The 243,793-nt window shown below is 45.4% G+C and overlaps 21 protein-coding genes and 1 non-coding gene across 35 annotated transcripts; 10 read left to right on the forward strand and 12 right to left on the reverse strand.

Annotated features, from left to right (window-relative positions):
- The first annotated feature begins 7,155 nt into the window (after nt 1-7,155).
- Nucleotides 7,156-25,470, forward strand: LOC135395940 (dachshund homolog 2-like). Its single transcript, XM_064627025.1, has 10 exons — nt 7,156-7,691; nt 12,243-12,388; nt 12,918-13,101; nt 14,627-14,718; nt 14,774-14,881; nt 17,959-18,201; nt 18,975-19,058; nt 21,366-21,503; nt 23,208-23,270; nt 25,357-25,470. The coding sequence occupies exons 1-10, from the start codon at nt 7,156-7,158 to the stop codon at nt 25,413-25,415; spliced, it is 1,653 nt and encodes a 550-aa protein (XP_064483095.1). The 3' UTR covers nt 25,416-25,470.
- A 7,665-nt stretch (nt 25,471-33,135) lies between these two features.
- Nucleotides 33,136-39,302, reverse strand: LOC135394829 (nuclear pore complex protein Nup54-like). Its single transcript, XM_064625844.1, has 12 exons — nt 39,167-39,302; nt 38,883-38,984; nt 38,472-38,711; nt 38,283-38,408; nt 38,015-38,202; nt 37,211-37,398; nt 35,615-35,811; nt 35,386-35,534; nt 34,869-34,976; nt 34,616-34,735; nt 34,439-34,552; nt 33,136-33,371 (listed from the first exon to the last, which is right to left on the reverse strand). Exons 1-12 carry the CDS (start codon nt 39,258-39,260, stop codon nt 33,255-33,257), a joined length of 1,743 nt encoding a protein of 580 aa, XP_064481914.1. The 5' UTR covers nt 39,261-39,302; the 3' UTR covers nt 33,136-33,254.
- A 58-nt stretch (nt 39,303-39,360) lies between these two features.
- LOC135394830 (protein phosphatase methylesterase 1-like) lies at nt 39,361-47,107 on the forward strand. 2 transcript variants are annotated; one of them, XM_064625846.1, is made up of 16 exons: nt 39,361-39,468; nt 39,800-39,899; nt 40,053-40,145; nt 40,224-40,281; nt 40,665-40,716; nt 41,383-41,457; nt 41,588-41,673; nt 41,738-41,828; nt 41,909-41,974; nt 43,499-43,694; nt 44,603-44,663; nt 44,723-44,788; nt 46,530-46,574; nt 46,658-46,722; nt 46,801-46,909; nt 47,014-47,107. In XM_064625846.1, the coding sequence occupies exons 1-15, from the start codon at nt 39,398-39,400 to the stop codon at nt 46,870-46,872; spliced, it is 1,197 nt and encodes a 398-aa protein (XP_064481916.1). In that variant the 5' UTR covers nt 39,361-39,397; the 3' UTR covers nt 46,873-46,909; nt 47,014-47,107. The 2 variants fall into 2 exon arrangements, with proteins under 2 accessions (XP_064481916.1, XP_064481915.1); XM_064625845.1 differs by having other exon boundaries at nt 46,801-46,868.
- Nucleotides 42,237-52,572, reverse strand: LOC135394831 (mitochondrial ornithine transporter 1-like). Of its 5 annotated transcripts, none has more exons than XM_064625852.1 (7): nt 52,429-52,572; nt 52,102-52,226; nt 51,309-51,708; nt 49,748-49,920; nt 49,535-49,684; nt 48,537-48,672; nt 42,237-42,256 (listed from the first exon to the last, which is right to left on the reverse strand). In XM_064625852.1, exons 2-6 carry the CDS (start codon nt 52,217-52,219, stop codon nt 48,548-48,550), a joined length of 966 nt encoding a protein of 321 aa, XP_064481922.1. In that variant the 5' UTR covers nt 52,220-52,226; nt 52,429-52,572; the 3' UTR covers nt 42,237-42,256; nt 48,537-48,547. The 5 variants fall into 5 exon arrangements, with proteins under 5 accessions (XP_064481922.1, XP_064481921.1, XP_064481919.1 ...); XM_064625851.1 differs by lacking the exon at nt 42,237-42,256 and adding an exon at nt 46,588-46,895; XM_064625849.1 differs by lacking the exon at nt 42,237-42,256 and adding an exon at nt 46,905-48,391.
- A 3,456-nt stretch (nt 52,573-56,028) lies between these two features.
- Nucleotides 56,029-62,927, forward strand: LOC135394832 (uncharacterized). The gene is made up of 2 exons (XM_064625853.1): nt 56,029-61,932; nt 62,581-62,927. Exons 1-2 carry the CDS (start codon nt 56,122-56,124, stop codon nt 62,851-62,853), a joined length of 6,084 nt encoding a protein of 2,027 aa, XP_064481923.1. The 5' UTR covers nt 56,029-56,121; the 3' UTR covers nt 62,854-62,927.
- Nucleotides 62,928-73,321: 10,394 nt separating this feature from the next.
- On the reverse strand, nt 73,322-86,606 carry LOC135394833 (homeobox protein CDX-2-like). Its single transcript, XM_064625854.1, has 2 exons — nt 85,392-86,606; nt 73,322-75,774 (listed from the first exon to the last, which is right to left on the reverse strand). Exons 1-2 carry the CDS (start codon nt 85,837-85,839, stop codon nt 75,440-75,442), a joined length of 783 nt encoding a protein of 260 aa, XP_064481924.1. The 5' UTR covers nt 85,840-86,606; the 3' UTR covers nt 73,322-75,439.
- A 15,671-nt stretch (nt 86,607-102,277) lies between these two features.
- On the reverse strand, nt 102,278-108,888 carry LOC135394834 (probable dolichyl pyrophosphate Glc1Man9GlcNAc2 alpha-1,3-glucosyltransferase). Its single transcript, XM_064625855.1, has 12 exons — nt 108,730-108,888; nt 108,389-108,467; nt 107,862-108,055; nt 107,562-107,748; nt 107,216-107,342; nt 107,034-107,137; nt 106,380-106,500; nt 105,754-105,893; nt 105,415-105,554; nt 105,250-105,347; nt 104,593-104,665; nt 102,278-102,537 (listed from the first exon to the last, which is right to left on the reverse strand). Exons 1-12 carry the CDS (start codon nt 108,792-108,794, stop codon nt 102,300-102,302), a joined length of 1,566 nt encoding a protein of 521 aa, XP_064481925.1. The 5' UTR covers nt 108,795-108,888; the 3' UTR covers nt 102,278-102,299.
- A 177-nt stretch (nt 108,889-109,065) lies between these two features.
- LOC135394835 (zinc finger CCHC domain-containing protein 10-like) lies at nt 109,066-109,908 on the forward strand. Its single transcript, XM_064625856.1, has 3 exons — nt 109,066-109,206; nt 109,307-109,462; nt 109,562-109,908. The coding sequence occupies exons 1-3, from the start codon at nt 109,184-109,186 to the stop codon at nt 109,839-109,841; spliced, it is 459 nt and encodes a 152-aa protein (XP_064481926.1). The 5' UTR covers nt 109,066-109,183; the 3' UTR covers nt 109,842-109,908.
- A 1,074-nt stretch (nt 109,909-110,982) lies between these two features.
- On the reverse strand, nt 110,983-128,756 carry LOC135394836 (UDP-N-acetylglucosamine--peptide N-acetylglucosaminyltransferase 110 kDa subunit-like). Of its 4 annotated transcripts, none has more exons than XM_064625859.1 (16): nt 128,713-128,756; nt 127,752-127,814; nt 127,054-127,204; nt 126,741-126,984; nt 124,574-124,642; nt 121,997-122,113; nt 121,311-121,510; nt 119,946-120,417; nt 119,194-119,295; nt 117,433-117,612; nt 116,040-116,408; nt 115,395-115,682; nt 114,255-114,452; nt 114,025-114,177; nt 112,242-112,624; nt 110,983-111,570 (listed from the first exon to the last, which is right to left on the reverse strand). In XM_064625859.1, the coding sequence occupies exons 2-16, from the start codon at nt 127,777-127,779 to the stop codon at nt 111,420-111,422; spliced, it is 3,105 nt and encodes a 1,034-aa protein (XP_064481929.1). In that variant the 5' UTR covers nt 127,780-127,814; nt 128,713-128,756; the 3' UTR covers nt 110,983-111,419. The 4 variants fall into 4 exon arrangements, with proteins under 4 accessions (XP_064481929.1, XP_064481928.1, XP_064481927.1 ...); XM_064625858.1 differs by lacking the exon at nt 128,713-128,756 and adding an exon at nt 128,175-128,286; XM_064625857.1 differs by lacking the exon at nt 128,713-128,756 and adding an exon at nt 128,009-128,138.
- A 1,736-nt stretch (nt 128,757-130,492) lies between these two features.
- LOC135394838 (endoplasmic reticulum membrane protein complex subunit 7-like) lies at nt 130,493-133,040 on the reverse strand. Its single transcript, XM_064625863.1, has 4 exons — nt 132,620-133,040; nt 132,220-132,478; nt 132,075-132,155; nt 130,493-130,810 (listed from the first exon to the last, which is right to left on the reverse strand). Exons 1-4 carry the CDS (start codon nt 132,829-132,831, stop codon nt 130,682-130,684), a joined length of 681 nt encoding a protein of 226 aa, XP_064481933.1. The 5' UTR covers nt 132,832-133,040; the 3' UTR covers nt 130,493-130,681.
- Nucleotides 133,041-133,077: 37 nt separating this feature from the next.
- On the forward strand, nt 133,078-144,583 carry LOC135394837 (F-box/WD repeat-containing protein 7-like). 2 transcript variants are annotated; one of them, XM_064625861.1, is made up of 9 exons: nt 133,078-133,185; nt 133,739-133,902; nt 134,631-134,969; nt 135,542-135,754; nt 137,022-137,156; nt 138,344-138,643; nt 139,569-139,864; nt 141,249-141,685; nt 143,006-144,583. In XM_064625861.1, the coding sequence occupies exons 1-9, from the start codon at nt 133,125-133,127 to the stop codon at nt 143,293-143,295; spliced, it is 2,235 nt and encodes a 744-aa protein (XP_064481931.1). In that variant the 5' UTR covers nt 133,078-133,124; the 3' UTR covers nt 143,296-144,583. The 2 variants fall into 2 exon arrangements, with proteins under 2 accessions (XP_064481931.1, XP_064481932.1); XM_064625862.1 differs by having other exon boundaries at nt 133,099-133,337.
- An 831-nt stretch (nt 144,584-145,414) lies between these two features.
- Nucleotides 145,415-167,947, forward strand: LOC135394839 (phosphoribosylformylglycinamidine synthase-like). The gene is made up of 23 exons (XM_064625864.1): nt 145,415-145,522; nt 150,062-150,369; nt 150,915-151,062; nt 151,140-151,290; nt 151,904-152,012; nt 152,076-152,216; nt 152,732-152,856; nt 153,085-153,213; nt 153,270-153,530; nt 154,081-154,311; nt 155,297-155,604; nt 156,509-156,640; nt 156,713-156,817; nt 159,225-159,350; nt 160,312-160,492; nt 161,164-161,253; nt 161,409-161,564; nt 161,689-161,948; nt 163,345-163,546; nt 163,613-163,816; nt 165,257-165,400; nt 165,487-165,642; nt 167,455-167,947. The coding sequence occupies exons 2-23, from the start codon at nt 150,092-150,094 to the stop codon at nt 167,760-167,762; spliced, it is 3,945 nt and encodes a 1,314-aa protein (XP_064481934.1). The 5' UTR covers nt 145,415-145,522; nt 150,062-150,091; the 3' UTR covers nt 167,763-167,947.
- LOC135394840 (AP-2 complex subunit alpha-like) lies at nt 145,905-149,234 on the forward strand. The gene has a single exon (XM_064625865.1). It carries the CDS (start codon nt 146,211-146,213, stop codon nt 149,028-149,030), a length of 2,820 nt encoding a protein of 939 aa, XP_064481935.1. The 5' UTR covers nt 145,905-146,210; the 3' UTR covers nt 149,031-149,234.
- Nucleotides 167,948-168,165: 218 nt separating the features above from the next.
- On the reverse strand, nt 168,166-171,192 carry LOC135394843 (beta-1,4-mannosyltransferase egh-like). The gene is made up of 2 exons (XM_064625872.1): nt 171,081-171,192; nt 168,166-170,513 (listed from the first exon to the last, which is right to left on the reverse strand). Exon 2 carries the CDS (start codon nt 170,483-170,485, stop codon nt 169,106-169,108), a length of 1,380 nt encoding a protein of 459 aa, XP_064481942.1. The 5' UTR covers nt 170,486-170,513; nt 171,081-171,192; the 3' UTR covers nt 168,166-169,105.
- A 215-nt stretch (nt 171,193-171,407) lies between these two features.
- Nucleotides 171,408-172,144, forward strand: LOC135394845 (tRNA-specific adenosine deaminase 2-like). Its single transcript, XM_064625874.1, has one exon. The coding sequence runs from the start codon at nt 171,507-171,509 to the stop codon at nt 172,119-172,121; it is 615 nt and encodes a 204-aa protein (XP_064481944.1). The 5' UTR covers nt 171,408-171,506; the 3' UTR covers nt 172,122-172,144.
- On the reverse strand, nt 171,958-175,185 carry LOC135394844 (methylmalonic aciduria type A protein, mitochondrial-like). The gene is made up of 5 exons (XM_064625873.1): nt 174,611-175,185; nt 174,364-174,486; nt 174,035-174,205; nt 173,733-173,968; nt 171,958-173,388 (listed from the first exon to the last, which is right to left on the reverse strand). Exons 1-5 carry the CDS (start codon nt 174,924-174,926, stop codon nt 173,092-173,094), a joined length of 1,143 nt encoding a protein of 380 aa, XP_064481943.1. The 5' UTR covers nt 174,927-175,185; the 3' UTR covers nt 171,958-173,091.
- A 262-nt stretch (nt 175,186-175,447) lies between these two features.
- On the forward strand, nt 175,448-181,869 carry LOC135394842 (RE1-silencing transcription factor-like). Of its 3 annotated transcripts, none has more exons than XM_064625869.1 (6): nt 175,448-175,822; nt 177,368-177,600; nt 177,685-177,825; nt 177,920-178,288; nt 180,009-180,449; nt 181,095-181,869. In XM_064625869.1, exons 2-6 carry the CDS (start codon nt 177,454-177,456, stop codon nt 181,398-181,400), a joined length of 1,404 nt encoding a protein of 467 aa, XP_064481939.1. In that variant the 5' UTR covers nt 175,448-175,822; nt 177,368-177,453; the 3' UTR covers nt 181,401-181,869. The 3 variants fall into 3 exon arrangements, with proteins under 3 accessions (XP_064481939.1, XP_064481941.1, XP_064481940.1); XM_064625871.1 differs by having other exon boundaries at nt 177,938-178,288; XM_064625870.1 differs by lacking the exon at nt 175,448-175,822 and adding an exon at nt 176,207-176,411.
- LOC135394841 (TBC domain-containing protein kinase-like protein) lies at nt 181,503-189,723 on the reverse strand. 3 transcript variants are annotated; one of them, XM_064625866.1, is made up of 25 exons: nt 189,567-189,723; nt 189,071-189,265; nt 188,934-189,000; nt 188,691-188,805; nt 188,528-188,601; nt 188,358-188,466; nt 187,890-187,959; nt 187,771-187,826; nt 187,650-187,711; nt 187,447-187,589; nt 187,244-187,373; nt 187,080-187,179; nt 186,351-186,397; nt 186,187-186,277; nt 185,991-186,125; nt 185,051-185,113; nt 184,654-184,831; nt 184,509-184,592; nt 184,351-184,436; nt 184,233-184,269; nt 183,994-184,155; nt 183,774-183,898; nt 183,324-183,475; nt 183,079-183,238; nt 181,503-181,642 (listed from the first exon to the last, which is right to left on the reverse strand). In XM_064625866.1, the coding sequence occupies exons 2-25, from the start codon at nt 189,261-189,263 to the stop codon at nt 181,535-181,537; spliced, it is 2,547 nt and encodes an 848-aa protein (XP_064481936.1). In that variant the 5' UTR covers nt 189,264-189,265; nt 189,567-189,723; the 3' UTR covers nt 181,503-181,534. The 3 variants fall into 3 exon arrangements, with proteins under 3 accessions (XP_064481936.1, XP_064481937.1, XP_064481938.1); XM_064625867.1 differs by having other exon boundaries at nt 189,071-189,439; XM_064625868.1 differs by having other exon boundaries at nt 189,071-189,459.
- A 231-nt stretch (nt 189,724-189,954) lies between these two features.
- On the forward strand, nt 189,955-200,227 carry LOC135394846 (helicase POLQ-like). The gene is made up of 18 exons (XM_064625875.1): nt 189,955-190,280; nt 190,455-190,724; nt 190,823-191,001; nt 191,096-191,296; nt 191,377-191,452; nt 192,702-192,796; nt 192,871-192,969; nt 193,047-193,195; nt 193,620-193,856; nt 195,288-195,429; nt 195,491-195,595; nt 195,664-195,856; nt 197,234-197,388; nt 197,455-197,550; nt 198,976-199,149; nt 199,749-199,862; nt 199,932-200,066; nt 200,131-200,227. Exons 1-18 carry the CDS (start codon nt 190,163-190,165, stop codon nt 200,200-200,202), a joined length of 2,610 nt encoding a protein of 869 aa, XP_064481945.1. The 5' UTR covers nt 189,955-190,162; the 3' UTR covers nt 200,203-200,227.
- Trnaa-ggc (transfer RNA alanine (anticodon GGC)) lies at nt 194,269-194,341 on the reverse strand. Its single transcript has one exon. It is a non-coding gene; the product is annotated as a tRNA-Ala (tRNA).
- A 2-nt stretch (nt 200,228-200,229) lies between the features above and the next one.
- Nucleotides 200,230-206,732, reverse strand: LOC135394847 (calnexin-like). Its single transcript, XM_064625876.1, has 14 exons — nt 206,619-206,732; nt 205,867-205,941; nt 205,594-205,697; nt 205,474-205,532; nt 205,337-205,401; nt 205,192-205,268; nt 204,951-205,104; nt 204,744-204,873; nt 204,284-204,628; nt 203,298-203,485; nt 203,025-203,165; nt 201,915-202,040; nt 201,012-201,248; nt 200,230-200,765 (listed from the first exon to the last, which is right to left on the reverse strand). The coding sequence occupies exons 2-14, from the start codon at nt 205,936-205,938 to the stop codon at nt 200,691-200,693; spliced, it is 1,773 nt and encodes a 590-aa protein (XP_064481946.1). The 5' UTR covers nt 205,939-205,941; nt 206,619-206,732; the 3' UTR covers nt 200,230-200,690.
- A 4,906-nt stretch (nt 206,733-211,638) lies between these two features.
- LOC135394848 (neuroendocrine convertase 1-like) lies at nt 211,639-242,263 on the reverse strand. Its single transcript, XM_064625877.1, has 14 exons — nt 241,985-242,263; nt 221,304-221,408; nt 221,104-221,238; nt 219,982-220,090; nt 219,855-219,892; nt 219,530-219,606; nt 219,320-219,408; nt 218,364-218,749; nt 217,692-217,792; nt 217,400-217,624; nt 216,686-216,852; nt 214,342-214,475; nt 214,133-214,279; nt 211,639-213,479 (listed from the first exon to the last, which is right to left on the reverse strand). Exons 1-14 carry the CDS (start codon nt 242,207-242,209, stop codon nt 213,315-213,317), a joined length of 2,103 nt encoding a protein of 700 aa, XP_064481947.1. The 5' UTR covers nt 242,210-242,263; the 3' UTR covers nt 211,639-213,314.
- Between the last annotated feature and the right edge of the window lie 1,530 nt (nt 242,264-243,793).

Here is a 243,793-nt window from a genome sequence, read left to right on the forward strand (position 1 = left end):
TCAGGGTCAGGGGAGTAAAATGAGGAGCAATTGCAATCTATGGGATTAAAAGCTGCAATTGCTCTCCTTTTTAGCGTAGAGTGTAGAACTTTCTTCGCTGGCAGAGTTGGATCAAGTTTTTGCTCCGGGAAGGTGCAAAAATTGTCCCACCTGCATAACCATGTCGCACTCTAAGAAAAAAGGGAGTGAAAAGGTGATAACTTCTGTAGTTACCACCTACACTCTTAAAAATGAACTTCACCTCATAGCACGCTCCTAGCCAACCATTATCTCGAATGATATCGTTATCTGCCCTGATTCGTTGAAAACGGGGGGCGAACGCCTTTTCTCTGACACTTATGCTGTTCATGATTGTCACAAAAAGGCGTACGCCCCCCGTTTTCAACAAATCAGGGCAGACAACGATATCATTTGAGATGATGGTTGGCTAGGAGCGTGCTATGCGGTGAAGTTCATTTTTAAGAGTGTAGGTCAGCACAGCGTCTGATAAAGGGTGTAAAAGGGTGGTAAAAGCAATTATCATATATCCAAATTACTACAAAAAGGCGTACGCCCCCTTCGCTCACCCTATCACGCGTTGCAATGGTTGGCGGACAACGTGCTATGCGGTGAAGTTCTGTTTCGAGAGTGAGGTAGCAGGTAGAACCTCGCATCCTTTTAGTCACGGGTGCGTTTTTTTTATTCTACCCGGGTAACCCCCGGGTTACGCACCACGTGACCCGAGTGAGATGTCACGTGGCCTGTGGGTAGGTACCCCCGTTTAGATATTTTCGCCCATTACGAATCACGCCCGTCTCAGCGAACATGGCGGCATATGGCAGACGACGTTTTTGACGAGGACATGATTGTAGAAGTTGCGGCACTTGTGCTGCTTGACGCATTTGACGAAGGGGAAGATGATGACGAAGGAAGAAAAAAGGCATGCATCCAACGAAATAACAGTCGTGCTAAAGCCACCGAAATATGCTCGGAATGCGAAAGTTAAAAGACGCGGGACACTCACTTGACGTCGTGTGACGTCATAACCCTCTGCTATACCCACCTGCTGAGCTCGGTCAGTGAGAGTAGGTACCCAAAGTAACCCTCGAGCGACGAGAGTTGAATTTTCCCCGGTAGGTTATGACGTCACTTCCGTCACCCTCGATTTTTCGCCCAGTAAGGGTTACCCCCGGGTTACCAGGGTAAAATAATAAAAAAAACGCACCCAACCATATGCGACAACTATTACCTCCTAAAAGGTGTAACTGCTTCACCTCTTTTTCTAAGAGTGGCAGGCGCAGATTGTTCCACGGGGGGAGGAGGGACAAAAGAGTTGCTCCGTTTCAGGCTCTGTACTAGCACTAGTCGCCCCCCACCCCCACCCCTCCTTCCGCATCTTAACTGGATTAACGCACTTGGCCGTATGCGCAATGCTGAGACACTGTGGCGATTTCTGCTCGTTTGTAGCAGTTGTTGCGAACCTGGTCGAGGTTTGCTATGGTAGCGCAGAAGCCGAGTCGAGGAATACGGGAGGAGATGTCAGTCAAAAGCGAATAATAATAATAATAATAATAATAAGATTTAATATGATAAAAATGGCCCAGCGGACTAGGCAAGACCGGGAGGGTGAAGGAAGATGAGGCCAAAGACACAGGAGCACACGCGCAGGCTCCTTTCGTTCGCAGAGTCCTTCGGCCTCGATGGCCCTGAAGCTTTCGATGCACAAGCCCAAGGTTCCGATAGTAGAGATGTAACACAATCTATGCTAGAAGCGATAAACTTCAGTGCTTAAAATAACATAAGAATGACAAAAGGACCACGCAAGAAAGTCTTGTACGGTCCTTCCGCCCCTTTTTATGCACTTGTAAGCACTGAAGTTCATCTCTTTGAGCATTTAAATGCGTTTGGCACAATGCCCAAAAATGCACTGAAGAACAGCCTGACAGAAGCCGCCCATGAGCCTGTAACTCTCGATTTTGTTATGAATACATTGTGTGTTTTCTTGTTTGTTTTTTTTTTCGTGATTGGACCAAATACATTCCTTACGTTAACAAATAGCGCACTAACGCGTGGGAATTTGTGTAGCGCTGGTAATGCCGCGTGAAAGGGCGCGATGTAAACAGAAGTGGCTGTCACACGGTTTGTGCCGAGTTTTTTTTACGCCCAGTTCTTTGTATATCACTCTTAAAAATGAACTTCACCGCATAGCACGCTCCTAGCCAACATCATCTCGAATGATATCGTTATCTGCCCTGATTTGTTGAAAATGAGACACGTACGCCTTTTTTGTGACACTTATGCTGTTCATAATTGTCACAGAAAAGGCGTACGCCTCCCGTTTTCAACAAATCAGGGCAGATAACGATATCATTCGAGATGATGGTTGGCTAGGAGCGTGCCACGCGGTGAAGTTCATTTTTAAGAGTGATACCAAACAGTCCACCAAACGGCTGTTGTTGTTTCTTTCTAAGGGCATCACGGCACGTATATGATCCCACTTTCGGCGGACAACTTTCTTTGGTGTCGTACCAGCCACAACTCAACGAATCCTTTAACAAAGCGGTCCTTACAAACAGAAGCCAGCGAGTGACTCTCAAAGCACACAAAAGCACAGTCAACATTTCACCTGACACATTCCCTTTTACACAACGGCACTCAGCTCGACTGTGTTGGTGAAAAGCACATCCTTATTGTCTCAACCCCCCTCTCTCTCTCTCTCTCTCTCTCTCCTTGGCAAAACAGAAAGAAGCCTCCTCTTCGGAGGCCAAAAGGTATCCAACTCCCCCCTCGCTGTTACTTCTCTCACACAACCGCTCCCACACAAAAGGAGAGCCCCGTTCTTTTACACATCATCGCAACATCTCGCTGCTGCAGCAAACAATACAGTATTAATGGAGAAGAGTTAAAACCATGCTAGGATTGTTTCTATTAGACATAAAAGAAGAAAAAGAAACGAAAAAAAAAGCTTAATTATAGGATTGTAATTAATTCAGCCAGCCGCGGCAAACAAAAAGAACACAGAAGTGGAGGCTTTTCAAAAGTCATCTGCATCTAAGACAAAGTGTGTGTGTGTGTGTGTGTATGTGCGTCGTTGTTTTCTTTCTCGGCGTGTAGTTGGCGTAAACAAGAGGCTTTCCGTTTCGTTTTAATTAGTCAGGGCGCATGCACGTGAACGAGCTAATTAATCCAGTTAGAGTCATAGACGATCCGTCTAGAGTAGAGGGAAAAAAAGGAAGAAAAGGGGTTTGTGTGTCGCAAAAGAGGGATATCTGTCGGTGGGATAGTTGAAGTGTGTTCGGGATGGCGACGCGGAACGGTGGAAAGGGAAAGGGGTTTCAAGTGCGCTCTAAAAAGACAGAATGAGTGCTTTTAGTCCCTTAAGGGAGTAGATGCGTTGCCATATCCGTTGATCCCTTTCGGGACTAAATGCGCGGATGTGCGTGCGAACTTTAGGAACAATTTGCGGTGCTATGGGGGAGTAAATTTCGAGGTCAATGATTAAAATGGGGAGTAATTCCGAGCTACACTCTAAAAACAGAACTTCACGACATAGCACGGTGAGTGAAGGCCAACCATTGCGCAGAATGATACCGTTATCACTCCCGATTTGTGGAAAATGCGGGGCGTACGCCTTTTTGGTACAATTAACATAGCTGCGTAGGTGTCACAAAAGGGCGTACGCCTCCCGTTTTTAACCGACCACGGCTCATGGCCCGCGGAGTAACCCCGGGGAGAGGCTACACACATACCTGATGCAGAGGGTGACAAGTGTTGAAGTAGGGCGCCAAGGCTTGGGATGACTCCTGATGTTTCTTACCTCGGAATTACACATAGCGCTTTTCGGACTGCCAATAGCACTGTAGTGCTTAAAACAGCGGTGACCACAAGACCAGGCCACACTGTCCTGCTGCTGCTGCTGCTGCTGCTGTTGTGCACCGAATCGGTCTCTGAGGTCAGCGGATGGTGCGTTTCTCGTTAGTATGACAATTCGCTTTATGACCAAAATCTGCGGGAACGGTGGTGGTCATATTAATGAGGGTTCACTGTAGCAGGCTCCTACACTCTTAGAAATGAACTTCACCACATAGCACGCTCCTAGCCAACCATCACCCCGAATGACAACGTCCTCGCCCCTGATTTGCTGAAAACGGGAGGAGGAGCCTATTTTGTGCCATTATGCACGGCACAAAATAGGCTCCTCCTCCCGTTTTCAACAAATCTAAGGCGAGAACGTTGTCATTCGGGGTGATGGTTGGCTAGGAGCGTGCTATGTGGTGAAGTTTATTTCTAAGAGTGTAGCCAACCATCAGCCCGGGTGACACCGTTTTCTCTCCGGAAAACGGGAGGCGTACGCCTTTTTTTTGTGACACTTATGCAGAAATGTTAACTGTCACAAAAAGGCGTACGCCACGCGCTTTCCACAAATCAAGAGCGAGTATCACTCTGTACAATGGTTGGCCTCCAGCGTGCTATGTGGTGAAGCTTTGTTTTAAGAGTGTGTAGCTTGTAGCTGCCGCTCGTTGGTTGCTAGCCAAGGTGGTGCGGGAGATCCACTACCGGCTGTACTGTCTAAGGTTTTCCCTGGGTTTTGCGTGCAGACTTCCCAGACAAATGACGACACAATTCCCCCTGAAGTCAGCCCAAGACGCACACCAAACCACTCGTCCCCCACTCCTTCCTGCTGTCCTCTCTCCCTCTGTCCACTTCTGTACGGTTGTTTCGAGGCGCTAACACGTAGTAATTAAAAGAAATCACACATTAGGGAGTTTCGGCACGTCGAATGCGTTCCACAGAAACAAAACAAAAACGACGAATGTGACGAATTCAATCTTCTCCCTATTATTTTTTTTTCATCAACATCAACATAAAAACAAAAACAACGTCAGCGTCAGCAAAAGCGCCTAACAGCTGCGCTGGAAATCGCGACATCTTCCGTGGTCGCCTGTATTTTTTTATCTATTATTTAAACAAATACATTATGAGCTCGTTGAAAGACACAGTGTTCGCCAGTCAGCCTTCCTACCTTTCTTTAGAAAATAATTTAGTTTACACATAAGTTGTTGTCCTTCTCCACAAGGCATTGAAGAGAATAAGAAACAGACCGTGGAAACAAGAGGACCTTGTTGTGAACCTAAACATGGTATGAAGACAAACGAAAAGAGCATTGAGTAGAAAATTGTGAAAAAGCTTGTGAAACACTTTCAGGAAAAGATAATTCCAACGATAGAAAAGATACTAACAGACGTATTTGAAATGCAGTATTAAAATAGGGAAACTAAAGAGGCCGAATAAGGCCGAGACAGCTGTCCAGTGCTGGTATGATGACGTTTGAGTACTTATAAACACGATATTAACATAAGTATTTTGAGTACGGTACTCAAGATACGTACAAGTCTGGCAACAGGTAAGACTGGGTACGTTCACGCCGTGGCCACGAAAATATTTCACTGAGCCTATCACCTGAACACAATCATAATAAAAAATGCTTTACTTTTTACGGCGAGATCTTGCCGACTTGGCGAGACATTGCGTATGGGGCCATCCGCACAGCCTTCAACAGAGGATTGAAACCTCGAACCAGTGCGAGGGTTCGTTTAAATTCGTAAAGAAAAAAAAAATGGGATGTGAGTTTCGACGAAGTCGAACTGACTACCCCAGTACGGTTGCACACAGAAAAGCAGTAATCGACTGAATAGCATAGACGTTTATGTAGTGATCGCTAAAGACTAAGATCACTAAAGACTATAGGTCACTAATGAAGTGGCCTCTCGATGTAGCTGCAGAAGAAAAGACGGAGATGACCGGAATCAACTTAATTGGATAGACTCTAATAACAGCACACGTTTGAAGACCAGCACGCAAACAAAATCATACGAAGTGTACGATGCTTTTCTGCGAACTGCATATTAATAAAATAAAATAAAATCGTCGAGCAACGAATTAAAAACAAAAAGGCAAATAAAAACATTGCGCATTCAGCTCGGGGCGATGCCTTCAATTCCGCGCTTGAGCAGACGCGCACAAAAAAGAGCAGACGACAGGACAGCAGACGACACAAAGGAAGTCCGCCATTTTGACTTCTTTTTGGCGGCATGTAATCAGTTTCGCAAAATGGCAGACATTTCTTTGAAAGCGCCAACCTTCCGGCGTCCGATCAAAAATAATCGCTTTTCATTAACTGAGATTCTTAATTAGGTATATCCGTTAGAGGGCGCGCAAGAAACTCTCATGCTTTCTTGCGGTGATAAGCATTGCACGCAGAAGGTCCACCGGAGCGGTGGCATATCGCGTTAAGACACTCATTGCTTTGTTTATCGAGACGAATTTAATTAATACCGGTCATTGATTCTGCTCGATAGCGGCTTGGGAAGAAAGATATGCCGTACTACTTAACGTGATTTAAAATAAAGTTTACTGTATCAGAGTTTCGCTTTGGGGTTTTGGCATACGCGACATTAAGGATATTTAGTATGCCGTACTAAATTTCTATGAAGTAGCTCTATGGACATGCTGCATGAAATACACGAAGAATAGGTGGAAGTAGGTCTTACAGAGTATCCTTATCTTTTGATCGTTTCGGGCGCACCTCGATCATTATCTGTCAGTCTACTTGTTCCGCTTCTCAGTTCAACATTTTATTTTATTATTGTTGTATTTTAAGTTCGTGGACCTGCTCTCCAATAACAGGGGCTGGCTTCTTTTCCGTTGAAACGCTAATATCGTAACGCCTATTGCAGGATAAAGAATTTCATTGCGTCAGCAGCCGAACAAAGCCGTATCCGTCCGTTGTCACTTCGAGTTTAATCTCAGACACATTAGTCTTAACAGCGCTGTACTCAAATACTACAGCGCTGTCTCATACGAGATCGTCATCACAATACAACTCCTATTCATTCCTCTGTCATCACAACTGACACAAAACTTCGCACAACTTGCTCATTCAGACAAACTTTGAATCCGCCCCCCACGAAAAGTATGACTTTACCTTTCCATCCTAGGTACGGATCCCCTTCTCTCACCCCTCCTCAAAAACCACCACCCCCCAGTAATGACGCAACGACTCACTCGCATCCACGCAGCCAATCAGATCTCTCCAATCACACGCACGCGCAGTGACTTCACGCGCGCGCACGTGGCGCGCTTTCGCACGCGCTGCCACGCGCTTCGCCAAACCCCATGGAGCCATCAGACCGGCCAGTAGGTCCTCTTCCCATGCCTATAGGTCTTCAAAGTCCAGTAGACCTCTCACGCACGGGCGGGACGCCTCCGCGGCACCCGATGACGTCTGACCCTGGTCTAGTGGCCCTTCCAAACTTTGTCCGTTCCCTGTACGGTCGTTTTGACGCGTATGGAGCGCAGTTCCATCATTCGAGCTTGCAGAACGCGAGGGCCAACGCCGAGTTAGCCAGTGACGCGACGGAATGCCGTTTGATCGAATACCGCGGCGAGAAGGTGGCAGCTTTTGTGCAGAGAAGCGGAGATCTGCTGCTATGTCTGCCGCAAGCGTTCGACCTGTTCCTGAAACACCTCGTCGGTGGACTACACACTGTGTATACCAAACTGAAGCGACTGGGTATCAGCCCTATCGTATGTAACGTGGAACAGGTGAGGATTCTGCGTGGACTCGGAGCTATTCAGCCAGGTGTCAACAGGTGCAAGTTGTTGGCGTGCAAGGACTTCGATGCGCTCTACAGAGACTGCACTACCGCTAGGTGAGTTGAAGCTTTGGTTCGAAAATGGGGCGTACAATTTAATTGGGATGCGTTCTTCCGGTATTGGTAAAGACGTAGGGCACATGCGGCGTTTAAACAAGCATGTACACTTTAAGGGGGGGAAAGGAGTAGTTTTATATACCTTTTGAGGACTAGATGCACTATCAAAGCCATTACTCCCTTTCGGGAGTAAATGCACGGACGTTTACGCGAAGTTTACGGACTATTTGTTGTGCTGGGAGTCGTGTTCGGTTGATGTTAGCAGAAGAAACTTCGCCCTTGGGAACTGTGAGCGCTGGGGAGTAAACTTGAGGGTCCAAGGGCTAATATGGGGAGCAACAGCTGTATGTGAGACTAGAAGCTGTAATGACTCCCAATTCGATCTGTTATTTTTTTCCTTTTCAGAATATATGTAGGAGCATAGATCAGACCAGTGAGACTGCGTATAGACGACACTGAGACACTGCGTACGGCGATATCAAAAAGGGATAACTAAATTGTACTACTGTTTGACAAACACAAAAGCTTCTTTTTGAGTTTTGCGCGCGTACGTTTCTCCGCAGCACATAGGAAAGAAACGTTACGGGAAACTATGCCGGAAACGAGAGGGCTTAATTAGAAGTACAATTTCGGAAATGTGGCCAGAGCACCGGAAATGAAACGGAACGACGATCAAGCGATTGCGATTTTGCTCTCGAACTACAGGGTGAATTTGAACGTGAAGCGGTTTGACACCGATGTGTCTCTAAACTCAGATGAATTTGTATAAGTGCAGAGAACTAACGCTAGCATAAACTAGAGAAAAACGAGCAACCTCCAGTAATACCATGGTGATAGGTGGTTTCGCTGGCACGGCTGCTGAATGGAGCAATACTCCTGGCTTCACTAGGGAACATCCTAACTTCAAATGATTTCTTACACCATGCATACGCCCATTCCTGTCATAGCCTTTGAGGCTGAAATATCTTTAAATAAAATAATATCGTTAAAAATATATAACTAACAAAATAAAAAATTGCCTCTGGCAGAACTATAGCACGGGAAGTGAAACGGTCTAGCTCATTGTTCTGGAATAGTCACGTGTTTTCACGATAAATACCATTTCGGTGGTGGCATTGCTAACGAAGCACCCATTCTATGCACGGGATAGATTCTAAGTTTTTTAAAGCTTTTTTCTCTCTCTCTCTATGTGTTGTATTAAATCCAGTCACCGGAAACGAATTATTGAAGTGTTGAATGAGAGTAAATAGAATATCGCCACCCTCACAACGCAACGGCTTACGTTAAAATGCCGTGTCAAAAAAAAAAAAAAAAAACAAGTACGCCTAAAAATACACAATTCGAACCAAATTGCACGACAACTTGCCTTATTTTTTACAACTGTTGCGTGAAAAAAAAATGCAAGAAGAAGAAGAAGAAGAAAAAGCAAGATCAGATAGAAGACGGAGACAATGTTCATTCACCTGTTGAAAGAAAGACAATGAAAAAGAAAAGCTTCCGCGTCGATTGAACAATCGCGACAAGGACACTTCATTACGAATGAATGAAACAGAGAGTCCTTTCTTTTTTTATTGTCTCTTAATAATGTCATCTGTCTTTCGGGCCACTTCTGCGGAAACCGCGATTACGAAATTTACTTGATGTTACGGTGCGCGAAAAATTGAAGGAGGCGCGATGAGAAAGATATATTTCACGAAGGACTTCTTTTCTGAAATAGGCAGATTACCATAAGATTAATTCAGAAAGTTTAATAAAATAATAGATTAATATTACTACCCATTACTAAGGATGAGTGCCGCTTTCGGAGGTAGAATAGAAAAAAGAGGACACGCTAAAGTATAAATTTTATTGTTAACAGTACCTAGCAGCGATAGGTAGGTCGAATTGAACGCCTTAAAAGAAAGCACCGCTATTCCTAACAATAGGATTGCTCGTCCCCTGAACAGGTCCAATCGAATGTATTTAAATCAAACAAGTATAAACCAGGGTTGGTTACAGAAAATAACGTTTCCGTCACCATTTCCAGACGAGTTTAGGTAGCGGTTTCCGGTAAATGTAACGAAAATATTTGCGTTTCCGTTTCAATTTCCGTTTCCTGTTGAATTCTGGTATTTAATGTTTCTCGTTTCCTTTTCCGATAACCAACGCTAGTATATAAACTTCTGAATAGACAGGGAATACCATAGAGCTACGCTTGTTATGCACTGTGCGTTAAGTTTTTTCCCGATATTCGTAATTGAGATCATGTCACCAGATGTCACCCGCATGTGTGCCTGGCCAGCGCACACAATGAACGTGCCACGTTTATTATAAAACCTACAGCCGGCGTTAAACCAAGTTCCACTTTTGTAGAAGCTTAAATTAGAACGAGGAACCTTGTCCATCCTCCTTTCTCTCTTTCTTGAAGACCAACAAGTGCGACGCAGTGGACACCGCCTAATGACGGCCCCCAAAAGCGCAAAATATACGGGAATACATATCGCATAACAGCACATATAACACCAGGCAAGAAAAAAAATAAAAAATCCAGCAATCATGTTATATCCGAAGAGAGGCTCTCCAACCAGGAGGCTATCCACTACCGTCATAGCTGTCGCCTTGGCGAACGAGACTCTTAATCAAACCGGTCGGCCGGAATAAAGTGAAAGGCAACTTTTTTGTTCTCCTCAAAATGCTCCGTCATCGTTGAGCCTGATTTGCCTAATGAGCCGGCATCTCTTCGGAGCTGTCCAAAGGCCTACAGCCGGCCATTTATAACTGGGCCGCCGCCGAACGAAGGACCAAACCAAGTGGTTCACTCCAGACATTGACGCGGAACCGTTTGTGACGGAACGCTAATGTTTCTCCTCATTTGGAGACATTTTTCCCATAGGGCTCCGTTGGCGAAATCTTACTAATGAGAGTGGAGGACACGAGGGAGAGGGATAACTCGCCCCCTTTTTGGGAGTGCTCGCTCCAAATTACTGCATGTCAGGTATACCCCGATGTAGATGGCTAAAACGGAACCGGAGAATGCGTGCGTATATTCTATTCGTATTCCCTTTCTCAGCAACGAAGTAGTAGACTATAAGAAAAAGAGGAGTAACTAGAGGAGTGACTGCAGCATCTGGTTCCCTAGATTGCACTCCCTCCCCCAATTTAGTCCCTGACCCTGACAGCTGCCACGCATTTAGTCCCAAAAGAGAGTAATTGTTGTCGCGATCCATCTACTCCACCAAAGGACTAAACGTATTCATTTTATTTATTTTTTCTTAGTGTGTACAAAGACAGGACATGACGGCAGAATGCCTCGAAATTGAATAAACGTCTACGCAAAACTTCCCAAACAAAACCGCCGCGCTAATTGAAAAACATCAGAGACGGACAAGAAGGAAATATTTGGGATGCGAGCTGTATAATATATGCGACATTTAAATCTCCATTTCGGCACAGGCCCGGGGATCGAAAGCTGAGACAGCAATTATACACCCATTAGCGCGAGCCCGGGGACGAACTGTCTCTCCCTAAAAAGAGCCGCTTTGTTAGAACCAAAACTGCAATCTAATCTCCCTCCAGGACTCAAACCTTTGGGGAGCATCTAAACCATCGGGGTTCAGAAACTCACGAAAGGCGATGCGTTTGGACAAAGCTCGCTGCGCCCGGTTTCAATTGTACAGTCCGTCGTAATAATTGCTCAATAATATATTACTAATTAAATATTAATTACTAATACGTACATTGATTAACACGGTAGTAATTACGAATTACATAAGACTGCCTCATTGTGTCTGTTACTCAGAGTACCAACAAGCCCAAAGTGCCATTCTAATAATAATTACGATCGTCTTGTTCAGGATGGAGATAAAGTATGTTGGATAATAAAAAAAAATAGTACGAATGGCATTGCTACAGACGATCCCGGCAATCTTCGAAAATGTGGCAGTCACCAAGTCCAGCGATGGCGGATTGTAACACTCTCCGACCGGTGTTTAACCGAATTGCACTAGCATGTCCAGATCCGCCATCCGACGTAATCCCCAATTCACTGCTGGGTCTTGTAGCATCATGTTTTGTCTCGATATTGTGTCAGTGGATGCTACTGAACGTACTCGTAGACTTTGGTATAAACCGGAAGTCGATCATGAGCTGAGCTGAGCGTGACTGGATCCTAGAAGTGTGCAGTCCCTCATATCTTTTAAATTCTAAGCACTTAGCCATGACCAAGCGTACAGAACGAAATGCACAGTTTGAACGCACTAAAAAAAAGAAAAAAATGTAAAGCTGTTTACTCCTGAAACATCCTGTGTTATGCCGGCAAAGCACGCTTTACAGGCAGGGACCATTAATATTCATGTTGGTTAAAAGCAGTACCCTTTGATACTCAATCCACACACGCAAAATGTTGCACGAAATATGAAAGACGATATGAACGCAAATTTCACAGTACCTGGTAAGTGCAGTGGTTAACAGAGATGGATAGAGAGGTCGTGGTTTTCATGTCGACGCATCGCTTATATTTTAAGCGCGAGATGTTTCTTGGTGTAGCCCTGTGTCATTTTTATTCTCTCTTAGCTCAAGACCCGGAAGACCACCAAAGCGGTCTGCGTTGTTGGGTCTCGTTGGCAACCCCAATGGAGTGCCTCCCATAGCCATGCAGCAGAAGAAATCCAGATTAGACGCCGAATATCCCGACGGTTACAACAACGGAGATTCCTATGGCAAGCAGCATATTTCAGTTACAGCTTTGAACCTACAGCTAACATAGTAGCTCTTACCGTGTACTCACACGAACAACATTCCCTAGAATACTCCAGTAGAAGGCGCGCAAAACGTCATAGATAGCTTTCTGCCGCCACGTGAGAGCCATGTCTTTCCGTGATCTTCTGTCCAAGGGGAATATGCCCATGACTCAGTCATTAGATATTCTGTAGCAGACGACAGGGTCCACATTTGCAGACGACGTAGCAGACGACAGGGTCGACATTTGCAGACGACGTAGCAGACGGCATTTGTGTCGTCTGCTACGTGCCCGGTACGCAACCCCGGTTATTCCGACGCCGTGCGATTGCTAAACGCAAGACGCGGCGGAACTTGCGCTCCGCGAGCAGTTTTTCACTTTTTCTTCCACTAGAATATTCCATGGGGATGCCGCTCGTATGAGTACACGGTATAGCTACCATAGCTCTCACTTAACCCGTATTGAGGTCGACGGTAACTCTATCAACCTTCCCATTCTGTTTGCCCTAGAAGAACAGTTGGACAAGACGGCGTTATTACTGAACTGCTTACGCCAGCAAATGGCGGAAGGAACTGCGCGCAGCACGCATGCGTCGTTGGGTCATGTTGCTAACAATGGGCAGCCGGAGAGACCCAAGATGGCGACGCCCGATGACGTACATCAACACGGAGACAACATGTTCGCAGATAAAGAGTACGTCAAATACGATAAAGAGTGGGCATTGTGCCAAACCCGGCTAAATGCGGTAGCATTGTAGAACCATCTCTAGCGGTAAACTATTGCTCACGTGGTCGCTGTCACGTGATCCTGTCAAGCTACGGACGTACTTACATGGTGATTAGCCTTGTGAACACATCGCTTGTATAATGCCATCATATCGAATGTAATGATAAGACGAAATGGATGACGATATTGCTCAGACTGCTTAGTGAAGCGTAATACAACTGGCATCGCGATAATGCTCCTTTTATGTCTCATTTCATCATTCCGTTTAACGTGGTAACGTGAACGGCATTAAAAAATCAATTATCAGGTTGATACGGTTCATTATTTTGGCAAGCTTGTATAAACATCATCTTTTTTTTTTTTTTTCGTACGATAAAAACGATTATAACGCTTGTCGTAAAGCCACAGGAGAAGAACAATAGAGCAAGGTTTCACCCAATGCCACATCCATTAAGCGGTTTGGGATCGATGCGGAGTTGGCAAAATTTCCAGCGACATCAAACAATACTGCCGATAAGTGGCACCTATTTCTGTCCGTTTATCTCGAAAGCTAAACTAAAAAAAAAATGAAACGTTTACTTTGTGTTATCATTTCCACTCAGCGAGCCACCACATGGCAATATCAATTTGAGTCCTGCCATGCAAAAAGCAGCAGCAGCAATGGTGGAAAAGGCATTGCGCAAACATTCGCGACTTAGCTATGTAAACATTGATTCAGAGACGTTTTGTTCGCCGGAAGAATTGGAATATATGCGGGGCAAAAGTTTGGAAGGCCAAATTTGGAATTCTGTTCCCTTTTAATCCCTTTGGGGAAGAAGAAAGGTTTCGTATAAAGTCCTAAGATAAAGAGAATAACAGTAGAATTAGATATAAGCTAGATGAACGTGTAATCTAGTATATTACGTGCAACAATAAAACGTATAGTATCAGCATCAGCAACGTCTTCTACAAACATTTTGTTGAACGAACATACGAGTTATCGGAGGAAACAATCCTCTGGTAACGATTATTAGCAATTACAAGTTTTCACAATCAATTAATTAATCCTGTTTATTTGTACTAATATTTCAAACACGGAGGCACGAGACGGAATGCGAGGCGCAGCACTCATCTGGATTATATATTTCTCTAACACGTTTGGTTTTTACTAGATCAGGATTGGAAGGTGGCTCTACATAAAGCTATCAAATTTAACGCTATCGAATTGTTTTGCGCTAGCTATCGAATTGTTTGTCCAAGTGTTGCGAAGTGTTTTGCTAGCTATCGAATTGTTTTTACTAGATCAGGATTGGAAGGTAGCCCCAGATAACGTTATCGAATTTAAACGCGTTTGTCGGAATGCCCAGAGAAGCGGCGTTTTTCTTTTCCTTTTTTTCACTATTGATCTTACTATTTTATGTATGTTTTATGCATCTATCTAAGTTAATTTATATGGCCTATTTATATCGCTTATCCTCATACGTTCATCTCTTACCATTCCCTTTCACCTCAGATCCTCATCCGAGATGCACCTTGATGAGAACTTGTCGCCGTCTCAAGATAAATTTTCCGAGGACATTAAGCCGACCGCAGAAGAACTTCAAAGTGAGACATATTATAATGTACGGTGACGTAGTATCAAACAACTGTATCATTCCAGATTGTTCCTACGAAGAAAAGGACCGCGTCCTCAACCTCTCGACCCCAGACCGCAATGCCGGTGCAGATCGGTACAGCGAAGGCGTCCGCGAAGATAGCAGAGACGCTGGTTAGTATTTGAGAATGTTGACGTGGAGGCGACGTGCTCAGCTGATAGGCTACTTTCAATGTTACTGCCACACTGCATAGCTTTCCATTAGGGCTGTGCGAACCGAAAGTCGAAGCAAATAATTATACCTTCTCTTCTGAGAATTTTATTTGGGCTTACGAATGATGATGATGATGATGATTGGAGTTTTTGGAGTTTATTGGAGTTTTTATTAGTTGCACAAGCAACAGAAGCAATAGTGCGTCAATACAATGGTGGTTAGTGACTAGGTAAAAGCAGAAAGATTAGACTAAAATTACCATTTCACAAAGATTCAGACATAAAACATGATACATGAGCAAAGCTCTGTAAAACTATATAGCATTTAAATAGTCAATATCTTTAAAATAGTTATAAATCCTCATGAAGGGTAGAAGAGGCTCATCACCCAACAACAAGGCTGGGTGAAGTGGCACTTGATACCTGTAAAACTCTTGAAAGTGCTTGCGAATGCAGCTTCGGAACTATTTCAATATACTGGGTGGGTAGGGAGTCCATGAATACGTGTATCTCGGTCTCACAATTTCTAGTGACTTACGGTGGGGTAGACACATTGACAGGGTCACCCGGAAGGCTTCCACAAAGTTGTGGGCTTTAAAAAGGAATTTAAAGCACGCTACAGCAGAAACGAAACTGGCGGCTTATGAAACTTGCGTTCGCCCGCTTTTCGATTACGCATGTGCCGTTTGGGACCTTTTCAGGTCAACAAACGTTAACAGACTTGAAAGGGTACAGAAAAGGGCCCTTCGTTTTATTTTTAATTGCTACGGCAGATACAGTTCTATAAGCCCTCTATATGACCGAGCTGCGTTAACATTGTCTGAAAGACGAAAAATTAACAGGTTAAAATTATTTTTAATTATAGGGTTATTATAGGGAAATATAAATAATAAGGAAAATATTTAATTTCCCTTATTATGGAAAGGGAAATAAGAGAAAGGGAATAATATTATAGGGAAAATATAAATAAGGGAAAAGGGGAAAATATACTTATAGGGAAATTATAGGGTTAAAATTAAAGACTACATTCAACCTATATCTGATTCTCGCACACGGAAGCCTCATGCAGTCCAATTCAGGGTCCCCGATGCTCGTTGTGACTGTTATAAATATAGTTTCTTCCCACGTATACCTCTGAAGAGTGGAATGGGCTTCCGGCGGGCGCTGTGAATGCGGCTTCCTCAACGGCATTCGTCAATTTATTGAAATGTTCTTAATTGACTTGCTTGTGACTCTTGTTTTCCGCACTTGATTACTTCGCGTATATTGTGCGCTCCAGCATCCTTTGAATACTTTGTATATGGGCTTCTTGTGTACTGTTGATTGCCCACACCTGCTTTGGCCACCAAGAGGTGGCTGGCAGTATTTCTAAAAAAAATAAAAAAAGAGGTACCCATAAACGTTTACCCGTGCCGGCGTGTACTTAATGCAGGCGGGAAACTCTTGCGTCCGCGTGGAATTCGAATTGGCACGTTTCATCGTGGTAAATTTCGAACAGATTCAGCATCGCAAACGGTAGATGTGCGCGCTCTCGTGAGTTCGTTCTGACTTCAATTCCACTTCACATCTGAATACCAGAATTATGTCGGTGTTGAAACAGAAGGCTTAATAACTGATTAGTTAACGTATCGAGGCATTTTTCCCTTTTAAGTGTGTGCTGTGTGTTCTGTTCTGTGCAGTGCTTTATTAGTTATGTTGGAGCGCGTGTGTGTTTTCCTGAAATGAGATAACTGGGTTTTTCTCAACGACGCCGTCCTTGCGGAATCAATTTTGGCCCTTACAAGGGCCGTCGTCAAAAACAGAAGGTTGAAATTTACCACGATGAAACGTACAGCTTGGGACAAAAGTTTACGGAACGCCGGGGTGTCGCATTTCTCCGTTTCAGTGAAATCCCAGCACCAAACGGGAGCGGACACACATACGGAACAGCCGGACACCTGTTTCTTATTCGATCTCCTCCTGATAACTAGCAGGCGGCCGCTCCGATGAAGTAATACGCCAGTGCCCTGTTCCGTAAACTTTTGTCCCAAGCTGTACCAATTAGAGTTCCACGCGGACACAGGAACTGGTTTGTACGGCGCGCCAGCATGGGCAAACTTTACCCTGTGTATTCAGTTCGGAAGAGACATCGCTTCGATTCGAATTTCATATTCGGAATCCAAATCGGATATACAATTGAACCTCTGTATGTAATAAGGGGATAAGTCGTCCAACTCCGAGTCCACTTATCCCCTTTTTACTATTTTTGCTGCAATGACATCTCCATACCAGTATGCACATGCCAAAGAAAATTTAGGACTGTATTGCAATCTATTGGCCTGCTACAGGTGGGTAAGAAACGGGAAATGCATGTGTGTCAATGGGACGGACAATCAGATCAGGCCCCTTTTCTCGGTTTGGGATTTTTCGACTTATCCCCTTATTGCATAGATATGTTCAATTATTCGCTTCGGTTTTCGAAAAATCAGAACTTTCTATTTAGAATGTTGTGACCAGAGACAGATGGCCACATGGGAAGGGATATTTCTGTGAACTTCGCGGATACTTCGTATAAAAGCCACCGATGTATCCTTTATTTATTCTTAATTTATTTCTTTATTTGTTTTATGAAGCTATGATCGCGATCGCTATCCTGGCATACCCAAGTACCGGCCATGCAGTAATTACCGTATGTCTTAATACACAGTTTTCTTGTTTGTTTTTTTTTTGTTACAGAATTTTTATAAAAAAAACTAGCAGAGTAAAGTAGGTGCCGTTTTTGCAGTTGAGTTATAGGGCCAGGTGAACATTCTCTCGAAGAAGGTACGTGACTAAAAGATCACTAATTAACTAAACTTCTCTCTCTCACTCTTTAATTAGGGGTTTTCGAATAAAAATAAATAAATAAAACACAATAAAAATTAATAAAACGAAAAATACACGAAATGCGCGAATAAAAATAAAACACCCTCCGTATAATTATGATTGGGAGTTTTTTTTATTTTCATCTTACCTAATTCTATCTCACGTTTCTATTATCTTGACTCGCCTAATCGCAGGCGACTCCACCCAGGGTAGTTTCTGCGCCGAAGAGGAAGAGAACTGCTCACCGGACGATAGGGAAACGTCGGCTCCCTTAGATCCCCTTTCCCATCCCTCCCTGTTTGCAGCGCCTCCCGGAGCCCTCCTCAGGGCACAGGACATGTACTCCATGGAGGCGCTCCTCAGAAACATACAAACCCTGTTGCGCGTCGCCGCTGACGGCGCCAGACATCACGAGAGACAGACTTCGCTCGAGAAAGGTAACCCGACCAATTTAATAAACAAATTACCCGAAATATTGCGCGACATGCGCAATGGTCTTAATGAACGAGTCATCGCATCTTATCCAGACTTGTGCGTAACGCGCTACTAGTAATTGCGTTACTTGTAATCAATTGCCTTTTTGAGTAATTTTTCGTGTAATCAGTTACTTTACTGTCAAAGTAATTTTTCGAGTAATCAATTACTTTTCTGAGTAATCGATTACTCAGTAATTGATTACTTTTCCGGCAGAGGCTAGCTTACCTTTCAGATGTTCTGCCCCAAGTCAAGCCCCTGGTGCCATCAGCCTTTGTTGGGCTGTTCTACTATAGCAAGCGGAGGTCATTGTAATAACGCTCTGGAATTTCAGAGTCTCTCTCCCTAATCTCTTCCTACACCAGTGTGATGGTACCTGAAGCTTTGGAGGTTTAGTGAGTCATGGGGAAGTTCCACGCAATGCTCTTCCACAATCGGGTCAACGTCTTCCCGGGCGTACAGATCTCCTTGTCCTACGTGTTTCTGTTTGTCTTGTTATTTCAGCTGTTCCGCTGTTGAACTTTTTTTTTTTTTTGAGGCACACAAAGACGGTTGCAATTTGCGTGAATGCAGAGTAACGACCGAAGTAACGCGTTACTTTTCTACTCGTTACTCAATTACATTTGAAGTCGAGTAATTGGTAATGGCAATCAATTACTTTTTCCACAGAAGTAACGGTAATCAATTACTTTTTTCGAGTAACGGGCACAAGTCTGATCTTATCTTATCTTCCTAGCTGAGCTCGGAATGGAAGTACTCCGAGAGCGTGAGCTCCGAGAGAAGATCGAGAAGCAGCTGGCAGAAGAACAGAAGTTCAGAGGTTAGCGAATTCGCCATTCCTATCTGTCACGTGTTGTGAAATGGCAACGTGAGCCTTTCCCTTCCCGAGACGTTGAGCACGTTGCCGTGGCAACGCATTCTTTGTGCGTCATCGTAACTGGTGTCGATTCGGGTCCCACCGAAGCGGGGCAGCTGAGGCAAAAGGAGCACATTGTAGAGCAGTTACAACGTCTGGTTTCCTAGATTACAATTACTCCCCATTTTAGTTCTCAGACCCTGACATTTACTCCGCAGCACTGTAAAGTTCGCACAAACTACCGTGCAGTTAATCTCGAAAGAGACTAATGGTCGAGGCAGTGCATCGAGTTCCTCAAAGGATTATTAACTATTACCAGGATCAGTAACTATTACTGGTCTTTTCTTCTTGGAGTGCACCACAGGGTTACGAAAAATAACGTTTTACTGTCTTATAAAAAAAATATTATCGCGATGGACATAAAAGCATTTAACGGGACATTCTGGTCCATACCTGCCCCGACAACACCAAACAATTTTACTATTACAATTACCCCTGGGGGGTGTACTTTTACAGTAAAGTGTATTTTCATACCTCCGCGACAGGGTGTTGAAAATGAATAATCCTTCATTATTACACCCTAGCAGCAGGTGTGAAAAGGGTGCTTGTACCTTCTTTACACCGCGAGGGGTGTAAACACCTTTCATAGACTCAGCTAAAGTGTCTGATTGATGTAAAAAATGAGAAAAAAACCTTTAACACACCTTTTCCATTCCTTTTTTTTTTTTTTTTTTTTTTGCTAACAGTGTGCATTCCTAGATTTCCAACTTCCAGGGATGTTCCAACAAATGCCCGTTTACGGTAAACGTTTCACGGTGCTTTTTTTTCTTCTAACTACTGAGAGTTGCGAGAAAAACTTCGGTATCTACCTGTCTATCCGATACCACTTGTCTACCACTGATAATCGCTACCATGTTTATCAGGGCGCGCAGTAGTGTTCAGGTGCACGAAAATGCTTCTTTGAGGCGCCGCATCCCTCTCCCCCACAAAAACTTGGCAGCGTGAATCATACGACATCCGAAAGGTTGCGCTGGGATCGAAGCGCATAATTAGGAAGTCCAGTACTGCGAACTCCATCGCCTTGCTACAGCTGCTACAGCTAAAATTCTCGACTATCCATCGTGGAACCCGTAAGCGCGATCCAGGTTGGTCACTTTTAGCAGCGGGAAAACGGCCAGTGAGCTCCAAACAATTGCTAATTGCTAACGAGCCGAACAATTTTGTTATGCAAAACAAAAACTATGCACTTCTCTAGCGCAGAAACCACACGACCTTGGCCTTATCGGGGCCGGAGAGCGGTGGTGGTGGTGATTGTGATGGCACTGCTTGCCGTAGTCGGCCACGTCACGACTATCGCCGGGAGGAGAGAAAGAAAGAGAGAGAGAGAGAGAGAGATACAGACAGAGAGGTCGCTCTTTCTGGGCTCCAGTAGTGCATAGTTCTGGTTTCGGCTCATTTGCATAGGTACCTTTCGCTTCTCAGTGTGTTTAATAGGGACGATGGATTTGAATAATAACTGGGTCCCCATTCAACTATCTCACGTTTCCCAGAACACATCAAGTTAATAAATTAATTAATTGATTTGAGCTAACTAGTCGTCCAGTAGTTGCATACGCTGTGCCGCAAGAAGTGCGCATGGCCGCATAACACACCCGCAAAAACGATGATGTGATATGACGTGATGTGATATGATGTGATGTGATGTGATATGACGTGATAAAGAAAAAAATGGGGGGTTTCGACGAAGTCGAACTGGCTACACCGGTACACTTACACACAGAAAGTACAAACAGATGATGAGATGATGAAAAAACAAAGAGATGATGTGCAGAGAAGAACAGAGATGATAATGGAGTTCAACATGTAGTTCAAAAGTTTCGACCAAGTGAGAGTAAAATGTCAGAATCGCTGGGGGCACACACAGGACACATCACACATTCAGTGCGCCATAGAATGTCCATAAGCCCGGTTTTATCCAGAAAGTCTTGAACTCGAAAACGAAATTTATGCAGTTCTAATAGTTTTCTTGTAAGAAATCCTGTGTCGAACAAAAAAAAAACACCCTTGTATGATCAATAAGAAAATTAACTACAGTAAAATGTCAAATCAGCGGTTAATTAGAATTTCGGGTCTCTCCAGTGATCTGGAATCATCGTTTGATGCGTCACATCCGGGTCATAACATGACCGTTCCTTCCTTTCTTTCTTTTTAGTTAGCTCATACTGTGGCTCAGCACTTTCTAATGAGTGGATAAATATGCGTACGTTGCAGTGTTGTATCAAAGACGACTTCGCCGTGAGAAGCGCTCGCGTCGTAAAGTGCAAGAGCAGCTCCAAGACGAAGTCAAAAGACGAGCCAAGTTTGAAGAATCCCTGCGAAACAACACGGACACTTTAAGGTTCATCAGCGGTGAGTTTCCTTCTGGTTTCGAAGTTGAGCCACGTCAGCAGATCGAGCTGATTTCTTTCCTGTACCTTTGATACACCTGCACTCTTAAAAATAAACTTCACCGCATAGCACGCTCCTAGCCAACAATCATCTTTTGAAAACGGGAGGCGTACGCCTTTTTTGTCACACTTATGCTGTTCATAATTGTCAAAAAAAAAAAAAAAAAGGAGTACACCTCACGTTTTCAACAAATCAGGGCAGACAACGATATCATTCGAGATGATGGTTGTCCTAGAGCGTGCTATGCGGTGAAGTTTCTTTTTTAAGAGTGTGTCTTTGTCAGTACCTTCCTTATCATTACCGTGTGCTCACACGAGCAACATTTCCACGGAATATTCTACTGGAAGAAAAAGCAAAAACCTGCTCACCGCCACGTGTATGTTATACGGAGCGTTCGTACGGTGCCGAAATATCGGGAGTAGCGTTCTGCGCATTTAGCAGACGACATCGACTGCATATCTTCCTGTCGTCTGCTACCGAATATCTTGTGACGCTTGTGACTACGGCCAACGCCATCTATGTAAATAAAACAATGAGTGATCGCTTAAACGATCTGACGTTGTTGTGTCCTTTCTAGTGAACATTATTACTTATTGAATTGCGGTATGAATTCAGTACACACAAAAACATAGCATGGTTCCTCCCGTCTCTAGTTGCGTCCTCTTGTTTTTACCAGACGTGCGTTCCTTCTGCTCAAAATTGTAGGGGGCGCTAGTAATGATAATTGGAGTGATTTACACGTAAGGTGAGTCAACTGAGGGCGCTCGCAACATCAGAGTTACAGATGTAGTCATTTAGACTCCGCGAATCACGACGGGGTTTCGGCGGCCGTAGCTATGGAAATAAGCATCCCTCAGCCGTATGGGAAGTCACTGGAAGCCGGAGAAAGCCTGTGTTTGAAATCACCTGCGTCGATTGGCTGATATCCCGGCTTTATAGGCCCACGTGCGAAAGAGTGACAGAAGGCATTAAACCGAGACTGGGAGGTGACCCCGATCCGGAACCGGGCGCCGGCTGTGCTGTCTGGGTGTTTTTCCCGGGTTTTCCTCTGACACTTTAAGGCAAATGTCGGCCCAGTTCCTAGTGAAGTCGGCCCAGGACGCACCATCTCCCCTCGTGATAGTCGTGACGTTGCCCGCCTGAGCGTGGCTGACTTCACCACCCCCACTGGATGCATTATTCTTCATCTACACTCTTAAAAATGAACCTCACCACATAGCACGCTCCTAGCCAAACATAATCTCGAATGATATCGTTTTCTGCCCTGATTTGTTGAAAACGGGAGGCGTACCCCTCTTTTGTGACACTTATGCTGGTCATAATTGTCACAAAAAAGGCGTACGCCTCCCGTTTTCAACAAATCAGGGCAGATACCGATATCATTCGAGATGATGGTTGGCTAAGTGCGTGCTATGCGGTGAAGTTCATTTTTAAGAGTGTAGGTGGCGTTGCTACACCGCAGGATATTCCCCAGCAGTACGCGAAAAGACACGACGTTTAGTACTCGCGGTCACGTGACAGCAGAAAGTTATCACGTCCTTTTTTTCTCTCTTCTTCTTCTTCATCTTCCGCTGCATTATTCTGGGAACTGTTGCTCGTGTGAACACATGGTTGAGACTTTGCTTTTAGTCGATCTTATCTTCAATCTAATTAATTAATTTTCAGATGTTATGGACGCAAAAGACGTCGATCGCCAGTATCGACCAGATTCCGAACCAAAAATGCACGGTATGTCTTCGTGAATATTTTTTTATTATTATTCATAGCTCTTAAAAAATCTGTTAGATATTTTGTGCCTTTTTGCTACATTTCAACCCCTCGCTTCTGCACCGATTTACCACCGCCAGACCTGGACGAGGAAAAAAAAAACGATCTCACAGGAAAAAATGCTGCGCTCCTTCTTTCTCGTAGTAAAAAAAGAAAAAGAACAATAAGAGGGGGCGGAGGAGAGGATATTTCAACAGAATTTCGAGAGAAAACGAGTTCTGCACGACACTTCAATCATTAATAATCCGTTAAAAATATTCCCAACTTACCGAAACGAAGATAAAGAAAGCTGCTGACCAGATCAAAACAATTCAATAATTTCACCGGAGATAGTGAGAGATAAAAAAAAAAGTACGTTTTTGAAACCTCATAAGATGATTTCGCTCTCCGCTAATCTGATTAGGAAGAACAGATTTCGGAAATGGTACGGAAAATGGCGATATTATATGTTGTATTACTCAAAAAGAAAAACAGAGAAAAACAAAAACTTAAATAAAAACACTGCTCCAACTGTTGCTAAATCATCGGTTTTCGCCGGAGGTGTAGAACTTTATTCTGCGTACTCCATACCCGTATCAGTTTAAAATTAGATAATAGCTTTTTTTTTTTTTCGCCTAGCTGGCGCTTTACTGCCCCACGCAAAAATAATGGTAGTGGTTTCTATGGACGGTGATACAGTGCATATTTCGCGGCTCCAAAGTCCAGGCAACTGCTGGTAGGCGTTTCTGTAATGAAATCTGATGGCAAATTTCATTGGGAGAACAAATTTTGTCCCAGGGTGGGCTTTAAGTGCACGCTCCCGGAGTAGTCGTACACTCTTAAAAATGAACTTCACCGCATAGCACGCTCCAAGCCAACCATGATCTCGAATGATATCGTTATCTGCCCTGATTTGTTGAAAACGGGAGGTGTACGCCTTTTTTGTGACAATTATGAACAGCATAAGTGTCACAAAAAAGGCGTACGCCTCCCGTTTTCCAACAAATCAGGGCAGATAATGATATCACTCGAGATCATGGTTGGCTAGGAGCGTGCTATGCGGTAGAGTTCATTTTTAGGAGTATAGCTGATGATTTTCGGCACCTTCTTTGGAATGTGGCAAAGGTGTTTCGACAAACGTCCTCACGTATATACACGTCGCTGTCGGACTCGGAGCTCTCACTATCGTCTACACCGGCGGCACGCTCGTTGGTGGTATAGCCAAGGTCGTGCTGAACACTGGGAGGTGGTGGGTTCGAATCCCACCACCGGCTGTGCTGTCTGAGGTTTTCCTGTCTGAGACAGCCTGCGCGACACACGAGAAGAAAAAAAGAAGAAAAAAAAAGCTCCAACATCACCGGCTTCACTTATCGCGGGCATGCCTCTCCTCCAATGTCGTGTTCTGCTGGCTTTGCCCCAAGGAGGTTGCCGTGTCAAAAACTATTGCTTCTTGGAGCAAATGTTTTGCATCTGCTCCGCCAATGGAACAGTTCTTTCTTTCATTTTTTTTTTTTTGCCCTTTCCCGGGCCAAACTTTGGAATGGAATGCACCATAAGATTTATGACGTTCTCGCGCAGAAAACGAAATAATTTTACCCAGCAGCATCTGACACAGTAAATCTGTTTACATGTTTCAGCGTGTAAAAGCAGTGTTTTGTAAATCGCACCTTTTTTTTATTCCGCCGGCTCAACTGAAAGATTTAATAACAGTGTTGCAAAATATGTGTGCAAGACACCAATCTGAAACAGTGAACATCGGCTGTGGCGATGAACCTCCCCACTCTCCAAAGCCAAAATAAAGTTGTTGTTGAAACAGTGTTCTAAATGGAATACATCACCCTGAAAATGTATTATCTGCAGAATAGGCCCTTTGAAATGGTGTTTTCTGCAGAAGTTTTAAAAGGGCGTTTAACGAAACCCCTTTATGTGTCGTGTGAAAGTTACACCAGAAAGGTGTGTGCCACAGGACAAGATATTTACACCAGAAATGTGTCAAAAACTACTGTGTCGTGCGTGGTCAGGCCAATCGTAAATGCCCACAGTTGGTTTTGCTTTCTTCTTCCAGTAGACTGTGCTATGTCTGTGTATGCTCCTGAAGCGACGCCTCGCGGTAGCCCTGGGAGGTAGCTGTTGACGTCACAAGTTCCAGAGGCAAGAACACGCGCTAGCCCCTCGCACCTCCCAGATGGTAAGTGATGGCAACAGTTCCAAACATTTTAAGTGATTAGTTATTCAGTGACATTTCATCAAAATCATTTCTGCCCCGCAAAACCTTCCTTATTCCTGCAATACCTTCCGTTGTTTCACCTACTACGTGGAACTTCACCTAAGCAACACTCACGCTGTTCATTTTACGTTAACATTCCGCCGGTTGTTCTCAATAGGAAAACGCGCTACGCACAAGATATAAATCGAAACCCCCTTCCACTGGCGCAGCGCGTACTCGTTAAGCCTAATTAAGGCAGACGCACTCCAAACGCAACAACACGCAGACGACACGCAGCAGCAGGAGAGTGAAGGGGCAGAAGAAGGCATCAAAAGAAGCCCCGCTGTTTCAAGTTCCAACTCGTGATCAAAGGATAGCCCTGAGGCCAGTACGGACCCTTTCTTAATCGCGTTTGAGCGGCGCCGGATAATCCAATCGGCGTGTTTTAATTGCGACCTGTCGTCGGACGGAGATGATCTGGATTAAGCGTGACGGCCAGGTGCATTTGGACAATTAGCCGACTTGGAATGCAGTCGGTGCATTCGAAGGGGGCTTCGTACTTGCACAACTCGATTAGTCCACGTGGCAGATAACTTTGAGGCATCCTTCGGGACTTGCCTTCAGAAATGTCGTCTGCATTTGATAAATGGGACGCTTATTGGTTGCTGATTAGCAAGGATGGCGAGCATGGCGAGCATGGCGAGCACGGCGTGAAGGGAGTCACGATGAGAGGAGTACGATACTTCAGGCTAGACATACACACCGCTGTTGTATTTGTCTTCCATCGAGAGAAACTTTCGTAACGTGCTGACTGAATAACTGAATTCAGAAAGAAAAAAAAGAAGTTTGCAGACCTTTTTGATAGGGCGACAACAATGGCACTGCAGTCCGACACGCCTGTTTCGTGTTCTACCAATTTGTTATCAATTCCTTGATAAAAGTGATGTCTGTACGACAACTGCGCCTTGATGAACAGCATTGTATGCATCTAAGCATAAATATTTCCTCTAAGTTACTTTTAACGCAGAGAACGAGACTTGGAAGGCTTCTTGCACACCTTTAAAATTTCCTTTAAAGAACGCTCTGCCACATTAAAACTCTACGTGAGGTGAAACCTTCTTTACAGGACTTAACGCCACACTTGCACGCAACAGGGACACACACGGAAGAGATGGTTTTTTCTTCACTCTTCGCAATGGCAACACATTTTTAAACGCAAGAATGCATCAACACACCCGTGGCGGAGGCCTGCTGCACTATGCAGTCGGCACCTTTCACAAAACCCTTAGGCCTTAATCACTCCGCAAACACTACCTCGATATCTCCTCCTCCTGAAACCGACACGCTTCGTCTGCCCGCAATCCAATCTCCCAAACAATACAGCCATGTTCCTCTCCGAACCGAAACCGGCGTCCCCACAGACGTTAGCAGACGACACAGAACAATAACAACAGCGCCCTCAGCGGCCGTTACTTTAATTAACAACTCGTTCCGGAAAAAGCCGATTGAAAACACACAATTTCAACGGAGAACGAACCCAAAAAAAAATGGCGTCGTCCGGGCGTAATCATAAATACGTAATCTACGCCTTCGAAGCAAACGAACCTTTTGTGACGCGCTGCGCACGCGTTACAGCTGAAAGTGACAGCCGAAGCTTTTAATGAAGAGGGTGCAACAAAGGCGTCGACTATCCTCTTAATTTGGGCCATTGTTTCCGTCGCCGTCGATATGTGGAACTCGCTGTGCCAAACAAAGGCATTTCTTGTTGCTGGGCAGGACACAAGCTAATATGGTTGAGTTTCCGAGCCTTGTTCCGGAGATGACACTTTCTCTCCTGTTCTGCAATGATCCTACGCGATAACGGGAATATATTGCGTGCTGTCCAAGAGCGCAGTAATTGGGTTCTCATTTTTCTTTACTTCTTTTTTCCTTTTTTCCTCTCCCTCTCCTTTGGATAACCAAGGTTTCTGCTCGAGTTTTTTTTTTTTTTTTTTTCTGGAATAATACGAACCGAAGGCCCTCCCGCGTCGTGCGGACAACGATTGTTTTAAAGCGGATCCGGCACTTCGCCCCAGTTTATGCCAAATAAATGTGAAAGACAATTAATTGCATCGGTACGAACCTGCGTTCTAAGTTTCATTGCGAAAGTTGTAACAGACACGTAGAAAATGGGTGCCGCCAATACCGAAACTACTTCGGTAATTATTACCGTAAATTTTTTTAGTTTCCGTTTCTATTACCTTTCCCTGCCTGGAATCATTCCGGGAACAACTCGACAATTCTTTAGCAGCAGACCTTTACCTCACCTTCAAACTTCAGCAAACAAGTTTATACGACACTCACAACCCGCGCTATAAACGTAACGTCAAAACTATAGCGTGAATAAACGGAATCAATCTTCCAAAAATATAAAAAGCAGCTCGTCGTATAGGATGATAGTAGCTCCCTCTGACGCGCAGGAAGAAACTTTTCGCCCCCCAATTAAATACGACTTTGTGACTATCCGTAATTACTGTTACGAAGGATCATGCATATTCCACGAAACCATCTGCTATGGGGAAAGCTCACGTAACAATACAAGTATTTTAAAAATATATATATCCGCAAGGAAGGAGCGCAAACTAAATTCTTGCACCATCCTTCCAACATGCGCACGAACCGTATATTCGCGCAAACAGATAGAAAATTTTTTCCCCTTAAAATAAACAAATAAAGAAAGACGGGGAAAAGGCATCAGAGTGAAGCAGAACGGCTCGTCTTTGGTGTTTCCTCCTTTCCATAACGGACTATAATTAAACTCTATACCAGCGAGACAGAGGTATAGCCGGAGAGGGAGTGGGGGAAGGATTCCTTCCCCCAGTCAAATTAATCAATCAACGATTTAATGGCCGTGACAGAGATAAATGAGCCCAACTTGAGTCCCGGCCCAAACTCGGCCGCTTATTATATACGGATGCTTGATTAACGACTTTCTAATTAGTAAGGGGGGGGGGGGGGGGGGGACTCACACGTACGCCCCCTTGGCTCGCGTTGTCGCCGCGAATTTGCAATAAAGGAAGAGAAAGCAACCGGCTAAGCTATCTGGGGCGGTGGGATTATGGGACTTTACGGCTCTTTCGATATGGATAGGAAGGAACGTGAGAAGAACCACGTATTTCCGCAAGCGACATTTTCCAGAATATCCCAGCGGAAGACGGGAAGTGTCGCCGTGCCGTGCGCAATTATATTTTAGAATATATTAAAATAGAGGAAGGCCTTCTCGGCATTTCCAAACGCTTGCTGGGATACTGAACACATAATTAGTTATAGTTAGGGTTTCTCGTTTTCGGTATTGACCGAAAAGCGCCGAAAACTGTTCGCCGGTAACTTTTCCGCGTGTTCGGCGAGAAAAGAAAAAAAAAAAAAACGCCGATATCCGCCCCGAAACCGCCATGTGCGTCTTCCGGAAAAGTGTCTTTAATTCCCCGCTTTTAGTCAGCTATATTCAAACCCACCAGCGTGAACAAAAGAATGCGAAAAGTGGGCCAGCGGAGGCGTAGAATCCCACGAAACGACGAGCCCTAGAGGCTAACATTCCCGAAGCTATACTAATCCAGAAGTTCCGGTCAATTTCGCGATGAAATGTCTCAACAGTTTACAACAACTCTTTAACAGTTCATGTAAATATTCCATGTAAGAAAAAATAAAACAAACTTCCAAACTTCAATATCTTCTGTTGCAAGCCACTTGTGAAAGCGATCTGTCGCTGTTGAGCTTTGGGCATCCCGTGAAAAGTATTGGCCCGTGCTCGCTTGCGCTGCACTGGACTTGCTGCCAATGCCTGTGCTAACGTGGAGCGGGCATTCTCGGACTTAAGTATTTTTCACAAGAAAGAGCGGTCCGCGCGATGTTACGTGAATCTCTGAATATGTACATGACCAATGTACTACAACAAGTTCAAGTTGTACACGGTCGGCTGCAACGAATCTTACGAGTAATAAATAAATTTCAACGTTATTCCATATGCTTCACGTTTTTCGCCTTTTTTTTTTTTTTTTTTTGCCGTAGATAACCTTATCAGAAATTTTTTCGGCGAAAATCGCCTGTTCTTGGCGTTCGGAAAATTGGCTATTTTTTTCGCCGAATTTCAGGAAAAATATTCGCCGAAAACTAGAAACCCTATGGACCTTCAGGACGGTGAGGGGCTACAATATCGGCGCAAGAGTGGCGGTGCCGTCTGGCGGTGCGTGCTGTACAACATCATATTATTTCAACGAGCGTAAGCACCAGCATCGCATATCGTGAAAAGCTTTACAAGACAGACAACATACATAATCGGGAAAACGTGTCTATTCTCTCTTCTTACTGCCGATTTCGGTGCTTTTCGGGGCTTAAACGCCTGCCTATTTCGGGTGTTTTTGGTGCCTAGAAATCCGGGCCCTAGTTACAAGGCATGAGAAAGTTAAGAACGTCCCGAGCAAACGCACTTTATCGGACGAACTGTAGGAGAGGGTGTGACGTCTCGTCGCAGATTTCTGACAATAAAGTGAGAACGACACAAAAGCTGCGTGTATCGTAAGGAACTCATAGACATCTGCGTGATATATTGGCACCTCGTGCATTCAGTGCCGTACAGTGAAGTGCATGTTCAGCGGAGACTCTATCGCTTTGATATACAAATGACACCACTCCAGGTACGGGGCACGACAACTCGTTCAGTGAAACAGTTCAACCTGATGTCAGTTAGTGGAGACACTGAAGCCAGCACGTATATAACGAATTATTGGGATATTGCGCGCAGGACCGGCGAGAGAACTTACGGGCCCCCGGGCTGGGTTTATGCTCGGGCCCCCTCTTCACGTCTCGATAACACAGCGTTTCTTCTTTATATGATTACGACAGGCATCCGCGGGCCACTGAAGCGGGCCAGGTCGCCATCCCCGGCTGCCCCATCCTCTCGCCGGCCCCGATTGCGCGCTGGCTGTTAAGTTCGGTCTGTCAAGCCTGGACTCCCGATCACGAAGCCGTACTCTTTCGAGTCAACAAGTTAAGTCCGCCGATCAAGAAGAGAGACGTCTTTAAAACGATGCCAGTAAAGACACTTCTTGGGGTCTCATGTCCATTCGTAGGGGCAGGAGGGGGCTCATCGCGTTAGTCGTAGACTTCGAGCCACAGAGAGAGACAGAAAAAGGACGAGGTTACACGACAATTGCGAAAGTCGTTCATGATACGCAGAGAACTGCGAAATAGAGCTCACCCTCGCCTTGGATTGAGCAATCGGGCGGTGTGCTCTGGGACGCAATGCATTTCACGCGATGCGCACTACCCGTCCAGCGCACGCATAGATCGTCGTAGTTCAAGGTATCAGGACAACTTTTATGCATTACTGTTATAACGAACTTTGAATGTTACGAACCACTTCACAACAACTGTACGTTTTCGTTAAAACGGTAACGACACGAAACAGGACACGAACAGCAGCAAGGAAGGTGCGCGGCTTACTTCCTTCGCCTGCACACTGTGAGTGCAACATGGCGGAAAACATACCGTACTTGAATTTGTGGATGGTCGAAGTTATATCAGCACTGAGTTGACCGACCAGTTTTGTTTTTCCTCTTCTTTTTTCGCTGCGGCGTGCGTGCAATGCGAATAAAATGAGCTCCTGCGAAAGAGTGACGAGTGCAGATTGACCTCCAGAGCGAGCACGAGCAACACCACCTAGATAGAGAGAGCCTGCTTACTCGTCGCCATGACGTTTAAGAGTGAGCCAATGAGGATCGTGTCTTCAACGGCCGTAGCCAATCACGTACGTGCTTTCAGCGGTCGTGGCCATGAAGACGAACCACCGTCGTCTGCGAGTTGTGATTGAACGTCCCCGCATACTAAATGGGAAAACTTGGGAAATAAAGCGGAAAAAGGTCGCAATCTTTCTCAAAACTGATTTTCTGGAAAGCGTCTTTCACTTTTTGTCTACATATTTAGGTCTGCAGGTTCCAGGTGAGCTGCAATCATTTGCGGGTTCTTGGATTCGCAGAACGGTGAATCGCAGTAGCGGACGAATTCTGACTCTTAATAGAAGGAGAGGGAGAGGAGGCAATGAGCAGGTCTTCTGTATCTAGGTGGCGTTGGCACGAGGCCCTCTGATCCGCACACCTTTAAAAAATCCTCCACTCGCGAAAAGAGCGCGTCGGAGGATGAGGGAACATCGTGACGTCACGTGGTCCCCGGGCACGTGACTCGTAACGTAGAACGGCACAGCGCAAGCAGGTACGAGGCGCGCGTGAGCTGAGAAGAAAGAAAAAAAGCACGGGGGGGGGGGACTTCTCTACGTCACGCGAGGATCGTGTCGGCCGTCTGCTTTCTCTGACTGTTTCTGTAAATTTGATCGCGCGGTTATAAATTATAGTACACACCGTAGAGCGCAATTATTTTGCACAGTGGCTCCTGGTGGAGAGCTTGACGAATGGGATTGGGCTTCGAGCCATGTTAAAGCAGTACAAGGGGCCATCCAAAATATTTTTAGTCTAAGACACCTGATGAAAGTTTATGCGTCAATTAGCGAACAGCAGTTTTGATGCATGTAGTTTTTTGTTGTTGTTTTTTTAAACGTGCACTAACACAGCCACGCTCGTTCACTCCCGACTCGCCCCACGGGGTGTAATGAGGAGGAGGAAAAGGACGACCTATCATGGCATAACGTCTGCGCGGTCAGCGCCTGTCTTTTTCTTTCTGCGTGTGGGGGCTTTTTTTTTGTAGTCGGTAAACCTGTTCCCTCGGGAGGCGGGGGAAGGGGGGTATTAGGAATTGAAAGGGTGACCGTGGGCATTGGGGATTTCATTGTCCCGCGGGAGTTTCCCTTTCTTCAGAGCGCTGAACAGCTGACTAGCAGACGAAACTCTGAACAAATCAGCGAGCGCGGACGGTGTAGCGTCGGCGCAAGGTCTCAGGCTGGTACTGCTCTCCACCACCGGTTCGCACGGTAGCTTCTTGCGGCCTACTTTAAATTCGATTTCTGCGAAAATTATGACTTTGTGGGGTGAATTACTTCTCATGGTGCATTTTACTGGCTTACTTAACAGTTTTATAAAAACAAAACAGGGTATTAAAAATAACTTCTGGGCTACTTTAAATGTCACCTCACTGCTCCTCTAACCACCTGCTTTTCGCGACGGGGTAATACTATCCGTAACGAAAAACGGGTGACAGGAAAAATGCGGACAAACAACGTCTGTCGATACCTTGCTCATCTGCGTTTTTCCTGTCGTCCATTCTCTCGTGTTTCTCGCTACAGACCTTTGCCGCAAACGCACTTGCATTTTAATGGTTCTTTCAAGATGACGCTAGTGCCGAGAGGCAAATGTCTGGCCGAAACTAGAAGATTACCTTTTTCCCTTTTCTCTGATGATCTACCTTCCTCAATATATGTTTCCCCAGTAGGGAATTTTATTTGTGCATGATTTCGTGGGAGAATTTGAACGTAGATGAGCCCCTGAACAGTGTTTTGTTTATCGTTAAGAAATTAAACACCACACGCATTCGGTGTCTTTCCCCATCTTTTCAGCCGCGACGTTCAAATTACCGATGCTCATACGTGGAGAAACTTGAAGTACGCAAACGTCACCTGCAGAATGAATACTGTGTTACGCCAGAAAACACGAGTGATGGAGCAATATTCATCCCATTTATTCACATTTTGCTTCTTTGAAAATTTGTAACCATGGTTGTCGACGTATATAAAAAGAGAAAGGTATTTCGCCAAAGTTTCCTGGAATAAAACGGTGCTACCTCCTCTGAACAGCACTTTCTTGAAGGCCAGCTTCGATACCTTTCAAGTCCTCTATATCACTTTTTAATATCTTGATCAAGTGTCCTATCCCATCCTGTTGGTTCTTTAAATGCTGAAAAGATGGAGGTGCGAATCTTTCAACATCGTTGTGTTTTCAGCTTTCAGGTGCCGAGCATGATTGCTGTTACCGAGGAGAAAACGTGAAAAAAAAAGTGGTCCCCCTACGTTTCCAAATGGAAGGCCTAAAGGAGTGTTAGCAGGTTATGCATGTTACTTTTGTATGTAGCATCCACCCTCACCTGGCACTGCACCCGATAAATTGTTCCTCATCTCCGATTTTTCATCGGGCCATCTACACACACCATGATGCAACATGCAATGCATGTAAATGATGTCAATGCGTAATAAAGTAGCACCTGTTCCATGCTGCCATGCCATGTACCAAGAAGATCTTTTAGCCATTATGACTTACACTGTTTCAAGTATCGAGAGCAGCTTCAACGACAAACCACAACAATGTATGAGGAACAATATGAAGCAACCCCGTACGACCAATAAATATACATCCACATTTAAAGTTGCATAAGAGAGACGAGAATTTGAATTGGGGGAAAAATCTTAGCAAGTGCAGCAATCACTCTTGTGCAAGTCTCCCAAGCTTTCATTCATTGAATTTAGCTCTCTGTGGCAGGCTACCTCAGTAGTTGTGACCCTCCTGCACACATAGTATATTACAAGAAGCAATAATAAAACTTACAAGGTACTTCAATATATTATAGGGCAACAACCATTCTAAGCATGCACATAAGCGTCCACACTGAAAATTTTTCGATGCATTCACACACTAAGGTAAGTAAGGCGTGTGACACAGCGTAAAATATGGGTGCAATATGCATCCAACAGGCATGGGCACATACAGAGATAAGAAACAAACAAGAAGCAAACAAATACGTAAGAAAAAGCATATAGCCAACAACCAAGCCAAGCCAATACCATCCAAGTACCATAACCAAGCCAAGGCCATCAAAGTATCATAGAATGTCAAGAAACATTTCAAGCTATTGCTGAAAAATAATCGCTACAAACAGCTTTTACTGTTCATAGCCCAGCCAAAACCATCAAAGATAAAACGTCAAGAAACATGTCAAGATATAGTACTGAAAACGAATAGCTACAAACCGTTTTCATTTCATCGATGAAACGCTCATCCAAGCTACAGTTCACGGGAACACTTGAACAGGCCACCTGGTTATTCTGCATCTTTATCTGAGACACAAGCTCATTGAGACGTCCCTGTAAACGAGCCAAAGGGAACAATCGCATGGGTTAGCTCTACAAGAGTGCAAGAATGCTTACTTTGAATTGTGTGGGTGCACTGAGCTCTGCCAGAGTGGACTCCAGGACCACACGCAACTGTTCTTCTTCTGGTTGGATTCCAAAGCCCAGCTTCCGCGTGACTTCTTGACGGACCATTACCTGAAGGGGAGAGATGCAGCTGGGATTGACCTTTTCTTCTGTGAAGATGTTCATCACATGGTGGTAGAAAATTTGTGCAAAACAGCAATAACAAAAGCTAACGGACATTCAAATTATAATGAGCGTAGAGTACCTGCAATGTCCTATGGCTCAGCTCCGTATGCTTACGCTTCTGTTCCTCAATCTTGGCGATCGTCGTTGCCTGCTGGCGTTGAAGCTCGGCAATGTCTTCCGCAATTATCTGCCAGGGAGAAGAAAGATGTCACGTACGACGCTATTTCTTGTACATCTATGTGTATTTATACATTTCACACTAGTTTCAGGAGGGGAGACTCACTACTAAGATAGAACACGACTCAAAGCAACTTATTATGTATGGCACGAAAATATATTGAATTTAATATAGGTGTGGCTTTCCCCATGGAAAATTTACTCCAGCATTTTATTATGTGCACCATAACTGCATACGGTGCACACAATAATGTGAAGTCTTCCTGGGTCTATGCATTGTGTACTTTTGAGTGCAAATGTCAAGCGTCTCAACTTATATTTCCCTGGTGATTAAACTCCTCACTCATCATCGTCATCATCAAAATAAAGTTGTTGATTCGGGAACTGAACACATAATGAATGCTCGACACAGAACTTACATCCAACCTATTCTGGTGCTGCTTGATTTCATGCTCTTGAAGTTTGAACCTCCGACGGAGCTCAGCAAAACCAATCATGGGCACGGGTATCAACTTCTCGGGATCGGGGTTGTCGAGTTTTGCTTGCTGCCACAGCAAGGCGTCGATTCCTGCGAGTCGGGGAAAGGCCCGCTGCTTCATGCTTGCTCTAAAATGTCGAACCTGTAGGAGCTCCACAAACAGTTCATACCGCAAGGAGGGTTGTCGAGGTACTGCTTTATCCACTCTTTCGAGGGAGCCGCCTTTGGGATGACGTTCTGGACGCCGAGCTGGGTAAGTTGCGGCTTTACGGTCATCTGTCCGAGAAACTGTGACAGCTCGTTGGAAGGAATGCGACGCGCAGCGCCTGTCGGTGAACGCTCCACCAGGTAGATGACAAGTTCACACCTAAAGTTGGACGGGATGGCTTGTGTTTGAATTTTTGCGGAAATTTGTCACACAGAATTTAGTTATGGATTATACTTAGGGCCTGAAGTTTTAGGGAATTATTTTTTCCCTAAATTTGGCTCCCTAAATTCCCTAAAATCCCAGTATGCAAAATTTAGGGAGAAATCGGGCTCAGTTACTCAAACGAACTGAACTGGTTCGGTACAAAAGGTGATGTAACTGTGTTTGCTGCCAAACAAAGTCAGTGTGTATTCCTACAGACGTCACAGTGAGGGCAATTTGCCGGGTAAAAATCGGGTTGTGCCCTAAAGGGGCGACCTTCAATTCGGGGGTGTAAATTCGGGAAGGAGTCGGGTTAAACCCTAAAATTTCAGGCTCTAATTAAACTAAATAAATTTCACAGTCCAAGCTGCTGTAAATTTTGTTAAAAAGATGTGTGGAACAGTACATTCGAGGCATTTTTTAAATTTTTATTATGTGTAAGTGCCGCGAAGCAACTGTGAGCTAGCTATGAGTGGCGTGCGGATGTGGAAAGATGGAGAGAGGACAGCAGGAAGGAGTGGGGGACAGGGGGGTTAGTATCGCATCCTGGGCCGACTTCAGGGGGAACTGTGCCGACATTCGTCTGAAAAGTCTGCAGGAAAACCCAGGGAAAACCACAGACAGCACAGCCGGTGGTAGGATTCGAACCCACGACCTCACAGACTTCAGCACGGATGAGCGGGGTGCCTTAACCCACATTCAAGGCATGCTGATGACAGAAGGGTGTTAAAGGTGCTGCCTAGTCATGGTCACATGTTATAGGCAGTTTGAGGTCACGATGCTTTGTACACATTTTCTTTGCATTGCATCTGTGGCTTATCCAGAATCACAACTTCACAAGCACAGGGGCAGGCAGAGGTTACAAAAAGTTTGGTGATGTCAATATTACAGCGACACTAAAAGTTGAGGTAGCTCTATGTGTCGCTGCCGACATGCGTCGAAAGCTGAAATTAAAAAGGCTGTCCTGCAGGGGGTGCACAGGAAACGACGAAAGGGGGCATTTCGGAGCATCGGGGGGGGGGGGGGGGGGGGGGGGGGGGCCTGGACAAGCCACTGCATTGCATTATGCTACTGTTGGCAATGCTTTCCTACCAGTGTGAGTGTGCAGAATAAGTGTGCTGCGCAAACGATACACTACTGATTTCAAACGTCGGATAACAGTGGTTTCCTAGGTACCTTTTGGTCCAACTCAGAAAGAGGCTGCAATAAGGGTGAACATTAACTTCATTTTCATTTCATTTCTTTGACCCTCGGAGGCCTACAGGCACATTCAGTGAACAGTTAGGTTCAATAATGAATCTACTAAGTCTACGCATCATCTTGTTCACATACTTCAGAAAGGCAACCATGTACGTACTTATCCATAGCAAGTCCTTTCAGTCCATCAACGCAAACAGAGAGGGTAGGCTTGCTGCCAAGGAGCCTGTGCAACCCCTCAACGATCTGCAATTGTAGTGGCTGCAACTCCTCCACTTTCTTATGAAACACTAACGACACGAGACCTTCTTCTGGCTTCGAAACTGGCAAGGCACTGTATCCTATTGCCTGTGGGGGCAGAACAATACGGACAAAGTAAGGTTTGACTCAGGTACAGTCAACTCTCGATTTATGAACCTTCGATTTATGAATTCCCTCGTTTTACGAACACTAGCACGAGGAACCAAATTTCTTACATGCATTTTTCCCTCGTTTTATGAACCTCGACATTCGAATAATGAATGGAATTTCTGGGAACCAACTAGGAGTTGCCCAGCGTTTTTGCCCTCAATTTATGAACGGATCGTTCCGAGGCCAACAAAAACCTTCAAAGGGATTATTCGTGGTCTTATGAATGACGCCTGAACAGACAAAGCTTTTTCGAGGTATTGCACCCTCAGTTCTTAACCCCTCGAAATTCGAACAACAAACGGGTTTTTTGCAGAAGTGTTCCTGACCTCAATTGACACAGCGGAAGGCATGGTCCAAAGCAAAATTACACAATATCAACTCGGAAATACTGTTCCATTTGCTCGATAGTACTCACTTAACGGAATTTTTGATTCATGAATCCCTCGATTTATGAACGATTTTTCGGGGAACCGAGGGTGTTCATAAATCGAGGGTTGACTGTATAACTGTGCGTGCGAAATGAACAAACAAAATATAAAGATTGTGGCGCCACCTTGAAACGACAAAAGGGGTTCTCGGGAGTAAACACGACAGGAGGGGCGCTGGCCGAGAAGTACCCCTTCCCGGTTCCCCAGAACGCTTGAAGCTGGTTCCATTTGGCCAAGATGGGGTCCCGTTCGTCGTTGAATACAGCTGGCAGAGAGAGCGCTGCTGCGATGTTGGCAACATTGTTTGCCGGTGCTGTAAATGAAGAATAAAAGTAAAAAATTTCGGCACGAGTGTGTTACGTTATGGGAACCAAGCGAAGTACAAAAATGTACCTGCTGTTGCAGACGTTGGAACACCAAATCCGGTTGGTGCAGAGGCACCTGTCCCAAACCCAGTCGAAAACAAGGAACCGCCTCCCAGAAGGGAACTCTGTGTTGTGGTTGCTGCTGTTCCAAATCCTGAATGATGAGAAACATGTTTCTGAACTGTTCTCAACGTGAAGTTTTCCTTCGATAACGTACCCCCTCCTAAACCTGTACCAAATGAGAACCCTGGGGTAGAGGTCGCGGTTCCAAAAGGTTTGGGAGCTGCTTGGGTACCAAAGCTGAACCCGCTTGGCTGTCCAAAGCCAAAACCTGTTGCAGCTGTCGTAGCAGTCGTTGGCTGAGTGAAAGAGAACGGTGCACCTGTCGCTGTTGACGCGGTTGGTTGGCCGAAACTGAAACCTCCTGTAGTTGTGGCTGGAGTCCCAAAGCCAAATCCTGAATCATAAAATCAACTCAATTATCATGTCAAGAATAACAACAAGGTACTACTGCATTTCGGGGCTTATAAATAAGTGCGAAGTCTGCGAAGTTATGAAGCTTTTCTACTGTTCAATGGAAACTTTTTCGCAAGACTGAAATAGTTGCAGACGTGCAGACGCTTATTACCTGTACCAAATGTTGGAGCTGTTGTCGTAGTTGTGGCACCAAAGCCGGAAAATCCGAAACCAGTAGTTTTGGCCGGCGCTCCGAAGCCAAACGCTGTACCCGCTGGAGCAACAGGGAAGTAATTGTTTAAACATTCTAGCAACCAAGCAAAATGTAGCACGCACAGTCACAAGAGCCATCCGAATGTGGTGAACGCGGCGACGTTGTAAGTGCTTTTAGCCAAGCACCACGTGTAATATATGCCTTACAAAGTATTGTCGTCAATAATCAACCTATGCACGTACTCTGTGTTGTTGCTGGAGCCCCAAAGCCACCGAACGATGGTGTAGACGTTTGAGTTGTAGGTTGAAAACCGGAGCCGAAAGAAAAGCCCGCCATGTTGTTTCAGTGTTGTTGCCGGGCTTCCGTAACCGAAGGACCGAAGTCCCGTCAAAAACAGCTAGAGAGTGCTAGAGAGGTCGTGCTTTTTTGTTTCGGTTTTGATCTCCCAGCAGGTAGCGCGCTGTCGCATCAACATGTCTTCTCTGCAGAAGCAACTTTTGAAGAATAAACTGCCTCCAATGGTGCCAAGAGGTTTTGGAAGCGCGTAAGACCTCAATTCGTAATAACTATACCAATATTGTACATGGTCAACGCCTGCTAACATCTGAAGTTGGCAGCCTCAGTCTTTTCAATGTCGCATGCAGATATTTGTTTACACTTCTCGATGATGTTTGAAGATCGCTCCGATCGTAACTAGTTTCGGAATAACGGAAGCTCATTGTGCCTGTCAAACTGCGCTAGAGCGTATGCAGCACTTCTCCGGGGGCAACTATTAAGACGCTTAAGGCAATGTGCCATCGGTTTTATAGAGAGATGTACAAATGCTTGCTACCTCCTGGTGTTTACACACACACCATTTTCTTCATTCATTTCAGCTCAAGGGCCAGGCAAAACATGCGAAAAAGAGAGTACACTCCACTTACATGGCAAAAATACTTCACAGAGGCCAAAGACGTCCAAGTGTCGCAAGAGAACGTATCCTTCCAAACAGTTGACGTTTGTGATTGCAAATAGTGTTTTTGGTGTATCCACTGGTTTCTCACATTGCCTAACGGAGTGCGATATACTATTCAATGCCTATCACCTGTGCTAACAATATGCATTGCGTATTTCCTTAATGTACGAAAGGTATTTCGGGTTTATATGAAAGGATCAACTGGGCCATTGCTTCTAATGCTACATGGAGGGGGCTACAGCGGCCTCACGTGGTCATTATTTGCTGTAAGTAGCACATTTTATTTCACTCACTAGTGTACGCTCCTTCTGTGGGCTGCTGAACAGTAATTATTTAACTTTCAGGAGTACATAGTCCAAATGGCAGAGTGTCAAGTGGCTGCTGTCGACATTCGTGGTCACGGTGAGATTCCACAACCTTATTCCTTAAAAGGGCACTACAATGCAAAAACAAGTTCACTTCAAATTACGTTACACGCTATGTTAATTTCGTACTTGTTTCTCCTGCTGTCTGATTGGATGCCGCCAATCTTTGCCTCCTGGGCATCCCATTCGTCGACGCCAAAGACAGCTCTGTTTTCGTTGTTTCTTTCTTCTACACGATAGCATTTTATGGACTAATTTTGTTTGAATTGTATTAATTGAAACACTGACTTTCATTTGAGAGCAAGTAGTGTTTGCATTTTAGTGCCCCTTTAATGTGCCAGACACGCACTCTGGAGCACTGGTACGAGTACATTTGGATGAGCCCGTGTGCTTTACTTTGCGCTGACTGAAATATTACAGGTGAGACAGTGACAACGGATGAGACTAACCTCTCAGCTGACATGCTTTCAAAGTAAGCGATGCACTCCATACTGTTAAGCAGTCTACACTTTGATTGCTAATAGAGTTTATTCACTGGCGTCCCCCCTCCAGGGGGCACCAGCTTTGAAAAGGCTCGAAGTTTGGTTCCAGTTTTAGTTTGCTGCCATGCTATTTAGGGGACTAACTAATGTTGAAAACATGGAAATTACTTGGAATATGGTACAAACAACGTTCACACAGAGCACCAGAACATCGAAACACGTAATGTATGGTGAATGCGATGAGGGTGAAGACTCGGACAGTCAAAACCTGTGGGCTACATTTATGGCGGCAAATCTGGTAGCGAACGGCGGCGCTCTCCTGCAGATGACGTCGTGTGAATAAATGATGATGATGATGATGACTTGAGGTCGTTTCTTTTTCTTTTTCTTTTTTTTTCCGCAAAAGCTATTTGGGCTCCAGGTGAATAAACCCCACAGAAATAGTTTACACGACGTTAACTATGCATGAAAAATCAAATCAAATAATTGAATAAAATCAATTTTTTTAATTTTTCCTTTCAGATCTGCGTAACCGACTAATTCATAGTGCCCCGAATTCATGAACCATAATTCCTTGCCCGTACATTGCAGTGTTACGAATCGTTCTTGAGAGTAAATACATGCTTGTACATCAGTACAGTACAGTTCCGTTTCAGTGACATCGGGGCCATATACAACACCATGTATCCAGACACCATGTGTCAACCTCCGGTAATACTTATTGGCCACAGGTAAAGTATTTATGCCCGAGACAACTTCGTTTCCGCTTTACGAATGTCAGTTCTCGTTCTTGGTTGCCTCCTTCAAATTAAGCTAAAAAAACAGCTGGGAGAAATGACATGAAACTTGCTTTGTTTCCAGCATGGGCGGTGCGGTGGCCGTGCACACAGCTGCAAAGGGTTCTATCTACAATCTTTTAGGTCTCATCGTCTTAGATGTCGTGGAAGGTAAGGAGAGGGGGACTGCTTTAGAATAAATCTAAATTTAAATCTTGTCAAATTTCATTCGTAGGAACAGCAATCGACGCCCTTCAGAGCATGCAGACATTCCTAAAGGGACGACCACAGACGTTCTCCTCTCTCGAGTACGCTATAGAGTGGTGGTGAGTCAAAGTGAACTTTGTTCCCGGGATGTAGTCCGGGAACTTCAAATTCACTTAGACTTCAACCGTTGATATTCCAGCGTTCGTAGTGGGCAAGTACGAAATTTAGAATCTGCCAGAGTATCGATGCCAAGTCAACTAAAAAAGTAAGCGCATTTTTCTATCCTATACTGTTTTGCCACTGTTAAAAACTGGACTTAGAAAACACTAACATACAGTTATGCTCGAGCATCAGAAACTTGTTCATCAGAGTAGCTCTTTGTAGAAAGTCAAGGAATTTGTTTTATCTCCGAGGCTCATTAGCTTTTGTGCGGAAAGGTTTAAAGGGGTATTTTGCTCCCCAGGCATAAGTCTGTAGATATCCTTTTCCACGGGTAGTGTATTCCTCGTTCACCGAATCCCTGCTTCACTTTTCGCCGACCCAAGCTCTGTAATTTTGTACATTGGCATTAGAAATCTTGGGAATCCATGTGGTTTGAAAAAGCTGAACAACGCAGATGCGACATCAGGTTGGGAAATGTGGCTGCAGCACACGACTTCCTCCTCTCCTGCTGCAGATACCGTATTTACTTGCATAATTTGTGTACTAAAGAAAGAAGGGAGTGGGTGCAGGTAGGGTTGCCACCCTTCATAGTGAAAAATGCCGGCTGAGGGAGAGGAGGTGGAATAGAGGGAAAGGAGGAAGCGTTCGCAGGAAAGGGAGAGTATATAGAGAGAGAGAGAAAGCAAGAACGAGCGTACTCCCTCAAGACAACAATGATAATAATAATGAATAACTAAGAAAACGACTGGTGACTACGGAGTTGGGTCTGTGCTCCAGATTTATTCAAGCTGCAGTGAAATGTTGAAAGGAAAACCCAGTAAAAGCCCCTATGAAAGGTGTTGAGCCACAAATACCGGCAAAAGGCTGCCGGTATAACCTTCCTACCAGCAACCGGCAGAGCGAGCAAATAACCGCCGTGACGGTATAATACCGGCCTGGTGGCAACCCTAGGTGCAGGCAAGCTGGTATAGACTCATGATAGGGGACCAAGAGACACGGAACGAGAAGGACTCGAAGAAGAATTTGTCGTCCGTCCTTCTTGTTCCGCGTCTCTCGGTCCCCTACCATGAGAACAATTTGTGCACCCCCACTTTTTCGCGAAAAAAGTACGAAAATCAAAATTTTCGTAATTTGCACACTCCTGCTTTTGTGAGCTGGTACGGGTATTTCTAACAACCTCGATGGCACAGAAGACAACATCCTATGTGACGACAATGAAACGGATGTCATAGAAGACTGCTACGTCATTTCTGACTCGAGCAGTGATGACGGGTCATAAACGCGTATTATTCACGTTTTTCAAGTCTCTTTGTTAATGCCTCGCGTAATATGCGCACCCCCAACCTTTGCGTCATTGTTTGGTAAACAAAGAATACAAAGTACGCGAGCGAATGTGATAACACATGAGGAGGTGGTGTGGGAGAAGACGCTAACACGTTACGACGAGGTCACGCTGGCCAATGAGCAGCTTCTCCAGTTGCTCCTCCCCGTAGTTGCGACAAGATACGGATAACTCGGGAAATGTACGTCGATTTCGACGACAAAAAGTGAAGCGGACATATTTATTTGAAAGGTGTCAGGGGAGCAAACTTTAACCTTTAATAAAGTTCTTCGTAATGTCGCGCAGCATGAAGACCGGTCAGCCAGCCACGAAAGAACTATGCGAGCCACAAGCAACATCACCCAGAGGGGAGGAGCTAGAGGCACACGACTCCCCAGTTATCCATTCACCCAACAGCATTGCGGAAGAGGTTGAAGAAGACGGGCATCACGCATCTCACGAGAGCTCACATTTCACGTCGCCATACGCAACACCGCAGCAGGTAAGGCTCTCCGAAGCAGAGCGATGAACCGAAACGTTTTTTTTGGTTTGTTTCGGGTTCGGCCATAAAGGTTCGGTGACGGCTCAGCTCCGGAGTTCCCATATATCCGTTCAATTAACCGGTTCGGGGGCTGTAAACCGGTTCGGAACTGGTTCAAGGTTCTAATATGCTACAAAATTATAGGTAGGGCCTGACTTTATTGGGTTTTATTTTTGGCCAAATTCGGGGGGGGGGGGGTTAATATCAGGTGATATTCTTCGTTCGAAAATTCGGGTGTATTCGGGTTAAATCCCGTTACAGCATATCCTGTCGTCAGGAATTCGGGTATATTTGGGTGATTTTTTTTTGTTTTATGAAAATTTGTCTTAACATGGAACTAATGTTTAGCAATGTTATCAAACTTTATTTTAATGCACGCTTACGAGTGTGCCACACGACCCGGATGTTTTCGGGTAGATTCGGGTTAAACCCGAATTTTACAGATTTCGTTCGGGGGGTAAATATCGGGCGGATGCGGGTTTAACCCGAAAAAGTGAGGCCCTAATTATAGGTAGCCACTAAAAATGATACAAGATCTTTCAGTTACATTTTTTATGCATTTATTTTTGCTTTTCGACCAACAGGATCCCCTTTCATCTATTCCTCGAGCAATGTTCCGCCAACCTATGCAGGCGGACCGCTAGAATCCCCACATCACCACACACTAACCTGAACCGAACCGGTATCCCGAACCGGTAACCGAAGTTTTTAGATCGGTTCGGTTCAGCTCCAAGATGGCACTAGTAATTACGGCTCAGTTCCAGCTAAGAATAACTGTTAATTCCAGTTTTGCGGTTCAGTTTGATGCTCTGCTCGAAAGGGTTATTCATTCAAAAAAAGATACATAAAACGAATGTAATCTACGGCAGGAAAATACGGTCAAGTACACGTGGAGGATAGACTTGTCGAAGACAGAGGAGCACTGGAGAGGTAGCGCATCCAGATTGCTCACTTGACGGGTTCGATAATAATCAGCTTCTTCTTTTCAGGTTGGTTCGCCGGGCTGTCGTCATTATTTTTATCGGTTCCAGTCCCAAAGCTGCTCTTACTTGCAGGTAACGTTGCAGAATAATAATGCAGAACTGTGTCGTAAACTAGCACCACATACTCCCCAGTGGAGTGGTGTTTGCAGCATAATAATTAAGGCCCCCGGTTTTCTGTTGCGGCAAATTAAAAATTCTTGCCGGGACCGACTTGTAAGTTCCGCGATTTTCCGCTGCAAGGAGACTGACGTCTGCTTCAAACGGGAAACACCTTTTTTTCTTGGTATAATGTGGGAACAAAAAATATTTTATAAACTTAGATTAACTTCAACTTATATAAACTTAGCACTGTTATAGCTAAGCATTACATGGTATCTTGTGTTCTCCTCTGACAGCAAATGCAGTCTGTCGCCTACACTTATTTTATACCTGCTGAAAGGTCTTTCAGCATCTACAGGGTTTATAGGAATTGACAAATACTTGGTTTCAGTAGGCGCTAAATTCGGAGCAAGCACTCTCATTCCGTTCGAAAACCCAATTGCCGTATTTCCTCGCATAATTTGCGGACTTTTTCTTGCAAAAAAAAAGACTTGAGAAGTTGGGGGTGCGCATATTTGCTTCCAAGCACTCGTTCCGATATCCAAACGCCGCAAAACTTCAAAATTTTAGTATGCCGGTCATATCGGCCCTCAGTAGAGCCGATATTGACGTTATCGCTGCATTGCGCGAGCGCGAAAGAAGTACCCAAATACAGCCGACGGTCGGGAGACGAAGTGCCGGCCCACTACCGCTCATGTACCGGTGAAATCCATCGGGACGCTGCACGTTGTAGTAACCGTCCACATTGTGCCAATCAAGTCTTTGCACCCAATCGGATCTCCGCAAAATTCCGTGCAAAACTAAAGGACTCCGCGTTGAATTCCGGATTCCACGAAATTTCGCTGAATCACAGAATCGCTGAAAACCCAGGGCCTTAAACATAATGGTTGCGTATGAGGCCACACTGCTGTTTCAAGGAGAGTGACTGAAAAACCATAGAGGAACTAAAAAGTACCCCAAGATGTCCATAAGTGCAAAAGAGTGAATGAGTGCGGCTTTGACTTTGGCTCCGATTAATGTGGCTATTTTGGCATGTAAATACAACTGCGAGCACGATCCTTTGAAGTGTACATCTTTGTGCAGAAGCGATGTTGCAAACAATTAATATATAGGGTGTTTGTTTTATCCCTTGCAGATTAAAAAGAAAAAGCTGCGAGAAAAAAAATTTCCCTACATATATTTATGTAACAGGGTTTCCCCTCATGTAATGCCCTTGCAGGCACTTGAGGTACTCACGTAAATGAAATTATAAAAATTCTGTAAAGGATAAAAGAATGCCCTGTATATGATGGCATTATCTAGGTGATAAGATTGGCTGCAGTAACACGCATAAAGTTCTCAAGATAGGCTGTTTCTGATAAACAGTTCTACTGCACTGAAAAATAAATCTGTGCAGAGCTGCAGAAAAAAAATTTCCCTACATATATTTATGTAACAGGGTTTCCCCTCATGTAATGCCCTTGCAGGCACTTGAGGTACTCACGTAAATGAAATTATAAAAATTCTGTAAAGGATAAACGAATGCCCTGTATATGATGGCATTATCTAGGTGATAAGATTGGCTGCAGTAACACGCATACAAAGTTCTCAAGATAGGCTGTTTCTGATAAACAGTTCTAGTGCACTGAAAAAATAAATCTGTGCGGAGCTGCATTAAATACTAGTTGTATTACTCTTCACTCACTTTCTTCTTTTCTCTCTCTCTCTCTCTCAGGTGTTGACAGGCTAGATCGGGACCTTACCATCGGACAGATGCAAGGTACTGACGTCCTTGCTCATTTCGGCTGAGAAAGGACGATACGCGTGAGATAACGAACACAATGTATTATTTATGTCCACCAGGCAAGTTCCAAATGCAGGTTCTACCACAGTGTGGTCACGCAGTTCACGAAGATGTTCCCGACAAGGTAAGAGAAACTTCAATGTCGCATTCTTGTTGTTGTTGAATGATAGTGGGGTTTGCAGTTGTATGTGTCTTCTGCTAGGTCGCCGAAGCTGTTGCCACATTTCTTGTGCGTAACAAGTTTACGGAACCGTTATCAGGATTTCAAAGGTGAGCAGTAGGACCCTGCACGTCAACCTGACCAAATACAGGTGCAGTGTATTTATTCAGCTCGTTATTAACTTTCTAAATTCGTTGTTTTCTTAACGGGACACATTATCGATGGTAATTCTCGGCAATTGTTTCCTCTTTTCAGGACATTTCCAGCGTGTTAAAAATGCATGTGTGGCTGTGACAACATAACTTATGGTGTTGTAAAACAAAAATAAATCAACCTTGAGTAAAGTTTCCTTTTGCTCCACTTCGTATTTAACATGGCACGTACAAAGATTTCCAGTCTCAGGAAAGATGCTTCTCTAACAACTGTAGAAATGGTGTCATGTTACAAGTGTATGTTGTATGGCTGCGCTTAAATGCGAAAATACTCGCAGCTTTCTTTGACGAACATCCAAAACTTGTGCACACAACACGCACAACAGTAATGCTACAATGGAAAGCAGTATGAACTTTCAACAAGTGTATAATCAACCGTTTGCTCATACGATACAGCCATGCCTCATTAATACAGGCACATAACCACAGTTAAAGCCACCAATAACAACGAAATCTCACGTGAAAGTGAAAAGTGGCTTGCCCTCTGTACTCCTGATGGAATATTGATATGTAATGATGGGGGAAGCAGGTGATGCAAATCGTGAGTCGAAAGGGGAAGAATTTTAGGGCAGGAAGCACAGAATACTTTGACGTAAGCCTGCTTTTCATTCCGCCAGGCACTCATTGTTAGAAACCTCAGATATTAATGTACTGACTCTACGCCTTTCTCAACTGATGCGGAATGGCACGTATAAAGTCCACTGCACTTGTGTACAGGAGAAACCTGACTAATCCGAAGGTATGTGGAAGGCCTGTCTTCCAGATTTTTTAAATGCAGCGCCAAATCATATTAGTGACCGAAAATTACATTTAAAAGAAGCCCCGAGAACTTGTCAATAAGTGGAGATGCCTATATTAACGAGGCATGACAGCATCGTCAAATCACGTGCTCATCCCCATTCTATAGCGCTAAAGCAGAAATGTAAGTGTAACGATGAAAATGACTCGTGGTTTCACATTCTGAGACAACTATAAATTATGAGAGACTTCACAGTGGTCAGCGAGTCTATTAATTTTGTCCACCTGACCTTTTCCACACGTGGCCGAGAGATCTCGAGGCAAAAGTGAGATACGTATTTGGAGAAAATTACTGACCAGAAAAACCCACCACAAAAACAGCACAAAATGTTTTGTCTTGGCTGGGCCAAGAGCTCATAACATCTTTTTGGTCTGACACTTATACAAGTGTCCGGAGGTGCACAATGGTACACTGCACAATGATAGGGTAAAGGTGTCATTCACACCTGTTGTGTCCCACATACTAAGGCATCACAAATACACCGGTCTAAAATATGTTGTACAAGTCGCATAAAATGCAGTAGTGGCTTTCTAACTCCTTAAATACAACTCTAGTTGTCCTTGTTCATCGCAGAAAAATTGTGTTTACTCTTACAAATCTTCAGACTGTTGAGTTGAGTTACCTAAGCAACGATAAAAAAATTATTGTACAAATTGAAAACTGTACCGCCGTGCAAGGCCCATAGTTATGCTCTAACATGTGCAGAATGAAGTATCGATGGAAAGGGTATTTTCGACTAACACTATATATTCATAATTCCTACCTACTCCGTATGAGGTCAATCTATTCCAGCAGCAGAGTTCAAAACCTTTCTGGTGTATTCATATGCTAGAAAGAGTGCTCCGGTAGAAGGGAATGTTCTTATTACAGTTGGTCCCAAGCCGTTGTACAAAGCTCTCCATCCTGAAAATCAAATGTTAGAGAATGTGAAATGTAAACGGCATCCTTCAAATTTTTTGTACCCAAAGTGTCATTACTAGAGCACGGATAAACATCCACTAAAAACTCCCGAAAAATGCAATCAACATTGCTCCAAAAGTCGTCGAAATATGCAGTAAAAATTGTGAATTTTTGCAACGGTTTTCATTGTTCTTGGTATGAAGGCAATGTATCTAATGAATATTTTACAAAATCTGAGCATCACATTAGAGATCACACTGTAAAGTAAAGCCGTCCTCATTCAGGAGCCTGGCCATCTGGAAATGTGGCAAAATATGCATTATGTGCGCACATTTAGGACTCTGTGTTTTAGGGTAAAACCCGGTAGAGCCCGTTCTTACCCTGATTTCCACCATCGACACCTAGGGTAAAACCCGAAAAAGAACCCTGCATAGTGCCAATTCAGCCGCCAATATGGGCACCAGGGATCGCTAAACACTGTACATACACTGTAAACACTGTAAAGCACAGCTGTTCTGCATCTCATGTTCGTCTAAAATGCGAGAAGTACTTTTTTTTTTTTAAGTTTCCACCCAAAGATCTACTTTTCCTCCTGATGTCACCCGATTTTACCCTGTTTTACGGCTCCTGAAATAAAACCAGATCCCCCCCCAATTTTCAAAAAGCATAAAGCCCGAAATCACAGAGCCCTATGCATGTTCATGCGGAATGTGCCGTATCATGCAAAACATGCGTTTGCTTCTCATCAGTCCCAAACCACGACCAAAAGTGTTTTTTCATTGTGCAGATACGAAACCTCGTCGAGAAAAAAACTTGCATTTGCGTGAAAATCTGCGCTTTAGTCATTGCCAATTGCTGTGCTTACCTTCCTTTCGAACAATCTCCTTCGTGACTGCGATAGCAGACTCCCTGGATCCCGATATCTGAATCCGGGACTTGACCACGTCTGCGGGAAATATGACTACCCACAGGCACGTGCCCCCTATGCCTCCACTGATGATAGTTCTCACAACACCTAAGGTGGGGAAACGTCAATAAGAAACAAGCGTCTACGTATGAAGTCCAGGAGCGAACCCACCAATGTCTTCTTTCGTTTTGCCAGGTGGTGTGAGAAGCGTACGAGACAATTCGTAACCTCCGAAAAAGCAGAAGTACCCGGGCATCTCACGTGCGATGGTTGCCGTCAGCCCCCGAAAGAATCCCGTGAGACCCTCTGCGCGGAAGATGTCCTTCGTCATCTTCCAGGTGCCGCTGTAAAATCCAAAGTTGTTCAAAACTGGTTATCTCAGTAGAGCCTGAAGTTTTCGGGAAATATTTTTTTCTAAATTCGGGGTGTAAAAAATCGGGTAAATAAACGTGTGCACTAAATTCGTGCGAATTCGGGTGAAAAAACTTCTATTACGCTAAAATCGGGGGGGAAATCGGGCTCAGTTATTCAAACTAACTGTAGCGGTTTGGTACAAACGGTGATGTAACTGCATTTTTCTGCCAAACAAGTACCGTATTTTCACGCGTATTAGCCGCACCGCAGATAAGCCGCAGGACTCGTTTTTAGATACATTTTGAAAATGTTTTTGCAGACAAGCCGCACTCGCAGATAAGCCGCGGGTAATACGACGCGACTGCTTTGTGCGCTAAACCAGTGATGCACAAACAAAATCAATATAGACGCTCAACACTCGTCGACGCCGTACTCCCTGCCAGCTGCCCTGTTCTGGTACTGGTCCGCGACGTCGACGACTTTTAGTTTGAAGCCGCTGTCGTAGCTGTGCCTCCGCGTTGGAGCCATGCCTCACCTCTAACTGCCGTGCTCGTGTCCACGAATGCTGCTGCTCTGGTCAAATGAGAACTGACGCTTAGCTGACCACGTTTTATCCCGATGTCAGGTGTAGTGAGCCCTTCCTGTGGGTCTGCCGACAAAGGAGACCGTAGGGAAGGCCATAAACCCTGTGTTCCACATTCCGGTGTCGGCATAATGTATAACAAAGGAGGTCAGTTCTAGTGATCTACTAAGATCGGATTGTGCCCTTTTTGCGTGTTTTTCGTGGATTGACGAGTTAGTGGTGTTCCAGGAGACATTAATCACTGTCTTTGTAAAAGTCTTTTGTTTGTCTTTTGTTAAAGCTGCGTGGGAGAATGTATTCGGAAGGTCAGTCCACTCGAATGTGGACCCGCCCCTGTTCGGTATTGTTCGTGCACTGGCAGGGCAGTCCTGCTCCGAAAAACATGAGGCACTGTCGGCCCTTTCGTCTAATCCGGGGTATGGGGAAAATACCAGGGAAAAATAGCCATCAGATAGGCCGCACCCGCGGATAAGCCGCAGAGCGTCCGCGAAAAAAAAAAATTGCGCATAAGCCGCGGCTAATACGCGTGAAAATATGGTAAGTTGGTGCATTCTTACAGACATCCCAGAGAGGGCAATTTGCCTGGTAAAAATCGGGTTTGACCCTAAAGGGGCAACCTTCAGTTCGGGGTGCAAATTCGGGGAAGAATCGGGTAAAACCCTAAAACTTCAGGCTCTAGTTATCTGCAATGTAATTGTAGGATTCCTGGAGTTACCAGTTTATATCAGATTTTATCAAACCATCCAGAAAAGCCTGCCTGCTAATGGCATATCACGGACTTGTAACGAGACTCACATTTTATCATATTTTGTCTTTCCTCCAAGCTGCGCCATCTCTCTCAGCGCCTGTAACTTGCACTTGACAAGTTCCGTCGGACACAGCGTGAGTGAAGAAAAAAACGCGGCGAGGAATCCCGCCGTGGCATTGTCCAACGGGTTGAGGTCTTCAACTTTCTGTTTCTGTACCGCATACTGCACTGCCTTCTGACACACACCGTATGCACAGAAAAGCACAGAGTTCTCTGCAATGTTGGCAACTAAGGCTGGCACCGTACCGGCGTACAGTCCTCGGACTCCGTCTTGGGACAATGTTTTCCGGAAGCAGGTCCAGCTTCCAGGGTAAATTTCTGGAAACGTCTGCATTTTCACTTTGACCGTGTCGAGTGGCTGTCCGACTGCAACGTTGGCAGCTCCACCTGGGAATGGTGCATGGTATGACTTCACTAGTGTGATTATTACGGCTATTTAGGAAGTGCGTGCAAGTTAAAAGCAGAACCATGACCAATGTGGCTGTTACATCTACGATGCACGGTGCTGTGCAGTATATAACTCCCGATATTAATTGATTCTTCAGTTTGTTGTTGATGTGTTCTTACTGCATAGCAGTAACATTGTGGCTTGATGGCATTGAAGCATAATTGGCATATGCATGGTAATGTATATAGCTGAATAAGCACACAATGAACACTTGCTTCCTTCGAGTGTCTTCGCACCTTGACAGCCCATACAATGCTGACATCAAGGCCACCACCCGTACTGCCTATGTTAGTACGTCTGCAGAAGACAGAACGAATGCGTTTTTTTTTTACCTGCTGTTCCTGCGAGTAAGTCTATGGCTGCTGCAATATAGTGTTTGTACACGCTGGGCTTCCTGTGATCACGAAGCTCTTGCAAGTCGTGAATCTCAGTGGGCAGCGGGTTTGACATCGTTGAACTGCAATAGATGTGTAAAGAAACGATTCAAGTACGTGCATTTTACGCGTCGAAATCCTCTATAAATAGCGGGGTGTAAAAATGATCGGCAGGTTGCACTTCACTTGTTGCAAGGGGGCTGTCATATGATTGCAACAAATTCCCGATGTAGGTGTTTCAAATGAATTTCAACGCAAGGCAGACTTCGCCAGCATCGAACCTACCTGCCACAGAAAAACACTTGAAGTTCGTCCTTCTAGCTTGCACAAAAATACAAACTGCACCGTCGTAAAACTTGAAACCGGCGACACGAGATAAAGCAGCCCGCACCACGAGCACATGGACAACCCCTTATAGAGTTTCGCCGGAGATCGCCTAGATGGCGCAACGTCCTTTTATGTTGGGCCTCAAACCGAAATCTGATATTTTAATCGCACTTGCTGAAACACAAACATAATTCCAAGTTAATAGATCAGATATTTAGCGGACTTTTTTTTTTTCAAGTGGCCAAAAATACACTTCGAGGAGATGCGTCCGTCGTCGTCCCTCAATTTGCCTCAATGTCAAGGTACGATACCATGTCCAGATTATTACCAGGCTAGCTTGCATCCTACGTTTACGTTCCACTCTTTTTTTCTATTTAATGAGGTCAAAAATACAGCAATAACTGTGCCGGAACAGGTCTAAAATGCCTTTGTCATTGGACAGGTTCCGTGATCACCTCATTAGTTATTAATAAGTGAAAATCTACTCAAGTCGGCTTTCTCACACTACGACGCACTATGCGGAGAAGCACGCTTTACGGCACAGCGCGAACACAGGAAATGTAAGGAACGAGGTCATAAAAAGAAATTAAAGTTTGCGGTGTCGTTAATCCCGATTTGTTTGTTTTCCCATTGTGGCTTTGGAAGTGCTGCGTCCTGGGCCGGCTTCGTAGAGGACTGTGCCGGCATTTGCCTTAGAGCGTATGGATTGAAGAGCGAAAAGGAAAGAAATCCAGCGCAGTCCAACGAAAGCTAGACGACGAAGACAGAAGCTTGGATGTAGACAGAAGGATGGGGAAGTGAGAAAACTCTCGTAAACCCATTTTGGTGTGGCAGGTCTATTGCTCCCGTGGCGAAGATATCGACAGGGAGACGGATCGATACGAAGGGATCGCCCTCCATACCAGACCAGTTATGATTATTAGAAAACGGATCTGTGGCATCACGTGTCACTGGCGCCTCCCGTACAATTTGAACGGAAAGCAACGCGGCAGGTTAGTATGCTTCGTCGCCATGACTTAGAACTTTTCATCAGGTGACGTCCATGGTTGCCACGCGGATTCTGTATTTCTTTCTTTTCAGATATTTTTTTAAGAAATGAATTCCGTTTTTTAATTGAATTTTGAGACAAGGAAAAGGGGGATTCGGCACCAGTGCAGTTTTTTTTTTCTTTTTCCCTCTCTCGCTCGCGCTCTCTCTCTCTTTTCTCGTCTAAAGTTGTAGGTGTTTTGTTTTTCTCAAGCTTAAAATCGGTGTTTCACGTTCTGAAACTTTGTATAGTGTACTGTGTGTGTCACACGGAGCGAAATACTCGCTCGTTTCCATTTTTATAGCAGTTTTAACGCAAGCAGGTGGCGCTAAAACACTCGTATGTCAGAAATATCGTCAAAGTCAGTGATTGCAAGATGCAGTAATGTCTTTTTTTTTTAAGGATTGGCAACAGAATGTATTTGCTACGGTAAAAAGGAGGCAGTATCTAAGCTGTGAAACGATTATTTGTCAGTGCCTATCGGGATGAGAATACAACAGTATATCGTACAATCGCACACTATGCTTTGACGCGGAGAGTAGGCTAGTAATCTCCCGATTTCCTAAAAGATATTACTTTATCGCCGCTCACTTATATAGTCAGTGCTGCGTAATAATTGTAATTGTTGTAGTACACAAAAAATATCATTGAGCATATAGCACCTCTTTGATGAAGATGCAACGCGTAATCATGTGTTTACATGTCTAAGATAAGTGTTCAATTATATCTAGTGCTATAGTATAGCTGACGCTTCTACGTAAACTCTCATGCACCAATGTACATTCTTTCATCAGTGCACGTTAAGTTATGCTTATGTAGGATACCCCGTTGTACTAAAGACGAGGTCTAGAACTGGTGACTGAAGAGCGACAAACCACAGAAGAAGAAAAGGAAAAGATGAAGAGGAATAAGTTACACCGAGTGCTTACTATATTAACTACTCGTCGTCGCCTTCTCGTCCCCCCTCTTCTCTCCATCGGTGCTCAGCTCTCGATGACATCTCTGCTATCCCTTAGAGCCTCCCGTAACGGCGTTAGGGACCGTGCTGTTCTCCATAGTATATCATCTAATTCATCTCCAGCTCTAACCGATTCCAACTCTTTTTTTAACATCCTGTTGATCGCACCTCGGTAGTCCTGGCCAATCACCCTAGCAGATAAGCGCCATCCCGCTTGAGGAGCAGCAACAACAACAACTAACTACTGTGGCTAGCGCCCCCCCCCCCCCCTCCACGGCTGAAGAAGAAGAACTACAAGACTTTGTTCCAACGACAGTGCAGACAGTGCTGTGCTGATTTTTACCCCAGCACAGCGAATTATTGTACCGACACCGCGGCAATATTGCAAATGCTTCTTTTATTTATCGTGAGCTTTTTTTTTTTTTTTCAGTATTTCCAGTATTTATTTTGAGTGCCCATGGACAGCAGAGCCTTTCTATATTATTAGTATAATACGACCATCATCGTCACCACGCAGGAACTGGACATAATCGGACCGTGATTTGGCCGCGCCATCTGCGATAACCTCAAAATCAAACAGCACATTGTCTTGATGCAACGTCATCCCTCCCGTCAACCTTCCCGTCTGTCTGATGTCCTTCAGTCGTAGCTCCGCACCGAGTAGGCTTGTTTGTTACGACGTAAAACCACCTATAGCAGTGCAATGAACACTAGTGTATAAGAACAATTTAAACGGATGCAAGCGAGCTGTTGTAGTGTAGGAAGAAGTATCATATCTTTGAGTCTGATGATCACAGATACTGTCTTCCTTGCTTTCTTGCATGTGTATACGCCATGCAAGTACGTCAGCTGTCTGTGCAGCTCCCCAGTTTCCCCTTTCTCCTATACTGCCCGTTGAACGACCTCACTGGTCCCTCTCCCAAATAAGGGGGCAACATTTCAAGGTGAGCCGTACGTGGTTTCTTCTGTGGGCTCGTACCGGTCCACGAATACCCCTTTATTATTGATCCCTCGTTAGTGGACAGACACGGCGGTCACGTGGTTTCTGCAAACTTTACCCTCTCCCATGCACGGAGGCAAACTGTCGTAGTGTAACCGTGTATTCATACGAGCGACATTCCCCAGAATACTCCAGCGGAAGATGGGAAAACCGTCATAATATTGTACTGTCTGATAACCGTGGGAAATATCCTGCGACTCTTAGTCGTAAGATATTCCGTAGCAGACGACAGGAAAACACGCTGACGCTGTCATCTGCTATGTGTCGTCTGCTAAGTGCGCAGTACGCCGCTCTCGATATTCGGGCACCGTGTGAATGCTCAACATAACACGAGGCGTAACTTCGGCTCCGTGAGCAGTGTTTATATTTTTCTTCCACTAGAATCTTCCGTGAGGATGTCCTCGTTTGAATACACGATAACTGAAGGAGATGTCACTTCTTCCTACGCGGATCCAACGCTGACAATTTTATCGGAACTAAACATTTGGTGCTTTTGAGGTACGCCACCTCGAATACTTGTCATGCCATGTTCTCAGCGAGAAGAAGATAATGGCAATCACGCACGTTCTAATCTTGCCCTCGTGCTACACGTGAGCCACTCGAAGTCAGGGTTTCACCATTCGACAGCTTCGAGGCGGTACCAAGACACCCTGGAAGTCCTCTAAAATGTTCATCAAAAAACTATTGCCTGTCCTGGGCATGAAGAGTGGTGGTGGGCAGGCAAAGGATGACAAGAGAGAACGGAAGAGGAAAGGCTACAACAAGAACAAAAGAGAGTCGGTCTCTTCGAAGAGAGAGTCAGAAATCCTCTTCGCTGGTGTTGGAGAAGAAGACGAGACGAGCACACCAACAACATCCCAAACTCCTGGGAGCAGCACTGCACTTTCGTCCCAAGATCAATCGTTTGTAACTTCAACTTCTGAACTTTCTAAGGGTCCCCGCGGTGAACGAATGGAATCTTCCGGTTTCTTAGCATCGGAAGTTGGTCTTCTGGAGCACCCTGAATCATTTTACGAAATGGTTGGTGAAGAGATAGGTAATGCGTGTACAGCTCTCGTGGACCATCAGGCATCTTTGGTGAGCTTGTCATCTGAAATCTTCAATGAAATTCCCCTGGGCTATCGGCGTCGCCGATACGCCAATCCATATCGTGGCAAGTGCAGTGGTAGGTGCTGTGATCATCCAACCCTCGAACCAAAGTCCAATGTCTACCGCCCACCAGCGTCTACGATGGACGCGACTACGCTTGTGGAGCTTGAAGAATTCGAGAAACAGGAAGGAACGTCGGAAGCAGTTGCGGAAGGAAAAGTTTCGTTGCCAAGTGAACCTGCATTGACAGAAAAGATGGCAGCCGCTGCAAGAGAAGCGAAGAAAGCGATCGAAAAAGCCAAGGCGTTCCAACAGGCTGCAAGGACATTGGGCTCGCTGGAAGAAAGCGAGGAAATGGACTCTCAGACGCAGAAGGAGCACTGCTACAAGTTGATGCGAAAAGCTGCAGCAATGGCAAAGAAAGCGCGTGACGCTTTGAACAGATATAGTGCCTTGAAAGCAACCCTCGCAGAAATTGAGAAACAACAACAACAACAAGACAAGACAGCGGAGGACGATGAAGTCGTTCTCGATTCTCCAAAGCTAAATGGAACATACGCACAAGTAACAGATTCTACGACGCCAGTCGATGAAGAACGCGAAAGGGTCGACGAAGAGGTGCTACGAAGAGGCAGCAGAGGGCCGCGTTGGAAACCACAGTGGTACGGCCGTCATGCCTCTTGGCCTTATGAATCTCGGCCTTGCCCCCTGCCTTTACTCGTTCGTTCTCCGGTCGCCCCTGGAGAGCGTCCTTACTTTCGTGGTTGGTCACCGTACGGTGGTATGTTTTATGCCGATCCATATTCAAGTCGCTATCCAGATTACGGTGCTAGATATTCGCCACCTTCCCTTGAAAGAGCAGCACGAAGTGAAAGATCCTCCAGTTCGAATGTGTCAAGAAAAATAAGCGGCGATCACATTACATTTCCCGACGTCAACAGATCTACGACGAAGACTAAGTCCTCAGTAACGGAGGCAGAGTCACCGCTGGCTAACGTCAGACGGGTGAGCAGAAGCAAAAAGCGGAGACCTCGAAAGCGCAGACCAAATCTGTCTGGACGTTTCGATGAGCCGTCGAAGGAAGAGGTGAAATCAGAAAAGCAGATGGACGGCTCTCAAGAAAGTGACTCAAGTTTGTCGGGTGAGCGAAGCAAAGCCGCACCAGATCAGAAATCGCGGAGTGGAATAAGGTACAGTGGACCAGTAAGCAATTTATTGCCCCTGCAGGCTATCTCTGAAGACAATGCGTCTGAGGGCACTGGAGTACATACGCCTACAGGTCGGTCGATAGATCGCGATTTAAACCTGAAAATCGACAGCAAGAATAAAGCGAGCTCCAGTAGAAAACCGAGCGTGTCGTCTGGTCGAGAACGACGTGACGTTCCCGTGGCAAACGATATCGAGAGGATGCCTAAGCAAGGTGGAAGGAAAGCTGTATTAGTGAAGAAGCCCTCTGTGGAAGAAGATATGCTGGTCACGACGCAAGGGTTTACGATGCCTTTTACGGTGGCGAGTCGTAACCCACGTCCTTCTGTACCAGGCCAACCATCTAGGCTCATGATGATCTCCAAGGCAGTGTCTGCTCAGCTTGATAGCTCTTCGAGCGAACATTTCGGTAAGTGCTGGTTAAATCCATTTTGCGTATTGTGTGCAACCAAGGAAAGAAGGCACCGAGATAGAGGCGAGGATACGTCTGAGGACAGAATCGTTGCACCTCAAAGGACTGTTCCCGAAGAGAAACAAGAACACGTCATGAGTTCAAGGACGCCAAGCACAGCCTCAGAAGGTTCTCTGACGCCATCACAGAAGCTCGTGCAACTACACCCAGTCGAAGAAATGCTCTCCGTAGAGGCATCACTGGTTGGCATGATCGTTCAATGCTCAAAGGATCCGCCATCAGAAGTAATCGCTCCTCAAACCTTAGCGGTTGTGACACCTGATGCGTTCGTTCAGGATACACAGATCGTCAATCCTCAACCCCTTTCGTCAGGTACATGTGAAGAACTTGTGCATATAAAGCCACTCGAAGGAGTTCATTCTGTTGAAGCCTCAGTGCTGGACATTATCAACAGATGCTCAGATGTTGTGCCAGAGGCAGCAGTCGTTCAGGACATTCTAGTACCCCTGCCATCGGAAGCCTTCGGTCATGGTGCAACCATCGAACAACCATCACCAGATGTCCAAACGACCAGTGCACTTAATCGTGGCGTTGTGAAACAGAGCGACACGTGCACTCAGGTTCTTTCATTGCATCCTCCAGCAGGTATACTGTCACCAAGCGATATGTGTCGTCAAGCGCCGCCACTTGTGTCAGAAGAGGACGGGCAAGCCTTACCAAATAGAGAACCTCCACTGCCTGATATTGAGAAAATGCTCGATATACAAGTCATCAATTGTGCCAAACCTGAGTCTTCCAAATTTTCTTCACTGTTGCTTACATCTGATGGTTCACGGGCTCTTCTAAAATTGCGACAGTTCGCACCTTACCCATGGCAGCTGTCAAAAGGTATACCAAAACCAGGAGCAGACGAAACGCATGAACCAACGGCGCGCTCACCTGCACTTGCACTTGTAAGACCGAGAACGAGAACACAAACTTTTGTGTCACAAGTGCTACGACGATCTGCAGCAGGAAGAGTAGGAACGATCTCCATGCTCCAGAGCACTCCTGTTACACCAGAGGAAGTGACCGCCCTCGTGAAGCTATTGGAAGGAACGCCGGATCTACCCGAGCAGCCCCATCATGAAATATTGCCTACAGAAGCTGTTGATGAATCACTCGAGAAGCTGAAGGTTCCAAGTGCAGAAGCACAAATGAGAATCTCTACGGTTAGCGAAGATGGATCGACAAAGCAGGGAATGTCTGTTGCCGAGACACAGGTTGAAGACTCTTTGAAGCCAACACAAGAGGACGTACCCCGTGTAGAGGCCGCAATGCAAGCACCTTTTCCTCTCTCTCCTCCCGAACATTCCTCCCCAGAATCGGCTCACCTAGAACCGACTAGAAGACAACGGACACCAGAGTTAACCTCCGTAGAACACCATTCGAGCCTTTCAGATGGGAAGTCTGCATCTGCTCAACAAACTAGCACCACAGAAGTGCCTCACCAAGGCGAAGAACAGGACAGAATCCACGAGCCTTTAGAACCCATTGATACAGCAGTTGCAGTGAAAGACACTGTTTCGTCGAATGAACAGCCGAGTAACGTCGGCGAAGGCCCACCTCCGCAGTCCGCACAGTCTGCCCCGAAACGACAGTTTGGTCGACATGCCGGGAAAGCTTCCATCAACAAACGTGTTACCCAGGAAAAGCAAAAGCGTGTTCAGTGCACCCGGTGTGTACGGGGAGGCGGCGAGGAGACAAGGGACCTTGGGGGCTCAGACGTTTACTTCCCAGAAACTCGACTAGTCATCGGTGTGGGATTCTTGTGTGTTATCTGGGTATGCTACGTTTTCTACACTTCTTATTCAGTACCAGGTATCTTTGCGCCTCACAAAAAAGTGTCCATAAGCGGGCCTCCCCAAGAAACGCATGGGCCATTGTCCACCGTGACACCGGACGTCGTCGTTCAGGGAGAGCCGAAACAATTTCTTAACGTCCTTCCACCACGATCTTTGTATGTCTGCAAGACATCATACTGCGAACAAGAAACTTCTTATCTGTCCGGTCTCTTCAGCGGCAGCGCCTGCACCAATTTTTACGACTTCGTATGTAACATTCGAACTAACCCGTGGTTACCTAGGCCAGGAAGCGCTGTGTCAACCGATACTATACTAGTTGACGAGATAGAAAAGTCCGCTCGAGAATACATCCAGAGTAGTCAAGGTACAGATATGAAAGCTGCAAGGATTCTTCTCGATGCTTGCATAAGCCAACGATCAGGTACAGATGATTTACGTCGTCAAGAGATGCACGATATCTTTCTGGAGTATTTCGACACAACGTGGCCCGTAAATAGAGCTCATTTCGTGAATGCCCGCAAGATGTGGATCACAGCTGGCCACCTTGTTCGTGATTTCAAATTGGAAGCCTTGGTCAGCGTGTCTGTGGACATACACCCAGAGGATCGCGGCAGCTACATCATCGGAATCGATGAGCCATCTCTGCTTTATCGCGAAGGCGATCCGCCGAACGGTCCGTTTAGTCAGCTTATCACTGCAGCAGTTGAACAGTCACTAGAATTCGTAAGAAGCGGGAACGTTGAGCCGAAAGAAGTCGTCAGCATCATGCAGACCATGATTGCACTGGCGAAGTTAGTCTCGGATTCGAAGGCACGTTATCTCGGAGTCGAAAACTACCGTCTTGCCAAGCTTATGGAACTGGTTCCAGGTCTTAAGCCCTTCCTGCAGACCATATTTTCGAGCAACATCCACATAATAGATACAACGATCGTCTTGGTGAAGTCCCCAAATTACTTTGACAACCTTAAGCACGCTGAGGGTGAAGAACTAAAACCTTGGAACATCCTCAACTACCTTGGCTTCAGAGTAGTCGTTTATTTCGGCGCCTTTCTCTCACGGCGTATCCTACGTGAGCTGAGAGCCATTGAGTTGGGCCTTTCCATTCAAGGCAGTCCAGAGGTGGAGAAACTCTGTTCCAGGCAGGTTGAAACGGTGCTTTCGGCGCACTACATGAGGGCCTATGCCCTACATTCGAAGACCTTTCACGTGATGAACGATTCCATGATTTCTGAACTGAAGCGGATGTTTATTGAAAGCCTCCAGTGGATACCGTGGATGGAGTCAACTCGAGACATCAATGGGAGCAACGTCAAAATTGCAAAATACAAGATTCGCAACAACAATGTAGTTAATACCTTACCTTCGTGGATTCTACGCAATACCTCATTCGAAATTTTCAATCGCCTTCTTGAGAAACAGCTAGGGGATAAGCTTGACCCTGGCAAAGTGCTCAAGCACTTTAAGCAATTCTCTAAAGTTCTTCAGGAAGGTGCTCTAGAACTTCCACAACAGACAGCAACCACGCGGGTTCCAGGGTCCCTCTTACGCACAAACGTTCTTTACGACGTTCAGACGAAAGCTGTCTACATTCCCATAGCTGTCATAAACACTTCAATTCCGATAAGCAGTGCGGTGTTCGTGATCCATATTGCTCGGTACGGCGTGCGCATGTTTAAAGGCTTAGTGCCCGCCCTCTACCAGGAGTATGTCTACGAGCGTAGGCACAACAACGGGGACCCTGTTTTGTATGGCGACGGATACGAGGATCGTCTGCGAAAAATTATACGATGTCTGCTACAACGGTATCAAGACTTTGCTGAAAACCTCAAGAGCACGTTTATAAGCAAGCTGCAGAACGTAACGCACGTCAGTCTGGCGATCTTCGAGCAGACATTAGCGCTGATGCAGAGCTATTGGGCGTTCCAGGTAGGGTAGTATGTTATATTTCTTACTGATTTCTATGACGCATATTTGTGGAGGTATTTGTGGTGGTATAATGCCACGACTCTTTGAAAGTGGCTACCTTGTGTGGTTAGCTGAGCATCTCGATATGTCGTTCTGGAGACGCAAAGCCAACAAACGCTTGCACAGGACACTAGCAATTTACTAATATCCATTAGCAAATGTTTCCATTGAAATGTTTACGCCGCAAATTATACGCCGAATTTCTGCAACCGAGTAATTACTCTATTGCATCAGAAAGTTTACAGTGGGCTTCTCTCATAGTCAGTCTGTCAGGGTGGAAGCTGTAGCAGTGGTACATTGCATACTATGTAACACCAGTAACTATTTAGTTGCCTCACTAATTAGTTGCCGCTTTTAGTTAAAGCAACTCAGGTATGGCAATGTTTTCCACGCGTTAGTCCCCTTGCGTCGTTTTTGTCGATGCCTAAAATACCCTGCAGTTTATCCCAACCAGGGATTCCACGAATTGTGTCACCTCATACGCAGCCAGGACGGCCTTCCTACCGTAATTCCACCATGTTGTTAGAGTCTATGGGGAAATTAGCGTTACAACGCCTTCGCTGTCATGTGCCATCTCGAGCATAACTTTCAGTCTTTTCTTCCAAACAGGAACTGCTGAAGATAAAGCGTGTCTGGCGTACAGACTTTCGCTTGTTGCCCCAGCTCAGTTCGGACCAGCTGTTCTTCGTGATGTTCGCTTTGGACAACTGCGAGAAGAGCGACGAGGCGTACAGACGACGCAGGTTCGAAACCCTCTCCGTTTTGCCGCCTGAAGACCGGGTCAACTTCCCTCTGTCGCAGTTCGCCGAGTTTGCACGGGCCTTCGCTTGCAACCGGTCCTCTCCCATGAACAGCCAGCGTCGCTGTAGACTCTTCGCGTGACTATTGCAACGCTATATGTCTATGTCAAATACCATTATTTAATAGTTATGTGTAGATAAATAGTACAAAATGGGTATGAATCTCGTGACACCAGTCTCTGTGGACGATATCGCACAACGCGACGTAATGGAGTAGGAAGGCAGTGACTTGATACGAGTAAGGCAGTTTCGATAGTAAGACAGTAGGTCTTGATAGACAGGTCGAAATTATCCGCAACCCTACCCTGCGGCACGTATACAGCATGTCGCCCCACAACCCCCCACTAAATTATGAAGTGTCTGCAAGCTAATGGAAGACAAGACACTCTGCGTGTGTTTGTGCCTGCACTAGCGGTTGGTCCTAAAGTGCATGTCAGGAACGCTTACATATTCTGCCCCTGGACAATGCTGAGACTCTCGTAACTCTCCGTAAGATCGTAATGTCCTCCATGGTATACTGCACAGGCACGGGAGTGATGTAGACCGTTGTTCGTCTGACACAAAGAATTTTTTTCATTTGATGGTCCTTTGCAGAAAAGTCTGCTAGGAAAATAGTATCAGGACGGGGGAACTGAATGGTCTAAGGAAAGGTGCGCACGGAGGGCTCGAGGTAAACCTTCCTAGCGCCCTCTACGTCAAATGTGTGCCTCGTAACTCTTACTGCATGTCTCACACCGTTAACGAGACAGTGTAAAACGACTTTTTGCACGTTTTCTAAGTAGTAGGCGCAGACAATGTTTGTGAAGCTGCTCTGTACATGTGCCGAGGAAAACGTGCAGTCTTATCGGAATAGTAGACATTTTATTACCCCGTGACCCTCCCAAGTTTATCAGACTGGTCGCCTAATGTGCGCATCGGAGCAGATAAGGAATCTGGGCCCTGGTGAGAGACAACCATAAAACCTGCCCTTTTATGGTTTTAGAAGCGATGCGTAACCCTGCTATTCCGCTTTCTTCTTTCAACTGTGAGCGAATAAATCATTTGACGAAGCTCACGGCGTAATAGAAGGTATGATTACAAAATAGAAAACATACAGGGTGTCTGGCGAAGCGCAGTCGTTTTTGGACATCCAGTAAACGTCTGCAGGACGTGTGCGACATCCACGATGTTTGAGACCAATCTGGTACGTCTCCTGGATATTAGTGGTTTACTGGGATAATGCTTCTTGCAAGATTCCAAAGTTGCGTAGGAATATGGTTTGCCGTTCGAATTAACTGCACGATAAATTGCTGATTGTTGCTGCGAATTGACTGCTTGGGGGAAAAGTCACAATGACTTGACATATTTTCATCGAGTTATGCGATGAGTATAGTAAAAATGACTGACAAAATAGTCTTGCATGGGATGATACCACTACATGTTTTTAAAGATTTAACCATGTGTAGCCCGAAAAATGCAAGAAATATTCGACGGCAAATCAGCGTCCCGTGGGCCAGCCCTTTCTGAGGTACTGTTTCCAGTAGAAACGTCCCTATATTGTGTGAAATCTTGATGCAGGAAAGCAAGGAATATATACGTTGTAATGTCATTGTCTTGAAAATGGTACTTCCTACGTGAAAACACTTTTGTACAATGCGCCATTCTTGGTCTAAGATATGGTAATCATACAGTCGGTCCGCGTTTATCTGGACGGCTTCGTCTCCTGTGAAAATGTCCGGATAGCGGGGGAACCGGATAAGTAAAACACGAAAATTCAGAGTGATCCTAAAAGGACGTCTTTATTGACCATTACACAGAAAACTATCCATCACGCATCTAGTTCTTGCAAACCTTTGCTAATGGCCTTGACTTGCGAAATACTGTTCTGTTGCACGAAAAATAATAGCGCTGTTCTTAGTGCCTCCCGCGCATTTTCTAGCGTCACAGCTGGTGCATATCCACGCTTTCATCATTAGATTCTTCTTGAACACTCTCGGAAGCGATGCGACTGACGATGTCGTCATCTGTGATTGCAGTGCAGGGGTCCTCGCTGCGGACCTTTTCAGTTTGAAATTACCAGACTTCTCAGTGGATTACTTTCGTGTAACGTGCAAAGTCGGAAAGGGAGAAAATTCTTCCTAGCAACATCGTCTTTGTGTCAGAAGGAGGCCACGACCTGGGTTCTCGACCTCGCTTGACTAGGTGTGGGTCAAGCGTCATTCCTGGACAATGACCGGATAACTGAAGCCGATCGTTGGGTATAAGTCACTTTTCCTGGAATTCTCGTCCGGGTCCGGAAGCTGAAGTCCGGATAAACGAGGGCGAAATACGCGGGAGAAATCCGTCCCATGCTTTTTTGCCCGGATAGCACAGGATCCGGATAAATGAAGTCCGGATAAACGCGGGTCGACTGTAGTTGCAAATAACGCACAAGCTCGAAGAGTTCTTCCCATACTTTGTCTGTGTAGAATATGAACAATCTGTAGAGTACGGGATCACGTTCTATTTGACTTCCTAATGCTACAGCCTATCGTGCGCACATGCTGACGAAGGCCCAATGAGACCGACACAGCTGTCCAGTGCTGGTATGGCAATGGCAGAGTTATTAACCCAACTAGAAGACCAATACATATATTGTGCAACATCTACTCATAAATCATCATCCCTGTTCGTGTGTTTTTCATACATTGGCGAATGATGGCTGGTTCCTTTTCCTCTCGTCGCATTTCGAATCAAAGAAAATACGCGCTGCGCACATCGAAGAATCTCTGAAATACTGTCTCGTTCGTGAAAGGCAAACTTTGCGATAGATTCGGAATGGCGATAACCATAAGAAAAAGGAGGTCGGAAATATTATATGTATAACAGGGTTGCTCAACGTTTCGTCCCAATCGGTCCGCCGGGAGAGTTGGCCACACAATGGCGGCATTCAAAAAGGGCTCCCGCCAGGGGACGCCGCGCTCAATGGACGCCATTTTCCGACCATGACGGAAGGCACTCCGGAGACCGATTGACCGCAATCGCGCCGTTCTTTCTTCGGGGACCGATCGCTATTATAATGCGTTCAGGTTGGGTTATGGATGTACGTAGGAACGCCACACTGCTGCTGTGTCCGCTGTTTAACGTTATGCGAACCGATTGCAGTTTTAGTTCTGATTTTAATTCCCACTTTGATGGGGCTTGCTAGGTTCTGGGTTGTTTCCGTTTCTTTTTCGATTTTGCGTGCTTTTTTTTGTCGTATTTTTTTGTTTTGCGTGAGTTTTGTTGAGGCTCTGTATGATCCGAGTATGCAAATGTAAAGTATAGGATGTGGAGAGGGCCTGACGTGTAAAAATGCTATGTGTCCTAACGTGGTTATCAATAGCAGTTTTTCTTTCTTTTTTTTTTTTTTTTGATTACGTGTTAGCGCCGCGAAACAACTGTGGGTATGAGCGGCGTACAGACGTGAACAGATGGAGAGAGGACAGCAGGAAGGACTGGGGAACAGGGGGGTTAGTATGCGTCCTGGGCAAAATAGTGAAACAGCTGATACTACGTGTATGGTAATACTATGTGCGTACTATGCCCATACTATGCGCGTTGTTCCTAGTACGTGGCATTAGTATGAAAGCGTTAACTTTGTGGGGCCAACGACCGTATAAATATACTTCAAATTTCTTTTTATTACCAAGGGGTAGGTCCGTCCGTGGCATTGTAGCGCTAAACACCACGTGCTACCCTATAACCACGTGATGTGGTTACTTGGCATGGCCACATGGCCGCCCTATAGAGCTACCGTATACGATTTTTTTATTTCCATGCTCTCCTTTTCCTCTACACTTCTTGCGCACACACACACAAATATGAGAAGAAGAAAGACAATTCTCCCTTTAGGATAAGCTAGAGGGGTAAGTTAGGGTCGTGTAATATTGTACAGATGCGGGTGAACTGAAGCAAGTCCTGAACGTCGTTCTTGCAGCAATGGCCCGTGTTCGTGTCGATGCGCTTTATTTCTGTCCCAGACATTATAGTTCTTGGAAGCCTATACGCTAGAAGCAGCTTTTCTCGCAAAAAAGCGAAACAATATTAGCCCCTCTACTGTTTCCCGAAAGAAGACGGAAGAGCGCCTCGAGTCCCACAAATATCGGCGGCCGAGCTCGGAACCGATGAACTCGGGGCCGTTGGATGACTCCCACGTGGGGCATTCTTTCTTTGCCCGCCCTCGAGTGGTGCCAGTCTGTTGTCTATATGACGAAGCTATTATTTTTGCTCCTTCCGATGGGAAACACAGTGGGCATGTCGGAAGTGAATGGAAGGCTGCTGCTGCCGCTGAGCAGAAATATGGAAGGATGTTAGATGTAACATTGTGTGAGTTATGGGATGTATGAGATGGTAAATATACGTTGATATCGTCCTGGAAAAGGACTGTTCGTCGGACGTTCGGGGGTGAGGTGGTTGTGATGCAGACTGAGGGGGGGGGGGGGCCCTTTCTCAGGTTGAAGAGGTATTAAACATAGTACAGTGAACCCTCGTTAATATGACCCCCGATAATCTGACATACGCGCTTTACGACCATACTCCTCCGGAACTATGCAGTGAAACCTCTGCAAATCACCCCGTTAATATACAATTCCGCGTTATGACCAATGCGCGTTATGACCATGGTCATAATAACAAGGGTTCACTGTATCTTGTTTTTAAGTGCACGGTGAAGACCTATGAAACAGCGTGGTAGTACCTATATATGCGTAAACTGAAATGTTCGGGTATTAATATCTAGCAAGCTCGATTATATGAACATGGCCGCTTCGCAAAGCTTGTTATGCCCTCTGGAGAGCACATTCTGTAAATGTTTGGACAGTGAGTTTGTACATGTGTACACTTCCAAGTGCTCTGCTGCTGTAAAGTACGCTTCTATTCAAAGAGCAGGACGACCTGTAACGAATATGAGCATGTTAGGTCTAGTCAACGTGTAGCTTTTTTTTTTTCTCTTTTCTCTTTTTTTTTCTTGTCAGCGTCGCGAAGCAACTGTGGCTATGAGCAGCGTACAGGACGTGGACAGATGGAGAGAGGACAGCAGGAAGGAGTGGGGGACAGGAGGGGTTAGTATGCGCCATGGGCCGACTTCAGTGGAAACTGTGCCGACATTCGTCTGAAAAGTCTGCCGGAAAACCGAGGGAAAACCTCATACAGCCGGAGCGTGAATTCGAACTCGCGTCACCTCCCCGTCTCGACGTGGAAAGCGATCATCCTATATAACCAGTATGCCATGGGAGCTGGTCAACGTGCACTCTAAAAAAAAAGGAGCATATTGGGGAGTAATTACAGCTTTTACTTCCCCAGATTGTGATTACGCCCCGTTTTAGTCCCCCGACCCTGACATTTACTCCCCAGCACTGCAAACATACTGTAGTCCCTAAACTTTGCGAAATAGGAACAATCCGGGGTAGTTCGTGTAGGTTCATGATGGCGAATAGCAGCAAGAAGAGAACGACATAGGTAGAAGCAGACAGGAACATATGGTAGGACATAGTACTTCTACCTATGTCCTTGTCATCTTTGCTCAATTCGCCATCATGAACCTAACCTTGTATCTGTCCCCTCTATGTTGTTCCAGCCTCAGAACATCAGTTTATCTCTTGTTCATCAGGTGCCGCTTGCGTCGATTTCCGTCGTATGAATGTGTGTATGAGTGAGCAAAAATGTAAGAGTGAAAGGAGGGTGAGTGAGAGAGAGTGGCTGGTTTGTCGTCCCTTCAGATGACGCACCCCGAAAGTCGCTGGAGAGGCGTGTTAGCTTAGCTCAATTGGTAGAGCCCTGGACCGGCAATCCAGAAGATGTGGGTTCGATCCCTACAGCTGGCTAACCTTTTCAGTGACTTTCATCTTTCATCGATGAACCTAAACTTTGCATGACTTTGCGCGCATTTAATCCCAAAAAGGGATTAATGTGTAAGACAATATAATCCCCAAAAGGACCCAAATTACGCATATCTTCTTTCTTCTTTTCTTTTTTTTTTCAGTCTCGACGAATCTCATCTGCATACATTTGCCTGCAACCTTAAGGTCGAATACGAAGGCAGATGCGGCGAATGGTAGCGAGAGTAATTCCGCAGCACCAGATTGCTGAGCACCATAACACATATCCGCAGTCTGTGTTTGTATATCAGGGGAAAGGGTTGCTCAGAAGGGCATCCCCCGGCCATTTACGATGTGGTCTCTGAGATGAGCGCCGTTTACGACCCTGGTAGCCAGATTGGAAAACTTTGTCCTCGCCAAGTATACACATCAAAGGGTATATGCGGAGAAAAGCATACAAATACACCATCTCCAGCAAACGCTAAATATATATATGTGTGTGCGATGTACAATATACATAGAGCGCGTGCTCGGATAATTGCGAGGGGAATGTGGATGAGCGCGTGGGGTGGTTGCATGGTCACCGGGTCATGGTTGATGCTCTGAAGATGAGTTCTCGTGGAAGCGTGTCTGTTATGGTTACGAAGTCGGAGATTGAGTTTTATTGTTCGCGGATGTGATTATGTCAATATTAATTGCCCTGCCCTGTAAGGGCCTTTGGGGTACGTAAATAACTAAATTAATTAATTAATTAATTAATGGCAAAACGGGTAAGGGCGATCTGGCACATGATTAGGAAGATTTAACCGGAGACGGGGAAGAATCAACAGAAGACAACGCGATCTCACAACACAACACAGCAACCCTTCAATGAGAAACAGACTATAAGGCAACTAAAAGATTTCTGAGAGGTGGCAAGAGAGAAACCGAAGGAACACTGCCGCAATGCCCTCTCGTGATAATATTTCTAACTTCTGCCAAAAGTCGAGCTACCAACCTGCTCAAGAACTGCAAGGCGAGAAGAATGAGGTACGTCAGTCAATAAATTAAAAACTCGTACCGCTCCTTGAACCGGTAAGTGCAGTTCCTGACTCGGTAATACCTCGTCAACGCTTGTCGGTCCGAATGCTCAGATATGGCGTTTCTACTTTTAGTTCGACCAGCCTTTTCGCGTTTATATCGAACAATCAAGAGAGTGAAGACTTTTTCCAGACAACGAGGTCACTACTTATCTCGAGCGACTTGAGCAAAGGTGTGACGGCCGGAAGTCCCCATTTGCGTATCGACCGTTGGAGAAGTGCAGAACGGGTGCCGGAGTACATTGCAGTTATCTGTGTCATTGCCCAAGAGGAAGTCAAAACGAGGAATACGTAATTGTAGAATTCAAGAAGCTCGTACAATTCACTGTTAGTGTGTTGTGACTCAGTAGGTGTTGTTTGAAAACAGAAGTCGTAATAGCCAAAATAGTACAAACACCGATTTCTTCAGACATGTGTTACAGATATACATTTACTTTTGGAAGTCATGTATTATACACAGTGCATGTTTATCCGACGATGTGCACACATTTTCGTCGCGATACCCGAGTAGGGATAGAACGAGTATTTGTATTTTCCCTCCCTGATATCACCGACATTTTACCCAATCGATGTTTTAAAAGTATCAATAATACTTTATCGAATATCCATAATTGTCGACGAAATAACGATATCTTTCTTGCGTATGCCGCTAAATATCTATAAGAACCGACAAAAGATCCATATTTTCGCGCGAACATCAACACGCATCAATAATTTTTTTTTTTTTTTTCGTATCAGTATTCTTCTCGCGGGTTTCGATATATGTCGATAAAGAATCACTGTTGTCGGTATTCTGTTTTTGATATCGATATTTATCTATATTTATATACGCAAAATTCTATACTTTTGCGCACCTAAGCACGACACGAAAGAGTCACACATAAAAGTCGGATGCAAGCAAACTGGTGTAGGTTCGAACATGGTCATTGAGGCTTTCTGTGCCTCTCTTTCCCCTCAGTCTTAAGGAAACGTTACCTCGTCCTCGTCTCACGTGCCGTGCCCTCTGGCGAGGAACCACGAAACGTCATAAACAGTCGTAAAGTCAGTCAACATCCGGGAACGTGCGCTCCTACAGCGCAAATCCGTGAGCTCGTGTACAGATGAGTCCGTGAAAGTTGACGGATTCTTCCGAGCTGAGTCGGCGATTGAGTGTGGCGAGTTCCAGTCACTTGATGGCACAGTACGCGGTACTGAGATACGTCGAGCCGACCAATAAGTAGGTCCGTAAGCATTTGGGTCTCATATTCTCCACATGGTAAACCGGTGTCATCACTTTTTATTTTATTTTCCTGGAAGGGCAGAGGAGGTAAAACAAGCTGCTAAATAACAAACGTTGGAGAAGTGTCGGCCAGTAAAGCTCGACTATAAGATACAAGGTATTTTAATACAACACAATAATATACAGAGTAGAAATGGGACTGTTAAGGGTATGCCATGTGATACAGTTCTTGCAAAATCAAAAATCAAATATAAAAGGAGTGATCAATAACTATCAAGTGAGGAAGGTCTTCGAATGGAGCGATGTGGAAAAACACGCAATAAAAGGAATCACATCAGCTATGCACAGGTATACGGAAGCAGGGATGGACAAAGCGGTAAAGTACCAAGTACCTGGCATCATTAGTACATCAAGTACAAGTACACAATTCCAAATGTACTTCAAGCAAAGTACAATGTACTATAGGCAAAGTACTTCGAGTACTCATCAAGTACACTGCCAATTTAATTTGTATCACCTTTGCATTTCACTTCATTTGGCTATAGGATCGTGCAATGAGGTGAAGTTCATTTTTAAGAGTGTACATTCAATATGCGATGTCTGTAACTTCAGATTTCTCTTTATTTTGGGCTACCCGAAAGGTTCTCAAAAAGTCTTGTCTTTTTAAACACTTTTTATCTGCTCTTAAATGTATTGCAGTTGTAATTCCCTTTGTTTGCTGTAATCTTTTCCTTTTCGTGTGTGTGCTCCATTGTGTCAGCCTCAGAAAACAAACTGCGTATACACATGCGACTCAAACCGTGTATGAACACAAGCGATCGGAACTCCCGTTGTAAAATAAATTACTGTAAATATATCTTACCCGACTATAAGATGCACAGTCGCACGCGGGAAACTGCCAACAGCGAACTTAGACTAACCTGGACATAGCAAATGCAAACACCGGTCTTGGGCTAACCTAATAATAAACTAACCAACGTGCTGTTCCGTCGTGTCCGCTATGCTAAGCCTACCGGCCGCTCAAATGTGGCTTTCGTTCGCTTAATCGACTTGGACAGACATCGAAGACCCGTGTTTTTAGACACGGCATAACAAGCAATCGAGCATTCTCCTTCATTCTCCTTGGTTCGCGAACGTGAATTTCGGGATCGGGGATTTCGCAACCGGGAATATCGAGGTCCTCCCAGTACATACCCTATAGTGTCTTTACTAGAACTTCTACCTGGAGGATGGGACAAGTCGCAATGCTTGACCACACCACGTTTTCATGAGCCACTCACCTCGATCATAATGAAAGAGCCAAGGCTAGATATAACCAAAATTACAAAGTCAATAAACAACTGAAATATGGCAGTCATCGAATGATGATGATGGTGATCTCGGTGGCCAGTCCCTAAGTATCAGGAGGACGAAGCAGTTTCGACTGCGTGTACCAGCCAAACTCCAAGTAAAAACTTCAGCTAGATGCAGTCAGCCCACTTTTTCCCTACCGCCAGTCTCCTTTAAAAAGCCGAACCGCGGTGGGAATCGAAGCAGGCACCTCTCGATTGCCGGTCGAGTGCGCTTACCACTACGCTACGCTGGTATGTTATTTCCGTCAACAAACCAGGCTTCTAAACCCAAGGAAATAAGACCACGTCGACTACGCCCCCTACACCCTTACAAATGATCTTCACCGCATAGCACGCTCCTAGCCTACCATCACCTCGAATGATATCGTTATCTGCCCTTATTTGTTTAAAACGGGGGGCGTACGCCTCTTTTGTGACACTTATGCTGTTCATAATTGTCACAAAAAAGGTGTACGCCTCCCGTTTTCAACAAATAAAGGCCGATAACGCTATCATTCGAGATGATGGTTGGCTAGGAGCGTGCTATGCGGTGAAGTTCATTTTTAAGAGTGTAGGAAAGACATATCCAAAGATTCCTCCTTGTGACCGAAGAAAGTAGGAAGTCACTGAAAAGGTTAGCCAGCTGCAGGACTCGAACCCACATCTTCTGGATTACCGGTCCAGGGCTCTACCATTGAGCTAAGCTAACACGCCTCTCCAATGACATCCAGGGTTGCGTCATGTGAAGGGACAAATCTCATCCACCCACTCACGCATCCCCCTTTCACTCTTACATGTTTTACATGAGGAGTTTTAGTTTAGCTCAATTGGTAGAGCCCTGGACCGGTAATCCAGAAGTTGTGGGTTGTTCCAGTCCTGCAGCTGGCTAACCTTTTCAGTGACTTCCTACTTTCTTCGTTCATCGTACTTAGGCACTTGAGGCTCTGTGTCATCGGTGTTCCAGCCTCAGAACACCAATTTCCATCGTGATCCTCCTTGTGGAAAGGAACCACCAGAAGCGAACATAATGCTGAAATCCCTTCATTAATGTAAGAGTCACTGCAGTAACGTAATGTATACTATGCAAGTACGAAAAGACGAGATATCCACCTGAGAGACATAATTTATTTACATTGCAAAATCGCGACACTTTTTTTTTTCTTTTGTTCAAAGTTGATTCAGTTAATGAAGCTGCACAGTAAAGTATACTGTGCACGAATGAAATGTACAGCGTACACGCTTAAAAACGAACTTCACCGCATAGCACGCTCCTAGCCAACCATAATCTCGAACGATATCGTTATCTGCCCGGATCTGTTGAAAACGGGAGGCGTACGCCTTTTTTGTGACACTTATGCTCTTCGTAATTGTCACAAAAAAGGCGTACGGCTCCCGTTTTTCTAGCAAATCAGGGCGGATAATGATATCATTCGAGATGATGGTTGGCTAGGAGCGTGCTATGCGATAAAAAGTCATTTCTAAGAGTGTAGGATCGGATGAACACACATAATGAGCCTATAGATATGATGACGTGATATACAAGATGAGGCTATAACATAAAGCTGGTACTGTACAATGAGATATCAAAACGTCAGATAATAAAATACGTATGCATATTTGAACCAAAACGAAACTGAAAGAAGAAGAAAAGAGAAGAGAAAAAGGTACACCTGCACTCTTAAAAATGAACTTCACCGCATAGCACGCTCCTGGCCAACGATCATCTCGGACGATGTCGTTACATGCCCTGATTTGTTGAAAACGGGAGGCGTACGCCATTTTTGTGACAATTATGAACCGCATAAGTGTCACAAAAAAGGCGTACGCCTACCGTTTTCAACAAATCAGGGCAGATAACGATATCATTCGAGCTGATGGTTGGCCAGGAGCGTGCTATGCGGTGAAGTTCATTTTTAAGAGTGTAGTCGGCTCCGAAACGGGCAGAATATTTAACAGGATTTCATCATGCTAGCTTTTGGGAATTTTTCTTCGTCTCTTTATTTGTGTGTGTCCGTACAGGGGGTAGGGGTGCACCGAATTTTGCTACTGCGTTCACCATGCATATCTAGTATTCTATTTTCAAAGATGTTGCTTTCTTCACACAAAGCATTCAAATTGATTTGGCACAGCTCTGCTCCGGTCCAAGTGAACAGTTAAGATACTTTCTTACTAAAATAATAATGTCGAACAATAATGCTGCGCAGTAATATATAATATATACGTATATCGAAGGGGAAAAAAAGAGAGGCAATCGTCTTGATTTTGTAGCAGAAATAAAATTAGGAAGTCACTCGGTGATATAGGAACGCCCAAAGGCTTGCACCAGCGCACCTGTTTTCGAGGCAGGTCATATAGTGTACATATCAAACATTCTAAAAACAGAGCTTTCCCACATTACACGCTCAGAGCCAAACCTCGATAGAGAATGATAGCGCGTGATTTATTTGTGGAGAGGGAGGTGTACGCATTTTTATGACACTTTCCATATCTATAAAATGTGACGAAATGGCGTACGCCCCACTCTCTTCCCAAAACGAGAGGTAATAATGGTTAATAATTCTGCGCAGCACTCTTGAAACAGAACTTCACCGCATAACACGCGTCCAGCTAACCGCCCCATGCACTTGATCTGTTGAAAACGGATGGAGTACGCCATTTTGTGACACTCATGCAGTTACGTTAATCTTCACAAAACGGCGTACGCCCGGCGCTTTGCACAAATAAGAACTGCTAACGGTATATCACTCTGTACAATGGTTGGCCGTCATCGTGTTATGTGGTGAAGTTGTGCTTCACAAAATGAGTGGCTGGCCCCAAGCGTATTATGCCATTAGTTCCGTTTTTTTTTTTTTTTTTTTTTTTACGGTGAAAGCGTACAACAATAAAATACGAATAACAATAAACGATTGCACGTCCTTTTGACTGGAGGATGGAAGCTATAGGCAGAAGCGCAACGGTCATGTGGTGCGCAGTTCTTGGCGCAGCACCCTATACACAGAGTCGTGTTCGTAACAGCACCAACAGTTCTCTCGCAGAAACACTGCACGTGCGTGCATTGCATGGAGTGCACGCGGCGATGATTTGATGTGTGCTCCATCGGTCATTGACTGCGGGACGAGTCACCGTCCTTGTCCTGGGCCATCGTGTCGTTGTTTCGGCACGGCTGAAGAGCCCGTCCAACGTGATACGCGCGTGAAAAGTCTCGGGGGGGAAAAAAACAGTCCTAAGAATAGGCTTCGGTGGGAAACTGCTGAATCACTTCCGATTTGATGCTGGGCATCACACCGACCACGGAGTTCAACTGCTGATGCAGCTGCTGTTGCTGCTGATGCTGTTCCTTCTGGATGACCTCATCGCGCTTCTTCGCTTGCTTCCTCTCCTTGGCTCGCCTGTTCTGGAACCAGATCTTGACCTGGCGCTCGCTCAGGCCTAACATGGCGGCCAGTTCGGATTTTCGTCGGATCGTGATGTATCGGCTGTAGTGGAACTCCTTCTCCAGTTCTAGTCGCTGGTGATCGCTGTACACTACGCGGTACTTGTCTTTCGTTCGGGTTTTTCCTGCAAAGCAAAAAGGGTACAGCACGGTTAGATTATGTGCGTCGAGGAATACCGCGACTCTTATCTATACACTCTTAAAAATGAACTTCACCGCATAGCACGCTCCTCGCCAACCATAATCTCCAATGATATCGTCACCTGCCCTGATTTGTTGCAAACGGGAGGCGTACGCCTTTTTTTGTGACAATTGTGAACAGTGTAAGTGTCACAAAAAAAGGCGTACGCCTCCCGTTTTCAACAAATTGGGGCAGATAACGATATTGCCACGAATCATCATCGCGAAACGTCCAGTGCAGGCACGAAACGGTACATCTCATCCCGGCGAATGCTGAAGAAGAAGCAAGAAGCTTCCAGACACATCGCCCGCTCTCAGGCAAACGCACGTGCGCTCCAAGCTGGAGCATTCATTCTTTGGACTCAGTTGTGTTCAGAGAGCTATCACTCTTGTGTTTTGCTACCAAGTAGTCTAATAAACCGTTCGCTGTTTATTCGACGACTCGACGACCGATTTCGCTTCGTGACAATATCATTCGAGATGATGGTTGGCTAGGAACGTGCTATGCGGTGAAGTTCACTTTTTGAGAGTGAGAGTGACGTGGCAGCAGCGAAAGCGCTGACTATAAAATTAATTACTGACTAACTGGTCGCGAATTGAATCGCAGTATTTCGCTGGGTGACTCGGAGCACGATAATAAAGCACGTGGCAGCTTTTATTTAGCTCTGGTTTGGGTTCGGAACGCCCGAAAGCGCTAGAGGATGACAACAAGACTTAAGAAGGACAAACGAGTGCGTTATCTGTGATAGCAATTAGATTGCCCGATATGTCTATCCTTATATCCGGGAACGAAAAACACGAAGGCGGCGTCTCGCTGAGCGCGAGATTAACATGCGACGATAGCTGCCCGCTAATCCCCTAGAGCCGATAAGCGTTCAGGCGGTGACAAAGCTATCGACCGTCGAAGAGCGGTCGGCAGAGTTTGCGATAGCGGCGTCAAACACACGCTCAGAGGCACCGCAGGCGGCCTTCAATTTCCGTCCTCGCGCTGCCGAGCACGAGCCGACTCAATGTTGCCAGCTTATGTGTCCAAAATCAACCACGCTTGGAGCGCATAGCAAATATCAACATAGTAAATCTAAAAGAGCTAGCTTGAGCGTACACGTGAATTGAACCTTGGGGAGCATTGTTGGCACTTCGAATTGAACAAAAAGTACGCATGCACAAGGAGCAAACTTTTTTTTCAGTTTCCATGTTCAACGTTGTGATCGAGTTATTTTGATCGAATGCACAAGAAATGAAAAGGAAGTAAGAGCGAAAGAGTAGTGTTACTTAGTGCGTACGTTCAACATCTGCCGATGAGATGGAAACCATATACTGGCTGCGACATTTTGATATGGGTACATTACTCTCACAAAATTGCTTGGTCCCTGGCCACACTCTTAAAAATGAACTTCACCGCATAGCACGCTCCTAGCCAACCATCATCTCGAATGATATCGCTGCCCTGATTGGTTAAAAAGGGAAGCGTACGCCTTTTCTGTGACACTTATGCTGTTCATAATTGTCACAGAAAAGGCGTACGCCTCCCGTTTTCAACAAATCAGGACAGATAACGATATCATTCGAGATAATGGTTGGCTAGGACCGTGCTATGCGGTGAAGTTCATTTTTAAGAGTGCACATCCAGCCCACCAACGCTCTGTCCTCAACACCTCTTCACCTTTCTGGACATCACAGGACTTCGATCCTTATTGTGAAGAGGCTCATTATTTCATTCCCCACATCACCACCAGCAATGGGGTAGACTATCGCCCCCTGGCGATGAAACTACCCATTCATCATCTTATAATACGTAAAGCTGTTTGCTCACACCGCACTACACGCCATACAACAGAGGAAACCATAATTATTTACGTGACGCACTTGCAGAGATAGAAAACCTCGAACGAACTTGTGCGTCAGGCGTTGACATGGGAGAAGAGAAATCCTCAGTCATTCCCACTGGCTCACCAACGAACGTGACCTCGCCCGCGGCTGCCTCAGGCGAGTTTCGGTGCGAGGCGGTGCTGATTTTCTACGCGTCTGTCATACACCCTTCACCGTGAAAGTTACTACAAGTGGCTTTGAATTGTTTAATCGTTCTTCTTCTTCTCTCTCTCTCTCTCTCTCTTTATTTTTTATTTTTTTTGCATTTATGCGGAAGAGTGTATATACACTGCTATACACTCTAAAAACAGAACTTCGCCGCATAGCACACTCCTAGCCAGCCAGCACCCCGAATGGCTTGATTCTCTCCCCTGATTTGTTGAAAACGAGGGGCGTACGCCCCTTTTGTGACTCACGCCGTTACGTTAATTGCCACAAAAAGGCGTACTCTCCGCACTTTCCACAAATCAGGAGTGATAACGATATCATTCTAAGCAATACTTGGTCTTCAGCATACTGTCCGGTGAAGTTTTGTTTTAAGAGCATAGTTGTTACCTCAACGAAAACATTGATGATGGCCACGAAAGCTCGCTAAACTTAGCTGCGTTATGCAGGTAGTGCAGCAGATAATGCAAAGCACACAATGCTATGTGCTCGTAAAGAGGACGGTAGGGTATAAACGTCTACAGGTACCTCTTGCGAAGAAAAACACGACGTCAGTTGTTTGTTCGCGCGCTGAGTTTCCGTATGAGAAAAAAAGGAAGCCAATCAAAAAGAAACGAAGCAAGACCGCTCCTCCCTCCGACTATGAATCGTTCATAATTTATGAAAGACCGCTGCTGTTACACTCTAAAAACGAGTTTCAGCGCATAGCACGCCGTGCCCCAATCATCGCGAGGAATGATTGGTTTGTCGTTTCTGATTCGATACGAGAGAGGGGCGTACGCCTTTCTGTGACAATTTGGATATATGGTAATTGCCACAAAAAAGGCGTACGCCTCCCTCTCTCCTCAAATCAAAAGCGATAACCCTATCACTCGCGGCAATGATTGGCACACAGTGTGCTATGCGGTGAAGTTCTGCTTTTAGAGTGTACGTCTGCTCAACTTGAACAGTGAAAGGCACGAAAGAGTGAAAGTCTAAGCGCGCCGACTTCAAAATAACGACGCGCGTCAAAGAGAATCTCGGCAAAACTAACTCGTGCTCACTGTGGCCAATGAGCTGAGCCTGAATGAGCTGCAATGATGCTCAAGCTTGGTAAGCTGCGTATATGAGTGACGCTCACGGCGTGGCAGCGTGAGCACGGAGGCATGACCGACTCGCGCGTTCTTTGATGAGATTTCTCTGATCGGAAACAGATTGAACATGAGTGAGCTGAGCGAAGTATATAGAGTTACTAAATATAGGAATAGTCCACTATTTAGTGACTCTATAGATCAATCTGGAAAGATGAACGAGAAGTGAGTGAGCACGAGCGAGTAATCAGACATATATAGCTGAGCTGAGGATAAGTGATTTTGAATGAGCGGGAGCGAATGGCAGGATGGGATGAAAGGAAGGATGGAAAGGATGTTCTCCACAAGAAGGCAGTCAGGAAAGTCCCCTGCAGATCAAGTGAGCATCATGCGGGGCGTTTCCTCCGTTTGGGTCTTGCCTCGAGAGTGTATATGTTCCTCTCCCTATCGCGAGCTCGACATTCAAATAAAGCGTACTCTAACTGTCTGATATATTAAAAAGCGAGTCAAAACAAAAACTGAAAGGCCCATGTCCGGAACAGGCATTGTTTATCGACAGGAACGGACGGATATTTTGAGAGAAAAACTCGCCGCAAAGGTCCCCTTATCGCTCCTCCTGTCAAAGGATTTCCTGGCGCTATATGTATACGCTATACAAAAGGTGACAGGGCTTATCGCACCTTCAATCATTAGACTTGTCGAGTAAAGCGACCCAAGCTGTTTGAAGCTGCACCGGTCTGTTCTCTGCTCCGTCTATATTCTGTTATTCGAGGTTGAACTTTCGAATATTCGAATTTGTGGATTGTACTAACTCTTTACTATCAGTAATAAGTTCATCGGTACTCAATGTAGACATAATGTTCTCAATTTTGTCTCATTGTTTCCTTCTGAATAGAAAAAATAGGGAAAAAAAACACAGGCTCATACGTTTACCCCCTGGCCTCAAAGGGATGGCTGACAGACACTACCTGTGTCATTCCTTTGTTCTCAACCATTTCTTCAACATTTCAACGTGTCTCATTTTGCAATTTTAGGACAGCATAAAAGTGATAAGTGTCACGCTGGCCTTCCTTGTCAATTCTAGTTGCATATGGCCAATCACCAGACTGCGCAAGCTCATGAGACAAATCGCTAAATTTATGAGAGTGTCGGAGGCATATGGAGCATTTTACTTCACTGCGTATATCTTACATCCAAATTAAATAATCCACCTGAAAAGGCTATAAATAAAAGAATCACCAAAGGGTCAGAAAATGACAAGAAAGAGGGGGAGGGAGAATAAATGTCCTTAAATCTATCTGCTTTCAACGAAACTGAGGTCGAACACTGCACGAATCATATGGTACAGAACACTGAATATAACATCCTGATTTTTAAATTCTACATTATCCAGAACCGGTATAGCAAACAGGGTGCATTGAACACGAATGCAGCCGTATCAAATTCGAAGTGCTTATTGTACAACGAACAGGAATGTACAGGAAGTACAACGACTATACAACGGAATGTAGGAGTGGGGAACAAAGAATCAAGGAAGGAAAGAAGAAGCAGGGAGAAACTTTCAACCAATCAATCTCGTTGGTAATCACTCTGGCCCTAAGTTTCCATTGCATGCACTTTTTAGTTCCTCCCGTATCTCGTATAGAGTTATAAAACATGCTTCGACACTCCACAGTAAAAAATTCATTCTTGTAGTACAAAGGGCCACCGTCTTACGCAAAGAAGCGGTAAAAAAAAAGAAGAAAAAAGATACGCCGATCCTAACTTCGCCCGAAGCTCACGGGACACATAAGGTAACACTGTCTCACACAGGACCAAACAACGCTGCCAGACTTTGCAAAAAGAAACTGAAACCAAACAAACGACAAGACGAGACACATAACCCCGCAGCGAAAACGCCGCGTAAAAAAATATGCCTTCGTAATTGATTTGTCCATCAGGTCCAGGACAGGTCGAACCACGACACGGAGCAGGCGGAACACAGGTGGCGCTGCGTCGCTCATAAAAGGCGCTGCACGGGTGCCTCGTTATGGGAGAGAAAAAAAGGAAGAATGGGGACCCACGGGCGCCAAAGGGACCGGCGGGTGCTACGTCGTCGTTTGGGGTGCGCCTCGGGTGACGGCGTCGTGTCTTTGATGTTGCTTGTACATGCTTAGGACCAGGGTATATACTGTTAATGAGTTTCTCTCTACCTGACCTTGTGCTGTCTCTCGAAGATGACTGAATAGACTTCCCCACAGGTTCAGGGAAGAATTCTCAAAGTGTGAGAACCAAGTCCTCGATATAGGCAGTGAGGTGTGAAGCGAGAAACGTTTAGAAGAGAAGACGTCTGACGGCAATCAAGATTTCGTACTCTGTTATAAACCCGGTAGTCACCTTGCGAAATAATGACGCAGAAATTCGTAAATTACGCATAAATTGGAGACGGAATGGAAGCCGGTGGCATAGGTTCCGTTGCTCAACTGGGGGTCGTCAGCTTGGTCAGCTTTAGTGCTGGCCGTGTTCTTCGAAATACGCGCGCACGACATCATGCACCGTGTTTGGGACGTGTTTCGGAACAAGTTTCGATGCAGACGTCTATAGGCAGATGTCTTCGAACACGAAAAAAGGTAGAATGCCCATTGCGAGTTGCCGTAAGCCGGCTATCATGAACTTTTCTTTTCTTTTTGGAAGTCAGTTTGCATGCAGTTTTTGTAAAGACATCACCAGGAACACTCCTATTGCTACGGTGCCCCTTACAACAGTGGGTTTTGACGGATAGGCTTTTCCGAAGCACTCACACGCACACACTTCGATGAGGAAGAGATAAACTGATGTTCTGAGGCTGGAACAACATAGAGGGGACAGATACAAACAAAGCCTCAAATTGCCTAAGAAATCAACGATGAAAGATGAAAGTCACTGAAAAGGTTAGCCAGCTGTAGGGATCGAACCCACATCTTGGCAATCCAGAAGATGTGGGTTCGATCCCTACAGCTGGCTAACCTTTTCAGTGACTTTCATCTTTCATCGTACACTTCGATGCTTCGCACTCACCAAGCATCGAAGCACTCACGACTAAACTGTAATTAAACTATAACTAACTAAAAATGTCACTAAGCTATATAAAGCTCCCAATAACAGCTCGTGATTTGCGTTCTGAAATTACTGCCTCTATATGCCGCTGTGGTCCACTGCGCAGGTTTTGCGCCCAAAAGTCACTTTGCCGAATAAGTTGATACCTTTTTAAAAGCTTTGTCTGTACGTCTCACTGCACTCTAAAACTAGAACTTCGCCACATTACACGTTCAAGGTAAGCACGGCGTTTTTGTGGCCATTAACATAATCATGCAAAGTGTCAACAGCAACAGATCAATATGATTCACATCACTCCTGACGATGGTTGGCTATATATATTAGTAGCGGGTTATACGGCGAAATTCTGATATTACATAGTGAATAACCATACATCATATCATTGATATTAACTGGGCATTATACATATGTGCATTAACTAACATTGTGAGAAACGTTGACTATTCGCTTCGGTCAACCTTATACGAGTGATCCGCATATGCAGTATGGTACCATCTGCGGCAGAAAGACATTTTGCATTCCCTCTGTTGTCGACAGTTCATTACACTGCGTCGTTTGAAGACGCCGACTGCCATACTAGCTGATGTCCCCTTCATTTGTCATCTTCGAACGGCGTCTCAAGCAAGATACATGGCTACTGAGGTAGACAAAAGGGAAGAGCGGGAGAGAAAGGGACCCCCAGGCACCTTTAGCAAGTTAATGTCCTCTGCGGCTTCAGGGAGCACAAACTATCTATTCTTCAGACGGGTTCGTCTCCTAAACAACAACGACGTTACTCTGCTGATCACTTTAGTTTGGTCATTTCTGGCGGCAAGTAGTCGAGAGAGAATCCCGTTGTAACGGTACGTCAATGTATCGTGAACCTTACGGATCGTGTGCAAAGGGAAGTTTGTGATCGACAAATGGCAATGTCGCGTTCTCTAGTGTTGTGAATGTCCAGTGGCTTTCCAATTCTAACGTCCAGTACTTTCTATTCCCCTCAACACCCAACACGAAATGAATGCGTTCGTCGATTATTGAGTTAGCCCCATAGGACTAACGCCTATAGGCGTCATGTGGTTAAACCACCTGTAATTTGACGAAAGAGAGTTTAATTATTGGGGTAATTTCTACACTATAATGCTCTTCGTCGCATTCACAAACTGTCCAGAAGGCAACTTATATAATCATGCTCCGGATGCTGGCCGAAATTATATAGAGGTCCTCGGTTCGCGTGTACACGCCTTGGTTTGTAATATATACGCTATAGAATTGAGAATGATTCACTGATGACGCCTTGAAGGCCAATCAAGCTTAGTGCATGTGTCGGCATGTACACATTGTGGAAGGGAGTAAGCACGTGCATGCTTCTGGTTGGGTCAACTTCCTTGTGAGAGATTAGCGCCACCGGAAACTAGTCAAGTTTGTCAAAAAGTGGAGTGGCTACATGTTGCCTTACAAGCCTTCCGACAAAGGCTGCCCTGATTAGCCTTATCGAGCCGTGCCGCTGATTCTTAACGGTCGTCCACACAAACGAATCATGCCATCTTTAAGTGAGTAATGAACCCAAAGGAGTTACTGTCAAAGGAATCCATTTTATCTAATCGTCATCCTCAATTTCCGCTCATTTATTACGAATCTGAAGACGCCCAATGCATGGCAACCATTATACTGACGTGTTTCGGTGGAGGAAATAATGCTGTGTGTCTTGAGTATATAGTCACTTCTTAAAAGTAACCTCACGGCAATATCCAGAGCAGAAAAATTGCCGCATTTTACGGCATGTCTATATACACACGCACGCCGATATTAGCGAATTTTGAAAGATATTGGATGGATAACGCGCATCAGGCGGCTTCTGCGACAACTCAGGCGCGTTCAAGTGATGCCCATTTATTTCACCAAGGGTGACGCGGGGCGAATGCTGAACGAGCTCAAGCAACAAATGTGCAGCACCTCCTGGCTAACAGGATCTGCTCGGGATTCGCTACTGTACAAGATCGGTCCAGAGTTATGCTTTCGAGTACCACCTTCTTTCACGCGACAAACGACGAAGGCTGCATGTACCTTACAGCGCACGTCTTCTCTTCAAACTGGGAAAACGAGGCTCTCCGAACTGTAGTGAGTGCGGCGTTGTATAGAGGACGTAGAACACGTCCTTCTCAGGTGTCGGAAATACGTTGATGCTCGAATAGTTTTAGAGGCGAGCCTCTCTCGTGTGGACTCGAGTCACTAAATAGGGACTAAATGGTGACTCTAGTGTGGACCCCCGAGCTTTCAACATCGCGAAACTGTTAGGTCCTCCGTCGTCCGACAAGGTGCCGAGGGCACTTGAAGATTTTCTACATACAACCGGGCTTATGGACATTCTAAAACTCGCTGAATGTGCACTCTTAAAAATGAATTTCACCGCATAGCACACTCCTAGCCAACCATCATCTCAAATGATATCGTTATCTGCCCTGATTTGTTGAAAACGGGGGGGCGTACGCCTTTTTGTGACAATTATGAACAGCACAAGTGTCACAGAAAAGGCGTTCGCCCCCCGTTTTCAACAAATCAGGGCAGATAACGATATCATTTGAGATGATGGTTGGCTAGGAGCGTGCTATGTGGTGAAGTTCATTTTTAAGAGTGTGTGCTGTGTGTGCCCCCAGCAATTTCGACATTTTACTCTCACTTGGTCGAAACTTTTGAACTCCATCATTTTAACTCTCTCATCTGTTTGTACTTTCTGCGTGTAAGCGCACTTAGTCGTAACTCACATCCCCGTTTGTTTGTTTTTTTTTATCACATTACCATCGTCATCTGCGACAACTTCCGCTGTGTCTGCTGCAGACCTGCAGCAGCATAATTGTCACAAAAAGGGCGTACGCCTCCCGTTTTCAACAAATCAGGGCAGATAACGATATCATTCGAGATGATGGTTGGCTAGGAGTGTGCTGTGTGGTGAAGTTCATTTTTAAGAGTGTATGTTACACGTGTACGCGCGCACACGGGGCATCGCGGAAGGACATAGGTGTGCGGCAATTGCACATCGAGAAATTCGGTACATGTCAAGATCATCTATATATCATTCGTATGCCTCCACGCAATAAGATGTAGTATTAGTGACTGTTTAATGCATGAATTAATTAATTTGTCGAGGCAGATATATTCAATGCACCACGCTCCTGAATTTATACGGTGCCTGCTACCTATAATGCGGGCAAATAGCTGCTTACACAAGAGTGCAATTTGAGATTGCATCAAGGGCATGAACACGATCCTGTCAACAATAAAGAGGTTCGACATTGAATATTTTTACGGTCCAGTATCGTTACCCCTACAGCTTGGCATTTCATACGAATGCCCTATTTTGCATGCTTCTGCGGTTACAATAAAATTATCCGATAAGAACTCACCAGAATGGGGTTGCATTGGATACGCCGGTTTCATCATCCATTCAAAGGGCGACCTCGCTGGTGCAGGTCGCTGTTGTGGGCTTCCTTGCTGTGGTTGACCTCCGGGCGAAGGCGTGCCGCTGACGTCGCTACAAGACACCGCAAGGCCCGAGTCTGGGGTCGTGGTCGTCTGTGGGGCATCCGCCGCGTACGCAGCGGTCGCGCCGTACAGCGTGAACGGAGTCTGCACCGAAGGCACGTTCTGAACTCCGGTCCAGTCATCGTAACGGTACGTCCCCGTTCCGGTCGACCAGTAACTCTGGTCTCCAAGACCTTGACACGGAAGGTCCACTGTCGCCGAGGCCTGATACGCGTGAGTGTACTGAGGCGGAGATGAACTCGGAGGTGACGGGTAACAGCCGTACTGGGGCAAGAACGGCGACCCCTGCTGCTGTCGCGTTGGGAACATGATGGCACGTCTGGGGACACAGACAAGACTGTCCTGGTACAACGTGAAGGCTTCCGAGGATCATCTATTGGAGGCGGTCGTATCGACTTTCGAGAGCTCGGGGCGGTACAAGGAGATCCACTGCGCACGCGCAGAGGAGATAGGGAGGCTGAGGATGCGAGGAGGCGTCCGATTGGAGAATACTGAGGGGAGGTTTTGCGCCAAGGGGAGGGAGGATGGTTGAGGACGCCTCTCCCTATGAGGTACGCGCGTGGTCCGTCAAGGGCCCGAGTTTTGGGGAAAATGATGACGGATGATGAGGAATTTGATGGCCCGCTCTTAGTGAGTTGTCCCCCAGATTGTATACAAGGAAGACAAGCGTTGGCAGCTTTGGATGATGAATTTATGATGACTTCTCGAAAGGGAGGGCGCACTTGAGGGGTTCATGAAGCTTAGGTTATTTTTTTGTTTTTGTTTTCTGGAGTGGCAAGGTGAATGTGATCGAGGTGGTGCGGATGAGTCCGAGGCTGTGTGTGCGGAAAGACAGAAGAAAGTGTGGTGCAGAAGGCTGTCAGCTGAGTGATAGCGTCAGTACAGGCATTTATGTCTGTGATCACAATAAAGGAGGCTGAGCTGCTGGCAGTGCTGCATGATTTGTTTTTCGCATGCCTTCAAATATGTGTATTAAAGGAAACAGTGGTAGAGATAAATTGATTCATTTGATGACAGCGCTTGCATGATCGCAAACGATATATACAGAAGCTGGATTGAAGTCTATACCTGCAATCGTTATATATGTGAGTCATCGGTTAACTGTAACGAATTTGTTTTCAGTTCCAGAATAAAAAAAAAGCATGAATTAGAGCGGACGACACAGAGGGACTCAGAACGAGCAACAACATTTACTTTACGCAAAACAGGAAGCATATATACACCACAGACGTGCACGGGAAAACGAAAGGGAAAAGAGGGAAAACGGTGCTGACACCGGGACATTACACCTGCACCAGGATGCAGCACCTTTTTCCTGAGTTGTTTGAGTTCATTGTTTCTGTTGTGCTGTCATTTCATCGTTTCATTGTTTTGGGACCTGCGTGTTTGTGTCGTCCATAGAGCCCTGCACGGGCCGACTTTTTCGGTCCCGACCCGGCCCGGGCGCATCAAAAAATGGCTCGGCACGGGCCCGGCTCGGCCCGATGGTCCAGTGAGTGGAGTCCGGTCCGGCCCGGTGACTCAGTGAGCACATCCCGGCCTAGTATTTCCAGCTGTGAGGTACGCGTTTCTAGCGCTTATCAAACAAATTTATAAGTAAATTTATACGAAGAGAAAATACTGCCACAAACATACAAGAGCTGTCGGTTTGACACCACAACAGCACGAGACCAAATTAAATCCAGAACGCACGCGGGCAAGCGCGTTATCGTTACACTACCAAGTTTTTGTGGAAGTATAGAGGATGCTGTCGACAAACTCCTTTTCCCAATCCCTACCCATCTCACCAAGCTTTGCGAACGTGATTGTGAAATACGTGAGGAGTCAGGAGTAATGTGAAGTGGCTTTGAGAATGTTATAGAGGGTCGAATCATACGCATAATGCAGTGTCCTTTGCTTACGCACAGTGTATACGCACAGTGCACTCTTAAAAATGAATTTCACCGCATAGCACGTTCTTAGCCAACCATAATCTCGAATGCTATCGTTATGTGCCCTGATTTGTCGAAAACGGGAGGCGTACGCCTTTTCTGTGACAATTATGAACAGCGTAAGTGTCACAAGAAAGGCGTACGCCTCCCGTTTTCAACTATTCGGGGCAGATAACGATATCATTCAAGATTATGGTTGGGTAGGAGCGTGCTATGCGGTGAAGTTCATTTTTAAGCGTGTACGTCACATTGTGACGTGACAGTGACGTGGCATGCTCGGAAGCTCCTCCCACTGATGGTCACGTTTCGTGCTAGCGGCATTGCAAGATGACAAACTGCGCTATTTTTCGATGCGACAACCATAGTTTTCATAAAAGAAAATGTGACAACGACAATTACGAAGCGCCTTCGGGATAAAAGAAGGGTATACGGACGCGTCCGGGTTTCAAAACACTATTCAAAGGCTTCCTTTTCGAGCAAATGCTAGATAAGCCCGGCAGCTGCGCCGAAAAAGTGACCACCACCATGGAGACCAAACGGGTTCGCTTGACGTCATGTGAGAACACCCTATACGCGCAGCAATGATGCAAGCACGTGACGATATGAACTAATAGTCCTCGAGTGTGTGGAAATAGCTGCGTGACCCGGCCGAACCTGACTCTCGGAAACATTTTTGTTGGCCCGAGCCCGGCCCTGCCCGCGGTGTTGGCGCATTTTGTCGGCCCGGAGCACACTGCCAATAACAAGGCCGACCCGGGCCCGTGCAGGCCTCTAGTCGTCCATATATATACTTGTAGTCTGCGTCGGCTAATTCTCGTTGTTTACGGAAAAAGGATAACGGGAGATCAAGAAAAACGGGTCAAGAATAGCAAGGTCTTTTTAGTATGGAGTTCCCCCACCGGGGCTCGCCGGTCTGCATTTATGGTATTTTATTAGTCATATTTATGTTTATACGTTCCATAGATGTATCCCATTCGCAGAAGGAAGAGTCTATAAGGATCCCTAGCCAACCATCCGACCCCGAGTGTAATTGTTCTTTCCCCTCATTTGCTGAAAACGGAGGCGTGCGTCATTTTTGTGGCATTTTGTCGATTGGTTAATTAGCGTTCTGGCCATGTCACGTCGAGAGTGGGAGATACCCGGGTTCGAGAGGAGATGCCAGGTGCCGGCTGTGCTATCTGGGGTTTTTCCTGGGTCTTCCTCGGACGCTGACAGATGTATGTCGGCACAGTTCCTTTAGAAGTCGGCCCAGGACGCCCATTCTCCCCACACTGTAAACTTTTTCACACCTTTAAAGGTGTGCGCTATGAACATTCAACCTGGTTACGTAACATTGCATCTCCAGGATGATATTTTACAAAATTTGGAAAGCATTACTAAAGATCAAGTGTCGGTGCAAATCTTGCTTTCATTATGTCTTGGATATCGTAGGTACGAGCTAATGCATATATGCATCGCTATCGATAATCGAGCACGTGCAAGTGTCTACAATACTGTTGAACAATGTTGAGATGTTGCAAGACTGAATTTTTGGAGGACAGACAACACTCGAGTAAAGAAAATTTGTGCGAAACCGTGCTCCATTATGATGTTACCAAAATTACACCTAAAACGGCGTGCGCCATGCACGTTGTTGCACCTTTAAAGGTGTGAAAAGATTTAGAGTGCAGTGTGTTAGTCGTGACGTTGCCCACCTTTATGAGGCCGACAACGCTCTTAAAAATGATGGTGGTGGTGGTGATGGTGAAATGGCTCGCCGTTGTCCGCCTCACAGACGTGGGCAACGTCACGACTGACGCCCTGGGGGAATGTGCGTCCTGGGCCGACTTCTAAAGGAACTGTGCCGACATATGTCTGAAAGCGTCTGAGGAAAAAAGCCCAGGAAATAAAGCCCCAGGCAGCACAGCCGGCACCGGGATTCGAACCCAGGTACCTCCCAGTCTCGACGTGACATGGCCTGCAACTTAAAAATGAACTTCACCACATAGCACGCTCTTAGCCAACCACCAGCCCGGGTGACATCGTTCTCTCCCCTGATTTGCTGAAAACGGGAGGCGCACGCTTTTTTGTGCCACTTATGCAGAAATGTTAATTGTCACAAAAAGGCGTATGACCGCGCTTTCCATAGATCAAGAGTGATAGAGGTATATCACTCTGTACAATGGTTGGCCTTCAGCGTGCTACGTGCTGAAGCTTTGTTTTAAGAGCGAACGGCAAGTTCTTTCAGCGCTACCAACAGTTTGCAGGTCGTAATTGCCACAAAAATGGCGTACGCCCCCACGTATTCATCAAATCAAGGGAGAGAACGTTGTCATCACGGATGTTGGTTGGCTAGGAGCATGCTATGCGGTGAAGCTCCGTTTTTAGAGTGTATATATACCGGGTGTTTCAGTTAAATCCCCGGGCTAAATAATTCGTGAACCGGTGCACCAATCAAATAACTTTCTTTTTTACAAGTATCTGTCCAATACCGCCTACAAGATGCGCACCGCGTGAATGAGCGGGAGGCGCTCATTATTTAAATAAAAATTCAAATGACTTTCGTGAAAAAAGCTAACTTCTAAAGCCGGGAGTCGTCGGCATTAAAATGGGTACTACCCCTTCTGGGACTTTCCCTTTAGAGAAAAATCTGCAACCGAAGCGGGTCATTTGTTGCAGTAATTAACTGGTTTCGGTTTACATATTTTTGTCGCGGCTGGTCGCGCCGAAGCGCAAAAGGACGTAATTCATTGGTGTAACTCATTGGTGTTGTCCAGGCAAGGGGATCTCTTTCACGTCCTGCTGAAAAACGAAGGTTCGTAGCCAGTTTTTCGCATGCATTTCACATCTAGACCTGTTTGAGGGCGCATAAGACGTCAGCAACTGCGTGCATCTTATCCGCAGATAAGACGGTCATTAAGTCATAAAGGCAGGTGTTACCTTCCACCCGCAGTCAGCTGTTAATTGCTATCCTGCTTAGGAGCGAAGACCTCCTTTTGTGTTCCTTGCAAACATGGAACTCCTTATCCGTTTTCGACCTCCAATAAAGGGTCGGTCGCATGTTTTCCAAAAAGACTCTCAAGTCAACTCGTCTGTGTGCCTCCTTGCGTCTGCACCCGATAAGGCCGTTCATATATGTACGCAGCGCGAATTTGCTGAGTCATTTTCTGTTTGGCGTTTTGGGTATGTTAGGCATAACATCGTTAGAGGTGTTGTAAGGCTTAGATGTGGTAGACCCAATTTCAATTCGGGTGTACCTCGAAATAAAATGATGAAAATAGCCGCTGTTAAATGTTAACGACGAAATTTGAGGCTCTGTATGCATTTGTCCTTTCTATGTTGTTCCAGCCTCAGAACATCAGTTCTCCCATAATAAATGTTATTTGACTATAAAATGCACAGTCGCGCGCGGGAAACTGCCAACAGCGAACTTAGACTAACCTGAACAGCAAAACGCAAACACCAAACTTGGACTAACCTAATAATAAACTAACCAACGTGGTGTTCCGTCGTGTATCTGACCCGCTAAGCCTAACGGCCGCTAAAATTTGGCTTTCGTTCGCTAAAACGACATGGACAGACATCAAAAACCAGTGAATTTGGGTGCGTGGTTAAATAATGATACCGTGTTTTTAAACGAGCATTCGCTTTGGTTTTCCTTGTTTTGAGAATGGGAATTTCCAGATCGGGGATTTCGCAATATTGAGGTCCAGCCTTTCAATTCAATTCAGTTCACCCTTTTACATCGTGCAGGAATTGAACTGCACGACATCAGGAGTGAGCAGAAAATAATTATTCTACCTGTCGTCCTTGGCGAGATACAAACCGTTCGAAACACTTCCATGACGTCGAGCTCTGACGTCAGAGCAGCGGCCCCTCATTGGTGCGGCAAGGCCGAGCGCACGGGTAAAAGCATACGCACGTTGGTGAAGACTGGGAGGTGGTGTGTTCTAATTCTCTATACCACCGGCCATAGGCGCCGACTGCGGGGGGGGGGGGGGGGGCGCGGGGGCCCTTGCCACACCGGAACATGGACGGGGGGGGGGGCGCCGCCTCCCCCGGGAAGTCCCGCTAAGAGACTGACACCAACCTTCAAAAATACATCTTGCAATTCGTAAAATATGTATCCGCCCACCATACTCATTATCCGCAGTTGTCTCGCGACGTAAACCCCCAACTATTAATTATTATTATTAATACTCATTATCACAGTAGAGGGTGAGGCGAAGAAACACAGAGGATGACACAACACATAGACTGAATTTCGCCCAAAGCAATCAGATCAATGAAACGAAGCAGTCGAAAAGGTACCAGCAGCTGCCAGTGAGGTGTAACGGTAGGATCTTCGGAACACATATTCGTTGGGAGCGGGTTCAACTCCCGCTGCTCCATTTCATTGACCGTATTCATTATATTGCGCGCATTTCGGGTCAAATACAGAGGATTCAATGCATTCTGTTCTTTTTGCACTCAGTTTTCAATGGCGTAATGCCTTCAGTTCTGCACATTTTCACTGTTTACGTTCTCTGTTTTCTCTTTTGTTCTGTTTTTTCTGTTCTCCCTTGCTCTTATTTCTATACCAGTTCTGCATACATCATAGGATCCCACCAGAGTGTGTGATTCTTCAGCTTTAGTTTTCATTTTCCCGGAGGGGGCAAGGGCGCACCGCGAAGTAAGTACTCTGGCGGGGGGGGGGGGGGGGATATGTTTATTAAGAAAAAAAAAAAGAAGGGAAAGGTAAGCCAGATGGATGTCGGCTTGTTATAAAAAAAAGTGAAAGGCAAAGAAAATAAGAAAACAAAAAGAAGGAAAGAAAGGAAAGTGAAGGAATTTTTATTTTCCTTTTCTTCTTTTTGTTTTCTTATTTTCTTTGCCTTTCACCTTTTTTTAATAACAAGCCGACATCCATCTGGCTTACCTTTCCCTTCTTTCTTTTTTTCTTAATAAACATATCCCCCCCCCCCCCCCCCCGCCAGAGTACTTACTTCGCGGTGCGCCCCTGCCCCCTCCGGGAAAATGAAAACTCTCCGCCCCTGCCACCGGCTGTGCTCTCTGAGCTTTTCCGGCAGATCTACCAGACGAATGTCGGCCTAGTTCCAATGAAGTAGGCCCAAGATGCACACTAAACCCATGTCCCCTCAGTCCTTCCTGCAATGCTGTTAAAACGACTTGGACAGACATCGAAAACCCGTGAATTTGAGTGGTTAAATAGCTTGATGACGCGTTTTTTTTTTCTTGTCTTGTTTTTGACGGCATATCACCTTACGAACCAATCGAGCACTCTCCTTGATTTCGAAATCGGGAATTTTTTTCACTTCTTTCTTTCATTTCATTTATTGTACCACAAGCGGTACAGGGGGTGGCCAAAAAGCAGCAACATGTGCTGCTTGATGAGGGCACAGCCCCAGTGAAACACTCGGGGCAGTAGAGATACAGCACACACTCGAAAAAGAAAAAGAGAAAATGAATTACACAACACCATAAAACCACAAATCACATACAACTATTGGATGTAACGAAGTATCAATTTAAACTGACAGATCAACTAACAAAAAGGTCCCTCGGTGAGACTCGGGACATCTGCACTAAATCAATACCTTTTCCCAAATACCCATTCAAAATTACAGCAATATTAAAAGGTAACGATTGGGTCGCCGTATCGCGTTCGTGACCTATAGGAACAATCCAGTAGGCTGCAGCGCGTGTCTTCAGATTCAGCAGTGGCTGTAGACCAAATAATGGTAATAATGCAGTGTTATTATATGTCTGACTGCAGAGATGCAGAGATTTCGCAACCGGGAATATCGAAAGGTCCTCCCGATGCTGTCCATGCACGTCTGTACGCCGCTCACAGCCTCAGTTGCTTCGCGGCGCAAACACGGAAGGTCGGCCCTTGGACCTTCGTTATACCGCGAGTCTTCCTTTTCTCCCACAGTGACTACCTGCACCACAGCGAGGGACAGCACAAAATTCGTGCCAAGGCTGAGTTGGGCTGCTTGGCTGTCGTCAACCATCCGGAGGATACGAGGCGCCACATCTATTTGTTCGCCAGTCGAAGGTCGAACTGTTTCCGTGGAAGACCATATAACTGCTGATAAAACCGCATAAACGCAGGCAAGCTGGTGGATGAAATCCACGAAGAAGCATCGCCTATACAAGAATATAGTAGTCAATTTATATTCACAATTAGCTGTGGGGAAACCAGGACGAAAACCGAACTGGCGCGATGAGTTACAAAATCCGAAAAGCACCCTTTTGAAAGATTTATTTCGAAGGGGTGATTTTTTCCGAGCTTGTTTTGACGCCGTGGATATACACAAGATTTATTTTCAAAACTTTCTTTTGGAAGTTAGATGTTTATGTTATGATGATGATTCGGGTTTTTCTGGCGCACGAGCGACGAAGGCGCCGTAATGCGCCAAGGCAATGGTAAGGAAGTTTTAGTTTATAATTGCTTATATCAGCGCCAAAATATGATCACAATCCCCGATAAACTGCTGGAAATAAATGCCAACAGCGAACTTAGACAAACCCGGACATAACAATGCAAATACCTAACTCGGACTAGACTAATAATAAACTAACCAACATGCGTCGGGGAGTGGACAATTGAACCTCTGTATGCAATAAGGGGATAAGCCGAAAAACCCCAACCCGGAAAAGGTTCCTGGTCTGATTGTCCGTCTCATTGACACACATGCATTTCCCGTTTCTTACCCTACTGTAGCGAGACAATAAATTGCAATACGGTCCTAAATTTTATTTGGCAGGTACATACTGGTATAATGTAGATGCGTCATTGCAGCAAAAATAGTCAAAAGGGGATAAATCAATTTATCCCCTTATTGCATACAGAGGTTCAATTGCTCACTGGACATTTGCTCATCCCGTTCTATTTTACCATGAGCCCACCCTGACAGTTCATAATTTATTTTCATCGTTTCCACGGCGTGAAAAAGTGAATGATAATAAATAAACGTTGTGTTTTTTAAAACACAATATAATTTCATTTTTCAGACCTTTTAGAAATTAATGCATCGTCCGATAGCTGCTAAACAACCAGCTTCGGTCTTCCCTTGGTGGAAGTATACTGACTTCTATAACGCAAGATACACTCTTAGAAATGAACTTCACCGCATAGCACGATGCTATAGCCAACCATAATCTCGAATGATACCGTTATCTGACAAGATTTGTTGAAAACGGGAGGCGTACGCCTTTTTTGTGACAATTATGAACTGCATAAGTCACAAAAAAAGGCGTACGCCTCCCGTTTTCAACAAATCAGGGCAGATATAACGATATCATTCGAGATTATGGTTGGCTAGGAGCGTGCTATGCGGCGGAGTTCATTTTTAAGAGTGTATGATCGACAATCTTGAATGTTGTCAGTAATGCGTTTTGGCCGTTTATAGCCGTGGCGCAACAGCTCGCTTTTCTTTGTTGTTTGGAGGTATTGAACTCAAAAGTATTAGTCGGCATTTGTGCGGCTACACACAAATAAGTGCACTCTCAGAAAAAAGGGTGGAGCAGGTACACCTTTTAGAAGGTAATAGTTGTCGAATATGCTGTGCCTAAAAGGTTGCAAAGTTCTACCTGCTACCTACACTCTTAAAAATGAACTTCACCGCATAGCATGCTCCTAGCCAACAATCATCTCAAAAGATATCGTTATCTGCCCTGATTTGTTGAAAACGGGAGGCGTATGCCTTTTTTTGTGACACTTATCCTGTTCATAATTGTCACAGAAAAGGCGTACGCCTCCCGTTTTCAACAAATCAGGACAGATAACGAAATCATTCGGGATTTTGGTTGGCTATGGGCGTGCTATGAGGTGAAGTTCATTTCTAAGAGTGCAGCTGTTGAAGCATACTATTACAAAAGGGGACAAATTTCGTGGCCCCAAATTTTCACGAAACGCCCACAGGGCATATATATGCGCGCCCACTGCATTTCGCGAATGGTTAAAATCTGCGGTTGGATTAGTTCACTTAGTACGAGGCCCGATATTACCATCACATTATTTCGTAAAAGCAGTATTGATACGCATTATTTTTATACGCCTTTGTAATTGCCAGGCACACGAAATTTTTACAAGTGAAGTCAGTCTGCTTCGCAACTATTAAAGATGTTTGTGGAAGTAAATGAACGACCAATAAATGTCCTCAATTATTACATTCATGCTCCGCCTTTACCGACATAACCCATTACCACGTTTTTTCTCCGGAGTCGTATACCATATATGCTATTATGCTCGTGCACATGTATGAATCATTTTGCTATTAGGGAGCTTCAGTCATGCGCGTGGTTGAAAACATGACGCAGAAATTTGATGTCTCCTACAAGTCATCCCCCACAGTCTTAAAAATGAACTTCACCACATAGCACGCTCCTAGCCAACCATCATCCCGAATGACAACGTTCTCGCCCCTGATTTGTTGAAAACGGGAGGAGGAGCCTATTTTGTGCCATTATGCACGGCACAAAATAGGCTCCTCCTCTCGTTTTCAACAAATCTAAGGCGAGAACGTTGTCATTCGGGGTGGTGGTTGGCTAGGAGCGTGCTATGTGGTGAAGTTCATTTTTAAGAGTGCAGCCAAGCATGTTCTGCTGCGACAAGCATTTTTCTAGTAGAATAGAAATAGGGGCGAAAAAATGGAAACGTAGGTCGCACTGGTGCGACCAGCTGTTCGAGGACGCTTGACATGTGGAAGCACTGAATGAATTAAAAGATTATATCAGCACGTAAGCATTTTTCTTGCCACCAAGCACGACACATAACTTGCGAAAACAACAGGCGCGTAAAGAAACTTGGTGAGCTTTTGTTCGCCTTGAGCTTTCGGACGGTGAGCAAATCTCCGGTGAGCAAAAGTGCGGTGAGCAAATGTCCTGGACCCATGTCTTCGAGTGTTCTGGGACATTTCATCGAACGCCGTTTCATCGAATCGCTTTCTATTTCGTCCGAAACATTTTGTTACAGATGCGGTTTCCCGTGTTTGCAACAAAAAAAAAAAAAAAGAAAGAAAAAGAAAAACACGGTCACTATTATATAGCAGGTTCCCCGTTCATTAGCGTATCCGCTGAGGGTATATGACAGTAAGAGAGTGAACCTGATGGGAGGACCTCGATATTCCCGCTTGAACAAGGAAAATCAAGGAGAATGGTTGATTGCTTCGTAGGATTATATGCCGTGGTTAAAGATCGGACATCACTATTTAGCCAGTAAAATTCACGGGTTTTCGATGTTTGTCCAAATCGTTTTAGCGAACGAAAGCCACATTTTAGCGGTCGTTATAGGTTTGGCAGGGCGGACACGATCCAGGATATTTGCTCGAACGTGATACGACGAAACGGCGATCACAGATTCGATGAAACGGCATTCGAATAGATGTCCCGGAACCCTCGAAGACATACCTGAGTGTCTTGTACAAGTCGCATGATAAACGCGTTCGGTGGATCGGAATTCAATGAAATGGCGCGTTCGATAAAACGGCATGGGTTGAATGGTGCGGATGAAACGGCGTTCGAAGAAATGGGCGGACATCATGGCGAATATGCCTTATACTCAACCAGAAGACGTAAAAATTTATGTTGCTGTGGTATGTGCCGAAAAATTCAGCACTGAGGTGGTGGAACGGCTTCCCCGATCGAGAGAGGATCAGGTAATAAACTTGTAAAAAAATAAGTTTCATAATCAAGTGGTAAAACTATACACGCTTGTGGTAAACTGCTAAAAGGGACAACAATCACCCTGCATCGTACTCGTGGAGCAATAGAGTTCTTCGGTGTCTCGTGTCGACTTCACGAACGGCACGGATCACTGGCGCGCGCTCACAGGATTTTGTAAACGGTTGTAAAAGGTACAGATCGTAAATACGCGAATTATGTCGGATGCGTCTTGCTGAAACAGCCCACAATAAACACAAGGGATGGAACTACAGCCCATAAGCAAGTTAACATTATTAGCTGAAGCACGCCATTCTTTGGACATAACCTTATTATAAAAAAAAAAACTCACTGCGAAACTTTTACACACACACACTTTACTATCTATAGTTCCACATAGTCCATAACAACATGCGTGCAAACACCATCCACTTAAACAATCTTCTGTCTGAAACCAATTAAGCGATCGACCATCTTCTCCCCTTCGGCCAAAAGTCAGGCATGGCAATAAGCGGAAGATAATGCCGCACACAAAGCGCAAGCTGTATCGCACACAAGAAGCCAATCTGCAGCAGCTAACATCCCAATCAGCTCTGTAACAGCTCCGGGGCAAAGAAAGGCACCCGAAACAGCTTTTTTAACGAATGTTCCCATGATGAGGCTGTTATGCTGGACAAAAAAGGCAAAGACGCTACCAGTCTTTTCTCCAGCGGCACCTTTGAACCGTGGGTGCCTTTCCCACGGCTCCGGGACGGCCTCCCGAAAAGGGAGAGCAGCCATAGGGGCTCTCTGCGGCTGACCACAGGGTGGCCTCCGTTAATTGGGGAGTCAGAGGATACCAAAGCCAGCCAATTTGGTCGCTTATTTGTTGTCCGGGGGCAGTTTTACGACACAGACGATCGCTTCTGTCGTCTGCAAGTAGAGCGGACTTCTATATAGTTTCTTTGTAAGAGAGAAAGTGAAAAGAAAGTTATTGCCGTTTGGCATTGGCGATTTTTTTTTTCTTTCCGTCGTTTGGGGTGTCGATCCTCCGCTGGGTGCAGAGAAGGGAAAGGATTGTAGGGTGATGGTTGCAGAAAGAATGGTGATTTATTGAGGGACCACCGGTGTCGTGTAGGTTGGGTGATCACTATAGTAGCAATGCACGTGTGTGGCTCGGAGAAGGTGAGTTACGGTGCTTCATTATGCGAACTATGTAATTAGCGAGATGTTTATCGGTCCCGTGTTCGGTGGTGCGCGACCAAGTTTAATGCTGTCCGCGGTGAAGGGTGAAATGCTTGGCGTTCGCAAAGAGAGGTGACTTTGACAGAGGTGACTTTGGCCCTCCCGATGGACTCTTGGGAGTAAATAAATTGATTGATTGATTGATTGATTGACAAAGCAACTAGTGCCACGTGCAAATGACCGGAAAATGCGTGGGGTCAGTGGACACATTCTGCACGGCGTCGATCCCACCATACGATGCGGTCCAACAACATATTGCTGTCGTATATCAATAAAAATATGAACATCATATTACTATAAAATTATTTGCATCATTTCATCATTTGTTGTTTTATTACATAGTTATGATATAAAAAGGAAACATATGCATGAGTGCCCTGCTTTGTTCCTCTGGGCACTTTACTTTTTCCAGCACTTCATACATGGTTCAAGAGTGTTTCCACACATTTTTCATGGACCGCCCGCTGGCGGTGTACACTCTTCCGAGGCATACAGCGATTTTAATATTTTATTTCTCGTTAGCTCTGGTGTAAAAGAACAGTTCCCGTCCATGTACCTTTACGCTCTTTCATGTGCAACGGGAACGTTTGCAGAATAAAGTGAGCCTCGAAAGAGTAAGTTGAGTGAGTAAAGACGAGCAGGAAAGAGTAAAAAGAGAGTAAAAGTCATTAGTTACACTCCATATATTTATTTATTTTTCCTTACACTCTTAAAAAAAAGGGTGTACTGTAACTCCTTTCCTTGCCTCATACATAACACCCTTTTGGAGAGTACAATTACGATCAAAAGGGTGTCTCCTCACTGCCTCAAGGGAGTAGCATAACACCTTCTCCCTGCCGGGGAGTATACTCTCCAGTAGGGAGAAAGGTGTTATACTATTCCCTTGAGGGAGTGAGGAGACACCCTTTTGAGCGTAATTGTACTCTCCAAAAGGGTGTTATAGTACACCCTTTTTTTAAGAGTGTAGGGTGCATGTGCTTCAGCGTCTGAGATATTCGGGACATGCACAGTCCCCTCTTGGGAAAGGGGTAGTGTGTTTGGGAGCATGCATGAGGCGATGTGTTGTCCTGAAGGGCATGCGGGCAGCATGCGGGTAAACCTGTTAGAGGATATAGAAGACCCGTGCCGAAAGCCGTAGCGGGGGATGCCACGATATTCCACTGTTTAAAATCCCAGATTTCTAAATTCAAGCTCTAATGTGAAGAATAGCAAAATGATAGTGTTGAATAATGCATATTATTGACAAACCTCGGAGTTTTGCGTGATTTTGACGTCAGTAGAAATCATTGTCATGAATAAAAGCCAGGCTTTTGGCGACCGTTAGGCTTAGCATGGCGGTCACATCAGAGCAGCAAAAATTATAAGATTTTGGTTAGGTTAGGTTAGTTTTCCGAGGATAGGTTAGTTTAGGTGTTTTTTGACAGTTCACCAGTAACGAGTTACGTTTTAGGGTATTTTAAATGCTCTATTTAGTACTCTTACTTTTTTGCCAGTCTTAGTAAGTTAAACAGCCTAGAAAGCCATCTCGAAGATTTTGTTTCTGACGTATTACGAAAGGATGTGGCCTTATTTGACAACTAACAAAAAAATCTCTGTATATACAATATTTCCCCCCCCCCCCCCCCAGTCCGACGGCGGATTCATTTTCTTTCTCTCTCTCTCTTTAGAGTATTATGGCAGCCGGACGCAAAATATTTACTGTTCCGTTTTGAACTGGTGTTGGAGTATACAAGTTTTGTTGATGATGATGTCCAGGCGACCTTGCCCGAGTTGAGATGCAATCACCCAGCTGGGGATTATACGCTACATTCAACGAAGACGGTTCACTTCGAATAGCCCTAAATGTTTGTACAAGATCAATGCACCACGCTTAGATCTATAGAGACTCAAGACAGTAGTAGAACAGTCTATGTTCGAAAAGATGTAAGGCTATTGCTTTCACATGTACCTTCGGTTCCCCGAAAAATCGTTCATAAATCGAGGGATTCATAAATCGAAAATACAGTTAACTGAGTACTATCGAGCAAATGCAACAGTATTCCCGAGTTGGGATTGTGTTTATAATGCCATATATTATGTAATCTTGCTTCTGACCATGCCTTCTGCTGTATCAGTCTCACAAAGAACAGACGGTAGCGCATTTTTTATATTGCGTGTTAGCGCCGCGAAGCAACACCCCCCCCCAGAGCTTGCGGTTTTGAATAAACTACTGCCATGGAAGTAAAGTTCTCACAGAACGCATCCCAAAATATTTCTCTGAAATATGGCGGTCGTCGAATATGGCTTGTGTTGTGTTTCAGCCTCAGCACAGTTACTTTCCAGCATATTTTTCTGGCTAGGCTGCTGATCACAATCTTCAGCTAAAGCATCGTTCCATAAAGCGTTTGGAGGGTTGCCATGACCCTGTTTTGACGCGCGCTAAGACAAGAGTTCGCTATGAAGTCGGCCCGGGACGCACCGACCTCACTTCTACAGCCTGAGTGTCGATGATAACGGTACCTCTCTTCGCGTTCCTTTGTGTCCATCTCGTTACGCGGCGGAAACGTTATTTGTCTTACCGCATCACATCCGTACAGGTGAAAAGGGGGCCATACTAACTCTGAAGTGTAGAAGAAATAGCTCTTGAGGTTGCTTCCCTACATGCAAGCGTACTTCTTATTTAAATAAACACAGGAAAATTGTCTGTTTTTATAGCATTCATAACACAGCTCGGAGCTGCAATAAAAAAAAAAGAAATAAAATAGAACGTGGTTTAGTGAGCGTTCGCACTAAATAAAAAATTCTAACCTTCGATACTGAGCACGGGCGTACCCGCATCTTTCCTTTTTTTCCCGCTACCTTCACGCCTGCGTTTTCCTCACTTCCCGGTAACATATGGCATGATACTTTACCCCCAACCAAAAAAAAAAAAAAAACTCTACACGAAAGCTTTGCACATAGACGACCGTCTTATTAGTATTGTACGCGTCTCGGTCACATGTCACATTTTACCGCCTCTTCGAAGCAGACACCCATTAGAGTAGTCGAATATCCAGTAAAAAGGTCACACAGACATTAATTAGTACTCACTGTACAAGCACACACACACACTGAAGTCTTCGACAAAAGAAGTGCCCCGTCAGTACATCACCGAATCCAGGAAGAAGGTAGCGCACATTCAAGTGGTCAGTATCCAACCGCAGATGACCAAGATCGCAGACACAGCATATACGTTCCGCAGACGACACCCGTTAGCTGTCGTCTGCTGTATGAGACGCTGCGACGAATTTGCGTGTTTCTGCCTTTCCCCGTCGTAAAATTTTAAATATCCCTCAGCTTCCATTTATTGCGAGTATAATTTATGTACGACTGGGGGTTTACTGTGTTGATTACACATAATAAACGCATCCCGCGTCCGGAAATGACGGTCGGATTAGTTGACAGAAGGGGGGAGGAGTGTCCCTTTGTAAACGCGTAAAAGCTGCACTAAAGGCATAAAAACGCGAGGAAAGTGAAAATGGTTTCCCTCCTCGGGGCCTTGAAGTGGGGAACATGTTCGGGTTAAACGATACTGTTGACACAGAGAATAGAAATCTATGTAAATTTAGAAACACTGGAAATAACAAAGTGCATAGAAAAGGAGATGTTGTTGCAGAAAAAAAAAGAGAATAGGAGGGTCAGATCTGATAGATTAGTTTTGCGTACTGCTTGATACATAATGACTTCGCTCGCTGCGATACATTGGCTGCAAAGACCAGGTCCACTTTCCTGTATCACAGCACTGCTGCAAGCTTCGTTTTGTCGACGTACACCAATATGTAACACGACTCACCGCATGCTACACAACTTTGAACATATGTGGAAGCCACTCACTTTTATCGTTTCAAGCATCATAAATGGCAAATAACACGCAAAATGATAACGTTAATGACAATAATAAAGATAATGATGATGGTGAACATAAAAGGTATCAACAAAAGGAGCAGATGTTTATTTTCTCTTCTTGACTAAAAGCTGACTAGAAAAGTTTATGTCGTAGAGGGAAGCCCAATAACGAAACCACGCGTAAAAAATGCCCAGGCTGCAGTACACGGAGATCAGCATGAGGGGAAGGAATGGCAGTTTGGCCCCAAAGGGTAGCCTTGCGTGGATCAAATGCCCGTAAACGTAGACAAGGCCCATGCCACACAAGTAGACCACTTCTCCCTTCCGAAGCACCGATTCAGTTCTGCAAATGACCAATTGTCCACGTCGTCAATACATGTGGGCGATCCTTAGCTCTTCTTGTACGTTCACGTAAAATAATGGTGGATACCCGATAATGCCAGCCAATAACACCAAGAATTGCCGCGTGCAATCTGTAAGTGGACTGTAACATCTGGACGTCTTCAAAGTTCTAGGTCTCCACAAGATGGTTTCCTATCCTTTCGATTTCGAGTTCGTCTGAATGTGAGCAAGTCGGGCACCCATTATCTACCCAGTGTGGTTATACTGCGGCCACAAAGTGAAGTTTGCCCTGACATCTGCTGCTTCACTGCAGCGGTGGACAGTTTTTGTTTCCTCCTTCCAGGACAACACATCCGAGAAACACTCTCTTGTTGAGTCAAAGCAACGGTGTGGGCGAGTTGGTACATGCTGACACGAAAAACAGCGCGGAAACGGGATGTGAAGTAGACAAACGAAGTGCTGCCTAACAACTGCGGTTTATTGGCCGAGACGCAAGATCCGGTATGTCAACCACCAACTTGCTGCTGATGTTTTCATTCCTTCCTAATAAACCCCGTTGTTAGTCAGCGCTTTGGTTGTCTACTTCATGTCCCGTTTCTGCGCTGCTTTTTGTGTCATTCTCTCGTTGCTTGCTGATGTAACACTGGTAACACTGTTTCGAATGAGATGCAGGCCTTCTTCAACGAAAATGAGTTTTTTTTTTTTTGCGTAACTAGTGCCCTGTATGGTGTAGCCACAAATGGCATCCCCCTTTCATTTCCTTGTGCTTCAAAACTGGAGCTGTCAATGTCCAAATGTGATGAGCACTTACGTATAACAAAGGCAAGGCTCACATATGGTGCAATGTACTGATGAGAAAGACACTAGGGAACGGGCTACATAATCGAATGCAGTACAGTTGTGAAGCCTGGAGCCAACTATGGTACACAGTGCTACAAGTAGTGTCTGAATGCTGCAGGGCTCCATAGCCTATGGAGCCTGGTAGCATCCATAAACTACCTTTTCTTAAAAGAATATGGGTGCAAAATCCAAGAAATGACACTGTTGCCAAAAATTCCCTGTGAATTCCACGTAGTTCTCAAGTTACATAGAGAAATGCATGAGAGACACCCCTTTACACATACTTTTGCGTCATTTCCTAGTTCTTTCCAATAATATCATGCAGAAATATATACTTGGATACTCGAATTCGAATAGAATATCAATCACTCGAAGTATTCAATTCGTGAATCGAATGCGCAACATTCGGGTTTCCGAGTAATCGACTATCTGCTGAATAGGGACGACACCTCCCGAAAGCGGGCTTCACCTGACGCTCATCTGCATGAGGTGAAGCCTGCTTTACAGCAGACAGATTGTAGTTCAGCTTAAAATAATGTCGGCCCAAGTTTATTGTGCATACTTCACCTGAGGAAGGGTGGTGTTCCTCCCGTGTGTAGTTTAGCGGTGGCGCGGGAGGATTTTTATTTGATGTCTGGGAGGTTGCCTTTAAAAAGTTGGGGCTCTTAAATAATGCCTACAGCCCAGGAACAAACAAACAAAAAGAAAAGGTGTCCTAAAGATGTAACTGCCCCAGGGCATGTATTTTAAACTCCTTCCTATAAAGTTCCTATAAACTCTGTAAATGCTGAAAGATCCTTCAGCATGTATAAAATGACTGCAGGCGACAGACCGCATCAGAGAAGCCACAACGGTGTTTTGAATCTGAAATTTTATAAAATATTTTTTGTTCCCACATTATCCGAGAAAATGAAGTGTTTCCCGTTCCGAGCAGCCGTCGACTCATTGCTGCAAAAAATCGCGGAATTCACGAGCCGGTGCCGCAGAATTTTGAATTTGCCGCACCAGAAAACAGGGGGCCTTAATCATTATGAAGTGCACGCCCATTATTGGTGGGAAAAAGTCCCTAAAAGAACGTAAAAGCACCCACATGCAGCAATGAGCACTGTATGCAGTATGTAACGGTACACTACCAAGTACATCTTCAATGAAAGCGAAAACATCTCCCCACAGGGGCACACAAAGTTCACCGAGATGAACAGAAAAGGAACTGCACCTGTGTATTTTCTTCAGCACCTTTAACGCATACACAGTATGCAGCAACAGAAGCAGAATCTTGACCGGTGTTTCTAGAACACAAACGGGAAAGCAAAAAAGCAATTAAACAAAAAATGAGAGCCCTCCCTTGAGTCTACGACTCCGTGGGCATCATAAAAAGCACCGAAGACAGGGTGTCCCGCTGATGGATTACTAAGTATAATTATTTTCAGCAGCAAAGCTTCTAACATCAAGACGAGAAGCCACGAGCATTATGTTCGAAGTGCCACTCCAGACAAAGAAACAAAATAGCTTATTTTATCTCGCATTTTTTTTTTTTTTAATTAACCTCGCTCAACGATTTGTCACACAAAGTATAAATTGTACATGCATGCACCCTCCTGGTCTCCACGCCACGTTGGTAAAGCTGCCAGCTGCTCTGGTGAGGAGACGGAAAGGCAGATTTCGCGTCTTACCCGAATTCTTCAAAACTTGTCCGGTGGGGAACTATCGTGAAAAATCGGATTTAATCCGAAAACGGAGAACCCTAATTATACATCATGCACATGTTGTACCACATGCTAGAATAACGAATAAGCCTAGAAGCTCGAAGAAGGACACCCTGCGCTTGCATGTAGAGCCTTCAAGTCGTAAGCCCTTTCCCTCAATCTCTTACCTGCTTCTTTATACAAAAGTGGAAAGAGAGAAAAGTGCCCCACAGCCGATAACAGCACAAAGATACCAGCATCTCCCGCGCCGAGGAGAGCTAATGGGCTGTAAAGAGAATACAAAGCTTCAATACTGCAGTGGAGGAAAATACGGCAAACTACCGTATACTCACGTAGCAGTCAATGTGATGATAAGTACAGCCTTCTCGTGGACATGCCATCCGAACAGAAAGGAGCTGAAGGCACACATGACCAGTGCCCTGAGGAAAACCCAGACGTCCAGGGGATGCCTCCATACTTTCCATAGCGCTGGCTGGTTGGTGACATCAAACACACTAACACTAAATTTACAACGCGAAAATAAGGAATACCTAAAAATACGCCGCTGCTCCGCTCCATAACGTGTTTTCACTGCCAAACCCTGCCAACTTACGAAAAGGCTAAGCATAAAGGCAAGCGTGCAAAGGGAATAAGAAATGAAAAAGGCCTCTCGAATGGACCAGAGGGATTACCAGTTGGAAAACGAGAGTGAGGAGGAACGTGACTGCTGGAGCCACATCTGGCAGCACAGAGAACCCGAATTCCTGGACAAGTCCGCCAGTCATAGACGCGGTGCTGTTGACGGCCGTAATGGGCAGATTTAGTTTTGGACCTGAAGGAAATTAAGATCAGTAACATCGAATGCAGATAAAAAGGAGAAAAAAAAAGCTTCAGCAGTGTCTTAATATTTTCATCTGAATATGTTTGCAAGTGTGACATGACAGGTGCCCGTACCTCTCAGTCACTCATCAATCATCATACTTAGGACCCTGTGTTTTAGGGTAAAACCCGTTTTTACCCCCATGACCTGCATCATCATCACTTAGGGTAAGACCCAAAAAACCCTGAAAACTAACTTTGCATGATTTTATCCTGTTTTACGGCTTTTGAAATAAAACCCGATTTTTACCCCCCCCCCCCCCCCCCCCCGATTTTCAAACAAACATAAAACCCTAAAACACAGGGTAGCCCTAATTCATACTCTTATGTAGCATTCCTCAAAGGGTGAGTGCATGTGTAATTTGTACACAGCTTTATCGCAAATTTAACCACGAGTTGCCAATCCTACAATAGCTGCGCAGGAGCTGTAAATGATTACCTAGAATGGTCAACGCCTTATCCGCTGCTGCATAGAGTGCCCAAAAATTGGGAGCCCAGTAGGCGTGGCAGAGTCCCCTCTTAAAGGGGAATAGCCGGCTGACAAGCTGCCCCGTCTGGCCCTGGTGGAGGTAATAGACAAATCAGTGATGTAATGCAAACACGCACATATTATGTAACAGATAATTATCGGAATATTTAAAGGGACCACGAAACAATTTTTTTCTCGTTTTTGTTTCACAGAGGATATGTATTCCTGAGCAGACAACAAAGACAAAAACAAAAACCAAAACAAAAGGGAACTTGGTACCTGCTGCTACGCTATGACACAGATCACTCATAACTTCTGAGGACACCATTGAGGAATTTCCTCGCTATGTCCTCAGTAGCGTAGGCAGTGCCTTATGCACGTGCTGCACCGAAGACTGTAGCGCGAGCCCGAAGCACTACTGAGGACACTACTGAGGACCTTCCTCAATGTTCATGCTAGTGGGCCCTGGAGGCGATTTCAACCTCGCACGATTACGCAACACTTTAATCGGGAAAAATTTATGGTGTATAAGTTTCTCGACAGAAAGAACACTTTCTGCAGCAAACATTTTATGGGGTGTTTGAGAAATTTCATAGTCCCTTTAAGAATATTCAGGGTTCGTACCTTCAATACGAAAGGACCTAAAGAAACAGCAAACACGAGGAACACCACTGACCCCAGCTTGACAAAGTTTTTTACGCTGAAGTCACCCAAAGGAAGCGTCGAACCTGCAAAGGGTTTGATTGTCCAATAAGGAAAAAAAAGTGATGTGCAATTGGACAAACAGTACGCATGCACTGACGTACCCCTACGGACTGGAACAAAGCAGTAGCTGCGAAGCAAGTAGATGAAGAATGCTGGAGCCACATATAAGTAGATGTGTTTTAAGTTAAGCAGTACTGCAAACCATAAAGCTGCTTCCACGCAACGATTCTGAAATCAAACGACACATTAATGGCGCAGCATAATGAAGAAATAGACAAACAGACATCGCCGACCAAAAACCACGAAACGGGTTTCCAGGCGTTTCGGAGCCCATTTGGTTCATTCTTCAGGGGTGAATAAATTGTGCAGGAGCACTAGGACGACTATGGACTACTGCCCAGCACACGAACTACGGACTACTGCCACATTTACTGGTATCATACGTACCTGAAATATCCTAGCAGCTGCCAAGAGCAAAACCCCGTGCAGGAACCCATTATATTGAAAATGTATGTGGTCAACCAACAGCAGTCCGGGGTTCCAAAGAAACAGCATCACCAGAGCTGTCAAAGGTTCAAACCATGGGTCCCCAGTCTGCTTTGCAAGCCTCTCCTTGTGGAGAAGCTTCTTCCATCTGCCGAAACAACATCACGTCAAACTCGCATCTGATTATCAAAAACACATCGATTCTGACAATTCATTCATCACAGTGATAGACACTTCCTTGCATAACCAAGTTGAACTTACTCCCACACTGCAAAGACAAACGCAAAGTCTGACAAAATGACGGTAGCCCTCTGATAAATAATGGTGGCTGAACTGGCGTAGTCGAGGTTGGAGACGTTGAGCATTGCTGGGTCCGCAAGCTTGGCCCCAAATGACAGGAGATACTCGAACCATGCAAACAATGGAGGGTAATCCAGGGTCCAAATAGATGTACTCTACAAAGGAAAGAATATCAGATAGTTAATATTTTCCCCCAGTAAGTTTTTATAGCATATTCTCTTGCCCTACTGATCAGTTCGAAGCAAGAATGTATTTTTCTCTGCAGTTAACTGGGTTTCTTTCCAATGTGTTCAAGACCATTAGCACTGGTTACAATGCATGGCTTGAACTACTTGTTCTACATCTTGAACTACGTTCTGTAGCACGCCTGTGTAAATCAAACCCAGGTGATGCACTTAATGTTATTAGACTAAAATGAAAGTAAGTCACTTTAGCTTAGCATTCCCAAAACAACACAAATTGCAGGCAACACAAAGTGTTACACCCACCTCGTAGTACCATTTTGAAATAGGCAATGAATGCGTGATTGCCAGCCAATTTCTGTGAACTTCGAAGTCTGTAGAGCGACTGAAATATATGTAGTTTCAGCATCAATGTCGATTTCGTGAAGCATATAATGCATAAGCAACAAAGCAAAGGAAAACAGATCACAATGCGCGCACATATCTGGTACCGATTGCTGGTGTCTTTCTAAAAATCGGTGCCAATAAATAAAGATGTCCCACTCAACGAGAAGTTTTGCTTGCTATTCAAATAAACTCTGATGAGTACTCAATTTTTTATCACAAACATCAGTAGTCTTAAAAATAAATTACCAAACAATACTTACTATGCAGGGATAAATAGTAGCTTCAAACAGGTCACTGACAACACTATGCTAAAAAAGTTATGCATGGTTTTTATTTGGTGCAAAGCGTTGCAGACGAACGCATACCTCCCGCCCAAAAATACACGCGTCTCCGGGACCGTTTGCCGCCCAGTCGGCGTAATAGTATCGTATAACAAATACGCACAAATAACATTTTATAATAGTGCATTTATTAAGTACAAGAAACGTGTAAAAACTGTGTAAATATTTTGTTGGTTGGAAGTTGGACGCTGTAACACTTTACGGGGAGCATATTGATAACATTGATACTAAACTACTACCAAATATAACCGGTGTGTTGAAGACCTCAACCGCGCATGGATGCCGCGATGTAACGTCGGATGCGCACATTATTATTTCTGTAAATAAAAGCGTTGCATGCCCTATTTATCCACTTTTTTTAGATAGTCGAAGAATGCCACTTTTCACGAGAAAGGTGTAAGTAAGAGTCGCCCTGCCTACAGGAAAATCGATGACACCTGACAGAAGTAATTTTTGTTTAAACGTTAATAGCAAACGCCATTGTGCTGTATTTCAGCGAGGACCTTTCCAGCGTCCGCTGCCAAAGATGCCTGGAACTTGGCCACTGGACGTATCAATGCACGGGGAAAAGAAAATACTTGCACAGGCCTTCACGAACGACGATGTTAAAGAATGACATGAAGAAGAAAGCGCTTGCGAAAGTTATGCAATTGTGAGTGTTGTGTCTCCACTACCTTGATTACTTGCCTTGGTTGCTTGCCTTGCTCTTCTGAAATGGTGACCCTTCACGAAACTTTGTTATATGATTCAGGAAGAACGCATCAATGCAGCGTACAAGATCGAACAGTGGCAGTGACAGCAGCAGCGGTAGCAACAGCACAAGAAGCAGCAGCAGCAGTAATAGTAGCAGTAGTAGCAGCAGCAGCGGCACTAGCAGTAGTAGTAGCAGTAGTGATTCCGAGGACTCGAGCTCGTCAGGTTCAGTTGACGAGGATGGCGAATCAAATGAAAGCAGTTCATCGGGTTCTTCCAGTTCCTCATCTTCGGGCAGTGATGATGAAAGCCCCCCAAAGCGCAAGAAGACAAACTAATAAACTTGTATTATATGTTACATCTTATATATCTGAAAGAAAAGAACAAAGTCATTTTTATAACGTCTGATTGTGTTTTTTTTTTTGCTGCAGATGCCCGTGTCTGGGCCCACTTGTAACCACAGCCACGAACTAATTTTCCTGTATGGCTAGTCGATTCATCCAATGTCGTCGTTGATAATGTGTTGAGGAAATGAATCTGCCACACTAGTACCTGTGCAATTATGGACCTTTGACGGGCAACACTTAGCAGTTTTTATGAGAATGCATATGCAACTGCTGGTAATAATACCAGTTTGCTTCATGGTAACAAGTCATTTCAAACAAGATGTCCTCACTGCTGTGGCAGACCCCCCCCCACCACCCCTGCCTCACTGGTGATTTGGGAAAATCAGAAATACATCCTTCTCCATTGTCCACAGCACCAACCTTTCACAACTATGCTTGGTGTCTTTCAATCAGATAGACTCTACCACTCTCACATGACTGCTTGGTCCACAATCAACTCAAACTCTCCAATGCTGGTAATGTGAGACTCTGGTCCTCACCGAGATGCTCATTATACTTTTACCAAATTACCTGAAGGAATGGGGTACACCATAGGTGCGGACTGCAGGGGGGGGGCTTTGGGGGCCTGAGCCGCCTGGAAATTTCCCAGTGGGGGCCAGGCCCCCTCCGAGAAGTCTACCCAGCTGACACTCAGGATGAAAGCTTTGAGGGATATCCTAAGAATCGTGTATCGCGGGTCACCCCCCATTTGGGAGAGGGTGAAATCCACTCCCCGTTGGACTAATATTGCGCCAGCATTGCCAATATTGGGCCAATATGTTGTGCTGCTTGGGATAGTGCTGGCATTTCCTGTCCCCCCTACCCCCAATGACCTCCTCCTCTTATCGATCCACAAAACTTGTTCAAAAGCTTCATCGAGGATCTATCTCGAAACTGTGTCTAGTGCAGCTTCAAGCATCTGGTGAACATATCGTTTCACCGTGTAGTTCTTCAGGTCATGCTTGTTGGTAGTTGATCCTTCCAACAAAAGTGTTGCGCATTTTATTTTCTGCTCCACCTCTGTAAAACTGTCACACAAAATGAGAACAGACACACGTACTACACAACCAACTAAACTGACAAGACACAGCGCTATTAACTGAAGGCCTTTATTTTCTGTCTACGGCCTACAATTAGATCAAAGAAAATGTATGCTGCCAAACGTTTCAGCAAACTAGTTGGATGCTGGGGACGCGACAAATATGGATGCTAAAACAAAAATGACCCTCGTACGGGGGAAAAAAAAAACAGAAGAAAAACAGTGGTGGACAACACTTACGGCTTTTTTGCGCACCATTTTTTTTATACCCTATTTACAGTACCAGCGAGAGCCAGAAATTCCACGTCGCAAACGTTGGTAATAAAATATATACTGAGGTTATTAGTTACAGGTCCCGGGCACACACGGCTTTCCGTACCTCTGACTAGCCACACTGCCCTGCATCTGCAGCACTCTGCCCAAACCTGGGCCACACACAGCTCACGTCTCTGTGGGTCGATTTGTGTATCACACGGTCGGTGCAAAGTGCTTCAATCCATGATGTGGTCCGGAGGCTCGTTGCTCTCGTAGCGATTCCACATCTTGTAAAAGACGTCTTCTAGGTGGGTAGTGTACAGCCGCACGTTGAACAGGGCACACTCTGCTCTTGCTCCCCATACTTTGGCACGGATGGCCTTGAGGCTGTAGAAAGTGAGGAACACCCGCAAGCTCAGCTAATGTTTCCACAGGGTATACAAACACAGTGTCAAGTTTTGCAGTCACTACAGGCAGTGTGTCTACTAAATTGAAGCCTTGGAAGGAAAATTGGTGCCTGCTGCTACGTTCTGTTACGAATGCTTCATAAATCGGATCATCTATTGAGTAGGTATTAGCGAAGCTGCCCTACTTTCCCGCAGCCAATCTTGTCGTATTGGCGAACGTAGCTGCAGCATGGCCGCTCAGCGACTAAACGGCATTCACAATTTACTGTGCATCATCACGACCTGCTAGTTTCCCTGACTACTTGGCAAATTCCCTGACTTTTCCAGTCGCATCAAAATTCCCCGATAATTCCAGGTTGGTAGACACTCTGCTCTCACGATGTTTCCTCTCCATTTTTGCCGAAACAGGCCGACCTCACCTGACCTCGCCTCGGATTAGTTTCTAAAGATTTTCCTCGGCCCAATCTTTCCATTCAGTGGAATAGTGGCAGTTAAATTACTCATAATTGCATCGTCTACTACAACGTTCTTGAGATTTCATTCAGCTCTCCCAGTCTTTTTTTTTTCTATAAAATTTTCCCCACCTCACCTCACTTCACCCGAATATCTCTTGGCTACTACCAGTCACGAAGCCGCATTACTACAACTCACTATTCTCTGTCCGTTCCGAGCCGCACGGCAATGTCCTGGTACTCCCTCCGCGTCTTGGCCACAAGCTCCGGCACACCCAGGCAGTGGAGCTGAGAGGCCGCCACCCGCGAGGCCAGGGTCTCCCCCGGCCACGTCACCACGGGGGTGCCCGCCCACAGGACGTCCATGCCCGTCGTGTGGCCGTTACACAGGGGGGTGTCCAGGCAGACGTCGGCCAGCTGGCCCCTGCGCACGTGCTCCTCCTTGGCCGCCACGTTGGAGAAGATGATGCGCGACGCGGGCTGGGCGAGGCCCTCCGCCTGCGCCCAGGCGTGCACGTTGGTCTCTCCCACTGCGGGGAACCGCAGGAGCCAGAGCACACCCTTGGGCACACGCTGCAGAATCTGCAGCGAGAGAAGTTAAAATCGTTAAAATTTGAATTTTGCTAATCACCGTATTTGCACGATTCTAACTCGCCCCCCGATTGTAACGCGCGGGCGAATTTAGGGAGAAAAAAACAAACAAAAAAATTTTGATGCCAATTCTACGGTTATGAAACAGGAAAAATGCGGTTATGAAGATTCTAACTCGCCCCCGATTGTAACGCGGGGGAGAATTTAGGGAGAAAAAACAAACAAAAAAGTTGGATGCCAATTTTACGGTTATGAAACAGGAAAAATGCGGTTATGAAACAGGAGGCCAAACACGTTTTTATGACTAGGACAAAGTACTTTACGACTAGAAACATACAACACACTCTTCATTCAACTTCGCTGTCCAAAAGTTCATTGTGGCTATCAACTGAAATTCTGCACTTTTTGAATGAACGGACCACCATCGACTGTGGGGGAGCTTTCCAGGCCCCCTAGCGCCCCAGTCGATAAGTTCATGAAGCGATGTCAATGCCAATGCGATCGGCCGTCTCATACTGAGTTTTCGTGTTTTTCTCACATTTTTCACGCCTCCGATTGTAACACGCATGCAATTTTGAGCACCAATTTACCCGAAAGAAAAGTGCGCGTTAGAATTGTGCAAATACTGTTAACTGAATTGCAGGGTAATAAAAATGGGTTTTACCTGGGCTAACCCCGGGCTCTCATTACATATAAGAGTCTGAAGTCTTACGGTTTTACCGATTTCCCCCGAACTGAAGGTCGACTCTTTAGGGTGAAACCTGATTTTTACCCGGCAAATTCCCCTCACTGGGATGTCTGTAGGAATGCACTAACTTACTAGTTTGGCAGCAAATGCAGTTACATCACAGTTTGGACCAAACCACTACAGTTAGCTTGAATAACTGAGCCCGATTTTCTCCCCGAATTTAGCATAATGGAAGTTTTTTCACCCGAATTCGCACATGTTCGCATTTAGTGCACATGCTTATTTACCAGATTTTTACCCCCCAAATTTAGAAAAAAATATTTCCCGATAACTTCAGGCTCTAATTTACCCATCGTTCGTTACGCATCCTGGTATTCTGCTCAAAATCCGGGGCTAAAAGTCAAGTCCTATTTCAGCAACAATGAAACCTGGTGGAATCCGACGAAGTCTCTGTAACATGGGGGGTGATATTCTTTTTTGTTTTCTTTCTCTATGGCAACTGTGGCTATGAGCAGTGCACACATGTGTACAGATGGAGAGAGGACAGCAGGAAGGAGTAGAGGGGGGGCGCGATATCTAGAGCTCTACTTGAAAACTGCCAATTTTAGTTCGGAGCTTATAACTGAACGCAGCAGATTTTCAACACGAAAGGTTACAAAACTATCATCAACGTTCACGTAAACGCGACAGCCTTCATACTCACATTCACCCACATGCGAAGGGTTGAGGGGTCGATCTTGTACAACTGGTTGAAGTTGCAGTACACAATGGCGTCTTCCGGCAGACCATACTGCTGTCTCGTGGTCACCAAGATACCCTTGGGAGCATCTTCACCCGTCGCTGCCTTGTTGTTGATCTGCACACGCATTTACAGCCGCTTTCATCAAACTGCCTGTGCTTCAGCAAAGTTTTCTGTTCAAGAGCAAAGCTCACCTGTGTGGTTGCCAGGCCATTCTGCATGACCACCCCATTGACGCAAGTCTGCACCTGTCCGGTGCTGATCATTGTCTGCACAGGCGTTGTGGTGGGGAGCTCTATCACAGTCTTCACCACTTCCACCCTCTCCACCAGCCTGCTCTCGCACTTCTCCACGGGATTTGTCGAAACCGCTACTGCAACCTCCCGGATTTTCTGCGCAGATTGGGTTGAGGAGGTTGTGACGACTTTGCATGCCCATATGCAAGATGTACCCCATGTATGTTCGTACGCGATAATGGACATCAACGTTGTTGTTTAAGCACTAACCAATTCCTGTATTTTTTTTGCTGAAGGATAATTCATAATGTAATGCATTTCAGCGGTTTGACCAACGTGAATGACTTTTTTTTGTACGTGTACACACCCATGAAACGTGCAAGTTAGATTCGTAACTTTTCGCACATAGAAATTAGGTACGAAGAGGACAATTAGGAATGAAAATCATTAATGACAATGCTATGCTGCAAAATATATAAGAAGAAATATGAAGGTTAAGATGGCACACCCATCTGGGATGTCCCACGATACCTAATATTAACACTCACACAACCACCACCCAACCAAAACACTTAGTCTCTTCGATTTGCGAAAAAGTGCAAGAGGCAGTGTAAAGGAGTGCAGACGAAGTGCACATTACGTGCTGCTCTTGTGCAATGTACACCAAGCCCAATCAAACAGAAAAGTGTAAGCCTCAGTGAGTTTCTCGCAGATGCTCACAGATGTCAGCACTGCATCTCAATTTTCTGAGCGATTGTAATCTATAAACTGACTCGAGGAGTAGAAACGGGCCCATATTAACAAAATCTGATTGCCAGCATGCTCCATATTGGTGATTAAACATCGCCAAAAACGACGCGCTACCCTATTCATGTCGTCTGCTCCACGGTGCACGAAACATTGCACGGACGTCCGAGACGGTGCAGCCTTTTCGTGAACTCCTGCTGCACTTTTTCGAATCAAATGGTCGAGTGTGGTGCAAATCAAATGCAGGAACTTGCACCTTTTGCACTAGTTCAGAGAGTGCAGCCAATCGAAGACAGCTACCATGTGACACAGAGAATGTGCAAGGCTTACGAATCATCGAGCGCAGCTAACCTTTACTTCAGCCTTTTCAATGATTGGCGACAGGTCCGTGGCATTCACAATCGAAATGTTATCCGGCACTTCGCCGGAGCGCAGCATGTTATCGCGGACGTCGATGATGGCCCTCTCCATGAGGTGGGGAAACATTTGTCTGTGGTCGCCAATGAAGAAAGTGTTGGGCATGTAAGCAAGGCGCTCAGAGTATTGGTGGGCCAAATGGGGAGGTGATGTCAGGCGGTCTGTCACCAGGTAGTCCATAAACGGGGCACCACTTGTTCCTGGGTATCCCAGCCACATGACCTGCAGGAAAAATAAATAAATAAATAAATAAATAAATAAAAATAAAAATTGAAGAGTTCAAAAACAGTGTACCAGGACTGCACACGTGAGCATCAAACCGAAATTTTTTCCGGTTCGGGTCCAGGCATAACGGTTCGGTTCCGGTTCGGCTCCAGGAGAACACACATCTAAGTTCCGAACCGGTTAAATATGCTCTAAACCGGTTCTGAACCGGGTCACTGCACAGGGTACATGCCCCAAAAAATAAACAGTAGGAAAGTCCCGAAAGCTTTTCAGTTCGGTCCCAGCCCTAAATAACTGTTCTTTCTGGTTCCGGTTCGGTTTGATGCTCTGTTACAAACTAATGACAGTTGTCACCTGAATAGGAGCCGGCCTCAACGCAAATATTTCGTTACGGGCTCCTTTGGTGTAGCCGTTCATGTTGATGAGGATGTGGACTCCATCCGCGTGGATTCTGTCTGCTGCCTTGCCGTTGCACGGAACTTGCGACAGGTCCACAAAGTGTTCGGACTCCGTGGCGATCTTGCTGCGGAAGGTTGTTCCGTCGTCTGGACTGAGTGCGTAGCAGAACACTTCGACGCGTGACCTGTTGTGCATCCCAGGAACGCTTTGCATCAGATGAGATGTTGGGTGGTTACCGAAGTCCGAGCTGACGTAGCCAATGCGTAGACGGGAACTTCCTAGCTCGCGTGGGTGCTGGTACGGAGGTTTGTGCAGTACTTGAATCTGCACACGAATCACGGCAGCAGTGGCGTGAGACAAGGAAGTTTTATATAAGCTACGAGAAAATAGTTCCTAAATTTGGTGCGCAAATATTTGGAGTCATACATGCACAGCCAAACAGTAACTCGGAGCAAAAAAAAAAAAGGATAAGGAACACACAAAAACAAACAAGAGCCGATAGATAGAGCCTGAAGTTTTAGGGTTTTACCCGATTCTTCCCTGAATTTGCAAACCCGAATTGAAGGTTCACCCTTTAGGGTGAAATCCAATTTTTACCCGGTAAATTCCCCTTAGTAGGGTGTCTGTAGGAATGCATTAACTCGCTTTTTTGGCAGTAAATGCAGTTACATCACCATTTGTACCAAACCAGTACAGTTAGTTTGAGTAACTGAGCCCGATTTCTCCCCGAATTTAGCATACCGGCAGTTTTTTTCACCCGAATTCCCACAAATTTAGTGCACACGTTTCTTTATCAGATTTTTACCCCCACAATTTAAAAAAAAATTCCTTCAGGAAAACTTCAGGCTCTACTGATAGACATGGGCAAAAATCATGTCCTACTTTGGTAAGACAGCAATTTCTATACTATACTTTTTTTTAATAATTCTGTGTTAGTGCCGCGAATCAACTGTGGCTATGAGCGTCGTACAGAAGTGGACAGATGGAGAGAGGACAGCAGGAAGGAGCAGGGGACAGCGGGGTTAGTATGCATCCTGGGCCGACTTCAGGGGGAACTGTGCTGACATTTGTCTGGAAAATCTTCAGAAAACCCAGGGAAAACCTCAGACAGCACAGCCGGTGACAGGATTCGAACCCGTGTCACCTCCCAGTCTCGGCGGGGAAAGCTATCATCCTAACCACTATACCACGGGAGCTGGTCTCTATACAATACACAGACAACAAAGTCGTTGCACGATGCATGCATGCATCATCAAGGTTCTACTGTACCACGAGAGCAGCTTAGGTAACAACTATTCCCTATCGATACTGCTTGAATTGCTATACAAACAAGGCAAGCATGTCGTACCTTCTCTAGGCATAAATTAGCGTGACGACTGGCAATGGCCTTGCGGAATTCGTGAGACAACGGGTACAGCATGGAGTGGTGGGGGTGGACAGACGGCAGACGGTTCTTCTCCAGCTGCTCCGCAACAATGGCCACCAATTTTTTCATGCGGCTTTCATAGTCTGTCCAGTCACAAACAATCTGTAATGCAGAGTAGAAGTACCATCAAGCCCATTTGTTACCATCTCCAATACGACGACGCCACAAATTTCTCGCTCCTGACAGCTTACCCGTTCAAACATGCGCAAACAAAACGTCTACGCAACGATTGTCGCAAAAAATCCTGCCCACTTAAGATCGGACTAATCCTGGGCGGCCAGCAAAACAGGCAAAAACTCAGAAGGGAGATACAGTAAGACCTCCATAGTCTGACACCTCCCTATCCTGGAAGTAGGACAGGATTTTTCCCTTCTAAATCGGACAAAACCCTAGCCAAATTACCCCAATCTCTGCTCATCTTTGTACCAAAAAGACCCAAAATGAGTCAATGCCCTTGACTTTCACCCCTTCCTCCCTATACTGGACTCAGCATTTTGTTGTTTCAGTTTTTTGAGTCCAAAAACGGGTGCTGTCAGTGTACATTGTAGCTACTCTTTGTGTGAGCACTTGTTTTCGGTTTGTCTAGAGCCTTTTGAACGCGCACTGCACCAAGGCAATGCAAAGTGGGCTGACGCTTCAGAGAGACAAGTCCTTGAGCTTAATTCCGAGTGTGTTTAAATTTTCAAGCAAGCAGCACGCTGCTCGAAGAGCTCCAAAGGTAATGGCATTGAGTGAAAATCTGCACAGAATTGAATCTACAAAAATCAATAATAATTATCAGTGAAGAGTGGGTAGAGAGGTTTTTAGGTACCACTAATGACCATGAATTGAAGAAGGGGAGGGCATTTCTGGCAACACAGCTGTAATCTTTTCGCTTTTCTGTTTCTTTCATATTCATTAACTCGGACATCTCCCCAAGTAGGACACAGTTCAGCTGCACCGCAGGTGTCCAAGAAAGGGAGGTTTCACTGTACCGTTTTCAAATTAAAAAGAAAGGAAGAAACAACACTTTCATGTTCATTTAAGTGAAGGCACGATGTGTTTATCCACGCATAGCAGATGGCTCTAGCTGTGCTTGTTGCAGAGCGAGTGGCTTCAAAGGCGCCCACACGTGCTGATCCCTGTCACACTGGTGTTCCTCAGCAATCTCAAACATTGACCACATTTTCTGGTTTGCTGTAGATGTACGCAAGAATGTCATCTCTGGGATACGTTTTTACAGGGAAACTTCAACAGTTTTTATAGCGGCATTCCTGCGCAAGAACTTGACACAAAGTATGGTCTCTCCCCCAACGCCGGTTGGTGAACAGTTGCATGTCGTCGTGAATGCGACACTGACGAATGTGGCTACGACGCTTTGATGAAACAGCGCGCAACTGATGTGGTCATTGAGCTCAACGGGTTTGGAAACTCATGTGGTCTCAGCATGGGTTATCTTCCCATTGAACAAGCTTTAACGGAACGTGACAAAAAGTGCTTTAATCTAGAGCTGGACGAGATACCTTTGTTGTTACATCAAACGTGCATTTGGCACTCTACTTGAGCTGTTGCAAGTATGTCAACGTGACCTGCACAGTCAATTACGTGGACGCTCCAGAGATACTCCGCCAAAACAATCAGATTTTGCATTCTTGTCAATACCTGACACTGGTGACAAGTACGAGCCTTTGGGGCAAAACTTACTTGCAGACAGTGAGCCAGGTTACAATAAGCATCTGGAAAATCGGGCTTCAGCTTCAAAGCTGTCCTGTATGACTGGATAGCTTCTGGAATGTTTCCAGAGTCCTACGCAGAAATGGGTACATATCAATCAAGGACAGCGGCACATACCTCGTAGTTATTAGCAGCGTGTTACATATAAGCATTGGTGAATCTGATACGTAAAACTCATTAGGGCACAATCACTCCATTCAATCCACACGGTGTAGTGACTGCTTTCTGGGACATGTCTGCGCGCACCACTTTTGCATGCAAAGCAGACCCGTTCATTGCAAGTACTCACTAAAGCTGACCTGTACAGGAACCACTGTATGTAAGATAAGCAGGGCCGTGTGTTAAAACCACTAAAACAATTTTTACCCCCCCCCCCCAAAAAAAAAAAAAACGAACTTGTCAGAGTGCAAATACATCCACCTATACAAGTGCTCAAGAATGCTAAGCACTGAGCATTCAGCACATCCGCACGGAGTCTCATGCTCGTCCGAAATCTTGGAAGCTCTGTTATTTTTCCCCCACCTGATGTCACATGATTTCACCCTAATTTATAGTTCTCGAAATAAAACCCACGACGAGGGTCTAAGCATGTGTCAAGATCCACACAGAAGTGGTCATTATTACCACAAAAAAATTATCTGCATATATGCAATTTTTTTTTCCCAACACCCAAAAGTCACTAAAGATACCGACAACTAATGATGATGGCAGGAAAAAAATACCTTGTGTATCGAAGCCAGATTCGAATGTGCATCCGCAAAGGCAGGGTTGATTTGAATGGCCCTCGTGTAGCACTGCAGCGCCCCCTGCACATCTCCCATCTCCTTGAGCGTGTTCCCCATATTGGAGTAAGCGTCCGCAAAGGTCGGCGATATGCGGATGGCCTCGCGGTAGTGCAGGAGGGCTTCGTTTAGTTTGCCCTGCTGCTGCAGCACACTGGCCAGGTTGGAGTGGGCTGCCGCAAATTCGGGGAACACTTCCAGCGCCTTCAGGTAGAGCCTGGTGGCCTCCTCGATGAAGCCCTGTTCCCTCTTGATATTGGCAAGGTTGTTCAGCGAATCTGCATGCGTCGGGCAGAGTCGCAGCGCCGTCTGGTAGCACTCCTCCGCTTCCGCAACCTGCGATTTTTCTTTCAGGGCATTCGCCAGATTGCAGTAGGCGTCTGGGAAATTGGGTTGGAGCTCGATTGCTCGCCTGGAAAACACGAGAGGTGGCGATGTGCAATGTCAGTGGTAGGCTTGCTTCAAAGAGGCGAAGAAACGAAAGAGAAACGGTAGAAGGCAAAAGTTTTCTAAGGAGGCAGTGCTCTATCTCAACATACGAGTCCAGAAGATGCCATATAAGTCTCTGCCATAAAAGTTGGCAAGTATCTGTGAAATAACAGCAGTTGACACTTCATGTTTGTGTCTGTCCTTTCGTGTTCCCTAGTCTCGGGGTTTTACATTATGCATCATCTTCACCAGCTCGCTTGCTTCCTAGCCATTTTTTCATTGTCATAACCGCAGTGTTTGTCACCCAAGAGTTTGTAGTCAGTCAGTAGAGTTTGTCATCCTAAACCATTTCAAGTGTACAGCAGCCCTGGATGATACAACCAAGGATGCAATCGTGTTTTGGCAGGGGATTCTACTAAAGCTTGTTCATGAATAGAGCCTGAAGTTTTAGGGTTTAATCAGATTCTTCTCCGAATTGAAGGTTGCCTCTTTAGGGTGAAGCCCGATTTTTACCTGGCAAACTGCCCTCACTGAGACTTCTATTGGAATGCACACTAACTTGTTTGGCAGCAAGTGCAGTTACATCACCGTTTGTACCAAACCAGTACAGTTAATTTGAGTAACTGAGCCTGATTTATCTCCGAATTTCGCGTACTGGTGTTTTTCCACCCGAATTCGCAGGAATTTATAGCACGTGTTTACTTGCCCGATTTTAATTTAGCTGGCACTTGGATTAAAATCACGGGGAAAACCTGTAGTAGCTCGTGGTGGCCATACATTAACTCTATGGGGCCTCTGGCCATTCCACGAACTCGTCCCAACACCAGGGTTCGAATAATTGGTCGGTGACTGTATATCATTAGGAATCAGTATTACCTGTAGGTGTCAATGGCAAGGTCAATAAGACCCTGTTCATAGTAAACACAGGCCAAATTGCCGTGGACAACAGCGTTGTTGGGACTGAGGTTTAGCGCACGCAGGTACGCGGCCACTGCACGATCAAAGATCCGTGCCTCCTTCAGAACGTTGCCCAGGTTGATGTATGCATCCAGAAAATTGGGGTCCAATGCAACTGCCTGCATTACATCGAGAGCATATCAGTGCTACATGAACCATGGCAAACAAAATAATGCTGCAGTAAAGCGCTAGTAATCTCGAGGGAACCTTTGAAAAAAAAAAAAAAAAAGGACACACACAATATTGATTAAGGGAGAAACTTAAGTTCAAAAAGTCTGAAAAAAAAAAAAAGTTAAGGTGTCAACAGCAATGAGCTGTTGTAGAATGGTCCCCTTGCTCACAAAGGATATGCAAAAGGTAGGACTACAACATGAAATATGAGAATAGCTACGTCAAATAGCCTGATTGAATGATTCAGTTCTATTCAAACAAATTACAGCCGTTATTCGACTCTAACCAAGACTTCGTGTTGTGTCTGTCCCTTCGTGTTCCCTAGTCTCAGGGTTTTTACATTATGCAAGCCTTCAGGGTTCCCACGGCCCTATTGACGACATTTCCCAGCAAAAAAAATGAACTGCTTCCAAAGAGAAAAAAAAAATACGCACCTTTTCGAAGTGGTGAATGGCCAGCCATATCTCCCCCTGCGCGTTGAAGACGCAGCCGAGGTTGCTCCACGCTACCGCAAAAGTCGGACACGTCTCAATAGCCTTGAGGTAGCATGCCTATGATTTTTTTTTTTTTTTTTGCCCAGAGCAAAACAGATTTTTCCCCCCAAAGGGAGAACAGAGAGAGAAAAAGCTCGCATCAATGACAGGCCACAGTACAAAGACACACTTCGCCAATATCGCAGCATCGCAGCAGCATCGCAGCAGCAGCCTTTGCTTTGCGCCGCACGCAGTTGCCTCGCAGTGCAATGCCGCGCGTCGCCAGATGCTCGCAGCAGATCGTCGCGCGCAGCAAGTTTTTCGCAATGCAGCAAGCGCGCACAGTGCCGCCAGCTAGTGGCAGTACTTCAGGGAGGGGGCAGAGTGTGGCCCCACTCGTAAAGGTGGGCTTGTAGGGGAAAATGTATTCCCCAGTGTTTTGTTTGTCGTTATGGTATTACGAAAAAAGAAAAAACGAAAAAAAAAGTCCTGCCAAAGTGTACTTATGTATACGTGTGCTAACGGTGTTGCAGGTCATGTGCTAGGGCAAACATTACATTTTTTTTTCTGCGTGGAAATGAGGTGAGGCCAGAATGAGGCCAAGGTTATATTAAGAGCTCCGAAGTGTTTCGTGTGAAAGGATCGGGATAATAAGCGTAAGCTGCAAACGGCAATTTTTCTTCTTTTTTTTTTAAATAATGAACGACGCAAGGTGAAACATCAGGTGGCCAGCAGTTTCAGAGCTCTGCTGACCTTGAGAAAGAAATAATTTTTTTTTTGTTGCAATTTTTAGCTTCTCGGGAGGAAAAATCGAGAGAGTAAAATGAGGCATCTGACAGAAAGAGCAAAGAGGGATTTCTCCACAAACCAAACTCGTAACATGCAGCAAAGACAGAACAAACGGCGGCGTATTTTTCAACAGTGACAGTGTAGTAGATCTGTTTGAGCAATCTCCATCTGAACTTTCTGCCAATACTGTGCACGTAAGACGCTAATCAAGCGGTACGAACGAATCTGTTTGTGTGTGCCTAAGCTGAGAAGAAGAAGAAAAAAAAAAAGAAGACTCGCGTGTGAGGATATGATAAGTGTCTACGTCTTTACTCGATCCCCGCAACTGAGGGGAGCCCTCCCCAAAGATTACCTTCAGCCCTGTACAATGCGCAGGAGGCGGAAAAAGGATTCTGCCGAAACAAAGGAGAAGAGAAGAAGGGTCCCGCCGAACTGACCCGACGAGGCAGCCAGACTACGACCACTAGGTCCCCGCTGCGACGAGGGCTCCGTTCTGGCTGCGTAGGGCGTCCACTGCACAAGCTCTACGCTCTCAATGCTACACCCAAACAGAGGCTTAGAAAGAGAAGAGAAGAAAAGGTTCATTAGTCCAGATGCGTCTTTTGTTTCTCCCACCATGGAATTTTTGGCAGGACTTCCTGGAATCGACCCACTTTGTGGCTCAAAGCTCCCCGTTTTACACCCGCAGTGACTTTTACCGGTTTTTATTAGCGGTACGAAGGCCTTCGTACCGACGTGCGATTGGGAAACTCCCCTAGCGATTACGACTCACACGATCGGGACGAGTTCCCCCGGGAGAAATTTTTAGCGCCGATTGTGCCGTCTTCATCCCGATGCACCTCCCCAACGAAAGACACGAATCAAACAAGACTGCGCTTTGAAGCCAGAAAGTGGGTCGCAAATTATATACTTCAAGGTCTCTTTAATTTGCACTCAGGAAATAGGGAGGGGTGATAAGGGGAAGGGAAACGAATTCGACCCTCTCTCCTGGATTTCGACGACGAGGATGGAGGTCTCACAATAACCCGGGACAACGCCGCCGTGAGAACAATGCATCTGACCTCCTTCTCACCCTCTAACTAGGAAGCCAGCCTCCGTCCGATCAAGTTGGCCACAACACTTTGCGAGCGCGCCGCCACTGCCATCGCCACAAGCGCTTGCGCGGCCCTCCATGCTGCAAGGTTCCCACAACCGAGAAATGTAATCTGGACGTTTGGATCGCGTTACGCTAAATGTAACTCCATCGAGCTCAATCGTGATTGGGCGCGATGAGCCCCGCGCGGCTTTCGCGGAACGTTGCAGCACCGAGGGCCAAGAGGGCCAATAACGCCGCACGCTGCCGCTGCGCGCACGCCTTGATGTTGTAGAACTGTCTTCGCTCGCACGTTCGCTCGCTCGCTCGCCTGCGCACTCCCCATGTTGGAGGTTTTTGCAAAAAAATGAAATATTTCATCAACAGAACAGAGCAGGACAGCGTGGGAGCATCTCGATGCTTCCCAGTCAGCAATTTTCTTTTTCCTAGCAGACGACTGAAAAACCAAGGAGGAGCCGTTACGTTTCGCGCAGGGTCCAACGATTGGCCGGAAGAGCAGAGGCTGGCTGCCACTTCAGCGGCCGAATGCGCTACCGGTTGATAAAAGTGGATCCGAAGGATTTGTTTCGTCCCGGGAAGGCAGAGAATTTTCAAGGAATGCGGGAAGGGTGGAGGCTAAAAGGTGAGGAGCATACGAGGGGTTTGGACATACATACCTTGGCCTCATCTAGCCTACCTAAGGCTTTTAGTAGGTTGCCCAGATCACTGCGAACGCAGTAAAGATCCTGAAAATGAACAGACTGCGTTACAACTTGCGCTTGTACGAGTTGCCGGGCCTGTCTGCATGCTTTCAATTTTTCCTTTTTTTTTTCTAGGATGCCCGCGATATAATCACTGCTGTTCAGTCTGTATCGATAACACTACGTGTGCAGCAAGAAATATTATTTACTTTATTTTATTTTCCGATGCTGTTAGTCCCAAGTGGGACCGTTACAGGGGAGTTCAACACTACCGTAATCACTAATCATAACACTAATCATAAACAACAAAATTAACAAATCAAAGAATCTCATTGAGGAACCACAATACATAATAGCTTTAACATCATATTAAATCATATTGTATGGTTTTACAGCCTTACTATGTCGTGCTCGTAAGGACCGCAATGAAAAAGATTCTAAATATCTCTGGCTATTGAGCTTTAGCTTATTGTGATATAGCAGAAAAAAAAAAAACTTTAATTGTGCTAATCTTAATTGGGAGGCAATAGTCATGACGTGCACCCTTGTAGGGTTATGCGGATATTTATACTTTTGACTTTTTTGAATACCGAAGCAAATAATTGTACATTCAGTTCAAATATTGAAGTCTACATCCGAATTTCATATCAATATAATGTCTGTCTTTTCCAAACAAAACACTTTCCAAAGCTGCACCTGTAACCTTCTGCTGCTGCTTCATATAAGGATCCCTATGCATATATAACATATGAATGCTTTATGCAAGTTCAGTTCAGTTTACCAACTTCAGTTACAGAGACAAAATTGTTCAGTAAAGAGTTAGAAAAGGTACAAAAAAGAAATTTGTTACAATCTATTGTGACAGATACAGTAACCACAGGCTCTATTATTCATATTCTAGAATGCTTGAGCATTTTAGAATGATCTGTAACCTATTTCTACATAAACTGTTACATGCCCCCATCAACATTGCCCTGTTCCTCTTAGCCAAAGTTATGCTACGGTGTCCCAGTTGCAGCAATAGTCAGTTGTCCTTATTTTATCCTTGTGGTAAGCTTGTTTCTTCTCTTGTAATTCGTATGCAGGTTCACTACAATTCCATTGTTGCTCATAATGTTGACATTGATGCTTTTTCCAATCGACTCCACAGACATTTCTCATGATGTTTGTGAAATGTTGCTTTAAAAATTAGAATGCTCTCAGTTACGACTTATCGCTTCAACCCATGATCCTTGCACGATGCGTTTTGTGTTCTTCGTTACATGTAAGTTATTTCAATCTGTCTTTTCATGTAGTAGTAGGTGCACTACTTGTTTAGGCGTCTGCTGTTAGTAGACACCTCAAAAATGAAATGATGTGTATGTAGTGTAAGACTACTCCCAATTTATTAATTAATATGATATTGCAGTACCTTCACCTCATTGTTAGCTGCTTTGTGCTTTATGTTTTCTTTGATGATCCTGTGCTACTTATCCGTATTGACCACTGCGTATGCGATGTATATACCTACTTACTCGTACATGTAACGATCTCCTTAGAAACCAACAGTATGTAAAAAAAAAAAAAAATTTGAAGGACGATTAATGTTATTAATGCTGTGGAAATGCTTTAGCATTATATGTATTCTCTTATGTAGCTTTTTTTTTTTTTGCGTTTACAGCCGACCCACCACCCACCCACGCACCTTCCACTATCCAGCGCTATCAACTATTTGCTTCATATTCACTTAGGTTACACATCTATTTACTCCGTATTTGCTTCTCAAGGTTGCAGGGTTGGATCCCGGCCAACAACGCCAGCAACTTGCTGGCAGGGCACAAGCTGCTTGGGTACACAGGCTTCAGAGAGGGACATTAAATATCGTTTCATTAAACTTTTCAAAACGTTCCCAAAAACGGGCCCCGCCGCTTACCTGCTGTGTGGCTTATACGCGTGGAATTATGGTATTTGCTTTGATTTTAAAATTACTATTCGCATGATCCTACCAGTTTCCTATCATCGAGTCACTCCCCTTTACTTCAGCGTACAGTTACAAACGCGCGATTGTTTTGAGACTCCCTTCAATAAAATACAAAAATTGCACAGTCAAAACACGGTGATGCGTACCAAAGCCCCGTCGATTCCATTTTAAATATTGTCTTACTGGGTTGTACTGCAATGCAGACACGTAAGCCTGAACTGCCTGCTCCATGTCACCCGCAGCCACCAGTGCTGCAGCCAAGTTGATGTAGCCGTCTATGAAGTCGGGTTTGAGCCGCACCGCATGCCTGTAGTTCTCCAGGGCTTCCGACAGTTGGCCCCGTTCCTTGTATACGTTGCCTAGGTTGGAGTACGCCTCTGCCAACAGCGGATTTTGTTTAATCGCCAGCGTCGAGAAGTTGGCGGACCTGGAGCAACAACGGAAGTGAGGAACGACGCGGAACAGTGCAAGACGACAAGCGCGAGTTTCAACTCACTTGTCCAGACGTCTGCACTGGAAGTGTATAGAACTAAGCAGGAGTAGGACGCCCGTGTTGGAAGGGTCCTGACGCCAGAGCTGCATACAATGTCGTTCTGCATTCTCATAGTCCCCTGCTTGGTATTCACGGTGAGCCAGCTCTGCTAGGCCTTCGAAGAAAGATTTCACACATTTTGTTCATGTTGTGTCAAAAGCATGATGGGCAATGAATCGAAAAAAAAGGCCTAGTTAAACGAGATATTCCATGCATACATGTCATGCCACAGAGAACAGCACATCAAATGCAATGGTGTGCCCACAAGCGGCGCTGCATGGTGACTACCGAGAGGCAAAGCCACACACAGGTCCTTCAACGCAGCAATGGCTATTTATTTTGGCCACTCATCCTGTATTCCCAAAAATTGTCGAAGGTAGCAAGAGGGATGAAGGAAGGATTACTAATTTCATTTCCCCAAATGGCAATTTCCAAGAACACCTCTAGCAATCTGTGGAGCCTTGAAGGTTGTCTCCATGCCTCAATACCAGCTTGCCCGTACTGCAATTCTGGAAATTCCACACCATGTTGCACGTCTCTTGCGCACATAATATATAACGCATTATCTTGTTAAACCGCACGGTAGAGCACTCCTGGATATATCTACCCACACGTACACTGTTTACGTGAGCAAGCGCAAAAGCAGGGTATACAAAACTCACTCTGAAAAGCTGCAGCGGTTGTTGCCATATTGTTGGGTCTACTTCGTTTGTGTCCGTTTACACCTGCAACGAAAAATTGGTCACATTGCTACGACGTCATCTACAACGTCGGCGCACATATCTGCTGTCCGCCCAGGAAGCAACAAAATACAAACAGACTGCATTGACCGTAACAGAAAAGCTATACCAGTGAACAGCGATACATGCGGCCTCGCACAATTAAAAATTCGACAAGATGCAACGAGAAAAACACGTACAACCAAACCTCAGCGCAAAGCCCTTCACATCAACAGATCTGCGCATAATGTCGGATCTCGACCGTCGGCCCCCCCACACAGTATCCAGTGGCTTGTGTTCGCCGTCGAATGCAGAGACAACACAAACAAAAAAATATCCGATGAGTGCACGGCTGTGATCACTCACCAGCTGGCTGATCAGGAGCTAAGTTGGACATAGTGCTGGTTTATTTGGTGGAAAATGCAAGAAGGAAGCTTCCGGCCGTGTAACTACATGACCTCGTACGCCCTCTTTATAAAAAACGAAAACTACAAACAAAATAAAAAAAGTGTATCACTCCGCATGATCGCTCCGGCTCCGCTACGCCGTCGGAAGCCAAAATTATACCAATTTTACTGTTAGTTGCCGCACATCTGCTAAATACATTTTCTCAAACCACGGGAAAAGTCAGACACATTAACTGCAAGGAAGCGACATTGAAAACAATCATCGGTTAAATTCACTTTATCAATTTACAAGCGCCGATGCATATGAACGCATCGATGTGCATTGTCACATGCCCTTAGAAGTTATGCGATGCAACAGAAGTATATTTCGCTTCCTCGTCTGGATCTGCCTTTGATTACAATTAACATAACACCTCAAGATTCCAAGCATTGTTTATTATCGAAATATTACCTCGACAACATTTACTAGCGTTGAAAAATATGCCTTAGCAACTCACCACGCTTCTCCACACGATGCACGCCATTACCATTACATCACAAACTTCACCTTGTGACGTGACGCACGAGTGACGTATGTCGTTCTGGCCTTCCGCAGTGGTAGCTAGTCCTATAATTCAGGAGGAATTATGGGATTATCTGCGGCTCCTAATTAACATAACAACACAGTATTGCGTCTACAAGATTTGCAAATTTAGACGTATTTGTACATTGCAAATTTGGTATGGCCTTTACAAATTGTCGATGGGTTTGACGTTTGACGGGCGAAAGGAAGAGGGGTACGTAGGCGTGCTGATGGAAATGGAAATGTGTCGTGTGGAAGGCCTAGCAAGCAATCAGGTGACTTTCCACCTTCCTTGCACTGCAGTAAACTTTTGTTCTTGTTCTTTTTTCTCTGTCACTGCGCTTCGGATGCGACGTGGCGGCGTGCATGGAAGATTTAGATCTTTTGAAGGCTTCCTGGAAGCTGGCACAACTATCCTTGAGGGAGCGATTGCTACGTACAGATACCGAAACTTGGCAAATCGAAGACGCTCCGGTACAGTGGAAACGTTCTGCCGCTGACTGCGAAGAAAGTCGTTTCGCCATTCACAATATAATGGATGGTGATCTCACGTCGTTACCAAGCCTGAGACTGGTAGCGGGGGTCGATGTTTCGTTCGACACGACAGACAGCAGCAAAGCCAACGTTGCTCTTGTAATATTACGAATATCTGACCTACAACCCGTCTACAAAAGTTGTCGGCCCGTGAAGATGTCGCAACCTTACGTTCCAGGATTTTTAGCTTTTAGAGAAGTCGATTTTATTGTAGAAAGCATGAACATTCTCCGAGAATCGAACCCCGAATTGTATCCTCAAGTTGTTTTAGTAGATGGAAATGGCATATTGCACCCGGAACGGTTCGGAATGGCTTGCCATTTGGGAGTTCTTCTCGATTTACCTTGCATCGGAGTTGGCAAAAACCTTCACTGTACCGACGGCTTGTTGCGTGATTCGACTCACAAGCTACAGATAGCATCCTTGCAAGACAAGGGAGATTTTTTCCTGCTCTACAAGCACGAGGCGGAATAAATTTTAGGTGCAGCGTTAAAAAGTACAAAGGACAGCACAAAACCAGTGTATGTGTCGATTGGTCATCGGTGCTCTTTGAGGACAGCTCTCAAAGTTGTAAACATGTGCTCAAATTTCAGAGTCCCTGAACCAATACGACTTGCAGACATTTTTTCCAGAGAATATCTGAGGAACCCAGCAGACACACCCTAATAAAAGCTTTTTTACACTTTAAAGGAACTAGTATGTTGTAATAAATCCTTCTCACCACATGGGCAGATGAAAAAAGACATCGGGTACATATTTTTCCATCCTGCCCAATGTAGATTTAAATGCAGTAACTTTGTAGGCTCATCATCTGCTCCAGAATGTTTTGCACTAGCACATCCCTGCCATTGTAACAACTTGTTCCTCTCCTCTCAACAACTGTTCTATAGGGCCCTACAAAACTCGCTTTAAAACTAACAATTACATTTACCCAGTCCAATGTTATCCAACCCACAACAGGTGAGACATTTCCTTTGCAGAACGCCACTGTCTCCAAGATCAGACCGAGAGGGAGACAATGGGCCAGAGATGTGTCCGAAAGTCTGCGCTTTCTAAATGAGATACAACGAACTAGAAGAACATACGATCTCAGATGAGAGGCCAAAATGTAATACCACTAGTAAACATCAGAAGTTGTTCTTGACCCGGCCCTGCCCTTCTCTGTGAAGGAAGAGACACGGTACGACAGGTGCTATTTAATTCGTACTAGTATGTACAAAATTTGAGTTCGGGCAGTTTCCTGCGTTTCTTTTGCAGCTGCTAAGCTGTTAAGGGTGAACTTTTTTTTGTGCACCACGATGAATCACTTTATAGTCCTCCGTATTTACAGACGGTCTCTCTCAGTTGCAGACACACACAGTCCTAACACGTTATTGTCTCTTCTTGATGGCTTTTGTTGCTTTTGCCTGGGGTCTCTTGTTTCCTCCAGTAAAGAAAGAAGTCATCATTTCTGAAAGCTCAGGCATGTCGTACTTTGGCATCTGCATCTGGTGCATTTCCTGTAGTGATGCAAATTCTTTGCGTTATCAATCATATCTACATACATACATACATACACACACAAGGAACATGCATGTATACACAAAACACACATATCCTTGCATAAGAGAAATCTTTCTTTCATCTTTCCATCAATCAATCATCTTTAATCTTTCATATCCTTGCATGTACTGCAAGAATGGTAATATAGAGCATGCTACGCTTTCATGTTTCTCTTGAGGCTGCAGGTTCCAATATGCAAGGACGGACATCCTCTGTTTACCTCTGCATTGTTTCGTTTGAGATGCCAACATAATGGGTAATGTAACTGTCTTAAGCCATTAATAAAAAGAAGATTGAGTGTACATTCATTTCAGCCTTTCACTCTTTCTGTTTCATTTTCTCAGCACCTCATTGCAAAACATGATATCGATTCCCAAACAGTATCGACAATATATATTTCGGCTTTTACTCGACTTTTAGCCCTCTATGGGGCGAAACACAGACGAATGCACGGACATCATGTTTAGGGCATGGGCATAAGGGGCGTCCACCCCCTCATCTTGGGCTGTGGTGGCGTTTCACGTAAGGAGACTGGGATGGGTATCTGGTATTTTTACAGGAAGAGTTAAGTTGCAGAATTTGCATGTTTAGTCATATCTCATTGCACTAGCTCATTCACTCTAACCGTTACTGTATTATGCGTTCTCGATTATCTCGTATGACACATTTTTGTCTTACATACATACATAGATTATTTATTGTATGTTTATTATTTTATTTGTTTACTGTACATCCAATTTGTTTTGTTTTTTTTTGTTTTTTTGTACGTTTGGAGTCTGATTATCCCATATATCAGAACCAAAACTGCCAGATGCAGCTAACGTACAGCACAACCCCAGCAGAGGACGGTCAAGGGATCTGTCACCTCAGTCTGGCTTGGAGTGGATCTAACCAGATCAGAGTACCGTAACGTTAATTATGTTACCCGTGTAATCTTGTTACCCATGTCAGGGTAACCAGATGAAGAAACACCTACTATTTCAACCTGCTGCCAGGAAATGAGTGTTTCGTGATCAGGATACCCCCCGAATGCTTTTAGTATGTAGCACCTCAACTTGAATTTTTAAATAAAGTTCAGACTATCATGTTATACTTCGTGGTCAGATTTTTCCTAATTGTGTTATATACATATACATATCTGAGGATTTGTTCGAAGGCCTTGTATAAGTTTTCTGCTACCTACAGTAAGTATAAATCATACGTAGATGGGCACACCCTTACCCTCTGTGTTTCCGGGTCTGCTGCATTCATCAGTTTTGGTAGAACCATGATCAGAAGCAATGGCACAACCATCATGAGCACCTGTTGAAAGAAGCACATTTCTTGCAGCAGCGATTCAGTACAGACGAAGTCTTGTCAGACTTACCATAGGATTTAGGAGGAAATCTGTGATACGCCAGGTTTCACGAACTTGAAAATACTGAAACGCTCCTTTTGTCCTGAACTTCAGTGGGTAGGGCAGCGTCTGAATGAAGTTGGTTTGAATGTAGTTTACTCGACGGGCTCTGAATTTCCCCTTGGAGTTGATATCCACACGAACGGGTTCGTACATGTAATCTGCATTTACGACCTCAACTACATACGACCCCGGCGAGAGATTGTGAACTGTAAAGCTTCCGTCATTTCTGAAAAGTAAACGGGAAAACAGCCTGTAAACGCTGGTGTAGGAGGGGGTACACGAGATCCGTTTTGTTCATGATTGTACCTCATGAACTGGTTTCTTCGCATTAATATCAAATCAAATTAGCGTGAGGCAACACGTATACCTTAGAAATCCCAAATATTCGCCACCGTTTACAAGAATTTTAGTCGAGGTCAGCCATTCTGGTGTTGCAACATCAGGTGGTATGACTTTGCCATCAATAGCTTGCCGCTCGTATGAGATCTCACCCGCGTTACAAATACCAATAAACGTGCAAAGTACAATACAAATAAATAGGTGCATAATTTGGATGCTGTCGACAGGTAACTGGAACATGCTTTTAATCCGTTACCGTATCTAGTAGTAGGCAGTACAGGAAAGAAATGAATGAATTGATGAGATGATAGAAAAGCTCAAAAGTGCCCTCTGTTATTCTACGCAGACAAAATGTTGCAAGATCTCCTTCAGAGGACTGCGTTATCTTTGGTGGCTTTTTAAATTTACGACAAAGTACGTCTCCACCTAACTTCTGGGGAATTTATTTTGCAACGCCAAAAAGAGTAGTCGGAAGTCGGGTGATCATTTTCACGTCCGGTACGTCAGTAATAACATGGCAGGGTCTATGCGTGATGTGTTTTGATAAAAATTCATTTCTCATTTTAATTCGCTGGAATCAACTAGAAGACCAACGTGAGTGCTGAGCGTGAATTGGGTGACATTACGTTGTTTCCACGAAGAAGCATCATTTTCACATGGCTAGCCACGGAAGCCAGATCACGGTGTCAGATGTCCCGACAGGCTGTGTTAAGCCTTGACATGAACTCAGGTTTATGTTTGTCGAGGTCGGTTTTTCTTGTATTGCTTTTTTTCTATTTAGCGCTTTTGCTCTTCGTCGATATATCAGCATTAAAAGCCACTTGGACCGCGCGTATCATTTTTGCGTAGTTGTCTTTTTCTGCTAGCTAGTCTTCAAACACGAGGCATTGTGTTGATGACAATAGGCCTCTGTTTGACTTTTTTCGCTAAGTAAGTTATTGTTTTATCTCTGTGTGGGAGCGCAATTACTCGCACGTTCTGCTGCATTCGTACTGTAGTCTTTGTGCAGACTCTTGTACCCGCCCCGCGTTGCAATTCCCGTTTTGACATGGTCCATGGTGTCGTTGATGAATGACATTGGTGATGTGGCTGTTAGAACCCTTGTCGCCCGTGCTGGAATTACAAGAGCGTTGTGTGTCCCTTTCAGATGTCTCCCTGAAAGCTTCATGCATCAGGGAGCTGATGTCCAGTGAGGCGAGCGTGAAACAGGGTAGCACCCTGGTCGACATCAACACCTCAACAATCGAAGAGTTGGCGAGTGTGGATGCCATCGATAGAGCAACCGCTGAGGCAATTGTTGCCGCTCGGAATGTAAGATATTTTCGGCCATTCGTAAAGGCACATTCTCTCGCACGTTAATTAGTCCTATGTCTACAGGACATTGTTTATTTCAATGGGTACTCTTGTATGTGCCTCAGTGAGCGCTTCAGCGCTCTAGTACGCCCTTCAGTAATTTGTAAACTCGTGCCTACTGTGTCTGGATAGCCGAGAACCTCCACTGGCATACTTGTACAACGGGGCAGAATACCACAAAGATAGGGTGCTGCATGATTGTTCTTAAAACAACACAGTGTGTGATGATTGGCTTTGCCCTCTGTTGTGTTGTAATTCTTAGGAATTGTTTGAGCCAAATTAGAGCACGTCTCACGACGTGTGGCAATTCGTCTAGGAATCAATAAAAGGTGCTCTTTTTCGTTTAGAACACATGCCTTTAATATGCATTGTTTCATGCCATACTTGTCACATTATTGTAGTTTAATGAGATGCATGTGGTGAGTGACTCATCAGTTAAACTTGTGACTAGGGTTTGTCGGATAAGGTCTGAGCCAAAGCACCGACGCCTGTGAAAGTTGACCGTGCAATCGAGCGTTGCTCTGCAGCGGAGCATACATACCTTTACCTCTCACTTTATGTGTATGCTCCCGTTTATAGAAATGTCACTCGGATGGTTTAGGCCTAGATACACTGTTACGTTAGAGGATGTAACTGCCTTTCATTGTCTGACTTTGAAATGGTATTCATTTAAACATGTTTTTCAGTCTCAGGGTAGTTTTGGAGGGGTCAGCGACCTCCTGACAGTGCCCGGTGTCGACCATGAGGCATTGGCTCAGTTACGGCCACACCTGGTGTGTGCCACCACTCCGCACGACGAGGACCGGGCCGAGGGAAGGCGATGCCGCAGTGATCCCAGTTCCAGCCACGAAGAATCGGCCCTGCTTCCTACATCCCCCATTCAAGGACTGCTGGATGCAGCAGCTGCGGAGGACGAGGACTCCGATGACGAAGAAGCGGAAGATATGGACTCGGACGGTGACTTTGACGAGGACAGCGCGCACGAGGAGTGTGGGGACGAGGTGACAGCGGTGGATATGTTAGGGGTAAGTTACGACGGGATTTAGTATAGCTGAAATGCTGGTGATGACCATCTAAATTGCTTTCACCTTACCTTAGTATTTATACAAGTGGTGGATGTCCCGTGGGAGATGCTTCTTACTAAGCGAATCTAAAGCGAATTGTCATGATCATTATATGCGTTTTCATAAGAGCTGTTGTCGTCTGCTACGGTAGTCTTACGTCCGCTTCTGCCGGCTTCTGCGCGTTCAAATTTCCATTGTCCAATCATGATTTAGATCGCGCATGCTGCTCTTTCCATTCAGCACAACAGCGTTCCTGAAACGCGGGTGGAAGGATTGGTTGTATGATAGCTTACGTAGATTGACAAATGATTGCTCTTAGACTCTCGTATTCTCTTTTTTCTTATCGGATGGCAAAAATCTGGTGATATCAATTTGAAAATCATAAGGTGCACATTTTTGATATAATGCTAAATCAGTCAAAAGAACTATGTGAGATACACAAAAGTTCTTTTCTATTTTCTTTAGCCATTTTTTTTTGTGGGGGGGAGAGAGAGATTTACGTTTTGTAAAGTATGATCTTATTTTGATTACAGCATATTAAACACAAGTCAGAAGGAGAGCCTGACCACCCGTTGCCTCCCACAAAGAAGGCACGCTGTCATCAGGACGATGGAGATATTTCCATGGACAGCACCTCAACGGAGCCTCCCATTTCCCCCCACTCCATGTGCCACACTCCGCGCAGGCGCCATTCCTCCAAGCCTCTGCCGCCTGCACAGCTTGGTGCCTGGATAGAGACCTTCCAGGTAATTTGTCCACATTACCTTTGCGGAATTGAAAAAAAAAAGAAAGAAATCACAATATGCAATACGATACAGTAAAATAATAATCCTGTAACAATAATACAGTGGACGACCGGTATTTCGCCAATTATTCAGACTCCCACACGGGACAGTGCCTTTTGCCGTAGCATTAATACATTTTGCGCCTGTTTTTTACCGGACAGTTCAAAGTCTTAATGCTCGATTTTCCGGACCATAGCGCTTGCGGAGCCGCATCAACACCACTATTTTCGTCACTGTGGTGGCAACTGCGAAACTGCCCTTTTGCATTGTGCACTTGGATTGGATTGGTAATTGGAATCCTAGGCGAGACTGCTCGAAAACTTCCGAACCGTACCTCTAGGTGACGCCACAGCGGTGCCAAGACTTTTAGCCTTCCGGGAGTCGGGACGCTCCCCTGAGTTTGTTTGTGCGCTCTGTCGCTGTCGTCTGCTTTCGATGCTGTGGGCACGTCTGCTCGGTAAATTGAGCAGCCGGAAAGTGAGTCAGACTCGTTAGACGATCGCCCTGACCGTGCACAGCCGTCGACCGCAGGCATGGTGAATGTGTTGTCGCTATTGTCAAATATGTGCAACAAACCTATGACGTTAGCACAAATGCAAGCGTACATCAGGATTAGAGCCTGAAGTTTTCGGGAAATATTTTTTTCTAAATTCGGGGAGTAAAAATCGGATAAATAAACATGTGCTCTGAATTCATGCAGATTCGGGCGGAAAAACTTTCAGTACGCTAGATTTGGGGAGAAATTTGGGCTCAGTTACTCAAGCTAACTGAACACCCCCCTCATGTGACGCCCCTCGCGGGCATTTGAGGTATTCACATAAATAAAATAAAAATAAATAAAACTGGTTCGGTACATATGGTGATTTAACTGCGTTAGCTGCCAAACAAGTCACTGTGCATTCCTACAGAAGTCTCAGTGAGGGAAACTTGCCAGGTAAAAATCCGGTTTCACCCTAAATAGGCAACCTTCAATTCGGGGTGCGAATTCGGGGAAGAAAAGGGTTAAACCCTAAAGCTTGAGGCTCTAATCATGACATTCAGGTGCTAGATGGAAGAGGGCACAATTATAGACTTCTTTGGTACAGCTGGTGGTGAAATGCTGAATTTAGTGATCGTTGGGTTCTTCAGACTGCTGTATTATTCGTGCCTTTTACTGGTCGCCGTGAAGTCTGGAAAATCGGTCGGCTACCATACCGTAAAAATACGATTGATGCTTGTCCTTCCGCAGACGTGGAACAACGTCGAGCGCCGTTACGCGATTGATCGGCTCATCGAGGCCTGCGAACCGGAACAGGTGCGGCACATGATGAATGTGATAGAGCCTCAGTTTCAGCGAGACTTCATTTCTTTGCTGCCAAAAGAGGTGAGTTGACGATTGTAACGCGCGTTTATAAGTGTGTAGTTTTCAAACGCGTGAATTACTTCCTTTTGTTCATTATCGGCGCGGCAGTCACTCGGTAGTTGCAGTCCAGTGATGGTTAAACAGTAAATTTGCAGTATGGTTCGTTGAATTCAGTGAATGGAAATGCTATTTTGAACATGTTACGGAAGTTATTGTTGTGTGGAGCACTATGTTAAAAAGTTATGGAATTTGATACGCGTAGTTGATTATGTTTTGAACGCACTTACTGCATGAGAGAATATTAAGAAGAAAATTACTTTCCAAAGTGTCAGAAGGTAGCAGCTCTTAAAACTTTACCGTCTAGCTCTTGCGTCAGAGGAGGCATTTCTATTGAATTCGTGAAGCTTGAGATGAAGCATCTGGAGTAGATGCCACCAATGATGTCAGTCAGAGGACATCCTGAGGACCCCCGAAAGCAGAGCAGACGACACGTACACCAAGATGTGACATCACTTTGTTGCCAACCAATTGGAAAAAAACTTCAAAAAGTGGCTTCATTCATCTCCTCTGATGAGAGCGCTGTATCAAAACCACCTAGGAACAAAGCCTGATAGCTTGAATGATGCGAGGTAACAATTAATGGTGCACTTATCGCAACTCTGCTTTGGAGGTCGTTGCTATGGAGAAAAACTGCCATAAGCCACATGGGCAGCCGCCTGTAGCCGCAGGGAGCCCATTTTTAAAACCCTTTGCGAATGGCGGACATCCCGAATTCATATGCCTATGTGTGAAGGAGTGAGAGGTGAAACAAGGCAGGCCTTCTGTACATAAGTGGTGTTGGCTGTATGCACAGTCTAGGGTGCCTCAATACTAGCTCCCTCTGCATAGGGCAAAGACAACTGCGTCGTCTGCTACATATTTCTGCTATCTGACTCCTATGCACAGCTTGCAAAAGTGTAGCTATGTGCTTAGCGACACACTACATTTTAGTGTTGAGTAAAATGCGTAGCAGAGGACGTTTGAAAAAGTTGGTGAAATCGGTGCACAGCATTCATGCATGGTAAGCGTGGGAGTCAAAATGGCGGCACAGCAGGAGCTGGTATTCAAGCCGTAACTCGGTGTGAAGTGTCACGACCCCTTTAAACGTCACCCCAGTTGGTAGAGTGCTTTACAACTGTGAGTAAAACGTTTTCTCCGTGCACTTTCAGCTTGCCCTCTACGTGCTTTCCTTCCTGGAAGCGCGCGACCTTCTCCGGGCGGCCCAGACTTGCCACTACTGGCGCATCCTGGCGGAGGACAACCTCCTCTGGAGGGAAAAGTGCCGGGAAGCCGGTATTGAGGATGTCAAGGAGGTGCTGGGTAGGAGAGTGGCATCACCTCCGGTGCGCAACGGGAGCTGCGTGCTCGAGGGGCAAGTGGCCTCAGCACCCATCCCATGGAAGGCTGCCTTCATGCGCCATCACTATATTGAAATGAACTGGAGGTGCAAGCCAATCCGAGAGCCTAAGGTAAACGCTTGTACATACCCGTCAAATGCGCTGTATGTGCACATTTGTGGAAATTTATGCAAATGGGTTTTGTGTGCATGTCACCAAAGCGAAATGCTACTTAAGATGCATGTTTTGAGCAGTTGACAAGCCTTGAGGCGTGCCGTTTATTTAATTTATATGCACTATTTATAGAGCCTGAAGTTTCTTGGGGGGGGGGGTAAAAATCTGGTAAATAAACGTGTGCACTAAATTCATGCGAATTCGGGTGAAAAAAAACTGCCGGTATACTAAATTCGGGGAGAAATCGGGCTCAGTTACTCAAACTAACGGTACGGATTTGGTACAAACGGTCATGTAACTGCATTTGCTGCCAAAAAAAGCAAGTTAATGCATTCCTACAGCCATCCCAGTGAGGGGAATTTACCAGGTAAAAATCCGGTTTCACCCTAAAGGGTGAACCTTCAATTCGGGGTGCAAATTCGAGGAAGAATCGGGTAAAACCCTAAAACTTCAGGCTCTAACTATTTACCATTCCACCTAGCCATATTGTTGGCCAGTGGGTCCTTCGCACTTTTGAAAAGTGCACGAGTTATTCCAGAGGTGCTGGCTATTTGAGAGATTTATTGCATCAATTCTTCTTGCTTTAATAATTGTCTCACTTTTACCTTGGTCATCGACATCTTACCTAATTAGAATCATCACCAGTGTTTGGGACATCACAGACAGTGTGGCTTTTTGCCCCATTAGTAAACAGCAAATGATCATCACCGTAATCAAGTATGGTGGTTAAGTGCCACTATGTAGGGGCCAGCAGCTGGGTACTAGATACTTTTCATGTGCCTTCTAGAAAGCTGCCATGACTGCACGTTGACGGATGATGATCGTCCGGATTGATTTTTCTTTGATTGATTTTGATTATTCGGATTGATTTTTCTTATTGCAGGTGCTGAAGGGCCATGATGATCACGTTATTACGTGTCTCCAGTTCTCGGGACAGCGCATTGTCAGTGGATCAGACGACAACACTCTCAAGGTGTGGTCTGCTAGCACGGGCCGGTGTCTTCGTACTCTAGTGGGCCACACGGGAGGTGTTTGGTCCTCGCAAATGTCGGGGAGCCTAGTAGTGAGTGGGTCGACGGACCGCACGCTTAAAGTGTGGAACGCGGACACGGGGCACTGCGTGCACACACTCTACGGACACACCTCGACGGTGCGCTGCATGCACCTGCACGCCAATCGGTAAGAAAGATGGAAATAAAAATTCACACATAGCAGAGCAAGCGTTTGGGCTGGTTGGTTCATATTGAATTAAAAACAATTAAAAACCCCCAGTGCTGGGTAGGACAAGGACAGAGGATAAAAGGGCAAGGACCAGCACAGTTTTTAATTGAGAAATTCGCACGTTTCCCAAAGCCTTACTCTGCTTAATCTCATAATTTGTGTACCCCTAGTTTGGTTTTAAAAAAAGTGCGGGTAAAAAAAGGAAAAGTGTGCGTATGTGCAGCCGCGTTTTTGTGCGGTTGTCTGGCTCAGCATCCCTCTCGGTGAGTGGTTTCTGCCAGAGCTGTGCGAATATTCGGAATTTCAAACATGAAACGAATATCGGATGCTATTGCAAAATGCTATTCGCAGCCTGTTTTCAGTGTTCGAAATTTTCGAATATTTTTCTAGTAGTTCTGAATCAAAAATAACAAAGACTGTTAAGAGCATCAACTATTTACTATATACATTAAAAAACAAGACTTTCGTGCAGTAGGCTGTACTACTACTTATTTTTGATTCTGCATCGCCAGAAACTTGTACATTGTTTTTCTTCACGCTCCACAGGTTTTCCCGGCGATTTTAATCCAAGTGCCAGCTAAATTAATCCACGTGAAATGCAAACTTTCTGGAGCACGGATTAATTTAGCTGGCACTTGGATTAAAATCGCGGGGAAAACCTGTAGTAGTTCTGAAGCAAGGTGTGTCTATCGCCCTTCTGAGATTGTGTTTTGCCTCATTACGTCCAAGAGTTTGGTGAAGCCCACTTCACGTTACCACCATTGTTCTTTTGGTGCGCAGCTCCATTTTGCAAGTCGGCTTGACCTATTTATACTTGAGCACTTGACCCGCTTTACACTGTTCACAATTTTCTGTGCTCATTTACAAATTTTGTGAGCTCACGGTCAACACTGTACTCCGGACATTGCAGGTTCCTGTAAATGCGCTTCCAACTTTCAGAGTTACTATGTTCAGTAACAGATGGAAATATGTAGTTTAATATGTAAAAAAAAGTTCAAAAGAGCCCAAAATTTTGTTTTAGGACCCTTTTTGTGTGACTGGATTGACAGAGAAATGATTAGGTGGAGTAGCAGAATTTGCATTTTATGGATAAAGTGAAGGAGGTCATGCTATTTCACAAGATCAGTATAACTGAACCAGGTCCTGTGACTATAAGGTAGGACTATATTCCTCAGTTTTCTGTTGTGAACATTGCTTGGACATATTGTCCTTCACAAGAGAAGTTAAACCATTTCACTGACTTCACAAACTTCACATTTTCATATTTGCACACTATTCGAGGTTATTTTGTCTTCTCTAGTAGCTGGAATGTACCGTAACACTCTGACATTCAATTCTGCAGCGTGGTCAGCGGGTCCCGCGATGCAACACTCCGAGTGTGGGACCTGGACAGTGGGACGTGCCTGCATGTGCTGGTGGGCCACGTGGCTGCCGTACGGTGCGTGCAATACAATGGCCGCCTGGTGGTGAGCGGGGCGTACGACTACATGGTGAAGGTGTGGGACCCCGAGCGGGAGGAGTGCCTGCACACCCTTCAGGGCCACACCAACCGCGTCTACTCGCTCCAGTTTGATGGGGTGCATGTGGTGTCCGGTTCGTTGGACACTTCGATCCGTGTGTGGGATGTCGAAACGGGTGCGTGCAAGCACCAGCTCATGGGACACCAAAGCCTCACGTCTGGCATGGAACTCAGGAATAACATCTTAGTGTCAGGCAATGCGGACTCGACGGTGAAAGTGTGGGACATTGTGACGGGACAGTGCCTCCAGACGCTAGCCGGTAAGTGTGCATCCCAACAGCGCCGTACGTCCTCAGGATGTACGAATGACGTCCTAACGGATTTGTACAGATAAAATGGTTAAAAAGCAAGCGAGCTGGTGGCTAAGATCCATGACGAAAACCTGAGACTTTGTGTTGTCGTCTGTTTTTCGTCTTTTTCCCAGTCTCGGGTTTTCGTCATGGATTCGTACGTCCGATGGATATCCCTCCGATATCCATATCTGAGTATCCACATCCATATACGAGTAATATCCATCAGACGTTTGGATCCATTAGGACATCATTCGTACATCCAGAGGGTATTCTGTGTTGTTGGGGCAGTGTGCATTGATGACATGCTTGGTGCCTGTAGGTAGGGAAAAATATTTGCACACTCATGTCCTTGACAGGGTTTCAAGGATTGCACCCACGGGAAAGATAAGTTCATATTGTCGTTCTTGTCAGCAATCTAGGTAACGGATATCCTTCAAGTGTGAAGCGTGGGTCACCCATCAGGAATTTGTTTCAAGCAGGTTGTGGGTTGTATGCTGGTTATGTAAGCAGCTTTCTGCGTACCAAATATTTCTTACTGTCTTGATTTTTGGATTTCATTGCGATTGTCTAAGCATTGCAGAGTTGCGGTGCTCAGACTACAACAGCATTTACTACGTACAGTACGTATTTAGATAAGGCAGAAATAGAATTAACTTGCCACGAGCGTAGCTGTACCCAAATCGCAATTTACTGTCGCTAGTGGACCTTGCACGTAAGAACCCGCAGAGCCCCCTTCATGGATCTTTGTGATGTGGTTGATAGAGTACCTGCAATTAGTGTAACTCCGCAGCCTAGCACTGGTAGCACTGGTGCCGAACGGCTCACTAAAAGGATGCACGCTATCAACTTGTCCCGTGGAGTTTGTCTGTGCATGTTTGGGAATGAGACTAGGAGTAATAAGCGGTGCATGGCTAGCTACCAAGCAGCATATCATCTTGGCCCAGTATTGACAATACTGGTCCAATATTGGGCCTCTATTGCCAATATTGAGCCAAGATGATGTGCTGGTTGGTCAGCTAGCCATGCACTGCTTATTAGACAGTCTCATATGGTATCCCAATATTTGTCCAAGATGGGACCAATATTGTGCCCCTATTGCCAATATTAGGCCAAGATGTTGTGCTGCTTGGGTAGCTAGCCATGCACCGCTTATTAGTCCTAGTCTCATATGGTAACCCAATATTGGTCCAATATTGGCAATACCAGTCCAAGATTAGGCCAAGTTGTTGTGCTGCTTGGGGAACCCTTTCACTTGATTGAGACATATCAACTGTTTGTGTGTTGCAGGCCCAAACAAGCACCAGAGTGCAGTGACGTGCCTCCAGTTCAATTCTAAGTTTGTAGTGACCTCATCGGACGACGGCACCGTGAAATTGTGGGACTTGCGCACGGGCGAGTTTCTGCGCAACCTCGTCGCCCTGGAATCCGGCGGCAGCGGCGGAGTTGTGTGGCGCATCCGTGCCTCTCCGACGAAGCTGGTGTGTGCGGTCGGATCGAGGAACGGCACGGAGGAAACGAAGCTACTAGTGCTGGACTTTGACGAGCCAAAGTCGTCCGAGGGTAAAGACCGAACCTAGTGTCTGCTGCGTGAAACAAACTGGCGCATTTTTTTCTTCCAATTTGCCACGTCTACCTCTGCAAGCGGAGGTGGTACTTCCTTTCCTCTCTCCCTTAGGAGAATGGGCATCGTGTTCAGCCGGGTGCATGTTACAGAAAGAGAGACAATGTCAAGAATGCTCGGGCATGCCTTTTTGGTTTTCATGAAGTGCCATGTGTGCACCCGGACGTGGGGGACGAGGTAACTGGGTTGTGGTGTCCAGCTTCTTGCGGTAAAGGAACCCGTGCGACTCGCTGCAGTAGCGCTCGCCGAATATTTGTGCAACGTGCCTGCTTTCATTGCCGAACGTGAAGACGCTGTGGGAATGCTTGGTGTTGCATCTCAAGAGGGTTGGAAGGTAGTCTGAGGTTTCTACTGGTTTACTCATTGCCGGGCCACGAATATTGTCGGGAGTGAACAACACACAGAACAAAGAGTCTTGAGGGAAGCGACTGATGAGGTCAGAGTGGACACTCGGTGGATGAGGCAGGCATGTCCCTTTTTTTTTTAATTCCTTTTTCTTTTTTTGAGAGAGAACTTGACTCAAATCCAACCTTTCCCACCGATCCCTTCGGGTACCTGTCAGCCACTTCAATGTGAGCATACCTTATGTGTTGGCAGATTTTCTTAAAAATAGTTTTTTCGAGTCAGCACAGGTTTCTTTTTTTTTTTTTTTTTTTCAGTTTCCTCCAAGAAAATGAACAGAATTTTACCTTCTTTGAGACGGTTTTGCATGTTGCACCCCTTTTTAATTTTACTCTGACTGAATTGCAGTCTACAGCACTGCCGCACTAATTTATTGGTCCTCCGAGCGTAGCTGGACTGTTTTGACGTCTCTTTACACTGACGGTGTTCAAGTGCAGTTCCGTCGCGGAGTGCTCAACGAGGGGTACACGATTGCTGCCCACTACGGAAAACGTGAGGGTCGGAAATGCCGATTTGTTTTGAGGAATTGAGGACGTGCCATCTTTCGGGGGCTTTCTCGGCGGTGTATTGTGATGGAACGCGTGTGTCGAATTGAGGTAACAAAATTAATTGGGGGCTGGATCATTTTGTACATGGTGTTGTGGAAGGACTAAGTTTGTGTGACGTGCAGGGATTGAAGTGGGTGTGGTTAACTGTGGCGTCGTAACCTTAGGTTCTTTGCTAACCATTCTTTTCGTCGTTGTACATAATTGTATATTTGTATTGTACTTTACAGAGAAAGAGAGTGATTTGAGTTGTTGGTTGGTGCGAAACTGGAGTAAAGTATGTCCCTGCTCTTTTTAGATGTATTGGCTGTGGTTCTTTCTAGTGCTTTGGTACGCGGCACCCTTTATGCAGTTGGATGGAGATCTCATGGGGGTTGACAGATAAAAGGAGCCCCCACAATTGTCCTTATCTTGAGAGGCTCAGAGATAAGATGAAATGGTTGTAGGCTGCTGGCTTATCTTGGCGACTGGTTTACTCTGCAGTTTTGTCTGTCTCTGTTGTTCTGTAAACATCGTAAGAGGCAATTACCTTCACACAAATTCGGTTAGAGATGCACTAATTCTATTTGGAAACCTGCAGAAAAATTAAAGCAGTTTGGGTAAAGTTCTGCATAAGAACTTAAAAGCTGAGCAGTGATAAATTTATAGAGTGGAAATGTATGTGTGACCAAGCGGGTTAGGGCGTCCAGCTTGGTGGTGGGTTTGAATCCTACCAACGGCAGTGCTGTCTGAGGTTTTCCCTGGGTTTTCTGAAGACTTTCCAGACGAAGTTTTGGCACAGTTCCCCGTGAAGTTGGCCCAGGACGCATACTAACCCCATGTCGCCCACTCCTTCCTGATGTCCTCTCTCCATCTGTCCACATCTGTATGCCGCTCATAGCCACAGTTGCTTCGCGGCGTTAACGCGGAATTTTAAAAAAAAAGTTTTGTAGAGATAAGGAAGTGATCTGGAAATGTGTTTTGTACAAAAAGTTTGATTGATGAGCTTGATGGATTTTGTAAGGGGTTATCTAATCGCATCAGACGAGTGGTCTGGATCTGCAAAACGAGATGTTTCTGCGAGTTCTTACGTTAACCTCGCAAGTAATAAGTGATTCACTGATATGGTCTAGACGTGACGTCACTGCTATCTCATGCCCTTTGGCGTGAGGCACTCAAGGCCGCGACCGCTCTGCTTTCCTCTCGTCTGGGAGCAAAAAGTTGGTGCGCGCTTCGCAAGACACAGCCAAACTGACGGTAACTCTTCTTTATTTTCTCAATGCATTGCTTGTTACGCTTTTACTTGTTGAACGCCCCTTTCCTGTTTGAATACGCAATGCTGCAGGGATTGGCGTACGACAGCATAAACTCGTTTTGCCGCTGGGGATACCTGTGGACGTAATAACGTGAGGTAATTGAACCGTAATGTAACATATCAAACTGAACACGATGCGATGTGCTTTTCGGACAGAAACTGAATAATTCCGAGCGGATTTTTTTGCTATTACGAAATATGAGAAGTGCAGCCGACATGAGCAGATGAAAAGCGTGAGGCTGAGGCGACGCACTCTTATCAGAAGCACTGATATCAGCTATAGTTCGTCTCCTGTCTCTGATTCGAGTCGAGAATGTCTTTGGAAAAGAGTAACTTTTTTCTGTGCACTGAATTAGCTGTGAGAAAAATTTCGTACGGTTTGCTTACGCTGTTAAAACGTTAAAACCACGCACTTTGCCTGCAGTCCGACTGGTGCTCGTTTACAGCGCCGCCGCTGTTGATGATTAGCCACGTGATCACATTCCTGTTACTGGCGAGAGGGACCTGCCCATCAAGTGAAGTTTGTTTACGAGCCTTTTTACGGTTTGAATGTCGCATTTATCGATGAAAGCGTTATAACGTCAGTTCGAGTGCCTTGAGCTATTCATCGAGACTCCCTGCATTCACAATATGCCTCCGGTCAAAGGTGAAGGGATGCGTGGTCTCGCGGTGTTCATATCCGACATCCGCAACTGCAAAAGTAAGGAAGCCGAAACGAAAAGGATAAACAAGGAGCTCGCTAATATACGTTCAAAGTTTAAGGGCGACAAAACGCTCGATGGATACCAGAAGAAAAAGTACATATGCAAGCTACTGTTCATCTTTCTTCTGGGACACGACATAGACTTCGGTCACATGGAAGCGGTCAACCTACTGAGTTCGAACAAGTATTCCGAAAAGCAGATAGGTTACCTGTTCATTTTAGTGTTGATGAATGCAAATAGCGAGCTGATGAAGCTAATTATTCAATCAATCAAGAATGACTTAGTTTCTCGTAACCCCATCCACGTGAACCTTGCCCTGCAATGCATAGCCAACATCGGCAACATGGAAATGGCGGAAACCTTTGGCCGGGACATTCCTAAGCTGCTCGTTTCGGCAGAAACGATCGACCACGTCAAACAGAGTGCAGCGCTGTGCCTTCTGCGTCTGTTGCGCACTTCACCCGAGATAATCCCGAGCGGAGAGTGGACTTCGAGGATTATACACTTACTCAACGACCAACGCATGGGAGTGGTAACGTCAGCTGTCAGTCTGATAGATGCCCTCGTGAAAAAGAATCCAGAAGAGTACAAGGGCTGTGTGCCACTTGCCGTATCCCGGTTAAGCCGCATCGTTAACTCCTCCTATACTGACTTGCAAGACTACACGTATTATTTTGTACCGGCGCCGTGGCTCAGTATGAAGCTGCTCCGCCTTCTTCAAAACTATCCTCCCCCCGAGGAAGCGAGCGTGCGTGGCAGACTCAACGAATGTCTCGAACAGATCCTTAACAAAGCCCAAGAGCCGCCAAAATCGAAGAAAGTACAGCACTCGAATGCCAAGAACGCCGTTCTCTTTGAAGCCATATCGTTGATCCTACACATGGATCGTCTGGGAGCTCTCATTGAACCCAACTTGCTTGTCAGAGCGTGCAATCAGCTAGGGCAGTTCTTGCAACATCGTGAGACAAACCTGAGGTACATGGCCCTGGAAGGCATGTGCCTTTTGGCAACTTCCGACTTCTCTCACGACGCGGTCAAGAAACACCAAGAGACCGTCGTTACGGCTCTGAAAACCGAGAGAGACGTGAGCGTTAGACAGAAGGCGGTAGACCTGCTCTACGCGATGTGCGACAAGTCCAACGCGGAAGTCATCGTCGGCGAAATGCTGGGTTATCTCGAGACCGCCGATTATTCCATCCGAGAGGAGATGGTCCTCAAGGTGGCGATCCTAGCCGAGAAGTACGCGTCGGATTACACGTGGTACGTGGACGTCATCCTCAACCTCATCCGCGTTGCCGGAGACTATGTCAGCGAGGAGGTCTGGTACAGGGTCATCCAGATCGTGACAAACCGCGAAGACGTCCAGGGTTACGCCGCCAAGATGTGCTTCAAGGCGTTGCAAGCTCCCGCTTGTCACGAAAACATGGTCAAGGTTGCCGGGTACATCCTCGGAGAGTTCGGCAACCTGGTGGCCGGCGACCAGAGATCGACCCCGATCATCCAGTTCCGTCTTCTGCACTCGAAGTATCATCTCTGTTCTGCCGCAACGAGAGGGTTGTTGCTGACGACGTACGTGAAATTCGTAAATCTCTTCCCGGAAATCAAGCAGGAAATCCAGAAGATCCTGTGCAGTGACAGCAACCTCCGCTGCTCGGACGCGGAGCTTCAGCAACGGTCCATGGAGTATCTCGGGTTGAGTAAGGTGGCCTCCACCGAAGTCCTGGCCACGGTGCTGGAGGAGATGCCGCCCTTCCCCGAGAGGGAGTCTTCGATTCTCGCCATGCTCAAGAGGAAGAAACCGGGACTCTCCGAGAAGATAAGGAGGGAAACCGGTCTGAACCTGAGGGGAGTCGACTCTCCCAAGAACGGAATCCAGGTTGTCACAAACGGAGGTCACGACGAGGACCTCCTGGGGCTCTCGCTGAATTCGCCTCCGCAGCAGGACAACGTTCCGCTGAACGTCCTTCAAGAGACGTCACCAGTGTCTCCGTTCGAGAGCAACAATAACGTGCTTCCAACCGTGACCACCAACGAGGATGGGCTCCGCAAGCTTGTGGTACGGAACAACGGGGTGCTCTTCGAGAACGCTATCCTGCAGATTGGAGTGAAAGCAGAGTACAAGCTCCACCTCGGACGAGTCAGCGTCTTCTACGGCAACAAGACCACGCACCAGCTCCAGGGGTTTTCGTCCATCGTCCTGTGCCCCAGCGACCTGTCTTCCAGGCTCAGCGTCAGCCTCCAGCCCGCGGAGCAGGTGATCGAGGCCGGCTCGCAGGTCCAGCAGCTCGTCAACGTCGAGTGCGTGGACGAGTTCGTCGAAACGCCCGAACTCACAGTTCGGTTTGTCTACAGTGGTGTTCCTCAGACGTTGGCCCTCAAGCTGCCGGTGTTCCTGAACAAGTTCTTCGAGCCCGCATCTATGAACGCCGAGTCGTTCTTCACCCGTTGGAAGAACTTGTCGGCACCCGGACAGGAGAGCCAGAAGATATTCAAGGCAAAGTTTCCCATGGACATCCTGGCGGTCAAATCTAAGCTGGCGGGCTTCGGCATGCAGGTCTTGGAGGGCATCGATCCGAATCCGAGCAACTATGTGTGCGCCGGAGTGGTCCGCGCACGAGCCCAGCAGATGGGCTGCCTTCTCCGCTTGGAGCCCAACGCGGAGGCGCTCATGTATCGCCTCACAGTTCGGAGCAGCAAAGTTAATGTGGCAAAGATATTGGTGGACCTGTTACACGAACAGTTTTGAAGTTGCGTAAAAAAAGAAGTGCGCGACGTCGTGTTGGAAGATAGAGACTGATGTTGTAGAGCAGGCTGCGGGAGTGTTTATATTTCTACAAAAGTATATATCCTGTTATAATATATGTACACACGTATTGCTAAACATTGTTTCATGGTTTTCACTGTCTACATTGAGCTGTCGCCCGTTGTTAACCAATAAATATTTTTACTACGAGAAGAGTCGAAGCTGCAGTTGCGAACGGCAACACTTGGGGAACTGCTAATGCAACGTCTTTAAGTACACATGGGCGAAATATATACGCTTGCAACGAAAGAAAAGACGCGAGACAGTTGAGAGTGTGTGTAATTAGATGACCTTGAGACACAGATATGGCGTCTGTAGAAGACTGCAATGATTTCGAGTCTCGAGATCGATGGCACTTTAGAGAGAAAAGAAAATATTGTTTCCTTAGGAGCAGCAGATCATTCGAGGACTGGGATGTCTGTAGGAATGCACTTACTTGTTTGGCAGAAAAATTCAGTTACATCACCGTTTGTACCAAACCTGTACAGTCAGCTTCAGTAAATGAGCCAGATTTCTCCCCGAATTTAGCATACTGGAAGTTTTTTTCGCCCGAATTCGCATGAATTTAGTGCACATGTTTATTTACCCGATTTTTACCCCCCGAATTTAGAAAAAAATATTACCCGAAAACTTCAGGCTCTAATTTTAATGTACCTTGGGGATCAGTGTGGTAGGCAGAAAAATTTTTGGTGGGGTCTGTATGGGGGACTTTACATGGGGGAGGAGGATCTCCCCCTCATTTTCCTCTCCCAAATGCACTACCAAAGGTACGATTTTGGGGGGGTTTGAACCCCCTAAACCCCCCCTGGCTACGCCCCTGTTGGGGATGACTACTACTGAGCAGTCACTTCTTGTTTTCCCTTTTCTCATTGTTTTCAGATTTTGTAACATGAAGTTTTATAGCAATTTCTTACATGCACGACTTATGTACAGAGATGCTCAAACAAACACTCATGACTTTCTGCGACTTTCAGATACAGCATCTTCCACTTGAGCCTGTGAACATGGTAGTGCTGAGGTTTTTTCAGTCACCTGCACTGACTGACAGCAAGTTGAACAGTAGGCTGACGGTCCTCAACGACGGTGTTGACGGCTCCCCTGTGGACTCCCTGCAGACTGAATATTGTTACTATGTCCAGCTACATGGGCAGGACCGTTTCACTGATGAACAGCAGCAACGCTTAATGTGGCTGCTTACCCCCGGGTTCAAGATTAGTCTCCAAACTGAAACGCACCTCGATGAGAATGATGCTAATTCACTACTGATTGAAATCGGTCCCAGGTATGTCGGATTATTACGCTTGTGCGATATTTCCTCTGATAGCAGTTCTGGTAGCAGCGCAAGTCATGTTTGTTCACATGAGTATTCGTAAATAGTTTATAGGTTTATTTATAGGTTGTAATAATTGTAATAAATTTATAATTTTATTATTTATTATTTATAAATAACGGTATAATAATTTATAGGTTTATTCTTTATACTTGGATCCTTGTGTCTTGGCTTCTACGCTCCTTTGAAATCTGGGGGCAAAAATCAGGTTTTATGCTTGAAGCTGTAAAATGATAAAATTGGGTGATAGGATGTGACAGAACAAATTTTTGGGTGAAAAAAAAAGAAACAAAAAGGTGAAATGAAAGATATACCTACAAGTTAGCGGCGGCCGTGTGTGAAGTGTGTTGGGTTTGCCCGTGCCTGTATAAGTGACCAGGTTTGCAGTCTTGCTAGTTTGGTTTTTAGGTTTTTCAGGTTCCGCCCGAAGCAAAAACGGTTTTAATCCTAAGGTACGAGGCTTCATTCGTATTGGCTAAGGCGGTACTTATTTGTAGGCTCAACTTCTCAACTCCATCCTCAACACAATCTGTGGCCATCTGCCAAACAATTGGGCTGGAATGTGTCGACCGTATAGAGCGGTCCACCCGTTTCCTCGTCAAGCTGAAGGACGGCAAGCCGCCGACTCCTGACGTAGAACAAAAGGTAGACAAAAATTAGCAAACAATTTTCTGAACAAAAAAAAAAAAATATTCACTGTTTTGAAAATGCTTCCCATGAAGGTTGTGGACTTGCTTCACGACCGTATGACCGAAACGCGGTATGTGACACCAGTGACGACCTTCGATCTGCCGCCTTCGACGCAGACCTGGGGAGAGGTCAACATCCTTCTTGAGGGGAGAGCAGCGCTGGAGAAAGTCAGTGCTGAACTGGGCAAGTGGGGAAGCTCTTTCTTTTCTTCTTCTACTTTGTTTCGCTAGTCATTGTCATGTGGAGAGCTTGCCGGAAAACGTAATTTTTTATTTGTTTAAGATACTGCTGGCCCACAAGTGGGCTGTTACAGGTGGCTGGAGTGCAAAACAGGTTCTAAAGTTGCAACAAAACGATACATATAAACTTGGTTCACAATGGCGACCGGAAGGCTGTTCCATTCACGTTTTGTTTTTGGATACAACGAGTTCTTAAAGTCATCCGTACGAGCTACGATGTTCTTTAATTATCGATTATGCTTGTGTCTAGAAATGTGACAATCCGGGATCGAACGCGAAGAAAGCGGGGTTCTTGTCATCAACTGTAGCTTGAAATATTGTTCGACTGGTATCAAATTAGCCTCGCGACATAAACCTGATGCAGATGTTGTTGCGCGATAATCTGCAAAAATAAATCTGGCAGCTTTCTTCTGAACCTTTTCTAAGTTCTTTTTATGTATGGCAAGATGGGGATCCCAAATTGCACAGGCATAATGCATTGGGAAGACTAGCGATTTATACGCTTTTAACCTGACGTCGTAAGATGAATGTGTGTTATTCTGTGTGTCCTTCAATAGGTCTCTCATTCGATGACTGGGATCTTGACTTCTATACCGACCTTTTCAAGAACAAGCTCAAGAGGAATCCGACCACAGTTGAATGCTTCGATCTTGCACAGTCTAACAGGTTTCTTTACTTGATGAGTGACCCGCGAGAATTTGCATTTAAATTGATGTTTAAATCCTGCAGTGAACACAGTCGTCATTGGTTCTTCAAGGGCCGGCTGGTGGTCGATGGCAAAGAAGTGCCACAGTCACTGTTCAAGTTTATCACAAACACTCAGGCTACAAGCAATGATAACAATGTGATAAAATTTTCTGATAACAGCAGGTAAGGTTCAGCATTGACATGCCACTCTGAGTTTGAAAACGTGGACATTAGGGGCAGGCGCTGGTCTAGGTGGGGGGGTCCAGGGGTCCGGACTCGCCCCCCCCCCTCAATTCAAGACTTGAACATAGGGTTCAGTGGACCAATCCCAGCAGGCACGTGGCACTTGTCCATAGCGGAACCTCCCCCTCGGGAAAATCTTAGATCCGCCCCTGATTAGGGGCAAGTCTGAGCTATATCGAGAAGGAAATGAGATCGAAATAATGTGAATGATAATAAATAAATGAGATGATAAATAAATAAATGAAATGATAATGAATAAATAATATGAATAAATGAGATTGAAATAATAGTGACGACGTGACTACTTAAAAGATTTGGGGATATCAGCCACTAGGGGCTTACACAGCAAGTGTGGAGTAGCAGTATGGTACAAGATGTATGAATTAGCTCTATGTAAAAAAATATTAAAAATTATGGCATAGTGTTGTAGGGCCGTAATGCTATTTTACGTGCAGCGCAATTAAGGGATTCAACATCAAGGTGCTTCTACCTGAAGACACTACTGCTGGTAGTGCATACTCTGTTGCCGACAAGCTTCGTCACATCATTTTCACCGCTGAGACTCACAACTTCCCCACAGGTAAAACTGCACCTTGTCGTTATGCGTGTTAGTTATCTTGGAAAGCATTGCAATTGCCCGTGAGAACGCCGACGTAACACCGACGTAAAATTCACATCATTTTCACCGCTGAGACTCACAACTTCCCCACAGGTAGAACCGCACCATGTCATTGTGCATGTTTGTTATCTTGGAAAGCATTGAAATTGCCCGTGGTAACGCCGACGTAACACCGACGTAAAATTGCAGGAGTGGCACCCTTCAGCGGAGCCACAACCGGCACAGGAGGCAGGATCAGGGACGTCCACGCTGCTGGGCGTGGCGCTCACGAAATAGCCGGTACCGCTGGATACTGTTTCGGAAACCTCAACATTCCCGGTAGGCCATCTAAACAGTAGAGGGCGCCGCGTTTCACGGACGTCGTTTTTCCTAAGGGTACGAACTTCCATGGGAGGACAGCAGCTTCGCGTACCCCAACAACTTTGCCCCGCCCGTGGAAGTAGCGGTGGAGGCCAGTAACGGGGCTTCGGACTACGGCAACAAGTTTGGCGAACCGGTCCTTTCTGGGTTTTCTCGTTCGTTCGGGATGCAACTTCCGAACGGTGAACGGCGGGAGTGGGTCAAGCCCATCATGTTTTCTGGAGGCATCGGCTCCATCGATGGCGATCAGACGAGAAAGCTGGAACCAGAAAAGGGTGAGAACTGAAAAAAATAAAAAATAAATAAAATGAAAAAGAAAACTCATGATGATGATTAGTATTTTAATGATTTAATGACAGTATGATTTAATGGCGCAGCAGTGACAAAGGCTATAACTAGGGCCTGACTTTTTCGGGTTAAACCCGTATCCGCCCAATATTTACCCTCCCCCGAACGAAATCTGTGAAATTCGGGTTTAACCCGAATCTACCCGGAAACATTTGGGTCGCATGGCACACTCATAAGCGTGCATTAAAATAAAGTTTGATAACATTGCTAAACATTTGTTCCATGTTACGACAAATTTTTATTAAACAAAAAAAAATCACCCGAATACACCCGAATTCCTGACGACAGAATATGCCGTAAATGGATTTAACCCAAATACACCCGAATTTTCGAATGAAAAATATCACCCGATATTTACCCCCCGAATTTGGCCAAAAATAAAACCCGAAAAAGTCGGGCCCTAGCTATAACACGCCAAAACGTTGTTAGAAGTGTCATCAGTTATACATGGTTTTTTTTTTTTGCCCCCCTCAAAAGGGATGTTGGTGGTGAAAATTGGAGGTCCGGTGTACCGTATTGGTGTGGGCGGTGGAGCAGCATCTTCCGTCACTGTACAAGGGGATCAAGAAGCGGAACTGGACTTTGGAGCCGTGCAGAGAGGAGATGCGGAGATGGAGCAGAAGCTGCATCGTCTCGTTCGAGCGTGCATTGAGCGGGGCGCTCGCAATCCGATTCTCAGCATTCATGACCAGGGAGCCGGAGGAAATGGTATGGTACCTCTTTCTGGTGGGGCTACGGGAAGCAGTATGGTACCTCTTTCTGGTGGGGCTACGGGAAACGGTATGGTACCTCTTTCTGGTGGGGCTACGGGAAACGGTATGGTACCTCTTTCTGGTGGGGCTACGGGAAATGGTATGGTACCTCTTTCTGGTGGGGCTACGGGAAATGGTATGGTACCTCTTTCTGGTGGGGCTACGGGAAATGGTATGGTACTTCTTTCTGGTGGGGCTACGGGAAATGGTATGGTACGGTACCTCTTTCTTGTGGTGCTACACTTTTGAATTAGGTTCCTGGTGAAAAGACTTGCCACAAAAAATTTAAAGAGAAATGAAACGCTATCGTTTTGTTAAAGGGGCCGTGAATTCTCAGTCGAAAATGGCTCTCAAGGAGGACTTTTAGCTGAATGTGCGACTTTTTTGTCGTATTGTGTCCCACAATAAGAAAAGAGTGCTTTTCGCATTTTTGATGAACACAAGATGCAGAACAGCTGTGTTGAATGTGCAGCGCATAGCATTCTGCAGTGCCTGTAATGGTGGCTGTATTGGCACTTTGCCAAGTTAGTTTTTGTGGGGTTTCAGGATTTCAGGTTTCAGGAATCTTGCTTGAACTTCGATTAGTTTTGTGCTTGGAACCATAGGGACTCATCTGGCACAGCACATAGTTTACAAGGGTGGCAAGCTGGGGTAGTTGGTTCAGGTTTGTAGTTTAGTTGAGAGTTTGCAGTCTGAGTGTGTGTCTTTTTGGCTGCAATGAACACCACGTTGAACAGCACATAGTGCTAGTCATAGATCACATGGCACTCTGACTACTAAGAGAGCAAACTCTTCCTTTCCAAGTACCTTCACCAAGTTCCTCTGTCAGCCTCATTCAGAAACATTATTGATTATCCATGTTTACGGGGATCTCTCCAGCAAAAATTATGAAACACACAATGGCTGATAGTCTCTCTCAATTACGCGGTTTCTACCTTCAGGCAACGTCTTGAAAGAGATTGTTGACCCTTGCGGTGCCGTTCTCTACACTGACCGCTTCCAACTGGGCGATCCGACCATCTCTACCCTCGAGCTCTGGGGTGCCGAGTACCAGGAGAGTGACGCCATTCTCGTGAGAGCCAGGGACCGTGAGACCCTCGAGCGCATCTCTGAGAGAGAGCGATGCCCGGTGTCGTTTGTTGGGGAAGTAACTGGAGACGGACGTGTGGTTCTCAAGGAACCCGGAACCAAAGGAAGGGACCCAGTCGACTTGGAGCTCTCCTCGGTCCTCGGAGATATGCCTAGAAAGGTACGGGAACAATTTTTGTGCTGATTGGAAATCAAGTCTGATAGAAACTTTCCAATCAGTGCAAAAATATGATAGAAACTGATCACAGTTGTCTCGCGACGTAAAGCCCCGAATTATTATTATTACTGATAGACACTGAAAAGTTTTACTTGGTTGTGTTGTGTTCTGCAGGGAGATGCATATGTTCAGATATGAAAAGTTAAGTTTATAATTAATAATGATAAATAAATAGTACCAAAGAGACTACTACTACTAAAATGACTGCTGAGCTAAAAAGGAGAACAGCTCCTATGGAACATTGCAATTGATTGCACGTGGCAACCATGTGGTATTCCTCAGGTGAAATAGGAGATAATCTGGCAACCCACATCAATATTTAACGAAAGTGATGGTGAACGAACATGTATTACAGCAGTCGCTGACTCACTGTGCATGCTTGCCTTAAACTGCACATACGAAAGAGTAACACAGCATTGGCACAGTAATGCTGTATTGTCATTTAAATTATTAATTTTTTTATATTCAATCAACATACAGATCACAATTCAAACCACCAGTCAAATTTTAATATTGACATTGTCAAAATTTCCCTTAGTACAATAAATCGCAAATAAACCTGCGCAAATGAATTATTCAATCGATGGAGTTCAAAACAACATTCTGCACATTTGTAGGTGTTCAAGTTGCAATCTACCACACCATTGGCACAGTAATGCTCTATTGTCATTTAAATTATTAAATTTTTTATATTCAATCAACATACAGCTCGCAATTCAAACCACAAGTCAAATTTTAATATTGACACTGTCAAAATTTTCCTTTGTACAAATTAAGTCACGAATAAACCTGCACAAATGAATCATTCAATTAATCCAATTCAAAACAAAATGCTACGCATTTGTAGGTCTTCAAGTTGCAATCTACCACACCCATACTGTCCCCCCTGACACTCCCGTCTGATCTGAAAGTTGAAGTCGCGCTGCACAGGGTCCTACGACTGCCAGCAGTCGCAAGCAAAAGGTATCTCACAAACAAGGTAGGAAGATTTCCGCGACTGTACAGTCATTTGAAAGAAACACAATATATTTACCGTTACATGTTATTCCAGGTGGATAGATGTGTCACAGGACTAGTAGCACAGCAGCAGTGTGTTGGTCCTCTTCACACCCCACTGGCTGATGTTGCCGTGGTTGCACTCACATATTTCAACACTGTATGTACTTTTTGTTTTGTATGTGGTGTACAAACTACCCACATCTGTACAGTTTCGTTTAACATATTTGTATGCGGGCAGTATGTTTAGGGTCCTGTGTTTTAGGGTAAAACCCGTTTTTTCCCCTCTCCCCCACTCCTTCCTGCTGTCCTCTCTCCATCTGTCCACACCTGTATGCCGCGCTCATAGCCACAGTTGCTTCGCGATGCTAACACGGAATAAAAAGAAAAGAAAAACCCAGCTGAAACCTATCAAAAAAAACCCCGAAAACTAACTTGGCAATGTGCCAATTCAGCCATCGATACAGGCACTGCTGAATGCTGAGACTCCACACTCACCATGGCTGTTTCGTATCTTGTGTTTATCTAAAATGTGCTCTTTTTTTTTATTTTCGACCCGAAGATGTGATTTTCCACCCGATATTGCCCGATTTCACCCTGTTTTTCGGCTCCTTAAATAAAACCTGATTTTTATCCCCCCCCCCCCCCCCTTCCCGATTTTCAAAAAACATAAAAACCCGAAAACACACGGCCCTAACTGTATGTTACTGAAGTAAGGTGTGTGCAGAAACCCAGCCCCACATTTACGCACATACCACGTTCCCTGATTACATTTCGAACTTCCTCGACGTGTGACAATGCATTTATGTGATGAAAACTAACAAAAAAATTGTACTAACCAAACTCTGTGTAAGTAAAAGTTTGCCACGCAAACCTTGCTCTCAGTGCATCCCGAATTGCCTATACAGAAGTCAGTATGGTGGTTGGGCCACAGTTGCGTCCAGCTGCTGCTGGGGTGCCACATTTCGTTCTGGTTTATGCACAGGTGGCTCCCCTAGCGGTAGGGTGATGCAACTGTGCCGACGTAGCCATGTCCCATTGGAAATGAATGGAGAGCAATGTTCGCGTGGCTAATGTTTTTGTTACGCAGAGTTTGCTCACCACAATTTTTTTGTTGATTTCCATCGCACAAATGTGTCGTCTTGCGCCGCCGGAAGTTGATACGCTAAGCAGGTAATGTGGGGCTACATTTTCTGCACATACCTTGTATTTAGAGCCTGAAGTTTTTGGGAAATATTTTTTTCTACATTCGGGGGTAAAAATCGGGTAAATAAACGTGTGCACTAAATTCATGCAAATTCGGGTGAAAAAACTTCCAGTACACTAAATTCGGGGAGAAATGGGGCTCAGTTATTCAAACTAACTGTAGCAGCTTGGTACAAACGGTGATGTAACTGCATTTTTCTGCCAAACAAGTAAGTTAGTGCATTCCTACAGACACCCCAGTGAGGGCAATTTGCCGGGTAAAAATCAGGTTTCACCCTAAAGAGGCAACCTTCAATTCGGGGTGCCAATTCGGGGAAGAATCGGGTAAAACCCTAAAACTTCAGGCTCTACTTGTATTACGAGGGTTGTGCAATAGGACATGCAGCAAATACTAATGCTGCAAAAATAAAAGTGTTCTAGCTACGTTTCTACTTCTATAGGTCTTCTGCTTCATAATTTGTTATGTTGCGCTGATACATAACATGTTTTGACTTGCCTTCTGCTTTTATGCTTGAAGACATAACAGTCATATGTTTGCTCTTCCATGTAAGAGCAGAAACTTGTAATGGTGTAAATATCACGTTGGAGTAATCGGCATCACCGACCTGTGTTAGCAACTGAAATGGAAGGTATGAACGTCGTGAAGTTACGTTTTGCCTTTGGCATTTTTTGGTGCGCATAACATTGCTGTATGCCTGCGGGGCACGGAGTAAGAAGACTAGGAGATGAAACTTCACTCTCTCCCGCGACCAGAGAATGTACGAGGAGCGCGCGCTCCGCGGCCCGGCCCGCAGTGCCATCTGTTGCACGAGGACGCATAATTTTCGAAACATGCGGTCACGTGATACTGTCCCTTGTCTGGCGGCGTGACTAAAACACGTGAAAGCACGTGAATTAAACGCTAGAAAAGAAGAAGAAGATGAAACGCTTACTCGACCATCGTGCTCCTGTCGTCTGCTCAACAGAACCGAGAGGCAAGAGAATGAAATTGTTTTTCGTTGTTTTCGCTAAACAGGAAGCGCTATGTAGTTGACAAGTGCGACCTTTATTGCCAAGACAAACATCGTTCACGTTCATCAGTTTGTCTTCGTTCGTAGAGGCTGCCGTATGACTCGAGAAAAGCATCGTTTCCCCATAGCCTTCCATGTATAAGCGCAAAATGGAAGACAGTGCCACCGTGCCATCTGTCGCGTAAAGTCAGCAACTGCCTTTTTTTCTCTTCCCCAACGTGACACTCTCTGGTCGCGCGCCGGCGCTTGCTTCTATGGGCAGTGTCATCTCCTAGTCTTCTTACTCCGTGCTGCGGGGCTATACTGTTACATTGTTCAACTATGCATTTAAAATAATTCATTTTTCTCCAGGTTGGGTCTGCTACAGCCATAGGCGAACAACCCATAAAAGGACTCCTTAGTGCAGCTGCTGGAGCAAGGATGTCTGTCGCTGAGGCTGTTACAAATCTTATGTTTGCCAAGGTGTCATCCCTTCAGGTAATTCACATTTTTTATTTCATATTTTTTAGGATGACAGCACGCGAAAATATGCGCGTGCTCAGACTATTTCAGTCCTTTATGCATAGGGTTCTTTGTTTTCGGGTTAAACCCGATTTTTCGAGATAGTTCCCTTCCGAAAAGCTTTTCAAGAATTCGGGTAAAACCCGATAGCTACCCGAAATCCCTGCGGTCCTTCAACTTGTCGTTCTAGGTAAACCGTCGGAAAAATGAATCACAATATCAGCAAGGAGAGCCATTTGTGACAACCTATTTGTCCTCCTTTTATAATCCCCTCCTGCAGGAGTCAAAGACGAGCTTTCGTGGAGCTCGGGCAAGTGTTTGAATACCGCTGTCATTCGCTGCCCCAGTTCCGAGCGGAAATATAAATAGGGCCTGACTTTTTCGGGTTTTATTTTTGGCCAAATTCGGGGGGTAAATATCGGGCGATATTTTTCATTGGAAAATTCGGGTGTATTCGGGTTAAATCCCGTTACGGCATATTCTGTCGTCAGGAATTCGGGTGTATTCGGGTGATTTTTTATTGTTTAATAAAAATTTGTCTTAACGTGGAACTAATGTTTAGCAATGTTATCAAACTTTATTTTAATGCACGCTTATGAGTGTGCCACGCGACCCGGATGTTTTCGGGTAGATTCGGGTTAAACCCGAATTTTACAGATTTCGTTCGGGGGGTAAATATCGGGCGGATACGGGTTTAACCCTAAAAAGTCAGGCCCTAAATATAAAGAATATTGTTTCTCGTCCCAGTGTCACAACAGTGGCTCGTTTTGTATGCCTTTCGTTTCACCCGAAAATTCCCCGATGACGTATCAAACAGAGATGGTAGCGCCCGATTTCTCCCGTAAATAGCACCCGATTTTTCCCTCCCGAATTTGAAAAATCGTAAAACTCGAAAACGAAGAACCTTATTTATGCAATAGTATCACGTTTTATGCAGGACGTGAAGTGCAGTGGCAACTGGATGTGGGCAGCCAAACTGCCTGGTGAAGGTGCTGCTCTCTATGAAGCCTGCAGGGCCATGTGTGACTCCATGGCTGCCTTGGGTGTGGCTGTTGACGGAGGCAAAGATTCTCTCAGCATGGCAGCTCGAGTTGGCCAAGACACTGTCAAGGCTCCTGGTTGGTGGATTGGGGTCACTGTGCCGCTTGCTGTGCTGTCATCTATGCTGTTCAAATCGATATCTTTTTCTCTTCTCTTCAAAATGTCCTCTCTCTCCCTAAGCTTCTGGTTGGCCTGTCACTTCGCTACTTTCTCTACAACATGCTGCTAAGTAAGGTACAACAGCACTTCTCATCTGTATGATCATGTAATAAAGTAAGACCTGGCGAAAGAGTATAAAACTGGTAAAAGTGTTATTGAGTTGGGGGGGCCCTAGTATATATTCAACACTGGCTATCTCCAGAGCATGCTGTAATAGTTATAAATCTTTGCAATTAGCATTTTCAAAATTTATTTGAATAAGGACAGCCAAACTTCTCGATTATTTTGTATTGTTCTATATGCCGGCATGATCTTCCAGACATCATGGCCTATTTCAGTAGTAGTTAAGTGGTTGAACAGCTTATGTGAACAACTTAGTTCTTTATACTTTACCTCCCAAAATGCAAAAGGCATCTTTTCTTTCTTTTTTTTTATTGGCTCTTCTATATTCAAAATAAAATATTGTAGTATTGGGTGGTTAGAACATTTGCACCATAGAATAGTGCAAACAAATTTGAGCATAGTGTAGTTTTTTACCTGAGCAACTGCACTTGTTGTTTCAATTGTCTATCTTTACCTTCTCAATTAGGGGCCATTGTTGTTTCCACATACGCACCCTGTCCTGATATCACTCTGACGGTTACGCCCGACCTGAAGTGTCCAAGTGCTGGAAGGAAAGGTAATCTTCTCTTATCCCCATATTTTTGATCTTAGAGTCTCTCTTTTAAACTTAGCCTAGTCATCGACTCCGTGGCACACACCCATAAACTTGAACATTGGTGCAGCACCAGACTGAACAAATTTAATGCTTAATTCATTAATGCTTAATTTCAGGGGTGTTGCTGTACGTGACTGTGACACCCGGCCAGCACCGTTTGGGCGGGACGGCACTGTCCCAGTGTTTCAAGCAGTTGGGCGATGATGTTCCAGACTTGGACGATCCGGAAAAGCTTCGGACAGCCTTTGCCGTAACTCAAGACCTTATTCAGCGTGAGGGATTCGTGCTTCCTTCTCTACTTGTGCTTTTCCTTTGTCTAACCAAACTTAATTACAAGTTAATTACAAGTTAATGAGGTACCGAACATTAGTTTAATGTGATTTAAAAATCCTGCAGAGGGACTCCTGGTTGCCGGTCATGACGTCAGTGATGGCGGCCTGATTACGTGCGTGCTCGAGATGGCCTTCGCTGGCAACTGCGGTGTTAGTGTCAACCTTGAAGGGAAGAACGAGATTGAGGCCCTGTTTCACGAAGAAGTTGGATGGGTGTTGGAAGTGGAAGAGTCAGATGCAGGACGTGTTCTGGACTCATACAAGAAGAGCAAAGTCTCCTGCGTTAACATTGGGCACAGCATTGAATTTGGGCCAAAAGCCACGGTAAGGAGCACGTTTGAGTAGCTTTGAGCAGAAGTATGTGCATGGTGTAGGTAGGGTTGCCACCAGGCCGGTATTATACCGGCACGGCCGGTTATTTAAGCGGTTATTTAAGCTTATTTGCACGCTCTGCCGGTTGCCAGTAGGAAGGTGATACCGGCAGCCTTCTGCCGGTATTTGTGGCTCAAGACCTTTCATAAGGGCTTTTACTGGGTTTTCCCTTCAACATTTCACTACAGCTTGAATAAATCTGGAGCACAGGCCAAATTTTGCAGTCACCAGTCGTTTTCTTAGTTATTGATTATTATTATTATTGATTGTTATTATTATCACTGTTATTCATTAAGTCTTGTGTTCGCTGGGGACAAGAGCAGTGGTTGTGCAAGGCTGTTGGTGGTTGTGTCGAGCCAGCTAGAACGTTCCTCACCCACTTTCCCTTTCCCATGAGACTTTCCTCCTTCCCCTCTATTCCACCTCCTCTCCCTCAGCCGGTATTTTTCGCTCTGAAAGGTGGCAACCCTAGGTGTCGGTGGGGTACATTCCAGTACATACACAGTGGTTACATCTGGACATGTGCGACATCCCGATGTCTGAGTGGCACAACAAATGATTGGGTTCCTGCTGGTTTCGAAGCTTCCTGCAGAGCAGTTTACTTATTTCGCATTTAGGGTAAGAGATGACACTGCTAATGACCTTTCCCATATATGTGCATATTGGTGCGGCACAGGTTAGCTTTGGTTTGGTTCACTTTCGGTCTGATATGGATTCTGTGTCTGGAGTGGGCTTCTGCAGTGTATGGCGCCATTTATGCTGTGGGATAAGTTAACTACAGGTTCTGTCCGCCACAAATCTGTAGATATCTGTGATTGGCCTACGAAGGCGCATGACGCCTCTGAGGCACAACATAGTGCACCCGCATGCTTCAAACTATTGCTTGTACACTGATTATGGAGCGTAGGCCAGAGAAATATGTTGGGAGGGGTTTTATTAGGACTTCACAAGGAGAAGGCGGATTTCCTCCTCGTTTCCCTCTCCCAAATGCACTAGGAAATGTACGATTTCGGGGGGTTTGAACCCCTGAATCTTCCCCCTGGTGACGGCACTGAGACAACGTACTTAGACCGAATTTGCACGCTTTTAAATCAAACACGTAGAATATTTGCATCAACCAAACGTGAACCAGCTTCCCTCTCTGCATGTCATCCGCAACTTGTCTCTTTGACTTGGACTCTCAATGTGCACAATATGTTATCCGCCGGTGAAGGTATACCTCTGTGACCGTAGCTCTTACGTTGTCTCGGAGTGTAGTACGCAGACATGGGTAGGGCTTGCAGCCATGTGAAGGGTTGCAAGTAGGTGACAAAGATTGTTGCCAAAGTTATCATTATCTGACTTGCAGGTATCAGTATCTGTAAACGGCAACCGTGTTCTGCGAAACGAAGTGGGCCAACTGCGTGATGCTTGGGAAGAGACTAGCTACCAGCTTGAGCTGCGCCAGTGTGACACTTCCTGCGCTGCCGAAGAACGTGAAGGCCTCCTGCGTCGAACTGCCCCTCCTTACAAACTTACTTACAATCCAGACATTCCGCCCAGGTGCCCAGGTAACGGTTGCTTCCCCGAGGGCGAGCAGAAGGGGGAGAATTAATAACCTTTCCTGCACCCTGCAGTCTCTCAGTTGCGGGTCGCCGTGCTGCGGGAGGAAGGCGTCAACAGTGACCGAGAGATGGCAGCCTCCTTCTACATGGCAGGCTTCGAAGTATGGGACGTCACCATGAGTGACCTCCTCAAGGGCACAGTCACCTTGGATGCCTTCCGTGGCCTCGTGTTCCCCGGAGGTTTCAGCTATGCTGATGTACTCGGATCAGCACGTGGTGAGCAGTGCCGGATTTTACAGTGGTTGGGGCCCGGGGCAGCGTACTGTGTACATGGTGGGGGCCCTTCTGCATGATCAGTACTTTTCATGGTGCTTCATGAGTGTAAATTATGGGCATACGGATGCCTGACCTCGGTGCAAATATTCCCCGCGATATATACGTATATGAAAAAGTTCAATGTCCAGCAGTTGGTTCGTTTATTACAACACAGTTTCCAGAAAGAGTACTTCACATTAGCTTTTAGAGTGAACATCTTTTAAGATCTCCGTGATTAGTTAAGATGCCCGTTAAGATGCCCGTAAGGGCCCTTGGGGTAAAATGAATAAATAAATAAATATTTCTCGTATCTACTATCTTGCAACCTATTCAAGACTACATTACGCTGCTAGCGCAAACTGGAACCTTCGTTGACTTCCTCACTCAAAAATCGGTAATGAGCTCTGTAATGAGGATGTAATGTTTGGACCTTCAGTGCCTCAGTGCTCCTTTAAAGGGGCACTGAAGTAAAAACATTCCTCTTCTCGGAATGAAAAATGCTGTTATGTTGACAGCGATGCAAAAGAATCACGCTTCATCTGTTTCGTTGTTTGTGATTTAAGCGTGAAGCAGAACTGCAATTTATGCTTTCCCTTTCCTCTCCTTCTCAAGAGGTGTTTCAAGAGGTCTTTTGAGGAGACCAATGGGAGGACGTCTCATATTTTCGCGCTTCTCCAGATGGGAAGAAGGGGGAGAGCGTTAATTACGATTACCTTTGCACTTAAAGGGGTTGCGACATGTCGTCCCAGGCTATCCCAGATAAACGTAAAAGATGGTGCTTTGCACCGATGTCAGCCTCCATTCCAAGTTTTACAGCGCGAGAGTGTAACAGAAGCGTAGAAAATTCGCACCACGAAGACCGAAACTCACCCGGCTCTGACATCACAGCATGCGTTGCATCCGGTGAGGCAGCGTGAGTATGGTCATGTGCTTACATCTACCAATGGGAGTGGCCGCAGCTATGAGGTCTGTGACGTCTGTGCTTTGCTCGGGCATGTGTTTGAAGGTTTATATATTGCCAAGTACAACACGTAGAAGAATACTTCTTTTTACGTGAGTACTGTTGTGGTGCAGTACAATGCATGCTTGACGTAATGAAGCATGTCTGTCAAAGCGTCAGAACCCTTTCAAATCACAAACGACTCAATGGATGAACCCCTTTTTAACACGTGTATTACTGTTTCGTGGTATTTTTCACTCTACGAGGAGCAATTCTTTTAGGTTTACTACTCCATTAACGTATTTTTTTTTTTTTTATGTGCACAAGTAGCAAAATGACACACCTACAACTTTGCCTACAACTCTGAAGGGGGCGTCGACGTCTGGATTGCCACTGCCAATGTCTGAGCTGTGTCAGCACGCGCTGGTGCTAATCAGTCGATATATTTTTGAACATTGCAGGCTGGGCAGCGGGTCTTCTTTTCCATTCATCTCTTACTGCGCAACTCACCGCATTCAAGAACAACCCGAAAACTTTCACTTTGGGAATTTGCAATGGTTGTCAGCTGATGGCACTACTTGGATGGGTGGCCCCATACACAAACGGTATGATGTCCACTTTTATTTTTATTTTTTGTCTTAACAATGGTAGTCGTAAAGAAGTAGATGCATTGCGTATTCTCCCTCAATAGGCGCGGGTAACGTGGAACCTGGAACACAACTTCTGCACAACAACTCTGGTCGTTTTGAGTGCCGATTCACTACCGTACGGATAGACAAGAGCCCTGCCGTCATGCTCTCCGGCATGGAAAACTCTGTTTTGGGAGTCTGGGTAGCCCATGGAGAAGGTAGGTAGTATAACTTTTCATGCTGTGGCACTCTCAGGCACCAAAATGTTGCAGAATCTTGCTACGACTCTCTCCTCCCCTGTTGATTACGTACACCGGGTGTTTCAGTTAAATCCCCGGGCTAAATAATTCGCGAACCGGTGCACCAATTGAAGAGCTTTCTTTTTTACAAGTATATGTCCAATACCTCCTACAAGATGCGCACCGTGTGAATGAGTGGGAGGCGCTCATTATTTAAATAAAAATTCAAATGAGTTTCGTGAAAAAAAGCTAACTTCTAAAGCAGGGCGTCGTCGGCATTAAAATGGGTACTACCCCTTCTGGGACCTTCAGTGAATACCTTTTAGAGAAAAATCTGCAACCGAAGCGGGTCATTTGTTGCAGTAATAAATTGGTTTCGCTTTACATATTTTGGTCGCGGCTGGTCACGGTGAAGCGCAAAAGGACGCTCTTTCACTCCCATATCCACCAATGAATTACGTCCTTACACCAATGAATTACAAATGACCCAGTGCTTGTATTTGTGGCTGAATTCAATTTTTTACCCCAAGCAATGATGCAATCTGGAGGGTAAAGAAGGGTCTTACCTGAAACAGCTTTTACCCTGGCTCTATTTGTAACCGTAATGCCTGCCTCGTGCAATCAGGCCTTTGCTATGTGTACTCCCACATTTTACCCTCCAGATTTTGCCCAATATAAGGCTTTACCTGTTTAATATACATTCAGATGCTTCTACTACTGTGTCCTGATTCATATTGTAATTCAGTGTCATTATCACTATCATATTAGCATTAGCACATCCTGAACTGCGGTAACAATGTCCTCATCTGCCAGGATATCCGTCAAATGACAGCATTTGTCAATCAACACAAACACAGAGCTAGGTCAAGTGCATTGTGCACTGACAAGCACACTCAGCACAATAGCAGTATGAGCATTTAGCTGTGACACGTCACTAAAATAACCAGTCTGAGGTAGGAAAGGTAGTAAGGGTAGATATCGTTATTATGCTAGGAAAGCACCTCATTGGTCCACAACTGTAGGCGAAATACTTCTGGGCAGGATGCTTTTAGCCATTGCATTCAGTATTTGGATATGAGCATTAAGACTATGGCAAAAGCGCTAGTGTGCAGTTTAGCTGGTGAATTGCAAACAAAGAAAAACCCAATATGCAGAGCACAAGGACGAAACTGTGTCTGTGCTCCCTGTCTCAGGTTTTCCTTAGTTTGCAGTAACACTATACTTGCACATGGCTATACTCCCACATTGTTTTTACGAGTTCATAAGTAGAGCCCGAAGTTTTCGGGAAATATTTTTTTCCAAATTCGGGGGGTAAAAATCGGGGAAATTAACGTGTGCTTTAAATTAATGGGAATTTGGGTGGAAAAACTTCCAGTATGCTAAATTTGGGGAGAAATGAAGCTCTATTACTCTAACAAACTGTACTGGTCTGGTACAAGCGGTGGTGTAATTGAGTTTGCTGCCAAACAAGCTAGTGTGCATTCCTACAGACGTTTCAGTGATGGCAATTTGCTGGGTAAAATCTGGTTTCACCCTAAAGAGGCAACCTTCAATTCAGGGTGCAAATTCGGAGAAGAATCGGGTTAAACCGTAAAACTTCAGGCCCTATTCATAAGCCGTACATATGATCTTATGTGCCTTCTTGTGCTTTTGATGTCCTAGTACCCCTCCTTACACTGCATTACCCTTCTATCAGTCTTTTCATTGGCTCTGCTCTGCTCCGGTGTGCAAATACCTTCTCTCTGACATCGTAACAGTTATACCCGGGTATTTTTCGCTCCGACATTGCAGGACGCTTCGAGTTCCGCAACAGCTCGGTCCTAAAAGACGTGGAATCGAAGCACCTGGTGGGAGTGCGCTACGTGGATGACAACGGCAACCCCACCACGGAGTACCCCATCAATCCCAACGGCAGTCCGCAGGGCATTGCTGCCCTGTGTTCGGAGGACGGTCGCCACCTGGCCATGATGCCTCACCCCGAGCGATGCTCCATCCGTTGGCAGCTGCCTTATTCTCCGCTGTCGTGGAAGAACACCGTTCACAGCTCCCCCTGGGCACGCATGTTCTACAACGCTTACGAATGGTGTAAAGAACACTAAATGCTTGTAAACCACCCCAAGCAGCACAACATCGTGGCCCAATATTGAACCAATATTGGCAATGCTGGACCGATGTCGGGCCAACATGATGTGCTGCTTGGGACCATGAAAGAATCTGTGCAGCAAGGAAGTGAGAATATAATGATAGAGAATCATGAAATAAACTCATCAGTTTTGCACCTGCAGATTTATGAAATTTTCAGTGAATTTATTCAAGTGTAGTAACTGAACAGTAAACTGCAGTTACACTGAACCGGTGTTTCTATTCAGCAGGTCCTGTTTAAAGTGGTATAGTAACTGCTACTCTCACCATATTAAGTACTTTTTTTTTCCACATACTAAAAATTGGAGGCAAGTAGAGCTAGTTCCTACAAAACCAAATAACTACAAAAGCATTCCAGGCTGCTATGGCTCACCTTTATTCATACTTATAGTAAAAAAAAAAAAAGATCAATATACTCCTATCACAACATTGCAAGCTCGTGTAAACATTAATAAAAATCCAACAAAAGGGAAGGGAAGAGGTAGGAAATACATTATTTATGACGAGGAACTTTTTATCATCCTGGAGAACATGAGACAATCACGTACACAAACGGGTGGGGGGAGGGTCACCGCTGAGCGCTGACCTTCAGACTTGTACTATTTCGCAGTCCCACCAGGCTCTAGAGGGCGCCACAAACACTACGGCAGTGTGCGGAGGTGGCTGTGAAATTGCTCATAAAATCTGTGAGCAGCTCTGTTGAGGGATCGGTGCTTGCTAAAGTTTGTACATGACCCTTCAGAGCACAAAGGTTACTCGTTGCAATCACTCGTTGCACCGGCAACACCTGGACAGATCACTGCGTGTGTGCGACACTCCGCCGACACTCTTTGCGGCAGAACGGTGTGGCTAATTTTTTTTGTGTGTCTACCGCTGCGCACAGCACCAAAGTTCAACATGATCTATGTAAAGGGCAGAATTACAACCCAACAAGAAGCAGACTTAAGATGGCAGACTACAGCGGGCTATTTGGCGCTACTGACGGTAATGCTAATACGCAGCTCAATGCTGATACAGAACAATGAGAGATTGGCATATTGTGGCATTTTGCTACCCTAATAGTAATGAGACGTTATATTTGTATCGCGAGAACACTATCTTGACTTTTTTGTTCGCTATCTAGTTGCTGGCTAAAACGGAGGAGTCGCTTTGTGGAAAGAAAAGAAAAAAGAAAAAGCAGCTTCCAAGAAAAAAAAAAAGAGAATAGCTCTTTACGATGAACGGGTGAATACGGGGATGACGCGGTATTGCCAACCAACCAGCAGTGGGCAATGCAGAGGACTAGCAGGGGTGGGTGTCATCACACGGTGACGGGTTGCTTCAGCTGCTTGGTGACGACGTAGAAGCGGTGCTTGTTCCCGAAGAACCCCCAGAGCACCGCGACGTTTTCTATGATGATGTTGAATGGAATGGTCAACAGCGCGCCCATCAGGCAGAGCAGGAAGCGAATGGGCCCCAGACGGTAGAGGCTGAAAGACTTGATCACTCCGAAGATGTACATGTAGATATTCATCGCACCCACAAAGGCACACAGGAAGTTGATGAGCGTCGGGCACGGGATCGGGAAGAGGGCCGCCATCACGACGTTTGACGTGCTCAGAGGGATCGTCGCCCACGCGTAGAGGGCCATCCCGAGGAAGATCTTGTTTCGGAAAGGGATCGCGACGCTGTGCACGACGAGCGAGATTCCTTGCAGCCAGCGCTTCCGTTGCTGCAGGAAGTCCCAGAAGGAAAAGGGACTCTTCTCCCACATCTCACCCGGGATAAAGTCGAAAGTGTGGCCCTCCCGGTAGGCGACCATGCTGAAGAAGCAATCTTCCGCGATGGAGCCGTCCGGGCCGTGGTCGAACGACACCTTACGCTCGGCGCCGGCCCGAGTGACCACGTACGACCCTTTCCAACTGAAGAGGGGTCGGTGGAAGAAGCTGAACTGAAAGCGCAGCTTGCCCATGTCGTCTGCTACGCGGAAACTGTCGGCGAGCGTGGTGACCCAGTTGACGACCTGCTCGTTGGCGTACGTAATCAGACCTTGGCCAAAGTCGTGCTTTCCGTCGAGGGCAAAATTGAGAATGCCCCGTACGGAATCTTCGGTCATCAACGTCTCCTCGTCGAGGTGCACGATCCAGTCGTCTTCCCCGAGGATGTTGACGTCGTCTTCGAGGCAGTACTGCAGCGCCCTCGCCTTGAACAGGGCTCCGCTCTTCGGTCTGTACGTTGAAGGGACCACCACCTCGCGAATCCGCGGGTGCTTAGGCAAGTTTACGGCCTTGTCGGTGACGACCTCGATGATGAAATTTTCTAAACCGACGTCGGCACACACGTTCATGTTCCGACTGACGTTGCCCTTGACCAGGTCCGGATAATCGCCGCGGGTAACGATACGGATGCAGATGAAGGGGGCGAGAAGAGGGGAGCCTTTTAGTCTAACCTTTTCTGGAAAGGCATTGTACAAGAGCAGTCCAAGGCAGTTGCAGATACACTGTGGCAGTGCTAGGAACGTGAGCAGCCGAAGGAGGTATAACAGCGCCGTAGCAAACCAGCCATATTGAGCCACGGGGTCAACGTCATCGAAGCCAAACTTCCACAGGTGGATGCCTCCCGTAAATATCTCGAATGTGAGGATGAGCCCAACACACAAACAGCAGTGTAGCAGATGCTTAGCCCGGCTGCTCAGCTGCATCGCGGACGGAAAACTGTTTATTTGCTCCCTGAAAGGAAAACGCACACATTTTGACATCCACATCGTCGAGTGTCTGCGTGCCGAGTGGGGCGTTCCAGGTAAAAACGGACAACAGGACGGTTTCTTATCCGCTTATCGTATACACGAGAGGGCATTCGTGGTTTGTAAACATCGCGAATCGCACGAATCAGGAATGTACTTCCACGATAATGGTCCAGGTTTTTGCCGGCACGTTTTGAGCTCTTTAAGTTCCTGCACGGAGTGCGTGAGGTTGCCAAATGTTGCTTTAGTGAGTCACACCATTTCCCGCGATATAAACACACTTTTTCCTCCATAGCAGTGACCTTGATGCACAATTTAGGTGCGCTAATGTTCAAGCGGATATAACTTGGAGCTGATTACGTTCGCACAAGTTTTAGTGTTGTACCGTAGTTCTTAAGATCGACTATTTATCGTTTTACAATTTGTAAAATGAGATGGGCGTCACCCGGGCACTGCGTTCGAATTTAGACGAAATTTGCATGCTAGGATCAAGTATGACACAAGGATTCGATGGTTGACGCACGAGGGCAACACAAAAAGTAAACGTGCTTACTTTTGGAGGCGGTTTTATGTAATTTATAGATGAAATGCTCCTAGTGTGAGTAACGTTCTCCAGCCATGGCTTGCCGGGCGACGGCGATGATGATGGGAAGCGGGAAGGGCAAAAGGTGCGCCCCGCGGCGAGCTAGTGTTGGCAACGCTGAAGTGTTAATTTAAAAAAAAATTGGTTGAGTTTGAATATTAATATGTAGACAACACAAAAAGATTACAACATACAAAACTTCTGTGTTGTTTCAGGGTAGATTTTATGACGCATAGAAACGCACACGAGACTGCAGGAAGACAGCCCATGGACAGCCAAATCAGTCAAAAATGGCGTCTGATAGGAAGAGTGCTCATCAGTCATGTCATCAGTGCTCACTCACGTTTGAGTTTTTGACCACAAATATGTTATAAATATGGCTTGATTCCGAACATAATGGAGGACCGTCGCAAAGGTTTGGGTTTGGACAGCGACATGATGAGCCGTGCGTTTCTTCTGGCTCGCGAAGCTCTAGAAGTTGGAGAAGTCCCCGTTGGCTGCGTTATGGTTTACAAAAACGAAATTGTGGCTCAGGGTAGGAACCATGTCAACGAATCGAAGAACGCCTGCAGACACGCCGAGTTTGAGTGCGTGGATCAGGTTATTTCCTGGTGCAAAAAGAAACAGTTGAAACCCGAGGAGGTGTTCCCTGGAATTACCGTATTCGTCACTGTAGAACCTTGCATCATGTGTGCGTCCGCTATTAAGACTTTGGGAATCTCCAGACTGGTGTTTGGCTGTTCAAATGACAGGTTTGGTGGCTGTGGCTCTGTGCTGGATATTTTTGAAGACGGTGTAGGGAGCGTTGAAGTGTGTTCTGGATTTAGAGCAAACGAAGCGATAGATCTGTTGAAAACGTTTTATATGGGTGAAAACCCCAATGCTCCTGTACCGAAACCCAAAGCCAATCGTCGACGTCGTGATGCACAAAGTTCACCTGAAGCCAAACCTGTAGTTGACGATTCAGTTGTATGCAATGTTTCTTCATTTCACCAACAGGTGGTCAAGTGATAATAGTGATCTATTACAACATGCTTGGTACTCTATATAATTGATACTCCATTGGTACCTCGTTGTATAGGTCCCGACAAAAGTTTACGGAACACACGAGCGGTGCATTTTCCCCTCAGTGCGACACCCCAGCGGCAAGCGGAACTTGTGGTGGCTTGTTTAGAGTGGTTGTGGAGTGCGCCGGCAGAGACACCAATTCAAACCATGTTTCGAGCACATTCACGCGATTCAGGTTCAGGTCTGCCTCATCCCTTTTGAATCACGGCGCAGGTGTCTTGGGGACACCACAGACGAAAAACTGCACTTTCTATTCTGACTCTTAATCAAAAAAGGGAGAGGAGGCAACGAGCAGGCTTTCTGTATCTTTGTGGCGTTGGCAGAGGTCACTTGGATTGGCTCGGATTGTTGTGGAAGTGTGTGGGTCGTAGTGTTGCGTTCAGGTTCTGTTGTGCCTAATCCCTTTTAAATCAGGGCAGGTGTCTTTCGACATCACAGGCAAAGTAAAATAAAGCGAAATAAAAGAAGAGTGACGATGCTTGATACGGTGACGTAGTTTCAGGTTCCCTTGCGCCTAATTCCTTTTCCCCCTGATCGGGGAGGCGGTCCGTAGATGGCGCTGAAGATGTTCCATGAATCCCGCTTGGCTGGCTGTCGGATTGGTCTGAGGCTCCGGATGCGGGCTCGGACTAGCTCGGGCTTTCATCCCGATGGACGCTTTCCCTCACGGGTATCCACCGGGACAGGATTAGTTGTCACAGGTGTGTCGCTACCAGCGCACTCGCTCACCTTCCTGAACGAGTAAACGAGCCTGTTTCCGCTCGCTGGTAGGGTGTCGCACAGAGGAGGAAATACAGCGCTCATGTGTTCCGTAAACTTTTGTCCGGGCTTGCACAACGAGATTTTTAGTCAATATTCCTCGCTAAGTTCACCGCTGTATAAATGCACGTTGCGCAACACGTCTTAAAAATCTCTATTTCGCATCCTCACGATCAAAGAACCTTTGTACAAGTTCATCACTCGCGAAACCTGGAGTGATATTTTCGTCGATCACATTCTGTTCAAGTTCACCGACGCACTTGGCAACACTGGGATGGAGCCTAAAGCGCCGTTCTAGCTCCGCATTCACGTAGCTCCACAGCCACTTGACTCTCTGATGCTTCCTACGCCGTTCGAGCTCGCCGCTGGCTCCTAGTGTTTCCTTGTACTCCATTACGACATCCCACAAGTCGTCGATTCCTTCTTTGGTTCTGGCTGAAACTTGTAGCACCTAAAACGTAAATGAGAAAACTATTCTGAAACGAGCGAAGCTTACGTAAGAAGTCCTTGTATCGTTATTATTTGGTTTTCCTGTTTTTGCCCTCCTGTTAACTGACTGGTAATTTAGCCAGAAAAAGTGGCGTTCTACGTGCTAACAGCAGTTTTTTCAAAACAGGCCAATTATGTAGCCGTATTTCTGGTAGTCCTCCCTGATAAAAAAAAGAAGAAAAAAAAAACAGCCAATGCCAACACAAGCTGTACCGAGAGCCTTTACTATTTAAGCGTCCAATGCTTGGAATGGTAGAATGCCATTCTCCTGGCTAATCATTCTTGCTCATAATCTGTAGCGCTCACCTTTGGTCTCCACACCTTTGAACGTGACTTCATAAACTTGAGTGCACTAATGTACTCGGAAGCCATACGTCGACACTCGGGCAGGTGGTCACCGTCCGCTTTCGTTATGCCGATAATGTCGGCCACCTCGACGATCCCTCTCTTCACACCCTGAAGTTCGTCTCCTCCTCCAGGGGGAATGAGCAGCAAGAAAAGATCAACCATGTCTGCCACGGAATATTCGCTTTGACCCACACCTATGAAAGTGAGAGAGTTATCAGGGGGGGAGCCTTACCACATAAAACACTCGTGGCATCACTCACCAACGGTCTCTACAAGTATGATGTTGTAACCTGCACATTCACAAAGCTGAATGGTATCGCCTGTGGTCCTTGTGACTCCACCCCAGTGTCCCTTGTTTGGTGACGGCCGAATATATGCGCTTGGATCTCTCGTCAGTTCTGGCATTCGCGTCTTGTCACCCAGAAGGGACCCTTGAAAGATCACATTCAGTTTATGAATATCTGTGATCATTATCTTATGTGGCAAAATTTCCTAAATAGGTTTTCTTGTAACAAAATTATTGTAATGACACCTTACAACAATTAACGTTTTATTATCATTGTTATAAAAGTTGAACACGCTCTCTCACCTCCAGTAGTAGCAGACGACGGATCCACTGTCAAGACAGCAACCTTGTTGCCAGCTGCGGTCAAGAATTTTCCTAAGGTCTCAATGAAGGTGGATTTGCCTGCGCCAGGAGGGCCCGTCAGTCCTTTCAAAATAAAGTATTCCATCATGCATGGCAAGTTGTAGTGTACGGAATATCAGTATCAGACATGTTGACTCACTCAAATGCTGACACTATAATGACGTGCTATAATGTAGGATCTATTTACCCATTACGAAGCTGGAAGCCAGTTTGCTCTGTTGTCTTCGCTGTTTATTTTCTTTCAGAACCATTTTCAGTAGGCTCTGGGCTTCAGGACGATGGGCTATTGCAGTTGACTCAACTAATGTTATTGCTCTGGCTAATGAAGCCCTGTCACCATTGAGAAGTCCGTCAAATAATTGTCGTGAGAAACTTGCATCTGCATTTTGCTTCTGAGCGCAGATTGCAAGCTGAGAGAGTGGCCACGAAAAGGTTCTGCCAGGGCATGAGACATAGCGAGGTGTAGCCCCAACGTAAGTGAAGCATCTAGAAAGCAGCGACATTGTGTGTACCCTATCACATGAATCATAACAAGCCTTATTCCGTGTCACGAAAACTGGTATTAATTTGAGCAGCAGACAACATCCGACTTGGTAACACTCAATCAACTAAACAACCAAAAACGCTCAAACATGCCGATGTCGCTGAAATTTGTGTGCTTGAACTGGGTAGAACTATAGTTGAACAGTGTTGCGTAGCATTAATTTAAATGACAGGTGGTATGTGGAACAAACGAAAACGTGAAACAAACGAAGTCCAGCTCCAGCAACTAGCTATAACCACGGCTCTAACTTCGTTTTCGCAATATGGGTTAGGTTTCCAACGTCGATTCCAACTGGTTTGAAGCAGTAATGTTTGTTAGCATCCCTTTTAGGACAATATTATCCTACTCCAATAAATTCTTTCAGGTATTCGAAAATCAAGTGATACCCATTGGTGGTGATAACTAAACCAGAACCAATTTGCATCAAAGAACGAAAAGACAAAAAAAATATCGATGAGCATCCGCCATATTCGGTCACGTGATGTCGTAATACGTGTACTGCTAAGCCTGTTTTGATAAACTCGTTTCTGTTAGATATCACGAATTTCTCGGGTGCGGGTGCCAAAGTTGTCATAATATTGACGGGTCCCATCGATAAGCTTATTGTAGTTGTTAATTATACTGAGAATCTGTTTGATAATCAGTAAGCCTAGTTAGTCCTCGCCCCACCTATTCGGTCGTTTTTCCCCTAGAAGAAGGCTTAGGTAAAATGGCGTTCTCAGCTATGGCGTGCTTCGTGCCGAAGAAAATCAATTGCGTGAAGAACTAATTATACGCCTTAAATTGGCCTAATTTATAACGGACGAAGAACAGAAAGTGTCTCCAGCGTCTCAGGGTTTTCACTCCAAAACTCAGGTAAGCAAAGTAGGCCTAAATTTAGGCCAAAGCGTATTGTAAGCCTAAATATGCCCCGAGAACCATTTTCCTTCTGTCGCCATATTTGACATCACTGTGCGACGTTCTTTGTTCGATCGCTTGCTCGCATAGCAACTGTATTGCATGTTTATGTGGGTACTGGGATGCTTCGCAGCATATACTACGCTTGTGCACTTAATCGTAGCGAAGATTTGTCAAGTTTCCGAACGAAATTTTTGAAGGGCACGTACGAAAAAGGCCTTGAGTCGAGACGCAATCATTTTTACTTCTTTTTTTTTACGTTCAAAGATGGTCATTTATGGGCTCGATGATTTCGTTTCTTTTGTGTTTGGCGTTTCATTTTCGAAGCTTACGTTGATATTTGCCAGTTTCTGTCATGTTCTGGCGTCGGGGTGTTGACCTCATGTTCGCGCCAATGTACAGTAGGCAACATTGGGATTGCAAAAGCAGATTTTGCGGGAAAAAATTTGGCGGATGCCGGTACGGGCACTCCGGACGAACGTTGTGTTTGGGAAGACGTCACGCATGATGAAGATTGAATGTGGCCTGCTTTCGATATTATACAATGGTACTGTGCAGAAACCGTTGTGTATTGTACTCATTCAGCCAGTAAAACATCGATAAACAACGCTATGAAATACGACGTTATAGTGTTGGGCAACATGTGAAGCGCACGCACACACATACAAAATAAAAGTATTTTAGCGATCGCGTCTTTCTTCTGGGAAAAGTTATCCATCTAAAGGAGATTGTTAAATGTACTAGCATTCACGCTGGGCACATCCTGACTGCCGATCGTGAGAAACAAGTGACTGTCTCTCGAGACAAGTGGATCACGCACTCCGCAGACAACAATGCCCCCTCTGTTCTTTATGGACTCGCCGCTTAATCAGTACAACGCCGAACGAAAGTGATGTCCACTCTGTGTGATGAGGAGCCGAAGATTGCTAATGATGCTCTGTTCGCAAAATTTTGTAAATTTACTTCTCTGCTGTTACTGCTCTGTTAAAATTGTTCTCTGAAAAACTACACATCGTTACTATATTTCTGGACTCGTTAGATTTGTTCTTCTGTTTGGTTATGCATAGTGTTGTTTGCACTTGTCCCTTTCCTTATGACATCTTATCTTCTTGGGAAGACATGAAAACAGTGCACATAGGACACAGACGAAGTAAAGAGGACAGGACAGTTCACTGCACAGACAACTAACATCTTACTTCGTCTGTGTCCTATGTGCACTGTTATCACGTCTTCCCAGTGTATGAACCAACTACCCCTCCACTGCACTGTACTGAGTTACATTCTTAACAAATGAAAAAGGACATTCGTCGTAACCTACGCACCTACCCTGTACTATCCGTTCAATCTAACTGCTAGGTTGGAAAGCGAAAGTAGTACTTGAAATACGTTATTCCACACAACTTTTTGTCATGTTCTGCTGGTGGAAAACAATTTTCTAGCGAGACGTTCGGTTCTTCTCTGTTTGGCTGCACACGGATCGACTGAGTAGAATTTTTCTTGTAGTGCAAAAAGAAAAAAAAGTGTAGTGCTGGGAAGATGAGCAGCCTATAAGTTTACTGTCTGGGAAGAAAAAAGGCAACGGATTCAAGATGATGGAAGCAGCGACGCATTTTGTGGAGGTCGTGCCCGAGGACATGCAGACCCTCGGCACGGAAGAAGAGATGTTGCCTCCCGTGTCTGCTTCCGTGGTCTCCTCGTCGTCGATCATCAACATGAATACGTTGATCTATTCTCAGGTACGGATGTTTGTTTGTCACAGCCGCAGTCTTGTGGCAAGATTGTCCGACGGGGCTGCTGAACTTGCTGCGTGAAATTTTTAGGGTCCCGACGGAATCATCATGGAAGGCGACGAGATCGGCCCAGACATTGTGGGCGAGATCGTCACTGACGACACTCACGACATGAAGGTGATGCCAGCAAACCAGGTGATCCACATGGACCTTGCCAGGGAAAAGCATCAGGTAAACACAACCCGAGAAGTGTGCCAGGCATGCACACACCCTGCCGTTCGTGGTGCTGAGACACATAATGAAACCCAAACACCTTACGGGGTAGTACCTCCAAAACGTACAGGACTCTCTGAGCGACCTGGAGGGTCTGGAAGCGACGGAGCAGGACCTGATGACCCTCAAGGGCTCCAGTGGACTGCACCACCACCATCACCACCACCATGGTGGAGAACATTCCCCCGTGAGCGGCATCATCCTCCAGGACGGAACCACCCACGGGATGGACGATGCCAACGGGGAGATCATTCTCGTCCCAAACTCCATGATCAAGCAGGAGGACATCATCGAGGGCGGAGAGGTCGTCGTCGGGCCGTCGACGGAGATCGTGGTGGAGGAACCCCACCGTTTCTACGGCGTTCCCCCCGAACCCCCCCTCGACTCGGACGCTCAGTCGCCCCTCATCATTGACACGCAGGTGAGGAATTGCTTTTGCGGCTGATCAAAAAGTGTCCAGTCTAGTTAATGAATAATGAATATTTAGTAATATATTATTGACCCTGTGTAAAATTATATATACAGGGTGTGTCTCCTAAGGTGCTAAAAAAATTGACTTGTCTGAAAATTATGGGGTCAATGCTATTTACCTGGGGGAACTTTTGCCATGACTTCCAATCACTTGTCTATTTTAAGTTACGAGAAGTTGAGTTTTCTGAAGCGATCTCAGAAATTTGCCAAGCAAATTTATCATGGTTAATAACGCAAAGTTATCTGAAACAACGAGAAGGAAACAGGAAGAGGCGGGTCGGCATTTTCTTCTGCAGTGTCTAGCATTAACCTTAGAAAACCAGGCTTGACTGTCAATTTACGCATGCCGAATTGATCGTTCTCACTTTTTTTTTGCTGTACCATTATAGAAGGGAATGTATTTTGCTGTGAACATGGCAAATCTGACATGCACTTTCTGTTTCTGGCATTTAAAAAAAAGGTGAGGATGGCTTGGCAGATTTTGGAACTCAATTCAGAAAGCTGCGTTTCTCGTGAAGACCGTATGCAGAGTAGCTGCGCTGAATGCTTAGCATTCTCCTGTCTGCTTAGTGGCCGAATTTGCACTTTGGCTAATTTTCGGGGTTTTACCCACGACCTACTAGATTATAGCGACCGTGTCATAGGCACCCCTTCCCAGCGCCGCATTCGGTGGCCAGCGGTGGCGCTACTCATCAGCCCGGTTATTGCTTCCTCAATTTCTGCAATACTTTGTACGTCAGCTTACATTAGCATCTTTGTACAAGCGGTGGATGTCCCACGGGAGATGCTTCTTTCTAAAGTTGATTATGATCATCATCCTACGCATTTTCATAGGAGCTGTTGCTGTCGTCTGCTACGGTAGTCGTACGTCCGCTTCTGCGCGTTCAAAATTCAAATTTACATTGTCCAATCACGATGCGGGTCTCGCGGGCCGATGAGTAGCGCCCCTAGCGGATCGTGCGGACGGGCTCCTCATAGGGGTTGCCGATTATCACATGGTCGCTATAATCTAGTAACAATGATGTAACAATGACGCAAAACGGGGGGTAAACGTGTTTTGCCGAGAGCGTCGAACCGAAAACCGGAATTAACCGTTATTTTAAGCTGGAACTGAACCGTTCTTGGCGCTGAACCAGAACAGAACCAACCTAGAAACTTTGGCTACCGTTTCGGGATACCGGTTCAGTTCGGGTTGGTGTGTGGTGGGAGGGGGATGGGGGTATTCGAGCGGTTTGCCTGCCCAGATAGGCGGCATGTTGCTCGGGGAAAGGGATGAAACAGGCTCCTGTTGGTCGAAAAACAAAAATCAATGCATAAAAAAAAGTAACTAAGAGATCTTGTATCATTTTTAGTGACTACCCACAATTTTGTAGTATATTAGGACCTCGAACCGGTTGGTCAAACCGATATATATGTCAACTCCGGAGCTGAACCGGAACCGAACCCGAAACATACTGAAAAACGTTTTTGGGTTCGACGCTCTGGTTTTGCCAGGCTATAACGCCGTAAAACGCGAGGCCCCATTTCTCAGCAGCGCCGATTACGTAAAAATATGTCTGGCACGTTCTCGAGCTGACCAACGTGCAAGCCTCGCCTAATGTGTCACCTCACTTAATGTGTTACGTCGTGTAATGTGTCACCTTGCATAATGCGTCACCTCGTGTCCCCAGGTGTCCATGTGCCACTCGCACAAGGCGGAAGACATGGGCTACGAGTGCCAGGTGTGCGGGGCGGTGCTCCGCAGTCGGGCGGCCTTCAAGAAGCACGCCCGCATGCACCACGGGGCGGGGAGCCCCCGCAAGTCCAGGCCCCCTCCCCCGCAGGACGACATAGTGATGGGACCCAACTCTCTCTACTCGTGCCCCTCTTGCCCGTACGTGTCCCAGAGGAGGGACAAGCTGGACAAGCACATCATGAAGCACGTGCTGCAGGAAGGGTTCCACCCCTGCGGCAAGAAGCGTCACAAGCCGGAGGCTCCCCCGCAGCGTCACCGGCACAACGCGGAAGAGTACCGCTGCCCCTTCTGCCCTTACACCTGTACCGTCTACAAGGCGTTCAAGAAACACCAAAAATCTCACGTCTTTGGCTCTTCCAAACCGCCGTCTGCCCAGGTGAGACCTACTGCGGAGGCATAGCGGGTTCCTGTTTATTTATTTATTTCCATTACCTCAAAGGCCCGAGGGCATTACATGAGGGATGGGCGAAGAAACAAAATAGGATAGCAAGCACACAAACTTACAAAAAAAAAATAATAATAATAACAACAAGGAAGAAAGTACATGAAGCACTGGACGTCAAGCATAGAAAAATATCATGTTACATGTTCAATATCATGCTATTAGAAAAGTTAGCCGGCCGTGACGTTGTGGCAGAGCAAATGCTACCTGGATAGAGAGAGCCCGCTTAAAGTAGTGCAGAAGTAATTTTTAACACCCCGTTTTCTTTCTGTAAAACTGTTATGTAGGCCAGTAATGCACCAACGTAAGTAATTGACACCACGAAGCCATAATTGTCACAGAAATTGAATTAGATCGCAAAAAGGGACAGTGTGCGAGGTGGTGGAGAGTGCCTCAGCCTCTTGGCCAGTACTGGCAACCATTGACTTCCATTGGTTTTCATGCATGACATTCTAAAATAACTCAACTTTTCACTAAAATGGACATTTATTTTACGCATCGTATCAGTTCAAAGGTCTGAACCCATTAAAACCACAAATGTTTGAGATAATAATGGGGCTGGAAATGGATCCGTTGCAGGTGAAGCTGAGCTGCAAGATTTGCGGGAAAGACCGGTCGACCGACGCCGACATGCAGAAGCACATGAAGAAGCACCGGAGTGGCGAGAACTTCATCTGCGACGTGTGCGGCTTCGCCAGCATCCAGCTGAAGAAGATAATCCAGCACCGGCGCATGCACACCGGAGAGAAGCCCCACCTGTGCCCCCACTGCAGTTACCGTTCGGCCAGGCGCGACAATCTACGTTCCCACGTGCGCCGAATGCACAAGAAGGAGAACATGTACATCGACACGTTCAACCCCGCCGAAGAAATAGTCTTTGAGTGATTCCGTTTTAGGTGCAGGGAGACGCCACGACGACCGGTTCGTCTCTTGGCGGGTTCCCCAGTTCCCAATCATTCAGTGTCACACGTAAAAAAAAAAAAAAAGAGAGCGATAAGCGGACTTTTATTTGAGAATTGTCAGGCAGCCGTGGGCACAAAGAGAACGTTGGTTGTGCGCAGCACTTCGACACCGCCGTGCAGGAGGCAGACGCGGGCATATCCGAGACGCACCAGCCCGTTGGCAAACTGCGGGAGGACGTTAGGTTACTTTTTCGAAACGGACTGTAAACACAAGTGCAAACACTCAAAAACGCTTTTGTTGGCTCCCAGAGCTGTCCCTCCCCTGTACTAGGTTAATAAGTTTGGAATGGACGATGTAGTGTCGATGCAGGTGTATCGTGTGTTCCATTGTGTGTATTGCAGGTGCAACTTTGTGCAAAGTGTGCGTGGAATACAAGTGCTCAGCAATGAGAGTCTGCTGGTATCATGTGCTGTTTATATCAGGGGGGGGGGGGGGGGGATCTTCCTTACGAGGCTAGTTTCACCATTTTTCTACAGACTGAATTTAAAAATACCTACTGGTTTTATAATTTAGGCAATTGTGCTGATGGGGTACTTCTTAGGATGTGCTACCTCTATGGTACTAGTACCACTGTAGTTTAGTGGAGCAACAATACTGGTAAACACAATGTGTGCTAACCTTCCATGGCTTTTTGCACAAAAGTGGTGAACATATACATGCAACGAGGCCAGGCATGGTCAAATGTCAGGCCCAAGTAAAGAAAAATGTTGCTTCACAGAAAACTCCCATTACAAGTACATGAAAAGGCAAAGTCGCTCCACATCTAAGCTGTTGTACATTACTCTGTGATTTATAGGTGACACACGTGTGGCAAAATGTTTGTTCTCTGAAATTCTGCTGTGGCCATGGAAGCAGCAATTGGTCTTACTGAGCACAGTGCAAGTTACACTGCATGTGTGTGTGTCTACATGGTTGAAATTCAGCCCTACCGAAAGGTCACAGAAACCTATTCTTGCGTAGCACAAGTAAAAAAAAGTTCAAAATGGATGTTCAAAGTTAACTTCTTTTTTTCTTTGATTTCTGTCAATTTTAAGTGTGCCACGTGTATTACAAACTAGTTCTGTTTAAATTTCTTCTGTTATGGCCCCTGGGATGTTTTCCCTTCTGTATAGCGCTGTGCTGTGCGGTTGGCATGACCTGAACAAGGTCATATCCTAGTCAGGTTCTACAAGTGTGTAAGAAATGCAATACCTTAGGAAGGCTAGAGCTACGAATGTAGTCCTGACTTTATCTTGCCATTTTTTTTTTTTTTTACTCTCACACAGCTACAAGTTTGTACCAAAAAGTCACCTAACACGCACTTTCACTCACTGACAAAACCTTTGCTCCGGGAAGTCGAACAGTGTTAAGGGGGGTAGTGCATCAAGATGGCAAGTCTGATCTCATATCCAATAGCTAACCATGCTGGTTTGGGCAAGTAAAGAGATTAGATAGTCCCACTGTAAAGATCCTTCTAACCCTGTGCTGAGTGTGTTAGTTTTGTCTTAGATTGTACTTTGGAAGAATTTTGTGAGGTACAGCACACATTCCAACGTGGAGAGCATGTATTGTCAAGCCCTCTAGCTTCACAGTGGAGCTGTACTAGAATGGTCTTACGTACACTAGAAGCATTGTTGTCTTGATGGCTTCCTAGTACAAGCACCATCTTTCCCTTGTGAGCTGCCAGGACGTGCGCCTCGGGCGAACTTGTCAAGCTGTCTCCAGTAAAAGCAGTGGCATATGGAATGTTGATACTGTTTTGCACAGCTCCTCGGAGGTACCTGACAAAATCTGTCAAGTGCTACTAGTTTTCAAATCTTAAAAAAAAAAAAAAACAATATTTGATGACATCACCAAAAAGGATACTCCTCCGGTGCTCTCACATCCACGACGAGAACACGGAACTTGTTCGGTGCAGCATCCGCACGTCCGAGCTCCAGCAATCCGATCAGATCTTCAGCCGAGATCCGTGGGCAGAGCTCAGACTTCAGCACTTCCAGTGGTACTGCAGACATTGTCTGCAGAGAGGAATGCAAAATACATTGCAAGCCATCTTTTTCTTTCTATACTGACTATAAAAAAAGCTACTACTACCGATATAATTAGACCCTAGTGTTTTCGGGTTTTATGGTGTTAGAAAATTGGTTGGTAAAAATCTGGTTTCGTTTCGCCTCGCAACTGAGGTGAACGGCTGTGCTGAATGCGCAGTGCCTGTTAAGCCATTTTCGGATTTCACCCCAAAGCAGTTCGGGCGGGGTCAAAACAGGTCTTACCAGTTGTCACCCTAAAGCACAATGCTCTAACTGTAATGCTTACGAGTGAGGGCGAAGATGGGGTGGTCCCCGAATTCGTCGGCCTTGCATGTTCACGGTACGTTGCGCCTTGTGGTGTGGTGCAGAAAATACGGATGGAGTCGCGTACACACCGCTGGATGTCAATTTCTTGATCGTAATAGAAGTTTCATAATGGTAAATTTCAGAGGTTACTGCCGCAGGTCGTCGATTAAAATAAGAGAGCACGTTTTGTACGGGCCTACCTGGCATGTCGGAGAACAGGAGGATGCACTCGTTAAACCCAAATGACAACAGGTCTGTACGTAGCTGCTGCAGAATCGCGACTCCTATACAGAAGGGAAAACTGTCTTTCCCCAAGAGCAAGGTGTCCCACAGATGAAAGATCTTGTGGAGCGGGAAAACGTCTGCAAAAGAAAGATTCAAGTAGTTGTTTGAAGGTGTAGTAGTTAGAATTACTGTTAACACGGCTACGAGCACTTACGTGTGTACATGGTAAGGAACCATGGAATGGAGTAGAGCTGTTGATTTTGGAGGGATTGAGAGTTACTTTGAAGAAACATCAACATATCTGCACTAGCACGTGTACAGTAAATAACTACCTCGGGCAAAAATCCAATCGAATCCAGATGGTTTGTCAGCTCTGGATCGTGGTAGGCTATCAGGTGCGAGAATACGGCCAGGTACTCTAAGAAACAATTTAACGTGTGCTAGACAAGTTCGTATAGCTTCAGCTTTTGGCTCTGACAAAGCGACATACCCTTGATGACCAGGGAATTGTCCTGCAGGAAGAAGTTGTGCAGGTACTTGTCGATAAAAGTGGAGAGGCAAGCGTATGCCAGGGCTGAAATTTAGTTTTGAAGACTATTACGACCGGCCCCTTCAAATGTTGAGCTCAAACACACCTTCATTATTGAAGTGCAGATAAAGGAAAGGGGCGCAGAGGGAGTCCAACCCCTGCCAGTAGACGTACTGCGGGTGGCTGATAACCCACGCCTTCAAGAGCCGGCGAAATTTCGAGTGTGCCGTGGGGGAAGACAGCAGCTCGTCGTACTGGTGGCACCGTGGAATGTCCACCTCTATCTGGCACGGCACAGGGACACAGAATGGGGTTGTACTCTGTGATTACCGAATATTGGGCAAGTTGGACAACGGAAGCAAGACGGGAACAAGGACAGAACAGAAAGGTGACGAAAGATAACTGTCCCAATGTAGTGTCCCTGTTTCTGCCATGCTTCCGTTGGTCCGTTGTACTGCCATGCCAGTACACACTGGTCACATCCCTGAATAGGGTGCAATTACCTGGCGATCAGTCGGTGTTACAGTCTCCTTGTCTATGGATTCATACTCAGAGAGTAGGTCACCCTGCAAAAGCATGTAGAAGGAAAATTTCCCTATGCCATCCGAATGTATACTGCTTGAAGCATACTGAACAATGCAGTTTCATCTGCCGGAGCTGGAGCAGACCCACCCTAGCAGCGCTTTGGAAAGATAAAGGGACAGAGTGTTAGAGGAGAGTATTGTGGCTAGGCTTGCTCACGATGGACTCTCCTTTAACGGGAGTGTTATAACATAGACACTCTCTCCCTTCATCTTTCCTAAGCGTCACTAGGTACGCAGCTCAGCTCCAGCTCCTGCTGGTGAAACTGCGTTATTGTTAAGTATGCTTTAAGTCGTACAAGCTAGATGTCGTTCTGAACATTTTGACCAAAGGGTTCAACGCTACATTGTGACGGCCCATAAATTATTGATAAAACGCCACATTTACCCTCATATGGGTAACATGGCTGTATGTATGGGTGGTGGAATGTGCATTTTTATGAAATTTGACTTTAACAGCTTGAGCTTCAGCAGGAAAATTATAATATTCCCCTCCGTTACCTTCTACGCCAGGAAAAAATAGGCTAGACTACACTGTTTACAAGACCCCATACATATAATGCTGCATGCTTGCCATGAATGAATGAATGAATGCTTCCCTCAGAAAGTCTTGGGTCCCATTATCACTTTAAGACTGTTCCTGGCAGTAATCATGCAGGGTATTCTACAAAGCCAGGTTTGCAGAACCCTGTTGCATGCATAGTGGGCTAGGGCATAGTGAAGCAGTATAGGTGGATGTAAGTGACGAGGTCTTGTGCTCTTTCCAAAATTCATTTTACACTAAAACAACACCGGACCTCTTGAAAAACAGGGTGATCGTTAGCGGAAGATAGTTTTCTTTTCATCAGACATGCAAAAGTACCTGGATTTCCAGTAGGGCAGCCCACACATAGCCTCTGTAGAGAGGTGGAATGTCAGTTTTGGCTTCTCTGACAATACGCAGTTTCTTGAAAGGGTATGCCTGAAGGAGTCTGCTGTACAGTATGATCCGATGGAGCTACGGCATTTTACTAAAAGGTGAGCACATAAACGGACACGAAGATGACACAAAGTTACACCTGGTATTCGATGTCTTTCTCACGGATGACAATGGGAAGGGTCGCAGTGTCGTGAAGGTCCCCGCTAGGACTTGTCGTAGCTTCTTGAAAGCTACAATTTCAAACAGAATTATAAACCGGTACGCACAAGTATACTGTATCTGCATTCTCTAAGGTGCAACTACCTCTCAATCAAAGGGTAGTAGATGCTTGGTTCCACATCTTTTAATCTCTGAAAAAAAAAAAAAAAAAAGGACATAATAAGAATGATACACAATACACTCTCTCGAGGCTACTCCATAATAGTACTCAAAGTGCAAATGTACTCTGGTTATGAGTAATGGAAGTAGAAGCTGGAAGTTTCTGCTGTGCTCGATGTCTTCCAGTTCACAAAGGATATATAGAGCCTGAAGCTTTAGGGTTTAACCCGATTATTCCCTCAATTTGCACCCCGAATTGAAGGTTGTCTCTTTAGGGTGAAACCAGGTTTTTATTACCCGGCAAATTGACCTCTCTGAGACATCTGTAGGAATGCACACTAACTTGTTTGGCAGCAAACGCAGTTACAGCACCATTTGTACTGAACCACAGTACAGTTAGTTTGAGTAACTGAGCCCGATTTCTCCCCGAATTTAGCATACTGAAAGTTTTTCCACCCGAATTTGCATGAATTTAGAGCGCACGTTTATTTACCCGATACCAGGCTCTGAGGATATACTATGTTGCGGAAAGTATATATAAGTCATACAGTATAATACGTGCAAAAAAAAAGTATTTGTCCATATTCGTAACATAATATATACGTCTCACACACTTTGACGGCATGTGCACAATCTAACAGATATCATGAGAAGCGGCACAAAATTGCACATTATTGCTAAATATTCACAACATCAGCTCTCTGCTACGTATACCTGCTTCAGCTGCTCGGTAGGCAAGAAAATCACTGTGTCGTCGAAGTAAAAGGCTGCATCTTTCTTCTGCCCAAATTCTTCGCCTTCGAGTAACATGACACTATGGGAAAAAGTGCAGATTTTTAATAGTCGCGCGCCATATTAAAAATTAAAGCGGTACAAACAATGGCAAGGTGCAGACAGGAGGCTTCACTTTAATGCATCCCTGCTTATGTAGTTCCGCTTCCGCATCTCCTCCTGCTAGTTGCCACAGGTAGTAAATTTCCTGCAATGGCCTTTCCGCTAAATGGTCTTCTGCGGGAGGTAGAATAAAAAGCAGTACACAAACTGGTCGTCCCATGTTCATTTTCCATCCTGCATTACTTACGTATGTAAAATGGATTTTTGGACAGCGTCAGATGCTCGCAGCGCAGTTTTGTCGACAGGAATTCCGATACTGGAACAATGTCCTTCTCCGGTGTGTAGCACTGGCTTATGAAGGGATGAGCAAGCAAGTCACCCATTGAAGGTCTAAAATGGAAGAGGAAATAGTTTTATCATCACGTGCTGCTGATAATAAAATTATTTTACCTCTCTTTAGGCAGTATGGTGAGACAGCATCTGATGAATGCGATGAGGTTCCCATCTAATTCCTGTCAAAAGACAACAGCGTGAACATAAGCAAGACATGGAGCGGATTCAGCTTGCTTGCCTGCACAGCTGCTGAACAACTATTCTTGCTTGCAATAAAGTTCAATGCATCACCACCTGAACGAGGAGGAGAAAAGAGGATGAGATTTCAACAAGGGTGGTGCATGTAGTGTCGTGTACCTTCTTTTACCAGGGTCAGAAGGTCTTTGAAGATGTCTTCGATGCTGGAATCATTCCAGAGCTCACGGCCCTGAAAATGAATGCAACATTTTTTCGAAAATGCATTTATAAAATTCCCGTGTAAAGGGTTCTATTAAAAATTTTTGCATCAATTCACTTGTTCCTTGGGCCTCTGTCAGCTACCTGAAGCACATAAGAAAAATTTTGTAAATCGAGCAGAATACTTCCTGTACAGGAAACAAAAAAGGCATTGAGGCTCCTGTGTGTGGAATGCATTTACTGGCACACCACACACAGGAGACTAAATAACTAAAAGAAATGTGATTTAGAAAATTGCCTCGGATGTCCAAAGTGAAATCGAAGTCATTGTGCTGATGCTGTATAAGATAACAGATGCCTTTGGTAACTGATACTGCCATATCAACAAATATATGAATGATACACCAGAGCACATATCACGCGACCTACCAGTGCCAGCTCTAGTGCAATAATTCCTAGTGACCACACATCTATTTTGGGGCCGTCAGCAACGCTTCTTTCCTGAATCAGGACTTCTGGGGCCAGGTACTTGGGTGTCCTGGGCAACATAACAAAAGCTTTCAAATGTGGAAACAGCTATATAAAGTATACTTCCATACCCCAGGGGAAAAGGCACCGTTCTGGCATGCTCTGTTACGTGATACAGGCCATAGTTTGATACTTTGACGTGCCGCTGTGGATGGAGCAGAGGTCATGAATTGCAGAAAGGTTTCTGTTTCATTCTCATTTTGATGGGAAAAATCTCGCAAAGACATATCTCACCTCTTCGTCCAGCAAAATTGACTTTGGAGAAAGGGCGTGATGATAGATTTTTTTATTGTGCAGATAATTTAGGGCTTCAACAATTTCACAGCAAATTTTTGCAATCTCTTCCACTCTGAAATAAAAAAAGATTTGAAATCGCCCTCAATAATATCATCCCCGATAAACTGAAACAGATTATAGTAGCCACAAACCCAACCACCTTTGTTGTAGCCGTTGTACACATGCAAGGATTACACTTACGGAAGTTTTCTTGGAATCGCTTCTTCCAGGCTATGTTCAAAATGTTCAAATACAAGGACTAGCCTCTCTGAAACGAGGAAGAGTTAAACGCACATTAGCAAAACTCTGTCAAAGAAGCTGCACGACAAGTCTTGTACCATGCTTGCTGCGGATGGCATCCAGGTAGGTACAGAGGTTCTTGTGGGAAAGTGTTTTCAGTACTTGGAACTGGCCAAGGATCCTGATAGAGTTAGGTGTCAAAGGCAATCCATTGTTTCCACATGTATCCTTAGCATGGCAAGACGCAAAGAATGTCTTTGCTCCAAGCTTTCTCGTCTTTAAAGACGTCATGCCTATAGAGAGGACCTTGTGTTATTTGTAGTGCTGCACAATCCAATTGAATGCTTGACAATCACAGTCGCGTGTGTGCGCTATTCAACTTCTACTCGTCTTTGTTCTTCGTTCAGGTAAGTTTGCTTCACATTGTCCCAAGCATAGGCACTGCCTTTCAAAGCAGTATGATTTCACTGCACGAGATTGAAGCGTACTTTTGACATGCGAAGAAATGACACTATTCAGTAAAATCTAAAGGGGGAGTACATCCACATCACCCCGTCTAGTTGTAGGTGATAACGTGCAAGAAATTGTACTCACCAACGACAGAGACATAGATTATGTGTTCAAGTACATCTCTCAGGGTTCTACCCGTTCTACCCTGGAGCTAGGGGTGGGCGTATAGCCGGAGCCACAACAGTTTAGGATCCCCTGAGCTGAGACACTTCCTAAACCCGTGAGACACAGCACGGTCGCAGTACGGTTTCAGTTTCGCAGGGCGCGCGAAACTTACCATACACTACAAAAATTTCTGGCGATACCACAACAAGGACTGCAAGAAAAATTAAGGTACATATTAAAAAAAAAAACCTATCTATGTCGCGAAGGACCGAGGAGGTATCAGCGTTTAATGCTATTTGGGCAGTAAGTGGCGCCGTGGCGCCGCCATGACTTTGAGCGAGTGCAAGAGCGATTAAAAAGTCAAGCTTGTTTGTTTCACCGGCGCGCGTTTCGTCTGGTTGCTTTCTGTTTTCAGTTACTTACTTTTATAATCATGTTTTGACAAGTTATTGGCCTTTATCAGTGTTGTACCCCATGATGCGTTTTTGCGATTGCGTCTCTGCATCGGTTGACACGTTGTTTCGTCGATTCCTCATCTAGTTATGTGATTGTATCTCTTTTTGGTTATATGGATCATGGATGACCAATTTGACAGTTCATTCGGTGTTTGTAATCACGACGATTCCTTTATGAGGGAAACCTCCGAACTCATGGACAAAGTGGAGAAGAAATTACCACAATATAAACCACCACGTAAGCTATATTTAATGAAGGCATTCCCATCTTGTGGCGTCGTATTGCTTGCTCGTTACAAGTTGCGAAAGCTGCTGCAGCCCATAGCTGCAGTAACGAGTTACCTGAAATGGCTTATCTCCAACGCTGCTTTTTAAGTGCTATGCTTCTAACTACGACTTACATGTCTTGCAGGGAAAGTTGTAAAGCTGTCACCACCAAAATGTGCCCTAAACACCAGTATCATGGAAACTAGTTTCCTTACTCCTCTTATGTCTTCACCATTGTCACATTCCCTAATTGATCAAGTGAAAGAGAAACTCAAAGAAAATACCCGCCGGTCTCTCAACCTGTCGCTTACTCCTCACCAAGTGGAAGAGGCACAGAATGACGCTTCATTCTTTGGCCTTCCTGCGATTGTGAAGCACCTACTCAACGTGCACCGTGGAATTTCAGAGTTGTACGGTAGGAGAAACGTCGAATTCTAGACACTTACTTTAGTCTCGGGTTTTTAAGTTATGGGACTTACTTTCAGTTAATAAATATTCCTCTTTTTTGGTTAGAATGGCAGAAGGAATGTCTGAGCCTTCCAGCTCTCAATGAAAGAAAGAACCTCATCTATTCGCTTCCCACGAGCGGTGGGAAGACGCTTGTAGCCGAAATTCTGGCATTCAAAGAAATCATCTGTAACCAGAAGAATGTGTTGTTTGTTCTACCCTATGTTTCAATTGTGCAAGAAAAGGTACAAACACATTCCCTCGTTTCTCTCTTATTCCCCCCCCAAAGAAGTTGCATGTATCACGTAATGACACTGTCAGATGATACCACAAATGCAGGTACGGGGCCTTTCCGGCTTCGGAGTCGACTTGGGCTTCCTGGTCGAAGAGTACGCCGGTAGCAGGGGCCAGATCCCACCGACAAAACGTCGTCGCCGTTGTGCGGTTTACATTGCTACAATAGAGAAGGCGCATTTTCTCGTGAACTCCTTAATTGAACTGAAGCGCCTCGATGAGATTGGCCTCGTAATTGTTGACGAGGTACGTGACGGCTTTGTTGATTCTACAGCTATTTGCTCGACGAGTGTTCATTACGATTTATGTCGTCGTGTTGCTTGCAGTTACACATGCTTGGTGATGGAAGCAGTCGAGGTGCAACGCTGGAAACAGCTTTGGTGAAGATCAAACGACTCTCTCGTACGTTGATTCCCTGCTTGTGGCATGGCTTTGAGCAAACGCAATGTTTTTTGCAGTAGCTTGCAATCAGTGCTCTGCGTTTCCATTTAAATGGAAGATTCTGATAAATTTTCTTCCCTCTATGTGTTTCAAAGTGTTGTTTACAGTGCGAATGACTATCCAAATGTACACATTTGTATCACTTTGTATATTTATTTGTATTTATTTATTTATTATTATTTATTTGTTATATTATTTGATATTGTATTTATTTATTTGTATATACATGTTTGTATCACTTTGTACATTTATATGACTTTGTTCTCGGTTCCCAAAAAGCAGGGAAAGTGCGGAGCTTACTGTTTTCACCTCGTTGATGACTGTTGGGAGCATTTAAAAAAAACAAGTAATAATTTTGAGCTGGGGCTCAGAAGTTCCACAGGGCAAGCATTGGAAGGTTGCATCACAGGAGAGATGTTGCAGGAAAAAAAAAAAGGAATTATAAATAATTTGCTGCAAATTGTGCCGTAATATTTTGTATACAAATTTCAAGCATCACATGGGAACATCCTAGAGCTTTGGTTGGGTCTGGAGGTTCTATTAGGGAAGGAAAATCATTTATATTTTCTTCACACGCTTAATTTGCGTTCTCTCGTAAGCTGAATGTTTTGAGAATTGCGGAAGTTGCACAAACGTTGATGAGATTCCTCAGTGGTGTTCCCAGTAGCTGCGGGAGTGCTTTGGTCATGCGCTACTGCCATCAATGCTACTTGTACAGAGGGCACTGGCAAGTACTGAGGACAGCATTGAGGAACTTCCTCAGTGTTTGTTATTGTGTGTATTTTCATTTATTTTTTTCATACGGAGAGCCATAGCTCTATTCATAGTCTATCCTCAGGTTAGAACGCATCTGAGCCCACTTGCATGAACGTTGAGGAGCTTCCTCAGTGGTGTCCTCAGTAGCTTCAGTAGTGCTTCGGGCAAGCGCTAGTGTTCTCAAAGCTGCTTGCGCGAAAAGCACTGCCAAAGCTACTGAGGACGCCATTGAAGAATTCTCTCAATGTTCGTGCAAACGAGCTCAGAATCTTAAGAGGCTGTGATTTGTGATTCCAGTAAATTAATTTTGCCAAGCAAATATACTACTTTAAAAAGGCATTTGCTCCATCCAAGGATTAACTGTGACTGGCGAACTTCAGCCTATAGTGACTGCTGACACTTGAGTCGTCATGAAACGGTTAGATCTGTAAGTAAGACATAAGATCTTTTCCAGACGCACACATCATTGGCATGAGTGCCACACTAGGAAACATGAGTGACCTGAAGAACTTCCTAGACGCAGATGATTTTGTAGGCTCTTTCAGGCCAGTAAGTATTTGGCGTCGCAGTTATTCAGGACTTATAGGTTTGCAAAGTAAAAAAAAAAAAGTATGCATCACCAGGTGGAGCTGAAGGAGTATGTCAAGTTGGAGCGCACAATTTTTGAATTTGCCCCCAAGGAGGAGAAGCCAATCAGGCCAGTGAGAAAGCTTTCTTGCGATGTATGTACCTTACCATTTCCTTAAGAAAGCTTTCCATGCTTGTTCTCGGGGGAACCTTGCTTTTTCTAAAATTGCAGGACAGTAACGCACAAATGAAGCAACAGGATCCAGAGCTACTGACTGTGCTGGTGAGAGAGGTCATCCCAAAAAATTCTTGCCTCGTGTTCTGTCCCACAAAGAAAAACTGCGAAAATGTGGCCCTCCTGCTCACAAAATTTCTTCCATGGTGAGTGTTTTTTTTCTGTACCTTTATTTTTACAGGTTTTATGGCCTTTAAAAATCGAGAAAGGGGGTGTTAAAAAGGAGTTTAAGGTGTTCGACTGGACAGAAACGGGCAATATCAGGTGCAGACCTTTGGGTGTAAAAAAAAAAGGAAAAAAGCAGTGCATCTCACATATTTAAAATGTCAGATGCACTGCTTTGCCGAGCATTTCTGAGCTCTTTGGGGACCCAAAATGACCATAATGCAAAACAGGCAGTTTGCACGTCCGTGGAAGTTGCACTTTCTCAAAGTTTGTTCCTGGGGTCTTGGGGGGGGTGTTACCCAAAGTGACTATGATGCAAGATAGGAGTAGACACGGGCCTTACCACCGACTTTCGTACTTCCACTTTCCGAGTAGCGTTTTATGTGCGCGGATTCTGTAATTTAGTGAATTGAAAGAACACAAGAAAGCGGAAAAGCTCGCTCTTCTACGTGCACTGGAAACGGAAACTGGCCACGTCTGCTCGGTGTTACGAAAGACCATCCCGTCCAGTGTGGCTTACCACCACAGTGGGCTTACGACGGAAGAGAGGAGGCTTGTGGAAGAGGCGTACTCTCTCGGGGTGCTGTCATGTCTGGCCTGCACTTCGACCCTGGCTGCGGGTGTCAATTTGCCCGCAAAAAGGTGAGCTGCTACGGATTCTTGCAAGTCGGCAGATCGTAAACTAAGGTGTACTTGGCTGTGAGTGGCAACATGTCGGTAGGCGTGTTTACAACTTTACATGGAGGCAATGAAAGTTGACTGTACGAGAGAAGTCGATCTCTCCTCTGCATGTAAACCAGCGTATATGAACCTAATGGAGATGTCGACACAGCGAAAACAAGTCGCTAGGATGAGGTTGTTCAGATAACATGCAACTTATCCAGCACTTCCCCTAAGCTTCAGTTGAGTGCTCTGCGACTTTGGGAATCTCAGTCGATCGTCATGTAAACCCTCGCCATTCGACCTTGACAATTAGTCAACTGGGGCTTTCAGTCGACATATCAGTCCATGTAAACACAGTTACTGTTGAAAGATGAAAGTCACTGAAAAAGTTAGCCAGCTGTAGGAGTCGAACCCACATCTTCTGGATTGCCGGTCCAGGGCTCTACCAATTGAGCTAAGCTAGCACACCTTTTTCAGCGACAGAACATCAGTTATCTCATGTTCAGCAGTTACTGTGTTCAGTGGGGTGAGACAGGGGTCTGTCGTACGGTATTTGGCTTTATGTGTTCAAGCCGAGAGTTAGCTAGAGGCACAAATGAAAGACATTGGAAGAAATTGTATTAAGCTGCAAAGCGGCAGAAAGTGAGATGGGATGTTTCATTTCCTTGCCATTTGAGGCGGGAATGTTTCCATGTTGGTACAGCAAATTGGTAAACTCATCATCATCTAAGGCAGCAACGTTTCGTGTTGGAAAGTAGGTAATTGTTCCGAGGCTGGAACATACAAAGAGACAAACAGAACACAAGCCTCAAGTTGCCCGGGGAGATGCGTCATACTTGTGTCGTGTGTGTGTGTGTGTGAAAGGAGGAGTTTTGTGTTGTTGTCAATTTTATGCTATGTTGTCTTTCCAAAATGCAGCAACTGCAATGTCTATACACTATATATACTGCTGCAGCCTTTTGCTCATGTACGGGTAAGGCCCTCTGTTTTCTGCTGCAACAAATTCAGAATTCTGCGGCACAGACTCGTAAATTCCGCAGTTTTCCGCGGCAAGCAGTCAACGGCTGCTCGAAACGGGAAACACTTTATTTTCTTGGATAATGTGGCAACAAAAAATATTTTATAAAATTACAGATAGCACTGTTGCGGCTCAACATTACATACATGATGTCTCGTGTTCTCCTCTGATGCGGTCTTTCGCCTGCAACTATTTTGTACCTGCTGAAAGATCCTCCAGTATCTACACAGTTTATAGGAACTTTATGGGAAGGAGTTTACAATACATGCCCTGAAATCGCAGAAAACAGAGAGTCTTATGTATGGGTGCTATGTACACAACGCGTTACATATGTGCATTTCATAAGTATGACATTTAAATTTACAAAGCATATTATTTCCTGCACAACAAAGGGTGATACTCAAGTCTCCATACACTGGCACAGAGTTCCTAACCCGAAGCGTTTACCAGCAAATGGTAGGGCGAGCAGGCAGAGCAGGCATCGACTCCTCAGGGGAAAGCATTCTCATCATCAGAAAAGGGGAGGAAGATAAGGCGAGGAAACACTATCATTGCAGTCACGATCTCATATAACTAAAGGCACTCTTCGATACAGGTATTGCAGCTCCTGCAGTCCCCAGTGGGTAGTTGCCAAAGTGGCCTGCTCAAAGATGAAGGACGGGGCCTCGACGTTTTGCTCCTAAGTCTCGTGGGACTTAAGGTTAAGTCGTTTCCCAGTCATCTTATGTGAGCGGTGAGACACCGTGTGATTGTGAGAGTTTCGTGCAGATCGCTGAAAGTATAGCTGATGTCGAAAGCTTTGTGAGTGGCACGCTGATGGCGCTGCAGCTGAAGGAACAAGACAAAGATATCGCAGACGTCGTCCAGGAGTCCGTGAATCGGTTGTGCTCTGCGGGACTCCTTCAGTGTACGAAAGCGGGCCAACTGCAGTCAACGTCGTTGGGACGAGGCTGCTTTAGAGGTGATGTGGCCGCAATAAATTCTTGAAACTTTTTTGAAATTTCAAAAAAAAAATTTGAGAAATTTTTTAGGTGATGTGGCCGCGTGAAATTTTTTCAAGAATGTGGCATCTTAAACGAGAGTTGATTGTGTTTTATTTTGCTTTCGGTAGATTTTTGTTCTGCAATTCCAAATCTTTCGCCTCATTGCACCTGTGATAATCGTTATGATACACGCTTGCAGTCGGTGAGCAGCTTATTCTACGACAAAAACCTTACAAACGTTGGTAGAAAATAGGGATCTGCACTCATAACAAAAGCCACTAGCATTCCGTGAATCTATGATTGCGGGAAATCTTGCAGAAATGGCCATGTGTCACAGACCTCCGAATTTTTTGTGGAATCTCCTCCTAACGCACAATTACGTAACATTTTCAATTGATCTGCGACATTCCTGCAGAGGTTAAACTCGACTCATGTGACCTGCTTGGAGCCTTGCCATTGCCCGACACAAGTGATACTGCCGGCATTGACACGAGACACTGATACTGAGATACTGATGGATGAGAAGAAAACTTAACTGTAGTAATGCCCGGAAAGAAATCTCGACAAAAGAGAGTGGAACAGGGCTATGTTCTGCCATTAATAGTAAATTTAGCAGCTGCAGTTTGCTGAAAATCACTGCTATGAAAATCTGAAGGGCTCGAGCTTGTGGGTGCATTTGAAGTGCATAGATGGCAGTGATGGCCACTAACTACTTCCACAGTAGCTTAACTATAACTACTAACTACTTTGTGATTGAGTAGTTTAACTAGTAGTTCAACTACTTTTCAGAGGAGCAGTTCAAACTACTTTTTTAACTACTGCAATGTAGTTTAACTACATCTATAACTACTTAACGTTGTCCACCAACACCAATCCCTTGTAGTGTTCTTGGACACCTAAATATGAATCACAAGCAATAATAAACTTTGGCTCAAGCCATTGCTACGATCATCAAATACAAAGCTTGCGGCGGGATTCTTTCCGTGCCTACGCGATAAACTAAGCTGCACAATTATTTCACAGCAAATCAAATGAGGCTTCACTAGACGAGCATTAAGAGTGAAGATTTAGGTACACACGCACAACACAGTTGCTCTGCACCTCTGTTCTCATCAAACAAGTAGCTCAAGGTAAAAGTCGGAAGCACAATCGTGCCGTAAAGCTTGTGGCAAAATAGGAAGTGTAGTTGGCGCCTTCAGTAACCTAACTACTGTAGTTAACTACTTAAAATAGTAGTTTAACTAGTAGTTAACTACTTTTTAACTATAATCAGGTAGTTTAACTAGTAGTTTAACTACATGTAGTTAACTACTGACCATCACTGATAGATTCTTAATTGGCTGTTTCTCTTACAGGTTGTATGGAGCCGGCAATGGCCGTTCCCGTTTACGAAGACCTCAAGGTCGCCTTGCGTCATCTTGCTCTCCAGTGCCACCTGCACCTTCTGTACCTGATCACACCGAGGAAATTGAGCGTCGGATCGCTCGACCCTCCCAGCTACTATAGGATTGTGTGGATTGTCTGCATTTTTTTTTACAGACATTATTCATTACAGGCTCTCCTCTTTTTTTTATAGTATACGGCACTGAACAAAGAAGAGTTGCAGGTTGCAGAAGCTGTGGGAGTCACAGAGTGCTTAGTCACGCGACTGGCATCAGGGCGTCTCCTTAAGGTGCTTATTAGCAGAGTTCGAGGTAACTCGTTACAAGTAACTCGTTACTGTAACTAAGTTCCTTTTTTTGGTAACTTGTAACTGAACTCGCTACTTTTGCGCCGTGGTAACTTTCGGGGGAACTCGTTCCTTTTTCAGGTAACTTTGCCAAAGTAAGTTAAGTTCCAAGTTACTTTTAACTCGCTTTTCACTCACGTCCACATATTTTCTGGCTTTCTCTCCGGTTCCTTCATGGCATTTTTTGCCATAAAACGTGATATCCAATCAATGCCATGCATTTTATTCATGAAGTAAGAACCGCTGCCATTGAAATGAAGCTGAACCATTGTGCGCCCACAGGGAGTTAGATGCAAAGCTTCGAATAGATCGAACGGGCACTTGTTCTGTGCCTCCCATTGAAAGAAAAGCAGAACCGAGGGTCGCGTCCCTTTAAGGAACAATATCGTAATCCCCTCAACACCGTGGCTTTTGGGCGCGACCTTGTTCACCTGTAGCTTCGAGCGTAGTTCAATTCTACCAAATTTGTGGCGCTGTCGAACACTATGACGTCATTTGTTCACAAACAGAGAGAGGTCTATTGTTGTACATAAACGAAAACTATCTAAGCGTGTTGCCCACCTCCGCAGGCAACTCAAGGTCTAACTCAACTGCTCACGCGCGCTGAGCCTGCGTAATGCTATTTTGTGTCCGAAGTAACTTGGAAGTAACTCGTTAGTTTTTTTAAGTAACTCAGTAACTGCGAGTTACATTTCAGGCTGAAGAACTTCGTTATTAACTTAGTTACATTTTTCACATGGTAACTTAACTTGTAACGAGTTCTTTTTGACGGGTAACTTCTCAATCTATGCTTATTAGTAAACATGCTGATAGCAATGATTCCTTGTGATGTGTTGATCAGGACAGAGACAACAACTCTGTGCGGTTGCATGTAATGAGTGAAACTTGGGAAATAGCCTCGAAGTAAGTGTTAACCCAGGACCATTTATTGATACCAATTTAATATGATTAATTAATGATATATAATTAATATAATGAATTTAATATAATATTAATGTCGATCACTAGAAGCACTCCACTCTACCATGGCTCTCAACACCGGTGAGCTGGTAGTTGATATGGCACAGAATTGCGTGTATCCTTTTATGGTTGCCACGGCATTGGTACACCACTTTGCAGTGTATTAGCGTAGTCGGCATCGCATTGGTCTAAAAGGGCCCCCTTCTTGTACACCTTATTACATACATGAAAATAGTACCATTTGCGTATCAAATTTACAATAATAAATAATATATTTAATAAACAATTCATAAAAAATATGTTTGGAAAGCATGGTGTTTCTTTTCTTTTCCCAAGATAGATCACACGTTGAAAACCGAGTTAACGCAAAGTACAACACAGGCACAGTAAGTGCACTTTTCGTTGCAGGCGGAAGAAACATCGCTGCTCAGCCGTTTCTACCTGACGATGCAGCTGAATGACCTCTGGAACCAACAGAGCATATGGAAGGTCGCGGAGCGGTTCAACGAGCAGCGCGGAAACGTTCAGACACTGCTCGTTTCGGCTGCTGCATCCGCGTCTGCAATACATCACTTCTGCGAGGTAGCCTCGTGCACAGTACAGTGAACTCTCGTTAATATGACCCCCATTAATCTGACATATTCGCTTTATGACCCTTTTTCTCGGGGAACCGTTCCGCCGGGCATGTAAATCCCTCTCGTTAATATGACAATCCGTTTATCGGACAATGACCAAGATGTTTGTCACAAGTATAGGGTCAAACACGGGCATTATTCCCGCTATTATGACCACGTCACATGACCCTCAGAGTAGCCCCTCGGGAGAGGCTATGTCGTACCTCGCTCAGAGGGCGACATAGGTTGCCTCGTTATGTTTTGAGCAGATAAAGGTCGATAACGTGTCCGCAACTGATGGTGCTATTATCCATTTAGAAAAATTAATGACTGAAAACTGTTTGACGTAGTCATTGCTAACAGATTTTTTCAGAAAATAAATCATAATTACGTCAGCTTTTGTTGTGTGTAGCTGTGTGTCCGGTCCGCGGAGGGTCCGTTTCTCGTTAATATGACAATTCGCTTCATGACAAAAATCCGCGGGAACGGCAGTGGTCATATTAACGAGGGTTCACTGTATTTCATTTAGCCCTTTTTTTCGAAATGAGGATAGAAATGTCTGTGTAGGAGTTTCCAGAATTCTGGGCGTACAGAGACCTGATGCCGAGCTTTGTACAACGCCTGTCTCATTGTGTCACAGCTGAACTCATTCCCCTCATGGAGCTGCCTTCGGTGAAGAGGGTACGTAGTTCAGTACGTAGAGTACAGTTCCGTTTCACATTCTTTTTTCCCCCACGTTTTCTCCGACAGGGCCGTGCAAGGCAGCTGTACCAAGCAGGCTTCAAAACTTTAGTACTCATTGCTAGAGCAGAAGCGAAAGACCTGGTCGACAAGATAGACCACATGCCAAGGAAAGTTGCTAGTCAAATCATCTCTGCAGCAAAGGTAAGTAGTCCCCCTTTTATGCTAACATCTCTCGCTTACAAATGCTCACCTCTTTTTTCTTTAGCTCATTCTACTCAAGAAGGCGGAGGACCTACAAGAGGAAGCGGAAGACATGGTGGAAGGGCTGGCCACATAGATAGAATACAGGCACGTAGGCAGGAGGTATGTTTGATATTCTTTGACCTAGGACAGCCTTTATTAAATAACTTACAAAGCACATGTACACAACCATCCATCCTGATCACACACGCACACACACTGGTAAACTTCTTCCCATTCAATGGGGACAATGTACGAAAAAGACTGGCCTATAAACTAAAGCTGCTGAAGAAAAGACCATTGCTCCGGGGAGACAAATGAGACGAGATGAATATGCATTTTTCGTATCTTGCGCGGGAGATGTACAATGTGCACAACAAAGGTTGAACTCAAGTGGCTCTCTAAATGACCAACGACACGGCTTCAATGGCATAAACCTAACTCCCCCTCCCCCCCCCCCCCTCATGCCCCCTTCCCAGTCTCATGTCAAAAAAGTCAACGAAACACCTTCCTAGGCTTCAAGTAGGATCACTTATGTGGCTTGCACATGCAAAAAATGTCCTTGCCAAAAATGCAGGCACTTTCCTAGTCTCTGCGAGCACGCCTTCTTCGTGGAGATTTTTTTGAGTCTCCCGCTCCGCCATCTTCGGTTGCCTCGTCCTGCAATGAGTAAGAGCAACGCTGAGTAAAATATTTGGGGAAAAAAAAAAGTCATCATTTCCTTCTGTGTCAGAGTCCACTTCATGAAGCCTTGCTATAAAATTCAATTATGAATTATACGCTCGAAAAAACGAACATTTTGAAATGTTCTGCCCGGTGATTCCGCAGATAAGAAACCATGTGACAAGTTGTTTGTTTTGGTTTGGGTCCAGACCTTAGCACTGAGCAGTCTGTTAAACTACTTACCCCTTCCCCGCTGCCTTCTTCAGAGGTGCTCTCCACACCTTCCTTATCCCCTGCACCGGTCTCTTCCTGCTGCAACTCCTCTTCATTGCCTGCAGCAGCCTCCTCTTCCTCTTCTTCCTCTTCTATGGCAGCATTCTCTTCTGCTTTCTCCTCTTCATGTTGCTCATCCTCAGCGAGAGGTGCGTCGTCGAATTTCTTGTGCTTAGCGGCAGCTGCTGCTGCGGTCGCAGTTTTGCCCTGCAATTTTTTAAAGCCGGGTTTAAGTACCAGTAGGCTTGAAAGCTTTGTCAGTTTCCCTGACAGCATGCTCGCTCTACATGCACTACGCAAAGGCGAGGCAAGTACAAAGTAGAGGGTCTTACACCACTTTTTATAAGTAGTGAGTGGCAATAGTTACAATAATTTTCGGCAGATAATGTGGGAATTTAAAAATGCAGAACAGAAGGTATCAATATATCCGAGTTGGTGTGAGTAAATGTCAAGCACCACTTACACAAATGATCCATTACCAAACAATAGCTGGCAGAAATGACTTTTCTTTGACATTCTACTTGGATTGTGTTCAATGAACCCATGGAGTATCTACACATTCATAGTTCCATTTGATTCATGTCATTCATTCATATGAGCGAAAGAGCAAGAGAGATAGGGCGGCGTGAACTTTCGGGATTTTTTGGCAGGTGTCGGGGCTACTGAAACAATCCCTGGCAGACTATATTGTAAATCAACCAGAGTGAATGACACAAGCACACATGACTTGTGCAACAAGTGGAACCCGATGCTTCCTATCATGGCTCTCGCATTATTCTAAGCATGACTCTTAAGTTCATGACTGTATGTTCATGTAGTATGCTCATCTAGTGGCTGGGTTACTGTTACACATATCGAAACGTTCATGCTTACCGAGGAGCTCGACGTGCAACAGAAGCAGATGAAAAGCACAACCGGTAGGCCTATGGCCAGCGTGTAGACAGCCCATAGCCAGGGATACTTCTCCGTGTACTTCAAGAGACGCATAAACAAGCCGTCCTACGTGGGCAAGGGCAACATAGTACTACGCTCAAGCAAGCTACACACAAACTTCACAATTTCTGACGTGGCACTACAACACCAAGGCTCGTACAGAGGCACAGCTTCTCTACCGGCTACGTAAGCGAGGGGGGGGATAGCAGTGGCAATCGTGACTAGTACGGCTGCGAACCGGTACCTCCCGAACCAACTTCAAGATGTACCAGACGTATGAACCAATGGGAACGCCCGCGTACGTTGCGTAGAGAAACCAGCCCAGATAGTACTTCCACGAAGTCAGCCTGCCCTTCGGCACAATCTGGAGGTGTGCACCTTCAACATTATTATCATATCAAACCTGCTTACACGTGTACCTGCATACAATGAAATTTAAGTGGAGGTCGACATGTTTCTTCGTGCACTGTGCAGACTGAGGAGAGGAAAAGGCACCTTTCTGATGTTCTTTGACACACTAACAACTAGGTCTGTGCTAATGGTAATTTTAAAGCGAAAGTAATTAGTGAAGTGAATAGTTATGCAATCAGATCAATAGTTATACACAGAATTGAACACTTAAATGCATTATATGTACATAATATATGCATGCAGTTGTATAAAACAGCACTGGCCTCGATTTAGGGATAACCTTTCTGGCATTTTAAAAGGGGCTTTATGAGTGCAGATCCAGGACCATTTGAATATATCCAGTTTGGAAGAGACATTGATTTGATTCCAAATTTGTAGATAGAATTCCATATTCAATTTGAATCCAAATATTCGCTTCAGTATTCATGAAATCTGGATATACTTGACAGCCCTCACTGGAACCTATGCCATTTTAAGCAATAGTACAACATCCATTAGGCATCCATTGCATTTCAACTTTGATGTACAAGTCACCAATTTATAAGCAGGTCTGACATACAAAAATACTATAAAATTACACAGTGATGAAGCGCCAAAATCTCAAAAGAAATAAATATTTGAAAAAAAAAAAGTTCCTACCGTTTCCCTGTCCCCAGCTTCCTTCTTGAGCACCCACGTGTCAGTAGCCCACTGATCCGCGACAACCGGGTCGTCCGCGATAACCACATTGTCGAAGAGGATGTCGGCAGACATGGACCAGAGCTCAAAGCCAACTGCCACCTATTGAGAGAGAGACGCCCCAGAGTAAGGGCTACGCTACGCAGAAGCGATTGAACTTTAAAAAAAAAACATTCAGAGGTTGGGAGTCCACGTTAATGTTCGAGTTTCGAGTTAAAGTGAGGTGACACTCACCGCTGTGGTCATGCGGTAAGGATTGAGGTCTTCAAAATAGTGGGGATTGGGGATCTTGCGGGGTTTCCACTTGCCCTTGTAGTTTGGGTTGTCGATGAGGGGTGCCCTCCACTTGCCCTTGTACTTGGGGTTGTCAATCATCGGGGCCTTCCACTCTCCGCAACCGACGTCTGTGCACTTTGGATTGTCTAGAAGATGCACAATCCATCAGTGTCATATTTTGTTGCTGTAACACACATGCTACATAATGCAGTGCAGCATTTGAGAACATGAAAGAGCTGTACTGCGACATAGTAGTGGTCTCCAAGACCACACTTGTACAGATTAAAGCAGAAGCTTAGCTTGGATATTCAGAGCATATTGCATAAGTTTAACACTGAGTGGATGCTGAAGCACATTGATAAAGAGCATTAATCGCACTACGGACCGAACATTATTTTCTGTGCAAATGCAGCTCGCTTTGCTACAAGGCACACATACTGATACAAACATCCATCTCTTTCGCATAATTAAGACTAAACTACCACCACCCTTCCAACACCATCTCTACTACACACCTTGCCACCATGAAGTTTTCGGGAAACGCTTTTTTCTAAATTCAGGGGGTAAAAATCGGCACATAAACGTGTGCTCGAAATTCAAGCAAATTCGGGTAGAAAAACTTCCAGTACACTACATTCATGAAGAAATCTGGCTCAGTTACTCAAACTGACAGTTTGGTACTAGTTTGGTACAAACTGTAATGTAACTGCATTTTCTGCCAAACAGGTTAGTGTGCATTCCTACAGAAGTCTCAGTGAGGACAATTTGACGGGTAAAAATTGGGTTTCACCCTAAAGAGGCAACCTTCAGTTCGGGGAAAAAAAAAAATATATATATATACTTCTATATATATACATTCTCGTGACAGTTGTTTACTCCGAACTTGTAAAAAAAAAAAAAACGTTTTACAACTTCTAACGCTACTGTCGCAGTTGTGTACTCACTGACAAGAGGCGCTTCCCACTCCCCATCCATGTCATCATCCCAGTCCTTTGGCTTTTGCGCAGTTGCATCCGGAACAAGCAGGGGCTCATCATCCAGCCATCCCACGGGCTTTTTTGCGTCGGGGTCCTGGATCTGTCGCGGGGCGTCCTCGTCCCAGTCCTCGGGCTTGCTGGCATTCGGGTCGGGTACTTTCTCCCGCTCGTCCCAATCCTCGGGCTTGCGGTCGTCGGGATCTTCGATCTCGGCCGGGGGGTTCACGGGAGGGTTGAAGTCTTCGAGAAGGGAGCCCTTGAACTCGGAACGACGGTCCACCAGGATTTCGAACGTGTTGTCTGGCTTCAGGACTGCGGAGCGATCGACATTTTTAGCTATTTTTTTCCCATCTATGTTTGTGTGGGCAGTGGCCCACACGGTCTAAAGGGTCGCGGAAGTAGAATAAAATTATTTTATGCAACCTACTCAAGGTGAATAGATGTGCTTTCTTGTCCTTAAACACCTCATCAAACTTGCTGAGGCTTGTGGATTTCTTCCAGTGTTTCTCTTCGTAGGTGCCGTTCACTGGGTTACGATGACGGAAGATCAGGTGCAGCTGCAAACAAACGGTTTATTTCTTCACAAGTCTGCACAATCTAGTGCACAATTTTACGCAGCCAAATAATAGCTCACCTTGTGCTCCGTCCCGCACTTGTCTGGACCAAACATGATTGTGTAGGGAGACTTGTCATTGAACTTTTTCAGGTCTTCGTTCTCTTTAGCATCAGACAGCACTTTGATATACGCTCCCCCACAGTCCTGTCCGTTCTGGAACTGCACCTCGTACCTATGAAAGCATTCAAGCATGAACGTCCCTGCCATTTCCTTTTTCGGACCCGCACAATTGCCCTGATGAATGAACAGGAGTACTCACTGCAGCACGAATGTCTTGTGGTCGAAGACAAAGGGCTTGTTCAACTTTGAGGAAATGGCGGCATGACGTGCCTTGGACTGAAATAAGTGTTAGTCAGCACTGGCAGATATTGCCGCAGGAGGTAACGTCGTTGTGCATCACTTACTTTGAGAACCAAGCCCAGATCACCTCTGAGGTGGCTCTTTTCGGCGCCTTCAACTTCCCATTTACCTGTAGCGGTGATCGTAGTGTTAGTATATTCACAGTGCAACATGTTTCAAAATAGTTAGAAGGGTGCTGTACCATCATATTTCGCAATGTTTTCTTCCGCGCCATCCTTGGTAGCTTCGGATGTAACCCACCTGTAAACGTCCAAGTGTTAACATCCCGCAGACTTTGCTGCCCATCGCGAGGAACACGTACCTTTCCTTGAAGGCGTCTAGGTCGTCAAAATGTTCTGCAATGTATACGTTTCCTGCAGGCTTTGGAATGTTATATACAATCTCGGGTGCTGGCTCAGCCTTCTCCTAAAGAAAATGTAACTTCTTGTACTCGGCAAGAATTATATACGGGCGTTTCGTTTTGTTGTGTTCCAAACAGGATTACAGCACTTTTCAGGCTGCCATCGCTAAATGGCTTCGGGTAAACGCAAGCCGATAAGTGACAGAGGGACAAATAAATTCAGGATTAGCTCACCTTAGTTTCTTCATCTTCACAGTGGATTCCTTGAATTGCAAGGAGCGTAAGTAGAATGAAACCGAAATGCATCACCTGCAGCAGAAGACGTCACTAGTAAAACATCGTCTGCTTGACACTATACACTGCGCGCTGATAAACAGTTTCCTGTCTTCAATGGTCGTACCGGAAATCGGGGGCCCTCGTCAACTGCCTCCAAATCCCTTCTAATAAATGATGTACTTACAGATATCACGGAAACGAAAATCATTTTAACAGTTGTTGTAGTTTAACGCGGAGATACTCATTACTCATTGGAGCAAGAGTCTCCATTGCGTGCACAGCATTTAAAGTGCAACCAGTAATTGCGTAAGCAGTTGAGTGATAAAAAACAGCAGTACGCAGAAGAAAATCACCCGCTTTAAATCACACGATGTGGAACAGTAAATGGTTTGTAAAAGAAGAATTGTTTATGTATCAGGCGCGCAAGGCATTGGATTTGTCAGCACGAGAAAATAAAGCAAAAATATTTTTTGAATTCGGATAATTTACGGAAGCAACTAAACGATTGCAATCAACCGGTACGTACACCGGGTCGTGCAATCCGATGAGATTAAATCGTTAAAAATAATAGAAAGTTACAGCTAAAAGCAACTCCGAGTAAGGACATTGAACTCACGATCGTGCCTCGGCACCAGATATTAGTAATAAAAATATAAAAAATCCTACGGCAAACTGTAAAAGGCAGAAGAGGGAGAGCGTAGTGCTCATACCTGATGTGTTCGAGTATCCCTTGAAATTATATGAAGAAAGTCAGAAGGCAATCATCGCCGGCCGCACCACGCTGATTCCAGAGCGTTCCCTGTATCGTGGAGTGATGCGATTGGTGCGACGCGTACGAAACTGGCGAGACGGCAGCTCGTGTCAAACAAGATGGCCGCCTTTGATCGTGTGAAGGTTACGGTTTCGTTTTTGCTCCCTATCTTTACACCGATTTTTGGATGTCGCCATGTTGAGCGTCAGTACCCCTACGATAGAAAGGACCCCCCGAAATCGTACACTGTTGGTGGTGGAACTGTTTGCCATAGTCGTCCACGGTGAAGCGGGCGGGGGGGTCATGCATCCTGGGTTGACTTCACAGGGAACTGTGCCGACATTGGTCTTAAAGCGTCTGAGGAAAACCCCGGGGAACACACCCAGACAGCACAGCCGACGCCCGGATTCTAACCCGCCTCACCTCCAAATGCACTACCAGCGGCATACCTTTGGTAGTGCATCAGGGATCAGCGGCATGGCCGGGCGGGTTAGGACGTCCCGCGCTCGTTGGTGGTAGCCATGATCGTGCTGAAGACTTGGAGGTGGTGGGTTCGAATCCTACCACCGGCTGTCTGTCTGGGGTTTTCCCTGGGTTTTCAGAACATTTTCCAGTCGAATGTCAGCATAGTTCCTCCTGAAGTCGGCCCAGGACGCATAGTAACACCCCTGTCCTCCACTCGTTTCTGCTGTCCTCTCTCCACCTGTCCACGTCTGTACGCCGCTCATAGCCACAGTTGCTTCGCCGCGCTAACACGGAATGAAAAAGGGTATTTGGGAGAGGGAGAACGGGGGTGAGAGCCCCTTTTGAAATATCTTCCTGGCTTCGCTACTGATTCCCGCTGTTGATGCGCTTATCAGGGAAGTCGCTATCCGGACGATACAGGGCGGATGTCGAACCGTCCGGGCAAGTGAGACACTTCTGAGTCATTTCTGACACATAAAGAATGATAAATCAGTCGGAGCCTAAGTATCGGAGTGCTGGAGGCAGAGAAAGTACGCGGAATACGCAAAAAAAAAAAAATAGTTACTTTATTTCGCATTATAAATCATCCTCGCTCGGAAGACGCGCTATACAAATATAAATACTGTCAGTAAACATTACGCGCGTCCACGAGTTTTCGAAAGAACCCACAAAACTTAAACAATACCTTCCCGGTCTCCGTTCTCCGCCCTACGTTGGAAGACTGCCACCACCTGTGGTGGCGTGAGGAAGTCAACCTTCGAGGAGCAATGTCGCCAGAAGCGTTGAAAGATTGGGCGACTCTACCACTATTACACTCAACTCTAGTACACTCAACTCATACCGCTTTCAACTTCAACCAATTCAAATCGCGCCGGGGAAAGGTTATATCAGAAAGGGGAGAAAAGTCACAGAATGTGATTTGTACTGAAGGAAATGTACGAACCCCACAAACACATCGCAACTACACACCGTTTTCCGAATGGGATTCTGAAATTGATGGTGAGAAATTAGCAATAAAGTGTAAATCACGTTCAGAGAGATTTCAATTCGAAATTACATGTGAATACATATGTCATGAGACGACTGTGAACCAACTGATCAGAAAAAGTTGGAGCGAGTTTTTAAAAATAAATATCACAAAAACAACGCCACGGGAAACGCGCCACTGAACCCCTTGCCAATAGTATTGTGATGAGCTAGAATACCAGTTGAGGTCATCGACCCATTTATGTGATGAGTGTCTTGAAATTCCATGCGACCGGGGCACATGTGGGGCAGTTTCCATGTGGTTTCTTTTCCCGCAATCATTGCTGCGAATTTTAACGACCCTTCAGTGAGCTTCAGTGAATGTTATTTTGCGGGAGTCACACATTTCGTTCAGTAAAACACGCTCTGGGGCATTTTCTTCTTCTTTCAATTACGATCTTTCCCGACGTGGCTTGAATAGACGATTTTACAAAGATGCGCGCGCCACCAAGTGCGCGGCGCAAAGCAGCATGGGAACTTTGAGGGATACTGCTCCGTCGTCTGCTTCGGTTATGGTTTACCCCGGCTGACGCTGCTGCTCCTCGTTATCTCCTGGCATGAGAAGGCGGTGTAAAAGGAGTAGATTGTTATGACAAAGAAGAAAAAAATAAATAAAGGACGGTTACGATTCGTGTAACGTGAAATTCAACGTCAGCTGTGCGTGTGGTGAAATGAGGACGGATGAAAGTGTGTAGACAAATTTATTTAATAATAATAATAATTGAGGGGTTTACGTCGCGAGACAACTGATATCATGAGCGACGCCACAGCGGTCGGTCTGTGGATTGCTTTTGCCCACCTGAGGGTTCTTTAACGTGCGATGAAAGCTCACCACACGGCACCCCGTATTTAACGTACCTCGCGGAAGACGGCGTGTCTAAGCAACTTGTACCCTGCCACCAAGTTGCTGGCGTCCTCGGCTGGGTTCGAACCCGCGATCTCGGGATCAGAAGGCGAACACGCTACGAGCCCGGTATTTATTTACGCGTGATGAGTATTGATTTGTGGTCGCTGAACTGGTTGGCGAGGTGAGTGGTGTCCTGAACGAGGGGGCTGTTCTGGAACACCAAGTTGTCTAGTTGTGCACTGGCGGATGTCGGCGCACAGCATAAGGTCCAGTTGTTCGGACATATCATACCGTGTATTCACACGAGCGACATTTCCCCAGAAGCGGATGATGCGAAAAACGTCATAGCTTTCTGCTGTCACGCGAGCGCCCAGCGTCGTGTCTTCACGTACGCTGCTAACCACGGGGAATATCCTGCTGCACAGCCACAAGATATTCCGTAGCAGACGACAGGGAAAGACGCTGACGGCGTCGTCTGCTAAGTGTCGTCTGCTAAATGCGCAATACGCCACTCCCGGTGTTCCGCACCGTGTGAATGCTCAACACAACACGGGACGGAACTTCGGCTCTGTAAGCAGTATTTGCGCTTTTTCTTCCGCTAGAATATTCCGTGAGTATGTCGCTCGTGTGAATACACGGTTAGGAAAGTGGTGGTTCTTGGCCAGTGAAACGTCCACGTTCAAGTCTCCGACGACGAGAAGCTTGTGCGTGCGGTAAGGCGCGAGTACATACACGATATATTTACTACTATTTACTACTTTATAAAGTCGCGGATGCGTTCCGACGCGAAGCGAGAAGTAGCACACAGCCACCACGAGCCCTGTGGGAAGCTGCACGTCACAGCTGACGCTGTAAAACTGACGTACTTTGGTTTTTATCTCACTTTCCATGGATAGCGGTTGTAAACTGGCGGGATTTTCCTCCTCTCCCCAGCGCTGAGCGCACACGCGATAAGAGTTTTGTGCGAACATGCCAATGCCGAAGACGACGACGCGATCTCGGGAAAGTCTCCACGTGGTCTCCACTATAAACCAGGGTTGGTTACCGAAAATATTATTGTTTCCGGTTCCGTTTCCGGTAACTGGAAAACTCGGCTTTTCGTTTCCGTTTCTTTTTAAGAATTTCATTTCCGTTTCCGAGGTAATTTCGGTACTGGTTTCTGTTTCTCATCCGGAACTCGTACTGTCTGGTTTTGGCTTTTTCATGTCAGATATTCTAGTTACATATTGGATGCAAAAGGACAGCCACACAAAACACTAAAGACTTTAATGTTAAGTTCGCCACGAATAACACGTCATCCAAAACTTTCGCGTCCATCTTGCTGCGCAGTGGGCTCAACACGAAAAAAAGTCCCGAAAATAAACGAATGAATGAATGATGACTGGAAGAATAGTGCGGATATATATAATTTTTATATTAACGCGAAAACACTGAGGGAAACGTCCTGCGAATTTGGTTTCCGATGTCGTTACCACTTTTGAATTTCGTTTCCGTTTCGGTCTCTGCATGGTAGTGGAAACTAAAACAATTTTGTTTCCGTTTCCATTTTCGTTTCCTGTTGAATTTCGGTAATTACCGTTTCTCGTTTCCGTTTCCGGTAGCCAACCCTGCTATAAACTGACGCTGTAAAATTCGTTAGGATTCTGATCAAACGAGACCTATTTCGTGTAAGTCTGTTCGTGACAATGATTGCAGATGCTGTGGAGAGAGTGCGCGGGAGGAGAAGAAGAGGGCAGGGAAAGGGAAGGAGAGTGTAGAAAGGAGGAACATAAGTAGACATACGTGGACAAGCACATACGTGGACAGAGGGAGAGAGGACAGCAGGAAGGAGTGGGGGACAGGGGGGTTAGTATGCGTCCTGGGCCGACTTCAGAGGGAACTGTATGCATACGTATGGAAAGTCGCGCAGTTGATGATAGGATTTGAACCAACCACCACGCAGTCTTCAACAGGACCTTGGCTACCACTAACGATTGGACGCTGTCACCCACTCGGCCATACCGCTGGTGGCGCAGGTGTTTGCGCAGCGGCGTCGGAGTGACGGGTGTAACGGTATAGATAGGGAGTGACTTTTTCGGGTTAAATGCCTTTCTCAGATTCGGGGGGTAAAAATCGGGCGCTATTTTTAAATCTGTGATTCGGGGAGAAATGGGGCGATAATTGTGCCTTCGGGTGTTCGTCTCTCTTTCTTTGTTTTTTGGGGGGGATCGTGACCTTCCAGGGGTAATCCCCGAAGGCATAGACAGTGTTGACACACATGGGTGTATTGCTGGGAACGTAAGTGACCCAGTTCTTACATGTGTTACACGTGGCGACCTTTGTTCGTCTTCAATGGAAACGTCACTTGAGGATTTCATAGTGACTGGAATTCAGGGAGAAATCGGGTTTAACCCGAATTGATGGGAGGACAGTTCGGGGGGGGAATAACCGGGCGGAATCGGGTTTAACCCGAAAAAGTCACTCCCTAGCCGTATAGATGATGTTTTCCTGGAAAAGCACATCAAACCCTCAGTGGCATTCCACTCTGTTTTACCCGTCCCCACCCACGGTGTCCCCAGTCATGCTTCCTGCATGTGTGTCGTGAAATGCATGCATGTCGAAAAGCGTGCCCAAAAATTTGTCGGGCGGATGAAAGTTGCTGACATATCTTTTATTGTTACAAACGAAGTTTGAGCAAATAAATACATCCCATTCATCCCGTTCACACTGAAGCGAAACAAACACTCGTTTTAATAAGCGACGACGCGTCAGCCAGGCTATTAGTTCGTGACACAAACATATCCTTTACATACTTTACATACAAGTCTTTTCACACACAGCCGGCACTCCTGTACATGATTCAATGTATCACAATGGAGGTTTAGTAGAATGCACGCCAAATGGAGAATTCCATCGACATCATCAACATCAGTTCTTTTTTATCTTTCGTGAACATCATTATCAGTTGGTTTCAGTTTCTGCGTTGCAGAGTTTTTGAGACGGTGTTCCCTGCAGGTCAGTGTTTTTCAATCATGACCACGAAAAGACGGATTATCTTAAATTTGTGAATTGTGCTTTGTAACTGAAATGGCGTTCATTTGACATGTACCCTATTGCACATGCGTAATTCTCGTCATACTCTGTGTCCTTGTGATTTATTGATCTGAACAAAATGCAAGACCACGTCAAAATGAGGCCTTTTAGTGCGTCCACGTGATATTTAAAAAAAAAACGCCACGAGAACGTGTCTGTAATTGCGAGTTGAATTCCGAACGAATGCAACATTTTATAACTCTGGCGCGCACAAAATCGCTAACTTTTATACAAACGTTGTTTCTACACCAAATGATTCGTTGAGCAAATAAATAAGCGGCAAGCAAGCTGGTGTAATGAACTTGTAGACATTTCCTTGAGTACGAGGAGGAGACACGAAGACAAGAGACTCGAAGGAACGAACTCAAAAAGTTGAGTTCGTCTCTTCGTGTCTTCCCCTCATACTCAAGGAAACGTTACCTAAAAGGATTTGCGTAGGAATTTCATTTGAGTGTGGGGAGTCCAACATCACTTTAGACACCTCAGTGCATATTTCTGTAAGATACATTCGTATCAGAAAATTTTATGGAATTTCTAGGCGGTGGGGCTGGCAAAATCCCCGTCTACTACACCGCCAGAGCCGCAAAAATGACTTTCTCAATTGCCGGTGATATTGTTTTGGTCTAGGTCTGTCGTCATCGTTGAACCTATTTCATTTCGACGCCTAAACCGGCAATATTTCTTTATAGACGTAAATAAAATTCTGCACTTTGCTCGTAGTAGGCGGTGTCACAAATGGGACACACCAACGCTGTGAGACACCTGCGTATTTTTTTATATATATATTTATAATATGGTATTCTCGACACCCTCTGAAGCCTCCATGTTCATCGGCTACTGTCCCAAGGACAGGGTACATTGCGCAGTGCGTTGAGTGCTATTCTGTCTACGGAGTTTTCAACTATAGTCTCGTATAAACTGGACTCATCCATTAGTTGGGGCCCCACTTGTTTCTTATGTCTCTTTGACGTTTTGGGGTTGCATTTGTTTTGTTTTTCTACTGCCTCTTGTGCTTACGTGCTCTGCAGTAGCCTGTCCCGAGTTTTGTCGGGGCTCAATCTCTATATCTTTCTTTTGCAATCAATCAATCAGTCAATCAATCAGGACCGCATATATCATCAACTGTTTTCCCAATATGCGAAGACAGTGAAGCACCATTCGCTTCTTCCCTCCCTATCCCAGATATTTACAGGATGTTACTACAGTCAGAGGCAACATTTGGTGGTTGAAACGGTACAGTCGCATCTAGAAGGCGAGCTCCGATCGTTCTAAAAGGGTTTGCGGCAGGATGTACCGCGCTGACAGAGCGTCCGACCAGAACCGTGTCCAGGCGTTACGCTCAGGAGGCGTCGTCGCTAGATGGTTGGAGCGCGGAGGGCCTTCCGTCTTTTCGTCTTCTGCTTCGTATTCCTAGAAAAGTGAACAATGTCAGTAGTCAGTAAGAGACGTTTAAAAAGAGAGTTTCTACCTCGTTATTTACTTCAAAACTTTTAACAGTTTTAACAGTTAAAGATTAACAGTATTGTGACGCTAGGGTGCGCGCGTCAGCTCCACGCTCATTCCCTCCTTCATCGCTTGTAGTTTCCGTGACGTCACGGGAACAGCCATTGGCGACGCTAGTGGCGTCCATTCCTTCGCACTGGAGACGGAAGGAATGTCGACTTATCTACGAAGTCTTCTTTGGGAGGAACTTTAACGTAACCAGTATATCTTATTACGTTATCACATTTTCATCATCAGTGGTTATTGGTATCACTAATTCTATTCGGTTAATATATTCCAAGTATGCATTCACCTCAATATGTTTCACTACGGTCGGAACACTCACGGGTGTATGTTACAACACAGCCTCCCCTCTGACCTCCCCGGGGGGGGGGGGGCATTTATCTATTGGTTGGTTGGTTGGTGGTTAGTAAAATAGCAAGGGGAGGTTGAATTCGCGCAAGCCTTGCTTCATAGGATCATTCATCTATTTTTAACTGCTCTACTGTATTCTTTTTCTTTGTCGACACTACACAATAACAGGTCCACAAGCTAGCGTTAGAAAACAGCAGAAAACTTACGGGCTGGTAGTCGAGGATATTTGGCACGAGGTGCTGACCCCGATAGTGGCGCCTCCCTCCTCCTGCGGCGACTGCAGGCGGCTGCTCTTTAGTGCCGCGGAGTATTAAGGATACCGAGTTTATCCTGCCGTTGTCACGGGAACCCCTCTGCGTTACGATACGTTACAATTAGTTCACCCGCTATTAACGTCAACTGGTCAGCGTATTACCTTGTCTCTGAAGACGAGCTTCCAGAGCCCCGTTGGGTTCTCTCCCCAGAAATGAACCGTCATGAATGTCCAATTGCGGAAGCCCATCTTGCTGACGTCATTGGCACGGCGAAAGAGCAACACACTCACGGACCCTGAGAAAATTGAAGTTGCAGTTCATTAAGACCCATATTGTTCGCGAGCCATTAGTTTTGCGCAAAATAAAAAAATCGCGAATTTTAAGGGAATGCGAAAATGTCTGGCAGGATTTGACACTTCGAACACTAATGCTTCACAGTCGGTTGTACAGGCTGCTAGAAAGCACTTGATTTGCTCTACAGGACGAGCGTGTGCAATGTCGCTTTTATCAAATCGCTGGGCTTTTCATCAAATCGCTTTTATCGCTGGTTTCAAGCTACGTGAGCAGCTTTTTTAGCTGTATTCCTTTTTCATTTGGAAATAAAATTGGAGAAAAGAGAAAAGTAAGCTATCGCTCTAAAGGGGGAGAGAAATTTAAATGTCATTGAAGGAACGTACATGTTAAATCTTAACAGGAATGGGCATGTATTATAATACATTGTATTAAAATAGTTTTACTGTAATACATTTTATATTACTCATTTTCAAAAAGTGTTTGTATTAGTATTATAATATGCCAAAGTATGTATTGCCGGTATTACTTGTAATACACTGTTTCAGAAATATTATTGTATTGGTATTATAATACGTGTTTTTGTACAGTATCATGTATTAGTACATACTATAATACAAAAAATTATTACTGCACACCCCGGCATATTATAATACAAAACCAATACTTTTCGAAATGCGTATTATAATACGTAATACATCCAAAAATGTATTACAGTGATAATTGTGATACAATGCCCACCCCTGAATCTTAATTAATACGGTGGCAAACACACACACACGTACACACAGAAGAAACACGCTTGGAATTTTTATTGCTAAAAATTAGAGCACACAATACGCATGGAAAGGAGTTTGTTATAAGCTTCTTGTAAAAAAAAAAAGCTCGTTAAAATATCAAGCAGCTGCCAATTCCCTGTTAAGAACCGGCTACATTTCTAAATCTGTACTTTCCGCCGAATTATGGCAAGTCGTTTCCTTAACGAGGGATGTCCCATAATTTCGTTACGCCAGCGATAACACGTAGGCGACACCCACCAAGATAGTGTCCCCGCGTGCCTCCGCGCGGAGTTTAATTTGCATATAGGATATCGCTGTATATATAAATATATCGGTAAAACAACGCCTGCGCTAGCGCTAAACTCTGAGAGTGGGAGGTGAGGCAATATGCCCGTTGCAATGATAACCGTAAAGTGTGTATTGGGATATGGCCATTAGTCCGGCGCCCAGCGCGTCGCACAGAATTCCAATCAGCCTCTTCCGCCGAAGTAACCTGCACTCGTTACTCTAATAACTGTCCGGTGGGTGGCCGTTTTTGTTCCCAATGACACCGTCACTCGTGGGATGATGGCTTAGTACGCAATTATTGGTTCCCAGGACAATTTCGTTAAATTGGATGTTTAACCCAAATTGCAGTTTCAAATTACTTCAAGTTACCACCGATTTCACGGCGCACGCGTCTTGGCTTTGCATTTTGGATATGTGTATTTCGATGAGGTCGGCTGGTTTCTTATCACTAGAGCGCACTCCTAAAAATGAACTTCGCCGCATAGCACGAATGATATTGTTATCTGCCCTTATTTGTTGAAAACGGGAAGCGTACGTCTTTTTTGCGACACTTATGTTGTTCATAATTGTCACACACACACAAAAAAAAAAGGCGTGCGCCTCCCGTTTGCAACAAATCAGGGTAGATAACGATATCATTTGAAATGATGGTTGGCTATGAGCGTGCTATGCTGTGAAGTTCATTCCTAAGAGTGTGTAATATGACTCTGAAGTAAGTCGCTTACTACTCCCCAAGCAGCACAATGTACTGAAAGTCGAGTGCAATAGGGGTGGACGGTATGTGTCTTATCAATGTTCTTTAGTATCACCAGTCTGTTCAAGGCCTTTTACCTACCCGTCCACCCCTATTGCACTCGACTTTCAGTACATTGTGCTGCTTGGGTCGACGGATATAAGTTCGAAACACAATATTATTTGGACAGTCATAACCAACTATGGATAAAGTTATCAAGAAAGATGTTAACCAGCTGTTAGGACCAGCAAATTATTCAGTTCCCAAAGGAATTAATATTCCTATAGGATGGATTGCTCTAACATCACAACGCCAATGCATATTGTGCTCTGATAACTTTAAAATCAGTGTAGTAGCTACTTTTACCATCTTGAGCGAGCTTAGGCTTTCCGCGGTACTGCATTTAATACTAACCTGAGGGCGATTCGAGGTACGCATCCAGGTGTCCCCTGCGAGAGTATTGTATGTCGACGTGGACCTGCACGTGCTCCAACGAGCCGATGTGGTGCTGGCTTCCTGGGACGTCCTCCACTTCGAAACTCACATTAACCTCGTTGCCAGACGAGATTGGAATCGGAAACCTGTAAGGACCAACGGGAAATTTTCACCGCGAAGTGTTTCACTGTGAGGTCTGTTTGAGAGGAATTATTATCACTGACATGACACGGCGTGAAATAAATTTCATGATGCTCATCAACGTGAGCTGTCACGCTCTATCAGGAAACCAGCAATGCCAAAGGATTTTTATGCTCAGCGATTGTACACGCCGGGAAGCCAGATCACTCGCGTTCGTGAATGCTGGACCACGCCGTAAAGCTGGCTTTGCCTCTATGCGAGTCTTACTGCCGTGAAGCACCCTTTACAGGGCGTCACCGGCAGGATTCTGCCATCAAAGTTCACTCGGAAATTATCTCAAGGACTAATTCAACCATTCGAAATAATTCAAGCACTCAAGAACGTAAAAGTAATTTACAATACGTGTCGCTAAACAAGCAATTCTAACGAAAATGTTTTTGGAAAGGCGGGAAGGTGCAGACGACAGTCTTAGCAGACGTGTCGTCTGCTTCCCCTTTTGCGCATGTGATGTGGCGCTGCGGATACTTTTTTGATTTTCCGTGTGCTCCATACCTGTATTTCTTCGTAGGCTCAATGGTACGTAATCTTTGTGGCAACACGTTTGTCCAGTTTAGCGCTGCCATCGTGATGCCATGGGCGTCCATAAGTCCGAAGCCAAACCGGCTGTTGTACAGTAGACCAGCGGCGTTGCGCTTCCAGCCCCGATTGTTCTTTAGAGGCTCGAAGTCAGAAGTCCACGCGACTAGGTGTTGCACGTCTCTCCATGTCAGTCGTGGACTGCATCAAATGAGTAGTTAATATGAGGCTAATATGGTTTCTAAATCCTTAAAAGTGGACCACCTACTTTGCTTGAAGAACAAGAGCTATGATTCCTGCGGCTAACGGTGCGGAAGCCGAAGTGCCCGTATGTTCCGTCGTGCACTTGTTGTGCAAGTCCGAAGTGGCCTGTAAGACAATTGATGAAGATATTAATGCCGCGAAGCATACCATACACCATATGCACTTAATGGGGCAAAGAAGTGACATTTATGAATCTGTCAATCAATCAATCAGGAGCGACCGTGCACACTGTTGTTGCTGTACGGTGTCATGTCACTGCGCAATTAAACTTGCAAAAACGCTTTGCAAAAGCATACAGCCATAAGCGGTGTGGCACGACCTTGCAGCCCGGCCCGATCTCCTGGCATGACGTAATCAAGTCCACGTGACGTAGCATCGTCGCGGGGAGCAGCCGCGGGGTCCCATTTTTCACTGAAACTTCCCCTGCTTCGGTCTCAGCGAGGTGCTACTCGCAGGGACTATCCACGTCATAGAGTGACGTCATCACCACTCGGAGTCTCTGAGGAGCTGAGGTGTTCCCAGAGAGGGGGTGCACCTCAAAGACATCTCTCGCGCCCGGTATACATATCAGCTATAGGATGGTTGTTCTTCCGCAAGAACACGTCTTATCTGTATAAGCGCGATTATACAATACCTCGTTGATAACCCGTCAACATAGAGTCCACGCGGCACTTACGATTTTCTGGTCGGAGTATGCCCCCGATGAATAGGTAGCTGCCATAGTAGAGGCACACTTCTCTCCGTAGTAAGGGAATTGCCCCTGCTGACTAGCGCTGGACACCGATAGAGTGTAAGGGGAACTGGCATATCCGTCACAGTTGCAGTTGTCTCCTCTGGCACCGCCGTTGCCCGAAGCCCACACATAGATTGTTCCTTTTCCACCGCGTCCCTCCGTCACTCCTTTTTCAAAAGCTTCTATGGCAAGCTGTTTAGGTCCGTCAACTGTGCGCCCGTCGTCCGTGGGACCCCAAGAGGCGCTGAAGATGTCGATGCCGTCCACGTTGAAAGCGAGAGAAGTCGACTCGAGGGCGTCTACGACGTCGCCGTCCAGCATGCGGATACCTGCAAGTGTGCAACGGTCGAGCGAGACCTGATCATCCATTTGCAGCGACTTATGTAGCGGAGAAAAATCTAAACACTGGCCGCTTTGGTGCGTTGTTACGATAAAAAAGTGGCTTATTCAGATGGTAGTGTGCAGAGTCAGGGGTCCTGTCTGGGACGTATTACAACCTAAGAGACTCATGGGCGGCGAACACCATTTAAATTTGATACCCCTTGGGTTGATAAAACTGTACATTAAAACGCTTTTGAGTCCATGAGTAGAATGCCTGGACAATAATAGCTGGAAAAGAAATACAAAGCGAGCAGACTGTTGGATTGGATTGGATTGAATGGAAAGGAATGAAATATTGAGACGTCTGTTGTCGCTGTGCTTATAGTGCTTTTCTCGTTCTGCCAAAGATCCGTAATGAAAATCCACGTGTTTCCTCATTGCTGCGCCACCTAGCTCTATAATAGTATTTTTATTTTTTTGCCTTCAAAGAGAACCTGCAAACGCTTGTCGACTATAAGACGAACTGTGCGGTAAAGTCACACAGTGTTGTTAAAGGCTTTAAAAAGGTTCCCACTTACCGCCAACTCTGGCGTCATACGCGACACCAACGCCGCAGTTGTTGTTATTGGCAACCATGGCTATTTCACCGGCACAGCGCGTTCCATGGCTAAGAAAAAGGGGAAAATTTACATTTCTGTTAAGAACATAAGTTTCAGTATCCCGAGTTTCAGTATTATTGGTTATTGCGAAACGTTTTTTGTAGGAATAATCAAAGAATGGCATCTTACTTGTTATAGTCGAGTTGGTCATATCTGGGAAACGGATCATTGTCGTCATCGTTGAAATCGTAACTGGCCTCCGGTGCCTGTACAGGTGTAACCATCGAGGTCAAACTTTATCGAAGACAACGGTGTTCTTTTTTTTTTTTTTTTGCATGCACAGGTGTGATCCTATTCGCCGTTATCTAAACAGCTTGGCTACCAAAGCCAAATAGAGCACTAATGGCTAGCTCTAGGAAGCGTAATGTCAACGTTTATTTGTGACGTGCTCTTTGGTTGCCATAGTACCATGCATTCGGAAGAACGTCAAATATCCAGTTCATTAAATACTCACGTAGTTTGGAAAGATATCCGTGTGGTTCCACTCAAGACCTGTGCACATTCATAGACATGTTGTGTATGGCGATAGAGAGATATGTGTACATACTGTGGCCAATTTATATATCATCGTGAATGCTTACCGTCGTCCATGATAGTGATGACGACTCCCTTGCCCGTGTATCCCATGTCCCACACTTTGGTCACCTGGTGGTGGATCTCGGGCATCTCGGGCATGTTCCGAGTGTCAAACTGCGAGGTCGAAACTCGATTAGATTGCGCACTACACTCTACATAGTATATTATACAGCTTCTATATTGTCGTGTTCAACCTATAACGGCACGTTTAAGCCCCGCCCTACGCTTCTTCCTATTGGACGCATCACTCTGCGTCGCGACAAGCAGTGTGCCGACCCCGAAACTACTGGAGCCCTACACTCTTAAAAATGAACTTCACCGCATAGCACGCTCCTAGCCAGCCATCGCCTCGAATGATATCGTTATCTGCCCTGATTTGTTGAAAGCGGGAGGCGTACGTTTTTTTTTTGTGACAGTTATGAACAGCGTAAGTGTCACAAAAAAGGCGTACGTCACTCGTTTTCAACAAATCAGGGCAGATAACGATACCATTCGAGATGATGGGTGGCTAGGAGCGTGCTATGCGGTGAAGTTCATTTTTAAGAGTGTAGGGTTATCGCTTCTGATTCGAGGAGAGAGAGAGAGGCGTTCGCCTTTTTGTGTCAATTATCGTATTAATCAAAATTGACACAATAAGGCGTACGCCCCCCTCTCTCTTCGAATCAGAAGCGATCACGCTATCATTCGTGGCAATGGTTGGCGCAGAGCGTGCTATGCGGTGAAGTTACGTTTTTAGAGTAGAGTAAGTAGTAGAGTAGTTTTAGACTGGGAGGTACCCGGGTTCGAATCCCGGTGCCGGCTGTGCTGTCTGGGGTTTTCCCTGGGTTTTCCTCAGACGCTTTCAGGCATATGTCGGCACAGTTCCCCTAGAAGTCGGCCCAGGACGCGTATTTCCCCAGGGCGTCAGTCGTGACGCTGCCCACATACGTGAGGCCGACAACGGCAAGCCCTTTCGCCATCACCACCACCACCTTAAGTTTTTAGAGTACAACTATAGTCCCCAAAATAACTAAAATCACTCTTTCTCTCTCTCTTCCTTTTATTCTTTTTTAAGGGTGTAGCTGCGCGTTAGAATTGTACCATAGAAGACAGAAGTGAACCAGAACACACTATGATTGCGTACTTACAATGTACCACTGATGAGTCCACAGTGGATCGTTGAACCGAAACGTCTCCCAACGGTTTCTCATCCATAGAGGACCCTCTTCAACGTGATCCCTCTTGGCGCGCTTTCGAACGACCTGTTGCTCCGCCCACAGTACCTACGGCCAATAAACGTACAGTTGAAGTACGGCGTACAATGGTTGTACAATGTATGGACCAATACCCTGTCGTCGTCGACGAGCCGTTTGGTGATGTGCCGGGCCCCTCGTTTCGACCGACGCGGGTGGTCCGATTTTCGCATCAGGTACGTGTCCCGGAATCCTCGTAACTGCACGAGAAACGTCGTGATCGATTATCAATTAACGAAATCTAATTTCACTTTTCCGTACATCGAAACACTCCTCCAATAGCCATAAATCACAGGGTGAGGTCGGAAACCCTATGAGAACTCAATAAAGTACACTCTTAGAAATGAACTTCACCGCATAGCACGCTCCAAGCCAACCACCGTCTCGAATGATGTCATTATCTGCCATGATTTGTTGAAAACGGGAGGCGTACGCCTTTTTGTGACAATTATGAACAGCGTAAGTGTCACAAAAATGTGGTACGCCTCCCGTTTTCAACAAATCAGGGCAGATAACGATATCATTCGAGATTATGGTTGGCTACACTGTTAAAACAGAACTTCCCCACATAGCACGCTCCTAACCAACCATCATACTGAATGATATCATTCTGTGTCATGATTTGTTCAAAACAGGGGGTAGGCGCCTATCTGGGACAATATAATCTGTCCCAGATGGGCGCCTCCCGCCTGTTTTGAAGAAATCATGACGCAGAATGATATCATTCGGTATGATGGTTCGTTAGGAGCGTGCTATGTGGTGAAGTTCTGTTTTAACAGTGTAGGAGCGTGCTAAATAAAAAAATAAGTTAGGGATACCGGCAAAGAGAAGTGCAAGTCTTGAGAATTGCGCATATGTTGTCCTGCATTGTGCTTAAGCTCATATTTTATGCGTTTCACCCATCTATAGTGTTGCACCATCTAGCCTAAGCCTCACGGGTCTCGAGATAGCACTCACAAAAATACTCACAACTCCCTTAACAAAAACTGCACCTTCATCCACCATTTAAAACTACCGAAGCACGCTCATGTTGTCAGCGATCGAAATCGTTCACCCAGCAAGACCAACAAGAACCGTATAGACCCGAAGTTGCGCTGGTATAGCGAGACGCGCGCGCGGTCCGCTACACCATCCATCACCCAGTTGGACTGCAACGCAAACTAGGGTCTTTCGGCGGGAAACTTGATCCGCTAAGACCCATCGTATCCATCTCTGTTGTGCATCCACCGAACGTGTTCTTTCCGCTGTGCGCGGTGATAGAGCACCGCTAGCGCGGAGATAGTTGGACAGCCCCTTTATTGGTTGGCGAATCCGTCGAAGCTGGATCGCACGGGCGACGTTTTATAAGTTTACTCGGAGGGGGAAATCGCTAGTTCGGCTGACAAATTTTATATGGGCATTTCACATTTGTTATATCGCATGATGTAACCTTGCTTTTCATGTTTTTTTTTTTGTTGTTGTTGTTGAAGAGGTCCACATTCATGCAGGGAGCAACAGGTGAATGGTAGCTTATACGCCTGTCATTATACGGGGTACCTACACTCTTAAAAATGAACTTCACCGCATAGCACGCTCCTAGCCAACCATCATCTCGAAAGATATGGTTATGTGCCCTGATTTGTTGAAAACGGGAGGCGTACGCCTTTTTGGTGACACTTATGCTGTTCAAAACTGTCACAAAAAAGGCGTACGCCTCCCGTTTTGAACAAATCAGGGCAGATAACGATATCATTTGAGATGATGGTTGGCTAGGAGCGTGCTATGCAGTGAAGTTCATTTTTAAGAGTGTATGTGATTTAGTGTCACTTTCAATGCGTGAGACTACGAAGAAAGTGCACTAACGGTTTAGTGAGCTCCCCAAACCCACTTCACTTCACTTCACTTCGGCGGATGGAGTGCGTAGCCTCGACAGCAGGCTTTGAGGTACAGGTAAAAATATTGACGAAAAGCAAAAAGCCCTGGCACTCACAATATTTTTAAACAAGTATTTGCAACTGCGTGCTTATTTGATCTAAGTATACTGTGTAACATTGTCTCCAACATTGTCTTTGTTGTGTAACAAAACTCCACAGGCTGGCGATCTCGCAGCGGCCATGTTTGTTGTGGCACATATTGGAGGCCAATTTGTTTAACGTAGATGGAAGAAGATTTCTGGAAGTGTTTCTAGGTCAAAGAAAAAACATCCTTATGACAGAATTGTGATGCACGCCTAAAAATCTTGCCGCCTTTCATTCTCATCTATCGTCATTGCCATCATAGTTTAGTGACACTTACTTAAGCCGTGTAGCAAGCATGTAGTGAAGGCGACATTCGCTTGGGACGAGTGCACTTCACGAAAATGACAATAAATTAGAGCTCTGTTAACCTTAGTAGAATGGTAGAGCGACTCACGACAGGGTTTCCGGTTTCTACAGGTTTTTCTCCCACTATACTTGAGAGAACGGCAGCAGACAGGACAAACTCAAATGCAAAATTCAAAATCGAAGTCAAATGCATAACTCAAATAAAAGTCGATATCTAATGCAAAATTCAAAAGTAATCCTTTGTGGCGTAACTCCTGATCATAGTCGTCTCGCGACGAAAAAAAAAAAAAAACGAGAGTTATTATTTAAACTTATTGAAACGCAAAACCTGTACGCATAGAGAGGTTACTGCGTAAGTATAAACTGCCTGCCACACACTGCACTCCGCAACATAGTTTTGAGACTCGGCTCCTGATTCGTGAACGCGGTCTTTTCATAATCTTCCAGCCGGTGTTTGACGCAAAAATATCCCAACTTTCATAATTTCTGGTGCCTAAAAATGTGCTTAACCGCTCGAGGCAAACAAGATACGACCAGTATATACTTGCACTAATGCGACGGCTAAAATGCACGCGGGGGAACATTATATAAAGTTGTTTGGAAACCGGAGGCAGACCGCGTGCAAGCCCATATCCCATGCGTTGTATAAGGATGTATTGTCTTCCGGACTCTTATAAGACCAGCAACGGGAGTGGCTTCCATGATGTAAGGGACGTCACTAGACTCTCGGGAATGGACCACGTTTCAGCCGTATATATAGGCCTATATAGTATCCCACTGCGATGTCGGCTATAGTGATAAGCAGGTATGTGGTTCCGAGTTTTCGGAGTAGATTTCTCGGCATATTAGGGAGTTTTAGTCGTCCCGTTTGGCACTTCCGATAAGTATCCGATTCAATACCGTCGCGACTGCGCATGCTCCGGCTGAATGGGAGACGCTTTCGTGTACGAAAAGCTATCGCGCTCCCACTCGTTCGGGATTTATCGAAAGCCTTTCGTGTACGTCTCCGTCACCCGAAAAGTAGTTGGAAAGCAAGATGGCGGACAGTGTGTCCGGTGCCGTTGTGGCAGGGAAAAAGGTTAGCGAGAGCGCTTTTCCTACGGCGAAAATCTCCTACTGCTCAGGGACGTCGTCCAAGACAGACGCCATAGCGGCAAACACAGTGGACAATCTTATCAGCGCGAGTGAAGGCGAAGTTAAAACGTGCTTCCGTGCACTCTTAAAAATGATCTTCACCGCACAGCACGCTCCTAGCCAACCATTATCTCGAATGATATCGTCATCTACCGCGATTTGTTGAAAACGGGAGGCGTACGCCTTTTTTGTGTGTGTGTGACACTTATGCCGTTCATAATTGTCACAAAAAAGGCGTACGCCTCCCGTTTTCAACAAATCAGGGCAGATAACGACATCATTCCAAATTATGGTTGGCTAGGAGCGTGCTATGCGGTGCAGTTCATTTCTAAGAGTGTGGTATCTGAACTAAAACGACGCTTCACCTGTGACTTTTCCCAGTCACCAATGTGCACCCCAGCCGCATGAAACGTCAAAAATGTAATGACACATAGCGCTATTGGCCATGCTGGACTTGCTGGACTGAGTCGCGTGTGCGTTATCGGATTGGCATTGGCTTTTGGATTGGCATTGGCAATGTGAATGCCAAATTGTACATGTGTTGGTTTCTGCTCCTATTTGCTCGCATTGTATTATAAACTATTGGCAACCCTGTTTAAATTCTGCGTCGTGCTGATCGCGATTTGTCTCTAATGAAAACGTTGTGATATCGTCTATTAGTCCTGCTTATCACGATTAACTTTGGCAGAGCTTGGAAGACGTAAGGAGTGCATCAAATTAGAAAATTGAAATAAATTGACTGCATCTTTGTGTATTGTGGATGTCTATAGTTGGCGGTAAATTTTTGGAGACACTCTTTTGTAAATGCTACAATTTTTTTTATTGGAAGCCTTTTAACGTTTTGTGACGTCGTTTAATTTGTTTTTGCATCGTTACTGTACCGGTTACGCAATTTCAGCGTACCGCAAACACAGCCTGACGATCTCGTGACGGTGGAACTGTCGCGTGATGTCACGTGACCCTATAAAGCGACGAATGGACCGTGGTTTGCCCAAGAAAGTTACCGCTTTCAAAATACTGTGCAGTGCTTCTAGAAAGGTCTTCGTTATCTGTATCAGATAGGAGTCGAACCTGCCCTGTCCCGCCTCCATGATAAAATGCCTTCTCCGCATTCGCTGACCGCCGGGAGCGAAGACTAGCACATTGTTCTAACTTATCCACCAGCTAAGGACGATAACAATAGAAAGAACAAGTAAAGGACAACACGTTCCCTGTAATGCCACCCCCCTACGCATTTCCTTTGCTGCTGGTGTCCGAAAGCTGACAATAAATTTTTATCACGGAGATCGTAAATGACGGCTTGTAAATGGACTGGATTCACTCTTTTCCGTTCCATTTATTGCCGCTGATGCGTCAACAGGGAGAAACACGTGATCCGTGCCCGTCTACCAGAAAAGAGAGAGGAGGGAAGAGAGAGGTTGTGTTTGGGCGTAATTGAACGTGAATTTGACGCTATCTTGCGGCATACTGGTGTTGTGATCTGATGTTGGTATGTGATGTGCGTATACTAATGATACTAATAATAATGTCTCGTACACTGCTACGAAGCAGAACGAAAAATAGTTTGATGTACTGCATGTTGAAGATCGCCTATGGTACACATTTGCCACAGAAAATTTGGGGTGCACAGCTTATCTCCCAGGTGCAATGAGAGGAAGAAAATAAAAGCGGAAAAATGTTGCAAATTACACGTTCTCTCTGTTACGAAAAACTTATTCGTAATTTTTCAATTTGTTGATAAAGTTCCCGGAGTTACCAATTATTCGTACTGGGTTGCCGGGTGCTTTTATGTCGCGTCACGGCATTCTCTCGTTATCTGCCGAGTTATCAGTTGACCCTTATGACGAAGCGTTACGATGTCGATGTCGTCCGTCAAAAATGCCCATGTTTATCGCAACTTTTATGTGACGCGAGTGACATGTGGGCCTTTCCATCAAAAGGGTAAACAGCGTCTGTCCCTAAGTGGCCTCGAATGAAAGTGCCACGTAGAGATCAAGTGCTGCCGGAGATTTACACAATACACAGCAAAATGTTCACGGAACGAGTTTACTGTGGAGTGCAGTAGGGTGGAAGACATGGCCTTAGTATACACAAGGTAAAGTCCGTTTCACGGCTTCCATCTTTTGCATTGCATTCCCCAGCGAGAAATTCTTAAACTCAGCGTCTAGCAACGTTTTATGCATAGCGCATATGCATAGCCTGGGTGAGGCTGCATATTGAAATGATTGCAGACTTCGCTCCTTACACTTAGACAAGGATGATTTGAAACATGTGAATTGAAATGCGTTGTCGACGTATGACATACAACAAAGGATTAAACTTGACATTACTCTGGATAACGAAACTGTATAGACAGTATACAGACTGTATAGTCTAAGAGTTCCCTACACTACAAAAAGAAGAAGAAAAAAAAGAAAACGACAAGTGAATAAGTACTATAGAGGGGGAGAATATGACATCACAACAACTTTATAACTTTATTTTGCGATGATGAATGGGGAGTTTCAAACTCCCCATTTGGAGGAGTTTCCAAAAAACTCTACCCCTTTTTTGGGGAACTACGTAGAGGCAATACTATATAATAGTATATCGGTGGTGGAGGTTGCTGTACCTTCCGCTAAGAGTATTTGCAACAGCGTGGTCATTCGGCCGTGCAGTTCTCATGCATAAAAGTCCACGGGGTCTCGTCCCATAGACGTCTCACAAACATGGACAGCCTTTCTCATAGACTAATGTAGGGTCACAACGTATCACTGCATTGTATGAGACGTGAGTGAGAATTCCTGTTGACGTATCTGACAAGACCCGCGTGTCAGTCCACTTTTTCACCTTTCCTCTTGTCCAATACACGTGACTACATTAGAAACAAATATAACCCCCCTCCCCCCCCCAAAAAAAAAAAATCTGGCAAGTAGAATTCAACACACATGTCTCTTGGATGTCTGCCTTTACGCATATCGTACATTCGTACACTATGCCAATGATGAGCTTGAAAACATTAGACACTGACATATGTGACCTACATTACCTTTCAAATCAATGCCATATAATTTTTTCTGGGATCCTGCGGATTAAAAGGCCGAATCCAACGAATCCCCGGTGGGTCGGCTTAATAACGTCAACGCTCTAATCATCCCTTGTGCGAGTCAAAATCACGGAATCTTCTCCTCAAATCCCCCGATAGATATATATAAAACGAAGAAAAATTTTAATTTGCGATATCTCTTTGGGTGAATAACAACAACAGCTCATGACGCTGATACGATATGATCCGTTCTCATCAGTACAGCGCTGCGCTCTTCAAATCGGGGCTTGCTGTGCGGGGGGAAAATAATTACACTCGCTCAGCGGGGTTCATATGAAAATCCTTGCGCCACCAGCGCGGTCCTATGCGTCTTATCGGAGCCCACGGGAGGCACATCATAAAGTTCGCGAAATGATTTTTTAGCCATTGTGGGCGTTTGACAGATAATTTTTTTTGCGGAAGAGCGCAGAAAGGGGGCGCTTGCGCGTCGTAGGCGATCCTTGTTAACGAACTCGCGACATTATTTACCAGGAAAAGTTTGTTAGTTTCAACAGTTTAGTATTGTACGCTCTTAAAAATGAACTTCACCGCATAGCACGCTCCTAGCCAACAATCATCTCGATGATATCGTTATCTGCCCTGATATGTTGAAAACGAAAGGCGTGCGCCTTTTTTGTGACAATCATGAACAGCATAAGTGTCCCCCCCCCCAAAAAAAAGGCGTACGCCCCGGTTTCCAACAAATCCGGGCAGATAACGATATCATTCGAGATGATGGTTAGCTACACTCTTAAAAATGAACTTCACCCACATAGCACGCTCCTAGCCAACCATCACCCCGAGTGACAACGTTCTCGCCTTAGATTTGTTGAAAACGGGAGGAGGAGCCTATTTTGTGCCGTGCATAATACACATAATCACAAAATAGGCTCCTCCTCCCGTTTTCAGCAAATCAGGGGCGAGAAGGTTGTCATTCGGGAATAAGGTTGGCTGGGAGCATGCTATGTGGTGAAGTTCATTTCTAAGAGTGTAGGAGCGTGCTATGCGGTGAAGTTCATTTTTAAGAGTGAAATTGAAATGAAAGACTGACTCCCTCTACACTCTAAAAACTGAACTTCACCGCATAGCACGCTGTGCGCCAACCACTGTCACGAATGATAGGGTTATCGCTTCTGATTCGAAGAGAGAGACAGGCGTACGCCTTTTTGTGTCAATTATCATATATCTAAATTGGCACAAAAAGGCGTACGCCTCCCTCTATCCTCGAATCAGAAGCGATAACCCTATCATTCGTGGCAATGGTTGGCGCAGAGCGTGCTATGCGGTGAAGTTCAGTTTTTAGAGTGTATGGGCGACTGCACTCGTTTGGATGCCATTGTAGCCTTCTTCCTTCTTCTCTCTCCACAACTGTTACGGACGGACTGACGCGGCTGTCGACGTTGGTGGGTTCTAAAATACTGATAATAAAAACGATAAGCCACGAATGGTCGTTATCAGTATTTTAATTTCACCATATTGCTTCCTAGTTCCATTCTGTGGGAAAGGGCGTTTTATTAAGTAAACATGTTTCATTCCAAGCGATGCTTCGATTAAACTTTTCGAAACAACGTTCTTTTTTGCTTCCACATTTGTTTCTGACTTCCCGTCTGCGGTGGTGTGTAACGGACGGAAGGACCGTTGCGTCTTCGCTTGAGTCCTATATTTCCCTTATTTCTCCTTTTCGTCGGTCCTGAGAAATAACCGAACTAGTGGAGTACACATCACTGGCACCTTGCACAGCAGCTAACGTCTCCGTATTTCTTTTCCTCTCCAGCGAACACCTGAGCAAACATCTCCATTCGTTAAATACGTCTCCTCTCTTTACATACATCATAAAACAGGCTGTGGTGCTAATAGCCATACACTCTTAAAAATGAACTTCACCGCATAGCACGCTCCTAGCCAACCATCATCGCGAATGATATCGTTATCTGCCCTGATTTGTTGAAAACGGGGGCGTACGCCTTTTCTGTGACAATTATGAACAGCATAAGTGTCACAAAAAAAGGCGTACGCCTCCCGTTTTCAACAAATCCGTGCAGATAACGATATCATTCGAGATGATGGTTGGCTCGGAGCGTGCTATGCGGTGAAGTTCATTTTTAAGAGTGTAGCTTCCTATATACTATACCATGCCTGTCCAATGATTTCGAAACATACAGACGCCGGTCGTCCACAATAGTGGAGTTAGTTTCCTAGGTTCCTGATAGTTACCTCGATGCGTTATCAGCAGTATCGGTCATGACGCCGTCCTCCTACACACTGATTGCAGATTACAGCCGGTGGCGTCTGACAGGCGGAGACATGACACGACACCCAAAAGAGACCGTACCAACGCTAACTGGCGCGGTGTCTTTCGATAACCGCTATCTTATCGAGCGATGACGGAGGCATGCATAGCATACACCCATCCAGGACGCTTATCTCCGCAAAGCGCTGCAGACCAGCGTTATGCACCGAGCATACGGCAGCGTACGCTTACGGGGTAGGCAAAGGTTGTCACTACTCTGACTGTCCGTGTTTCCGACCCTACACTCTAAGAAAAAAAGGTGTAATTTTCTACCTTTTGGGGTAGAAGTGTGTTGTCACAGATTCTCAACCCTTTTGGGGTAGAAAGTGAGGGGTAGAAACACTTCTACCCCTTCATTTCTACCACACTGGTGGAACAGTTCTACCCCTGAGTATGAAGAGAATTCTACCCTGTTAGTGGCAAGATTCTGCCCCTACATGGTTAACTGTTATTCCTCTGGGGGGTCTATCTTTTCTCTCCATATGGAAGACGTCTCTACCCCAAAGATGAGAAATATCTGCCCACCTTGACGCTAAATATGCAACCATTCCCGGAAGACAGTTCTACCGTGAGTAGAACTGTTCTCCCTTATTGGAAGATAATTTTTTACCCGAAGTGGTAAGAATCTCTGCTATTATTCGTGCTGTGCCTACCGGTGGCATATCTCTACCCGTAATGACGGGGCATTTAGACCTTGTAGGGAAATATTTACTCCGCCTTTCATGAAGGACGTCTGCCCTTTTGAGAAGAACTTGACGTATAGTATTTGTGTGGATAAGATAGAATATATACGTAGACAACTGTTACTGATCACAGCATTTTATTAGCACGTCACAATTGGAATCGTACACTTGCGCTTACCAATGCGAAAGGTACATCCATTTTGAAGAAGCCTGAGCACGGAGACACGAAAGAAAACACGACACAACACAGACGACTCCATTGTTGCATCCATCAGACTGCACAGCACTTGCATGGACTGTCTTGCACATAAATTTCACATGCATGCACCATAACAAGGGCATCGGGATAACTTCTGAGGGCTTGACGTTTCACACTACTGTGTCGCTCTAAATACACACGAATCTTCACTCGGTGTGTAATATCTGCACGGAGGAACACGTGGCAGGACGGATGATTTCAACTGAAATGTAAATGGCATTAATAGAGCATTTAAGACAAGCGATAAATAATAACGACGGTACATGTTTCACTTCTCAGAAATATGTTTACATGTGTGATTCCCTCAGAAATAAGCATGCAAAAAGAAGAAGGCTAACCCGGCAGTGGACAAAAGCCAAGAAAAAATAAATAAATATATAAATAACACAGCGCACATCTAAAAAACCATGACTCGAGCAATGAGTGCCTTCTCCCATCAAACAGTGGCTCACCGTATGTTATGGCTCCGTTTCTTCATTTTCGAAGTGGATCCTGTAATCTCATCCGGCGGGCGCTGATAAGGTGCCGTGCTAAAGTTGTCATGGTGACCTGCGTGTATTCACAAACGCATTTGCTCATATTGCAGTTTCATAGGATGCTGAAAAAGTGTCAGACGACATGCCGGTCAACCCGAACACGCAATGCGCAAAACACATCTGATCACTGCATATAAGACGCTCGGGAAGAAAAATCTTGAATATCAAAATTACTCACCTGATTCTGTCCTAACTCCACCTTGCTTATGTTCATACCATTGCAGCTGAACCGATAACACCTTCCACCATGCAGATGCGAATACCCGACTCAGCATAGCCATTAGGCCGCACGAATGGCCTTCGGTGCAGCAATGTCCACGTGCAAACCGACAGTCTGTCACTTTCAGCGTTCGTCTCTATACTGACCCCTTTTACACAATCAGCGATTCCGCGCAAGCGCAGACACTCTGTTTGGTCGCTCTGGCTAATCTCTTGAACAGTGACCTCGAAGCTGGACCAAACGCCTTTGTGCGCAGGATTAGTAACCCTCAACTATTCTCGTCGCTTGAGTGACTCCATTTACACTTCCATTAGTGACCCTGCTACGAAACACACAAAAAGAAAAAAAGAGTCACTTGAACCCTGATAGTGACAAGATTGCCACAGTGGTTCTACCGTTAGGGGGAGAGAGTTGAGCAAAAGGGCAGAAACAGTACAACTTCAACCTGCAGTCGGTAGAGGGAAAATAGGTCGGGGAGAATTGTTGCGCTTCTACCCGTTTTCAACCTTTTTTTCTTAGAGTGATAGGAAACTGGCGCCCCCATACGGTAGCGTGAACGGCAGATTCTGCCTCATGGGGCAGGTATGTAGCATATACGGCAGTTTCCTGGTCAGCAGCCATCTTGCTTGACGTCACCCGGTCGCCATTACAGCGGTGTGGGTGCGTCATGGCCGCGCCCAGTTATATGCGCTGCAACCATTACGGCAGTGTGGGGGCGTCATAGCCGCGCCCACTGATATGCGCCGCAACCAATACCGCGGTTCCCTCGAGAGCAGCCATTTTGCCTGACGTCGCCATTACAGCGGTGTGGGTGCGTCATGGCCGCGCCCAGTTATATGCGCTGCAACCATTACGGCAGTGTGGGGGCGTCATAGCCGCGCCCACTGATATGCGCCGCAACCAATACCGCGGTTCCCTCGAGAGCAGCCATTTTGCCTGACGTCGCCATTACAGCGGTGTGGGTGCGTCATGGCCGCGCCCGATGATATTGCGCCGAAACCAACGTATACATGCCGTTTTCACCGCTACCGGTCCGGTGCCAAAACGACATCTGGTTTCACACACAGCAAACACGCTCTACGCCAATCCTTGTGCCGATTGATACAGTTATCGCTTCTGATTTGAGGAGAGTGAGGGTCGTATACGTACGCCTTTTTGTGCAATTCAAATTGCCACAAAAAGGCGTACGCCTCCCGTTTTCAACAAAACAAAAACGAAAGATATACAGTGAACCCTCGTTATTATGACCATGGTCGTTCCCGAAAATTTTGATCATAATGCGGAATTGTCATATTAACGGGGGGGGGGATTTGCAGAGGTTTCACTGCATTGTTCCCCAGGCGTATGGTCGTAAAGCGCGTATGTCAGATTATCGGGGGTCATATTAACGAGGGTTCACTGTAGTTCTGCATGGCGGCTGGTTCCGAGCGTACTCAGTCGCGGAAGCACCGGAAGTGTTCGCGGCACCGGAAGTTGTTGCGGGGGCTTGTTTATGTTTACCCGAGAATGTCACCTATAGGAGGCTATGTAATGGCGCTGCTTGCCGTAGTCGCCCACACTTTGGCGGGCAACGTCACGACTATCGCAACAGGGGGAAGAAAGTGCGTCCTGTGTACAGGGAACTGTGCCGACAGTTATCTTAAAGCATCCGAGGAAAACCCAGGGAAAACACCCAGACCGGCGCACGGACTCAAACCCGGGTCACCTCCCAGTCTCGGCGTGAAATGCAATCATCGTAGCCACTACACTGCTAAAATAGAACTTCACCACATAGCTCGCTCCTAGCCAACCCCCATTCCGTGTTCCGATTTGTTGAAAACGGGAGGAGGCGCCTATCTGGGACACATTATGCATGTCCCAGATAGACACCTCCCCCTGTTTTGAACAAATAAGGACGCATAATAATATCATTCGAAATGGTGGTTGGCTAGGAGCGCGCTGTGTGGTGAGCTTCACCGCATAACACGCTCTTAGCCAGCTACCGTCCCGAATGACATATCGTTCTTTCCCCTGACTGGTTAAAAAACGGGAGGCGTACGCGTCTTTGTGACACTTATGCAGTTATGTCAATTGTCACAAAAGGGCGTGCGCCCCGCACTTTCCACAAATCAGTAGTGATAACGGTATCATTCTGGTAATGCACTCTAAAAACTGAACTTCACCGCATAGCACGCTCTGCGCCAGCCATTGCCACGAATGATAGGATTATCGCTTCTGATTCGAGGGGGGAGGGGGCGTACGCCTTTTTGTGTCAATTATCATGTATCCAAATTGACACAAAAAGGCGTACGCCCCCTCTCTCTTCTAATCAGAAGCGATAATCCTATCATTCGTGGCAATGGTTGTTACAGATCGTGCTATGTTGGCCTTCACCGTGCGATGTGGTGAAGTTCTGTCACCACGACCTGTGTTTGAAGAGTGTATACGGTGCGTATGAATAACGTAGAAAAAAGAAACAATTGTATTCACATCGTCCCCTGTCTCCTTCTGTCGCCTTCACAGTTTCATTCCCGTACTCAGTTCATTAAGCTGCCAAAGACGGATGAAACCCAAGCCAGTGGCGTACAAACAACCTGCCACTTTTCGAAAATATCTGCGTCTTCTCTATTTCACTTCGATACGTCAAGTCATTAACTGATATAAGTTATAAAAACTGCGGTATATAGTTGCTAAGAATTTCATCAGCGATTACGTGTGACGCGAGGTTTACATTAGTTGCTTGCGCGCGTTTCCCGTGACGTCACGAATCCGTTGTTGATAAAAGGTTTGAATTTCACAGACATGTCCAGAGCGCTTCCTGCATATATTCCCTTTCTTTTCTTTCTCTCTCCCTCTCTCTGTTTTCTCTCGCTTTCGGACCATTTCATGCATCCACTGCAACGCCGCCAATAACGAGTGGGGAAGTACCAAGTAAAGGAACTAAGGAACTAATGAGTAGGACCGCTCAACTCCTATACGGGATATGAACGCGTGGTGATGAGGTATAATATATGGTACGTTAGCCCTCTTTTATACCTCTTTCATACCCTTGAGAAGGGTTGGAGGTATAAATAGGAAATTTGGTACCTCTTCTATACCCTCAAAAAGTATATATCTGAAGCAGAAGGTATAAAAGAGGTATAAGAGCACATTATTATACCTTATTAATACCTTTTTTTCTAACAGTGATATACTGCACCGTTGTAAAAAAAAATAATAAAAAGAAAAGAAAGATAAGTCGCTCCCCTGTCGATATATTTCAGGGAAGATTATAGGCATAACTATAAGTGCTTGCACAATTTTGGCAGTCATTTTTCACTGCGTCATTTTTCATTGCCACGGGAGCTAGTACACCCTAAGAAAGAGAACGAGTATGAATTTAGTCCTTTTCGGGGACTAGATACGTCACAACCAGTGCGAAATAAACTTCCGCGCATGTAGTCCGAAGCTTAGTCCGCGCGTTTGGTGCAAAGTTTAAAGAGCGTTTGCAGTGCTGGGGAGCAAATTTTAGGGTCAGGGGACTAAAATGGGGAGTAATTGGCAATCTCGGGGACTAGAAAGCTGTGGTAGCTCCCAAATCTACTCCCTTAGATTAGATTAGAGTTTGAAAAGAAAAATATGGAGATGGAGGCTCCTGCAAAACACAGGAGCCGGCTACTCCAAAACGCTTATATAACGTACAACAGTATATGGAAAGAAGGGAGAGGGTGCAGGCAAGTTGGTATAGACTCATAAGACTCCTGACTCATCCTGACCCTCCTGACTCTGACTCTCCTGACTCCTGAGAATTTGTAGTCCGTCCTTCTTGTTCCGTGTCTCTCGGTCCCCTACCATTACAACAGGTTCCGTAAAGGAGCAGCGGAATCCGCCACCGTTCTCCTGGAGAACGTGCCCCAAAAACTGTTTATTTAAACCTCCTCTTTTCCTTCCCCTGTTCCCTTCCTCCTCAACCTTTACAACTTAAAAATAAAAATTAGTACGTCCAGTAAGTTGGAGGCGCTGCAATGTCCACAAGGAATGTGATTAAAGCAGCTGTCGCACGATGTCTAAGGTCCCACGGCCATTGTCCGAGGAGCTTCACTAAGTCTACAGGACGGTGGTCCTGTCTTTCCAAGGCGGCTCCATAAGGTTCATTATGTTGAACACTGTATATCTACTGTAATCTACTCCCTTTTTTTTTTTTTACACTGCCGGAAGACTTCCGTGCACGCAGTGTCTTCTTCTTCTTTCTTTTGTTTCAACCTTAGACCAGGGTTGTCACGGCTACATCCACTCTCGCAAACAATTACTTAAGTTTATGCATATTAGCAAATTAACTTATTTAATAAGCCGACATCGCACGTATACTGCGGTAACCGTCAAACAAGACCTTCACAAATTCGACACGGAAGGTCGTGTATCTCTGTGACAAAAAGACAACAACAACAAAAGCAACAACAACAGTACGGAACACTGTGTATATATATGAACGGGAACCAACGATTTGCTTTGCATTACAACCTAACGCCCTCGTGCTTTTCGGACAACTTCCGAGCTGCGACCGCTCTCAGCACTTTCTCGTTTGGCACTCATCATGTATTCTTCCAATTAGTGGACCAACATCCCATTCGGAGCGACTGAATGGTGCTCAGGAAGCGCTCCACACAACCTCATTTCCTTCCCCCCCTGGCCAACACGTTCTCCTTTATGACGACTTCCGACGGTCACCTGCCCTTGACGGGTCATTCAAGGCGCGTGAGCAATCTGGACATATGTGCTTTTCGTGATACATTCCAAGGAACACACGTAATATAGCCTCGATGGTTCTTTGATCGCAGACGTTCCTATGTGTGGCCTGCTGTGTCGTTTGCAGGCACCATCGTTTCGCTTGATATGCCATATTTACAGAATGAGTAGCCCCTCTACTTGTGGCAGTGCCTCAAATACATCTCGGGGGCGTTAATGGTGGGATAATAAACCTACGACGGCATGACCGTGTTGTATGCAGTATTACGCGATATCAGAAAATCGCAACAGTCGACACACACCGAGGCATGCGGCATGCTTCGGTCACTAGCGATTATGGAAGGCGCTTCCAAATGTGTGGTAGTACGTAAAAAAGAAAAAAAAAAAGAAGAAAGAGAAAAAGACAGAGCGCAATATCCACGTAGCATGACAGAAAAGGCGTTCTTTAAATGAGTATAGGCAAGATACACAGAAGTTGCTGACAGTAGTGCTGAAAAAGTGTGGCAATGTTTCTTACGTTCATCAAGATCAGGAAGGCCAATATAGATAGGTGCCGACATAGAGACCGGACTGCCTCAGGGAGATGAGATTATGTCTAATTTTATTAAATATCAATATTCGAATGGTGTCTCTGTGTGCCAAGCCTAATCCAGCTTCTTCCCCTTCTTCCCTTATTGAACTGCATCCAATACGTATATGTGACGTAAATGTACGGTGTCCAAGAGAGGCGTACGGTTCCCAACAAATCGTAGGACAAAATTATATTCTGAAGAGTATGGTTGCCTTTTATCGTGTCACGTGACAATCTTTCGTCTTGTCAAACGTGTTGTCACGTGGTTTCACGAATAAACAGACTGGACGCGATTATATGAGAAACGCTGAAATGTCAGAGCAACACGTCGTCCACAAAGCAGACGGCAGAAGGAGAGAGAAATGACTTCTGCTTTCTAATCGTGATCTATCGTGTCTAGCGGTATTATTTGATGCAAAGCAGCTGCCGTGCCATTGTTTTCCTCCGCTTTTTTTTTATTGATAAGATTCGTTCTCTCTTCCACTAAATACGATATCGGAGCCGTACAAACGGAAACGTATTCTACGAACTGAGAAGTATATAGATAACTCTTCTTGGCAAAAACTTCTTTTTCTCATTCATTACCTAGGTTGCCTGACATGCGTACATCCGTCACGGCAGATTCTTTGGCTGGTGGACGTGATTTTCTCCGGCGTTCCACAAGGTCCGCTGAAAGCCACACCTGCTGGGATTCTCGTGCGAGATACCAGACGGTTGGACGGTTTTGTTGTTCGTGGCGAAGAAATTCCGAAAATGGTTGCCGACGGCGTTCAAAATGAGGGTAGGAGGCGTTCTAATCATACGCGAGGTATCCCCAGATAAAATGACGAATGTTTTCCGCGCTGTAAAAGAAACAGTAAGAAAGAAAGAAAGCTATTGGTAACGGTGGACATCGAAACTTTCATCGGGAAAGTGTGAATTACTGGAATATTTATAAAAAAAAAAAAATTGTGGCTCAAAATCTGTCCTTGTACTTTTTCCAAGTACAAGGACAGAAATGGACAAGGACAGAAAGAATCTGTTAAAGCAAACGTAATATTATTACGTTTGCATAAACACGAAAAAGATGTTTTTATGCAAAAGCAACAACAAATTCTGTGCTGCTTAATCGCTTAATTTGCTTTAATGAAATCGCTGCGTAATCTGATACTTATTGCCTATTCCGCCATTTCGTGAATCGATGTCGCTTTTGAGTTAATCATAGAGGGCATGCTTACTAAAACGGAAACTAACAAGATAAGCGCGCAGCACAGCTTAGCAGGCTAAAGCATCCGCTCGTAGGAGGTGGTAGGTTCGAATCCTACCAGCGTGGCTGTGCTGTCTGATGTTTTCCCTGGGTTTTCAAGGCAGACGTTCCAGACGGATGTCCGCACAGCTCCCCACGAAGTCGGCCCAGGACGCATACTAAGACCCCCGTATTTCACTCCTTGCTGCTGTCGTCTCTCCATCTGTTCGTGTCTGTATACGCCGCTCATAACCACAGTTGCTTCGAAGTGTTAACACGGAATTGAAAAAAAAAAGTTTAGCAGATCGTACTGGTCGTTGGGAGTACTAAAGAGGATAGTGGTTAATATTATTATTATTACCTGTACCTGTCCTACCTACCTAACCTAACCTAACCCAACCTAACCTAACCTAACCAGACACACGAATATATTGTACCTATCTCACCATATGCCTGCAAATCCGATCGCACGTATTCAACAAGTGACGAACGCCAGTTCACCCCACTCTTGATATCTTGAACCCCCATACAAACGTTTTCAAAACTCTACTCTGGTGTTCACTAAGTAACATGTGAAGTTGAACAGTCTTTTTTTTCCCTTCCCTTTTAGTGCCATGTACTGTATACCTGTATGTCTGTACTGTATGTATCAATGTCGATATCTTCCTGTTATGTTCATGTTCCTGAATATGTCCTGAATATGTTACGTTTTGCCTAATCTGCATAGGTATGTATCTATATGTGTATATATGTTATATGTTGTAAGTACTGCATTGTCTACATGTGCCAATACCAAGGCTTTGGCTGTTCTTGGGCACGTTAATAAAGATATTGTTATTATTATTATTACGTCTGATACGTTCTGTAACGTACGGTTGAACCCAAACACTCTTGGAGCTTTATCCTGGGAAACTGCATGATGACGAAAGAGTGACACAGCGTGAAAGCTGATGGTGATTGTAGCAGTAAAAATATGGAGACGTAATAATAAGTAAACATACTTCGCGAATATATACGCCCTCCTCGGCAGCTCGGTCGGTAACCTGTCGGCTTGCGGAGCTCAAGATCGCGCGGGTTCAATTGCAATGTTGGAGAGATAATTATTGACAAGGGGGAGACCCGAGACAGGGGAAAAATTTTAACAGACACCAATTTCTCGGGATTCAGAGAGCTGAGAAATTGGTGTCTGTTAAAATTTTCCCCCTGTCTCGGGTCTCCTCCTTGCCATTATGAACTAGCTATAGTCTGTGCCCTTTCACTGTTGAGATAATTATTGCTTCCACACTCTTAAAAATGAACTTCACCGCATAGCACGCTCCTAGCCAACCATCATCTCGAATGATATCGTTATCTGCCCTGATTTGTTGAAAACGGGAGGCGTACGCCTTTTTTGTGACACTTATGCTGTTCATAATTGTCACAGAAAAAGCGTACGCCTCACGTTTTTAACAAATCAGGGCAGATAACAATATCATTCGTGACAATGGTTGGCGCAGAGTGTGCTATGCGGTGAAGTTCATTTTTAAGAGTGCACACTCTTAAAAAATGAACTTCACCGCATAGCACGCTCCTAGCCAACCATAATCTCGAATGATATCGTTATCTGCCCTGATTTGTTGAAAATGGGAGGCGTACGACCTTTTTTGTGACACTTATGCCGTTCATAATTGTCACAGAGAAGGCGTACGCCTCCCGTTTTCAACAAACCAGGGCAGATAACGATATCATTTGAGATGATGGTTGGTTAGGAGCGTGGTATGCGGTGAAATTCATTTTTAAGAGTGCAGCACCGTGTGTCAGAGATTTCCGGCGCCCGTCAAAACGTCACTTCACCCAGGTGGTCGAAATTATCCGCTGCCCTACCCTGGTACGTACGTGCAACATGTCGCCATGCTATAGGCAGACAAACGTTACGTGTAACGTCACGGCACCATTATTATTCGCGAATATACACGGTACCCAAACGTAAACGTCACAGCTGTGTATGCAGACCACTGGGTAGAAAGGGGGTTTTCAAGCAGATGAAGGCGGTGTTGTGCTTTGGAATTCGCTGAGGTTTTTCTAGTAGTTGGCTACACAAATCTCTCGTTCGAGTTCAAGGAAACGCGCGGCAGGTAAATGCGGGTGCCCTATTATTGAGTGAATGGTATATACTGCTCAAACACAGAACTGTACCTCAGAACTTAAATTGGTTCCTTGTTTAAACTAAATTAGTCCTAAATCTATCTCAGCTGGCAATGATTGATTTCAGGACGGACGGCAGGAAACACGCGTCCTCGTGCTGAGTACTCGAGCCATGTAAAGTTTCCAAGAGTGGAAATAGAGTTTTAATGTTTATCCCTGACCATTGGTGTTGATGGTGTGGCTTTGAACAGCTAATTCATTTGGAGGTTTTCTTTTTTTACAACACGCAGTGTAGAAACTTTGATGAAATGAAACTTTGGAACTCGGTGGCGTCAGCGAGAGAACCAGCTACCCGGGTTCGAGCCCCGGCACCTATATGGTGCTCTGTGGGAGTATTCCCTGATTTTTCCTCAGACGAGCTAAGCAAAATGAAAGTTACAAGCTAAATTAAGTTCAATTAAAATAAAGTTAAGTTAAATGTTTGCACTGTTCCCTGTGAAGTCGTCCCATGACGCACAATCCCCCCCTCCCCCGAACCAGCACGCGGCAACGCGGAAGGGTGATCACTCGATAAACGGTTAAGGGAGAGAGAGAGAGATTGGGATAGACCAGTCATGTCAATAATGTTTAAAGTAATCGCAGGAGGATACGACTTGAATTGGTCGCAGAGGGGGATATTTACAACAATTCGGCGTTTCTAAAGACATGTACGTATTACATCAATTCAATTCGATGTTTCTAATTCAATATAATAATATCTCGCTGACATCCATTGCGTGATCATCATAATGCTCCTCAATCGAGTACTGTTACGAAAAGAAACTCTACGCGGGAATAATCCCTGAAAGCAGCCACCGCGGGCACCTCTCTGAATGTCACCACGTAACAGGTTTCAACTGTTCCGCCGCTATTTGTGTCGTCCTATGGAAAGATGGGTCCTGACTTCGTACAAACTTTACGTAACGCCTGCCCTTTCCGCCAATGAGCAGCAGCCGTCATACCATACGTCATGTATGCACTGAATGAATTTCTGCTTCTGCGTTACAAATAGCTGACAACATTGTCACTATATACTTTATTTTGGCTATAATGAGTAGGGTGCAATGCTATCCCAGAGGCGATCCTCTACCTTATCGCCCGCAGTAATTTGATGTCATAATGTAACGTATGTAAATAAATAAATAAATAATGATGAGTTTGGCAGTGAAGACTCAAGAAGCTTTCTTTTTTCACAGTGAAAGGGCGAGAGTCTTGCTCAATTAAAAGACATAACAGAATTAATTCGATTAAATCTCGGATAAACCTGACTTTTTTTTTTTGCGAGGAGACCTTATTTTCCTTATTAGCACGATGGGAGCTTCTATGCACCATACGATATAGCGAACTAGCAAACCTGACCTCATCCCACTGCAACGCTCGAATTAGACGAAGAACTCAGGTGCAACCGACACGACAAACACGAAGGAGCAGAAATCAGAACCTAAAATGGCTCCGAAGATCCACAAAACACGCCTTGGGAAGCACACACACAAAAAAGGAGAAGGAAAAAAAATCAGAAAAAAAAAAGAAACACGATGAAATCCGGCAGGACAGTTACGCCAGAACATGTCACGGGCTGTCACTCACTCTTCATAATCACGCGATGCAATTATTTGTATCTCACCTGTCCAAGGTTATCGTAGCCGAATTCCTTCGCCAACTGATACGCTTGTCCCACGCCGCCTCTAATCTTTACAGCCCAATCATTGACGAAGTGATGATCATCTTCCAATTCATCTTGCGCACTATCTCCGTTCCAGTAGTCATCTCGGTAGTTGAGTGCGAGCCCCGCGCCGACAAAACAGTACAGCGCCAAGAGGAGTGGTGGACATACAAGTGGACGCTTCATGCCTCATGTCAGGGGGGGAACTGGCGTGTGGAGAGCACGGTTTGTGGTGGCACGCTTGGGATGCATCCCGGGTTTAGTGCTTTTCTCCCCCCCTCTCTCTCTCTCAGCTGGACGGAGCAGAGGGTCACGTGGGTGGGAGGCACTCTCTCTCTCTCTCTCTCTTTCTCCGGTGATGTGAAAAGGATGAGGATGGATAGCATCACGTAATATCTCCGGATGAAGGCGTGTATTTGCATCTATTCGAGCAGTTGCTCTCTGTACGCGGAGTGACGGACAATGAATGTGCTCGGCGATTTACGTTTCGTGCTTATAGACTTCTGGGGCTTCTAACGTGACATGGGGCTAGATATAATGGAAGAAGTCAAACCCTGTCTGAAGATGATGCATGATGCGTGCAGTGTCTCTGAGAACAGACAAAAGGAAACATCGGTCGTTTCGGAACGCTTAGTATTAATTTTTTATCGCTCTTAATATTATTTTTTATTTATTTATTGTATTGTCAACAATGCGCCAGTTATGAAGAGGCGACATCTTTACACCTTTCTTTTTACGTTTGTGGTGGTGGCGGTGGAAGTGCTTGCCGTGGTCGGCCACACTCAGGCGTGCAACTTCACGACTATCGCAGGGGGGGGGGGCGTACGTCCTGGGCCGACTTCACAGGTAACTGTGCCTTTTAGCTCTTCCCAGCCACTTAGGACGTTCCAAGCTGAGATCAGTTATGTACGAGTGCACTCGTCACGAACACGTCAACAATTACAAAACTGAGCACGGCTATCTGGATTACGGCTTGCGTTCCTTAAACATAAAAGTTTTGCATCCCCTAATCTTTTTTCCGAAAACTTTCCAGACGAATGTTGGCACAGTTCCCCCTGAAGTCGGCCCAGGACGCATATACTAACCCTCCTGCCCCCGACTCCTTTATGCTGTCTTCTCTCCATCTGTCCACGTCTGTACGACGCTCATAGCCACAGTTGCTTCGCGGCGCTAACACGAAATTGCATCTCCTATAATCTGATTAATTACAGACTAAGCTGATATTAAGTGACTGAAGTGTTCGTTTCTTTATTTTCTTTTTAATGAAAACTGAGCGGGCTAACTATTATTAACTATCACCACTCTGAAACAACGTTAAATATCCTAAGGCTAAAGCAGCTAAAGGTGCGCATTATATGAGGGATCATTAAATGCTTGCATCAACTCGATCTTTGGATGGAGAACCGACTACACTAGTCCATCCTGCACGGGCGACAACTCGGTACTGTAACAAGATAAGTTTACGAGACTTCTTGAGGGGAGATTGTATTCTGTATCCAACGGGATGCATTTTCCGGCTGACAGGATTTCAAAGCGATGCTGGGCATTACAGGGTCCAGACACCCTCTAGTCATCATATACATGGTCACGCTATTGTTGTTGTTATATATGTTATTATGACAGGTTCCTTTATACCACATCGTCCAATTGTAAACCTAGGCTCCTCTATATGTAGGTGTGCTTATGTATACACTCGGTGTGGCTCTTATTTACATAAGGCTGGATGAACACGACCGCAACGAAAGTTGCGCAAAATAAGTCGTTCGCGTA

The sequence above is a fragment of the Ornithodoros turicata genome, chromosome 5 (assembly GCF_037126465.1).
Source record: "Ornithodoros turicata isolate Travis chromosome 5, ASM3712646v1, whole genome shotgun sequence".
NCBI lineage: Eukaryota > Metazoa > Arthropoda > Arachnida > Ixodida > Argasidae > Ornithodoros > Ornithodoros turicata.

Bases quoted from the DNA above. Each gene is read 5' to 3' on its own strand.
- LOC135395940 (XM_064627025.1), top strand. From the start codon at position 7,156: ATGGAGCCATCAGACCGGCCAGTAGGTCCTCTTCCCATGCCTATAGGT. The intron at 14,719-14,773 runs GTGAGACATATT...GTATCATTCCAG, and splicing joins GACCGCAGAAGAACTTCAAA to ATTGTTCCTACGAAGAAAAG. The intron at 14,882-17,958 runs GTTAGTATTTGA...GCCTAATCGCAG, and splicing joins CGAAGATAGCAGAGACGCTG to GCGACTCCACCCAGGGTAGT.
- LOC135394829 (XM_064625844.1), bottom strand. From the start codon at position 39,260: ATGGCGGGCTTTTCTTTCGGCTCCGGTTTTCAACCTACAACTCAAACG. The intron at 38,985-39,166 runs GTACGTGCATAG...CTGTTGCTCCAG, and splicing joins GGCTCCAGCAACAACACAGA to CGGGTACAGCGTTTGGCTTC. The intron at 35,535-35,614 runs GTATGAACTGTT...CCCGACTCGCAG, and splicing joins CCTCGACAACCCTCCTTGCG to GAATCGACGCCTTGCTGTGG.
- LOC135394830 (XM_064625845.1), top strand. From the start codon at position 39,398: ATGTCTTCTCTGCAGAAGCAACTTTTGAAGAATAAACTGCCTCCAATG. The intron at 44,664-44,722 runs GTAGCGCATCCA...TCTTCTTTTCAG, and splicing joins GACAGAGGAGCACTGGAGAG to GTTGGTTCGCCGGGCTGTCG. The intron at 46,723-46,800 runs GTAAGAGAAACT...GTCTTCTGCTAG, and splicing joins ACGAAGATGTTCCCGACAAG to GTCGCCGAAGCTGTTGCCAC.
- LOC135394831 (XM_064625852.1), bottom strand. From the start codon at position 52,219: ATGTCAAACCCGCTGCCCACTGAGATTCACGACTTGCAAGAGCTTCGT. The intron at 49,921-51,308 runs GTGAGTCTCGTT...TGGATTTTACAG, and splicing joins AAGACAAAATATGATAAAAT to CGGCACCTGGAAGATGACGA. The intron at 49,685-49,747 runs GTGGGTTCGCTC...TCCCCACCTTAG, and splicing joins CAAAACGAAAGAAGACATTG to GTGTTGTGAGAACTATCATC.
- LOC135394832 (XM_064625853.1), top strand. From the start codon at position 56,122: ATGTTCATCAAAAAACTATTGCCTGTCCTGGGCATGAAGAGTGGTGGT. The intron at 61,933-62,580 runs GTAGGGTAGTAT...TCTTCCAAACAG, and splicing joins AGAGCTATTGGGCGTTCCAG to GAACTGCTGAAGATAAAGCG.
- LOC135394833 (XM_064625854.1), bottom strand. From the start codon at position 85,839: ATGTTCCCAACGCGACAGCAGCAGGGGTCGCCGTTCTTGCCCCAGTAC. The intron at 75,775-85,391 runs GTGAGTTCTTAT...TTTGCTTTGCAG, and splicing joins TCCAATGCAACCCCATTCTG to GAAAAACCCGAACGAAAGAC.
- LOC135394834 (XM_064625855.1), bottom strand. From the start codon at position 108,794: ATGCATAACTTTTTTAGCATAGTGTTGTCAGTGACCTGTTTGAAGCTA. The intron at 108,468-108,729 runs GTAAGTATTGTT...CATATATTTCAG, and splicing joins CTACTATTTATCCCTGCATA to TCGCTCTACAGACTTCGAAG. The intron at 102,538-104,592 runs GTGCAGTTCCTT...GGTCATTTGCAG, and splicing joins GTGCTGAAGAAAATACACAG to AACTGAATCGGTGCTTCGGA.
- LOC135394835 (XM_064625856.1), top strand. From the start codon at position 109,184: ATGCCACTTTTCACGAGAAAGGT. The intron at 109,207-109,306 runs GTAAGTAAGAGT...GCTGTATTTCAG, and splicing joins CCACTTTTCACGAGAAAGGT to CGAGGACCTTTCCAGCGTCC. The intron at 109,463-109,561 runs GTGAGTGTTGTG...TATATGATTCAG, and splicing joins CTTGCGAAAGTTATGCAATT to GAAGAACGCATCAATGCAGC.
- LOC135394836 (XM_064625857.1), bottom strand. From the start codon at position 128,054: ATGCGCAGATCTGTTGATGTGAAGGGCTTTGCGCTGAGGTTTGGTT. The intron at 116,409-117,432 runs GTACGACATGCT...ATTCGTGTGCAG, and splicing joins CTAATTTATGCCTAGAGAAG to ATTCAAGTACTGCACAAACC. The intron at 114,178-114,254 runs GTGAGCTTTGCT...ATGCGTGTGCAG, and splicing joins ATGGCCTGGCAACCACACAG to ATCAACAACAAGGCAGCGAC.
- LOC135394838 (XM_064625863.1), bottom strand. From the start codon at position 132,831: ATGTTCCAGTTACCTGTCGACAGCATCCAAATTATGCACCTATTTATT. The intron at 132,479-132,619 runs GTATACGTGTTG...TTTACTTTTCAG, and splicing joins GAATATTTGGGATTTCTAAG to AAATGACGGAAGCTTTACAG. The intron at 130,811-132,074 runs GTAAGGGTGTGC...GCATCACTACAG, and splicing joins CAGACCCGGAAACACAGAGG to GAAATGCACCAGATGCAGAT.
- LOC135394837 (XM_064625861.1), top strand. From the start codon at position 133,125: ATGTGTTTTGATAAAAATTCATTTCTCATTTTAATTCGCTGGAATCAA. The intron at 135,755-137,021 runs GTAATTTGTCCA...GTCCTTCCGCAG, and splicing joins CCTGGATAGAGACCTTCCAG to ACGTGGAACAACGTCGAGCG. The intron at 141,686-143,005 runs GTAAGTGTGCAT...TGTGTGTTGCAG, and splicing joins GTGCCTCCAGACGCTAGCCG to GCCCAAACAAGCACCAGAGT.
- LOC135394840 (XM_064625865.1), top strand. From the start codon at position 146,211: ATGCCTCCGGTCAAAGGTGAAGGGATGCGTGGTCTCGCGGTGTTCATA.
- LOC135394839 (XM_064625864.1), top strand. From the start codon at position 150,092: ATGGTAGTGCTGAGGTTTTTTCAGTCACCTGCACTGACTGACAGCAAG. The intron at 152,217-152,731 runs GTAAGGTTCAGC...TTTTACGTGCAG, and splicing joins AAATTTTCTGATAACAGCAG to CGCAATTAAGGGATTCAACA. The intron at 154,312-155,296 runs GTATGGTACCTC...TTCTACCTTCAG, and splicing joins CCAGGGAGCCGGAGGAAATG to GCAACGTCTTGAAAGAGATT.
- LOC135394843 (XM_064625872.1), bottom strand. From the start codon at position 170,485: ATGCAGCTGAGCAGCCGGGCTAAGCATCTGCTACACTGCTGTTTGTGT.
- LOC135394845 (XM_064625874.1), top strand. From the start codon at position 171,507: ATGGAGGACCGTCGCAAAGGTTTGGGTTTGGACAGCGACATGATGAGC.
- LOC135394844 (XM_064625873.1), bottom strand. From the start codon at position 174,926: ATGTCGCTGCTTTCTAGATGCTTCACTTACGTTGGGGCTACACCTCGC. The intron at 174,487-174,610 runs GTAAATAGATCC...TTATTTTGAAAG, and splicing joins GGCTTCCAGCTTCGTAATGG to GACTGACGGGCCCTCCTGGC. The intron at 173,969-174,034 runs GTGAGTGATGCC...TCACTTTCATAG, and splicing joins CATACTTGTAGAGACCGTTG to GTGTGGGTCAAAGCGAATAT.
- LOC135394842 (XM_064625869.1), top strand. From the start codon at position 177,454: ATGATGGAAGCAGCGACGCATTTTGTGGAGGTCGTGCCCGAGGACATG. The intron at 177,826-177,919 runs GTAAACACAACC...CTTACGGGGTAG, and splicing joins TTGCCAGGGAAAAGCATCAG to TACCTCCAAAACGTACAGGA. The intron at 180,450-181,094 runs GTGAGACCTACT...GATCCGTTGCAG, and splicing joins CCAAACCGCCGTCTGCCCAG to GTGAAGCTGAGCTGCAAGAT.
- LOC135394841 (XM_064625866.1), bottom strand. From the start codon at position 189,263: ATGACGTCTTTAAAGACGAGAAAGCTTGGAGCAAAGACATTCTTTGCG. The intron at 188,467-188,527 runs GTATGGAAGTAT...TATGTTGCCCAG, and splicing joins ACGGTGCCTTTTCCCCTGGG to GACACCCAAGTACCTGGCCC. The intron at 184,437-184,508 runs GTATGTCGCTTT...ATTGTTTCTTAG, and splicing joins CAATTCCCTGGTCATCAAGG to AGTACCTGGCCGTATTCTCG.
- LOC135394846 (XM_064625875.1), top strand. From the start codon at position 190,163: ATGGATGACCAATTTGACAGTTCATTCGGTGTTTGTAATCACGACGAT. The intron at 193,857-195,287 runs GTGAGCTGCTAC...TGCACAACAAAG, and splicing joins GTCAATTTGCCCGCAAAAAG to GGTGATACTCAAGTCTCCAT. The intron at 200,067-200,130 runs GTAAGTAGTCCC...TTTTTTCTTTAG, and splicing joins AAATCATCTCTGCAGCAAAG to CTCATTCTACTCAAGAAGGC.
- LOC135394847 (XM_064625876.1), bottom strand. From the start codon at position 205,938: ATGCATTTCGGTTTCATTCTACTTACGCTCCTTGCAATTCAAGGAATC. The intron at 205,533-205,593 runs GTACGTGTTCCT...GGACGTTTACAG, and splicing joins CTAGACGCCTTCAAGGAAAG to GTGGGTTACATCCGAAGCTA. The intron at 203,166-203,297 runs GTGAGTGTCACC...CTCTCTCAATAG, and splicing joins CTTACCGCATGACCACAGCG to GTGGCAGTTGGCTTTGAGCT.
- LOC135394848 (XM_064625877.1), bottom strand. From the start codon at position 242,209: ATGAAGCGTCCACTTGTATGTCCACCACTCCTCTTGGCGCTGTACTGT. The intron at 221,409-241,984 runs GTGAGATACAAA...TTTCTCGTGCAG, and splicing joins GCTACGATAACCTTGGACAG to TTACGAGGATTCCGGGACAC. The intron at 219,893-219,981 runs GTAAGCATTCAC...GAATGTGCACAG, and splicing joins CATCACTATCATGGACGACG to GTCTTGAGTGGAACCACACG.